Raw genomic sequence first — 258,990 nt, 5'->3', positions numbered from 1 at the left:
TAAAAATTGACAAACACTTAGCCAGACAAAGGAAAAAAGAAAAGGTGCAAATAAATAAACTCAGAAATGAGAGGGGCATTACTACTGACTCCACAGAAATATAAAGGATCATAAGAGGATGCTATGTACAACTGTAGGTCAACAAATTAGACAACCTAGATGAAATAGACAAATTCTTAGAAACATATAAAGGGTCTGCACTGACTCTAGAAGAAATAGAAGATCTCAATAGACAAATTACAAGAAAAGAAATTAAATCAGTTCATCAAAAAATCTCCCAAGAAAGAAAAGCCCAGGACCAGATGGCTTCAAAGGTGAATTATACTTATAATTCCAAAAAGAATTAACGCCACTCTTATGCAAACTGTTCCAAAAAATTGAAGAGGAGTGTTTCAGTTTGCTAAAGCTACCAAAATGCAATATACCAGAAATGGATTAGCTTTTAATGATGGGGATTTTTTGAGTTACAAGTTACAATTCGAAGGCTGTGAAGATGTCCAAATTAAGGCATCAACAAGAGGATATCTTCTCTGAAGAAAGCCTGCTGGCATTGGGGTTCCTCTGTCAAATAGTAAAGCACATGGCCAGTGTCTGCTCGGCCTTCACTCCTGGGTTTCTGATTCCAGTGGCTTTCTCTCTGAGTGTCTGTGAGTTCTCTCTTAGCATCTCCAGGGTGTTTCTCTCTCTCAGCTCTCTCCAAATCTCTGTGCCTTTTATCCTCTCATAAGGGACTACAGTAAAGGATTAAGTCCCACCTTGAATGGGCTGGGTTGCATCTCTACTGAAACAACCCACCCACAATAGGTCTGTACCCACAGGGATGGATTAAAAGAATATGGCCTTAAAGGGTAAAGGTTGAAAGCGACTATGTGTTAAAATTTCAACTTCCATGTTTGTTCAAATACCACAATTACATGGAACTTTGAATAGGAAGTGAGCTATGGTAGGTCTGTATAGGTTAGAGTGAAATAACAACACATCTCAAAGTAATTTGGGCACAGAATAAAAATATATATTCAGGGCCCCCTAGAAGAGCTGGGGAAGGTTGCGGAAGTGTTGGACTTCCTCACCTGGATTGTTGCTGATGTTCTCACAAACATTGGGACTGACAGCTTAATATGCTGAGCCCTCTGTCTTGGGGCTTGCCTCTATGAAGCTTGTTACTGCAAAGGAGAGACTAAACCTGCTTATAATTGTGCCAAAGAGTCTCCCCCTGAGTGCCTGTTTGTTGCTCAGATGTGGCCCAGGGATGTAAATCTCCCTGGCAATGCAGGATATGACTCCCAGGCATTGTGGGATTGAGAACATCTTCTTGACCAAAAGGGGGATGCAAAATGAAACTAAATAAAGCTTCAGTGGCTGAGAGATTTCAAATGGAGTCGAAAGGTCACTATGGTGGACATTCTTACACACTATATAGATAAAACTTTTTAGGTTTTAATGTACTAGAATAGCTACAAGTAAATACCTGAAACTATCAAACTTCAACCCAGTAGCCTTAACTCTTGAAGGTGATTGTATAACAATGTAGATTACAAGGGGTGACAGTGTGATTGTGAAAACCTTGTGGATCGCACTCCCTTTATCCAGTGTATGGATGGATGAGTAGAATAATGGGGACAAAAACTAAATGAAAAATAGTGTGGGGTGGGGGAGATGATTTGGGTGTTCTTTTTTACTTTTATTTTTTATTCTAATTCTGTTTCTTTCTGGTGTAAGAAAAATGTTCAAAAATAGATTGGGGTGATGATGCACAACTATATGATGGTAGTGTGAACAGCTGATTATACACCATGAATGATTGTATGGTATGTGAATATATCTCAATAAAACTGAATTAAAAAAAAAAAAGAACATGGCCTTTTCTGGGTACATAACAGCTCCAAACCAGCACACTGCACCCTCTGGATCCCAAAAAGACATGTTCTTTTTATATGCAAAATACACTCAGTCCATCACAATATCAGAAAAGTTTAAATCAATTCAGTACCAATAAATAAGTACAAAGCCTTATCAAAATCAGTTACAGGCATGGTCTGTCCTAGGCAAAATTCTCCTCTGGCTGTGGACCCGTGAAAGTTAGAACAAGTCATCTGCTTCCAATATACAAAAGAGGGACAGTCATAGGATAAATGTTCCCATTTCCATAGGGAGAAATTGGAAGGAAAACAGGGGTCATGGGTCCCAAACAGTCCCTAAAACCCACAGGGCATCATTATTAGATTTCTAGGTTTGGAAGTCATCCATAGAATGACATTTTATCCTCAGGACTTGAGAGAGTGACAGTCCCACCCTTTCCAAGGGCTTGCACAGCAGCCCTACTCTCTCCAAACAATGGGGTGAGGGCTCCAACATCTCCATGCCTTGGGAAAACCACCATGTTCTCAGCCCCACCCTCCTCAAGAATGTGGGTGGCACCTAGACTCTTGGATATCCTCTCTGGGGCACAAGATCAACTCCTTCAGAACAGTAAGGTGGTGGCCAGGTTCTCCATAATCACTGAGGAATGTGCTCCACCCTCTGTGAGGCCTGGGGCAGCAGCACTTTTTATGAACAACAGGGCAGCCAAGCTCCCCTCAATTTTCCAGGCATCCAAGAGCCCTGGAGTGGTAACATTCTTCCTGAACAATGGGGTGGAAGTCCCATCCTCTGCAAACTCTGGGGCAAACTCACCCTTTCCACAGGCATGGGTGGGTCTGCTCTCTGGCCCAAGGTTTCCTGGCTCAAGGTCTTAGCTTCCATGGTTCTGCCTTTGAAATCATTTTTCCTTCAATCTTTCCCTTTTCTGTCCCTTTTAGTTCAGGCTGGCAGTGGTTCTGTTCATACTGATCTTGCAACAAACTTGTCAGTTTACCATGCAGCACACAGGGGTCCCAACCATCAGACAATAGGACTTTCCACAAATCCTTTCTGGATAGTTGCATTTCCAAGCCCGGCTGGCTGGTTGTTCTATGTTCAGTTAAATCCTCACATGGGACACTAGACTCTGGGGTCTCACTTTCTGGAAGCCCAGAATTTTCCAGACCATCAGTTTCTGGTTTATTTGTACCTGAGAGGTCAGTTCTCAGCTTACCGCCCCCTCTCCTCTCTCATTTTACTATAAGATGCAAGGAGAATCCAGGCTGCATTTTCCACATTTTTTGGAAATCTCTTCAGCTAACCATTCCCGCTCATCTCTTTCAAATTCTGCCTTCCATCTGACATCAGTGCTCAGTTTTGCCAAATTCTCTGTCACTTTAAAACAAGGATCACCTTTCCTCCAGTTGGCAATAACATATTCATCATTTCTATCTAAGTCCTCATTGGAAGTACTTTTTGCATCCATGTTTCTACCAACAGTCTCTTCAAAGCAATCTAGGCCTTTCTTATCGAGCATCTTACAATTCTTCCAGAATCATCCCCTTATCCGTTTATAAAGCTGTTCCAGCATTTTTAGTATTTGCATCTTACAGCACCTGTTTCAGTTTGCAAAAGTTGCCAAAATGCAATAAAACAGAATTGGATTGGCTTTTACAATGGGGGTTTATTAGTTTACAAATTTACTAACAAATCAACATTTGCAAGGTTCTAAGACCTTGAAAATGTCCCAATTAAGGCATCAAGAATAAGATACCTTCTCTGAGGAAAGGCCCATGGCATCTGGGGTTCCTCTGTCACATGGGAAGGCACATGGCTAGAGTCTGCTGGTCCTCTCCCAGGTTTAGCTTCTGGTTTCTGTGGCTTTCTCCAATATGTTTCTGGGCTTCTGTCTTAGCTTCTCTCAGCTCCTGTGAGTCCTCCTTGCTTCTCCTGGGGCAAACTCTGAATTACATTTCTTAGCTTCTCTCAGCTCTCTTTAAAATATCTCTGCCTTTTATCCTATCATAGAGAACTCCAACAAGGACATTAAGACTCACCTTGAATGCGTGGGGTCACATCTCCATGGAAACAACCTAATCAAAAATCCCACCCACAATAGATCTATAAGATTGGATTAAAAGAACATGGTATTTCTGTGATACATAATAGATTCAAACCAGCACAGCACCCACTCTTCTGGTACCAAAATCTGTTTTGGTTTCTAAAGCTGCTGAAATGCAATGCACCAAAAATGGGTTGGCTTTTAACAATGGGCATTTATTAAGTTCAAGTTACAATCCTAAGGTTGTGGAAAAGGCCTAATTAAGGCATCAACAAAAGGATACCTTCTCTGAAGGAAGTCTGCTGGCATCTGGGATTCCTCTGTCAGATAGCAAGGCACATGGCCAGCATCTGATGGCCCTTCACTCCTGGGTTACATCTCTTTCAGCTTCTAATTCCAGTGGCTTTCTCTATGAGTGTCTGTGGATTCTCTCTTAGCACCTCCAGGGCATTTCTCTCTCTCAGCTCTCTCCAAATGTCTCTGATTTTCTTGATTTCCTCCTCAGATTACTCTTTATTAGTGTATAGAAACACTATTGTTTTTTGCGCATTGATCTTGTACCACTTTGCTGAATTTATTTATTAGCTCTAGTAACTTTGTTGTAATTTTTTCGGGACTTTCTAAATATAGGATCATGTCATCTGCACATAGTGAAAGTTTTACTTCTTCCTTTCCAATTTGGATGCCTTATATTTATTTTTCATGCCTAACTGCTCTGGCTACAACTTCTAGCATAGTGTTGAATAGCATTGGTGACAGTGGGCAGATCTTAGAGGGAAAGTGATTGAATATGATGTTACCTGTGGGTTTTTCCAAATATGCCCTTTATCATGTTGAGGAAGTTTCCTTCTATTCCTATCTTTTAAAGTGTTTTTTTTATCAAGAAGGATGCTGGCAGGAATACATCTTCCCCCTGATTGAGTTGGTGTTATGTATTATTGGTTATCACAATACTCATGGCTTTGGGATTTTGAATTGGTAAATATTCATGAAAAAAAAAGCATGATATATTCTATGTGATCTCAACCACATAAAAATGTATGCTCAGTTGTGTGCACAGACATAAAAGACCTGGAAGGATATTGGGCCAGTTTGGATTATTATGTCCCCCAAAACACCATGTTGTTTGATGCAGTCTTTTGGGGACAGATGTATTAGTGTTGATTAGATTGGAATGCTTTGATTGTTTCCATGGAGATGTGACTCAATCAACTGTGGGCGAGACCTTTGATTGGATAATTTCCATTGGAGGTGTTATCCCACCCATTCATTGGAGGTAAAGAATGGGGAGTTAATACTTAATTTGCACAGAATTTCTACTTAGGTTGATTGTAAAGTTTGAAAGTGGATGGCAGTGATGATAGCATAATATTGTGAGAGTAATTAACAGCACTGAATTATATATGTGAATGTGGTTAAAAGGGGAAATTTTAGGTCATATATATGATACTAGAATAAAAATTAAAAGATAAAACAGGGCTGTACAACACAGTGAACCCTATTGTAAATAATGATGTATAGTTAGTAGTACATTTATAAAAATGTTCTTCCATTAATTATAACAAATGCACCTCATTAATGCAAGATGTTAATACTAGGGTGGTATATGGGAGAAAAAATACACCTAATGTAAACTATGGACTATAGTTACTAGTACAATTTCAAGATTCTTTCATCAATTGTAACAAAGGCACCACACTAATGCAAAGTGACAACAATGGGGGTATATGGGAACACTGTATTTTTTATATAGTTTTTCTGTAAACCTACAATCTTTTTAATTAAAAGTAAAAAAAGAAAGAGCTACTAAGACAAGCAGGAAGAAAAAGGAACACCGAGTATTGACTACAGTCTGTGATGTCTTTACCCTCAAAAGAGTCGGTGACCACTAGGGGTAGTGGGAAAGGAGGAAAAGCCCATAGAAAGTGCCAGGTGGCTGAGGTGCTAAGAGGTGCTGTCACCAGCCTCATGGTGTTGGGGAGAGGAAAACTGGAGTGCAGAGCCAGGCAAGGTGGAGCACCCCTACTTATTACACCAGGGGTTCAGCTGGAACCTCTAAGAGACTACGCTATAGGAATAAGGCAAACCGCAAAAAGACCAATACTTACAAAGCATGGAACACAGTCTTGATCCAGCTCAATATGATTTGATTATGCGACCTGTTCTTACTCTACCTGCCTGCCAAAAACTAAAGAATATTCATTCAAGGAACATAACGTCACCCAGGGACACTGCAATTTTCAAACAAATTGTTCAATATTCAAGAAAAAATTTCTCAGCACACCAGTTGAGAGGACCAGAAAACAAAAAAACAGGTAATGGAAACAGACTTATTATTGATCCAGACTTTGGAGTTATAAGATACAGACTTTAAAATAACTGTGATTAATTTATTCAAGAAAACATCCAGCAAGAAAGAAAATTTCAACAGAGAATTGAATCCATAAATGAGAATCATATGAAATTTTTAAACTAAAAAATACAACTGAAATAAAAACATAATAGATAGGTTTCATAGCAGCTTAAACATAACAGAAGAGAGGAATACTATAGCAAACACTCTCAGTGCCCTGCCCATCCTGGAGGTCACCTACTTTAAGCAACTTTGTCTGTCTCTAAGGTCTCTCTTTGACCACAGGAGCTAGAAGTGTAAAAATATTAACATCCTCCAGAGCAACTCTACATAAATGAAGGTAGATAAATGCCCTAGTTTCCTCACTCTTCAGGCAGAACAACTCTGAGGTCTCTTATCGAGTTCCCAATAGTATTCACCTCCTGTTGCATACTTTGGTAACTGGGATCTTTATTGGATTTTCTCCCTTCTCTGATTCACTTCTTTACTCCTTCACAGCACCTCTTGGAATCTCCTGTCAAATTAGCTACTGTGATGGGTTGAATCGTGTACCCCAGTTTGGACTTGTTCTTGTCTTGGTCTGCATTCTGGTGGGTATGGACCCATTATAAATAGGATCTCTTCACAATGTTACCTGTGTTAAGGTGTGGCCCCACTGAATCAGGCTGGGCTTTTATCTGGATAACTGGAGTCCTTTGTAAATGGAATGAAAGACAGAGAAAGCCACAGGGGAAGGAATTGGAAGTCAACTGAACCTAGAGAAGAAAGGAAAAGACATCACCATGTGCATTGCCATGTGACAGAAAAGCCAAGGATCAAGGATTACCAGCAGCAAATCCAAGAATGCCACAGTCTTCAGGGAAAAAGCCCCATCTTGCTTATGCCTCGATTTTAGACTTCTAGCCTCAAAACCATGAGCCAATAAATTCCCATTGTTTAAACCAACCCATTGTATGGTATTGTTCTAGGAGCTGGGAAATTAAAACAGCCACCTATTTCTAAATCCAGAGATCCAAACTAAGACAATAAGTGAATTGCAAGATTGTTCATTAGAAAATACCTCTGAAGACCAGAAAACAAAAAGATGATAAAATAGAGGGGGGAAAGCATAACAGAAACATGAGACACCAGAAAAAGGTCTAACATTTATGTATTGGAGTCCCAGAAGAAGAGAAAAAGAAAACGGTGCAGAAGCAATAGAGGAATAGATAGATGATAGTTGAGAATGTTCTAAAATCAAGACTTAGATTTAAGAAACTATATAAACCCAAGCAGGATAAATACAAGAAAACATACTGAGACTCCTAGAAAAACTGTGGAAAACAAAGACAGAGAACATTTTTAAAGCAGGCAGAGAAAAAAGACTCCTTACCTTCAAGGAAATAACAAATAGTTAACCAATTTCTCAACAAAAACAATGGAAGCCAGAAGCAATGGAAGGATATCTTCAAGGTGATGAAAGAAAATAGGTCTTGTATTAGTTTCCTATTGCTGCCATAACTATTTACAACAAATATAGTGGTTTAAGACAACAGCAATTTATTATGTCATGGTTCTGTAGCTAGAAGTTTGTTAGGCTTGACTGGGTATCTGGGGTCTCAAAAGGCCAAAATCAAGGTGTCAGCTGGCCTTGGCTCTTCCCTGCTTCCAGGGTCATTCAGGCTATTGGCACAATTCAGTCCCAAGTGATTGTACGACTGACGTCCCTGTTTCCTGGCACTTCTAGAAACCATCTGCATTCTTTGGTTTCAAAGTCAGATACAGTGGGTAGGTACTTCCCAAGCTTCAACTCTCTCTGATCTCCCTTTCTGCCTCATTTCTTGTGCTTCCAGTTGGAGAAAGTGCTCTATTTTTAAAAGCTCATGTGATTAGATTGGGCCTACCCAGATAATGCAGGATAATCTCCCTATTTTAAGGTTTGTGACTTTAATTACATCCATAAAGTCCTCTTTGCCATGTAACATAGCCTATTTACAATTTCAGGGATTAGAGCGTTGACATCTTTGAGGGGACATGTTATCCACCACAGGAATATACCTAATGTAAATATGGACATATATGCACCAAAGACGTATACCAGAATGTTTACAGCAGCCTTATTTGTAACAGTTAAAAGATTTTTCTAAATAAACAACCAAATGTCCTTTCACAACAGAATGGAAATATAAATTGTGGTCTCTGTATACAATGGAATATTATACAGCAATGAAAATGCACAAAACCTGCTACACACAACAATATAGATTAATTTCACAGACATGTTGTGTGAAAGAAGCCAGATACAAAAAAGAATATACTGTTTGATTATGCAAATTTCCAAACATGCAAAATTAATGTGTGGTTCTGGCGGGATTGGGGTAGTGCCTGTAAAAGGTCATAAAAGGGGTGTGAGAGGGCAGGTAATGTTCTATTTCCTGATCTGGGTAATAGTTTCAGTATACATTATACTTCAATAGAAAATTACAAAAATATCTGATGAGACAATGAGAGTGAAGAGTTACCTTGTTCTGGAATAATCCCCTGCAAGCTGGTCTGCCAGATAAGGAGGTGACCTCCTGCCAAGCTTCAAAGAACAACTTCCCTCTCACCTATCACCCATGGGCCAGTGCTCAAGGCAATCACTCTTGGTCAGCTGCAGGGCTTGGAACTCAGCCCTTCCCACCGTGGTAGGAGAGGAGCTGTTGCCTCCTCAACCATAAACTCTGATGCACAGATCCTGCCTCTAGCGTTCTATGCCCTGGAGCTTCTCCGGCAAGACTTGATCACTCTAGGGAAGGGCTAGTGTTGGGCCCCAACTACAAACTCAAAGCTGGTGGGATGGTCCTGGAGCCAGGGTCCCAACACGTTGCATTGCTATTGCACTCTGACTCCAATCACACGAGAGCATGGCTGGTGCTGGTGCTTCCTTCATGGTCCAATTTAAATCCCAAGGGTCAATGTCCTTCTCCTGGAGTCTAACATCCAGCCCTGCTGGATTGCTGGGTGCTGCCCCAGGGAGGCACAGGAGAAAGGAAGACCACGGACAGATTGCTACTCACCTTTCTCCAGGAGTTTTCCTCAGTGAACGCTGCTCCAGCAGGTCTGGGGTGGTTGCTTGGCAATTTGTCCTGGTTCACACCACAGCCAACCATTCTAAAAATAAAAAGTATAAATAACAGTGAATCAAAGTTCAAAACAATGATATCAATGTAAATTATACAAAAGTCACATCACAGAACAATTGGAAAACTTTGCTCAATCTAAGAGAACCAACGTGCAAATAAAAAGTGAGAAAATGAAGCGGCAGAAAATTGAGGTAAGATTTCTTGTATGCGATACTGTTTGAAAGGAGCAGGTCCACGAAATAAACTTAGCACATCATCAAGCTCATTGTTTGAGTATGAAAAATTTAACCATTTTAGAAATTTTGGGTGAAAAGTGTTACAAATGAATTACTTCTTCCTGCCTGCCTTGATAAATAAGGTATACAGACCACAATTTAACATTATAACGACGACTCAAGCCCACCCTCGTGGAAGCAGTTATTTGAGTTGGTAATTAACTCAGGGTTACCTGGGAAGAGGGAGGTTTTGTTTTCCTAAAATAAATTGTCCTTCCCCAAAGTTTGTTGCTCTTTTATAGGCTCCCAGGCCAGTAATCTCAATGGGGATAGCGGAGGGATTCTGCAGGTAGGATTTTACCCCCCAGGGAAGATTTGACAATGTCTGGAGACATTTTTGGTTGTCACAGTTGGGGCTGAGAGTAAAGGCCAGGGATGCTGCTAAAGATCCTACAGTGCATGGGACGGCCCCCCACAACAAAGAATTATCTAGCTCAAAATATCACTAGTGCCAGGATTGAGACACCCTGCTCTAGGAATAACTCCCTGCTGCCAGCTGAGGAAAACAAATATCCAACCTGATTAAAGTAAGTCACTTTACTTGGCAAGCAAGTCCAGGCCAACAGATCCTGAAGGCTGGGTTCTCCCTCTCTGAGGAAGTTTCAGGCGAGCCTGTCACGACAACCGTTTTCCTCACAGCTCAGAGGCCTGTGAAGAATGTGGAGTCTAATCAGAAAACCTGCTGTTTCCTACCCCTGGGTCCTTGGGCAATTTTCTTCAATCTCTCTACCTCAGTTTCATCATCTATAAAATGGAAATAAAAGTATAAACACTTACCTCAGGGGTTTTGTGAACGTTAAAGGAGGTAATGCCTGAAAAACACTTTGGAACTCTCAGAACAAGTGTTAAATAAATGCTCCGTGTTATTGATTGTTGCTACTCCCGTTCACTGGGAGGCACGGGGAAAAGAGCATTGGCTTTGAAGACAGAAAAATCTGGGTCTGATTCTTTACTAGCAATCTCATTTACTCCATATATAATCCTCCACCTCTCCCTGTGGAACAAAGGATTTAAATCTGCTAAAGGTTTCCTGACATAACAAGATAAAATCAAAAACAAACCAAAACCAAAATCCAGGCGTGTAGCTTCCAAGTCCTAATGGGACCAGCACTCTGTCTGGAGCCCCAGGTCCCACAAAGGCTGAAAACAGTAAAAGCCTCTGACTGTCCCTGAGCTACCCCCTCCTGCAAACAGTTCAATGCCGGGGGCAGCCTCAGCTACTTTTTGTTTCAGAAAAGGAACTTTCAGGCTTTGGAGGCAGCAGGATGGTACTTGGAGTTTGGCCAAGCCCAGGGTCAGCTTTGTCTGGTTGTGAGGGCTCCACAGGGTCCCATGGGTCAGCTTAGCAGGGGGAGGCTCCGGAGAGGGCCGTCCTGAGACCTTCCTGCCAGGGCATAAAAAGAACCGGGACAGAGAGGACAGGGACATTTCTATGCCCCATCTCCCAGCGGGACAGGCAAGAGCTGTCTGTGGAGTCAGAAATCAGGACCAAGAGGGAAACCAGGGGCTGAAAGGGACATTGGATATGTTATGCGAGCAAAAGAGGGTCCACGGAGAAGTCAGAGGGTGTGGTCAGGGTGGACACGGGGATGGAAGGACGGGTTTCTGGGAGCTGAAGAGGGCAAAGCACAGGGTTGAGTTCCGAGCTATCCAAGAACAGACACCAACAGCAACCATTAAATAGGCAAGGAGCAAAGTGAGCATAAAGGTGGGGCAACTGGAGGTATTTCTTGTTCTTTGCAAAATTATCTGGCCTATTCTTAAGCAATTCGTCTTTCAGACAAATTTCAGCATCAGCTTGTCAAATTCCATGACAAATCCCACTGAAAATTTGATTGGCATCTATTAGTCTCTCCTTTTCTATCTCTCTACCCTCCTTCCATTCCTGTAACTTGAAGACCATCTGAGGAGCACAACTAAGTGTACCAGAATTCTAGAAAAGGCATGTGTGACGGGGCATAAATACGAAAGGTAAACCTAGAAAGCATCTAGAAGAAAGCATGGGAGAATGCCTCTTCATGCCCTTGGAGTAGGCAAATATTTCTTGTAATATAAAAGTCACTAATCAGACAGGAAACAATGAATGGATTGCACTTCACAAAAATTGAAAAGTTCTGCTTGCTAAATGGCACTTTAAAGATACGAAACTGGAAGCTACCAACTGGAAGAAAATGTTTGCAGTATATCAAAGGACAGGTAAGAGACTATCTAAAGAACCCCTAAAAATCAATAATAAAAAAGACAACCCAACATTTAAAATGGGCAAAAGACTTAAACAGAGGCTTTACAAAAGAAGATATTTGAGTGACTGCTGAGCTTACGGAAAGGTGCTCATCAAACGAAAATCAAGATGAGATATACCACATACTCACCAAATAGCTAAAGTTTAAAAGAATGATAATTTTAAGTATTGATGAGGACATGGGGAAATGGAGAGAGTTTAAAACAGTACAATCACTTTAGAAAAACTGTTTGGTGGTTTTTTATAAAGTCAAACATACACTTACCCCATAATAAAGCAATTCCACTCCTAACCGTATACCAAAAAGAAATGAGTGCATTTATGCCCACAAAAAGACTTATATGGGAATGTTCATAGTAGCTTTACTCATAATAGCCCCAAACTGGAGACCAAATCGTCCATTAACAGGTTGTGGTATATCCATACTACATAGTGGTATAAAGGAAGGAACACAGTAAAAGAGTATACACTGTATGATTCCATTTACAAGAAGTTCAAGAACAGACAAAACCAAGTTATGTTGATAAAAATCAGAATATGGGCCACTGGGGTGGAGGGGGTGGAGGGGAAGGGGCATGAGGAGTTTTTAAAGTGAAGGAAACATTCTTTGTCTCCATCTGGGTGATGCTTACACGGGTGTATTTGTTTGTCAAAGTTCACCAAGCTTTACACTTAAGCTTGTTCATTTATTTGTATGTAAATTATACCTCCATAAAGTACCGTTAGGATAAAGGGCTGGAGAAAGGTAAAAATGGGCATTCATGTAATTTCTGAAGGGGAGCACAAGACATGTTGATCGGCCTAAATGTTGGTGGTATTTTTAAATTAAATCTAATTTTACTGTGAAACATTTTGCTTATCTTCCATGGGTCTCTCACAAGTACTCATTTCACCTGATTAGGTCCACTTCCAGAATCAGACATAAAATTGAGAGGAGAGAGAAGCAGAAAAAATCAAACAGGCTATACTAGGAAGAAGATATAAATAGAGTTAATTACTTAAAGAAAAAGCCTGTGATAGAATTGACTAAGTAGTAAGTTGTAACTAATAACAAATACAGGAAAAGAAGGATTTCTCCAGAGGGAAGAAAAGAGATCTTGGAGGATATCTTCAGAGAGGAAAGGTGAGCTGAAGGCCCTAATTAGTTGCATATGGCTTCAGAGAAGCCACTTACTGTCTCTGGGGATGATTCTCTTGTATGTTAAATGATACGCTTGGACTAAATGAGCTCAGAGCATCATGCTATTAAAGTACAATGTAATTAATATTCCCCAGTCCTCCAGAAATGGCTAATTTGTGTTCTCTAGATTTGGTTTAGTAAAGCAGAGAAGTAAAACATTGATTTGTAACAATAAATTATTATTAACATATTAAGTGCCTACTCCATGCCAAATAATGTCCTAGATAATACGTTCATTGTCTTAAATAAATTATACCTTAATTAATCAGTGAATTTTAAAAATTTGATAATGGAATCAACTAAAAAGTTTTAAAATAGCATTTATAGATATAATTATTATAATAATGTAGATTATTATTAGAAAACCAGGAAAGCATAGAAAATGATTATAAAAAATAATCCATCACCCACAAAGTGACTATTAACATTTTGGGAGGATATTCATTAAGTCTTCACACACACACACATTTGTTTCAATTTGTAGTTATTTTGTTTTAATAAAATTGAGATCAAATTGGACATATCTTTGTATCCTGTTTCTATTTTTTAAAAACATGATTTTTCAATAGCCACAAAACATTCCATTTGGTAAATCTACAGTATTTGATAATCCCTCATCGTTGGCTGTAAGGACAGTTTTTGACACCAGCGATGTACATTTCAGCCACATGGAAAGTCCCCTGGGGCAATGATCAGCCAGGGTCCCCAGAGGGAACAGATGGCAGACTTCAAGAGGGTAATCTGAGGAGAGTTTAATAAAAGGACACTTTAAAAGGGGGTGGGCAGGGTTTAGGGAACCAGTAAATAATAGTGCAGCACCCCTTGGCCTGAAGGGGAGACTGGAATCTAGGGACAAAGGAAGACCTGTGTGTCGACAGCTGTCTGGCAGGGCTTTGTCGAGAGACGCACCCAGCCCACAGGAAGAAGCAGGGGAGTAAACACCTGGGCCCCATCCCTCTCCTCTGAACTCTCTCACCGGTCTCTCCACAGGCCAAACCCAAGCAGAAGCCAGAGGGCCGGGAAGCTGCTGGTGTAGTCCACACAGTTCAGCCTCCTTGGGCACAAGCATGTTAGAGATGGATGAAGAGTGGATCTGCAGGAGCAAATGGAAGATTCTCAACACACACCATCTTGCTTTGAGCACATGAACTTGCCAGAATTTATCCTTGGAATGACCTGGTCAAGGGGTCTAAGGGCTAAAGGATGTGTGTTAAGAACGTGATGAGTTAAGGAAAGGAGCACAGGAGACAGAGGGACCCACATGTGCAAAGGCCCTGAGGCAGGAGGGAAACAAAAATGAGATGGAGGAGGGAAGAGCAGCAATTCAGGCTCACAGGTACCCAGGTGGTGGGTGGGGACGGTGGGACACAGGTAAGCCTGAGAAATTTGGTGGAGATAAGTTGACAGGACTTGGTGATAGATTGGATATTGGAGGTGGGAGGAAGGAACAGCAGTGTGTCAAGAAATCTACCAGATTTCTTGCTTGTTCCACGGAATGGATGAAAATTTGGGCATTAGGAAATTATAAAATAGTTAAAGTAAAAAAAAAAGTTTTTTCTTTTTTTTACAAGTTGAAGATCGTGTATTTCAGGGAAGAAAAAGATGGTTGAGAAGCTGAATACCAGGAAGCAGAAACAAATCTACAATTTAGTATTTGTTAACCAGTTATTAGGGGGAGGTGGCAGAGGGGTGACATGAGGCAGACATTAAGGAAAGAGGAATTTATGCAAAAAAGGCCCAGGTTGCTGCAGATGCCATTTTTCACTATTCAATGTTTGAGAAAACAGAATTGCAATAAAAATAGTTTGGCACAAAAATACAAACAAAAAATTCAAAGAAGCGAAACAAAATTATTACTTCTTTTTCTCTCTTTTCTTGATGATCACGATGATGATGACAGAGATGCTTTTTTCCTAGTTAACAGCACAGCCTGTGCCACTATCTTGAATTATTTTTTTAAAGACTGTGAGCTTCCTGAGGAAGCTCCCTCACTGTCTCCAATATTCCTAGTATTTTGGGTCTGTCATTTCCTGGTTACTTTTTTTGGACCAGCAAGAGGATTAATTGTTTGCCTTTTGCAGTTGCATCCCTCTTTGCCCCTCTGTTGAGCGCCCCCCTCCTCACCTTTTTTTATGGTGGGCAGTGTCAACCCCACTAGAGTGTAAACTCTGAGGAAGTGGGGCTGAACCCACTCACCTTTGCAGACTACGCACTTCTTAACCCCGTGTACAGGCTAGCTGCTCATCACTTTTTGAGATAGACCTTGCTGTGGCCCAGACTCTGTGTTCCGAACTGGGACCCCACCCCCCACCCGCCCCCAGTTCCCGTCCTACTGCAACGTACAGCCTTGGGGAAGACAGTGAACCCCGGGACAAGTGCGGCCAGGGTGAGTGCAGGAGCCGAGGAAATAGAGAAGGGAAATGACAGACCTGGAGACCACCGTGGGGACCCTCACTTAGGCCCGTTTGTCCTCCCACTGCATGACATATTCTCGGGCAAGGATGGGAGAGGGGTCCCGGGGAACATCCCTCACATCCTCTCCCCTCATCCCCATGTTCTGCTGAATTTATCACGATGCAACGTAATAATTATTTTCCGTGCCCGTCACCTCCCCTACAAGTGCGGGAGCCCAGGGAGGACGGTCTTCTTGCCAGGCGGGCGCCCGCACCCAGCAGTCACAAATGCATGCTTCTGGAATTAACAGATGACTGGATGAAGCATCAGTGCAACTGAAGCTTCTTGCGGCTCCTTCCACCTGAGAAGTCGGGTCCCCGCCAACTACTCCACAAACCCACGACCCGCCCCACTTCGCAGCCTTGACTGAGGCCGGGTCCACCTCCCAGTGCGACCCCGCTCCACGACCTTCTTCAGCATCCGCGCAGCCGCAGGCGCCGATACGCGGAAAGCCGGCCGAATTCCGGACCCCAGTGCGCTTGCGCAGGAGTGGCTTGTGGCAGGTGGAGGGGAGGAGCCTGCGAAGCTAAGACTGCGGGGACAGAGAAAATCCGGAGAGGATCGGGACTGGAGTCTGCTCTGATTCCGCGGGGTTCCTGCAGGTCGGGAAACTTAGTGGGTGCTGGGAGGCAACCCCTGGGACTGATCTGAGTTTACACAAGATGCACCTTTTACTGCTCACATCAAATGTCTGTTGCTTTTGTTCTCTTTCAATCGGGCTTAATGGTCCAGAGCTGGTGCTTTGGAGTAAGGCACACTCAGATTCCAAATTCCTGTTCTGACTCGTTATGTTTGCGACTTTGGGCAAGTTAACCTGTCCAAGCTTCAGTGTTTATCTCTACAAAAATGGAGCTGATAATAGAACTGTGTCTATCTCACAGGGCTTTTCTGAGGATTTAAACGAGGCGATGTGTGTAAAGTACTTAGCACAGTGCCTGGAACGTAGAAAATGCCCAGAAAATGGTAAGTGCTATCATCATCATTATTAATATAATCATCACATAATGTGTGTGTGTGTATGTGTGTGTGTCCTCCCAGGTTCTTTTGTATGCAGCTATTATGCTGGCTATCCTTGAAAAACATCAGAGAACATAAGAAGTAACAGGAAATTCAAGATTGGAAGATGGTCTGATCTTAAAAAGAAGTAAAAAGTAGTTTTTGAAAAATGCAATCTGGTAATCTTGACTTTTATTGAGCACCAATATAAACCTAGGGTAGATTTTATCAAAGGTAATTTGTGAGCGTTTAGGAAAGGAAGTGGTGTTCATTATGAGGCAGTCTGCACTCTCTAAGAACAAATGAATCAAGACAGATAACCCTGCTGAATGGATATTAAAATATTTCAGTAGAAACAACTTTTTATCTTTTCTGGACTTAAGTTATTTGAAAAAAAAATACCTTAGATCAAGATAATTCCCCACTGTAAACTTCTTTCTTCACAACTAGTCACTCTCCATTTCTGACATCAATCTTGTAAAACCATATATATTATTTGTTTAGATATAAGAAATATGGAATGCTTTCATGTTGTAAAAAAAAATTTTAAGTAAGAACAAAGTGAAAGTTTCCCAACAGCCCTTTTCAATCCTGCTCTCACCTACAGAGTACCTGTTTTATCCATTTAGTGTGCATTTTTCAGGTATATTCAATCTCTCTGTACACATGTATGACTTGTATTGGTTAGAACTGTTGACTGATAGCTCTGTGAGGTCATCGGTAGCCCAGGCTCTTTCCTTTACCTTCATCACCACCAGCATTTGGCTATGATCTTCACGGTCACAAGGTGAATACAGCTTCTCTAGGAATTGTGTCCAAGAACTAGATGGGAAAGGACAAAAGTCATCTTCTTGTGAGTTTTTAACATTTTTATTCAGGAGAGGAAAACTACAGGAACATCTTTCTAGATTTATTGGTCAGAGCTGTATCACATGACTCTTCCATCAACAGGGGTATCTAGGCAGGTGAGTAATTTACTTTTCCAGTATCTAATGTACAGAATGGCAAAGTAAAAGGGGGTTGTGAATGTCTTCTGGGTAGCCAAATTTCAGAAATGTAGACGTTTGCTTGCTATTTCCGTAGACAAGGTCATAGAACACACCTTTTTTGCAACTCACTATTTTTTCTTAGCAATATGGATTAGAACTTTCCTTGGTAGCATGTGTGAAGCTTCCTTGGTTGTTTTAGCTGCTGCATACTGCCCTTGTTTCATTATTCTAAAGCAACTTTTTTAAAAATGCCATTTTATTGAGATATAGTCACAGACCATATAATTCATCCAAAGTATACAATCAGTGGCTCATAGTATCATCATATAGTTGTGCATTCATCACATCTATCTTAGATGTGCATTAATCACATCAATATTAGAGCATTTTCATTACTCCAAAAAAAAGAAATAAAAATAAAAAAGAATACCCAAAACATCTTGTATCCCTTATCCCCCCCCATTATTATTTTTTGTCTTTATTTTATTATTCATCTACCCATACACTGAATAAAGGGAGTGTTAGTCACAAGGTTTCTACAATCACATGGTCACATGATAAAAGCTATATAGTTATGCAATCATTATCAAAGATCACGGTAAAGCCCACTTTTTAAACTCACACTTTATGATCTCTAAAATTGGTTTGCATCTTTCCATTGCTATGGGCTAGGCGGTAGCAGTGATGTAGTTGTCCTTGCCTCTGGATATGACCCCAAATTTGCAGAATGGATGTTAGCAGCCTGGAATATTGATGACTCTCAGTCTAAACCAGATTTGGAAGGGTCAGAAACTGAGTGATAAGATTTAGATATGCCTGTTATAGGTCAAATGGTGTCCCCCAAAAGGACATGTTAAAATCCTAATCCCCAGTAGCTGTGAATGTGACCTTATTTGGAAATCGGGACTGTGCAGGTAGAATTAAGATGAGGTTATGCTGGAGTAGGGTGAACCCTTAATAAGGAAAGAAAAGGCACAGAGACATGAGAATGGAGAAGGCCGTGTGGAGATGGAGGCAGAGATTGGAGTTATGCATTTACAAACCAAGGAGTGGCGAGGATGGCCGGTCAACACTGGAATCTGGAAGATGCAAGGAAGGACTCACCGCTGCTGATTTTAGACCTCTAACCTCCAGAACTGTGAAACAACATTTGTGTCGTTTTAAGCCACCTAGTTTCTGGTACTTTGCTATGGCAGCCCTACAAAATGAAAACAATGTCTTAGTCAAATTATTTCATGTATATTTTCCATTTAATGTATGCACAAGTATGATATTGAATTAAAAATCTATGTCAAAAATAAACCCATATATCTATGGCCAACTGATTTTTGACAATGGTGCCAAATATATTAATTGGAGAAAAAGGAGTCTCTTCAACAAATTGTGCTGGGAAGACTGGATATCCACATGCAAAAGAAAGGAACTGGACCCCTACCTCATACCGTATATAAAAATTGGTTCTTTTCAGTATGTTCCTCCTATATGACACCCAGAAAATAATCAGGTGTGCTGAAGTAGCACTGTTATATGGAGGTCAAAAATATGATGCAAAGTTGGCTCAACATAAGCAAATCAATTGATTGTAATACATCACATTAATACAATGAAGGGAAAAATACATATGATCATCTCAACAAATGCAGAAAAAAGCATTTGACAAAATACATCACCGTTTCTTGATTAAAAACCCGTAGAACACTAGGAATAGAAGGAAAACTTCTCAACATGATAAAGGGCATATATGAAAAGCCCACAGCTAACATCTTACTTAATGGTGAAGGACTGAAAGCTTTCCCTCTAAGATCAGGAACAAGACAAGGTTGCCCACTGTCACCACTTTTATTCAACATTGTACTGGAAGTACTTGCCAGAGCAATTAAGCATGAAAAAGAAATAAAAGGCATACAAACTGGAAAGGAAAAAATAAAACTTTCCCTATTTGTAGAATATATGATCCTATACACAGAGAATCCTGAAAAATCCACAACAAAGCTCCTAGAACTGAAAAATGAATTCAGCAAAGGGGTGAGGTACAAGATCAACACTCTAAAATCAGTAGTGTTTCTGTACACAAGTAATGAACAATGAGAAGAAGAAATAAAGAAAAAAATTCCATTCACAATAGCAACTAAAAATTCAAATATCTAGGAATAAATCTGACCAAGGATGTAAAGGACTTGTAAACAGAGAACTACAAAACATTGCTAAAATAAATTAAAGAAGACCTAAATAAATGGAAGGATAATTCCATGGTCCTGGATTAGAAGACTAAATATCCTTAAGATGCCAATCTTACCCAAAGCAATTTATAGATTCAATACAATCCCAATCAAAATTCCAACAACATTTTTTGCAGAATTGGAAAAGCCAATCATCAAACTTATGTGGAAGGGTAAGGGGCCCCAAATAGCTAAAGTCATCTTGAAAAAAAAAAAAAAATGCAGTTGGAGGACACACACTTCCCAATCTTAAAACTTATTACAAAGCCAAAGTAATTAAAACAGGATAGTACTGGCACAAAGACAGACTTATAGACCAATGAAATAGAATTGAGAGGTCAGAAATTAACCCTCACATTCATGGCCAACTGATTTTTGACAAGGTGGCAAAGACCACTCATTTGGGAAAGAATAGTCTCTTCAACAAATGGTCCCTGGGGAAACTGGATCTCCATTTACAAAAAAAAAAGGCAGAGGAACCCTATCTCACATATGCAAAAGTCAGCACAACAAGGATCAAAGACATAAATATCACGGATCAAAGACATAAATATAAGAGCTAGAACTATCAAACTTCTAGAAGAAAATATAGGGAAGCATTTTCAGGACTTAGTGTTAGGCAATGGTTTCTTAGACTTTACACCCAAAGCACAAGCAACAAAAGAAAAAATAAATAAATGGAGCCTTATCAAAATAAAAAAAAAGCTTTTGTTCCTCAAATGACTTTATCATGAAAGTAAAAAAATAACCTACATACACAGTGGGAGAAAATATTTGGAAACCACATATCCATTAAAGGATTAATATCAAGTATATATGAAGAAATCCTTTAGCTTAACTACAAAAAGACAAAAAAACAACAACAACAACAACAATTAAAAAGTGGGCAAAAGACTTGAACAGACATCTCTCCAAAGAAGACATGTAATACAAATGGCCAAAATGTCACATGAAAAGATGCTTAACATCATTAGCCATCAAGAAAATGCAAAGCAAAACCATAATGAGATACCATTTCACACCCATTGGAATGGCTATTAAAAAAAAAAACAAAAAATAACAAGTGTTGGAAAGGATGTGGAGAAGTAGGAACACTCATTCATTGCTGGTGGCAATTTCAAATGGTGCAGCCACTGCAGAAGACAGGTTGGCAGTTCCTCAGAGAGCTATGTATAGAACTACCATATGACTCAGTGTGCTGGTTTGAATTTGTTATATACCTCAGAAAAGCCATGTCCTTTTAATCCAGTCTTGTAGGGACAGACCTATTGTTGGGTAGGTCCTTTTTTTAAAAACATTTTTTATTGTGGAATATAACATATACAGAAAAATGATAGCTTTCAAAGTATGATTTAACAAGGAGTTATAGAGCAAATTTCAAAGAATGTTATGAGTTATGGTTCTACCATTTCAGTTATTTCCTTTCAGCTGTTCTAATCCCAGAGACTAAAAATAATATTTATATAAAGATTCAGTATTCATAATCCTTTGTTAAATCCTATCTTGTCTGTTGCTACTCCGCCCTCTTGTTTGATCACTGTCTAATCTTCAGGGATATCTGGGCAAGGACCACCCTAACTTGCTTATATTGAAAAGTAGTGCTGACATTATGGTGAAGGAGGATGCATCTGGTTAATGTTCTTGAAGAGGCCATTGCCTCTGAGTTTGGGGACTTACCTGGCATAGGAACACTTTGGAAGATTTAAGTTTCTGAGAAATAAACTTAGTGAGTGAAGCTTTTATAAATTCTCTGATAGGGACCTGGGTATTCTTTAGGACTTTTGGGACTACTGTTGATTTGGGCTTGACATATGGTGGCCATTTGGAATATCTAGCTGAAGCTTGCCTAAGAATAAACTCAAGGATAGCCTCTAGACTCTATTTGAAATCTCTTAGCCACTGAAACCTTATTTTGTTACTTTTCCTTTCCCTCTTTTGGTCAAGAAGGCACTCTCAATCCCTTGATGCCTGGGCCAGTCTCATTCCTGGGAGTCATGTCTCATGTCACCAGGGAGACTCACTCCCCTGGGAGTCATGTCTGATGTAGGGAAGACAATAATGAATTTATTTGCAGAGTTGGGCTCAGAGAGAGAGAGAGGCCACATCTGAGCAACAAAAGAGGTTCTCTGAAAGTGATTCTTGGGCGTAATTGTGAGTGGCCTTAGCCTTCCCTTCACAGCCATAAGTTTCACAAGAGCAAGCCTCAAGATTGAGGGCCTGACTTATTAAATATGGGGTCCGTAAAATAATATAGCACACATTCTGTCCAAGATAAACAATCAATATGTCACACCATCTTCACTTGGTTGTACAGTCAGGGTGGGACCTTTTGATTAGGTTGTTTCCCTGGAGGTGAAACCCAATCTATTCAGGGTGGGTCTTAATCCCCTTGCTGGAATCATTTATGAGAAGCTAAAGAAGATGAAACTCAGAGAGCTCAGAGAAGCTAAGAGAGACATTTTGGAGAAAGCCACTTTGAAACCAGAGCCCACTATATAGCTTTCATCTTGTGACCATGTGAACATAAAAATACAGTGTATGGTTAGATGAGTAATAAAATAAAATAAAGACCTGTATGGAAAAAAGAATGTACAGAGTTCCTATTTGGGATGATGGTAATGTAATGTTTTGGTAAAGGATGGTAGTGATGGTAGCACAACATTGTGGTGCAATTAACAGCACTGTAATATATATCTGAATATGATTAAAAGGGGAAATGTTAGATTGGATATATGGTAACAATAAAAAATTTTTTTGAAAATCCATGGAACTACACCACACGAACACTGAACCCTAAATTAAGTCACGTACTTTAATTAATAGTACAGTTATAAAAATGTGCTATCATCAATTGTAACAACTGTTCCACACCAATACAAGGTGTTGGTGGTGGGGTGGTATATGGAAATCCTGTATCTTAAGCATGTTTGTTCTGTAAACTCACAATTTCTCTAATAAAGAAAAAAAACCTAAGCCTCAACTAGATTTTCAATAAGTATAAAATAAAGATTGTAAATGATGAAAAGCTTTGTGTTGTAGTTTTTATTGTGGGCACTTTTTCTTTCTTAATGACATAAAATAATGTGTGTAATTGAAAGCATTTATTTATTTATCTAATCATTTCCCTATTATAAATGAGTTCTGATTTGCTAAAGCTGCCATTATGCAAAATACCAGAAATGGATTGGCTTTTATAAAGGGGGGTTATTAGGTTACAAATCTATAGTTCTAAGGCTGTAAAAGTGTCCAAACTAAGGCACCAATAAGAGGATACCTTCACTGAAGAAAGGCTGATGGTGTCTGGAACACTTCTGTCAGCTGGGAAGACACGTGGCTGACGTCTGCTAGTCCTTTGCTTCCAGTTTCAGGTTTCAAAATGGATTTCTCCAAAATGTCTCTGGGCTTCTGTCTCTTTTAGCTTCTCTCTCTCAGCTCCTGTGCATCCTTGCTTGTTCTCCCAGGGTGGTTCTCTCTAAGCATCTGGGGGTCCTCTCTTAGCTTCTCCAGGGCAAACTCTGGGCTTCATCTCTTAGCTTAGCATCTCTAAACATCTTTCTGTTTGCATCTCCAAGTGTCTGGGATTGTGTAGGCCCCTGAGCTTTCTTGAGGATGCCATTAAATTAATCAAGACCCACCTTGAATGGGCAGGGGTCACACCTCCATTGAAATAATCTAATCAAAAGGCTCATCCACAGTTGGGTGGGTCACACCTCCATGAAAACAACCTAATCAAAAGGTCCCACCCAAATATCTGTCCCCACAAAGTTGCATTAAAGAACTTGGCTTTTCTGGAGAGCATAAAAGATCCAAACCAGCACAAGGTGGTAAGCTTTTATTTTTTTGGTTTTTCTAAAATAATACTTCAATAAACCCTTGTTCATGTTCTTTCCCTTCATACGTGCTGACATTATTTCTCTAGGTATCTAGAGAAATATGATTGCACATTTAAAAATTCTAATACTATTGCCCTTCAAAAAAGTCCTATTGATTTACATTCTCACCAAAACTTGAGAGTACCCGTTTGGTTACCCAGTTTTGAACCTTAGAGAATCTGATGTCTGAAAAGTAATAGCTCATTGTTTTGACTTTCTTGTTATTTACTTTGTTAGGATTGTCTTTATCACACATAAGTCAATTTTTAAAATAAACTTTTAATGTTAGATTTACAGAAAAATTGTGAAAATAGTACAGTGTTCTTTATAAACCCCATACCCAATTTTCCCCATTGTTAGCATCTTACATTAGTAAGGTAGGTTTGTCACAATTAATGAACCATTACTGATAAATTATTATTAACTAAAGTCTATCTTTATTCATATTTCCTGAGTTTTTCCCTAATGTCCTTTTTCTGTCCCAGGATCCCATCCAGGGCAGTACACTGCATTTAGTCGTGGTGGTTCCTGAGGCAACTCTTGGCTGAGCCAGTTCCTCAATCTTGGCTTGTCCTGGATGTCTTTGACAGTTTTGAGGACGCTGGTCAGGTGCTTTGTAGAATGTCCCTCAACTGGGATTTGTCTGATGTTTTTTTCAGGACCAGCCTGGGGTTTGGATTTTGGGGAGGCAGACCACAGGGGCAGAGTGCCCTTCTCATCATGTCATGTCTGGGCTGTGCACCAGCAATGTGACTTTTCACTGTGAGATAGTCTTGATCACCTGGCCGAGGTGATGTTTGTCAGCTTCCTCCATTATGAAGTTACTCTTGTTCTGCCTTTCCATACCAGACTATTTGGAAGGAAGTCAATATGTGCAGCCCACACTAAAGCAATCCAAGGAGTGATAAATTATGACCCAGCTCCTTGAGGGTGGAATACCTACATAAATTATTTGGAATTCTCCATAGGAGATTTGTTTATTCTCCCCTATTTTTTTATTTTTTCAATTATTTATGTCAGTGTGGACTCATGGATATTTATTTTGTGCTAATCTAATACTTCTTTACTTATCAGATTGTTTCAGCTCTGACCATTGGGAGCTCTTCCAATTGGCTCCTGTGCCCCTTTGACACAACCCATAATTGTGTGTGTTTGTGCGTGTGCACGCATGCGGGTGCACATGGTTTAGAACTTCCTTACTTTCTGGCACTATAAAATGCTCCAGGCTCATCTTGTGTATGTCCTGCCCCAGTCCTAGAATCAGCTATTTCTCCGGGAAGCCCCAGTTCCTTTTTTTTTTTTTTTTTTTTTTTTTTAGGCATTGACTTTTTTATTGTGATAACATATATATAACATAAAATTTGTCATTTTAACAATTTTTAATTAAGTGTACAATTCAGTGGCATTAATTACATTTACAGTGCTGTGCTACCTTTAACATGTTCCATTATTAAAACTTTTATATCACCTGAAACAAAAACTCTTAACCCATTGTTTTAGTTTTCTGGCTTCTAAACAAAATACCAATGCTAGGAAAAGTTTTCAAGGTTTTTTGATATTGTAGCATGCATCAGAACTTCCTCCTATTTTATGGCTGAGTAGCATGCCATTGTATGTACATAACATATTTATTATCCATTTCTCTGCTGATGTTTTAGATATTATGAATAATCCTGTTATAAAATTTGTATATAAATATCTGTTTGAGTCCTTGTTTTTTATTCTTTGGGGTATGTGCTAGTTTGAATCCAATATGTGCCCCAGAAAAGACCATGTTCTTTTTTTTTTTTTTTAATCTTCATTTTATTGAGATATATTTACATACCACGCAGTCATACAAAACAAATCGTACTTTGAATTGTTTACAGTTCCATTACATAGTGGTACATTCATCACCCAAATCAATCCCTGACACCTTCATTAGCACACACACAAAAATAACAAGAATAATAATTAGAGTGAAAAAGAGCAATTGAAGTAAAAAAGAACACTGGGTACCTTTGTCTGTTTGTTTCCTTCCCCTATTTTTCTACTCATCCATCCATAAACTAGACAAAGTGGAGTGTGGTCCTTATGGCTTTCACAATCCCATTGTCACTCCTCATAAGCTACATTTTTATACAACTGTCTTCGAGATTCATGGGTTCTGGGTTGTAGTTTGATAGTTTCAGGTATCCACCACCAGCTACCCCAATTCTTTAGAACCTAAAAAGGGTTGTCTAAAGTGTGCGTAAGAGTGCCCACCAGAGTGACCTCTCGGCTCCTTTTGGAATCTCTCTGCCACTGAAGCTTATTTCATTTCCTTTCACATCCCCCTTTTGGTCAAGAAGATGTTCTCTGTCCCACGATGCCAGGTCTACATTCCTCCCCGGGAGTCATATTCCACGTTGCCAGAGAGATTCACTCCCCTGGGTGTCTGATCCCATGTAGGGGGGAGGGCAGTGATTTCACCTTTCAAGTTGGCTTAGCTAGAGAAAGAGGGCCACATCTGAGCAACAAAGAGGCATTCGGGAGGAGGCTCTTAGGCACAACCACAGGGAGGCCTAGCCTCTCCTTTGCAGCAACCGTCTTCCCAAGGGGAAAACCTGTGGTAGAGGGCTCAGCCCATCCAACCACCAGTCCCCTATGTCTGTGTTATGTTAGCAACCATGGAGGTGGGGTAGGCGAATACCCCTGCATTCTCCACAGGCTCCTCAAGGGGGCACTACATCTTTTTTTTTCCTTGTTTTTCTTTTTTTTTTTTTTTTCTTTGACTTTCCCTTCTTTTTTAAATCAACTGTATGAAAAAAAAGTTAAAAAGAAAACAAACATACAATAAAAGAACATTTCAAAGAGACCATAACAAGGGAGTAAGAAAAAGACAACTAACCTAAGATAACTGCTTAACTTCCAACATGTTCCTACTTTACCCCAAGAAAGTTACCTAATATAGCAACATTTCTGTGAACTTGCTCCTACTATGTCCATCAGAAATTAACAAACCATAGTCATTCCTGGGCATCCCCAGAACGTTAAATAGCTTATCTGTTCTTCTTGGATTATTGTTCCCCCTTCCTTAATTGCTCTCTACATCTAGTTCCCCTACATTCTACATTATAAACCATTTGTTTTACATTTTTCAAAGTTCACATTAGTGGTAGCATATAATATTTCTCTTTTTGTGCCTGGCTTATTTCGCTCAGCATTATGTCTTCAAGGTTCATCCATGTTGTCATATGTTTCACGAGATCGTTCCTTCTTACTGCCGTGTAGTATTCCATCGTGTGTATATACCACATTTTATTTATCCACTCATCTGTTGAAGGACATTTGGGTTGTTTCCATCTCTTGGCAATTGTGAATAATGCTGCTATGAACATTGGCGTGCAGATATCTGTTCCTGTCACTGCTTTCCGATCTTCCGGGTATATACCGAGAAGTGCAATCGCTGGATCGAATGGTAACTCTATATCTAGTTTTCTAAGGAACTGCCAGACCGACTTCCAGAGTGGCTGAACCATTATACAGTCCCACCAACAATGAATAAGAGTTCCAATTTCTCCACATCCCCTCCAGCATTTGTAGTTTCCTGTTTGTTTAATGGCAGCCATTCTAACCGGTGTTAGATGGTATCTCATTGTGGTCTTAATTTGCATCTCTCTAATAGCTAGTGAAGCTGAACATTTTTTCATGTGTTTCTTGGCCATTTGTATTTCCTCTTCAGAGAACTGTCTTTTCATATCTTTTGCCCATTTTATAATTGGGCTGACTGTACTATTGTCATTGAGTTGTAGGATTTCTTTATATATGCAAGATATCAGTCTTTTGTCAGATACATGGTTTCCAAAAATTTTTTCCCATTGAGTTGGCTGCCTCTTTACCTTTTTGAGAAATTCCTTTGAGGTGCAGAAACTTCTAAGCTTGAGGAGTTCCCATTTATGTATTTTTTGTTTTGTTGCTTGTGCTTTGGGTGTCAAGTCTAGGAAGTGGCCGCCTAATACAAGGTCTTGAAGATGTTTTCCTACATTATCTTCTAGGAGTTTTATGGTACTTTCTTTTATATTGAGATCTTTGGTCCATTGTGAATTAATTTTTGTGTAGGGGGTGAGGTAGGGGTCCTCTTTCATTCTTTTGGATATGGATATCCAACTCTCCCAGCCCCATTTGTTGAAAAGACCATTATGACTCAGTTCATTGACTTTGGGGGCCTTATCAAAGATCAGTCGGCCATAGATCTGAGGGTCTATCTCCGAATTCTCAATTCGATTCCATTGATCTATATGTCTATCTTTGTGCCAGTACCATCCTGTTTTGATTACTGTGGCTTTATAATAAGCTTCAAAGTCAGGGAGTGTAAGTCCTCCCACTTCGTTTTTCTTTTTTAGAGTGTCTTTAGCAATTTGAGGCATCTTCCCTTTCCAAATAAATTTGATAACTAGCTTTTCCAAGTCTGCAAAGTAGGTTGTTGGAATTTTGATTGGGATTGCATTGAATCTGTAGATGAGTTTGGGTAGAATTGACATCTTAATGACATTTAGTCTTCCTATCCATGAACATGGAATATTTTTCCATCTTTGAAGGTCCCCTTCTATTTCTTTTAGTAGAGTTATGTAGTTTTCTTTGTATAGGTCTTTTACATCTTTGGTTAAGTTTATTCCTAGGTACTTGATTTTTTTAGTTGCTATTGAAAATGGTATCTTTTTCTTGAGTATCTCTTCAGTTTGTTCATTTCTAGCATATAGAAACATTACTGACTTATGTGCATTAACCTTGTATCCCGTTACTTTGCTAAATTTGTTTATTAGCTCTAGTAGCTGTATCGTCGATTTCTCAGGGTTTTCTAGATATAAGATCATATCATCTGCAAACAATGACAGTTTTACTTCTTCTTTTCCAATTTGGATGCCTTTTATTTCTTTGTCTTGCCGGATTGCCCTGGCTAGCACTTCCAGCACAATGTTGAATAACAGTGGTGACAGCGGGCATCCTTGTCTTGTTCCTGATCTTAGAGGGAAGGCTTTCAGTCTCTCACCATTGAGTACTATGCTGGCTGTGGGTTTTTCATATATGCTCTTTATCATATTGAGGAAGTTTCCTTCAATTCCTACCTTTTGAAGTGTTTTTATCAAAGACGGATGTTGGATTTTGTCAAATGCTTTTTCAGCATCTATTGAGATGATCAATTGATTTTTCCCTTTTGACTTGTTAATGTGTTGTAATACATTGATTGATTTTCTTATGTTGAACCATCCTTGCATGCCTGGAATAAACCCCACTTGGTCATGGTGTATGATTTTTTTAATGTGTCTTTGGATTCGATTTGCAAGTATTTTGTTGAGGATTTTTGCATCTATATTCATTAGGGAGATTGGCCGGTAGTTTTCCTTTTTTCTAGCATCTTTGCCTGGTTTTGGTATTAGATTGATGTTAGCTTCATAAAATGAGTTAGGTAGTGTTCCATTTTCTTCAATGTTTTGAAAGAGTTTGAGTAAGATTGGTGTCAGTTCTTTCTGGAAAGTTTGGTAGAATTCCCCTGTGAAGCCATCTGGCCCTGGGCATTTATTTGTGGGAAGATTTTTGATGACTGATTGGATCTCTTTGCTTGTGATGGGTTGGTTGAGGTCTTCTATTTCTTCTCTGGTCAGTCTAGGTTGTTCATATGTTTCCAGGAAATTGTCCATTTCCTCTACATTATCCAGTTTGTTGCCATACAGTTGTTCATAGTATCCTCTTATAATTTTTTTAATTTCTTCAGGATCTGCAGTTATGTCACCTTTTTCATTCATTATTTTGTTTCTATGGGTCTTCTCTCTTTTTGATTTTGTCAGTCTAGCTAGGGGCTTGTCAATCTTGTTGATCTTCTCAAAGAACCAACTTTTGGTGATATTTATCCTCTCTATTGTTTTTTTGTTCTCTATGTCATTTATTTCTGCTTTAATCCTTGTTATTTCTTTTCTTCTACTTGGTTTAGGATTGGTTTGCTGTTCATTTTCTAGCTTCTTCAGTTGATCCATTAGTTCTTTGATTTTGGCTCTTTCTTCCTTTTTAATATATGCATTTAGTGCTATAAATTTCCCCCTTAGCACTGCTTTTGCTGCATCCCATAGGTTTTGGTATGTTGTGTTCTCATTTTCATTCGTCTCTATATATTTAGCAATTTCTCTTGCTATTTCTTCTTTAACCCATTGATTGTTTAGGAGTGTGTTGTTTAACCTCCAGGTATTTGTGAATTTTCTAAGTCTCTGATGGTTATTGACTTCTAATTGTATTCCATTGTGGTCAGAGAATGTGCTTTGAATAATTTCAATCTTTTTAAATTTATTGAGGCTTGTTTTATGTCCCAGCATATGATCTATTCTGGAGAAAGTTCCATGAGCACTAGAAAAGTATGTGTATCCTGGTGATTTGGGATGTAATGTCCTGTATATGTCTGTTAAATCTAATTCATTTATCAGATTGTTTAGGTTTTCAATTTCCTTATTGGTCTTCTGTCTGGTTGATCTATCTATAGGAGAGAGTGATGTGTTGAATTCTCCCACAATTATTGTGGAAACATCAATTGCTTCCTTTAGTTTTGCCAGTGTTTCTCTCATGTATTTTGTGGCAACTTGATTGGGTGCATAGACATTTCCGATTGTTATTTCTTCTTGCTGAATTGCCCCTTTTATTAGTATGTAGTGGCCGCCTTTGTCTCTCAAAACATCCCTGCATTTGAAGTCTATTTTATCTGAGATTAATATTGCTACACCTGCTTTCTTTTGGCTGTAGCTTGCATGAAATATTTTTTTCCATCCTTTCACTTTCAGTTTCTTTGTGTCCCTGTGTCTAAGATGAGTCTCTTGTATGCAACATATTGATGGTTCATTTTTTTTGATCCATTCTGCGAATCTATATCTTTTAATTCGGGAGTTTAATCCATTTACATTCAACGTTATAACCGTGAAGGCATTTCTTGAATCAGCCATCTTATCCTTTGGTTTATGTTTGTCATATTTTCCCCCTCTGTCTATTAATATCCTTTATTGTACCCATACTGAATCTCTTTAGTACTGAACCTTTCTCCAAGTCTCTCTGTCCTTTCTTTGTTTTTCTGTCTGTAGGGCTCCCTTTAGTATCTCCAGTAGGGCAGGTCTCTTGTTAGCAAATTCTCTCAGCATTTGTTTGTCTGTGAAAAATTTAAGCTCTCCCTCAAATTTGAAGGAGAGCTTTGCTGGAAAAAGTATTCTTGGCTGGAAATTTTTCTCACTCAGAATTTTAAATATATCGTGCCACTGCCTTCTCACCTCCATGGTGGCTGCTGAGTAGTCACTACTTAGTCTTATGCTGTTTCCTTTGTATGTGGTGAATTGCTTTTCTCTTGCTGCTTTCAGAACTTGCTCCTTCTCTTCTGTGTTTGACAGTGTGATCAGTATATGTCTCGGAGTGGGTTTATTTGGATTTATTCTATTTGGGGTTCGCTGAGCATTTATGATTTGTGTATTTATGTTGTTTAGAACATTTGGGAAGTTTTCCCCAACAATTTCTTTGAATACTCTTCCTAGACCTTTACCCTTTTCTTCCCCTTCTGGGAAACCAATGAGTCTTATATTTGGACGTTTCATATTATCTATCATATCCCTGAGGTCCATTTCGATTTTTTCAATTTTTTTCCCCATTCTTTCTTTTATGCTTTCATTTTCCATTCTGTCATCTTCCAGGTCACTGATTCGTTGTTCAACTTCCTCTAGTCTTGTAGTATGAGTGTCCAGAATCTTTTTAATTTGGTCAACAGTTTCTTTAATTTCCATAAGATCATCCATTTTTTTATTTAGTCTTGCAGTGTCTTCTTTATGCTCTTCTAGGGTCTTCTTGATTTCCTTTGTCTCCCGTACTATAGTCTCATTGTTCATCTTTAGTTCTTTGAGTAGCTGCTGTAGGTGCTGTGTCTCTTCTGATCTTTTGATTTGGGTGCTTGGGCTTGGGTTATCCATATCGTCTGGTTTTTTCATATGCTGTATAATTTTCTGTTGTTTTTGGCCTCTTGGCATTTGCTGAACTTGATAGGGTTCTTTTAGGATTTGTAGACCGATTGAAGTCCTTATCTCTAATTTGTCAGATCTACAGCTTCATGGAGTACACTTTCTCTAACTAACCAACAGGTGGCGTCCATGAGCCACCTGTTCTCCACAAGCCAGTTCTCTCCTGCTTAGCCTTTTTGGTGAGTGGGGGAGTGAGTCTTGTGGGGTCCAGTTGGTGTAGCAAGCTTGCGTGTGTAGTTGGTGTTGCCTGCCCTGTATATAGGGCGTGTTTCTGGGCAGTCAGGGAGGGGGGGGGGTGGCTCTAACAATCAAATCTCCCTGGTGATCCTAGAGTTTTAAAGCTGCTGCAATAGTCTAATCCTTCAGTTCAGTCCTGCCACAGTTTGTCTCTGCCACTGACCCACAAGTCTTTGGTATTGGCGTATGGCTCCTGAGACTTGCAAGTGGGCCCCTCTTCCAGGCTGTGCACCCCAGGTCCTCTGTTGAGGGATGACTGTGCTATGTCACAGGTGAGTGCCGTCCCCCCAGGGCAGTTCTGGGCTGCTGGGCTGTGTAGGGAGGCTCCCAGTCTGCTGAAATGATGGCTGAATGGGGCTTTGTTAATTCACACTGCTCTACCTTCCCAACTCTGGGACAATCAGCTGAGGTTGCAGGGAAGGCTAATGTCCACGCCCAGTTTTGTGGTGTGTGCCTGTTATTTGAAGCACTTCCGTCACACTGGGTTGTCTGGGGCAGTTCTGGGCTATGGGGCTGGCGATGGGCAGGAGTGTTTCCTGTCCACCTGGATGATGGCTGTGAGCGGACACCCCCCTTTTCTTGGGAAGTTGTGGTGTTTAGTGAATTTTCTCAGCCACTGGATTATTGCGTTTTGTCTCAGAGCTCTCCTAGTTCTGCTCTTGACTTGACCTGCCCAAATTGCAAGTCTTTGAAGCTTTCTGTATTGGGCTTCTTAGAGTAATTGTTTTAGAAAAAGAAAAAAGGATTAAAAAAAAAATAAAAAAAGGGCCCTCCTCAGAGATCTAATGGGTTATTGAAATGCTAAGAGACAAAGCAACCAGGGCCATTAAGGAAAGGTCCACAGGGCAGAGAGATCAGCTTTTCTTTGGGATTTGCATATGCGTCTCAGGGCCTGAGCTCGGGCCTGAGCTCTGCCCTTCCCCTTTCTATGTTCACCAGAACTCCAAAAATCCTCCACTTTTATTTTGGAGTTTTTCGTGTTGTTTTTTTTCTATGCCTGTCTCCTCTCTGCTGGGCTGGCTGCTCTCAGATTCTCTGGTGTCTGGTCTCCGTCTGTCTATGGTTGGAGTTTGGATTAACAGAATGAGTTTCCGATAAGGGCTGCCACTGCAGTTCTCCCTTCTCCTTCCCGGAGCTGACAGCCCCTCCTCCCATGGGACTGAGCCTGGCAGGGAGGGGCGCGGGTCCCCTGGCTGCAAAAACTCACAGATTTCGCTGATCTCAGCAGTTCCACATTTTCATGAGTGTTGTATGAAGTATGCCCAAAGTCAGATTGCTCTGTGGTGTCCAGTCCACGCAGTTCCTGGCTTTCTACCTACTTTCCTGGAGGAGTAACTAAAACATACAGCTCACCAGTCTGCCATCTTGCCCCGCCTCCCCCCAGTTCCTTTTATTGGAGAATGGTATTAGAAACCAAATTTGGACACTACAAGTGTAGAAGTCAATTTTTCCATAGTTATATTTACCACTCTTTTCCTTTATGGCTTTCCTTTTTGTATCTTGCATGAGAAACTATTTCCTTTTCTGGTAATATAAACAAGTTCTCCTATATTTTCTCTTACTGCTTGCATAATTTCCTTTAATACTGAGTTCTGTCATCCATCTGGAATTTATTTTTGTGTTTGTGATGTGGAGTAGGAATATTATTTTGTTGTAATGGGTAGCTAATCATCTCAACCCTGTTTGTGGATTAATCCTTCCTTTTCGCTATGGTTTAAACGTATGATACTCCTACATGCATAAGAGTCTGTTTTGAGCTCTATTTTATTTCTTGGATTCAATCATCTCTTCCTGCATGCAGCATGCTGATTTAATTTCTATAAGTTTGTGGAATATTTTAACTGGAGGGGAAATTCCCATCTTTCACTTTTTGCAAAATTCTTTTTTACGATTCTTCAGCATTTTTTCTTCCAGATGAATGTTGGAATCAACTTGTCAAAGTCCATGAAAAATGCTTTGGGTATTTTGACTGGTATATACCGGATCCCTTTTTCTTATCCTTCTACAGCAATGATTCTCAAACTTTAATGTGCAAAACAATCACCTGGAGAGTTTGTTAAAAATGCCCTTTTCTGGGGCTCATCCCTAGAGATGCTGGTTCAGATGGTCAGGGCAGAACCCTTGAATTTGCATTTTGAACAAGCTCTAGGTGCTTCTGCTGGTCTGGAACCCCTCCTTGACACCACTGCTCTACAGCACCCTCTTTTTTTTTTTTTTAAATGCCATTTTATTGAGATATATTCACATAACATGCAGTCCTCCAAAGTGTACAATTAGTTGTTCATAGTATCAGCATATAGTTGTGCATTGATCACCATAATCAATCTCTGAACATTTTCATTACTCCAAAAATAAAATAGAAAAGAACATCCAAAACATTCCATTCCCTTCCTCCCCCCATTGTTCATTTACTTTTTTTTAACATTCATTGTTTTTTTAACTATCAAGAAATTAAAAAACAAACACTAAAAAAACATTTCAAACAAAACCAAAACAAAGGAATAAGAAAACCAAATAATCTAAAATAACTACATTGCTTCCAACATGTTCCCACTGGCTTTGAATACAGTCTGAGGATTCAAATGACCGATGTATGTAAAGTACTTAGAGCAGTGTCTGGCATATGGGAGACCATAAATTGTAGTCATTTTTCTTTATTAGCCAATCAGGAGGGTTTTTATTACCAGGGAGTTATGACTAAGCACTAAGGAGTGTCTGTGGACATGGTGGAGGTAGTGGATGAAGTTGGATGAAGATGAGATTATGTGCAGCACGCTTTGCATGATGAAGAGAACACCCATCTAAAAATAAATGCAGTCCCCCATAGTTGAAGAAACTCTAACAATGATGGACAAAGGAACGTACTACCAGATCCAAAATATGTTTAAAACTTAAGCCCAGAAAAAGAAGATATCAAAGAGGAGAACGTAGGGAAATGTTGCCTGATGAGTGGAATTTTACTCTTCAGTGGATGGATCCTGGTAGTGTTGACAGTTCCTAATCTCAGATGCATGAAACCATCAGCACTAATAAGAACTAAGAACTAAGAATAATTATTGTGGTGCGTGGGGTCTGTGGAGAGAACAGGACACGTAGAAAAAATTTTTTATTGTGTTAACATATATACAACACGAAATTTCCCATTTTAATCACTTATGTGTATTCAATGCAGTGACATAAACCACTTTCACAATATTGTGCCACCACATCCCCATCCATTACCAAAACTTTTTCATCACCCCAAACAGAAAATCTGTGCCCATTAAGCAGAAACTTCCCATCCTCTCACTCCTTCTCCCTATATCCTCTGGTAATCTGTAATCTGTGTTCTGTCCCTATAAATTTACTTTTTCTAGGTATTTAATATAAACAAAATCATACAATATTTCTCCTTTTGTGTCTGGCTTATTTCACTCAACATGATGTCTTCGAGGTTCATCCATGTTATAGCATATATCAGAGCTTTGTTCCTTTTTATGGCTAAGTAATATTCCATTGCATATGGATATACCACACTTTGTTTATCCATTCATCTACTGATGAAACAGGTCTGTTTTAATGCCAGGGTCTTGACCCTGCTATTTTTACCCTATTCTTTTGTCTCAAGGACAGTTTGAATCCAAATTTACAAACATATGAATATCAATCAAAATTATACCATCATTCACAAATTCCTGATGATAATATACTTTCTGGAACCAACTCTATTCACATCCATTTAATTCCTTGGTCATCCTTCATGTAGTGCAGTTGTTCTGACCAAGTCCTATTTACTGCATTGGTGAGGGAGGGATTCCTGCTCCAGGGATATGAGGATGGCAGAATGCCCAACACTCAACACTGGAACATGAGATGGGTAGCAGTTTATTTGTCACATACAGCTCTGGGGGAAGAGGACTCCACACACCACTCAGGCCACACAGGGTTTGCCCTTGGGAGCAGAGTGAACCAGCAGGGACTGTGGGAAATGGGCTTTGTAGCAACAAGAGGGTGAAGTGACCCATTGTCCCTGAGTGAGGATGTGACAGGCTTGTTCGAAAAATCTCGCAGGCTGGCGGGGAAGTAAAACTGTTAGATTAAGGATCAGGTAGTGTGCAGCTAGGCTGGAGGATTGGAGAACTAGCCGGAGGGGAGGCTTTCCCACTGGGAAGCTTTCCCACTGGGTGGAGGCACATCTGGCAAGATCAGGGGAACACATGGCTGGGTCATTGGGGCCTTATGAGGCTCAAAGATGTCAAGGTGGCGTGTGGAATTTCAGGCCTTACAACAGTTCAACTTTTTCCAATTCTTTTCTCCATTTTCATTTTTATTTTACTGAAATTACAGTTTCAGTATCAATAGGGTCCATTCTTTTCTATGAAAATTTTCTATTGTAAAATTGATTGATTAGAGTTTCTGTCATTGGGAGTTCTACTTTGTGGTCAGTATTTCTACCGAGTCCTGTTTTCCGAAGTCAGATTTAGCAATTATAACAATTACTGCCTGCAGCTTTAGCCATTGTCAATTTTGTTTTTTATTAATTATTTATACCAGAAATATTTGGCATAAATTGGATAAAATACTGATAGTTTATATGTAGTGCTTAATTAATTTATGAGAACATTGTAAGTAAATACTTTCAGCTGTTGCAGAGGAATAGCATTGCCTTGCTATCTTCCATTGGTTTGTTGCTGTTCTAGCTTTGCCTATAGTGCTAACTCCTCATATCTGTGGTAGAGTTAGGAGCAACAGGTTGGATGAAAATGTCCTTGGGTGAGACTGTACACAGGACTAAAGCGTTCTTCAGATTTAAAATCGTGGAGTTGAAATGGCAAAACAAATCAAAAGCAAAAATAAGCAAACAAAAACCCACATCAGCACAATGCTTCATCAGCCCTAGGAAATTGTAGTTTATTGAAGCATTCTCTATTGATGAATTTTTTCCCCCGGTATTTCCTTCCTTTCTGCACCCTCACCCCCACCTCTCCTTCCCTCCCTTCTTCCCATCTTTCTTCTTTCCTTTCTTATCCGCCATTAATTACCAAATCTGCAAGGAACAAGTATTTTTCTAGGTGAGATACCTAGAAGTGTGATAGTGAAAGGAAGAGGGTGGTAGCAACTAATGGCAGAGTCAAGGCAGAAGTTAGGAATCCAAACCAAACTCTCATTTTTCAGATATTAAATGCCTCTCAGCTCTCCTGCCAACAGCTAGCACCAACTCACCAGCCATGTGTGTGAACCATCTTGGAAGTATATTCTTTACCCCAGTCAAGACCTCAGCTGACCTCTTTTTTCTTTTTTCTTTCTTTCTTTCTTTTTTTTTTTTTTTTTCAATTTTTACTGTGGTAACCCAGCCAACCTCTTGACCTCACCTTTATGAGAGACCCTGAGGCAGAAGTGACCAGCTAAGTTACTTCCTGACCCTCAGAAACCGTGAGATGATAAATGTTGGTTGGGTTAAGTCTCTTAAGTTTTGGGGTAATTTTTAAAATAGCAATAAAAAACTAATACAGCTGGGTACCAATTATTTTAAGTAACCAGGTACTCCAAAAATAAATAGTAAAAGTTTCATTGTCCCGGTTTTATGGGCTTAGAATAGGTTCACCAAAACCACCTGAAAGTCAAATTGCTGTAGCACCAGTAGCTTGCAAATTCAGCCATTTAAAAATGGACAAGGTAGGCCTCAGGGAGTGTGGGTATTTGAAATCCATGAGTCCTGGAAGTTTCATGCAGCCTGGATTTTGTTCAAGCCCTGTCCTCCATCACTTCCTGACCTGGCTGTCTGCTAGGGGCTCCGTCCACACTGGCTCATGGTGTTCTCCACGGCAACCTCTGCAGCCTCTTGTTCAATACTCCAAACTCCTCTTCCTTCCTTCCCTCGCTGGACAGCTGGTTCCTACAGATTGAGGCATTTTGGTTGTTCTCAGCGCCATTTCCTCAAAAGATATTTTGATAAATCTTGAATCTGGAGAATAGCCCAACCTTCTCCATCTTAGGGAAGGGGATGTTCAGAGAGAAAGTCGATTCTCCTTGTACTTACTGGTCCTAAAAGGCATCACTGCCATTCCCCAAAGTTTCCTAAAAGCTCTGCTCCAGCAGGTCTAGTATTTGGTGTTGTATTTAAAGAGAAACATGGAAAGACACAGACTGACTGGTGTTCAGGGATAGCCTAATAGCCAGCTGTATCTTGATGGGGTCACCACAGACCAAGGACTATCCAGCCCTCTACTATGTGTAGTGTAGTTAAATTTATATCAACACTATTAAAGTACTTTACACAGAGAAACTCATTTAATCCTATGGACAACCCTGTGATGTGTTCTGCTTTATAACATCATCCACCATTACTACAACTACAATTTTCCAGGGAAGTTTCAATTTCAAAAATCTTGTTCTATTAGTAGTAGTATCAAAATCCTCCAGAAATTCCAATATTTTGGCAACTAAACTACATCTCCCAGACTGCTTCTACCATCCGTGAATAGACCCCAAATAATTTTTTATACATTAAAATTTTTTTTATTGTGGTAACAGAGATATAACATAAATGTTGCCATTTTAACCATTTTAAAGTGTATGACTCAGCGGCATTAATTACATTTACAATTCTGTGCTGCCATCACCACCACCAAATGATCTTTATGCTCTTTATTCTAATTTTGGGGTCAGAAAATGTGATCCTAGTAATAGGATTATTTCAGTGTTTCTACCCTCCTCTGCCACCTCTGGTGAATATCCCCACTCATTTTGCAGCCCCTGCTGAGCCAGATGGCCATTTTTGTACTGGTGATATCTCCTTCTCCATCTCATAACAGCTGATTGAATCATTGAGTCTATTCATTGGCTGGCCAACTAATGGGACTTGTGGCCTGGCTTGAAATGATGAGTTGGACCAATCGTATTTTTTTTGTCTGGCTAAATCAAACCCAGAGACAGAGAGCCGGGGTGCCCATGATGGCTAAATGCAGGATGATTGAGCAGTGGGAGCTGATTGGGCATCAAGAAACAAAATGAGAGGCTGAGGTGCATCAAGAGACAAAATGCGAGGAGGCAGAGGCATAGAAAGACACACCGACCTCAAATGTGTGTGAGGGAAATTGGTTGCTAGAGGTTTTTCGGTTCCTGCGAGGCCCTGCTCAACTTGGGTTGCTGACTTTCCATTCCAATTCACCCGTGATTCAATAAACATCCGTTTCCTTTAGCAGGTTTGGATGAGTCTCTGTCTTGTCACCAAAAGAGCCTCATAAAATAGCATCTAATATCTGTACTTTTATACATAAGGGATCTGTCTTTGACCAGTCAAAATCATAAGAGAAATGGACAAACTAAACTTCAATGCGTTAATTTACAAAAAGAACTGAAATTGCTTAGAACTCCAGAGTATTCAGGTTGGATGATTGATGCATTTTCTCTCCTTTAAGAAAACTTCCAAAGAGACCGAATCCTGTGTCAATTCTGCTTGGTGGGCCTGGAACCCAGCAAAGGGGAGATCATATTCAGAATTATTCTCAACGAGCTATTGCATTGCAGTGCAGCACTCGTCACCGTTATGGGGAGGAACCTCCTGCGGGGACCCTCAGTTCTGTACAGACTCTGCCCTCTGACACTTTCTTTCTACAGAGAAGTTACACTAACTTTATTATCAATTAAAAAAAAAAAATAGGTAACACTGAGTATTTCCCATATGCCTTGCACTGTGCTAAACCCTTTTTATATACAGCACCTTATTTAAACTTCACACACCCATTGTTACTGTTCCTATTCTACTTTACAGACAAGAGTCAGAGAGGTTAAGAAGCTTTTCCCAAGTACTTTGCCACACTGAATCAGGAACCAACTGGGAGGACAGTAACCACGTTACACATCTGAGTAGATCTGTTTTGGGCACATTAGTTTTGGAGATTTGAGGAGGAGCTATAGGATTAAATGTAAGTTTTCCATGTCTCCTTAGGAACATTTCTGCTTGTGTCTAATGTCAACCATCATTATTTTAATCAACATTATTATTAATAACACCTGCCACTTATGGCAATAAAGGCTAGAAGCTTTCACCTACCCTATCATGATAGGGTATAAGGATAGGGATAACTATCATTATCCCCACCTTACAAATGAGATACAAGGAGGTTAAACTCACAGAGTTATAAGCAGTAAAGTCGGGATTCAGATTCGGGGCTGTCTGTTAACAGATCCATGCTTTTCCCATGCCGTCCACTGTGGCAGGGCAGCACCTCTGGGGAGGAATCTGAATATGAAGAAGCTGATTCCTTCCCTCTCTATAGGGATCAGACAGCTGTGAGCCTTGCTGCTCTCATATACCACCTGATGCCTTCTGTTCTGTTAGAGAGGAACCAGTTATTCCTTCTAATTTTGAGGCTTTCTTAACAGAACTTTTGCCCAAAAATACTTGAGTACAATTTCTAAATGATGGAAAGTGGAAAGGCCTTGCTATAATAACTGGGACAGATGATTCATATCCTTTGAGTCCTATATCAGAAGATCATACTGAAGCAGAAGCTAAACAGGCCCAAGCAAGAAGGGAGGAAGTGAGAGATATGATGTAATGGCTAGACTAATTATAGAATGAAATAGAAAATCTGTGCTAATAAGTTATAAAGTAATAGTAATTCCTCCTCTAATTTTTAGTTTTTTATGTAAGTAAAGGGTATGTTATATTGCTTTTATGGGAGTCATGGCTCAATTAGTATGACTATCTCCAGTAGAGTATTGTGGGCATTCAAGGTTAAATCTGAATCTCTGACAATGCTGTAAATACCCTTCTTTGCTTTTGATAAAGATTGAGCTTAGATTCAACAGCTTGTTAAGCATAAAAATAAAGTATGACTCAAATGATTAAGGTTAAAGTCTTAGTCTTAGAAAAATTCCCCTGATTGAGGATGCAACCTCAATCAAAGGCTGTATATATGCTCTGTGACAGACTGGAAGGTTTGCTTATCATACATTCCAGCTGCAACTGGAGAGACTGGAGTTCCCAGGCTTGGTGATGTATCCATTTATTATTACTCTGTAAACCTGTTCCTTTTACCCAAAATGCTCCTTTAGTAATATATGTAACAGTTCAATTCTTGTCTGAAGTACGCTTTACTTTTAAACTATTGTCTGTCGTATACTCATATTTGAGTGAAAGGTTGCTCGAAGCCCAAATTTGAACCACGACCCAATAAAGCTCAGGCGTTTTCTAACTGTGATCACAGATTTGAGCTGTAAAGAGACAAACCCATGACACCACCTATCAATCAAATAGCAATTCTGAATTGATTTTCTAGTATCACAGCCCCATTGTTTCCCTGGACTGTTTCTTATAAGAAGGAAATCTTTGTGGACTTTTGAGATGGCACTAAGTGGAAAATCTTAAGCGCCAGTGGCTTCCAGTGCAGCACGGGTCATAAGGTTTGCTTGCCAGTGGCAGCTCCTGGGGGACGGCCTTCGTTTCCAGGCTATCCGGACAATCTCAAAGCCCTGGACAGCACCTACATCATCCCTATAAGAATGAACGAGGCGCATTACCAGTCTTAGTCTAGGGTCTTTGCTTTCCTTGGGTCTTGCCCCAGGGCTGTGTTTGGGTGTGCCTTTGGAGTCCAATGGCTTGGCTGGGCCTCGGTGCTAGGGCTGTGGGTGGAGGAAGCTGGGGTTCAGCCACGGCCTTCAAAATGTGCAACGGCCCTCCCTGCCCTTCCCGAGGCCCCAGAGCCTAGGAAACACCCAGATACCCTTCGTGTGGGAGGGGAAAAGAAAGGTGCCTCTGGGGCAGGTGTCTGATCTGCTGTGCATTCATTCAACTGTGCACATTAATTTCCACACACCACACAGTGTCTGAGCCCCAGGCTCTGGGCTCTGGTGGGCACACTCCCTGCCTTCCAGCAGTGCACATCCTGCAAATTAACAAAACTCTGGGATGAGCACAGCGCGGGTGGGGGTGGGGGTGGGAGTGGGGGTGGGGGTGGTTGGCTGTCCGAATATCATGGAGCCCACAGAAGAAAATGGGCCTCTTTCAATCAGGGGGCTTGGACTAACTCGTGTTCATGGCTGCCACATCCTGTAAACAAGAAATTGAGAGTTAACAAATGAGTATGATGACTGAATCATTATACAGACGTTTTTTCTTTGTTTATTGTAGAATAGCCAAAAGTTAATACCTGAAATTACTGAAACTCAGCAAGTCTCAGCCCTGCTTATACTTCCTATTGTACTGGTCATTCTAGCCTGGTCTCAGCCCTGTTTGTAGGTGATATTGCAATGGTTAGAAGTCCAGCTCCCCTTGTTTGAATCCATAGAAACCCTGAACTCCTTAGACTTGGGGAGACAGATTTTTGGGCTGATGGTCCATCTGCCCTCCGTCTTTGAGCTTAGCAATAAACTCTTCATCGCTCTGAAACCCGGGTGGCATAGATCGGCTGTTATGCTCATTGGGCCGAGGACCCCGCTTTTGTTCGCTATCCGTCCCTGTGACCAGGGCGTTCTCCTGGCAATGGAGCGGTTTTCCCAGCCGCTTCAGGAGCTGCTCCGCCAAGGTGGGCCAGTGGAGGGGGATGGAAGGAGGAGCTGGAGGATGCCGGCGGGGAGGGAGAGGCCGGACTCCGCGGGCTGGGTGCGGGAGGTGGGGGCTGCCCCGCGCCCCGCCCCAGCCCGGGGGAGGCCGGCGGCCGGGGCTTGGGGAGGTGGGGACTGCGCGGGGCCGCGCGCCCGCCCTGCTGGCGCCCACCGACCGGCGGCGGCGGCTCGGGGCTTTGTGGCCGCGGCGCGCGCGGCGGGGCCTGGCCGGCCGGGGGCGCGCCGCCACCGCCGCCTGGCGCCCCGGAGCCCGCGGCCCTCGCGGCCCTCGCGGCCCGCCCGCCCTCGCCTCGCCGGCCCCTCCCCCGGTCCCGCGGCCGCCGCGCCGCCGCTGCAGGTAGGAGGCTCGGGCCGGGGCGGCGGGCTGCGGGGCCCGGGCGCGGGCACCTCCGCTCGGCAGGCCGAAGGGGACCCGGGGAGTGGGGCCCGGCCTGCTGCGCGCCGCGCTTGGGGCGCGGGGCCTCGGGGACGCCCAGGGGCGCACCCCGCGGGGAGGCGCGGTCTCTGGACCCCCTCGAGCCGGGGGAGCACTTGGGGTGGGGATGGGGGAATCCAGGTGCCCATCCGGGGCTCCGCTGTACTCCGCGCCCTATGGTGGGCGCTCTCCTGTACTTGTCTCCTTTAAGACCCCATGCGCCCGGAGCCAGGGTGGAACGCGAGGGGTCCCTTGGTCGGGGGCGCGGGGCAAAGCATCTCCCTGGCGATCGACCTTGGCAAAGCGGCTATACTCGCCTGCTGGTTCTGCAAATGGGGAGGTGGGGGGTTGGGGGGTGCACGGTCTCATACCTACCACCCCCCCAACACACACACCCCCGTACTGTTGTGAGAGTTAAAGAAAGGTCAGTATCTAAATTTGAGCCCTCTCTAGGGACCAGGCCCTAGGTGCTAAACAGTTGGCAGGAATCAGCTAATTAAATCATCAGACCGCGTTTTGAGGTAGCTGCTGTAAATTGCATGAGTGATCTCTATTTAGGAGTAGGAAACTGAAGAACTAGGGCTCCCTAGTCCCACCCAGGAAATTGGGTGTTTCTTTGCTGTGGTTACATTTAGGATTCCAAATGTTTCTGCGGTACTTGGGAGAGTACTTATAGGATACCAGGACATATTTCAGTGACACACTTTTTGTCACACACTTAAAACTGGAAGTAGGATAATGCCCAGCAGGGGAGATGCAGTTCAGTCTGTTGGATAAGGTGGTGTGTCATGGAAGAAATTGTTGAACCCCAGTTCACAGAGTTCCTGAGTTAGGACTGAGGACTGCTGGGGGAGCTTGGGGCCAGAGAGAGTCAGGGGTGGATGGGGGGCGGGAGCAGATTCGGAAGCTCTGGAAGAGGATGGAGAGGAAGGGTCCAGGGGTCACAGGACTGAGACTCCATCCTGCCCTTAGAGACCCTGTGTTCTGCCTGGTGATGGGTGTCTGGGGGGAGGGGAGATCATGGATTGTCTCTTCTCACTCCCAGGCCACCCCCAAATTATTCAGTCAGGTTGGGGGCCAGGTGACTAGGCCTCCTGAAATGTCATTGTCCCTTCTCATGATGCCTGAAATCCTTTTAATGTCTTTGAGGAGATTGGGATGCTCACCAGCCCCCAATGGTTGATAAAACACTTGAAATACAAAGTATGGCCTCATTGATGTAAAGGAGGGATGTGTTTTGAACATACTTCACTTGGTTAGAGAAGCAGCAGGCCTGAGGAAATTATTTGGGGTTTCAGTTTGGAATGGGGGAGACCTGGACGGTTTGGACCTTGAAGAAGGAAAAGAGAGGCAGGAAGGGAGTAGAAAGAAGCTGCAGAGATATGCATGGACTCTTCAGGTCTCACGGTTTCTTCTCCAGATTTGTGATGATTTCTTCCTTAAGTGTATGAAAGTCTGGGGCTGGACTCAGGCTCACTTCTCCTGAGTGAGTGGGAAAGGCTTCTTGGAGAAGGGGGTCTTTAAAGCAGGCCTTGAAGGGGGGGGGGTACGTGGATACAGAGTGATGCTGAAGTAAGGAACACATGTGTAGTGGGAAGAGTGATTGCTTTGGAGAGACAGTTTTGGGTTCAAACCCTAGCTCTGCCATTTCTTAGCTGGGTATTTTGTGGGAGGATAAAATAACATTTTCTCAAATGCCCAGCTTGTGCAGGCGGCTCAGTGAGCGCCAGTACCCTTCTCCCCATCCCGTCTGTGATGACATTCATTCAACAACGTCTGCTGGGCACTCTTCGTGTGCTGAGTCATTGGCCACATGCTGGGGACACAGATGAGTTAGAGATTTTGCATTCCCTTAGGAATTACCCAATCCAGCACAAAGAGCAAATTACAAAAAATAATGGAAGTGCTACAGTTGTACTCGACTGGCAGTGAGCTCACCGAGGAGTAACAAACTTACCCCGGATAGACAGCTCGGGGTCTGTCCACTGTCTGCCTCTAAGATGAGAGTGAGCCCTTAGCAGTGAGGTGGTGGATCCTCCCCACCTCGTATCGCCTTATTTTTTTGACCCTTGTCTTTGCCCTGATGTTCTCACTCTCAACATAAAATCTAGTTGCAGTGGGTGCCTCATTTGTAAGCCACCTCCAGCCTGTTTTAGAAGAAAGCTGGTATAAATAAAATAAAAATAATGACAGCCTGGGCTGTTATCTGGGGAGGATGTCACAAAAATTGCATGGGAATTGGACCTTGAGGGATGAAAATGGGTGTTGGGTGCATCGCGGGGAAAAGGATTCCAGCCAGAGGAGCCCCCCCCCCAACCCTTGCAGAAGCACAAGAACGTGGCAGGTTCAAGGGAGTGAAAGTAAGTTTGGTCTGGCTGGGTGGGAAAAGGCATGGAGAGGACGGGGAGTGGGTGGGGTGGAGGGGATGCTGGGATTGGGACCAGATCCCCAGAGGCCTTCAGTGCCACCTGAGAAGTCAGAACTTTATCAGGAGACAGTGGGGAAGATGTCAGAAGTCTTCACGCAGGGCTGTGGCACCGTCACTGTGTCGTGGAAGGCCTCTTTGGTGGCTGGAGGTTTGGAAGCCCACTCTGGAAGTTAAGGTCTGACCTGAGACAGGGGTGGTGAGGCTGGGAGAGGAGATGGACCTTGATACACCTTTGGGAGGTAAAACATGGCTGGCTTACGTATGGTTGAGGAACACTGTGAAGATTCTGCTTTGGGAAGCCAAGTCAGTGTGGCTGAAGTCAGCAGAAGTCAGGAGGTTTGGGGATGGGGCAGTCATTAGTTCAATTTTGGCTTTGGAGACTTAGAGCTTTCTGAAGTGCCTGTAACGGACAGGTAGGTAGCAGTGTCTGGTAAACTGTTGGAAGTGTGTTTGATGAGAGTGATTCTCCCTGACACTCCTGCTTTATTTTGAAAAAACACTTGCTGAGAATCTACTGTGTGCTAAAGATATAAATAAAATGTAGTTCCAAGGCTCAGGAGCTCACAGTCACGTAGGGGAGGCCCACGAGGGTATGGATGGATTGCAGTGCAGAGTAGTTTGCACAGGGGTTGCAGGAAGAAGCCAATACATGGTACCTGTGGCCCAGAGAAGACCTGAGAGCTGATGGTTGTAGCTGAAGTGTTGGGAGTGGACGAGAAGCCGGCTGGAGTGGGCAGCACCTTCACATGGAGGCACTGTGTATTATAATAGCTCTTTCAGTGGAGGACACTGATAATGATTCCAAGGGAATTTCAGGGAAGCGGGGTGGCAGGGGAGTGGTGGTGGTGAGTGGTGGGAGGTGGGGAACATGGTTCAGGGCTGAGCTGTGGGGGAGGGGAAGGGAGGCATCAGGACTTTTAAGAATCCTCATCTGGTTCATGGAGGGTATGGGGAGGGTGGGAGGATGGGGTGGGGGGCCCTTGCCTTAAACACAAGGCTGGCTGGGCTCACAGTCACACTCACACACAGATGGTAAAAATAAACACTTCTAAGTTCCAGGGCCTCCTGGGGGTGGGGGCGAGGGGGATGGGAAGGAGAGAGAACTTTAGAGGAAGCACGTTCAGTCCTAGATTTGAGGCTGGAAAGTCCTCAACAAGGAAAGAAGAGGCGGAGAAGGGCACCGAGGAGCCTCCTGGATGGACAGGTGTGACGTGAGCGGGCAGGTACGGGAAGGTGTTCTCTGGAGGAGTAATATCTGATTATCCTTAACTCCGGCCTCAGAGGTGTAGTGAGGCTTTTTGGAATTTGGCATTTCTATCTCCTTTTGCACTCGAATAGTATTTACAAGAGCAAGCAAGGAAACGGCGTGTGTTACTATCAATCCTTCATAAAAGGAGGAATTTTAGATAGTAGAAGATCTAGATATAACTAGTAAAAAAAAAAAAATGCAAGTGGCAAGAAGGTTGGCTTTAACAGATATCCCACAAATATTTATCGAGAGCCTGGGGATACAGGAGCACAGAGAGCTGATCACAGAGGAGCCAGTTCCCCATGAACTAGTTAACTTACCAAGTTAAACCTGGGTATGGGCCTTTAAACAAAACAGCAAGGTCATCTGAAGTGCTGAAATCATGTTATTCCTGTTGCAGCCGTCTCTTTCATTGGCTAGTAGCTCCGCTGGCCTCATACATGGTCAGAAAATATCATCCATGCACACTGGGCAGTGAACTGTGGAAATGGACTCGCGGAAAAGCCATTTTAACGGTGGTGCTAACGTAGACTGCTGACATGGTCAGGACTTTAGACAGCGCAAACTTTTGCTGTCTAATTAAGAGAGAGGGATTGATTGGGAGAAAGGGGGCTGGCCTCAGGCCACAGAATGGTTTCAGGTGGGGTAGTGGGGAAGGTTTGAGGTTACCCAGCAAAAAGGGCATCTTGATGAGGGGAGTCATTCAAAAAGGGTTGGGGAGGGGGCTGTGAAAACAAAGTGATGAAGCTTGGCTTTCCCACCCTCCTCTGTCACTGGCTGGCCCCGAGAAGCCTTCTGTTTTGCTCTGAGCCTCAGTTTCTTCATCTGTAAAGTGGGAGGATTGGACTGAGGTCCCTTTTTAGTTTTAATGTGTTTGGATCTATGTTGCTTCAAAGAGGTTATTTTGGGGGTGCTGAGTCAGGAGGAAGAGAATCAACAGATCAGGATCAGAAGTAGCCTCTGCTCTCTTTAGAGCAAATTGATCACCTGTAGCTTGTTGCCGGGCCACCATAAGGGAACAGGTGCCTCGTTCCCTTCAACTCTGCACGTGTTCTTTTAGTCTTTCCCAGATCCAGACCCTGCCTTGTTCTAACCCTAATTCCAATTGATTCTAACAGGAATTAAGCTCCTGCTGTAGGTCCCCTACCTGGACTAGCACCCAGGGCAGTGCTCTCACTGCTCACTGTCACACTGTCTCGTCACCAGCCCGTTGTGTTATATCTTCAACCGATTGTGATCTCCTTGGAGGCAGGGGCAGGCTCTTGCCCAGCACCCCTTACCCTGGGGCCTGATGGGTTACTCCATGTGCGTCCTCAGTGCCTCTGCTTCCTCTTGATCCCCTGTCCTGATCTGGACACAAGCCGGTCCCCATCATTTCTGCACCATCTCCTCCCGTCTGCGAACATTGCCACCTCTCAGAGTCCAGGCCCACTTTATCAGTTATTTATCTTTATGATCGCCTTCAACGCTACTTGTCTTATCCTATACATTCTTCAAGATCTAGCTCAGGTGGCCTCTTGTTTGTGAAGAATTCCAATGAACCTCCTCCTGCCTCTGAAGGTCCAAGGCATTTCATTAATTTGGTGTCCTTTCAGTGGACCTTTCATTTAGTTATCAGTTCGTGCACGTCAGCTCTCTTTGCAGGCCACAGAATTCAGCTTGGCTTTGCATCTCCCACGTGGAGTTGAACAGTGCTGAGCCCTTGGCAGAAGTCCAGGGTACATATTTGTTGACTTGTGCGTGTATGAAATAAAAGAACCGGTAAGTATTTGAGTATATGTTGTATCTCGTCTGCTATTCTACTTTTGGAAGCAGTTTAGTCTGGGTGGGAAGGGTGGAAAGCACTAAACTTGATTGAAGCTCTAGTCTGTGCTGCTTCTTTACTCGGGTTGCAGGACTGGCGTGCAGAGGGCATAAGGCAGTGGAGGTGATATTATCCCCATTATGCAGGTGAAGCGTCGGAGGTTGATTGACCTGCCCAAAGTTGCGTAGCTAGGCGAGGTCTGAAATCAGGATTTGAGCCCAGGTTTATCTGCATCTGATGTCTCTGTTCATGTCACTTCGCTGATGTCCTGCCATCTGTCTGTGGTCCCAGTGCCCCACCTCCCAACTCATGGTGTCCATTCAGAGCTTTGGCTTCAGAGACCCTTCCCCCCACCCCCTACCCTTTCCACAAAGGGCAGTGGGAGTAAAATGTGGCTGAGTTTCTCCAGTCCCCAACTTTAGGTCTCACTTTGACCCTGGGTGGATGTAAAAAGTCATTGGATGCGTTTTTGTTTTAAAGTGAATATTAAACATACACATTACAGTCTTCTGGTGGGCTAATCGATTTTAGTGTGTTGGGAATTATGCTGATTGTTTCCTCTTTGTTCTTTTTGTGGTGTGGAGATTTTGCTCTTTTGTTTAGCCTTGAGTATGGGTCTTTGTCTAGCCCAAAAGGACCTTCCGTTGCATTTGGATTTCGCTGTTTCATCTGATCATTTTTACTTTAATGCAGCTGTTGTTGTCGTGCTTGCTTTGTCATGTCTCATCTTCGTTCTATGAATGGTCAACAGTTTTATGCCTGTAACAAAATGTAGTCATTCCTTCTTTCAGGAAGTGTTTGTTTTTATAGGGCTATCAGTCAGATGCTGAAGCAGAAGGCCTGTGCTCGCCTGGGGCCTGGACCATCTTACAGTTCCAAATGATCTCCACAAGTTACTTTTCAAACTCACATTGTTATCAGGTCAGCAGTGGAAGTTATTTCAGAACTCTGCTCTGGGTAGGGGAGGTACACCTTGGGGGGCTGCGGGGCCCTAGATTTGAGGCTGGGAGGGAGGTGGTGGGCCGGGGAAGTGGCCATGGGCAGGTGCAGGCACAGCTCCGATGGCCTTGCCTAGCTCACTGAACGACTGACAGTTAACTTGCTAATTTACACGTAGTTTGAGTCAGGAGCTGGAGGACTCTGAAGGAGGAGAGCCAAGCAGAACAGGAAGGAGCTTGGCTGCTGGTGGGCATTGGAGGAGACCTGGCACTTACCATTTGCATGACCATGACCAAGTTACCCAGCCTCACTTTTCTTGTCTGGGAACTGGGAATAGTAATTGGTTAGTGGGGATGAACAGTCCATAGGGCACCTTTGGCATCCTTTGTCTCAGAACCGAATCCCTGGGGTCCTGCAGGACGTGGCCTATGGCCCAGGGAGGCCTGCTGTACTAGGAAACGAAGCAAAATAAATTAGTAACTCTGGATTTACTTAGCTAGTGATTAAGTAACAGCTTAGTTATAGCTTATTAATGGTCCCCAGGTATTGGTAATTCTGAGCATTTGCTGTTGAGAGCAGTTGTATAATTTCTTCTAGTATTTTAATAAAGTGGTTTTTTTTTTAACAGAAAATATTGAAGTGTAACAAATGATGCCCTTGGGCTATGTTTGGGAGGATTAAATGATAGAGTGCCTGACCCACAGTAAGGGCCCAATAAAAGTTATTTGCTATTGTTATCATTTTCATTATTACTCTGAGACTCAATTGGCTACACTTTAGGGCAAGAGCCTCTTCCTGATGTTTACACGCCCGGCGAGTCTACCACCACCTGGTGGCAGCTAGTGGGACTGCACACATTGGGAGGAAGAATTAACTTTATTGCTTGGAATAAATTCCATGTAATTTCAATTCCAGGGGCTTTGTTCAGTCAGAGTGTGGCCTGTTTGGCTAAAAGCTGGAATTCATGTATCATTAGACAACTAATTGACATTTTTCACTTCCACAAGTGGCATAGAATAAAATGTTAACAGCAAAAGTAAATAAAGTGGGTAAACAGATGTGCTCATGTGTTGTTAGTGAGGGTGTAAGTGGGTGCATCCTTCTGGAGGGAAAGTATGTAGTGTAACAAAAATCTTAAGAGTTTTCACCTTTTGCAGCAACCGTTTCTCTTCTAGGAATTTATCTTGAAGTAATAATCAAAGATAGAAAAAAGATTTATTTAGAAAGAAATGGGTGTGTGTGTGTATAATTGTATTACATATAGTAGGACAGTATGGGGAAGAACCCATTTTCCATTTGTGAATCAGATTTCTCGGTCCTTATAGCAGTGGTTCTTAAAAAGAGCCCAGGCCTGCTGTTTTTCAGAATGTCCTTCAATTTGGATTAGTCTGTTCCCCTCAAGGGGAAGGTTGGCATATTGGCATCTCCTGGGGCAGAGGAGTTGGGGGTGAGGATCAGATCGGAGTCTACTTTGGCGGCTGTGTAGTTTAAGAACATTCACAGTATGTGTTGGTTTCATAATACTACAGAAAGTAAAGTTGGACATAGATCTCAGAGATAGAGATAATACAGAAGAGATGGTACTATAAAGGGCATGGGTTAATTTTAGGTTGGGGAACACAGATTTACAGGGAATAGGAGTTCTGTGTATTTGGTTTTTTTTTTTTAGTCTGAAATCAGTATTTTATTTCTACTTATAAGGTCTACCCTAAAACAACAGATGGTCTTTAAAAGTATTGGTTTTTCTGGTGTAATCACATTTCTTTGCTTGATTCACCTTGTTGTCATCTTTGATGTTCTTTGACTCTCATCTACAGATGATAATACTTTAAAAAAACTTTTCAGTTTGAAATAATTTCAAATTTACAGGGCAATTAGAAAAATAATACAAAATCCATACGGAGAACTCCTACTTACCCCCCACCCATATATCCAGCTCCACCAACTTTGAATATTTTTTTACATTTGCTGTATTATTCTATCATTTGTTATCTATCTGTCTGATCTATCCATCCACCCATCCATCCATCATCTCTTCATCTATCTATCTACCTATCATCCGATCTATCCATCTATTTTCTAAACATTCGGGGAATAGCAGTTTTAATGAAGGTGAAAAATTAATTGTGGACCTTTGAGGAAGAAGGGGCCTAGAGGTCATTATAGGGACATCAGAACAACATGAGGGGAGTTGAAGCACAAGCCCGGCAATTACGGGATACAGGAACAAGTCCCTGACAGCAGATTTCCCCTGTTGAGCTGTTTCCAGGACTTGAGGGCCAAATACCTTTGACATGTGCCTAAATCTCTCCACCTCTGACACCTGCTGTGCTCTGCATGAATGTGTAGTTGGGGACCTGCTATGTAGTGACACTGGCCACACGAGTGCTTCATTTGACCTTCGCTTTTGTGATGAGGTGGTGCATGGTGGGAACCTCTGACCAGGTTTTGTTTTACTCCTGTAAAGCCCTCACTCCTTCAAGTTTCAAGTTGCTAATCTGGCTGGTCCCCACAGCCTCAGATCCAACAGGTCCCAGCCATTCTCAACTAGAATGCCCTCCCCAGTCATCATGTTTGGGTACCTGGCTTGGAACAGTATGATTTTATGAGTGTGCCATAAAGTTAAAATCCACAGCCTTTTTCCCTCCCCTAACTTCTTAGCATGTAAATTTTCAAGCATGCCCGAAGATTGCGAGAATAGTATAGTGAATTTTTGTGCAAACATCATCCAGCTTCAAAAGTCAATACCATGTCAATATTTAGCCATTCTTGCATCATTCCTCACCTCCACCCCTTGCCTAGCTTTATTTTTTTTTTCTTTTTAATAGACTTTATTTTTTTAGAGCATTTGTAGGTTTACAGAAAAATTATGCAGAAAGTACAGAGTGCCCATATACCCCCCCCACCATAGAAACAGTTTTCCCTATTAACATTTTGCATTAGCGCGGTACATTTATTTCAATTGATGAAGCAATGTTATTACAACTGTATTATTAACTAAAGTCCATAGTTTACATTAGGGTTCATTCTTTGTGTTTTGGGGTTCTGTGTTTTTTTTTTTTTTAAATATGGTAACATATATAATGTAAAGTTTCCCACTTTAAGCATTTTCAAATATACAATTCAGTGATATTAATTACATTCACAATGTTGTACTACCATCACCACTATCCATTACCCAGATTTTTTCATCAGCCCAAACAGAAAACCTGCACCCAGTAAGCAATTAACTCCCCATTCCCCACCACCCCCATCTCCAGGTAACCTCTAATCTACTTTGTCTCTGAATTTGCATATTCTACATATTTCATTTATGCAAGATCACACTCGCATATATTTGTCCTTTTGTGTCTGACATTTCACGCAACTTGATGTCTTCAAGGTTCAGCTATCTTTTTTTTTTTTTTTTTTGCTGGAATATTTCAAAGGAAATCCTAGGCATGGTGATACATTTCACCTATAAATACTTCAGTTTTCCTCATCCTTTAACCAGTTCATGGTTTATTTCAGGCTCCAAAAAAGACCACTGGCAAATTGTTATTGTTCTTTTTTTCCCAGAGTATTTGTACAGGTCTGTGTGAGATACAGAGAAATCCTTTTAGTTTCCGCCATCTGTTTATTTAGCTGGAAGGCCTGTTCAGGAAAAAAAAAAGAACCTTTTATACTAATTTAGGAAAAGGGCAGGATATTCTAGTTTGTTTTTTTTTAACTGAAAATCTTGAAGGAAAAAAAAAATTCACATCTCTACCAAATGCAAAAGGCTTTAAATTCAGAACCAGAAAAGGTTAGTTTGAAAAACTTTGTTTTCTCAGCTTTTTATTTTGAGAAATTTCAAGCCTTTAGAAAAGATGCAGAAATAGTTTAAAAATATCCATATAACCTTCACTTAGATTCACCGTTATTAACATTTTGTCACATTTACTTAAATCTCCCTCTTTGTATACATGTAAACACACACACACACACACACACACACACACACACACACACATACTTTCATATTTCCCCTGTAACTATTTGAGACTTGCCAGCACCTTCATACTTTACCCCTAAATATTTCAGCATGTATCTCCTGTAAGAACCAGGATATTCTTGTATATAACCACTGTAGCACACTCAGGAAATTTAACATTATTACAGTAATATTACCTAATATACAATGCAATTCAGGTTTCCCCAAGCATTCCAATAATGTCCTTTATTGCTGTTTTTTTGACCCAGGATCCAGTAAATTTTCACTTATTGCATTTAGTTTTCTTATCTTTTTGATTTCCTTTCATCTAGAACAGTCCTCAGCCATTTTTTTTTTTTTTAAATTTGTAAAAAGATTCCAGGCCAACCATGTATCGGCTATCTATTCTTACATAACAAACCACCCAAAACTTAATGGCATAAAACAGCAGCCATTTATCTGCTCTGAGTTCATTGGGTAGAGCTTGTTCATCTCTGTCCCACTTGGTGTTGGACTGGCTCGTACGTGGTGGTGGCTGAGTCTGCGGTCAGTAGGGGGCCCGGCTGGGGGTTGGCTGGTTGGTCCCTGGGGCCTCACTTCACGTCTGGGTCTTGGCTTCAGAATGGCAGGGACACTGGAAAACCTGGGCCTTCTTGTGGTCTCCACAAAGTCTTACGTTCCAACCCAGCTTAGCCCTAAGACCGAAGGACACACCAGGCACGGAAGTGGACATGGGTTTGATTGGGACTCACTGACAGGAGGCGATGGTCTCGTGGTTGCGGTCTTGGAAAGTGAACCCTGCAGAAAAAGAGAAGTACCAGGGGACAGGCTTATTAAGACTTAGGTCTATAGGGTGTGACAACGGAGTTTCAGCAGGGCCTTGCGAGATTTGGGTATTAACGGTGATCAGGGAAGGGGAGTGTCAAGGCTTTGTCTACAATACCATTTTTCCCCACCTCCTTGGGAGGTCTGATGACTTCTAACATCTGGCCTGGTCATGTAGGCGGCTGCATGACTTGCTCTTCAAATGGAGGAGGGGGCGGGGCCCTGGGTCCTCACAGCCCACCCCCACGTAGACCATGTAGACCGTAGGACAGACATTGTGTCCACGTTCCATAACAACAGAATAAGAGATGACAGAGCACTAGAAGTCCAGATTTTTCGACGCGTTGAATTCTGCCAGGCCAGCATCGTGCTTCACGCCATCCAATTTGCAGGGGTCACAGTCCAAGGAAGGTTGGCAGCACCTGAAGATGGCAAACCCAACCTTGGATTCGATTATGTGCATGAGTTATCATTGAAGCTCACTGTAGAAAGGTGTTCGCTAGGGTACTGTGGGTAAAAAGAAAGATGTTTATGGGGAGCAATAAGGGGTAATTCATACTAGAGATCCATTGGTTGATAATAAGCTACCAGGCAGAAGAACTTTATGGGGAGGTTCTAAATACCAGATATTTTACCTTGGCAAATTTTGAGAGTTCTTTATACTGTTGCATCAGTGTTAATCTGGACATAAGAAGGATCCACATAGTCATGCATAAGTTCTGGGTTGGTGATAAGGATTTTAGCAGGCATTTTCTGAATAAATTGAGGGCTTATTGCAATACTTTGGGTAACTCCTTTTCCCCAGGGGCTTAGGATTCGTAACCAACGTGGCAGCATAGGCCAGCACCAAGGCCAAAGGACCTCCTTTTCCCCACTTTGTATGGTCTGAGGCACAGGCAACAAGTTATTACTGTTTCCTTGCTTAGGCTGTAAGGCCACTGGCTTTTTAACTTGGATTTTCAATGCTTGCATTGGTCCTGCTGTTAGCATTTCAGCGGGGGCAGGTGCAGCAGTCTGTGGGTTGCATTCAAGCGAGTTAAGGCCTGAGAGAGCCTTTTAGTCCTCAGCTGCAAGGACTTTTTATCATCTTTTAGCTGTTCTTTTAACAAGCCATTCGCTCTTTCAATAAGGCCTCCACCTGTGGGGTTATAAGGTAGCTGGAAAGTCCACATTGCGTCATAGTTTATAGCCCATGCTTGGGTCATTTGTCCAGTGAAAGGGGTCCCCTGATCACCGTCTGTTTGTGTAGGTACACTATATAGAGCGCAATCTTTCTAAACAATGGATGATGGCCCACTGATTAGCCTTCCTCACTGGGAAAGCTAACAAAAGTCCTGTAGCTGTGTACGGCAGTAAAAGCTTAACTCACCCCCTCCAAGGGCAGAAGGAAACCAATGTAGTCCACGTGCCACCAGGTTACTGGGATTTGTGACTGGCCGGTGTGTCCCAACTGGTATGATAGCCTACATGGTCAACGCAGGGAGCTCAAAGGGCACTCTAGTGAAGTCTACTAGTTGCTGCAGCAGTTACCTTTCATTGTTGGCAGGCGTCCCAGATGTCCCAGAGGGGGTGACGTATGATTGTCCATTGTTCTTGCTTCCAGGTTGCCATCCAGGTCATCAGGCCTTTGTCAACAGCCCACCTGTTGGTACAGATGGTTAGCACATCTTCTGGATCATGCACTGTTAACATCCGCACTGCTCTTAACTTAGTCCATCAACTTTTTTGCATAGCCCCAGTCTCCCACCGTGTGGTGTCAGTGCTGGGATGCACTGCCACAGCTGTCCATGTGAGAGGCTGCCCACTAGTGGACCCATCAGTGTCCCAAGGGCATTTCAACAGCTACCTCGAGTGCAGCAACTTTAGCTGTTGAATCCTCTACATAGGACACGGGTCCGAGAATCTCACGCAGTTTTGCACTCAGAGGGCTGGTTTTGAAAATGCTGTGCTGTAGCAGGTAGGCTTTCCATTTGGTTAGTGTGCTCAGCTGGGCACTGCCAGAGCATGGCTTAGAAGCCGTGTCAGTTATCTACCCCTGAATAGGGGTGGCCATTTTCAAAGTGACTGGGCGTCTTTGCATCAGTCCCTCCACTTGCAATAAGGCCTTTTTCACAGCACACAATTGCTTTTCCAGGGGGCTCTATCTTAGTTCTGCCCTTTCCATATTGTGACCACAAGCCAAGGGGCATTCATTTAGAATGTTGCCTTTGCCACAGACCGCACCCAAAGCCAATGTCAGTGCCTGCTACATCCAATTCACAGCCAGGTCTGGATCTACTTCGTCCAGTGCTATTGCCCCTTCTGCTTTTTAAAGGCAGCCTGTTGGCTCTCTCTCTCTAGCTAAGCCAACTTGGCAGGTGAAATCACTGCCCTCCCCGCTAAGTGGGATGTGACCCCCAGGGGAGTGAATCTCACTGGCAATATGAAATATGACTCCCGGGGAGGAATCTAGACCCAGCATTGTGGGATGGAGAACGTCTTCTTGACCAAAAGGGGGATGTGAAAGGAAATGAAATAAGTTTCAGTGGCAGAGAGATTCCAAAAGGAGCCGAGAGGTCACTCTGGTGGGCACTCTTAAGCACAATATAGACAACTCTTTTTAGGTTCTAATGAATTGGAATAGCTGGTGGTGGATACCTGAAACTATCAAACTACAACCCAGAACCCTTGAATCTTGAAGACGATTGTGTAACAATGTAGCTTATGAGGGGTGACATTGTGATTGGGAAAGCCATAAGGACCACTATACTGCCCTTTGTCCAGTGTATGGATGGGTGAGTAGAAAAATGGGGGTGGAAAAAAAAAAAGGCACCCAGTGTTCTTTTTTACTTTAATTGTTCTTTTTCACTTTAATTTTTATTATTATTTTTGTGTGTATGGTAATGAAAATGTTCAAAAATTAATTTTGGTGATGAATGCACAACTATATAATGGTACTGTGAACAATTGAATGTACGCTTTGTATGACTGCATGGTATGTGAATAAATCGCAATAAAACTGAATTAAAAAAAAAAAAAAGGCAGCCTGTTTGGGAGGTGTTCCATTCCCAGAGATGGCTTTTTCTAATTAAAATGTACAAAGGTTTTTACATTTGCACTAAGTGAGGAACAAAGGTGTCCAATACCCCAACAACTCCAAGAAAGCCATTAGTTACTTTGGCGTTTGTGGCATGGAGAAACATTACATTACACCTTATGGTACTTTTTCACTTAGCCATATCTTTTGCCACCAGACCAAGGCAGATGGACGAGCTATGTACATAGCCTTGGGAAGCACAGAAAAAGTCCATTGTTGGCCTCCCTAGGAGAAGGCGAATGCAGGCTGGCTTGATTTTCCTAGGGAGATACTAAAGAAAGCATTAGCAAGATGTAATCACTTTATACCAGAGGTGGAATTTCCCTGTAGCGGTTTGCAACATAGCCTTCTGTAGATCAATTCCTAAAAAGTATTCTGGTCTAGGGAAACAAACATGGCTTATCTGGCAGCATTTTTAAAAATGCTTACTATTTTTGATCTCTAGGCTCAGTAAAAAAAGAAAAAGAATTTTAGACACCTCCCCCATCTTTCTGCTTCCAACCCCTCCCCCATGGCTGCCTGAGGTGCTTAAGGCCTTGGGGGCAGGGACAGGTGAGACAGAAAGAAAGAGGCTTGGCCTGTTGAAACTAGATTTAAAAGTTTTAAATCAGGGCAGTGGTATTTACGGAGTTTCTATGCTCTTCTTTTAATTATTCCCAGTTATTAGATCTATTTCGCTTAAAGCTCTGACCTGAACAATTGGGAAAGTCCTTTGCCTTTTCCAGAGGCAGCCCTCTGGCAGCCTTCTGCTGCCTTAGGAAAATTCCAGGGGTGATTTCTTTTTGATGTCCAGGTTTGTTTACAGTAATTACAAAACTAAGGCTTTGAACCTTGCTGCCCAGAGGTTTATTGTGTTTTTTTTTTTAACCTGTGGGTTTCTGTTTTTCTCAAGACAGTTCTGTAGCTAGCCATACTGCAGTGTAATCACGCAAGTAGGCAGCCCCTCCCCACATCAAGGAAGCAGGCCACCCCAGGATTACCCCCGTGGACTTGTGGATTTCTCTTTCTCAAGACAGTCTGCCGTAGATGACTGTCCTGCACATAGAAGCCAGCTGACTGCAGCCACCCTGGGATGAACCCTGCTGATTCTCCCTTCCCAGGACTCATTCCTGTTACAGCTGGTGGCTTTTTTGTTCTCCTGGCTGGTTCGCCAATTGTTCCAACCCAGCTTAGCCCTGAGACTGAAGAACACACCAGGCACGGAAGTGGACATGGGCTTAATTGGAACTCACTGACAGGAGACGATGGTCTCATGGTTGCAGCCGGCCGTGGAAAGTGAACCTCATGGAAAAAGAGAGAGAGGAATGCCAAGGGGGGTGGCTTATAAAAACTTAAGTCCATAGGGTGTGACAACAGAGTTTAGCAGGGTCTCGTGAGATTTGGGTATTAGCATTGATCAGGGAAGGGAAGTGTCAAGGCTTTGTCTACAATACATTTTCCCCACCCTCCTGGGAGGTCCGATGACTTTTAATGTCCCAGTCATGTAGGCGGCTGCATGACTTGCTCTCAAAATGGAGGGGGCAGTGCCCCGGGTCTTCACATCTTACAACCTCAACGAGATGAGTCCAGTCTTGCCTGCAAAGTGCACTGTTCCAAGAGGGCAAGAGTAGAATCTACAAGGTCTCTTGAGGCCCAGCTCTGAAGTCACAGTGTCTCTTCCCACACATTCTAATGGTCCAAACAGTCCCAGTGACAGCCCCAGCCTGAGCAGAGGGGAAATAGACCCCAGCTCCTGCTAGAAGAAACTGCAAAAAGTTTGTGGCCATTTTTTACCTATCATAGTATTTACTGATGATTCTTATCTAAAGCAGTTCCCACTGTGGTGGTAAAACATTGATTTCCAATTTTTGTCATTCCTTCTACATGTGTTAGTTGGCATTCTTTTGTAAAGAAAAGATTTCACTTATCTCCCTGCTACCTTAAAAAGTCTTTTTAGTGTCCGTGTGGAATTCTGGATTTTAAAAAATATGTTATAGTCTCCTCCTGTTACTCATTTTGATGCTAAAATTGGCCTGAGTGTGGCCAGTGGTAGCCCCTCTGAGCTGGTTGTTTGAAAAACTTGAAAAAAGTATAGATAGCATAAAACTTAGAATTTACTTTAGCAAATCTTAATGATAGCCATGTTTTCTCAGCTGTTGAAGGATACGATTTTTGGAGAAAGATTCTCACCTGGGCGGATCTTTAATGTGGATGTATCAGAGTTTTGCTTTGTTTTTGACGCACATGCTGTTCTAGTTTGCTAATGCTGCCGGAATGCAAAACACCAGAGATGGATTGGCTTTTATAAAAGGGGGTTTATTTGGTTACACAGTTACAGTCTTAAGACACATCAGCAATCAGGTACCTTCACTGGAGGATGGCCAGTGGTGTCCGGAAAACCTTCTCTTAGCTGGGAAGGCACGTGGCTGGTGTCTGTTCCAAAGTTCTGGTTTCAAAATGGCTTTCTTCCAGGACGTTCCTCTCTAGGCTGCAGTTCCTCAAAAATGTCACTCTTAGTTGCACTTGGGATATTTGTCCTCTCTCACCTTCTCCGGAGCAAGAGTCTGCTTTCAACGGCCGTTTTCAAACTGTCTCTCATCTGCAGCTCCTGTGCTTTCTTCAAAGTGTCCCTCTCGGCTGTAGCAAGCTCACTCCTTCTATCTGATCTTATATAGTGCTCCAGTAATTTAATTCAGACCCACCCAATGGGCGGGCCAACACCTCCATGGAAATTATCCAGAGTCATCACCCACAGTTGGGTGGGGCACATCTCCATGGAAACACTCAAACAATTTCAAGTTAATTGACACTGATAGGTCTGCCCACACAAGATTACATCAAAGATAGTGGCATTTGGGGGACATAATACATTCAAACTGGCACACATGCCTTCTAGAACTTTCTTATGGTTTGAAAATGTATTTAATACCTTTTCAACGGTTTCTTCCCGAATCCCCTATTTATTTATTTATTTAAGTTAGGAGACATTAGACTTCTAATCTCAGTCTCATTAATCATGTGGCTTTTCAGAAACAAAAGCCCTGGGGCTTTTGGGGTGTACAGAGGATGCCGTATTTGGCATCCCTAGAGTAGAGCCAAGCTTGCTCAAGTCAGCACTTTGAAAATGCTGTGCCCCTCTGTGTTTTCCTTTCTTTGGTTCTCTGCCCCAGGAAGCTTAGTCTGAGCCTCTTCTCTGGGCTAGGCTGAGGCATCCTTTCTGATTTTTGAGCACACCTCCTGTCACAGTACTTATCACAGGGTATTGTAATTGCTTGTTTCTCTGCCTCCCCCACTGGACCATGGGATCCTGGTGGCATTTATTTATCTTCATTGCCTCGCCCAGTTCTTATGCACACAGTAGGTGCTTAGTCATTCTGCTCCAAATTCTGTCACTTATTAACTGGAAGACAGATCTTAATTAAGTCAGTTATTTTCTCTGGACCAAGTTGGAATATTAAAGTGTTTGTACAATGAAGCATAAGGACAAATTGACGTTAGTAGTTTCATGTAGGCTAGAGAATTCCAAGTGAATGAAAAGTCAGTGTTGGAGTGAGAGCTGTCAGTTTTGTTTTATTTTATTTTTCTCATTTCTTTTACTTTAGAATTTTTCTTGTGGAGTGTTTGAACCATATACAAAAGTAAAGCATTAACATTTATCAATATTTGACCATTCTTGTTTCATTTATCTTAGCTTCCCCAAAACACACACTTTTTTTTTTTTATGGCTGGTATATTTTAAGTCGATTCCAGAAAGTATATCAATTTTGTCCATAGATACTTCGGTATGTATCTCTAACAGTTACAGGTTTAACTGTTAAGTACACACACACACACACACACACATATAAACCAGAATGCAATTATCACATAAAATATTAGCAATAATTCCTTACTATCATCTAAAACTCAGTCCATGTTTAAATTTATCCAATTATCTTAAAAAAAAAAAACAGTCTAAATACAGCAGGTTTGTTTGAATCTGAATCTGAACATGGTCCATATGCTGCATTAGGTTGATAAATCTTTTAGGTTTTTTAATCTTTAACGGTTCCCCTTCCTCTCCCCACGCTGGTTCATTTGTCCCGTAGACTCTCCCACATTCTCAGTGTTGTTAATTGCTTCCGTGTGGTATCATGTAACTTGTTCCTCCCTCCCCTATCACTTGATTAGATTTGGGTTAAATGTCTTTTTGACAAGAATACTTCATAAGTGGTGCTGTGCACCTCCTGTTGCATCAGATGGGAGGCACATGTCTGGTTAAGAACAGTCAGAAGCTGTTAGCTAGGTCCACCTGTTACGAAGCTCCCCACTGACCTTTCACCAAATGTTTAAGCAGAGCATTGATGTGTGGCTTAGATCTGTTACTTCATTAGGGGTTATAGATAGTGATTTACTAATTCTACCATTCCTTCTGTATGTGTTAGCTAGACTTCTTTGCTAATAAAGGACTTAGCCTTGTCAACTACTTGATAACTCTGAAGTATAGTTAATTCAGTAAAAGCAGGATGATTTTCTATTTTTCCCTTTTATTTATTAACTTTTAGCATAATGATTTGGTGCCTTAGCATCCTCCAAAGGTGACTGTCCTGGTCTGTTTGTTTTTATGTCAGTTGTAGCCCCTGTTGTCGTTGATGTTTTGGCCAATGGGACTACCTTCAAGTTAGTTTCTAATTCTTTTTAGGTGGGTTTGCCAGTTTTAAATTGACTGTGTCATCAGTGTCTTGATGCCTGTTTGTTATTCTGAAAAATTAGAGGGTTGGAGAACATAAATAAAAGGACTAGGGGTGCATTGGTCCTTTCCACCAAAGGGGAACACGCAGCACTTGCGTTGTTACTGCAGACCATGCTGCTTAACCACACCCTGGTCATAATATATGTGAGAGATAAATGTTATAGGAAGCTTCCTGTGGTTAAAAGATGTGGGAAAAGTACTGCGTCACACAACGTACAGGGATTGTGTACAATTCAGTGGAATAAGGCGTTTAGTAAGCACCTGTGTGTGTAAGAGGCTGGCTCAGCCACTGGGGAGGACGGCAGGATGACTTAAGGGAATAGTGGCTGTGTAATCTGGAGTCCCCAGGGTGAGAGCCCAGAGATGGTGGTGGACTGATGGTGAGGACACCAGTCTGTTAGGACAATCCCAAGTTGCCATGTTTGCAATTGTGGGCAAGCCGCTCCCCTTTTCTGGCCCTTAGTTTCCACCATTTGTCAGAGAAGGGTGTTGCACTCTAATAGCACAGGTCCTTTCGCCTCTAACTTATATAATTGACATAGAATTGTACGCTTTTGGGTGGTCCCCAGACCTTGGGGGCCAAAGAGGTCAACCCCTCATTTTAAAGATGAAGAAACTGAGGGCCAGAAAGGAGCATAACTTATCCAAGGTCATGGGCACGGGGATGGAAATGGGAGATCTTTGTGGGGTGATTTCATGTTGAGTCCAAAATCTTGATAGTGTTTGCATTGTTATATTGTCCTCCGTTATTTTGATTACATAGTGGCTTCTCTTGACAAAACTTTGAGAAAGCTGTTTAGTACGAGAGCTGTCTAACATTATGAATAGGGGAAATAATCAGTTCCCTGACATTCAGAGAAATAAACTAAGAATCAAAGTGCAACATAAAGTTACATCAAGGGGGGAGAGGTCGGGGGGGAGGTCTGGGAGGGTGGGAGGGGGAGGGAGGGGGGAGGAGGGAGGGAGGTGAGGAGGGAGGGGCGAGGGAGTGGAATGGTACAGAGACACGAAAGAAAGAAATCACTCATTCCTTCCTTTCGTCCTTCCTTAATTCTCTCTCTCTCTCTATCTAGCTCTCTCTTCTTCCTCTCTTCTTTCTTGTTATTTATCAGACATTAACAGTCTGGCCAGGACCCATAAAAGAGAACCTGCTTCAAAATCTACTTTGAAGTAAATCCCCATTTCTAGATAAATTTCTCACTATTTTCCCAAAAATATCATCATTCAATATTAAGGGAAAAGAAAGTTCTGAATACTAAATAAGAGAATCAAGTTAGGGATTCGGCTTAAGTGATTTGCTGACACTTTTATTGCCAGAGTTGGTGATTATTGTTCCAAACTTCCTTTTGCAGGTTAGCTAACAGCCAGTAGGAATATAGTGGAAAATGCAAAACAACGAAATTATAAAACCTGCCAAATACTTCTCAGAGTTGGAAAAGAGCATCTTGCTTGCTTTAGTAGAAAAGTACAAATATGTGCTTGAATGCAAAAAAAGTGATGCGCGAACTATTGCACTCAAGCAACGCACCTGGCAAGCCCTTGCCCACGAATACAACTCCCAGCCAAGTGTGTCCCTGCGGGATTTCAAACAGCTGAAGAAGTGCTGGGAGAACATCAAGGCTCGGACCAAAAAAATAATGGCTCATGAGAGGAGAGAGAAAGTGAAACGGAGCGTCAGTCCGCTTCTGAGTACCCATGTCCTGGGAAAGGAGAAGATTGCCAGCCTGCTGCCCGAGCAGCTCTACTTCCTGCAGAACCCTCCGGAGGAGGAGCCCGAGTACCACCCAGACGCTGCAGCCCAAGGTGTGGCTCCTGGTGCCTGTTTGCATGTTCTCACTGTGTACCTGCTTGACATTTTCATTATAAAATCCTTGATTTTTTTTTTGTTCAACAAATATTTATTGAGAAACCATTACATATCAGGCATTGGGCTTGATCCCAGGCATCAGAGAGGCATAAATTTAGGCCTGGTACCTGCTCGGGTGGAGCCTACACTCTAACAGTGGAGACAGAAACAGTTACGATGATGAGTGTGATGGATGTGTACAGACCCCCAGTGGTGTATGTGCTCTTATACCCTCTGAGTTTGCAACAAAAAGCGGGATTCTTTCTTTATCGGGGTGGTGGTTGAGGAGAGGAAAGCCATCAGGTCCTTCATTAGACTGAATTAACAAAACATTCAGAGGGGTCCTTCCTACTGCTAAGACGTAAGGCGTGGCTCCTCCTTTTATCTATAATAAATGGTCCAATATCATTTTAGATCTACATCTAGTGAGAAATCCCGTCTGCTTACCCAGGGAAAGTCTTGGCTTGAAGGACCCGGTACCATCCCTTAACAAATCCAAGAGAACATTATTCTTAATTTTTAGTTCATTTAAGGGCTAAAATCCTTCCTTCAAACTTCAGTATCAAACTTGATTTTCCTAATTCAAAATCTTGGAATTATATAGAACATCCATGCTATATAATAAATAAAAGCAAAAGTGCTTGTTTCTATCTTTGTGCTTATATCCTTGTGCTTTTCTCTTAGAGACTTTACTATTTCTTAAGAATAAGGAAAAATAAGGAGCTATGTTAATATAGTTCTTAATGAAGTGTTTTGGTTGTTTATCTCAAACTATCTCATATATTAGATAGAATTTCTGTTTGATGAAGATTTATATTCATTCACCCAGTCTTACTCTTGTGAAAAATATTTTAGAGGGCCTGCTATGTGCAATACATTGCATTAAGCTACTCAGAAGGCCACATTTAAAAAGAATAAAATCTTTCAAATATAAAAAAGTACAGAGATAAATATAACAAACACCCATTTAGCATTCTCCCAGATTAAAGCCTAGTATTTCTACTCATTGTAATATTGGAATCCACAATCTTGGTTTGTAGCACTCAAGGGATTTTGGAAAAAAAATTGTTTTAATTTTGATATACGTCAATTGAATAGAGAAAAATTATGTCACACGTAACTCTTAGGAAAGAGACCATCATATAATCAAGGACATAATAAGAGTGTGTCATAGCCTTAAAAGGTTGGAATTAAGGGGCTATTGAAATGTCTTTAGGCAAGAGAGAGGTAGAAATGCATGTAAGTAAATTTTCAGATAATTCCTGCCTATTTCAAGACAGGAAATGGACAGTTTTAAATGAAGGGTCATTGCAGTTTGCAAAAGACACACCTTGAGGCAGAGGAAGTTTCTAGGGAGGTCAGAGGGCTGCTCCTAAGGACCTAGCAAGCACTTGCCCAGGGAAATCTGCTTCTTGGCTTGCAGAATGAGAAATTTGCTTCTTAGTGTCTCCAGAGAAGACTGAGCTCCAAGGGACCAACTCCCGTTAATTAAAAGTTGCAAGAAACTGTCTAAACCCAAGAATAGCAATGTTATATATGTAGAGTGAAAAATATGATTACCAAGTGAATTGAATACTTGGGTTTTTGACCAGCTCATTTTTGTTCCGGTAGGCAGATCATCGCAGGAACCCAAATTATGATAGAAAGTTTGCTTGTTGACCATCTGACCAAGGTTGAGTCTGGGGAACCGGTTGGGTAAAAATGGCGCTCAGTGTCATGAGCCTCTTGCATCTTCTTCTGTGGTAGGAATCCTGGGTCTGGGATTTGATTCTTGAGCTCCCAAGCCAAGACACCTCTTGTGGGAACTACCAACTCTCTTGCTTAACCTTCCTCTTGGCTGTTTTTGTGGAGAACGGCCCCCACTGCTAGTTGACCGTGTTCTTGCCTTGGAGATGCTCATAGCTCCAGCCAGCTCCTCTCCATCTTGCTGGCCATTCGGTGAGGGGAGCAGAGGTGGTGGAGGGGTGGGTGGGAGGGAGAGGAACCAGAACCGTGGGTGGGGGCTGCATGTCAGAGCCCTTATATTCCCCGGAGAGATGTTGCTGAGGAAGATGCTGGTGTGAATTGCTTTCAGTTCACACTGCTCTCTGACCCAGGCCATTGGGTATTGATCCAGGACATTGTGTGCTGATTTCTCATAGGGGATATTCTTAGCAGACAGTCCTATTTTCTGATTTGCAAATTCTGGGGTAGGATATACAAAGTTCATCCAACAAGTTTCTTTTCTTTCTTTTATTTTTAGAGAAATGATGTAACCCATATGTATAGAAACACAATTTATAAATCTCCAGCAAGAAGGAAATAAATACGAATTCCTGGTGTCCTTCCTGCAGTGACGTATGCTAGAGTCTCACTGGTAAAAGAGGTTTATTTTAAATTGGATGTTTGTACATAAACAACACCTGAGACTTCTCTTAGTTGCTGGTAATTATCAAAGTACAGCTCCTGTTTCCAGGTCAAATCTGGAGGGTGGTGTAGAACCATGGTACTTTTCTCTTTCTACCTATTAAAACAGCTTTGAGGTTCTCTCACTCATTTTTTTATTTCAATTTGCTTCCAATAAAGAGAGAAAAGGCTGGAATCGTCAGTCATCCCTTCTGGGGCTTGGTGGGAAAGAAGTTGAAAACCTGCGATAGGGTTTATGGCCCTTGTTTATTTGACACATGGCTTCCTAGTGTGTATGTGTTTTACCTTTGTATCTCTAACACTACACTACTAGTTCAGTAGTCACAAGCCACATAAGGCTTGTTAGCATTTGAAATGTGGCTAGACCGAATTGAGATGTGCTGTGAGTGTATTTCGAAGACTTAGTACTCACACAATCTCAGCTATATATTTTTATATTGATTACATGTTGAAATATTTTAAATATTTTAGATTAGATAAAATACATTGTTAAAATCAGATTCACCTGTTTCTTTTTTACGAGTTTAAGTGTGGCTACAAAAAATGTAAAATTATGTTGGTAGCCCGCATTTTATTTCTGTTGGACAGCTCTGGTCTGACACCTTGTAGGTGCCTGTTACAAAATGAGGTGCTCAGAACTTTTGTATCATTTGTTTTAAAAATGTTAGAGGATGGAGCCCAGTGGTATTCCACTAAAGGCTTCCCTCCAACTATTTTTTTGTGTGAGATGGTTCCGGTGTCATTTTTTTTTTTTTTTAATTTATCATATTGTGTATTGTAGAATATGACATATATACATTAAAGTGATAACTTTCCAAGTGAAATTTAACAAGTAGTTACCAAATTTCAAAGAATATTATAGGTTACAATTCCAGTTTCAGTTATTTCCTTATTATGAAATATAACATATATACAAAAAAAATCTTCCAAAGTATGATTTAACTAGTAGATATACAGGAAATTTCAAAGTTATTATGAGTTGTAGTACCATAATTTCAGTCCTTTCCTTATTGTGAAATCCAACATATATACAAAAAAGTATAGCTTTCAAATTACAATTTAACAAGTAGCTATAGGACAAATTTCAAAGGATGCTATGGATTACAGTTCCACCATTTCAATTTTTTCCTTCTAACTATTCTAATACCCTAGCAACTAAGGAAAAGAAAATTGTATAAAGATTCAGTATTTATAATCCTTTGTTAAATTCCATCTTGTCTGTTGCTACCTTCCTCTAGTTTAATCACTCCCCCAGTCTTCAGGGATGTCCAAGCAGTGACCACCTTGCCTTGTTCCTGTTGAAAAGGGGTGTCAGCCTTGTTAGCAAAGGGGACACATCTAGTTGATGTTCTTGAAGAGGCTATTGCCTCTGGGTTTTGGGACTTACCTGGTATAGGGGCACTCTGAAGGATTTAAGATTCTGATGAATAAAGTTAGTGAGTGAAACTTTTATAGAGTATGGTATTCCTATTAATTATAGTCCCTAGTATGCAATGTGTAGATTTTTCTCATGTACTCTTCTGTTGTCAACTCCTTGTGTCAATGTCATACCTTAGAAGTATATCATGCAAGCACCTTCCACTGTCATCTTGATTATTGTTTCCTCTATATTCTCAGCTTTGTCAATGGCTTTTTAAAAATGTACATCAGGATTTGAACACAGTATTCTTAAAATGTAAATATAACACTTAGGAATTTATTTTTTAAAAAATAACAGTATTTCCTCTATAAATATGTTAAAATAATTTATATCCTACAGATTTAGGATCTGAGATGATTTGGCTTTGAAACTCTTCCATTATCTTTGGGGAACAGGTTTGCAGAGCAAATTAAGGGAGCCAGCAAAATTTGCTAGGGGTGTTGGGAGGATAGAAAGACTGAAGGCCAAATTAGTTTAAGAAAACTAAGCTTTCAGTAGCACTCAAATGTTTTAGGAGAATTCATATTTAATTTCATGTTATTTCTTATTGTAAAGCTGTAACTGGACAGCTTGAACATGGGTACATATTAGTAAGCTTTCTTCATAAATTCCATCATCATCACTGCTTAATCCAATCCTATTCTTTTAAGGCGTTAACTCAGGAATAGAGGGCTGAGCTACATTTCCAGGCATGGCACGCTAGCATCTGTGACCCACACAAAAAACATCCCTTTGTGTTCACTCTGTGTTTGTTCCCTTTATATCCCCAATCCCTACTTCCGTTCTCTTTTCTGCACCCTAATCATTCTAATGTGCTTGTGTCTTCTTTCTCATGTTCTTGGAAACATGGTATTTTGTGTGCATATATTTTAAATTTACATATATTAAAAATTGTGCTATACGTATTCTTTTTTTTTCTTTTTTCACTTAGAATCATGTTTTTAAGATCTATTCCTATTACAGAATGTAAATCTAGCCTTTTCTTTCAGTTAATGCTTACTATTCTGTAGTACGCATCCACTGCATCATATTTATCCATTTTCCCAGTCAGTCCTTTTTCGCTTCTTCTGTTGAAAAATGCCGGGGCTTGACTGTGCACAGGTTCCTTCCGATCCTTTTACTGCCCTAGTGGGCTTTTCCTGCTGGTTTTAAACTCACTCAAATTGTCAAGCCAAGGAACAGCCCCTTACCTGTGTTCTCTGGTCCTAGGAAAGTTCTTAGGCCTTTCTACCCTTTTTACACAAGATTGAGCTGTTGTCTCCTTCGGGCAGCTTTGTTTTACCTGGGAGAGAGATTACACGGTGTGTATTTCCAGCAAGTTGCCATTCCCAAGATAGCCTTTTTCCAATTAAGAGAAGATTCTCCCCATTGGTACGCTATGGGCTACTCACTGGAGCGAATATTTGTGTGCGAGTTAATTGACTACCATCACGCTTCTCTAGTTTGAAGCCCCGCTTTCTGCCAGTCTTAAGAGGCCTGGCTCTTTTTTTATTTTAAATGTTAATGTATATACTTTATTTTTTTTATTTTTTATTTTTTTTAAGAAAAAGACAACTAACCTAAGATAACTTCTTAACTTCCAACCTGTTCCTACTTTACCCCAAGGAAGTTACATAATATAGCAACATTTCTGTGAACTTGTTCCTACTATATCCATCAGAAATTAACAGACCATAGTCATTCCTGGGCATCCCCAGAACGTTAAATAGCATATCTGTTCTTCTTGGATTACTGTTCCCCCTTCCTTAATTGCTCTCTATTGCTAGTTCCCCTACATTCTACATTATAAACCATTCGTTTTACATTTTTCAAAGTTCACATTAGTGGTAGCATATAATATTTCTCTTTTTGTGCCTGGCTTATTTCACTCAGCATTATGTCTTCAAGGTTCATCCATGTTGTCATATGTTTCACGAGGTCGTTCCTTCTTACTGCCGCGCAGTATTCCATCGTGTGTATATACCACATTTTATTTATCCACTCATCTGTTGAAGGACATTTGGGTTGTTTCCATCTCTTAGCAATTGTGAATAATGCTGCTATGGACATTGGCGTGCAGATATCTGTTCGTGTCACTGCTTTCCGATCTTCCGGGTATATACCAAGAAGTGCAATCGCTGGATCGAATGGTAACTCTATATCTAGTTTTCTAAGGAACTGCCAGACCGACTTCCAGAGTGGCTGAACCATTATACAGTCCCACCAACAATGAATAAGAGTTCCAGTTTCTCCACATCCCCTCCAGCATTTGTAGTTTCCTGTTTGTTTAATGGCAGCCACTCTAATAGGTGTTAGATGGTATCTCATTGTGGTCTTAATTTGCATCTCTCTAATAGCTAGTGAAGCTGAACATTTTTTCATGTGTTTCTTGGCCATTTGTATTTCCTCTTCAGAGAACTGTCTTTTCATATCTTTTGCCCATTTTATAATTGGGCTGTCTGTACTATTGTCATTGAGTTGTAGGATTTCTTTATATATGCAAGATATCAGTCTTTTGTCAGATACATGGTTTCCAAAAATTTTTTCCCATTGAGTTGGCTGCCTCTTTACCTTTTTGAGAAATTCCTTTGAGGTGCAGAAACTTCTAAGCTTGAGGAGTTCCCATTTATCTGTTTTTTCTTTTGTTGCTTGTGCTTTGGGTGTAAAGTCTAGGAAGTGGCCGCCTAATACAAGGTCTTGAAGATGTTTTCCTACATTATCTTCTAGGAGTTTTATGGTACTTTCTTTTATATTGAGATCTTTTGTCCATTTTGAGTTAATTTTTGTGTAGGGGGTGAGGTAGGGGTCCTCTTTCATTCTTTTGGTTATGGATATCCAACTCTCCCAGCCCCATTTCTTGAATAGACCATTATGACTCAGTTCAGTGACTTTGGGGGCCTTATCAAAGATCAGTCGGCCATAGATCTGAGGGTCTATCTCTGAATTCTCAATTCGATTCCATTGATCTATATGTCTATCTTTGTGCCAGTACCATGCTGTTTTGACAACTGTGGCTTTATAATAAGCTTCAAAGTCAGGGAGTGTAAGTCTTCCCACTTCGTTTTTCTTTTTTAGAGTGTCTTTAGCAATTCGAGGCATCTTTCCTTTCCAAATAAATTTGATAACTAGCTTTTCCAAGTCTGCAAAGTAGGTTGTTGGAATTTTGATTGGGATTGCATTGAATCTGTAGATAAGTTTGGGTAGAATTGACATCTTAATGACATTTAGCCTTCCTAACCATGAACATGGAATATTTTTCCATCTTTTAAGGTCCCCTTCTATTTCTTTTAGTAGAGTTACATAGTTTTCTTTGTATAGGTCTTTTACATCTTTGGTTAAGTTTATTCCTAGGTACTTGATTTTTTTAGTTGCTATTGAAAATGGTATCTTTTTCTTGAGTATCTCTTCAGTTTGTTCATTTCTAGCATATAGAAACATTACTGACTTATGTGCATTAATCTTGTATCCCGCTTCTTTGCTAAATTTGTTTATTAGCTCTAGTAGCTGTATCGTCGATTTCTCAGGGTTTTCCAGATATAAGATCATATCATCTGCAAACAATGACAGTTTTACTTCTTCTTTTCCAATTTGGATGCTTTTTATTTCTTTGTCTTGCCGGATTGCCCTGGCTAGCACTTCCAGCACAATGTTGAATAACAGTGGTGACAGCGGGCATCCTTGTCTTGTTCCTGATCTTAGAGGGAAGGCTTTCAGTCTCTCACCATTGAGTACTATGCTGGCTGTGGGTTTTTCATATATGCTCTTATCATATTGAGGAAGTTTCTTTCAATTCCTACCTTTTGAAGTGTTTTTATCAAAAATGGATGTTGGATTTTGTCAAATGCTTTTTCAGCATCTATTGAGATGATCATTTGATTTTTCCCTTTTGACTTGTTAATGTGTTGTAATACGTTGATTGATTTTCTTATGTTGAACCATCCTTGCATGCCTGGAATGAACCCCACTTGGTCATGGTGTATGATTTTTTTAATGTGTCTTTGGATTCGATTTGCAAGTATTTTGTTGAGGATTTTTGCATCTATATTCATTAGGGAGATTGGCCGGTAGTTTTCCTTTTTTGTAGCATCTTTGCCTGGTTTTGGTATTAGATTGATGTTAGCTTCATAAAATGAGTTAGGTAGTGTTCCATTTTCTTCAATGTTTTGAAAGAGTTTGAGTAAGATTGGTGTCAGTGCTTTCTGGAAAGTTTGGTAGAATTCCCCTGTGAAGCCATCTGGCCCTGGGCATTTATTTGTGGGAAGATTTTTGATGACTGATTGGATCTCTTTGCTTGTGATGGGTTGGTTGAGGTCTTCTATTTCTTCTCTGGTCAGTCTAGGTTGTTCATATGTTTCCAGGAAATTGTCCATTTCCTCTACATTATCCAGTTTGTTGCCATACAGTTGTTCATAGTATCCTCTTATAATTTTTTTAATTTCTTCAGGATCTGCAGTTATGTCACCTTTTTCATTCATTATTTTGTTTATATGGGTCTTCTCTCTTTTTGATTTTGTCAGTCTAGCTAGGGGCTTGTCAATCTTGTTGATCTTCTCAAAGAACCAACTTTTGGTGATATTTATCCTCTCTATTGTTTTTTTTGTTCTCTGTGTCATTTATTTCTGCTTTAATCCTTGTTATTTCTTTTCTTCTACTTGGTTTAGGATTGGTTTGCTGTTCATTTTCTAGCTTCTTCAGTTGATCCATTAGTTCTTTGATTTTGGCTCTTTCTTCCTTTTTAATATATGCGTTTAGTGCTATAAATTTCCCCCTCAGCACTGCTTTTGCTGCATCCCATAGGTTTTGGTATGTTGTGTTCTCATTTTCATTCGTCTCTATATATTTAGCAATTTCTCTTGCTATTTCTTCTTTAACCCACTGATTGTTTAGGAGTGTGTTGTTTAACCTCCAGGTATTTGTGAATTTTCTAAGTCTCTGATGGTTATTGAATTCTAATTGTATTCCATTGTGGTCAGAGAATGTGCTTTGAATAATTTCAATCTTTTTTAATTTACTGAGGCTTGTTTTATGTCCCAGCATATGATCTATTCTGGAGAAAGTTCCGTGAGCACTAGAAAAGTATGTGTATCCTGGTGATTTGGGATGTAATGTTCTGTATATGTCTGTTAAATCTAATTCATTTATCAGATTGTTTAGGTTTTCAATTTCCTTATTGGTCCTCTGTCTGGTTGATCTATCTATAGGAGAGAGTGATGTGTTGAAGTCTCCCACAATTATTGTGGAAACATCAATTGCTTCCTTTAGTTTTGCCAGTGTTTCTCTCATGTATTTTGTGGCACCTTGATTGGGTGCATAGACATTTATGATTGTTATTTCTTCTTGTTGAATTGCCCCTTTTATTAGTATGTAGTGGCCTTCTTTGTCTCTCAAAACCTCCCTGCATTTGAAGTCTATTTTATCTGAGATTAATATTGTTACACCTGCTTTCTTTTGGCTGTAGCTTGCATGATATATTTTTTTCCATCCTTTCACTTTCAATTTCTTTGTGTCCCTGTGTCTAAGATGAGTCTCTTGTATACAACATATTGATGGTTCATTTTTTTTGATCCATTCTGCGAATCTATATCTTTTAATTGGGGAGTTTAATCCATTTACATTCAATGTTATAACCGTGAAGGCATTTCGTGAATCAGCCATCTTATCCTTTGGTTTATGTTTGTCATATATATTTTTCCCCTCTCTCTATTAATATCCTTTATTGTACCCATACCAAATCTCTTTAGTACTGAACCTTTCCCCAGGTCTCTCTGTCCTTTCTTTGTTTCTCTGTCTGTAGGGCTCCCTTGAGTATCTCCAGTAGGGCAGGTCTCTTGTTAGCAAATTCTCTCAGCATTTGTTTGTCTGTGAAAAATTTAAGCTCTCCCTCAAATCTGAAGGAGAGCTTTGCTGGATAATGTATTCTTGGTTGGAAATTTTTCTCACTCAGAATTTTAAATATATCATGCCACTGCCTTCTCGCCTCCATGGTGGCTGCTGAGTAGTCACTACTTAGTCTTATGCTGTTTCCTTTGTATGTGGTGAATTGCTTTTCTCTTGCTGCTTTCAGAACTTGCTCCTTCTCTTCTGTGTTTGACAGTGTGATCAGAATATGTCTCGGAGTGGGTTTATTTGGATTTATTCTATTTGGAGTTCGCTGAGCATTTATGATTTGTGTATTTATGTCATTTAGAAGATTTGGGAAGTTTTCCCCAACAATTTCTTTGAATACTCTTCCTAGACCTTTACCCTTTTCTTCCCCTTCTGGAACACCAATGAGTCTTATATTAGGACGTTTCATATTATCTATCATATCCCTGAGGTCCATTTCGATTTTTTCAATTTTTTTTCCCCATTCTTTCTTTTATGCTTTCATTTTCCATTCTGTTATCTTCGAGGTCACTGATTCGTTGTTCAACTTCCTCTAGTTTTGTACTATGAGTGTCCAGAATCTTTTTAATTTGGTCAACAGTTTCTTTAATTTCCATAAGATCATCTATTTTTTTATTTAGTCTTGCAGTGTCTTCTTTATGCTCTTCTAAGGTCTTCTTGATATCCTTTGTATTCTGTACTATGGTCTCATTGTTCATCTTTAGTTCTTTGAGTAGCTGCTCTAGGTGCTGTGTCTCTTCTGATCTTTTGATTTGGGTGCTTGGGCTTGGGTTATCCATATCGTCTGGTTTTTTCATATGCTTTATAATTTTCTGTTTTTTTTTGCCTCTTGGCATTTGCTGAACTTGATAGGGTTCTTTTAGGATGTGTAGACCAATTGAAGTCCTTATCTCTAATTTATCAGATCTACAGCTTCGTGGAGTACACTTTCTCTAACTAACCAGCAGGTGGCGTCCACGAGCCACCTGTTCTCCACAAGCCAGTTCTCCCCTGCTCTGCCTTTGTGGTGAGTGGGGTAATGAGTCTTGTGGGGTCCAATTGGTGTACCAAGCTTGCGTGTGTAGTTGGTGTTTCCCGCCCTGTATATGGGGCGTGTTTCTGGGCAGTCAAGGAGGGGGGGTGGCTCTAACAATCAAATCTCCCTGGTGATCCTGGAGTTTTAAAGCTGCTGCAATAGTCTAATCCTTCAGTTCAGTCCTGCCACAGTTTGTCTCTGCCACTGATCCACAAGTCCTTGGTATTGGGGTATGGCTCCTGAGACTTGTAAGTGGGTCCCTCTTCCAGGCTGTGCACCCCAGGTCCTCTGTTGAGGGATGACTGTGCTATGTCACAGGTGAGTGCCGTCCCCCCAGGGCGGTTCTGGGCTGCTGGGCTGTGTAGGGAGGCTCCCAGTCTGCTGAAATGATGGCTGAATGGGGCTTTGTTAATTCACACTGCTCCACCTTCCTAACTCTGGGACAATCAGCTGAGGTTGCAGGGAAGGCTAATGTCCACGCCCAGTTTTGTGGAGTGTGCCTGTTATTTGAAGCACTTCCGTCACACTGGGTTGTGTGGGGCAGCTCTGAGCTATGGAGCTGGCGATGGGCAGGAGTGTTTCCTGTCCACCAGGATGATGGCTGTGAGCGGACACCCCCCTTTTCTTGGGAAGTTGTGGTGTTTAGTGAAATTTCTCAGCCACTGGATTATTGCCTTTTGTCTCAGAGCTCTCTTAGTTCTGCTCTTGTCTTGACCTGCCCAAATTGCAAGTCTTTGAAGCTTTCTGTATTGGGCCTCTTAGAGTAATTGTTTTAGAAAAAGAAAAAAGGATTTAAAAAAAAAAAAAAAAGGGCCCTCTTCACAGATCTAATGGGTTATTGAAATGCTAAGAGACAAAGCAATTAGGGCCATTAAGGAAAGGTCCACAGGGCAGAGAGATCAGCTTTTCTTCGGGATTTGCATATGAGCCTCAGGGCCTGAGCTCTGCCCTTCCCCTTTCTATGTTCACCAGAACTCCAAAAATCCTCCACTTTTATTTTGGAGTTTTTCGTGCTGTTTTTTTCTATATCTGTCTCCTCTCTGCTGGGCTGGCTGCACTCAGATTCTCTGGTGTCTGGTCTCAGTCTATCTGTGGTTGGAGTTTGGATCAGTAGAATGAGTTTCCGATAAGGGCTGCCACTGCAGTTCTCCCTTCTCCTTCCCGGAGCTGACAGCCCCTCCTCCCACGGGACTGAGCCTGGCAGGGAGGGGCGCGGGTCCCCTGGCCGCAAAAACTTACAGATTTCGCTGATCTCAGCAGTTTGACGTTTTCATGAGTGTTGTATGAAGTATGCCCAAAGTCAGATTGCTCTGTGGTGTCCAGTCCACGCAGTTCCTGGCTTTCTACCTACTTTCCTGGAGGAGTAACTAAAACATACAGCTCACCAGTCCGCCATCTTGCCCCCTACTTTTAAACTATAAAGAAGAATTTTAAGTGAGTTGTGTCTCTGGTCTCAGGCGTGAACATGTTGTCTTAGTGGTCACAGTTCTAGAGAGAAAATGGAAGTTCAAAATGTGCACTGTACCTCCATAGTCTTAAGAATAGACAGTTTTGTAGCAAATGCAGGTTGGAGACCATGTTTTAAGACGCAAATGTGAGCAGCTGAGTAAGTGGCACTAGGGAGGCTGGGTGTGGCAGCGGTTGAGTTTGGATGTCGGTGTCAGACAGATCGAGATTTACATCTGGGTCCTTTCAATTGGGTAAATGACCTTGGGTAATTGTCATGGGTTTTCTGTAAAAATCCCCCCCTCAGAGGGTTGTGGTGGGGATGAAGTGAGGGGGTGCTGTAAAGCTGTAAAGCTCTACCAGAGCATCTAGTTAGCTGCTCAGAAAGTAGATGCATCTCAGCAGCAGCAGCAGGTCCCTAAACGCCTGGAATTGTTGAGATGCAAGTGAGCAATATTAGAAATTGGGAGAGAGGAGCAGTTGTCAAGGGATGAACTTGAAAGACTCCAAGGAGTAGGCAGAACTATCCCCTGGAATGAGATGAAAAAGAGAGATGGAAGGTTCCTCGAACACCTAATGTGCTGAGTTTTCAAAGAAAAACGTTTTCAGATCTAAGGCTAGAAAGGAAACGGGTGAGTCCATCCTCTTTGCAGCTGATGTCATGTCTCAAGGACCTGTCCTCAGAGTTCACCCTTTCCCAGTAGGCTGTCCCATGCCTCATTTTACCCACTCGGAGCATGTTCTCTGTTGCGCTGCATTGAGCCGGGCAGGACACCCTGCAGTCAGTTCACCCCACACACCCCTGCCCAGCACTGCAGCAGGTCCTGTGCCCATGGCCTGCATCCCCCCAAATACTCACGAGATTTGAAACAGGTGGATAAATCGCCAGCTACAAGGTGGAGCGCAAGCACTGTGCAGAGGTGGGCCCCCGAGGCCTCGGGAGCTGCAAGGAAGGGCTTCTAATTGAGGCCAGAGACCATCCGGGTGGGGAAGATTCCTGGGGAGACGTTCTCATTACCTCTGGATGGCCCAGGGGTACGCTTTTTTAAACCTTCTCTTCCGAAACTAAGGTTTTAACCTTTTCTTTCCTCTTAATTAGGGACCACTTATTGTTACCTGACCCCTTGGCATGAAATAACCCAAAGAATAGCCATTTTCCTTTTATTAACAGGGATTTATGAATTGCTTCCCTGAGTAGGTATTGACATTCCCAGCATCCCATCTTCCAGAAGAATGGAGTGGATGTGATAATGCAATCACCTCCGTTCATAAATTGATATATTTTTCTCCAAGAAGCAGATTCTCACTGTTGGAACTATAAAGCTGGGTTAGTGGCGTTAGCGGTTTCCTTTCTGGAACTCCTGGTTGATAACAGTGTCACTGCCCTACAAAAACATTGTGTAAATATGACACCTCTCCAGAGAGCCAGGCAACCTTTTTCTATCCATGGGCTCTTTTCCCCTTGTGTTTAAGGGTTTGGCCCATAAATATTTACTAGGCATTTTGTACTGGGCAAACTACTTGGTACCCAAGGATAAAAATAACTGAATAAGGCCTGGTCCCAAAATAGTTCTAGTTTTCTTAAGTGGTATAAAGAAAAGGAGACACAGAGCTGACGTTTCACAGAGGAAGTGGCCTTGGTCCCGAAAGAACTAAGAGTGAGCTGGGGGGTTGAAAAAGGGAGGCTGGAGTGAGGATATGTATTTGGATCAGTGGAGGTGACAGATAGCCCAGTTCCAGGCTGCGAGAACAGCGAGACCCGGAATTATAAAGCAAAGCGTGACCTTATCATGAGTAGTTTGTGGTAAGATTGAAGGGTGCAGAGGGTGCAGAGTATAACAAGAAAGATAAAGGAACTTGGAACCAGATTAAGAAGGCCCCTGAGTCCCTTAGAGTATGGGAACCCAAGGAGAACACTAACAGGTATTTTGGTAGTGTGATGGTGGATTCGAAGACCTCAAAGGAGCTTGAGAAAGGGCAGAGAAGAGGCTGTAGAAACACTAGAAGAAAGCCATGGCCCAGAAGCTAATGGCAGAAAAAAATTTCAGGAAAGATTGCCAAGGACTAGGGAGAGGTTAAATAAGGAAGGGACTGAAAAGCATCCTGAGAATCAACTCCACATGACAGGGCAGGAGGTATCAGCCAGATGGCAGGAGATTGAAGAGAAGTGGTGTGCTGAGGGAGTGTAGATTCCTTCAAGGCAGGACATTTGTAAGATGGCTCTCCAGGGCAAGGGTTGAGATCTGTGACCAGGAAACCGAGCAGTGGCACACTTTTGGAGATGGAGCGTGAGTTTTTGTTCATGGCTGAATGAGAACCTGACAAAGGGTGATCAGACTGATGGAGAACTTAATCTGAAAACCCACACCATTGGCTTTTGGTCTCACGCTCATCCGGAGTTGTGCACACTTCCGTTTAGAACTTATATTCATATAGAAGGTCTCTGATTCTCGATAAGCCCAGTCTCAGCCACCGCTCTTGCAGTGGTAGGAAATGCCATAATGAAACCCTTTACAATGATTTCTGAAGCGAACATTGCTTTCAATCTATGGGTCCTTAAAAAGTCAGGTATAGCCAGAGCAGACACGATTTTAGATCCATCCTGGGCGTGGGGGACCCCATCATGTGAACTAGGGTTGATTTACTCTCTGCCTGCGAAATCTTTGAACGTGTGTTTTCTGCTACTGTTTTTCAGAATCATTTGCTGTTGCAAATAGAGAACTGTGCGATGATGAGAAAGAGTTCATACGTTTTCCGGTATGTGAGGGGACCTCTCAACCCGAGCCCTCGTGTTCGGCTGTCAGAGTAACAGCCAATAAAAACTACAGGAGCAAAACTTCTCAGGAAGGGGCTTTAAAAAAGATGCATGAGGAAGAACACAACCAGCAAATGTCCATCTTACAGCTGCAGCTGATACAAATGAACGAGGTGCATGTGGCCAAAATCCAGCAGATAGAGCGAGAGTGTGAGATGGCAGAGGAGGAGCACAGGATAAAAATGGAAGTGCTCAATAAAAAGAAGATGTATTGGGAAAGAAAGCTACAGACTTTTACCAAGGAATGGCCTGTGGCCTCATTTAACCGGCCCTTTCCCAATTCACCCTGAGACTTAGGGGGTGACCCCCTTGTCATTAATGTGCGTCGGCAAAGGAAGTCCGGGACATGTGACATGTGGTCAGTAACCCCTAACAGAGTTACAACTAGGAAAATTAGAGTGGTAGTAGTCATTGATGTAAGAATACATTCAGGTAAACAGCTACGCCCTCTGTACCCCTTAAGTGGCAAAGAAGCTGTTAGAGTCCTAAAAATTATCACTATGAGTGCTATAATTCTGAATGTAATGTCTCTTTAATTAGAATTCATACAAGAACCATGTGTAAGTGTTGTTGAATATTTTTTAATCAGGTGCAAGTGTGACTATAAAGGAGGGTGTCTGGTTTTTTTTTTTTGTTTTTTTCTTTTTTTTAACAGACAGCACAACTTTTCTATCCAAATGAATGCCATCCCATTGAAAGTAGCTGTCTTGGGAGGTCACGTGTTTCTGCAGCCGTGATGCTGTGGCCAAGAACTTGCTGGAGGTCTTCAGGTAGCCTCCGGGAGAGCTGCAGCACTTTTTTCTTACTTTTTTTTTTTTTTTTTTCCCCAATTCTCAGTGTCATCCTTTGCGTGTGGGTTTTGTTAGTGTTTTTAAAGAGCCCAACACTCAGATATTTTTTTTCAATATGGCTCGTAAGCTACCGTTGAAAGCCTTTCCCCAAGGAGGAGTTCCAAATAATGGCTCCAACAGTGGTAGCTTTGTTGGAACTAGCTATGTAATGACTTTGTGGAAAAAAATGTTCATTGAGATTTATACGTTCTGTTATGTTTGTTTTATTAAAAAAAAAAAAAAAGACAATTTTATAGTCACACTGTGTATGTTTCTTAAAAGGTGCTGCCTTCCCAGCTGTGCTCCAGCTTTGCCTTGCCTCTGTAGTTGTCTCCCAACTTCGTGTTCCTGAGTTGGTGGTTGTCCTTGATTTTTGTCTTTAGCCACCTAATCCAAGTCCCTGTGCTCATGACATTCATGTAATGCTGTGTGGTTTGCCTTAGACAGTTAGCATTGGGTTTAATTTTAAACATGCATCCCCGACATATTTGGAAATACGAATTGATAAATGGATGCTTTGGTTGAATTATGACATAGCTTCTCCTATAGCCTTTGTGTCAAAAATGGCCTTGGGGCTTAGGAACAGCTACTGAGCTGGAAGAAGCAAAGTGACACTCCAGCATCAAAATAGAGCAGCAGTTTCTGAGAATGGAATTTCAAGGTCCTGTGTGGCAAAGGCCAGACAAGGGAGTGTGGGGCTGGGAGTCAGAACTGGATTCTAAGCTTGGCTGTGCCTCAAGTCACTGCAACCTTGGGCAACTCTTTGTAATCCTTGGCCTTGGCGTTTCTTGTCCCTAAAATAGAGTAGGCAGTCTAGATAATGTTCAGCATCTGTTACAACCCCTTGACTGTGCTGTGGTTGGTATGGCCTTAGATGGACACTGGTAATGTCCTGCCTGTCCAGACGACACAGGGCGGTGGGGAACGATTGTTTAGTGCATTGGCTGCGCAGTTTTGGGAATTTGGATTCTGGGAACTGTACGCTCAGAGAGATTGCAGATAGACACCTTATTTATGCATTGCATAAAACTTACATGGAAACCAGTTTCTTTTATACACCAAAAACATTTTAAATACCTTTGGAGGAATTTGAAGGAACTCGGCAAAGACTAGTCTTCTTTGACAGGAAGGATCCTTTTGTGAGGATTTGTGTTCTTAATTTAGTTTTTACTACATGGAACCTTTAGACAATGAGGGATATGGATAAAGTCCCAAGCTTCGGTGGCTGTAGAAGACAGAACTAGATTCTGCATGACCTCCCACCGCATCCCTTCAGGGTGAGCCAGGGCATGGCAGGCTTTAAACACAGGTGGGACCTGAGAACAGTTGGCCTTTGTGTCATCTCTTGAGCCATCTGGAGATCTTAATATGCAGATTCTGATTCAGTATTCTGGAGAGAGGCCTGAGATTTTACATTTCTTACAAGCTCCCAGGCGATGCCAGTTGACCAAACTTCAAGGTTTTAGAGAATCCTGCGAAGCTTTTACTTAAAGTTTTGAAAAGTTTTACTTCAAAAAAAAGAAAAATTGGGTTAGGTACCTGTTTGCGTACAGTGGCATGCTGGATGTTATCTTTCACGCAGAACTTAGGACCGAAACGCACAGACGACAATGCAGAACCACAGAGAAAGGCTCACACACAGTCGTAGAGTTTAATGGAACTATAAAAGCATTGAACTAATTCCCAACAGAACACATAAAGGATAATTAAACCAGCAGCCTAAAGCACTTTGATCTGATGTGATTGCTATTTATGTGTTTATAACAGTTGTTTTCAACCTCGGCTATGCTTTAGCAACAGTGCTTGATAAACAATCAGGGTTCCATTCCCAGAGGATTCTGATTTGGTTGAACTGGGTTAAGGCCTGGTTCTCTGTATTCTTTCAGAAGCTTTATGAGGGATCATGATGCATTATTAGGGTTGGGAACCAGTGGTAGAGAGGGTCACAAATGCATCTCATTTATCCTTATCGATCCTATGACATTGGGTAGAAATGAGGAAATGATGCTCAGAGAGGAACAAACTGGCGAATGTCAAAGCACAACCTCTCCCGACTCCAAAACTTCTAGCCTCTCCCGCCTGCCCCTTCCCCACCCTTGGAAGCAGTAGCATGGATTTGTTTTATCCTGAGAGCCAGGTTACATCTCCAGGGTACTTGATGCAGTGTCTCATGTGTGAAAAGATGCATCCCAGTTCATTTCACTTTTGAGCAGTTTCTTAACCTGAGGTGGAAATGCAGTAACTATTAATTGATAGGTGCTATAGGTAATAGATACATATTAAGACAGTTCACCATCCTTCACCCTGCCCAGTCACGGATACAGCCCAGTAGGGGAGGGACGGCTTGTATGCAGCTGTCACATACATGATCAGTGCATGTCTTCAAGTGCATTCATAGCTCAGAGCAGAGAGCTAAGAAGCTTGAAGGGAGGCTTCACGGAGGAGGCGGCATTTGAACTAAGTCTTTAGAGTTAGTATTTTGGCCGGTGGAGGTTTGCAAAGGAGAGGGTCTTCACTAGACACAAGGCCCTGCTGAAGTTTCAAGGCGATGAGACATAATTGGGAGGCAGAGAAAGAGTAAGGGGACTCTCAAATTGGGCAGTAATGTGATCAGAACCGTGCTCCAGGAGGAAAGTGAGAAAATGGACATGGATGGAGAGAAGACTGGAATCAGGGAGGACGGTTAGGGTGAGATGATATGAGGACCCTGACAAGGGGACCCAATGTGATCTTGTAGAAGGGGCTGAGCAGTTGAGTGCTTTTGTTGGAGAGGAGGGGGTATGGTTTTGAAGCCAGTTGCCTGAAAGGGTGATGCTGTCAATTGAAACAAAGGAAGGAAGGAAGCACTTCTGGCTCTGACCTGTCCTAGGAGGGGCCTAGAAACAAACTAGTGCTGCTGCCTCCCACCCAGCCTTCCACCAGCACCTCCACCCATCTCCTCTGGCTAATGCATCGTTGCACTGACGTCTGCCTCTTCGGCTGCCTCTGCTACCACGTCTACCTGTTCACCTGATACCTTAGCCCCCTACTGCTAAGTCCTCGGTCATCCCTCCTGCTTGGTCCTGCTTCTGCTGTTAGAGCCTCTGTTGGAGCTGGTGGTGCTTTAATCACTATCTCTCATACTGATGTAGCACCAGGAAGATCAGAGAAAGTTTCCTTCTTTGCCTTGGTCTCCAATTTTCCTCTAGACTCTTGGCACCTACGAGTTTCAGCATTTGTTTTTTTCCCCTAATGTCCCATGTTATATGAGAATGTTGGCTGAGAGGGGCTGTCCATCCCTATGTTTGCCTGTCTCAGCATGAAATCCTATCCTAGGAGGCATCAATGATTTAGGAAGTAACTGTTCTAGGATTTTTTTGCAGGGAGAATCCTAAAATGCATTGGCTTTTTTTTTTTCTCCTTAAGAAAGAGAATAGAAGGGTAGGGGAAGAGAGGTGACTTGGAGAAGAGAGTATTTGAGTTGTCAACACTCTCCGCAATGTCAGGTCAGTTATCTTGCCACTTGAACTGGTCCCGAGGAAGGGGACACTTCTGCCTCTTGGGAATGCCAGAAGGACCTGACAGTAATATTTGGCAAAGTCATAAGGAGCGGCTCTGTCATGTCATTGCTAAGAATTACCCATTAAACAGCATTTCTGGGTGTCTGAGCTTTTCAAATGGGATGTCACTCCTTTAACGCCGTGGCTTTCCTTTCTGTCTGTTGTGCTGGTTCCCCGCTGGCCCTCTGGCTCTTCCTTGCTCTTGCTTTGATATCGGTCCGTGTCTTCTCTTCTGTCTTCCCCCTTCCCAGCCCTGTTTCTCCAAGGCCTGCTTCTGCATTCACGACAGCTTCCTCTCTCCCGGGTTTGAGAGGTGGAATGGTGCGTGAATATGTGTGAGGGGCCTGGAATCAATAAGGTGAAGTTTAGCCTTAGACCAGCCATGCGACGATAACTCGCTTCTGGGCCGCACCTGCTCCTTTCCTGCTAGTGACTCTCAGAAGTCACTGGAAAAGTCACCCGTGTCCTGACTGCAACAAATTCTTTTCCTAATTGTGCCATATTTTATGCCGTTCAACACAACCTACCATTCTCTGCCTCAGTTTCTCCGTCTGTGAAAATGGTGTAATACTTATCTACCTCCCTTGAATATTGTGAAGATTAGTATGTATGTGTTGGTAAAGCACTTTTAAAATAAAGAGTGATGTAAATCATTTTAACAATATTGTTGTCATTGTGACATGGAAACCTTCCTGTGGAGATTCCAGCCTCTAGAGGCGGTACCCCAGGGGTGCCATGGTTTGAGAACACCCACTATGTGAAGCCTCTATAACAGATACAAGAGTGGAATTATTTTTTTCATGAAAAAATTCAACACGGCATTTCTTTAAATCACCCTTTGGTGCATTTAGAATGAGATTCAATTTTTAAAAGAGTGATTTACATAAGATTTTTAAAGAACACAATCATTGAGCCTCTGCCACCCAGTATACTTGCTGGGTTTCCGAGCAGATTATTAACCTAATGGAGCAGTTTATCATCCTTGGGTGGAAAACTTCTGTTTCTACATTATCTGGATGCCCAGATTGGGTGTGAAAGCTTCTCTCACTGTTGGCTCTGAATGGATAGAGCGGTGATCCCACTGCCACCGAATGAGAGGACCTAAAGCTGTAGTTCCAATTGCAAAATGTCCTTACGGCACCACCAGTCTGGGGGAAAAAGACTAACCATGTGGTTAGTCATGTAAGGGCTCAAAGCAGGGGTGTCCCAAACGTGGGCTACCTTTCTTCAAGCCCAGTGACTAAGAGATTTAGGTCTGGTCTGAGTTGCTCGTTTTTGGGTTTGCTGGGAGAAAAATCCCCAACCCTATTATTTAAGATTTAAAAAAAAAAAGGATTATGGTTATATATATTTTATATATATATATAAAATAACATTTTCTATTTTAACCATTTTTAAGTGTACAATTCAGTGGCATTAATTATGTTCACAACACCCAACATTTCCATCACCCCAAACAGAAGCTCTGTACCCATTAAGCAGTAACTCCCCCTTCTCCTTGGTAACCGCCAATCTACTTGCTGTAAATTTGCGTATTCTACATATTCCATATAAGTGGAATCATACAGTATTTGTCATTTTGTGTCTGGTGTATTTCTCGCAGTATAATATTTTCGAGGTTCATCCATGCTGTAGCATGTATCGTTCCTTTTCATGGCTGAATAATATTCCATTGTACGAATGGACCACATTTTGTTTATCCTTTCAGCTATTGATGGACACTTGGGTTTTTTCCACCTTTTGACTTTTGTGAATAATGTTGCCATGAACATCGGTGTACGTGTATGTGTCTGAGTCCCTGTTTTCAATTCTTTGGGGTATATACCTAGGAGTGAGATTTCTGGGTAATATGATAATTCTAGGTTTAACTTTTTGAGGAAACACCAAACTAAGAGACTGTTATTTTTAATCAAAAGATGACTTGTTATAGTGGCAATACTTAAAAGCAGCAATAAAAGGTAAGGTTCCAGTTCCTTTTCTGTCATTGTCCCCATGATCTGGTTTAGCCTCCAGAGTAACAAGGAAAATCAGAGACTGGTGCTCTGTTGGGGAGGTGCATGTCCCTGGTCCCAGCTTTGCGGGTAACTCACCGTGTGATTGTGGGCAGATTACTGGGTCTCGCTGGATATTAAGTGTCTGGGGCAGATCTGCTATCATGTGGACCCTCTGGGGCCCAGGCTGAAGGGGCAGGTGCCATCCAGGGGAAGTGAAGTACAGGAGGACAAACTCAACTACAGAAGCCCACTCCAGCTCTCAGTGGGTATCCGCTAACATCTCCTTGGCCAAAGCAAGTCACGCGGCTGAGCCCAAAGTCAAGGGGAGGAAGGTGGATTCTTCCTAAGGAGGGGAGGGGGAGGGATGAATATTTTTAAACAATAATCTAATCTACCATATTATCACAAGTGGGAAGAGAACAAGGAGGATTCCAAGGGGGTGAGATTATATTATAAAATGCAGGAACAAGGACTCTAGGGAGAAGTGCATCCCAGTTCCTTACCTTTGTGAGATACCCCTCCTGTCTCCTTTCCTTCCTTCTGCCCTCCCTCCCTCTCTCCCCTCCTTCCTTCCTTCCTTCCTTCCTTCCTTCCTCTCTTTCAATTATTTTTTTTTGGGGGGAGTCCTCAAAATGATGATAACAGAATATACTTCATAGGACTGTTGGATTAAGTGAGTAGTATATGTTTTAGAACAGTGCTTGACACATAATGAACACTATAAGTTTTAGTTATTAGAGTTTTTCTAGGTCAAATGGCTTCTAAATGGGAAGGACAGAACTGAACATTATCTGTAAAATACCTGCCTCCCAAGATTGCTATAACGATTACGTGAGAGTACAGATACGGAAGAGCTTGTTAACTGTAAAATCAAAAAAACAGAAAAATCCCCACACCTGTCCTCTGAGCATTGTGTATCTCTTCTTCCATCCTAAACACCTCCTGTTAATCTCTCCCTCCAGCCCCAGCACTCGTTGAAATTCCCTGAGCATCAGTCTCTCATCAATTTCACAGAGTCAGGCTCTGTGAAATTGCTCCCGTCGGCCTCTTCATTCCCTCCTCCTCCCCAGCACCCCACCGCATCACCTGTGCCACCAAAGTGTTACCCATTCTGCAAAGTCGAGTGACACCACGGTGCACTTCTGGAACCTGAGCCCTGGTCCCAGCTTTGCGGGTAACTCACCGTGTGATTGTGGGCAAATTACTGGGTCTCGCTGGATATTAATTGCCTTGTTTGCAGAATAAGAATGCTGGAGAAGATCTCTCAATTCCTTTTCCGTGTTCTAATTAATCCAATACTGAAGTTAAACTAATCTTTTCAATTCACTACATGTAACCCAAGTTTCCAGTTTAGCAGCCCCCTTTAAAGATGACGTGGAATTCAAATCCTGCATCCAAGTGGATCAGTCCCAAGGTGAATGCACCATTTGTGAATGTTAGTGATATTAGGATAATGATTCTATCTGAACTTTTTATAAAACAATCTAAGTAGGGTCAATACAAACATTTTTATGTAAGGGGTATAATACAGGTTTGCTGCTTCCCCAAATGTAATTTTCCCCAGAAATGTAATTTGATGCTATTTATTTTAACTGTTTCATATTGCTCAATTCTAGAGATTATAGAACATTTCTATTTGACAGGTGCTCTATACTGTAGGTTATGTGCACCTAATATGCCCAGAACATACTTTTTTTTATATATGTTTTTTCCTTATTAGTTGATTTCCATAGATGATATCTTTTGAAAACCTACTTCGAGTGGCAGACTGGAAGGAATTCAGCATTTATTGAACATCTTCTGTGGGCCCTAAGCACTTTCGTATGTTATTTCATTTAATTCTTAAACTACTCTTTAGGTGTAGATAATACCATCTATGTTTTACAGATGAGGAAATGAATCTTGGAGAGGTTAAGTAGCTTGTTCAAGAACACATACCCAGGAAGTGGCTGAACCAGATTCAGACCCAAGCTCGTGTGCTTTGAAGGCTGTTTTCCCTGCATGGGAGAAAGGAAGCATGCAGTGTCTGACCGTGGAGACTGGGGAGCCAGAATCCAAAGAAGCAGAGAGAAGAGCTAAGCAAGATAAGGCTGTCAGAGATGGCAAAGATGGCAGTCCAATTCTGTGCAGCAAAACTGAGAGCCGGAAACCAGGGCAAGCAAGAGAGGCCACCAGTTAGATTAGATTAGAAAAGGAATCACCTGCGGATCTTGTTAAACTGTAGATTCTGAGTCAGTAAAGCTGGGGTAGGACCGGATTTTGCATTCCTGACAAGCTCCCAGGTGGGGACGGTGTTGCTGTTCTTGGAACCAACCCGTAGCGAGGCTTTAGCGGACGGCCACCTCCCGATGCGGGCTTCAGATCATAGTTGCAATTCCATATAATAAAGTTTAAGAAACATGGCTATCAGGACATCACCCCATCATGATAATGAAACTCAGTGCACTTGCATACCCATTTCCAGGCTTTGAAGCCCTGGAAAGAAACAGGAAACATCCAGAACATCAGGCTGAAGAAATCGATACCACTAACCCCACTTTGCAGAAGAGGAAACTGACTTCTCCAGTGGTTCCTGCTGGGCCCAAGGTCTTCTGACTCATGCAAAGGCGTACTGTCTATAATTGTGTGGCCCTCTCCCTCTTTATGTCCTCCTGCACAAATTAGAGGTACTTATATGTCTAAAAAGCTTCACAGAGCGATTTTCTTACTATGATGCTTTAATAGATTTCAATCTAATTCAGCACAGTTTATGCTTGCAGACATAAAGCTATCCAAGGTTGTGGCAAAAGATGTTTGGTGAAGTAAGTAAGAAATAGACTGCATTCAGTTTTTTTTTTTTTAATCTTTTTTTTCACCCTTCACCTAGGTTTACCAATTCTTAGCAGTTTGTTTCTCTCTCTCTCTTTGAACCATTTGAAAGAAAGTTGTGGACACTGTGACACGTCACCCCTCAGTACTTGAGCATGTGCGTTCTAATAAGAACATTCTTCTATATTACCAGAATCTCATTAGCAAAAATGAGAAAATTCACATGAATTCAAGATATCACCTAATACTGCAGTCCACATCCAAATTTCTCCAGTTTCTTAAAAATGTCTTTCATGGATGGTTATTTTCTGAATCCAGTCAAGGCTTATTGCACGTGGTTGTTTTGTCTCTTTAGTCTAATGTAATCTGAGCAAACCTTCCAACTTCTGCCTTGTCTTTGTTTTTCATGGCACTAAATTTTTTTTTGCAAAGTCCAGACCTTGTAAGGTGCCCCCCATTCTGGATTTATCTGATGACTTCTTTGTGATTGGATTCCGGTTAAACTTGGGCCAGAATACCACACTGATGATGTCCTGTATCACTCACTGCGTTGTTTCAGGAGGGCACATGGGAGCAGGTTGGCTACTGTTTGATCACCTGGTGAAGAGGGTATCTGTTAGTTCTCTCCATTATAAAAAGTTACTTTCCATCATTCCATCATTTCCATGGGATGATATTTTAAGACTGTGTGAATATTGTCCACCAGTAACCTTTTACCCAATAGTTTTAGCATCCACCGTTAGTCCATACCTGAGTTAGTTATTTCACTAGGGATTGCAAAAGGGTGGTTAAGTCAATATTGACCATTTGCCATCATTCATAGGGAAAGAAGGTGTGCCAGCATTTGAGAAAATTTGAATTTAAGTTTACCCCAAGTCACATTGGCTATGCAGAAAGCAAAGGCTCTACTTGGCTCCAGCTTTCTTCTTTAGTTTTCAAAAAAAAAATTTTTTTTTGTTAGAGAAGTTCCAGGTTTACAGAACAATCATGCATAAAATACAGGGTTCCCATTTACCACCCCATTACTAACACTTTGCATTGGTATGGTACATTGATTACAACTGATGAAAGCACAATTTTATAATTGTACTATTAACTAGAGTCCATGGTTTAACTTAGGGTTCACTGTGTTGTGCAAGTCCATGGATTTTTTTTTTTAAGTTTTTATTCTAGTACCATATATACAACCTAATATTTCCCCTTTAAAGCACATTCAGATATATATTCCATTGCTGTTAATTGCATTCACAATGTTGTGCTACCATCACCACCATCCGTTGCCGAAACATTTCCATCATTCCAGGCCCATCTTTCTTAAGAAAGATGGTATAAATTGAGGGCTAGACATAAGTAGAGAATAATAGCAGCGTTTTATTGTTTTATATAAGCCGGAGAAAATGGCAACCACATAAAGTTGGTGGTGAAGATTGGTGTAGGAATACCAAGAAGGAGCTGATGGAGATTACAGGGAGCTTAAGGCAGCCTTAACCCACTTTTCGGTGCAGCCATTCCATCCACCCCCAAATCCCACTCCACTCTACTAATCTTTCTCTTCAGAGAACACAAACATGATTCAGGAATTTCCCCAACATCTCAACAGCATCTTTATGAACCCACATGCATCAGCTCCCATTCTCTCTTCCTCCTGCTTGTTGTAAGAGTCTTCTCTCAAAACCAAACCCTCCATCTGTGCTTTGAAACTGCACCCCCCCTCCTATCTTCTCAAGAATCTTACCCTACTGATTATCCCTCTTCCTTTGTTATGTATTCAACTTCTCCTCCTCTCCTGGATCTTTTTCATAATCGTTTAAATTTTTAATTTTATCTCAAAAAGTCCCTCCTCAACCCCAGAGTCACCACCAACCTTATTTCTCTTCTTCACTTCACAGCTGAGCTGTTTAAATGTTGTCTCCACCTCCTGGTTCCTACTCATGTCTCAGCAAGCTCTGCTCTGGATTCAGCCCAACCGTCCTACCCAGTGGCTCTTGTTAAGATTATCGATGATTTCGGCGACGAAATCTGTCGGACACTTTCCTTCCTCATCTTGCTTGACCTCTCTGCAGCGTTTGACCAGGTGACCTTGTCCTCCTTCTTGAAACATGTTGTCCCTTGGCCACTGTGACCCCATTCTCTCCTGGTTTTCCTCCTAATTTTCTGGCAGTCCCTTCCCAACCCCCTCCACTGGAATTCCTTAGGGATTCAGCCTAGGCCTTCTTGACTTCTTATTTTATAGCATCTCATTAAGTCATCACACCCACTTCCATGACTTCAACTAATTTATCCTCTGCTGACTTCTACATTTAAATGCCCAGCCTAAATCTCTCTTAGGAGCACCAGACTGATAAATCCAGCTACTATTGGGCCTCTCCAAACAGATGCTTCACTGCTCCTTCAAATTCACTATGCCCAGAACTTAACTCATCAGCCTCGCTCTACACCATCTCCAGGTTCGGCTACTTTAGCAAATGCCACTGATTGTTCATACCTGGAGCCTGGGATAACCCTTGTCACCTTCGCTCCCTCACCTCCCACATCTAATTGGTCACCAAGTTCTGTTGATTTCCCTTCCAAATCTGTCTAATTCACTTACTTGGCCCATGTTTCCTAGTCCAAGCCACCATCATCACTCACCCGGACCACAGCCATAGTTCATGGTTTGCCTGCATGCATTTTTGCCTCTCCAATCCATTCTGCACCTCAAGTGATTTTTTTTTTTATTAAATTCAGTTTTATTGAAATACATTCACACACCATACAATCATCCATGGTATACAATCCACTGTCCACAGTATGATAACATAGTTATGCGTTCATCACCACAATCTATCTCTGAACATTTTCCTTACATCAGAAAGAACCAGAACAAGAATAAAAAAATAAAAGTGAAAAAAGAACACCCAAATCATTCCCCCATCCCACCCCATTTGTCCTTTAGTTTTTATCCCCATTTTTCTACTCATCCATACTCCAGATAAAGGAGGTGTGATCCACAAGGTCTTCACAATCACACTGTCACCCCTTGTAATCTACATTATTATATAATTGTCTTCAGGAGTCCAGACTGCTGGGTTGGAGTTTGGTAGTTTCAAGTATTTACCTCAAGTGATTTTTTAACAGCTTCGTTGAGATATAGTTAATATACCATACGGTTCAACTGTTTAACCAAGTGAACTTTTGGAAACACAAATCGAAACAGGTTATTCTCTGCTTATAATCTTAGGATCAGTCTCAATCTTTATTATGGCTTAAAAGGCCCTGCTTTCTCTGGCCCTTGCTTCCTGAAGTCTCTGATTTCATTCTGTTCATTCACCTCTCTAGGCTGCAGACACAGCTGACTTTTCTCTATTTCTTGAACTTGCCATATTCTTTATTTCATTTTTACATGTCTAACTTTCTGAACTGTTCCCTTTCTCCACCCCTTTCTAACTCTTTGTCAATCTTCCAGCCTTAGCTTAAATATACTTCCTCTGGGAAGCTTTCTTTTATCCTCTCCCAGCAAACCTCAGTAAATTAGGGGGTCCCATCTGATGCTTTCACAAATCCTTTGCAAAACCATTGCAACTGCAATGGGTTAGCTGTTTAAGAATCAGACTCCCCTGTTAGACTGTGGGTTCCCTTAGGACAAGGTCTGTGTCTAACCGTTCATCTCTGCATCTGCATCCTCATTGTCTGACATGGTTTCCTGGCACATAACTGGCACTCTCTAAATACTGACGGATGAATTTTGAATGAACGATGGTATTGTCACCATTCTCCAGCTCCGCCGCCTGCTCTCATTGTTTTTGAAGCCACCACTCCTAAAGCTGCCCCAGGTCTTATCTCTGTTGTTCTAGGCTGAAGCAGTTTCAGAATGTGGTCTGGCTGCTTCACGTTTACAACTCGCTTAGTTAGGAACCCAGACAGACTAATTGCCCAGTCAATTGCACTGACCCTGAAGCAACCCCCTGAGGCAATCTGATAGTAGGGAATAATTTTCAACTGGGAGCCAAGGGAGAAGAGTTAAAAAACTGCTGACTCAATTCAAGTTCATGCATACACATAGGAGTTGATATATATAGCAATGCATGCATGGATGGATACACATATGTAAATGTGCTGCGCTCGCAGATCCCAGCTGCCACACTCAAATATGCATGCGCACACACTCTCACAGAGGCAACCTGATATATACTCATTCCCTGCATATGTATGCAGAGAGTGAAATGACATATGCTTGGCACTTATGCAGATGTATAGAGGCAAGCTGACACACTCATTATGTAAGTACACACACAGGCAAAATGGCATATGCTCAACACACATGTATACATACAGAGGCAAGCTGACATGCTTAAACACACACAATGGTAAAATATAATCAGTTTGCTCTATTTGACTCACTCTGATCCTGTCTTATATCTGGCTCCTTGCTTTGCCTCTCTTCCCTGATTCCTACTCAGTGGATGCCATTCTCAGGTTGCCCTGGTTGTAATCTCTTGTCCTTCCCTTTGACCCACCTGGATGTTTGTCAGGACTATTCCTTCTGACAGCTTGGCTGCCCCTGCCAGTCATCAGGCTGCCCTCCTGCTGGTCTCTCCAGTAGCCCACAGCTCAGATGAGCTCCCTTGACTGCTGGCTTTAACCCTTTGAGTTCTGATTTAAAGCACAGGCTTTGGAGTCAGACATATCTGGATTTGAGCTCCAATCCTGCAGCCCCCTAGCTGTGTAATCTTCAGCAAATTACTTAACCTCCCCGAATCTCAGTTACCCTATCAACAAAATGAGGGTAATCACAGCATCTTCCCCATAAGTTATTTTTTCAGTTTTTATGATGGTGACACATGTATAACACAAATTTTCCCATTTTTGAGTGTGCAATTCAGTGGCATTAATTACATTCACAATGTTGTACTTCCGTCACCACCATCCATTACCAAAAGTTTTTCATTACTCCAAACAGAAACTCTTTACCCAGTAAGCAATAACTCCCCATTTACCTCTCCCTCCACCCCCTGGAAACCTTTGATCTACTTTCTGTCTCTATGAGTTTTCTTATTCTATATTTTGTAAGCAGAATTGTATATTTGCCCTTTTGTGTCTGGCTTATTTCACTCTGCCTACTGTTTTCAAGGTTCATCCACATTGTGGCATGTATTAGAACTTTATTCCTTTTTTATGGCTGAGTAATATTCCATTTTATGTCTATGCCATAATTTGTTCATCCATTCTCCGTTGGTGGACACTTGGGATGTTTCTACCTTTTGGCTGTTGTGAATAACGCTGAGGTGAACACTGGTGAACAAGTATCTGTTTGAGCCCCTGTTTTCAATTCTTTGGGGTATATACCTAGGAGTGGAATTGCTGGATCATATGGTAATTCTATGTTTAACTTTCTGAGAAACCGCCAAACTGTTTCCCACAGCAGCTGCATCATTTTACAAAGGCTCCAATTTCCTGCATCCTGCCCCTCCGCGTCCATCAGGTTTTTGGAAACATTAAGTTTGATAATACATGTCGAGCTCTTAGCTTAGTATATCATAAATGCACAATAAATGGCAACTGTCCCTAATAATAGTTAACATTTGTAAGTGCTTACTATGTCACACTACTACTGCTAGTCATTTAGTTATTGAGTTCTTACAATGTACTAAGCACAGTTCTAAGCACTTGACATATACAATCCTACTTAATCGTTACAACAACCCTATGAGGGAGATAAAAATTTATCTCCAAGTAACAGATTATGAAACTGAGGCATAGAGCAGCGAAGTAACTTGCTCACAGTAACAGAGCTAGCAAGTGGCAGATCTAAGATGCAAAACCAGATGGTTTGGTTCCTGAGCCTACACTCTTAATTACGATGCTATACCCCCTACTACCATCTATGATTGTGTTTCTCACAGAGCTAGTTCTCCAGTACAGTCCTTTATGGGTTAAAAACCTTGGAGAAATTTTTGAATTGCAGCTGAAATTTTCCATTTGCTAAAAAATGAAGAAAAACCTTAATTCTGTATTCCGAACAATGCTGAACAATTGAGTGACAAGACTTGCGGAAAAACCCAGAGATCCCTCCCCAATCTCTCTGCCCTCTCATAGGGACTGTTTGGGTAAGAAGCCTTTCAAACCCACAGAATTACAGAATTAAATGGTGGGGCCTGTCCTCCTCCAGGCAGATTTAGCTACCTTTCAGGAGGCCCACAGTACTTTTTGTTCAGATATCGGTAACCCTTGCCTTGTTGGGTTCTGTCCGCCATCTGCAGAAATGAGGACAAATGAGGTAAGATAGGTAACAAATACTGCCTTCATCCAGTCTCCACCAATGTAATCACAAGGACCCTGCATCTCTCGAAGCCTCAACACTTGGCAAGGTGCCCAGAACGGTGCATGCAACTTCTTGGTGGTGCCATCTTGGTGGTGTCAGTCTTTGCTCTACCTTGTTTCAGACGATGAGGCTTCTCGACCTTCTCATGCTAGCAATGCAGCAGGGCTTTGGAATCAGATGGAGCTGGGTGATTCCAACTTCCCATCTGTGTGGCCTTGGGAAGGTCCCTTATTAACCTCACTAAGCCTCAGCTTTCTCATCTATAAAATGGAAGTCATACCTACCAACAACGAAGGTGGAATGAGTAGTGATGACAACTGTGAAGCTCTTGGAAGTACCTTGGCTGTGGCAGGTTCTCAGTGATTATAGTTCTTACTATTATGGATCAATCCAACATTATTCTCTCCCACCAATATTATAATCACCAGGTCTCCCCTACTAGACTGAAAGCTCTATGAGGAGCAGGGACTTTGTTTTTCACTGCTGTTTCCTAGTACCTAGAACATAGGAGGTGCTCAATAAATACTTGTTGAATCAATGAATGATGTTCTAAACAAGTTGTGCCAGTTTGGATATATTATGTTCCCACAAAAGCCATATTCTTTAATGCAATCTTGTGGGAACAGACTGATTAGTCTGTTGATTACGGTGGAACCTCCGATTAAATTGTTTTCATGGAAGTGTGGCCCCACCCATTCAGGGAAGCTTATAATTAGTTCACTGGAGTATTTTGGAGAGAAGATACAAGTCCACACAGATGCTGACACTTGGAGATGCTTGGAGATGCAGACAGAATGACATTTGGAGATGCTGAGCTAAGAGCTGAAGCCCAGAGTTTGCCCTAGAGGAGCTAAGAGAGGACCCCAGACACTTAGAGAGAAACATCCTGGGAGAAAGCAGCAAGGATGCACAGGAACTGAGAGAGAAGAGGGAAGACAGAAGCCCAGAGACATTTTGGAGAAAACCATCTTGAAACACAATCTGGGAGCAAAGGACCAGCAAACACCAGCCACATGCCTTCCCAGCTAACAGAGGTGTTTCAGACGCCATTGGCCGTTCTTCAGTGAAAGTATCCCCTTGTTGATGCCTTAGTTTGGACACTTTTATGGCTGTAGAGCTGTAAATTTGTAGCCAAATAAACCCCCTTTATAAAAGCCAATCTATTTCTGGTATTTTGCACAGCAGCAGCTTCAGCAAACCGGAACACTGTGATAACATCTATATAAAACATAACACTTGTATGGCCAGAGGGTTTTGCTTTTTACTTAAGGTTTGTCTCTTCTCGGCATTTCTGCCTGGACCATGGTCAGCAAGTGAAAATAAAGGCAGAAACCTGGGGCTGGGAGAGCAAAGACACAGGTCAGGGAAGAAGCACAGGACAAGTCAAGTTCAGTGGCAAAGCCACAGGAGGACTGGTCTGAAAAGAGCATAGCACTCAGGAACCTGGGATCACACCAGGTTCAGTAAAGCTGGAGTGGGAGTTCAATTTTAGTTGTAATGCCATGCAACTAGTCTTAGAGGTTTGAGGAAAATTTTAATAAAATGTTAAAAAATGTGAATTTATTCATATAAGAAGCATGATGAAAAGATCATTTTAAAAAAGGAAACGGCTTTTTTATTATAAAAAGTATTCATTAGAAAAAAATTCAGACAAGACAGAAACATTTCAAGGAGCAAGCACCTTTTGCTCATAATACCACCTTTTAGAGATAACCACTGCCCATGTGCTTCCTGGCTTTTTTCCTATGTATGTGTACACACACACACGTTTTAGAAAAACAGGATTTTCTTATACATACTCATTTGTAACCTGCTGCTTTCCTACATCTATCTATCTACCTATCTGTCTACCTACCTACTATCTATCTGTCAATCTAATCATCTCATCTGTTTTTATCTTTCTGTGTCAGTGACTACTAACCTAATCATCATCGTTAAAACTGTATAACAGTCCATTGTATAGAGAGATACAATAATTTATTTAACTGGTCACTGCTGGTGGACATTTAGGTAATATTTTACTATTATAAAAAAATGCTGTGATGAACATCCTTATATCTATATTTTTGTGTGCTTGTCCAATTATTTCTTTATGATAATAGGTGAAATTGCTCAAGGGTAAACACATTTTAAAGGTTTCTGACACACAGTCAAATTGCCTTCCCAAAATGGATAACACGTTTATCAGTAAAAATTTTTTAAAATCTTTTATTACTGGTGGGGGTTAAATCCCTTTTCATATTTACTGAAATATGCATAATATTTCATATTTATTGACTGTACTTTTTTGTGAATAAGACAAGTCAGCTTCCCGTTTTTCTATTATGCCAATTTTTCTTCCTGATTTATATTCATTCTTTATATTAAGTACACTGCCTCTTATTTATATAGAAAATAATTTCCCTAATGTGGCTTTGCTTGTGGTGACTTTTCATATAGACATTTTAAATTTTGTGCGTCAAATTTATCATCTTTTTTTCAATGAGATTTAAAAATTCTTTCTGAGGTGGGAAGAAGCATGCTAGAATGAAAACGGCAGTGGATTTTCAAACATTTTGGTCCATGATCTTAACTGCCTGCCCCCTCTGGCTCTCACCTAGCTGAGATGTGGTAGGAAGAGCACTGGACTGGGAGTCAGATCAAAGTTCTAGCTGAACTATAACTTATTTATGTCATCTCGGGCTTGTCACTTGATGTTTCTGGGCCCCAACTTCCTCATCTGTAGAATGGGGATGAGAATAAAAAACACCCTGTAGGGTTGTAGGAGAGAATGCACGTAAAGATCTACTCCAGGTTTTGTATATAGCAAATCCTCCCCCAATCTTAGCTCTTACTGGCGGAAGAGGGCAATATAGAATTTTTAAGATGGGATTTTAAATTCAGTTGGCATTTGTGGGTATATGGCTGTGGGGTGGGGTAGGGGAGATGAGGATCCCAGAAATTTAGCCGTTCACCCACCTCTCTAAAAACTGCTTAGCTGGCGTCAGAATCTGGGTTCCCATTCTGATCCACTGCCCGTTTCTTGGTCTGTGACCTTGGATAAGTCACCTTTACCTTCCGGGGCTCCGTTTCTTCACCTGGAGAACAGCCTGCCCTTCCCTCGCAGCCCGGCTGCGGGGCGCAGGAGACGCTTTGCAAACGCTTCCAAAGGGCGGCAAAAATGTCTGTGGCGGCGATGAGTAAGGAGCATCCCCGGCGCCCCGTAGCCCACGGCGGCCGGCCGGCGGGTGGCCGCGACCCCCGCCCTCCGCTGGAACAATAGCTCCCCCGGAGGCGGCGCCGGCCGGGGCGGGGGCGGAGCTGCCGGCGGGCGCTGGGGGTGTGTGCGCGGGGCGGGGTCGCGGCCACCCCTCCCGCCGGCGGCTCCGTCACGCGCCCCTCACCGGGCGGGCCGGGGTCTTTGTGACGCGGTGGCGACGGCCGCGGACACAAAGGGAAGGCGAGGAGGCGAGCGAGGGGCTGGGCCTGCCCCGGACCGCCCGCCTGCCTCGCGACCCCCGCCCGCCGCGCGCGCGCGCTCGTTCCCAGCCTCGGTCTCCCCCACGCGGGCGCGCCCCTCGCACGCGCGCGGACCCCCAACTCGGTCCCGAGCGCGGCGGGCCGGGGCCTGGCGGTCGCAGCGGGTGGGCCGGGGGATGCTGAGCGGCCGCTCCCGGGCGCAGCGGCGCGGCTGCTAGTTGGCGCGGCGGCGGCGGCTGGATGCCCCGGGCCTGCGCTCCCTCCCTGCGCTTCCCGCCGTCCCGGGGCGCCAGCCATGGGCACCGCGGCCGCTGAGGCGCCGCTCCGGCTGCCCGCCGCGCCCCCGCTCGCTGTCTGCTGCTACACGTCGGTGCTTCTGCTCTTCGCCTTCTCTCTGCCCGGGAGCCGCGCGTCCAACCAGCCCCCGGGCGGCGGCGGCGGCGGGGACTGTCCCAGCGGCAAAGGCAAGAACTGCTCAGGTAGGACCGGCCCGGGCCCCCCCCCCCTCCGCCGCCGTCGCCCTCTCGGTCCCCGCGATCCTCCTGGGAGGGGCCCCGGCGTGGGGGGTCCCGGACAGCTGGCGGGAGGGGCAGGGCGCGGGCGTGGGGGACGGGGAGTGGCCGTGCGTGCGTCCGTGGGTGTCGAGGGGCTGGGCGAGAGCGGCCGGGGCGCGCGGGGTAGCGGTGGGGCCGCACCCCCGCGAGGCAGAGGCAGAGGCAGAGGCAGCCGGCCGGGGCCGCGGCGTGATCGTGGGTGTGTACGTGGGAGCGCGTGTTTGTGTTGTGGAGGCTCGGGAGGCCCCGGGCAGGGAGTGTGTGTGTGCATGTGTGCGTGCGTGTTGTGGGTGGGTGAGGGGCTGGGGCCGAGGCTGACGACCAAGGGGGTGGACCATGTGTTGGGGAGGTTCATCCTTGGGGCACCGGGGCCTTAGTGGGGAGATGTCGTGCGGGTAAAAGGAAGAGGGGACCCAGAGGACGCGGACTGGGAATGTGGAGTGACAGTGTGTGTGCATGCTGGTTGGGTTCAGAGGTGGGCGCTGGGAGCTTGGGGTGACCCTGGGTCTGAGGATAAGGGCAAGGAAAAGTCCCAGGGTCCAGGAAGTGATCTCCTGTTTGTGTGCGTTCTGTTACGGATGAAGCCTGGGGATCCGGAAGCCTCGCTTTAGTATGCGTTGAGGGATGGGGGCCCTGCAGTGAACCCCATTTATGTCGGTTAAGAGGGAGCGGGCTTGCGTGTAGAAAGAGGTAATACGGTCTCAGGGAGTGTCTCTGTGTAGCCAGGTGTGACCCTGCCTTCTTGTGTGGAAAGAGGGAACTGGTTTCGAGGGAATGATCCCGTGCGCGTGTTTGTGTGTTTTGCGGGAGAGCTGGAGAGTGGCAGCATCCGAAGCCGAGGGAGTGACCTGTCCCCTCTCCCCAGGCCCCCTCTCCCGCCCCCCCAGCTCTTGGAAACAAAGGGCTTGCTGGGGCTTTAATGAATGAGACTGGGGAGGCGGGTGTGCGGGCAGTGGAGTTCCCTCTTCCTTTCAAAAGGCGTCCCAGAGGAGGATTCAAGCCCTGGAGCAAGGAGAGGCATGCTGGTCCCTTTTGGGGGTGGGTCGTCCCGGAGCTGGCCTAGCAGATGCTGCGTCCTTTCTAACTTGTCCCTTTATCAAGGGGGCGGGGGGAGGCCGGATGGATATCAGGTCACCAGGGAATCGCTGGCCGGCGGGCTGCTCAACCTTTGTACCTTTGGGCTCCTGAAGGGTCATTGTTTCTGGGGGAGTGAGGAGGGGACAAGAGGGCTTCGGCGCAGATGCTTATGCCACCCTAAATGCAGAACACCTTTGGCCTGCTGTTTGGGTTGGGGAAGGCCTAAGACTCCTTTAATAATTTGCATAATGGTGTGTTTTATGAGGGGGGAGGGGTTCTGAGCCCAGAAAACAATGGCATGACCATTAAAAGCTTTTCCATCCGTGTAATAACTTTTACTTTATTTTTTAATGTTAAGTGGGAAATGGGCTAGTGTTTGAACAAGTTATCACACATTACTTAGGAATAAAAGACATTTGTATTTTAGAGTGTCTTTCTGTAACAAATATTATCAAACTTGTAAGTGATCACACTGTGTCAGAATATTTTACAGGCTAGTGTGCCTGTGGTTATTTATTCTTGCTAAGCTAATTTGTCCTTAGCAAGACCTAGTGTGCCTTGAAGAATGTATTGTATATGCTTTTTAACTATTTAGTGCATAATTCAAATTTTAAGAAATAGAGGACTGGAAACCCTGTGCTATGGGGAAAGGCTACTGGTCTAGGGATTATGGCTCCTGTAATTTGGGGGCAAGTCACTTAGTTTTCTTAGTTTCCTCTTCTATTAAAAAAGGGACTTGGGTTTAATAATATCCAAGACTTCTTTCAAGGGACTAATATTTATCACTGATGTCAATGTCAATAAATTAGGCTGATGAAATGAAATGTTTTCTAATTGTAAGATATATTTGAATAACTGGGGGTAACTAGAGTTTTGACTAAATGATATTTATAGATTGTTGTTATAACTGTTTCTAAGCTGAAGACCTAGAAATGATTCCTATAGAAAAGATTTTTTAAAATCGATTCATTAGAGAACTATAGTGATACAGTCTTGACATATCTACCTATTAGTATAGCTCGACAGTGTGAGTACATGTTTCAGTAGCTTTTATGACCCAGGTACTTTTCTCCTAAACTGAAGTTTTCTCCATGATGTATTTATTTGAGCTTTAAAATAAAAAATTTATATGCTGGCCTTGACTCTCTGTTGATTTTCTTTTTTGATTTTGAACCATCATGTCAGCCTACTGTGACATTTCTGGAGCACAGTTCTGTCAGAACCTGTGTTTTGTGGCACTTGCAAATGTGAGGAGCAGGTCTGTGCCTTTAAGAAATTAATACAAATTGTCTAGAACATGGAAAAGGATGGAACTCTGTGATATTTCCTTGGAGACTTGCTTCCAACTTGATGTTAATACATTAATCAACCAAAGTTCACCCAGCCATGCATCTTCCTAGTTCAGTTTAACAGATTTTTGAGCTTCTGCTATTCTGCATTTTCCTGTTTTGTTCATCAGCCTATCATGAAAAGATGTGTCAGAGGTTCTTGTTAGAATTAGTTATGTATGTCTGTAGCAAACTCCCATTTTTCATCTTAGTTATGCTGCCAAAGAGCAAATGTTGAGTGGTGTGCCTTAATAAATAGAGTACATGGTGGCTTTCTCTTTTTAGTGTGTTAAAAAAAAATCCGTTTTTTATCCATTCTAGAATTTTTCAAGAGATACGTGGCAGGTTTACCCATGGATGTTTTCTGAGTTTACGTTTCCCCTTTTTTGAAAATTGAGAATGTGTTCTTTCATTTCTGGTCCTCTGGCACCTTGTCAAAATATCTTATATCACCAGCAGTTTTTAAGTCGGATATAAAAGTTCTTTCTGTATCATGGGGTGTGATTTGTTTGGATGGGAAAGCAAATTCTTTTGAGCTACTCCATATGCCATTACTATCCATGCCACTGACCTTAAATGTGCATTCCCCTTTATCAGTGTCCTATCCTTTGTATTTTGAGGATCATGCTCCTTGACCAAGAGTACAGAAGCCAAGAAGCAGCTTAATGATTCTGCTTTGTCCCTGCCATCTCCTGAATTTACAGTATCTTCTTTAAGCAGTGGGTTTGTTTATCTCTTCTTATTCTGAACAAGCATTTTTTTGCTGCCCTTTTGCCCCTGATTTCTCCACTCATTCTGGGCTTTACTTACTGCTATTAAAAAGATATCTTTGATTTTACCTTTTTATTTTGTCATTTGTACTTATTCTTTCAAAATCTAACTTATCAAGTTCCTATTCAGCCAAAAAGAAAAGCATTTGGAAATACATGAAGAAAGATGAATTTTGAGCCTAGAAGGCCAAGTGGCCTAAGACATGACACTTTGTGTCATTTGTAAAATGTAGGTGATGAAGGTCCTTTCCCAGTTCAGGGGTGTGGTTCTGGGGTGTTTGAGAAGGAACACAGCAAAGAATGTGAGTGATTTCTATTGTAGGGTTTCCAATAAAGAGGTAGAAAAACATTGGGAGACCAGTAAGTGGCATTTGATGATAGAATCAGGTGGGGAATTTGAACTGGGTTTTAAAATGGAAGTTGGAAGTGTGTCGTTTGGATGGTGATATGGTGGGAAGGATGGTATAAATGGATGATTAAATTTAGGGAGAAGAGAAGTACCATGGCAGTGACAATTTAGGGCTCTGGAGAATAAAAAATGAGTTTTCCTAATTAATTATGGGATCTTGGTCAACACATTTCACTTCTAGATCCCTGAAGTGTAAAATGTAGATATTTATTCATTTAATTAACCCTGATTGAAAACTTGCTCAGTGTAATCGAATTTGCTGGATGTCATCCCTGCCCTCAGGGCCTTATACTTTAATAGAAGATGTTCGCTTCTTAGAAATATGTACAGTGGAAGTTTCTGTTTAACAATCTGGGCTTGGTTTTTTTTGTTTTTTTTTTCCTGATCAACAAGTATTTATTGAGCATTGACAGCACTGGAATTAAAAAAATGTATGTACAGTTAAGTGTTTAGTATATTCACAAAATGGTACAACCATCAGCACTATCTAATCCCAGAACATTTTCACCATACCTGTTAGCATTCATTCCCCATTCTCCCTCATTTCCTGGCAACTGCTGATCTAATTTCTCTCTGCATGGATTTGCCTATCTGAGCATTTCATATAAATGAAATCATGCAATATGTGCCAGTTTGAATGTATTGTGTCCCCCAAACGCCATTATCTTCGATGTAGTCTTGTGGGACAGATGCTTTCATGCTGATTAGATTTGCTTGGAATGTGCCCCACTCAGCTGTGGGTGATGACTCTGATGAGATATTCCCATGGAGGCATGGCCCCACCCATTCAGGGTGGGCCTTGATCAGTGGAGCCATATAAATGAGCTGACTCAAAGAGAAGGAACTCAGTGCAGCTGTGAGTGATGTTTTGAAAAGGAGCAAGCTTGCTAGAGAGGAACATCCTGGGAGAAAGCCATTTTGAAACCAGAACTTTGGAGCAGACGCCATCCATGTGCCTTCCCAGCTAACAGAGGTTTTCCGGACACCATTGGCCATCCTCCAGTGAAGGTACCTGATTACTGATGTGTTACCTTGGACACTTTATGGCCTTAAGACTGTAACTGTGTAGCCAAATAAACCCTCTTTTTGTAAAAGCCAACCCATCTCTGGTGTTTTGCATTCTGCAGCATTAGCAAACTAGAACTAGGGCTTTTGTGTCTGGCTTTTTTCACTTAGCATAATGTTTTCAAGGTTCATCCATGTTGTAGCATGTATTACATCTTCATTCCTTTTTATAGCCAAATAATAGTCTACTGTGTGAATATACCATATTTTGTGCTTCCATTTCTCAGTTGATGGACATTTGTGTTGTTCCCACTTTTGGGCTATTATGAGTAATGCTGCTTTCAAGTACACCTTTTTGCATGATCTATGCTTTTATTTTGCTTGGACTTATATCAAGGAGTGGAATTTCTGGATTATATGCTAACTCTGTTTAACCTTTTGAGGAACTGCCATACATTTTTCAAAGCAGCTACACCATTTGACATTCCCACCAGCAATGAATGAGGGTACTGATTTCTCCACATCCTTGTAAATACTTGTTATTGTCTCTGTTTTTGATTATAGACATCTGAGTGAATGTGAGGTGGTATCTCCTTGTGGTTTTGATTTGCATTTCCCTAATGGCTAATGATATTGAGCATCTTTTCATGTGCTGATCGGCCATTTGTGTACCTTTTTTTTGGAGAAGTGTCTATTCAACTCCTCTGTCCATTTTTTTAAATAGGGCTGCCTGCGGGAGGCATGAGCTCTACATTTTGCCAAGTCCCCACACAGCCACCCTCTTTCATTGATCATTTTCTGCTTTATCAGCTGAATCTCCTGCTCTTAGGAAGTGGGGTGGATTGTGATGCTCTCAGTTTGGGATGGAAAGCCTGTTGGGACGAGCGTCATCTTGGTCTATCTTTCCTTCCGTCCTATCTATATGACAGTCACCAAGTTGGATGCAGACCCCTCTTTCTGCAGAGCCTCTAGCCCTTCCTGTCCATCACCCCTTCTGCTGTGCTCTCTGCAGCAACTGTTCCTGAAATCCACCCCCTACTTCTTCATATTTGAAACTTACCCGACTGTCCCCGATTATGGCATTTTCCTTGAAACCCTTTCTAATGATGCTTTTATCAAATCTATTTTCCCCTTCATTTTAATTCTCTCTCTTAGTTATAGTATGTACCGTTTCCAACTTTCCCCTGGATTTTTTCTTTCTGAATTCCTTAGGTAGAAACAGATCATTATGATAACTTTCTCTAAGCATTGTTTTAAAATGCATGAATTTGTATATTTTACAGATAGTTTATTTTGTGGTTTTGCATTAGGTGCCAGAATGTGTTATATAGGATTTCTGGGTTTTTGTAATAACTGGGTATGAATTTCCATCCCCGTTCGAGAATAAATTTGGTGGATGATCTTTGTATCCTAGAAGAGAAAGTGTGTTTCCTTGCTATTTTATATAACTATTAATTTCACTGAAAAAAATTTTATTTTGAAATATCAGACCTACAAAAAAGTTGCAAGAATATTATACCAGATTCTCCAATTGTGTTAAGATTTAACCACATTTGCTTTATCGTTTTCTCTTCTCTTCCAAGTCTATTGATACAGTTTTTTTCCTGAACTTGACTCTGCCAAGTTGGCATTGACCATGGCAAAAAATTTAATTTATACTTTATATTGCTTCTGTACTTTTAATTCTTTGTTAATTTGTTCTGTTGTATTCTGTTAAATGAAATAAGACAGCCTTCAGTTACAATGATACATGTTTTTTTCACAATTTTTTGATTTTTAGAATGTTTTTGTTATTCTAGTTTGGACATGTACTCTGAGTATTATTTCATTATTTATTGTATGTTTTACCTTTTTTAAGTGTAGATTTAAGGTATCTGAAGTCCTAATCGTACCCATTTTTTTTTCTGGATTTCTGTTTGTTGTTTAGTTTTTAAATATTGGAATTTGTTTCCCAATACAGATATGGATCATTGTGCTTTTGTAGGCATTCACCCCATGTACATTAAATTAAGTAATATATTTGTGCTACCTTTATCTTTTTTTTCAAATGTACCATCCAGTGTATTTTAGTATTTTTACAGGGTTGTGCCATCATCACCACAATTTTGAAATATTTTTGTCCCCCCAAAAGAAACGACATACTCATTAACAGCCATTCCCCCATTCTCTACCCCCGTTACCCCCAGCCAGAGGCATCCACTAATTCACTGTCTGTCTCTATAGCTTTGCTGTTTGGGCATTTCATAGAAAATGGAATCATGCAACATATGGCGTTTTATGACTACCTTCATTTATCACTGCTTTTTACGACTACCTTCAGATACTACTTAGCATAATATTTTCAAGGTTGATGAATGTTGTATGTAGCATGTGTCAGAACTTCATTTTTGTGGCCCAATAATATTCTAAAATGTGGGATATGGATATACTACTTGTATTTAGCTGTTCATCAGCTGATGTACATTTGAGTAGTTTCCTCTTTTTGGTTACTATGAATAATGCTGCTATGAACATTCACGTACAGGTTTTTGTGTGGACATATGTTTTTATCTTGCTTGGGTTTATATCTGGGAGTGGATTTGCTGGGTCATGGGGTAACTGTGTTTAACATTTTGAGGAACTGCCAAACTGTTTCCCACAGTGGCTGCTCCAGTTTACATTCCCAGCAGCAATGTATGAGGATTTCAGTTTCTCTGCATCCTTGCCAATACTCGTTACTGTCTTTTTTATTATAGCCAACCATCTTCTAAGTTCATCCTTATTACCCTTGATTTTCTGTTTCTGTGGTTTCTTTAATGGAATTTAAATTCTTAATTTCTTTTAAGCTGATTGGGGGATAACTTTGACTCATTTGCCCCCTCCTTCACTTTTTTTCTCCTAACAGTGTTAGAAACATTGTTTTCAATGCACTATTTTCATTATTCCTGTGATTAGTTTCATCATTAGCTTCTCTCTTGGGAGAAATGTTAGCAGGTTGGCATAATCCTTTCTTGCACTTTGAAATTCTATGCTTAAATCTTAAAGTTCTCTCAGTATGTGCTTTTAATTTGTTAGGTGGTTTAATTTATCATACTCCTTTGTACTCTTCAAAACGATTTATTTTTCAAAAGTGTCATGTATTTTTCATGGCTCAGTTGTCTCGTCATTTTTTGAAAGTCATTTCAGGTTCTGAAGTTCTTAATGTATTCTTCTGCCTTCAAAAACTTTGGCAGGTATTATGTTTTCAGCCATAGTTCCATTTTTCTCATTTTTGTTCAACTATTCTGAGTCTTTTCACATTAAGAAAATATATAGGAGAACAGACCCACATCTTTTTTTTCTTTGTTATGAAGCACTATTGCTCAGCGTAGAAAATTTGAGGTATATGGAAAAATATAAAGAAGAAATCTTTGATGATTGATACTCTCCTATGTGATCTCGTAATGTTCACGGTGAGGTTCTTTCATTTTATACAAGAAAAATCTTTAACCTTTTTCCTCATATTAGTTTTTGCTTTGGCGTTTTCTCTTTATATTGTACACAGGTCAGATCTCCTTTTGGGATCTTTGTCAGCTGTTCATTTAATATTGTTTTGCAAGTGAATCTGAACTGCTGATACATTGCTATCTCAATTCTGTTGTTTATGTCTTAATTGATATATTTAGATTCTCTTTTATTCACAAGTTAGCTCAGTCTTTGTTTAGTGTCCTGTGTTCATTTTCATAGTCCTTTTATCTTTTATAAAAATAGTCTCAAATTCATGCATGCTGGCTTGAGATATTTTTTAGGTGGTGCATTTGTGTTTACCATTACTTTTCCTTCTTCCATGTCCAGGCCATAAGTGCTTCCTAATTCCCATTTAATTAAACTTGTATTTAAACATTTTATTTATTTTTGTAAATTCCTCATTATTTTAGAACAAATTTGCTGGGATTTGAATTTGTGGTTGCGTCTTTTCAATTTCGGTTTTGGTGGTTTCAGCCAGAGGACAAGTAACCTTTATAGTTTTCAGTACTCTTTGTAATGCTCTCATTTAGTTCTCGGACTTCTATGAGGAATTATTACGTCCATTTTTACTCCAGGGAACTGAGATTTCTCAGAGAGTTAGTACTTGGTTAAGATCATATAGTTACTTAATCAAATAATTGGAACTCCGAGTCTGGAATTCTTTCTAATGCACCAGAGTTTTGTGAAGTTGTTTTAAAATTGTTTTTAAGAGTACTGTAATTAATAGCAGGTTCTCCTGTGCCAATTTGCGGGTTGTGTTGTAGATCTTTATCTTTGCAGGTGACTTCCCTGGGTTCTGGATATCTCCATGTTGCAGACACCAAGGAATAGTGATTAGAAATAGTACTTGAGGGTGTCGTTATTCATGTTTTCGGATCTGTTTATTGATTTTAAAAATTTTGATGCAGAATGTGTGTTGAGTGTACTTACAAACCATTAAGACACATATGTAAACATGCCTAAGTTGCAAAATATAAATGGGATTATAAGTATATGCCCAGTTTTATAATCTGCTTTTTTTTCACTTCACAATGGGTCCTGGTCTTCTTTTCTACCACATGCTTCAATGGCTGCATAGTGTTCTATCAATAATTTGTTTAGTTAATTCCCAATAGGTGGACATTTAGGTTTTTTCCAGTCATTCGTCATAAAAAGTGCTGATGTTAACAATGTTGTACAGACATTTTTGCAAGTGTTTTCCCTCTATCCCTATCATAATTTCCTAGAAATAGAATTGCTAGGTTAAAGGATAAAGACCTTTAAAATTAAAAATTTAATTAAAATTTTGATACATTGCCACATCATCCCCTTGAAAGGTTGTGCCAGTTTCTACTCGCACAGTTGATTTGAATGCTCATTTTTCCATACCTCCAGCACTGATTGCTAATAATAACAGTAATAATAATTAAAATAAAGCTAACACTTACACTGTGTGTCGTGCACTGTAGTAAGTGCTTTCCATTTCTTAATTTAATCCTCCATTAACATTATGGGAGAGGTACTGTTATTGCCCCCATTTTACAGATGGGGCAATGGAGGCACAGAGGTGGCAAATGTCTAGGGTGATATCACATAGCTGATTAAGCGTCAGATCCAGGATACTGATCTACGTGGTCCATTTCTGAGTCTGCCTCTTAAATGCCAAATTATAATGCCTGTTCATCCTTTTTGTTTCAGTTTTCCATAATTTAAGTAGCATGATTGTTTCATCTAATTTTAAAAGTTATTTTTGTTTTTAATTGTTTGAAGTACAATTCATACAAATTCACCATTTTAAAGGGTACAGTTCAGTAATTTTAGTGTATTCACTCTGTCGTGCAGCCATCTCACCACAGTCTAGTTCGAGAATATTTCTGTCACCCCAAGAAGAAACTCCATACCTGTTAGCGGTCAGTTGGGGTACCCACCTCTCCCCATTCTCTGGCAATCTCTAATCTACTTTCTGTTTCTATGGATTTGCCTATTCTGAACATTTCATAGATATGCTATACGGTGTATACCATAGATCTACTATATGTGGCCTTTTGTGTCTGACTTCTTTTACTTAGCATAACGTTTTCAAGATTCTTCCTTGGAGCATTTAACTTTTATTTAATTAAAAAATACAAATTCATTGTAAAAAATTAATTCAGAAAAAACACTGAATAGAGGAGAAAATTCAGACTCCACCAAGAGATAACTGTGGTTCATGTTTTGGTAAATCTCTTCCAGGGTATTTTTAAATAGGCATTTAAAAAAAAAAACCGATTTCTTTATATACATGTTTTTTATATCTGTCTTAAAAAATACTTAACTGTCATGTCAGGCAATGTGGACATCCATCATCATTTTTAATAATGGCTGAGTAATCTGTGAGAAACAAGCACTATTCCTAAAAAGAAATAAACACTCACCTGATTGTGGAGAAGAAAAGAATTTATTCACCATCTTGCAAGAACACTCGCCCAACCAGAATGTAGGGGGTTGGTGCACAGAACAATAGACCCAGCAGTATTTATTCCCTAGGCTTAACCGCAAGTCCCTTCCCTGTTTCTCCAATGGCTGATACTCCAGAGGTTACATGCTGTTGGACAAGCCTAACTAGCCCGCACAAATTTGAAACATGCAGCCCGCCCAAATTGAAAACATTTGGAAAAAAGTCTCCTGTGCATACTTGGAACATTGGAAACAAGTCTCTACCCCTCTTTTCTTTGTTCTTTAACTGCAGAGCCAGTCTGAGCTAGTTTGGTAACAATTTTTGAAGCTATTTTAGGAACCTCTAACCCCCACCCCCCACCCTGCAAGGACAGTGAGCGGATAAACAGGAGGACCGGCCACCGATTATAGCTTGGCTTCTTGACCCTCTGCCATTCCCCTGAGCTGCCCCCACCCTGTGTGAAAGCTAAACTTAATCTAATTCTCACAAATCTGCAAGCAGTTCAGCTGATGGATCCATGAGTGGGGAGCACGGGTTTGCCAGGCTGGTGACAGAATCCCAGATGAGAGGGAGAGAGCCAGAGTTTGAGGAGTTTGGCTAGGCCTGGGTAGGGCTCAAGGAGCCTGGGTCCCTCTCCAGCTTGACTTGGGGTCTAGGTGTCCTGTTCCTGCTGTAGTTTGTCCTCCTGGTCACCTTGTCCGAAGCGTCCTGCTGGTAGGTGGGGGGTGGAGGGTGGACACTGTCCAAGTGCGCTTCAACCAAGGGGGGTTGGGCCGTGCTGTGCAGAATGGGCTGGAAGAGCATCGGAGCCGGATAATCACGTCATGGGAAGTTTCCTTCAATAAATGCAGCTCAGCAGAGTTCAGTCTTCTCTGCTATTGGTGCTTTATAATGTTGATGTAAACTGCTTTTGGTTTTGTATCATGAAACATTGAGTACAGTTTGTTTTCTTCCTCATATACTTATAGTACAAGATAACCTATGTAATGTGGTTAATTTAGTAAACAAGTTGAAGAAAACTTAATTTCTTATTCTTCAAATTTGCTGGGACTAAAGTCAACATTTACTAAATCTATTGCTTGATTTTACCTCAAGTATATTTCCACTTATGTGTCATTACCTGTGTCCCTCAGATTAGGAAAAGAAAGAAAATGAATCTTTGTTGTGTATCTTCTTGTTTTAGGTGCTGTGTTGTTTTTGAATACATTGTCTCATCTAATCATTACAATATCGATGTAAGGTTATTATTTGAAAAGGTACAGAACTAACTTGTGAACTTGGCCCCTACTGACCCCTAAAATCATGCTTTGTCCATTATATAGCACAGCATCTTGGGTTATGTTTAAAATCATGTTGAATTTTTTTTCCCATTAAATATAACCAATATAGAAATGGGAAAAGGAGGAAAAATCATCCATTGTTCAACTGGTATAACCCAGTTGCTGTTACTGTTTTTGTTTTTCCTGGCTGGAATTATCCTATATGTGCCTTTTATACAGTATCATAATGTATGTATGTAGTTTTGTTTCTGCTTTTTCACTTGACATTTATAAGCCTATTTCCACATTGCCACATAATCTGCATAACCTCTTTAAAAAAATAACTGTGTAATATTCCATGGCTATACCATAATGTTATTAACCATTTCCTGGTGTGTGGGGTATTTTAAATATTTAAAAATTTTAAAATATTTTCACTGTTTTCAGTGTAGAGTTTGTGGAACTTTCTTGTGTTCAGTTTGACACAGTGTCAGGAACAAGCTAGGTTTGTTTGGGGCCATCCAGCTGGTGTCTTGACAGATTGGAGTAATGTGCTTTTCTGAAAAAAGGGCAGGTTTCCCCAAGTGCATTAACATCCAGACCGTGAATATAAACCCGCTGAAATTTTGGCCTTAAGGACAAGGTAAAAGCTTTGAACAGGTCCTGTGGACAGTCAATAAGAGATGAACTAAAAGAGGTGAATAATTGAGGTGAACTAAAGATTTCTGCATGTTCATAAGGCCTTGGAGAACATTTATAGGACTTTCTCCAGCTAGACTCTGAGGAGTGGAAATAGCACTGGCAAAAAGCAGATGTCACAGCTTTATGCGGTTGGGGAAAACCTGGTTTGAAGATGACTTGATGTGGTGTGAGTGGGTGAGATGGCTCAGAGGACAAAGAAAACTTGTGACACAATGGAGATGGGTGACATGATGGATGATTGAGGGCAGTGGTATGCACTGTGTGCAGTAGGAACCCCCTTCTCTTGGTACAAGATTCTGGTAGTTGGTTGATTAACTGAGAAAGTTATTTAAAGTGGGGAGTTACAAAAATGATTCATAATAAATATATGCAGCATTTCATTTTAACTTGAAAAACCCAAATATATATTTATTAATGAACATTTTGAAAGAGGGCCAAGAATTTTTCTTGGAGAACAGCTGGCATTTCTTCTTTGTTGAATAAACCATACTCATCGTGTGTTGGTTACCAATTTCAGTTTTAATCCCTTTATAAGGGATCTTAAAGATTTGCAGAATTCTAGATTTTTATCTTGCCTACACCTAATTCAACATCAGTTTTTTAAAGCAGCTCACCTTTTTCAAGTCTTTCCATAGCATCTAAATCAGTTTTCATAGAAACAATGTATTTTCACTCATATAAAGTGTTGGAATCACATAATTGCAGCCACAAATACAGTTGGCATACAGAGGCACACAAGAGCAGCTCCCCAGGTTGGAGCCAAAATGCTCATGGGTGCCGGAGAGAATGGCCTAGAAGCCTGGAGGATTCTTTATGCCGTGGGCGTTAGATGGTGTCTTAGTTTGCTACGGTTGCAGTGACAAATACCACACGGAGAGTTGGCTTAAATAGTCAGAATTTATGATTTCTCATTGCTTTGGAGGCTAGAAGTCAAAAATCAAGGTCTCCCGGGGTCTGTAGTGTTCTGGGGCTGGCTTGCTGCAATCCTTGGGGTTCCTTGGCTTGCATCTCTGCCTCCGTCACATGGCATTCTGCTCATTCTCTGGCTTCTTCTGACTTCTGGCTCCTCTCTGTAATGCCTATAGTCCTGTGGATTAAGGTCTACCCTGATTCTGCTTGGCCTCTAAATAGGATTTCGAGCATCTTGTTCACAAATGAGTCCATATCTTAACTGATGATGTCTTCAGAGGTCCTGTTTCCAAATGGGTTCACACCCACAGTAGTGGGGATTAATACTTGAACCGGTCTTTTGTGGGGGACATGATTTAATCCCCAACTGAGGGAGTTTTTTTGAGAGAGTGGACTTTGGTTAATCTGGAGAGTCAATTAAGTTGGAGGTAACTTTTAAAGAGTGCTGTGGGTGTGGACTGGGGAGTAGGAGAAAGAAAAGGAGTAAGTAAAAGAGAAGTGGACAGAGCGTTGGGGGATAAAGGAGGTGGTTGCTGTAGAAAGGTCAAGAAAAGAGTTGGAAGACTAGGAAAAAAGGTATTGGACCTTTGGAATAGAAAGTCGTGTTGACCCTGAAAAGACTTTTGGTGGGAAGAGGGAGGAAGCTAGGCTTGCTGGAGATTAGGCATTAGAGGCCCTACTGTGAGCCAGGACTTGACATCAGCCCTTCAATGCTGGAGGCAGTAAGGTTGGGTTCCTGTATTGAAATGGAAGTGAAAAGTGGTCATGTGCAGAGATTTTGAAGATCTACACTTACTTGACTCATTTTCCTGATAGTGATTGTGAATGTAAAAATCTTTGTTACACTGTCACACTGGTTCTCAACTGGGAGTGGATTTTTGCCCCACCCCTGCCCGGGGACATTGGACAGTGTCTGGAGATGTTTTGGTTGTCACAGCTGGGGGGTGGGAATGCTATTGGCATCCAGTGGGTAAAGGCTAGGATGCTACAACACGTCCTGCAATGCACAGGACAACCCATCACAGAGAATTATCCAGCCCAAATGTCAGTAGGGACCAAGAAATGCTGAATTCTATTGTAACATCTTGTCAAGTTTTCTGTTCGCTTCTGGCTCTCCATAAGTGTAGCTAACTCATTAGAGTGCTGGAACTCCCATCTGTTTGACTGAAAGTTGATGGAAAAGTCCTCTCATCTTGGAGGGCTGCTGGGTCTCATTTTGATCTGTAGCCTGAATCTTGTTAGTGGGGCCAAAAATTGGAGTTTTGGCAGCTCAGGTTCCTAGTAAGCAGGGTTCCTTCCCCCGCTGTGTATTGAAATGTTAATGAAAATGGAGACAAGTTTTACATTTTGAGAACTGTACAGAGGGCACATTTGCAAGAGGAGCAAAATATCTTTGCTTTGAACCACTCTTCTGGGTGCTTCTTTGTGTAAAATATTTCTGTTTGGAGAATTGATTTTTGAGGGCCTCAGTAAAGCTCATCCATTTTGCTGAATTTTCATTTTGGGCTCAGGAAAGCAGGCATGTAGTCATCATCCTCATTGACAGGTAGGAGAGTACCCTCGTCATGGCTGGTAACTGCACATAAAACTTGAGAAGAAGGATGATTCAGGAGACCCGCAGACAGATTTCTGATTCCTTCTGTACTGAGTCTGAGCTAGGCATTGGTTCTCAAATTTGTTAGGAGTCAGAGCACCAGGAAATAATGATGCTCTTGATAAATTAATTTTGTTATGTGAACTGTGATGGGGCACAAAATTATTTTTTTTTAAGACATTTGTTTAGAAATATCTGATTAAATTTACATGCAGCCATGTTAGGAATTTGTTTAATGCATGTATCGGAGACCTGACCAACAGTGACTTAAATTATAAAGGCTTTCTTCCCTCCACCACCCCCACCAATTCTGGAGGAAGGAAATCCAGGTTCGGGTGGTAATTCCACAAGTCTTTCTGCTCTGCCATCTTTAGCTCTTTAGCTTGTAGCTTTCATCTGCATGCAGATAATATGGCTTCAACATCCTTAGGCAACAGGTTTGCTCTCCAGAAAGGTGAAAAAAAAGGAACGGTAGTTATATATGAACTGTGTGGCCCAGAGCAAGGAGGCTGTGAAATACAGGTTCTAGCTGCGCACCTTTTTTCTCTGAGCAAAACTGGGGCCTCTTCCTAATAAGTAAGAGGAGAGGAATGGACACAAGGCAGGCAATTAGCAGTGACAGCCACAATAACAATTTAAAATTACGTTCCTGAGCTTATGACATTCATAACCTTGTGTCCTTGAAAAACACAGTCAGCCTGAGCATGATTATCTGTGGAATTTTTGTATTAATATTCTTTAATTATTTGTTGAATGTTAGTTTTGTTGATAGCTCACAAGGAAGTAATCTTCTTGTACTAAAGATTTAAGAAAAATTGAGAAAATTCTTTCCATTGACTTATTTTTCCTTACAAATGAGATACTGATTTTAATGTGCCTTGGTTTTAATGAAGGTACATCCTAGTCTAGAATGTCAGTTTTTCTAAGAAACATAGTTGGAAACTACTGATTTTAATACTACTTGTGTGAACTATTAAATTAGTTGTGTCTCTACTTATCTTCTTAGATGAAAAATTCTCATCTTTATATTTTAGTATTACTCACATGTACTAGGCAATTGGAACATTTCCAAATGCTCTGCAATGATCCTTAGTTTTATAATCAGAAAAAAAATCTTAACATTTCAAGGTTTGTTCAAGTCTTGCCTTCTCTGACAGACCTGTGCCCTACACTTCAAATCCATTTTTATCCCATACTCGAAACTCCTAGAACAGTTATAAATAACCTGTACAGCACAATTTGTCCTTTATATATAGACTATATTGAATTCATTACTAATTGTTCCATATGTTAGCAAGATTTACAGGCTCCCTGTTAGATATTTTTCTGCATATTCCAAATTCTTAGCATAGTATTAGACACATAGTAGATGCTTAATAATTGCTTCCTGATCAATTTAATAATCATGTTTAACACAGATACCCATGAAAATAGCATGGATTTGATAGTAAGCAAAACATAAAACAAAACGTTACTAATAACTAGTGTAATCAGAATTTCATGACTTGTACCCTCTAGCTCCCTCATGATGCCTCCCCCACCCTGAGTTTATTCTGGGCGTCCCCAAGGGGTGTTGCAGGTGGGCTTACTGACATATTCTGGCTGCTGTCACTTGGCACCTGTCTTTTTCTTCCTGCCACGCGTACTGCCCTTGCACTTGCACGCGGGTTGCTCGCCCCAGTTTTCAGAGGTGTAAGCCCCTTGCCTGGCCCTCCTTTCTCCTCCTTGGCCTCGCATTGTCCTGCCCGCTGATACACTGGTGATGTTGAGGTGCAAAGAGGCAGAGTCCCTTTTCTCCCCCTCTCTTATTTATTGTCGTGTGGGCATCAAAGCAGGGCTCCTGGGAGGAGCAGTCCAAATGGCAGGCCACCCTGCTTGGGATCACACCTCCTGGCCAAGGCTATGTGTATTGGGCTAAGCTTTTCTGCCTCACTTTGGTAAGGATGATTTTTCACCCCAAATGTCCCTTAGTCCCTCATTCAAACTAGATGTCCTTACAACTCCAGGTTATCAGACGTGTGAATCTTAGTGGCAGGGATGGTTTAGGTTCTAGCTTGGACTCCCACTGTGCTATAAAGTAGAGCAGGAAAAACATATTATGGCTCAAAAGAATCTTGAGCCGAGATAACAAGTTGTAACAGAGCATGATCTTTACCCACAGACAAAATAAAAACCTTTTTTTTTTTTTCCTTTTTTATGTCTGATTGTATTCTCACTTGTAATGGAAAGCAGTGTGAACTTTAAGGCTATGAAGAAAAGAGAAATGCACTATAAATTGTATTTCTCAAATTGTGCACTTCTTATTTCCATGGCCACTAAACTTGTTTAAATCTGTAGCTGAGCAGAAGAATCATGTATTCTAACCCTCTTTTCCTGGGTAATTCTATATTGGTATTTAATTGTCTTCCTTGAGTCTGAAGTGTGTATTTGATAGTATTTGGAACTGGACCTTGTGTAAGTTCCCAGCAGGAATGTAGGTAGAAAGAAAAAAAACTCCACACTTACAATCGAGCCTCAAGAGCTAAAGCAAATGGTCAAGGGGAACGGGAAGAGTGACCAAAAAGTGGTGGATGATAAGATCAAGAGACATAAAACCTGCTTACCCAGGGTGAGAAGGAATTGAAAGAGGGTCATCTGTGCCTGGAATAGTTTGCGAAACAGTGAGACCAGCAAACAAATGCATTAATTTCCTCTTTTTAAAAACAAAAACAAACATTTATTTCTCATACATGTGTCCCTTGTTTTAAGTTTTCACTTTTTGTTTTTTTGGCATATGCTTGAACTTCAGAGTAATCCAAATGCACCTAAGATCCGTAAAAGGAACAGAAAGAAAAGTTTTTGTAGCCCCAGTTACACAGACGTGAACTTATTCTGGTGTGCCGGTTGGCTCGGGTTGTTTGATAAGTGTTGTTGGGTATTCAGGTTGTGACTGCCAGCTCCTTGGAAGGTCAGTCTAGGGTTAGGAGACGCGAGTTGCCATCGCAGAGCAGTGAGAACAAATGGGACAGGGGGAGGCAATGGAGTGTCACCAGGTGCCTTGGTTTGCCAGGGCTGCTGTAAAAAATACAACATGTAGGAATTTAATGCAGTAATTTATTGGCTTAATAATTTGGAGGTCTGAAGTCCAAAATCAAGGTATCTGCAGGCCACGCTTTCTCCTGGAGTCCGTAGTGTTCTGGTGCTGGCTTGCCAGCAGTCCCTGGGGTTCCTTGTCTTGTAGATGCATTTCTGCTCCCATCATTTAGCACTCGCTCTCTCCTTTTCTGGCGTCTCCTAATTTACTGTGTCGGAAATTCCTCTGCTTGTAAAATCTTCACCATCCTGGATTAAGGCCTACTCTGATTCAATCTGGCTTTATCTAGATAGGATCTGGGGAGGTCCTGTTGACAGATCAGTTCAGGGGTTAAGACTTGAACGTGTCCTTGGGCATGACTCAAGCTTCCTCACCAGGACAGATAGAAGTGGACAGATGACCTTCTTAACTGAGCCCACTGACTCCTGGTTTGAAGTCTAGAAACAGGAAACAACTGGGTTGGGGGCTTGTTTGGAGAAGCAGGTTTGCTGGGACCTTGTGATGATCTGCCTACAGGCTTCTAGAGGTAGATGCACATGCAGATGTGGGACATCGCAGAAGGTGGGCAGGTGCTCCCCTAGCACTCAGCTACTGAGTGTTGTGTCAGGAGTTAACTGGGGCCTCTCTGCTTCAAGGTTCATGTGATCATCACTACACTGGGATGGTTTCTTAAGCAGTTGTTTGTTTATTGTTTGGATGAATGCATCTGTTGTTGGCGCTCTTGTTCACGATAGGGAGGGTATGAGAGCTGCAGTGCGTACTTTTCACCCAATCCCAAATTGGCAGCTTTATGTAGCACTAATCTTGAAGCAATGTATTTGGTGACCTAGAAAGCTTAATTTGATGCTTCCAGAACTGGTGCAAAATGACCACAGGGTGCTAGTCTGTGGGTTGACTCAGCTTCCATTGGTAGAGTAAAATTAAAGCTGCTATTTAAAAATTTAAGTCTTTTAAAATTGTTTTGTAATGAAAATAGTTTGTTTAGAGTGAATATGAGCACCCAAAATTTATTCTGGGTACTGAAAGGATTAAGATTCCTTCTAGTTATTCCTGTTTAAGTTATCCTTAAGAAAAATAATCTGAAATATGAAGACAATTTCTATTGGTCTTGGCAGGCCAAGGTAGAAAAATTCTATAGATTAAACTTTAGGAATTATGTTAAATCCTCAAATTTTGAGTTTTAGTTTGGTTTGGCTTACTTTCAGGCATATTATAGTGCAAGATTCTCTTTAAGGAGTACTGAACATTTTGTGTTCTATAGAACTTGCTTTCTGTATATTATGTTTGATTGTTATACTTGTGAATGATATGCTGCATACATTTAGAAGATTTCCTTTCTTTTGTTTATTTGGTACATTTGGATGCAAAAAGCCAACTATATATGAAATTATTTTTCCTCTTTTACAGAATTAAATGTGAGGGAGTCTGATGTAAGAGTTTGTGATGATTCATCATGTAAATATGGAGGAGTCTGTAAAGAAGATGGAGATGGTTTGAAGTGTGCATGCCAATTTCAGGTGAGGAAACCAAACATTTTTTTAAAAAGTGTTTTTTCTTTTTCATATTTTATAATTTTAAATTCTTCAGGTTAAAAATGCTTAAAATACCTGGAACCCCACATGGAAATTGGATTTACAGCCCACAAGTTCTCCTTTTTTGGTCGGATAAAATCCTATTATTTGTGCTTTCCATGCTTTTTCATGGTGTTAAGAGGCCAGACTGTGAAAATGCTTTGAAAAATGTAAAGTTCTTAACAAATGTAAGGTAATACCACTGAAAGAAAATAAGGTGCAGATTTGTAGGATAACCTTTTATTTAAAATGTTGGTAGTGTTTTCTTTCCTCCTTCTGGTTGCTCTCTTTCCCTTTCATCTGAGGGTAGGTCAGGGTGAAAAATGGACTAGAAGGACCCTCAGGCTATGAGCGGGCTTGTCTTTGTTTTTCAGGTTCTGTTTTAGTTGGTGATTCTCTTGTCTAAAAGAAATAGACAAAATGTATTACATCCGATCCATCCTTTTTACTTTCTGTGATTAAATGATTCTCTGGCTTCCGAATTTCTCACAAGTTAGCCACTGATTCTGGATTTAGATGAGACAAAGCAGAAACTAGAATTTTTTTCACTTGTGATCATGTTCTGAAGACCCTTGTTTTGGATTTTAAGGGGAATAACGGGTCCAGAAATCAGGGATAAAGGCAGAGGAGAGTTGGTATTTACAGGAACCCTAGGACCTCAGATCTCAGGTAATTCTCTTTGCATCAGGACTCCATCTGGAAAGAGAAGGCGTGTTTCCTACCCTTTTGATGATCTTGCAATAAGGGTCAAAATCAGAAAGAGATCTTTGCAAATGGAAACTCTGAAAATTATAACCATCACACCTGTTTTCCTTAAAAGCAGTGGAGAGTTCAGGTGGAGAAGGAAGGTAGGTGGGTGCAGTGTGGTTCCACTGGTAGGGTTCTTCTTGGTCCAAAAGGGTTCTCCAGCTGATCCTGAAGCCTCGTGGAAGGACTTCTCCTGGGCAGTCTCCAGGCTGAGCTGAGCTGGCCAGTCTGTTCTGTATGGCTGTCCTGCCCCCTCCCCAAACCCTCCTAAAAGGGGCTAGTTTTATACTAAGGTAGACTTTGCATGCATCTAACCAGCACCATGAATAATTGCTTAGAAGTATAAGGAAGATCTTTTTTCGGGGGCGGGGGGGCATAAGAGATTCAAGGTCCTCACTTAGGCATGTTGAGACCTACCTGGTTGTCTCACTCCATCATGAGTCCACAGAAATTTGGTCTTAAGTTCATATCTAAGAATGTGAGACTCTTCTTCTCTGACCCTCTTTTCTGGGATTTTCCCTCTGGCTCTCTAGGGTCTGTGGTATTTGCAGGAATTTTAGCCACCCTGCATGGGAAAACTAGTCTCCTAGTTGCTTTTCTCTGAGGCAACATCTGTTATTATCTTCTTACGTTCCCTTTTAGAAATAGTCTGCATGCATACAAATGTGTATGTATTTCACCTCTCTTTTTAAATACATGAATCTCTTAATAGCATTACTCTTAGAGATGGTTCCTTTACAGCTTATATAGATTTCAAAAAATAATTCTGTATTTTAAGGAAATTTTCTTCCTATGATTTTCATTTCCATTTTGTTTATATATATATTTGACATTAAAAAGTTTAAATTTTGATGTTAGATTTAACACTTTTGTCTTTATGACTCTGCTTTTCTTCGTTCTTTGAAGGTCTTTCCTTGTAACTTGAAGATTATAAAGAAATAGCCTTATTTGACCTTTTTAACATACTTGAACATCTAGAAAGTCCTCTCATGCTCTGTCTGAATCCCTCACGTGCTCTCTTCCCTTATGCCAAAGCAGAAAAGGAAAATAAAAGTTAGGAGTTGAGATCAATAGACCTTTATCCAGTGTGTGCTTTGTGCCAGTGAATAGGCTAAATGTTTAGGATATCAAGATGTTTAAAGACAGGTTCCTTGCCTTGTAGGGGCAAACTGCCTAAGGCCTTACAGGGGGTTTGATCAAACTGCTGAGTGAACCTTCTTTTGAGCACTTTGCTTCCTGTAAGCTTAGTCATCTGTTCAAGTTAGACTCAGGTTATTGTAAGCTTAAAAACAATTTCACAGGCTATATGGATTAAATACTTCCCTGCTGGATGCTTTAGTAGTACCTCTCAATTCATTTAAAAAACTTGCTTATGATTCAGCATGCTTTCAGTGTTAATATAAGCCTTCTGGGACATAATTTAAATACAAGATTTTATTACAGGATTTTGTCTGCTTTTTATTAATTTGTATGAGCTCTTTATGAGTTATGATAATATCCTGTCATACTTGTTATAATATTTTCTCCAAATTTTAAAACTTTGATCATTTATATTTTTGACATACAGCTGTTTTAGTTATTTACATAGTCTTTTCCTTTACAATTGATTCTGTTGACTTTCATGATTAGAAAGTCCTTTCCCAGCCTGTGATAATTAACTATTCATCTACATATGTAAATGTTTATTTACAGGGTTATTTTTTACATTTATCTTTTTTATTCCATAGGAATTATTTTAATATATGGTGTGTGAGTTTTAGCCAGGTTTTTTTTCCTGCAAAAATTTCATTTTGGGATATATTTGTTCAGTAGTCCATTCCTTCTGTAGTGGTTCATGTGTTTTCTTTTAAAAAGTATATAGTTTTTGAACTTCAGAAATATATGCTATAACAAATTCAGTCAATTCAGAAGTCTTATAAAGTAGGAAGTGATAATCTCTCTTTCCCTCTCTATTCCTGTTTTTCATTGGGAGCCACTGTTCACAGTTTGCTGTGTATTCATTCAGACTTTTTCTTTGTGTGTGTGTGATTTCTTTTTTGTGTTTACAGAGATAGACTCATGTTATACCAATTATTCTGCAACATGCTTTTTTTTATTGCAATTTGGTTGAGATATAATCACATAACATGCAGTCATTCAAAGTATACAATCACTTGTTCATAGTATCGTCATATTGTTGTGCATTCACCACAATCAAACTTTGAACAGTTTCATTACTCCAAAAAATAAAATAAAGATTAAAATAAAAAAAAAGAACATCTAAAACATCCCCTCCCCGCCATTGTTCATTTACTTTTTTTTTAATACAGTTTAATTGGGATATATTCACACACCCTATGGTCATCCACAGTGTACAATTGGGTTATTCACAGCACCATCATACATTTGTGTGTTCATGACCAGAATCAATTTTTGAACCTTTTCTTTACTCCAAAATAAAAATAAAAGCAAAAAACACCTATTGGCTCACTGTACCTTTTCTTGTCTGTATTTATATATCCTTTTTGTCTGTTTTCATGTCTTTGTGTCTCTCTAACTCTGTCTCTCCTTCCAGCAGATTAAAAATTAGTAACAGCACTTGTGGTAAAAAAATTAGAAAAACTTGCGAATTGAGGCTCTTTTCTGTTTTCTTTTATGGATGAATGTGTTTGTAAGGGGTGAGGGGAAGTTTCCGTCAGTAATGTTGCAGATACAAAGCAGCATCTTGAATCAAGCCACCTACTTTGTATGATTTCATTGTGTATTATTTTCTTTATTTCTGTTAAATTATAGTTGAACTATCCATGCAAAGAGTATAAAAGTAATTTCTAATTAAAAAAAAGAACACCTAAATCTTTCCATCCCCTCCATCTCACCCTGTTCTTCATCCAATTTTTGTCCCCATTTTTCCACTCATCTGTCCATACACTGGATAAAGGGATGCGAACCACCAGATTTTCACAGTCACACAGTCACACTGTGCAAGCTACATAGTTATACAATCGTCTTCAAGAATCAAGGTCACTGGGTTGCAGTTTGACAGCTTCAGGTATTTCCCTCTAGCCATTCCAACACATTAAAACCTAAAAAGTGATATCTTCATAGTGCATAAGAATACCCTCCAGAGTGACTTCTCAGCTCATTTGAGATCTCTCAGCCACTGAAACCTTATTTTGTTTCATCTCTCTTTCCCTTTCTGGTTAAGAAGATCCTCTCAATCCCACAGTGCTGGGTTCAGGCTCATCCCCAGGAGTCATTTCCCACGTTGCCAGGGGCATTCACACCCCTGGGTGTCACCTCCCATGTAGAGGGGAGGGCAGTGAATTCACCTGCCCAGTGGGCTTAGAGAGAGAAGGGACCACATCCGAGCAACAAAGAGGCTCTCTGAGTGCAACATGCTTTTTTAATTTGACAGTATAGCATTGTTATATTTCCAAGTCAGTATATACAGAGCTAATTCGTTTTGCATTGAGAGATCCATTGTGTAGATGTATCACAATTTAATTATCTATCTGTTCACCTATTGATAAACATTTAGATTGTTTTCAACCTTTTTGCTGTTAGCATCCTAGATATGTTTTTATGTACCTATACTGGTATTTATGCAGGCTTGATTACTAAAAGTGGAATTGTTGATGAATAGTGCATTGCTATTTAACATTTTATATAATTGGGTTATTGTATGATTTTATAATCAATATTCCCATAAAATATCAACATGCTTCTTAGCCTTTGTTTTCTCAATTATTCTTTCTAGTGGCTTAACAGTATTCCATCATTTGGATGTACCATACTTTTTTCCCTACCTCTAGATGAATGCTTAGCAAAATAAATATTTTGTTTATTAATGAAAACATTTAATTGTCTAGAATTTGCCTTTGAGTACAGCCTATAAAATTTGATATATTGTCTCTTAAATTTTCCAAATAGTTTATAATTGCTCATGTGATTTTTTTTTTTTTTTGTGACTCATTATTTTGGAAGATGGTTTAAATTTTGTAACTTATTTGGGGCTTTTAAGAGTTTGTTGAACTTCTTTTGTTGTTAATTTCTGTTTTTATTACATTGTATCAGAGTGCAAACTACAAAACTTGCAGTCACATTTTTATAGTCATAGCAAATATTTACACATAAATATATGTTAAATAGGTTTGTTACTTCCTGCTAGTTCTTTAATTTTTCTAATAAACATGTATATTTATTAATTCTTATAATACTGAAATGAAAACAAAAATGAGAAAAGAGTCTACACATAAGAGTTTGGAATCTTGTATTTCTGCCATGCACATCTAATGTAAGGCATGAGAAGTCAGGATGGTGGATGCCTGGGGGAGCTAGTAATTAGGAGGTGGCATCAGGTCGCTTCTCGTGCTGGCAGTGTTCTCTTTATTGAGTGCTTTTATGTGTGTGCTCACTTTGCAGAAAATTAATTGAACTGAATTATCCTCTCTGCACTCTTTATGTGTGTTATATTTCAATTAAAAAAATTAAAAAGCGTTCTTTTGTTCATGGTTGACTAACAGTTTTTATTTGTAAAATGACTTTCTGCTTTAAGCCCCCTTTAACCTATAGTAAAACTATTACAATTCTCCTAAGTCATGCTGAATTTAAAAAATATATACAGTTTATTTTAATTTAATTTACTGACATTTACGTAGCTTCTGGGTTAGAGCCACTGTGTGCCTAGAGCAGGGGATGGAAGTTAAAGCTAAAATGGCCAGGGTTGCTGCTACTGGAATGGCTATAACTGAAAAACAGGTGAATGCTGCAACTTATGGGAGTTTTCTTTTACTTCTTGATTATTTTTGAATATGCATTTGTGAGTGTATATTATTTACAGCATCAAAATAAAATATCTGTTATGACTAAAAAGACCTGTAGATAATGGAATGCTATTTAAAATTTTTAATGAGGATAATGTTCATGACGTCAATCTTCTGCTCAGAAATTTTCAGTTCTTGTTCCCTAGAGGATGATGTGTAGGCTCCTTGGCAAGACACTAAAAAAATAAAACACACCCCTTCAGGATCTGGCTCTGCTTGCCTTTCCAACGCCTCATCCATTATGATCTTCTAGATCAAGTCGTTTTGGGAATGTTTCCCCAGATGGACCTGTTGTGAAGTCTAACCATATTTGTCTGCTTAACATTTTTACATATGCAAGTCTAATGCCATTTCTCAGATGTGTGTTGCCTTTTTTTCTTCATCTCTTTTATTTCTACTCATTCTTCAAGGCCCAGTTCACATTCTGTTTCCTCCTAGGAGACCTTCCTAGAATATTCCAGTTTACAGTATTAGGGATTCCTGCCTACCCTATTGATTGGTACACGATTTATCTTTGCAGTATTGGTTTTTTTCCTATTTTTATGGCTTTCTAACAAGATTGTAAGGTCTCTCAGAACAGAGATCGTCTTATATTGTTTTGTATATTCTGTAACATTTACCTTGGGTAGTGAGTAAATGAGTTTTGATAATAATAAATGACATTACATAAACTGCTTTGAAAATGTTCCCAAGAATTTCCTCTTATATTATCTCACTGGGCCTTCATAGTAAGCAAATGAAGTAGCTGAGGTAGGAGCGTACATTCACATTTTTATGACAGTTGATAGTTATTTTCATTATGGATGTGAAAAAAGGTATGAGGAAGTAGCATAACTTTCTTTAAGCCAAAGAAAAGAACAAATTATTCTGTAGTCGAAGTATGTCATGATACCATGGTCTTGCATTCATGAATATGAAATGAACTATTAATATTCATGCTTAGTCCTGAGAATTTATTTTTATTTCTTTTGCAGTGCCATACAAATTACATTCCTGTCTGTGGATCAAATGGGGACACTTATCAAAATGAATGTTTTCTCAGAAGGGCTGCTTGTAAGCAGCAGAAAGAGATAACGGTAGTAACGAGAGGACCATGCTACTCTGGTATGTCCTATATTCTTCTGAGTACATGTTAGAAATGGTTTCACCATATTTTCTAAAAGGAAGTTTCAGAGGTGTATTCCCAAGAGTTAACTGCTGCATTGATTGTTGGTGGTAATTGTGCAAAAAGTTAGTGGGGGAGGCTCTTTTTTGTACCCAATTCATTTTGTTGCTCGCATCCCCACCCCCTTTAAATAGATTTTTCTTTTATTGTGATGGCTAATTTCATGTGTCAACTTGGCTAGGTTATGGCATCTAGTTATTTGCTCAAGCATTGCTCATCTTGTTTCTATAAGGGTATTTTGAGATTGGATTTGCATCTACAAGCAGTTGATTGCATCTACAGTCAACAAAGGAGATTGCCCTCATGAATGTGGGCAATCTCCTCCAATCAGTTGAGGTCTTAAAAAGCTAGAACTGAGGATTTCAGTAGTCAGAAGAATAATATAGGCTCAATTTCAGCATTGGCTCTTGCTGAAATTGCCAGCCAGCCAGCTGCTTCCCCTGGGGAATTCAGACTAAAGACTTGAATCATATTGGATTAAGACCCACCCTGATTCTATTTGGCATCCTCTAAATAGTATCTTTGAAGATCCTCTTCACAAATGAGTTCAAACCCACAGGAATGTGGGTTGTTAGGTCTTAGATATGTCTTTGTGGTAAAGTACATAATGCCTTCCCCCAGCTCTCTCTAAACCTCAATATGATAGGCAAATTATGAAATGCCTCCTAGCTTTAATTTTCATGTCTGTATAAAAGAATATAATTGCATACATACAAGGAATAAACGAAGCAGTGCATGTATCACCAAAATAAAATACATATAGTAAAATACACATAAAATAAAATTTACCATTTTAACCACTTAAATTGTACAATTCAGTAGCATTAAGTACATTCACAATGTTTTGCAACTGTCACCACTGTCTAGTTCCAGAACTTTTTCATCATCCTGAAAGAAAAGAAATCCATTAAGCAGTCATGTCCCATTCTCTCCTGTAACCCCCGGTGACCTCTAATCTGCTTTCTTTCTCTATGAATTTCCCTATTCTGGTGGTTTCATATAAATGGAATCATGTAGTATGTCATATTGCTTTTTAGCCCCAAGTGGTCTTGTCCTCACTGTGTTACTTCTCAGTGCATTTTTAGGCTTTGTGGGGACTTTGTAAGCCCTTTACGCTTTGGTTTGATGATTAGAATAAGATTTCAGGTGGGAAATGAGCTGTATCTGGTTGATGTTTTGTTTTTTTTCCTGAGAAAAGGTGAGGAATATCCAAAGAAAGCCATTAGCGGCATCCCAGGATGTTATTTCTTCGAAAACTATTTTCTTTTGCTTCTCTTTTCCTTCCTTTCCCTCTCCCCCAAAGTTGTTTGTATTTACTTTCTTCTCTTTGCCTTGAATTTTGGAAGGCATTACTGTTAGTTTCTTACTTGGATTAGTGTTTGGGGGGAAGGATGCAGGTGAGGTATTGTAGTTGGAGTTGTCATGTGGAGGTTAGCTGCAGAGGTGGAGATTATTCTTTTGTATTCTATTCCATTTCCTTGCTTTCCCTATTTATTACAGTGTTCAGAAGTTCTTGCTTTTACTAAATAATTAGGTGCTTGAAGAAATTATTATTATTTGGGGTGGTTCTTACATACATCTCTAAGTTCTTTATGTTTCATCGACTTACCTAGAAATGAGTGGAATATGGGGTTCTTTACAATCCCAAATTAATTATGCACCATCTATAGGGAGCATGTGTTTAAGATGCCAAGTGCTTTGAGAAGTAGTGAAGGTTAAGCATTAGGAAGCAGTGTGGGGAGCTGTAGGTTGGAAGGAGCACTGCACAAGGGTTAAAAGACCTGGCCTTAAAGTAGCTCTCACTCTTACTTACTGTTATGACCTTGGACAAGTCACCTAACCTCCTGATCCAGTTTCCTAAGTTGTTAAATGGTTATCCTCGTTGCCTGGGCTTGGGTAATGATTGTAATGAGCTAAGCTATAGGATGCTATTTTCAACTCCCTGTTCCTTACTGAGTGGACCAGTCTCTTTCATGCCCTTTGGGCTTTTATGGGTGCTCATCCCTGTGCCAGGAATATTATTCTCTTTTGCTTGCTTGATCTCTCCTTTCTTATGCTTCAAGGTGAGGCTTAAGCATCTCTCCTCTGTGAAATTGTTCTTTGGTGACAGCCATTCTTCTCTCCCAGCAGAGTTGCTCACACCTTTTTTGCCATCATATCCCTATGTATGCATCATCCTGAATTGGATTTATCTGACACATCTGTCGCCAGCAAGGTCCACGATTCTTACTGGGAAGGCTGTGTGTGCAGCTGGGGAGGTGTGTTATGTGCACGTCAGGGTGTATTGGGGAAGGTGTGTGTACAATGGAAGTATAATCTTCAAGAAGAGCTCAACCTCATCAGAGTAGTCACAGTAATTTAAATTTATTGGGGAATTGTAAATGACGTTAAAGGTAAGGTGTGATATTTTTATATTTATTAAAATTAGACGTGGGTTAACAATAAAAAGAGGTTGGGAGTGAGTGCTCTAGGACCAGGTCTTAATTATCATTTTATCCCTAATACTTACTGCAGTGCCTGGCACTGTGTCGCCAGTCAGTGTGAGTGGAACAGAAAGAACAAAGGAGTGTTTTCCCAAGAAAAGTTTGGTCATAAAGACAATTTTAAATAGAGTTCCCTCCCTCCACTCTCTTTCTCCTGCCCCTTCACTTTTCTTTCTTTTCCTCATTACCTACTCAGAGAAGATATGTTTTTATGTTGATTCTTCAGCATTCATAGTGAGCATTGCTGGTGTAGGAATGTGAGAATTACGGGGCTGAATTAGATGCCAGGCATTTTGAACCAGGAATAGGCAAAAGAGCCATATAAATGCCATAGTTTGGAGCACACTGGAACGAGAAAAAGCCACTTCCTTCTGGAGCAAGTTCATGGAGCCGTTCCCATGCCAGCCTGGAGGGGCCAGGAGGTTGGCGTTATCCCAGGGTAGAGAGGGCGAGACCCTGGGAAAATAGACCGACATCGTTGGTACCAGTCTGTCTCCCTTTCCACTTTCCCTTTATCATTAAAAAAAAAAAAATCAGCTTTATTGAGATGCAGTTCACATCCATACAATTTACCCGTTTAAAGTGTGCAGTTAAATTAGTATATTCATGGAATTGTGCATCCATCACCACAGTCAATTTTAGAAAATTCTTACCCCCTCAAGAAGAAACCCCATACCCTTTAGCAGTTGCTTCTCATTCCCCCAATCCTCCAGCCCGAGGCAACCGCCCGGCTACCTTCTCTGTCTGGATTAGCCCATGCTGGACATTTCATTGAAATGGAATCACACAAGAGTGGCCTTCTTCACTTAGCATGTTTCAAGGGTTTTTTCCCTTTATTCTTAATTCTACAAGAAGTGGGAAGCTCAGTCTGTGAAGTTTAGGAGAGTAACAGAGAGTAATGAGCAGGAGTTACCGGGAGTAAGGAAGGTGGTTCTAAGTAGAGCTGTCTAAGTGTGTGGAGGGATGCCGTGGTTAAGTAGAGTTCTCTGTCTTGGGAGATGTTTGAGCAGAGGCGTGGTGGGATCCACATGTGAAAAAAGGAATCTTTTACGTGGCGTTTTATGCAGTGTGCAGTAAATGTGGACTGGGGACCCCTGCTAGAGACTTACCTATACTTTTTCTCATCTAATTGCAGCAGTAAATTTGCAAGATAGACACTATTTACCCTTTTTTTTTTTCTTTTAATGTATGAGGACATTAAGGCTTGGTAGGAACCTAAAATTGTCTGTGGATCCAAAACAGATCAGGGACTAACACGAAGTCTGTCTGATGCCAAAGCCCGTTTCTTTTCACTAAATCACATTCATGTGCCCCTTCAGTCTGGAATGATAGGACTATAATGGAGGAATCATTAAGAAGGGCTGATGTAAAAAATGTATAAATATCACTTTTGAGCCCAAATTAAGGCTTTCTATAAAATCTTATGAAGATTTTGCAGTTGGTAATATGTGAGTTGTGTGTTTTTTCCAATCCCGTATCTGAGACCTGAATCATCGTTTGAAGGGGCTGGAAGGGAAAGGACCAGTATTGTGCCATGTGTGTCCCCCAGCCTGGAGAGCTGTTGAAAGAACTGAAATGGATTCTCTAGGACCGGGCTCTCCTCCCCTGGAAAATGCTGGATAAAGCATCAATTTCTTCACCTGCTTTCTCTGACGATACTGCAGCATTACTCTGCTTTATTTCAGCGTGCTCTGCTCTATGTATTAGTTTTCCTGGGGTTATTAAATGCATATTTTACCTTAGTTATATTTAGCCTGGCTTCTTTCTGGTAACTTTGAGGGAGATTCTTTAATTTCCCTGGTAACAAGTCTCCAGCCTACAGCTTAGTGAGTGTGCTTCTGATTGGGTTTCCTGGAGGAACTTCATTCCATTAGTAAATGTGAAAACCTCCATCCTGAGGTTATTTCCTTCTAAGTCTTGGGGCTTTTTTTACATTTTGATCTTTTGGCCTTTATCCACAGATTTCATTAAGGAAGATTTTTGGAGCAAGACCCAAAGCTCTTTTCTTTCTTTCTCATAAAAGCAGTTTGTTCATTATGCCTCTCAAGCTTTAACAAAATTAAAATTTTCTTCTACCTTTTAAATGTGTGAATTAGAATTAATTATTTATATTTAGCCATTTATTTAATAATATTTATTGGTCTTTACTCTGTGCAAGGCACTTGGCTATTTCCTGAATGGGGTACAAAGATGAATGAGATGTAGATAAATATGTATTAAAGGAATTTATATTTTGAGATGGGCATAAAATAGGTATATAAGAATAAACTGTTAATAGATCAAAAAAAGGAAAGGGCACTATGAGAACGGGTATCACAGTTTGGCATTTGATAAGATATTTCACTACTGATACGATGAAACTTCCAAGAAAAATATTCATATTCACTCTTTTTCTTCTCAGATAATGGCTCTGGATCTGGAGAAGGAGGTAAGTTTCAAATGCCACTTAAAGGGCATTTGCTTTTTTTTACTTCTTTTTTAACAGGTTTATGGAGATAAAATCCACATCCCATATAATTACCCATTAGAAGTGTAAAATCAGTGGTTTTTGGTATATTCACAGAGTTCTGTATCCATCACCACAGGGAGTTTTAAAACATTTTCATTACCCCAAAAAGAAACTCTGCACCCCTTCATTATCTCTACTCCTCACCCCCTCACTCCACTTCCTTCTCAGCCCTAGGAATTCTGTTTCATGCAATTACTTTTCACAAAAGGCTTGTTGTCAAACTAAGGGGAAAATGCCATAGCTTCTCTTACACTGAGTTGCACCAAAGTGCCTTCTTAGAATCATCCCCACAAGTGAGGTCAGGCTGGATCACAGTGTTTGTAACTGCCCTCCCTACCTCATTACTCCCAAGGTTTTACTCATAAGAAATTTATAAGATACAGGGTTAAAAGAAACCCTTGATTGAGTTGTGTATAGAGAAGACTTGCAGAATAATTCTGGTAGAATTTGGAGTTTAGTTTAAGCCTTTAAATTTTTCCTATTTATGTTTTTGTTATTAGTTTACAAATATATGAATGAACTAGTTTTGTTTAAAAACCTAATATTTAGTAATAGCATATAATAGAGTTTACTCTGAATTATCAGAATTGAGAATGATTAATCTATCCCATAGTTTCTTGAGACTGTAATTCTTAAATGGGCATCCACTGTCTGGAAAATAATGTTTTAGGTACTTTGGGGATAGACTAAAAGAAAACTCACCAGGGTACAATGCACACAAATGAAAAATTGTGATCCTTTGAACAGTATCAGCAATCTTACTCCAGATTTCATAGGTTCCTAAAATTTTAGAGTTGGAAAGGACATTCAAGGTCACCTAAAGAACAGAATAATTGTCATGAGGAAGAAGTCTGAGGATGACAGTTTCAGCTCAAAAAAAAAAAAAGATTAAAGCTGTCCTACAATAGAATTTGACTTAACTGGACATGTTCAAGCAGCAGCTTCATGATGATGTGTGAAGAATCAGATCATAAGTTGTAGATCTTAGAGATGAAAAGGAGTCTGAGATCATGTGGTCTGGTCCCTGTGGGCAGATGTTACTAGGAAATTGTCACTGCTCCTATTTTAAAGACAAGGAAGTTGATCTCACGATGGGGTTACACAGGAAAATACTGGATGTCTTGCCCTGAGGTTGTGGGTTGACCATTTCTTCAGGGAGTATGAGTCATGGAGGCTGAGTGGAATGCTCAAATTAGCAGAAAACTGCTAAACTCAGGGTGGCCGTGGCATTCCTGGATCTCCTGTTACTGAGGCCTCAGAAATACCTGAGATTATGATCAGGGGAATCTGTATTCATGAGAATTTTGGGGAGGTACAGGCAGACACCCCAAATTGGAAATATGGAAGTATTACCTAAGTTACCCAAAATAAAGTCTTATTACCTAAAACATTAGGTCTGTGTTCTTGCCTTGTTATGCCTTAGCTACTGATTGAGACAATCTGAGTAGGATTCCTTCCCAGACCAGACTGGGAATTCCCTTGAGTAAACTGAAATTCCTTAGTTGCCCTCAGAACCGATCTCCCTGCACAGTTCGAGTTTATCCGGATATGAGCCTCTCTGGTCAAGACCCACAAATGTGGGGTCCCCCTAGGTGTGGGATGAAGGCGAGTTGGGGGCTGGTGGGTTGGGAGAACCACACACATCTGCGTCTGGGTCTTTTTTAAGTGACACAATAAAAAAGGGGCACTTTGTAGGGACCTCTTTCCTTTTAAAATTTGGACATAAATATTCCTTTTAACTCTGGAATTGGTTCTTTCGTAGTTGGAAAGGCAAGTGTTAGACTCATGGGAGGAAAAGTTGATGGTTTACTCTGCCATGTGCAGGCTCTGACAGCCAGCTGTCATTGCGCAGGCTCATAGTAGGGGGCTCACTGGACTTCATGTACTGCTCATGGTTTTTTCTTCTCTTTAATGTGATACAATAGATAATTCTTTTAAAAGCAATTATTATCAAAACCTACTAAATAGTTACTCTCTACAGAGTTTCAGGGATTCTTTTGCTAGCACCGGTACTTCTTTTTCCTCACAGAATATGTTGTACTCAGTATTGGCAACACTTTTGGAAATGATTATTTTCAGGAGCTTGGGTACATTTTCCCCAGAAACGGGATATTGGCTACTGAAAACATGGAGCATATCTGGAAGGGATTCCAACTTTTGGTTGAAAATCAAATTTTTCTTTTTAAACAGAAGAAGACGGGTCAGGGACAGAAGTTCACAGGAAACACTCCAAGTGTGGACCTTGCAAATACAAAGCCGAGTGTGATGAAGATGCAGAAAATGTTGGGTAAGTTGATCGAGGGAAAGGGATAAATTGCCTTGGAGGTTAATCATCAGCATTGTCATTTGTAGAAAAGTATCATTTAACCCGGTTTTGTACATTTTATGTGTGCCTTCTATATTTTTTGTTTAATGCTAGTCTGTTGACTTTTCTCTTAATTTGACATAATACTCTGGCTATTTAAATTAGTATAAATGTTATGTTTTAGACTGAGAATCTACTTCAAGTTTTTTTTAGTTTTGCCTATACTTTATTTTCTATTTATGGTCTTTTATGTTTTAGTCATCAGAAATGCTCTTGTATTATTTTATCCTATTGTTAATACTTTTTAATCGGCATATATAATAAAGTTTCTCTCTTTCTTAACTTGTATTTTTACCCAATAACTTTTCATATATTTCAATGTATTAAGAAAAAATCCAAAATTATTTCAACTGTTGAGATGTAGTATTTATGTAATAAGTAAAAAATATTTATAGAAATTGCATTTGCACAGTCTGACGATTTATTGGTTTGGTTGTTCTCACTCATGTTCAGCCTTTCTTACAGTGGGTTTTGTGCCTGGATGGCACTGTCTGTGCCATTTCCCATTCACTCTGTAAGAAATGGTGCAGTTTGGCAGAAAAGTAACAGCAGGGACATTCATCAGCACAGTCATATTTGATTCTTCCTTACATCAGTGTACTGCTGGTTTGTTCCCAGTCTCACCCTTCTTTTGTTTTCCTATACTGCTTGCTTTTGTGCTTTTTGCATATTTGATTCTAAAAGCTTTGATGCTGACTTCAGGACTTTTAACACCAATCTTCTTCACCTCCTCATTTCCCCTTCTTGCATATTTAAAAACATATTTTATAAAGATATGTGCTCTTTTCCTTACTCATGCATATTTTTGGTGCGCATTTTCTACTTCCATGTCTTATTCAGCCATTAAATGCATGTTTGAGCCTTTCACTGAACAGTAATGTTGGGGATTGAATCGTGTCCGTCAGTGGAAGTCAGGATTGGAGGTGCAGCTATCCTGGAAGGATCTGTGGAAAGTTCTGTTGTCTGATGTTTGGATCCCCTGGAACTGCACATAAAGCCAACAGGGTTTTTGCAAAATTGGTCTGAACAGAGTGAAAGGGACAGAGAAGGGATAAATGAAGGGAAAGTGATTTGAAGGGCTGAACCATGGAAGCCTTGGTCTGGATGATGAGATCTCCTTGGGCCGAGAAAGCGGGCCCGCCCACGTGTGTGGAAAGGACAGGTCTGCCTCAGGCTCGGAGGGGTGCCTTGCTCCTGTTATTCACCACCCCAGTGCTCGGAGATGGTGGGGCCTGTGCCCTGGCTTTCTTGGGGAGCCTGGCTGCCATTCCAAGGCTCAGAGTGGGTGGTGCCTACATCCCTGTGTTGGAAAAGAGTTCGGCCTGGATGCAAGTGCTGGGAAAGGGTGGGGCTGCTGCTGCATCAGGCCCAGAGGACAAAGCTTCCAGCCAGTGAAGTCTTTCAGACCTTGAGAGCTAAAGTTGTTGCACAGCTGGGTTTTGCACTTGTTTGGGACCTTCCAGTGTCTCCCTTCTGGAAGGAGAATTTCGATCCTGTGCCTGTCCCACCATTGTATATTGAAAACTGATAACTTGATTTATAGATTTCACAGATGTATTAGATGGAGAAGAATTTTGCCCTAGGAGAAACCACACCCATAATTGATTTTGATGACAGTTTGTGCTTAGCATTGTTACTGAAATGACTTTTTCGGATGTTGTGATGGAAAGAATGTATTTTGTATTTGAGAAGGACATGTCTTTTTTGGGGGGTACAGAGGGCAGACTGTTGGTGATTGAATCATGTCCCCCACAAAAGGAATGTTCAGGTCCCAACCCCTGGCCTGGTTCTGTGGGTGTGAACCCTTTGTAAATATGACCTTTGATGATGTTATTAGTTAAGGTACCCAGATGGAATGAAGGTGAGCCTTAATGAAATATGGCTGAAATCCTTCTAAAGGAGACTAGACACAGAGACAGAAGGCACAGGTTGCAGCCAGAAGCTGGAAGTCAGCAAAACCCAGCAGAGAAAGTAGAAGAATTCACCAAGTGTATTGCTATGTGACAGAAAAGCCAAGGATCTCCACAGATCGCTGGCCAGCTAGCAGATACTGACCCCGGGAGGAAGCCAGTCTTCTAGCCTCTGAAACTGTGAACCAATAAGTTCCTTTTGTTAAGCAAACCCATTGTGTGACATTAGTTTTATTTTTTTATTTTTATTATTTTTTTAATCTTCATTTTATTGAGATATATTCACATACCACACAGTCATAAAAAACAAATCGTACTTTCGATTGTTTACAGTACCATTACATAGTGGTACATTCATCACCCAAATCAATCCCTGACACCTTCATTAGCACACACACAAAAATAACAAGAATAATAATTAGAGTGAAAAAGAGCAATTGAAGTAAAAAAGAACACTGGGTACCTTTGTCTGTTTGTTTCCTTCCCCTATTTTTCTACTCATCCATCCATAAACTAGACAAAGTGGAGTGTGGTCCTTATGGCTTTCCCAATCCCATTGTCACCCCTCATAAGCTACATTTTTATACAACTGTCTTCGAGATTCATGGGTTCTGGGTTGTAGTTTGATAGTTTCAGGTATCCACCACCGGCTACCCCAATTCTTTAGAACCTAAAAAGGGTTGTCTAAAGTGTGCGTAAGAGTGCCCACCAGAGTGACCTCTCGGCTCCTTTTGGAATCTCTCTGCCACTGAAGCTTATTTCATTTCCTTTCACATCCCCCTTTTGGTCAAGAAGATGTTCTCCGTCCCACGATGCCAGGTCTACATTCCTCCCCGGGAGTCATATTCCACGTTGCCAGGGAGATTCACTCCCCTGGGTGTGTCTGATCCCACGTAGGGGGGAGGGCAGTGATTTCACCTTTCAAGTTGGCTTAGCTAGAGAGACAGGGCCACATCTGAGCAACAAAGAGGCATTCGGGAGGAGGCTCTTAGGCACAACCATAGGGAGGCCTAGCCTCTCCTTTGCAGCAACCGTCTTCCCAAGGGTAAAACCTGTGGTAGAGGGCTCAACCCATCAACCCACCAGTCCCCTATGTCTGTGGTCATGTTAGCAACCATGGAGGTGGGGTAGGCGAATACCCCTGCATTCTCCACAGGCTCCTCAAGGGGGCACTACCTCTTTTTTTTTTCCTTGTTTTTCTTTCTTTTTTTTTTTTTTTAACTTTCCCTTCTTTTTTAAATCAACTGTATGAAAAAAAAGTTAAAAAGAAAACAAACATACAATAAAAGAACATTTAAAAGACACCATAACAGGGGAGTAAGAAAAAGACAACTAACCTAAGATAACTGCTTAACTTCCAACATGTTCCTACTTTACCCCAAGAAAGTTACCTAATATAGCAACATTTCTGTGAACTTGCTCCTACTATATTCATCAGAAATTAACAGACCATAGTCATTCCTGGGCATCCCCAGAACGTTAAATAGCTTATCTGTTCTTCTTGGATTATTGTTCCCCCTTCCTTAATTGCTCTCTATTGCTAGTTCCCCTACATTCTACATTATAAGCCATTTGTTTTACATTTTTCAAAGTTCACATTAGTGGTAGCATATAATATTTCTCTTTTTGTGCCTGGCTTATTTCGCTCAGCATTATGTCTTCAAGGTTCATCCATGTTGTCATATGTTTCACGAGATCGTTCCTTCTTACTGCTGCGTAGTATTCCATCGTGTGTATATACCACATTTTATTTATCCACTCATCTGTTGAAGGACATTTGGGTTGTTTCCATCTCTTGGCAATTGTGAATAATGCTGCTATGAACATTGGCGTGCAGATATCTGTTCGTGTCACTGCTTTCCGATCTTCCGGGTATATACCGAGAAGTGCAATCGCTGGATCAAATGGTAACTCTATATCTAGTTTTCTAAGGAACTGCCAGACCGACTTCCAGAGTGGCTGAACCATTATACAGTCCCACCAACAGTGAATAAGAGTTCCAATTTCTCCACATCCCCTCCAGCATTTGTAGTTTCCTGTTTGTTTAATGGCAGCCATTCTAACCGGTGTTAGATGGTATCTCATTGTGGTCTTAATTTGCATCTCTCTAATAGCTAGTGAAGCTGAACATTTTTTCATGTATTTCTTGGCCATTTGTATTTCTTCTTCAGAGAACTGTCTTTTCATATCTTTTGCCCATTTTATAATTGGGCCGACTGTACTATTGTCATTGAGTTGTAGGATTTCTTTATATATGCAAGATATCAGTCTTTTGTCAGATACATGGTTTGCAAAAATTTTTTCCCATTGAGTTGGCTGCCTCTTTACCTTTTTGAGAAATTCCTTTGAGGTGCAGAAACTTCTAAGCTTGAGGAGTTCCCATTTATCTATTTTCTCTTTTGTTGCTTGTGCTTTGGGTGTAAAGTCTAGGAAGTGGCCGCCTAATACAAGGTCTTGAAGATGTTTTCCTACATTATCTTCTAGGAGTTTTATGGTACTTTCTTTTATATTGAGATCTTTGGTCCATTTTGAGTTAATTTTTGTGTAGGGGGTGAGGTAGGGGTCCTCTTTCATTCTTTTGGATATGGATATCCAACTCTCCCAGCCCCATTTGTTGAAAAGACCATTATGACTCAGTTCAGTGACTTTGGGGGCCTTATCAAAGATCAGTCGGCCATAGATCTGAGGGTCTATCTCCGAATTCTCAATTCGATTCCATTGATCTATAGGTCTATCTTTGTGCCAGTACCATGCTGTTTTGGCAACTGTGGCTTTATAATAAGCTTCAAAGTCAGGGAGTGTAAGTCCTCCCACTTCGTTTTTCTTTTTTAGAGTGTCTTTAGCAATTCGAGGCATCTTCCCTTTCCAAATAAATTTGATAACTAGCTTTTCCAAGTCTGCAAAGTAGGTTGTTGGAATTTTGATTGGGATTGCATTGAATCTGTAGATGAGTTTGGGTAGAATTGACATCTTAATGACATTTAGTCTTCCTATCCATGAACATGGAATATTTTTCCATCTTTTAAGGTCCCCTTCTATTTCTTTTAGTAGAGTTATGTAGTTTTCTTTGTATAAGTCTTTTACATCTTTGGTTAAGTTTATTCCTAGGTACTTGATTTTTTTAGTTGCTATTGAAAATCTTATCTTTTTCTTGAGTGTCTCTTCAGTTTGTTCATTTCTAGCATATAGGAACATTACTGACTTATGTGCATTAATCTTGTATCCCGCTACTTTGCTAAATTTGTTTATTAGCTCTAGTAGCTGTATCGTCTATTTCTCAGGGTTTTCTAGATATAAGATCATATCATCTGCAAACAATGACAGTTTTACTTCTTCTTTTCCAATTTGGATGCCTTTTATTTCTTTGTCTTGCCGGATTGCCCTGGCTAGCACTTCCAGCACAATGTTGAATAACAGTGGTGACAGCGGGCATCCTTGTCTTGTTCCTGATCTTACAGGGAAGGCTTTCAGTCTCTCACCATTGAGTACTATGCTGGCTGTGGGTTTTTCATATATGCTCTTTATCATGTTGAGGAAGTTTCCTTCAATTCCTACCTTTTGAAGTGTTTTTATCCAAAAGGGATGTTGGATTTTGTCAAATGCTTTTTCAGCATCTATTGAGATGATCAATTGATTTTTCCCTTTTGACTTGTTAATGTGTTGTAATACATTGATTGATTTTCTTATGTTGAACCATCCTTGCATGCCTGGAATGAACCCCACTTGGTCATGGTGTATGATTTTTTTAATGTGTCTTTGGATTCGATTTGCAAGTATTTTGTTGAGGATTTTTGCATCTATATTCATTAGGGAGATTGGCCGGTAGTTTTCCTTTTTTGTAGCATCTTTGCCTGGTTTTGGTATTAGATTGATGTTAGCTTCATAAAATGAGTTAGGTAGTGTTCCATTTTCTTCAATGTTTTGAAAGAGTTTGAGTAAGATTGGTGTCAGTTCTTTCTGGAAAGTTTGGTAGAATTCCCCTGTGAAGCCATCTGGCCCTGGGCATTTATTTGTGGGAAGATTTTTGATGACTGATTGGATCTCTTTGCTTGTGATGGGTTGGTTGAGGTCTTCTATTTCTTCTCTGGTCAGTCTAGGTTGTTCATATGTTTCCAGGAAATTGTCCATTTCCTCTACATTATCCAGTTTGTTGCCATACAGTTGTTCATAGTATCCTCTTATAATTTTTTTAATTTCTTCAGGATCTGCAGTTATGTCACCTTTTTCATTCATTATTTTGTTTCTATGGGTCTTCTCTCTTTTTGATTTTGTCAGTCTAGCTAGGGGCTTGTCAATCTTGTTGATCTTCTCAAAGAACCAACTTTTGGTGATATTTATCCTCTCTATTGTTTTTTTGTTCTCTATGTCATTTATTTCTGCTTTAATCCTTGTTATTTCTTTTCTTCTACTTGCTTTAGGATTGGTTTGCTGTTCATTTTCTAGCTCCTTCAGTTGATCCATTAGTTCTTTGATTTTGGCTCTTTCTTCCTTTTTAATATATGCGTTTAGTGCTCTAAATTTCCCCCTTAGCACTGCTTTTGCTGCATCCCATAGGTTTTGGTATGTTGTGTTCTCATTTTCATTCGTCTCTATATATTTAGCAATTTCTCTTGCTATTTCTTCTTTAACCCACTGATTGTTTAGGAGTGTGTTGTTTAACCTCCAGGTATTTGTGAATTTTCTAAGTCTCTGATGGTTATTGAATTCTAATTGTATTCCATTGTGGTCAGAGAATGTGCTTTGAATAATTTCAATCTTTTTAAATTTATTGAGGCTTGTTTTATGTCCCAGCATATGATCTATTCTGGAGAAAGTTCCGTGAGCACTAGAAAAGTATGTGTATCCTGGTGATTTGGGATGTAATGTCCTGTATATGTCTGTTAAATCTAATTCATTTATCAGATTGTTTAGGTTTTCTGTTTCCTTATTGGTCTTCTGTCTGGTTGATCTATCTATAGGAGAGAGTGATGTGTTGAAGTCTCCCACAATTATTGTGGAAACATCAATTGCTTCCTTCAGTTTTGCCAGTGTTTCTCTCATGTATTTTGTGGCACCTTGATTGGGTGCATAGACATTTCCGATTGTTATTTCTTCTTGCTGAATTGCCCCTTTTATTAGTATGTAGTGGCCGCCTTTGTCTCTCAAAACATCCCTGCATTTGAAGTCTATTTTATCTGAGATTAATATTGCTACACCTGCTTTCTTTTGGCTGTAGCTTGCATGAAATATTTTTTTCCATCCTTTCACTTTCAGTTTCTTTGTGTCCCTGTGTCTAAGATGAGTCTCTTGTATGCAACATATTGATGGTTCATTTTTTTTGATCCATTCTGCGAATCTATATCTTTTAATTGGGGAGTTTAATCCATTTACATTCAACGTTATAACCGTGAAGGCATTTCTTGAATCAGCCATCTTATCTTTTGGTTTATGTTTGTCATATTTTTCCCCTGTCTATTAATATCCTTTATTGTACCCATACCGAATCTCTTTAGTACTGAACCTTTCTCCAAGTCTCTCTGTCCTTTCTTTGTTTCTCTGTCTGTAGGACTCCCTTTAGTATCTCCAGTAGGGCAGGTCTCTTGTTAGCAAATTCTCTCAGTATTTGTTTGTCTGTGAAAAATTTAAGCTCTCCCTCAAATTTGAAGGAGAGCTTTGCTGGATAAAGTATTCTTGGCTGGAAATTTTTCTCACTCAGAATTTTAAATATATCGTGCCACTGCCTTCTCGCCTCCATGGTGGCTGCTGAGTAGTCACTACTTAGTCTTATGCTGTTTCCTTTGTATGTGGTGAATTGCTTTTCTCTTGCTGCTTTCAGAACTTGCTCCTTCTCTTCTGTGTTTGACAGTGTGATCAGTATATGTCTCGGAGTGGGTTTATTTGGATTTATTCTATTTGGGGTTCGCTGAGCATTTATGATTTGTGTATTTAAGTTGTTTAGAAGATTTGGGAAGTTTTCCCCAACAATTTCTTTGAATACTCTTTCTAGACCTTTACCCTTTTCTTCCCCTTCTGGGACACCAATGAGTCTTATATTTGGACGTTTCATATTATCTATCATATCCCTGGGGTCCATTTCGATTTTTTCAATTTTTTTCCCCATTCTTTCTTTTATGCTTTCATTTTCCATTCTGTCATCTTCCAGGTCACTGATTCGTTGTTCAGCTTCCTCTAGTCTTGTACTATGAGTGTCCAGAATCTTTTTAATTTGGTCAACAGTTTCTTTAATTTCCATAAGATCATCCATTTTTTTATTTAGTCTTGCAATGTCTTCTTTATGCTCTTCTAGGGTCTTCTTGATTTCCTTTGTATCCCGTAGTATGGTCTCATTGTTCATCTTTAGTTCTTTGAGTAGCTGCTCTAGGTGCTGTGTCTCTTCTGATCTTTTGATTTGGGTGCTTGGGCTTGGGTTATCCATATCGTCTGGTTTTTTCATATGCTTTATAATTTTCTGTTGTTTTTGGCCTTGTGGCATTTGCTGAACTTGATAGGGTTCTTTTAGGATTTGTAGACCAATTGAAGTCCTTATCTCTAATTTATCAGATCTACAGCTTCGTGGAGTACACTTTCTCTAACTAACCAGCAGGTGGCGTCCACGAGCCACCTGTTCTCCACAAGCCAGTTCTCCCCTGCTTAGCCTTTTTGGTGAGTGGGGGAATGAGTCTTGTGGGGTCCAATTGGTGTATCAAGCTTGCGTGTGTAGTTGGTGTTGCCTGCCCTGTATATGGGGCATGTTTCTGGGCAGTCAGGGAGTGGGGGGGTGGCTCTAACAATCAAATCTCCCTGGTGATCCTAGAGTTTTAAAGCTGCTGCAAAAGACTATTGCAGTTCAGTCCTGCCACAGTTTGTCTCTGCCACTGACCCACAAGTCCTTGGTATTGGCGTATGGCTCCTGAGACTTGCAAGTGGGCCCCTCTTCCAGGCCGTGCACCCCGGGTCCTCTGTTGAGGGATGACTGTGCTATGTCACAGGTGAGTGCCGTCCCCCCAGGGCAGTTCTGGGCTGCTGGGCTGTGTAGGGAGGCTCCCAGTCTGCTGAAATGATGGCTGAATGGGGCTTTGTTAATTCACACTGCTCTACCTTCCCAACTCTGGGACAATCAGCTGAGGTTGCAGGGAAGGCTAATGTCCACGCCCAGTTTTGTGGTGTGTGCCTGTTATTTGAAGCACTTCCGTCACACTGGGTTGTCTGGGGCAGTTCTGGGCTATGGGGCTGGCGATGGGCAGGAGTGTTTCCTGTCCACCAGGATGATGGCTGTGAGCGGACACCCCCCTTTTCTTGGGAAGTTGTGGTGTTTAGTGAATTTTCTCAGCCACTGGATTATTGCGTTTTGTCTCAGAGCTCTCCTAGTTCTGCTCTTGACTTGACCTGCCCAAATTGCAAGTCTTTGAAGCTTTCTGTATTGGGCTTCTTAGAGTAATTGTTTTAGAAAAAGAAAAAAGGATTAAAAAAAAAAAAAAAAAAGAGGGCCCTCCTCAGAGATCTAATGGGTTATTGAAATGCTAAGAGACAAAGCAACCAGGGCCATTAAGGAAAGGTCCACAGGGCAGAGAGATCAGCTTTTCTTCGGGATTTGCATATGTGCCTCAGGGCACTTCCTCTTTCTATGTTCACCAGAACTCCAAAAATCCTCCGCTTTTATTTTGGAGTTTTTCGTGTTGTTTTTTTTTCTCTGTGCCTGTCTCCTCTCTGCTGGGCTGGCTGCTCTCAGATTCTCTGGTGTCTGGTCTCAGTCTATCTATGGTTGGAGTTTGGATCAGTAGAATGAGATTCCGATAAGGGCTGCCACTGCAGTTCTCCCTTCTCCTTCCCAGAGCTGACAGCCCCTCCTCCCACGGGACTGAGCCTGGCAGGGAGGGTCGCGGGTCCCCTGGCCGCAAAAACTTACAGATTTCGCTGATCTCAGCAGTTCCACGTTTTCATGAGTGTTGTATGAAGTATGCCCAAAGGCAGATTGCTCTGTGGTGTCCAGTCCACGCAGTTCCTGGCTTTCTACCTACTTTCCTGGAGGAGTAACTAAAACATACAGCTCACCAGTCTGCCATCTTGCTCCGCCTCCGACATTTGTTTTAGACGCCAGGAAACTAATACAGGTAGTAACATGTTTTGATCAGCATTAATGCCCAAAGTGAATTTTCCAGATCAGAATTATCCCATTTTTAGTTATTATGGTACCAAAGCAGCTATTTGGAATAGGATTTGGTAAAATTAAGTGTCTGATAATTTGCTTGATCTATATTTCAAAAGGGATGAGAAATGGTGAGAGACAAATAAGTTCCGTAAAAAGTTAATTCGGCAAAACCTGACATGCAGACTTCTGTTTCTGCACTTTGGCCGTTTGGACTGACACATGTTTATCCATTTCAGCCTGAGTTGATTTGGGAGATGTTTTCCTAAGTAGATATAGGTCTGTAGAATGAGAAATGATGAGCAATATGGAATTGCAGAGAGAACAGATAATATACTATTATCTATTATCTGTTACTATGCTGCCTCTTTTTACTAAAATATGGTGTGATGAAATACCATAAATGTGTGTGTGTGTGTGTGTTTTCTTGGAGATTTATTTCTTTTAAGTATTTTTGTCTAGACCGTTCTATAACAGTGTTCAGGGTCAAAACAGCTCTCAGTAGTTGATTGGCTTGGGCTGTTGGTCTCTCTTTGTTCCCTGACAGTACCTCCATTCAGCTCTATTTTATATATTTCTCTGCTATCATTTGTCATGCCTCACTTTAAAGAGATAGAAGACTTTTTCTTAGAAGTAAAACAGGCTCCAGCTAGTCTTAGAGTGGCCTAAAGCATGACATCTATATGGTAAAACACACCTTTACACAAACACCTTCTCGTGTTATAACTTGTAGTTTATTCCGGATTAGAGCAACTCTAAGTTAATTTTGCTAAGTTAGTTTTGCATATGTCTAGTAATTTGTGAGCTGATGACCACTGCTCCTGCAGATTCAGGCTCTAAGCCTAAGGAAGTGAGCACAGACCAGGGACAGTCTCATCAGATGTCAGGAGCAGGCTCACTCAACCCAGCAGGGTTAGGGAGCACACAGACTGGGGCAGGCAGCCAAATCCAGGCAAGGAACTTGATGTAATAATAGGAAAACATTTAAGGAAGCCAGTGGTTCCTTTACCTAGAAAGTAAGTAATCAAGCAAGGATGGTTGATCCTACAGTGGAAAGGGACAAAAGGAAATTTTAGGTTCCTCTGATCTTTTAACCTATAAAATACTTATTACTGCTCACAGTTTAACAGTTGAAATATAGTTCAGTGGTTATTGTGATGGGTTTTGTTTTGCTTTTAAATGGGTCATGGTATCAAGAAAGCTGTGTGGAGGTTTTATCTATAACACCCTCAAGACACTTCCTGTGTGCTTATTGTGGTTGACACTCGTGAAGAGTAATTTGTTGGTCCAAGGATAATTTTGACCCCGCCAGCTAGACCTATGGAAAGCTGAGAGATGCAGAAATATGACCTAAGCCATCAAGTTTGACTTTTACTTTAAAAACATATTATTGAGATGTTATTTGATCTTCTTATTAAAGGATGGAATTTCAACTATAAAAAACAAAAGCTCTTAATTACAAACCGATCACTATAGGACTTAATTATTATGAATTCTATTTATCAGAATCAGAAAATATTAAGATTGGGTAGAATCTGTCTAATCCTGTCATTTTACAGATAAGAACCCTGAAGATTAAAGCTAGAGGGTTTGATAGGGGTGGAGTCTTCTGAGTTCCAATACTGTGTTTTTCTTACCACCTAGATTCCGGTATTTGCTTTTTTTATTCCTAGAAGGAATGCTGGTATCTGTCTCCTTCTTCTAGGGCTGCTGTTCCAGGACTGAAAATAAACAAAACAAAAACCCTGCCTTCTTCTTCAGCCTCGTCCCAGCAGTGATTTCTTCACTTCTTTTTATCTGTCACTCTGAGCAGTAGCTGCTTTTAAATTCTCTTTTGTTCTTAGCTGCCACTTAGAATGCTGAATGCTTGTTTACTTATTTTCTTATCAGTGATTTTCACACTTTTTTTGACTACAACCCCATGTAAGAAATACATTCACATTGCAATTCAGCACTTGTGTATATATACACACACTTATACATACTGAGTAAAACAAGATTCCATAAAAGAATACTTGCCTTTGTTAAATGCAGTGTACACTGATATTTTCTATCCTATTTTCTTAAAAAATGCTGGTAATGACCTATTTGATTGAACTCATAATCCCTAATTATTATGACCTACAGTTTGAAAAATAACTGCTCTATATTTTAATTCTTTAATAGATACTATTTCATATTTTGTGTTTAGGTATGGGTATTCATTTAAAAAATATTTTATCCTTTCTCATTTTGAAATGTCTTTCCTCTCAGAAGCAATGCTGTATAATCTGTCTGGTTTCCAAAGGGCAATTAAAATCTTTCTCTTGCTTTAAAATTGTTTTCTTTTTCTTGCTAATAAACTTTTGAAACTTGGCATTTGGGGAAGGCTGTAAGATGTACCATGTAAGCTAATTTTCAGTATTGAGAAGTTCTTATTTCTTATTTACACATTTAATTGGAAACTGGTTTAAATGTATTGGATACTTGCCTTCTTCAACAAGGCAGATGGAACATAATCTATTCTTAGTGTCGTCCGTTGTGTGGCCTGTTAGCATTTTCAGAGCATTTTAACACAAGTTATTTTTCTAGCCCCTCGTGGCAGTTCCAGTTGTTAGGAGGGTTCAGCTGCAGCTGAGGCTCAGAGGCCGAATGGCTTGCTGTTCAGCAAAACCTGAACGCGGGCCTGTGATGAGGAACTTGTCCATTGTGTTGTGCTCCCACACGTGTAATCCTGTGACGTTCTCGGAGGCCTCTGACAGGTTGTTTCACCTCTTCCCTTAAGCCTCCATCCTGCTTCGCCTTCTGGGTTCTTACATCTGTCTGGGTGCTGTCTGGGTGCCTTGTCAGTGAGCCTGACATTAGATGCCCCCAACTTGTAATCACTTCTCTGCTTCCTTGGAGTAACAGGCACCGTGTCTGTAGAACCTCTGTCTAATATAGGAATAAGCTCTAAATGCAAAGTAAGAGTAAGTAGCTTCTTCTGAGTCAAGTGCATGAACTTCATTGCATGCTTTTTCTCTGTCCTCTGTTTACAATTTAAATGATTTTATTTCTGAGAAGTTTTTTTCCCTTAACTTCCTAAAGCACCCAGTTTTCCCAGGGTGCTGTGGGCTTTGTACGGGTTCATGATGGCTATCTTTATTAATTCTTACCTTTTGAATTCATAACTGCAGTGAGATAATTGAGGTTTCAAGAAATTTGACTCCCACGTAAATGGGATTTCAGTATTTCACTGTGGCCGTTGTGAGGTACGGTGAATAGACATTCTACGTATTCTTAAAACTGGAAAACAGCACCTCCTTTACAGCAAATCATATTTCTGAAACCATTCACTCTTGGTGCTACACACCTTCTTTTTCTAAACAGTATTTCTAATCTGTCTGAAGCTTACATTATTGCTACAAGATGGCCGTCAGCTATTTCATTGGACAGTGAGGCCAAATAATCATAAAACTCAGTCTCTTCAGTATCTTTTATATACCTAACCCAAATTCTTGCCTAGGAATGGTTCGAGGAGTCTGTGAGACATCAGGCATCAGACCAAAACAGGTAAGTTACCAACATCCTCATGTTCTTGTTTTTGAACTTTGTCTGCCATACACTTTATGGAAGTAGTCCTTGCTTTTCTGCCTCTTCGATGTTTGGAGATGCTGTGTCCATTTTCTTTTCCCTGAGTGATGTATACATCTCGCAGTTGCTGAGAGAATCATAAAGGTGTGCAGTATGACAGACAGCAGTGATAAGCACTGCTTAACCCACCTGCTGGACATCTTTGCCAAATGTGGCCCCACTTCCTGATTAGACATGGATTGCTGGTCAGTATCACATGCGATAAATCTCTCCCTGAGACTGTGTGATGAAATCTTTTCCCTTGTTTAAACAGAGTAGTGCTATCCTTCTTAAAAAAAAAAAAAAAACCTTTTCTACCAGTATCTGGTCATCTGTTTCCTCCTAATCAGAGATAACAGTATTTCATTATTTAGCATTGCCTTTTCCTACTTATAGAGAATTCTAGACTTTTAAAACTATTTAGGTTTGATAAATTTCTATGATGGCCCCTTAGATTATTCATGGAAAATAATGTTATGCCATTCTGTTTCTTTTGATATCAAATAGGAAAAAGCACTATTAAACATTATTTCATAGAAAATATAATCTGGATGCTGGCAATGACAGGCTCCCTTGTCCAGAGATGCCTTCCTACCGTTCTGCAACAGCTGCCAGTAAAGGTTTCCTTCGAGAGGTTTTGTTTTAACCTCAACTCCCTGTCCCCACACCCTCTTGCAGCTTTCTGAAGGTGCTCTCTCTTTCACGCCTGCATACCCACTTTGCCCCTCTCAGCCCCTCCACCTCCCACTTGACTCCTGCTCCTCCTGCTAGAGTTAGATGAGACAAGACTGGATCGAATGTCACCACCTCTTGGAAGCCTGCCTTGCTCTCGTCCACAGCCCCAGTGGGTGAGGTCTCTTCCCTGTTCTTCGTGGGCTCCCTGAGGACAGGGTCTTGTGATTTCCATGCTGGGTGAACTCGCCATGAGTTTGGATCCTGAGTTTGTTGAATTCATGGCAGTTAGCAATAGGACTTGCTATTCGCTTATAGCTGCCCGCAGGATTATTGTGAGAATTTAATATATGTGTAAAAAAAAGACACGTAATGTCCTGAACTTATTGCAGGTTCATTACGTGTTTGTTTAATCTAAACTAGCTTCACATGAATTATTTTAAGCCAATGTTTTCCTAACTGCCAAATAAACTTACTGTATTGAGAAGGAATGCCTGTTTCTGTGTAGATTAAGGAGAAAGGGAGGGAAAGGATAACTCTTTTTCTGTAATAATGATAGTAATACCATTCAGATGTTTGTAGTATTTGATGGGTTTCAGAGGGCTTTTTATGAAATCTTATTTGATTCTGTCAGCAGTGTAATGAGGTATTATCTCTGTTTTAAAGACTCTGGTTATGACTTGCACTAAATCATAGAAGCCATTGAATTTATTCATTTATGTATGTATGCATGCATTCATGCCTTTGAAATTCTCAGTGTTCACATTTCAAAACCTTGTCACTGGAGTAAAAAGTCCTCCCCACCCCCATCCTCCAGCCACCCAGTTGTCTTCACCAGAGGCAGAAAATGTGATGTTCCTTATTTGATCTTCCAGAGATACTTTATGCATTTGTAAGCAGAAATGTATGTGTATTCTTTTTTTTTCCCTTTTAAAAACTAACAGCAAAAAAATTAAAAAAATTAAAAAAATTAAAAAAAAAACTAACAGCAGCACACTAAGCATACTGTACTACACCTTATTTAAAAAATTTTATTGTATATATTTTGCATACTGAGGTGTCTGAAACATATATGTACAATTTAAAGGATATTGGCTGTATCTAACATCTGTGTTAAATAGAATATTGCCATATGGAAGAAGACACGTTGAACAGTCTATGGGGCAGAGGCTGGCTTTCCACTTCACAGAGAGGCTACGGGAGTCCCTTCTGGGGAAGTCAGTGGGCAGGAAGGGAGGGCAGTCCTGTCAGTCTGTGAGTAATTTTGAAGATACTTAAAAAACGCATTCACATTCAAGAAAACATTTCTGGTGAATGAAATCATTTATCACTCTGAAGTTAGGCTTTTTGCCTTAAATTCTATTTTGTGTCATATTACTATAGTGATACAGCACAACTTCTGGTTATTATCTGCTACATATCTTTTTCTAGCCCTTTACTTATAATCTTTCTGCGTCCTTACATTTGAAGTGTTTTCTTGTAAATAGTGAATTGCTGGATTTTAAATTAAGGTCAGATGTTTGTATTTATTATGATTATTGGTATATTAGGATTTATATTTTCCCCATCTTATTTTGTACTTTCTAGTCTGCTTTTTAAAGCAACCTTTTGCCTACTCTGGAATGGAATGATTTTTTTCCTCTTCAGTCCATTTTCCCTCCATTATTTTGAAGTTACAGACTATTTCTAGTTTTTCGTTGACTTTAGAAATTTCAGTATATTCTCATGTAACTTAACAGTCTAAAGTTTATCAGTTTCTTACCCTCTCCCACGTAATACAAGGACCATAGATGCTTTAACTCCAGGTACCACCCACCTGTATATATATTCCATTTTCTAGTATTTCAGTTCATCTTTCTTATTTTAACTCTGAAATTAGACCCAGTTTTTGATGTTTTAGGTCATTTATTGCTTACATTTACACACATTTATCCTTTTATTGCCCAACCTTCCTTTTTCCTTTCCAGGCTTTTCGTCTGGAGGTTTCTTTCTTCCTGTAATATATCCATCAGAACTCCTTGAGTGAGGGTCTCCTGTTATACTTCCACAGTTTTTGTTTCATGAAAATGTCTTGATTACTAAGTAACTTCCTTACTGAAAGAATAGTGGGGACATATGTCTAGGTTGATGGTTATTTTCTCTCAGCACTTTGACGATTCTTGTTTTACTATCTTGTGGCTTCTATTTTTGCTACAGAGAGTCAGGTTTCCTTATATTTGCTGTCCCCTGCAGGTAACCTCTGGCTGCTTTAAAAAGTGGTTTTCACCCTCTGCAGTGGTACTAAATTAATTTGGTGTAGATTTATTCTTATTCCTACCCATTGGTGTTTATTGGTTTCCTGGATCCAAGGACCACTTAGGATATTGCCTTCCTCACTCTGTATTAATCCCTTTTGAAACTCTGATTAGATTATGTTACATTCTGTCTACTGTCTTAACCTCTCATTTTCCATCTTTTTGTCTATCTTTGCGACATTCTGTGTAATTTATTCACTAATTCTCTCCCCAGCTTTTATCTGTTTTGGTATTTATAATATGTCTGTTGAATCTGCAATTTCAAGGATTATGTTGTTTATTAAAAAAAATTTTTTTTTGCTTCTAATTCAGATATACCTGGCCATTTTTTAAAATCACTTGTTCTTTCATCATACTTTAAGTACCTTCTTTTATTTCTTTAAATATAATAAGCATTTTTGTTCTGTATTCTGTATCTAAGAATTTCATCCTCTGAAATGTTTGTACTTTTGTTTTAAACAGTTTTATTCACATACATACGATCCATCCAAAGTGTACAATCAATGGCTTGTGAACTTTTTTATTCCGTCTGGCTCCGAGATCTGTAGTATGTATTCTGCTTTCATTTGTGTCTCCATCCAGATGCTCTTCTTCTGTCATATATGTTTTCCAATATGAATATCAAGATAAGTATAGATTTGATCTTCTATGTTAAGGGGAGAAATTAAAGGGAAAGCCAAATGTTAATGGCATACTCAGGAAGAAAAATCTTATCTATATGTTAAAAAATATGAAGTGGGCTGGAATAAGGACTTGAGACGGGGAAACCAGTAGGAAAGTGGCTGTGATGTTGGCTGTGGTGTTGGAGCTGAGTGGAAGTCCGGGGACTGTGGCATTGTCACCAAAGCACCCTGAATGGGACTGTCAGCAGGTCCTCATGTGGGACTCCAGTCTGTCTGGGGCCCCTGGGTCCTTGGAAAACGGTGTCTATGCAAAACTGTAAAGATTTTAGCATTTTTCTGCTTCTCTTTCAGCTCCCCGCTCTTTTAGAAATAGTATTATCTTGCTGTACATCTGAAATGGAATAACGTGATACTTTTTGCTGAAATTGGAGGTTTCCCCTACCAGATAATCTCAATGGTTATCAGGTTTCTATCTTTAGATTCCCTACTATTTCCATCCATTCTCCACAAAGGGTTTATAAATAATTTGTATCTTATTCTTCTTTAAATGTTTGCTTAAATTTTTTTCCAGTGCCAAATAGGAATTCTATGAGTTTTACATAGAATTTTCTTTATTAAAGTAAGATTAAAATTTTTGTTGACTTTCCCTCCCTTGCTTTATAGGTGTTTCATCTTTCTGGTTGATCCTTTCACTGATTTTTATGAAACAGGCCAATTGTTTTTTAGAATGTTGGATTTATGTGATGTTTACTCATGATTAGGGTTAGAGTGTGCATTTTGGCAAGGATACCATATAAATGCTGTTATGTTCTTCTCGGTGCAAATATCAGGAGTCATATAATACCAGTTTGTCCCATTATAGATGATGGTAACTTTGATCACTTGGTTAGGATGGTGTATGCCAGGTTTCTCCATTGCAAAATTACCATTTTCCCTTTCGTAATTAAAAAGTAATCTGTTGGGAAAATATTTTGAGATGGTGTAACAACTGTCATTCCCCATCTTATTTTCACTCAATATTTTTAACATCTGTTGATTCTTGCCTGAATCAATTATTACTATGATAGTTGCTTAATGGTAACTTTTGATCATTCCTCCTACACTTACTAATTAGTGTTCTATGCTCTCTCTCTCATTTAGTGAGATCTTGTGAACTTGTTTTCTGGCCAGCTGTCGTCAGTAGTTTTTGAAATGGTGCATTTGGAAAAAAGATATTCTCCTTTTCAAACTCTACTTTTGGGCAGGGGAATTTTTAAATCTCTTCTTAACAAACTTGAAGTTGATTTTAACCTGTCTGTAATAGTTGAGATGACAGCTATGCTTTATCCTACTTCTGTATTTTCAGTGCCTCCTAAGATTAGGTTCTTGCCCTTGTGCCCAAATCAAGGAGTAGAGCTACTTTTCCAATTAGGGTGTGGAGGTGGGTGTGTGAGCACATAGTTACTTAAAGTTTTAGAGGAAAAGTCATTGGTATATTTGAAAACATTGATATGTTAAGAGATAGAATGTAAAAACTTCCTTAATTTTTTTAATTCATTTTATTGAGATATATTCACATACCCTGCAGTCATACAAAACAAATCGAACATTCGATTGTTCACAGTACCATTACATAGTTGTGCATTGATCACCCAAAATCAATCCCTGACACCTTCATTACTACACACACAAAAATAAAAAGAATAATAATTAAAGTGAAAAAGAGCAATTAAAGTAAAAAGGAACACTGGGTGCCTTTGTTTGTTTGTCTGTTTTTTTCCTTCCCCCATTTTTCTACTCATCCATCCATAAACTAGACAAAGGGGAGTGTGGTCCATATGGCTTTCCCAATCACATTGTCACCCCTCATAAGCTACATTTTAATACAATTGTAAGCTACATTTTTATACAATTGTCTTCAAGATTCATGGGTTCTGGGTTGTAGTTTGATAGTTTCAGGTATTTACTGCTAGCTACTCCAGTTCACTAGAACCTAAAAAGGGTTGTCTATATTGTGCATAAGAGTGCCGACTAGAGTGACCTCTCGGCTCCTTTTGGAATCTCTCTGCCACTGAAGCTTATTTCATTTCCTTTCACTTCCCCCATTTGGACAAGAAGATGTTCTCCATCCCACGATGCCAGGTCTACATTCCTCCCCGGGAGTCATATTCTATGTTGCCAGGGAAATTCACTCCCCTGGGTGTCAGATCCCACGTAGGGGGGAGGGCAGTGATTTCACCTTTCAAGTTGGCTTGGCTAGAGAGAGAGGGCCACATCTGAGCAACAAAGAGGCATTTGGGAGGAGGCTCTTAGGCACAATTATAGGCAGGCCTAGCCTCTTCTTCGCAGCAACAGTCTTCCCAAGGGCAAGTCCTGTAGTAGAGGGCTCAACCCATCAGACCACCAGTCCCCTATGTCTGTGAACACATCAGCAACCATCGAGGTGGGGAAGCCCAACACCCCTGCATTCTCCACCGGCTCCTCAAGGGGGCTCTGCATATTTTTTTTCTTTTTTTTTTTTTAATTAACTCTTATTTTTTTAAAATCAACTATATAAAATATAAAAAAAATAAAAAATTTTAAAAAACATACAATAAAAAAACATTTCAAACAGACCATAACAAGGGATTAAGAAAAAGACAACTAACCTAAGATAACTACTTTACTTCCAACATGTTCCTCCTCTACCCCAAGAAAGTAACCTAATATAGCAACATTTCTGTGAACTTATTCCTACTATACCCATCAGAAATTAACAGACCATAGTCATTCCTGGGCATTCCCAGAACGTTAAATTTACACACGATAGCTTATCAGTTCTTATTGGATTATCATTCCCCCTTCCTTAATTGCTATCACTAGTTCCCCTCCATTCTACATTATAAACCATTTGCTTTACATTTGTCAGTGTTCACATTAGTGGTAGCATATAATATTTCTCTTTTTTGTGCCTGGCTTATTTCGCTCAGCATTGTCTTCAAGTTTCATCCATGTTGTCGTATGTTTCATGACATTCCTTCTTAATGCTGTGTAGTATTCCATCGTGTGTATATACCACATTTTATTTATCCACTCATCTGTTGAAGGACATTTGGGTTGTTTCCATCTCTTGAAAATTGTGAATAATGCTACTGTGAACATTGGCGTGCAGATATCCATTCATGTCACTGCTTTCTGATCTTCCGGGTATATACCAAGAAGTGCAATCGCTGGATCGAAGGGTAGCTCTATATCTAGTTTTCTAAGGAAGTGCCAGAATGACTGAACCATTATACAGTCCCACCAACAAAGAATAAGAGTTCCAATTTCTCCACATCCTCTCCAGCATTTGTAGTTTTCTGTTTGTTTAATGGCAGCCATTCTAATCGGTGTGAGATGGTATCTCATTGTGGTCTTAATTGGCATCTCTCTAATAGCTAGTGAAGCTGAAAATTTTTTCATGTGTTTCTTGGCCATTTGTATTTCCTCTTCAGAGAACTGTCTTTTCATATCTTTTGCCCATTTTATAATTGGGCTGTCTGTAGAATTGTCATTGAGTTGTAGGATTTCTTTATATATGCAAGATATCAGTCTTTTGTCAGATACATGGTTTCCAAAATTTTTTTCCCATTGAGTTGGCTGCCTCTTTACCTTTTTGACAGATTCCTTTGAGGTACAGAAACTTCTAAGCTTGAGGAGTTCCCATTTATCTATTTTTTCTTTTGTTGCTTGTGCTTTGGGTGTAAAGTCTAGGAAGTGTCCGCCTAATACAAGGTCTTGAAGATGTTTCCCTACATTATCTTCTAGGAGTTTTATGGTACTGTCTTTTATATTGAGATCTTTGATCCATTTTGAGTTAATTTTTGTGTAGGGTGTGAGGTAGGGGTCCTCTTTCATTCTTTTGGATATGGATATCCAATTCTCCCAGCCCCATTTGCTGAAAAGACCGTTATGACCCAGTTCAGTGACTTTGGGGGCCTTATCAGAGATCAGTTGGCCATAGATCTGGGGGTCTATCTCTGAATTCTCAATTCGATTCCATTGATCAATATGTCTGTCTTTGTGCCAGTACCATGCTGTTTTGACAACTGTTGCTTTATAATAAACTTCAAAGTCAGGGAGTGTAAGTCCTCCCACTTCATTTTTCTTTTTTAGAGTGTCTTTAGCAATTTGAGGCATCTTCCCTTTCCAAATAAATTTGATTACTAGCTTTTCCAAGTCTGCAAAGTAGGTTGTTGGAATTTTGATTGGGATTGCATTGAATCTTTAGATGAGTTTGGGTAGAATTGACATCTTGATGACATTTAGCCTTATCTATGAACATGGAATATTTTTCCATCTTTTAAGGTCCCCTTCTATTTCTTTTAGTAGAGTTATGTAGTTTTCTTTGTATAGGTCTTTTACATCTTTGGTTAAGTTTATTCCTGGGTACTTGATTTTTTTAGTTGCTATTGTCCTTAATTTTTAAGACAAGGTGTTCTAGTTTGCTAATGCTGCTAGAATGCAAAACACTAGAGATGGATTGGCTTTTATAAAAGGGGTTTATTTGGTTACAGAGTTACAGTCTTAAGGCCATAAAGTGTCCATCAACAAAGGGTATCTCCACTGGAGGATGGCCAATGGTGTCCAGAAAACCTCTGTTAGCTAGGAAGACATGTGGCTGGCATCTTCTCCAAAGTTCTGGTTTCAAAATGGCTTCCCCCAGGACATTCTTCTCTAGGCTGCAGTTCCTCAAAAATGTCACTCTTAGTTGCTTTTGGGGTGTTTGTCCACTCTTAGCTTCTCGGGAGCAAGAGTTTGCTTTCAACGGCCATCTTCAAGCGGCCTCTCATCTGCAGCTACTCTCTCAGCTTCTGTGCATTCTTCAAAGTGTCTCTCTTGGCTGTAGCTCCTCTTCAAAATGTCACTCTCAGCTGCACTGAGTTCCCTCTGTTTGTCAGCTCATTTATATGGCTGCAGTGATTTAATTTAGACCCACCCTGATTGGGTGGGGTAACATCTCCATGGAAATTATCCAATCTGAGTCATCACCCACAGTTGGGTAGGGCGCATATCCATGGAAACACTCAAAGAATTACAATCTAATCAACACTGATATATCTGCCACACAAGATTACATCAAAGATAATGGAGTTTTCGGGGACATGATACATTCAAACCAGCACACAAGGTTTCAAAGACATTTTTAAATTTGGCTGCTTAATCCCTTCATTTTATCTGCCCTCTCTAGATCTTCCCTCCCCCAAGTCATTTCTTGGAGGTGTGAATTCATCATATGCTAGAGCTTCTACCACTATCTGGAGAACTTTTGGCAAAAAAAATCCGAGACATACTGGTACAGTAGAAATAATCACACATGGGTTCACAGCCAAGCTTACTAACTAAATAATATTATATGTAAAATATACTTTCCTGAGCCCCAACTTTTCTCATCTGTAAAAATGGAGATAATCCTTGCCTCAGAGGCTACTATAAAAAGTAAATGGGCTAAAAAATGGCACATTATGGATATTCAGAAAATGTTAATTTGCCTTTCCATCAATCTTTATAGCCTACCAATATAATACTCCTTTGATATTTTAAGGTAATTCTGGTCTTCCTTTTAGGCCATTTATCTTTATCTTGCAATTTGGCATTGATGTGCTTCTCTTTTTTGTTATAAAAATCCTTCAATGGGAATGCCCTTCCTACAACCCAAATCGCGTCTCTTGGTTATTTTGTCCTGTTAGTGAAATGTAAAAATGTTAAGTTGCAAAAGAGCTCTGCTTGTTTATATCCACTCTGTTTTCCTCCAGCAATAAATTCATGGGTTATCTTAAGGAAGAAGATTCAGTAGATGAACACTTGGGAGCCACAACTGACTGAAGAGCAGGAATTAGGCACCTGAACCTATTTGATTTTTCTCACTCAGTTATGTCTAATGTCTACTTTTCCTTATTCTTTTATTTTCTTTATTTCTATGTCTTTTTTCTATTTTTTTTTATTTCCAGTTCAAAATTTAGTTTCCATCATCTTCTCCTTTATCAGGTATCTCCAAAATTCTCACTGCTAGTCCTCTGGCCTTCTGTTTCAGCGCTAATCTCTTTTCCTTTAAATTTTGTTTTCTCTGTCTTTGTTGTGGTGACTCTTAAGCTGTCTTCTTTGTTTGATTCACTTTATATTTTGTTTACTTTCAATATTTAATTTAAAAAAACCAAAGCATGTGCATATTTTAAAAATCCGAACCATATAGAAATGCATAAAATGAGAATAAAGGTCTTTCTTTGTTTTTTCATCTCCTGAAAGAAACTATTAACTGTTTTCCATAAAAACAATGTTATTGCTTATCCCCACAAATATATGTGTGTGCTTTAAAACATTGATACTAATTGGAGTATATTATACAAGTTGTTCTGCATCTTGATTTTTTCATTTAGTAATACCAGCACACATGCATCTGTATCATATCGTTCTTTTTAATAGCACTTTAATACTTCCTTATATGGATGGGCTTAGTTCAATTAATGAGTTCTCTGTTGTTAGAAATGTTATGGTTTTATGTCACTTCAGTGAGCAGTGAATGTTCTTTTCCATAAATACTGCTAAATTTCAGCTAGTGTATCTTAGGGTGTGTGTGCCTTTTCATACTGCCATTTGTCCTCCAAATAGATTATGCCTTTTACACTCCCACCAAAGTTATGAGATAGCTTGTTCATATCAGATCCTCACCAACTCTGGCTTTTACCAAACTGTACAATTTTTGTGCTGTGGAATAGATAAAAAATGGTATCTTGTTTGGTTTTGCATTTCATCCACTTTAGAGTTTGAACCTATGAAAAGATTACATGTTTTTGGCCATTTGTTGCTTATATTTTTTCCTAGTTTGTTTTTTGTCTTTGATTTTTCCTTTTTTTTCTTATTTGTCTTTATTTATTAATTAAACAAATATTTATTATCCTGTTATATACCAGGGATTGTTCTAAATGTTGTTAATACAGCAGTGAACAAAAGAGACAAAACTTCCTGCCTTTGTGGAGCTTACATTCAAATAGAGGGAGACAGACAATAAGTATAATAGATAAGTAAATCATATCATGTATAATAATGTGAGACACCTATGAAGAAAAATATATTCTAGTTCTCCATTGAAATACTTTTTATCTTTTCATCTGTTTTGCCCATCTTTTCCTTTATTTATTTTTTAATTAAAAAAATAATCACACTTATTTTGAAGTCTTTGCTAAGTCCAAGATCCTGATCATCCTTGGATTTGCTTCTGCTGACTGTTATACATTTTGAATATCAGTCACTTTTTTCTTCTCTGCATATATAGTAATTTTTTATTGCATGCTGGACATTATGGGTGATATGTTGCCGAAATACTATGGATTATAATGTAAGCAGGTTATGCTTTGTCCTGGGTTATGCTGTTGAGGCTTAATTTTTTTAGGATTTGTCAGAGTAGATCTATTTTGGTTTTGATCTGATACTTAGGGGATATCTCTACTTCTAGGGTGTGGCCTTCACTCCTAGGAACTGACTTTTGGGGGTCTCAACTGAATGCCTGAACGTTCAGCAAGAACTCTCTCCTCCGGCTGGGCCTGAACTCCCTACGTGTCCCCAGAAGCACGAGACCTCTGAAATCTCTGCTCAGCACTTAGCCTGCTGGCGGCTCTTCTCTGCTGGCTTCCCTGGAATCTTACCATGGTGCATGTGCAGGTCTGGAGTAGGCCGTGGACCCCAAGGGAATGTCTGTGTAAGCCCACCTCCTCTCTGGTCCCTTGCCCCTTAAATTGTGGTTGGTTTAGCAGCCCCAGACCCCAGTTTCAGTCACCTCCACCCACCAAATCTACTGTTTTCAGCCTGGGCACTAATTTTCCACACCCTGGTTTAGAAAATTCCATCAAGGGCATAGCCTGAGTGAAGAAACATTGTGCTTCTTTTTCCTTAAGGATCTTTGGTTCCTGTCTCGTTCCTAAAGAAGTTAGTTATTATTTTGTCCAGTGTTCATAGTGTTTTGGTGAAAGGGAGGTCTGATTCTTTTTACCCCTTCATGTCTTGATTCTGAAGTACAGAAACAGGGAAATATGAAGCACGGTAAGGGAAGTGGGGGTGCCAGGAAGGGGGAAACAGTGACCATTCTCAAACAGAGTGGTCAGGGTATCTGCCTGAGGAGGTAAGATTTGAGGAAAAACTTGAAGGAGTTAAGGATTGAACCACGTGGATATTCCAGCAAGAGGGAAAGCCCTGAGGCAGGAATTCCATTGGTACAGCTGAGAGAAAAGTATGGCCACTTTAGTGAAGAGATTTTTCACAGTATCAGTGTGGAAGATAACCTGCTTACCTCCTTGTATTTGTCACTTTCCATGCTGAGGCATCTATGTAACAGCTGTAATGAGTAGAGAGAACGCTCAGCCACGCATTAGTTTTGTGACCTTGGAGTTTTTACTTTACTTCCCTCATCTTCAGTTGTCCCTATTGATAATTTGTTGATGTTGGGATTAAATGAGGCAAATGTGACTGTGCCCGCCCAGGAGGTGCAGAGTAAATGGCTGTTAAGTGTTTCGAATTTGACGTATTCATTAGCATTTGCCCCTGTGCTTTGAGCATCCTGCCCTCCGTGGCCAGTCTGCTCACTGTCTCTCCATGCTGGATTTTACTTGAGGTGGTAGTTTTGTTTTTTTCACATGCCACCGAGAACCGTCACAGTTCCTACGTGTGCAGGTGCACTTCCCCACTGAGACTTTTTCATACGCTTGTGCACAGTGTTTCTTTGTTGACCTGCAGGGCTCACTGCTAAGTCACTTGTTTCTCCTTGCTGGAGTGGTATGGTGTCTTGTCCTTTCAGATCAGCTTTTTCTTATTCCTGAAACAGTTCTATCATTCTCTCTTCCTTTAGCCACGGTTTCTATTTTATTGCCATCCCAATTTTGTTTACTTTTATACTTTTAAACAGGGGTCAGCAATTTTTTCTGTAAAAGGCTGGATGGTAAATATTTTGGCTTTTGCGGGCTACATTTATTGTCTGTTACATGTTCTTTTTTTTTTCTTCTCCCTACACCTTAAAAATCTAACAGCCGTTCCTAGCTTGTGGGTGTGCAAAAAGAGGCCTTTGGCAGGTTTGACCCATGGCTGTAATCTGCCAACCCCTGCTTTAAACCATCCATCAGTATTCCTTTTATATATGATCAAGTGACAGCAGAGTGCCTTTATTCTAGCTTGAACTGGCTCTTTCTCCCGTTATGTCTGTTTTCATTATTTCCTTTTTTCATTAAAATTTTACCATGATAGATTTGGCTATTTCTTATTGTGGTTTATCAGTTTTTGCTTTATAGATTTTGAGACTATCTCAAAATGTTTGGAATATTATATCTTCTTCATGAATGTAGTGTTTTGTTATTTTGAAGGAAGTCTCCTTATTTCTCATAGACCTTTGTACCCTGAAGTCCTTATGTTTCGTATTAAATATAGCTATTCTATGTTTCTTTCATGCCAGATAAGGTATATCTCTCACCATTCTTTTATTTTCAAATTTTTGTGTCATTATGTATTAGGTGTATACCTTACAAGCAGCATCTAGCTGGATTTTGTATTTTTATCCAGCCTCACTGTTTTGTTTTTTACTTAAAAAAGTAGAAAATTTAGGCCATTTACATATATCATAAATAATGATATATTTTGATTTTTTTCTCTTATTTTGTACTCTTGCTTTTCCTTTCCTTTGTTTCTCTCCTTTTTGCCTTCTTTTGGATTTTGTTTTCCCAGTACTAGCTTTAAAGTTACAGATTCTTCATTTAATACTTTAATCCTTTCCAACTTGTATGCTATCATTATAATGTATCTTAATTTCTTTTTTTCTTTTAAAATAACTAACCATACAGGGCACACTTGTTGTCTTACATAGTCAGTGTTTTGCTAACATCACCCACATATTTACCCATTTGTTCTTCATTTGCATTTGCACCTCACCCCTTCTGTTTAGGATCATTGTCCCCTGACTGAGGTCAGTCCTTTAGGATTTCCTTTACTGAGAGCCAGTAGGTGACAACCTAAGTTTTTACTTCTTCCAAATTACCTTTATTTCATCCTCATTTACAGAAAATATTTTTCTTTATGTAGATATTTTTCTTTATCTATTTTATCTCCACACACTGAGGCTATTATTTCACTGTTGTTTGGCTTCAGTATTTCTTTTGAAAAGTTGGCTCTCCAATTCCTGCTTCTTTGAAGGTAATTTTTCTCTCCTTTCTGACTGCTATTAAAATCTTCTTTTTCTTTGTTATAAAATCCCACTGTGATATTTCAGTGTGTGGATTCCTTTTAGTGATTCTGTTGGTGTTTATTGGGCTTTGTGGATCTTTCTTTAGTTTTAGAACGTACAAAGAGGAATTGCTGAGAATATTGCCCCTGACTCATTCTCTCAACCTCTTCTGGAACCCCAAGCGGATGTTTATTAGATCTTCTGACTCTGCTCTCCAGTCTCTTAATCATTTTTCCTATGTTCCATCTCTCTCACTCTGGGTAATTTCCTCTGGACCGTTTCCTGGTTCACTAATTCTCCTTTAGTTTATCTAATCTGCTGTGGAATGTGTCCATTGGATTTTTGTTTGTTAATACAATTGTAGAAGTTCTATTTGGTTCCTTTTTTAATCTGCTTAGTCTTGGCTTGTGGTATTTTATTTCTGTGTCTGTTGTGGATATGCGTGTATGCGCGTGCATGCTGTTTATTTTTTTTTCCCTCAGAATGTTACTTGAGGAAAATCTTTGAGGCATAGGATAAAGTTGGGTTTCTCAAGAGAAGATTGCATTTGCTTCTGTCTGTCACCTAGGGGCCCTTCTGGTCCTTGACAACTTTAAACTAAATTCTAGACTTGAGATTTCAGAACATCCACATGGTATTTTAGGTTGAAATTTTCCAGGTAAGGGCCAGCTTCTGGTTATGAATTCTCAGGGAGTGTTTTTCCTTCCTTCTCTTCAATACCATGGCTCAGGCTATTGTTTATTTATTTTAAGTAATGGTCCCTCTGGAGTATGGCTCATTTTGGTCCACACTCTGAGGGCTCTAGTTTTTTGAGATCCTAGCTTTACTGGGGATCTTCAGACTCCCCGTCATAGGTAAGGTCCGTATTCTTTGTCTTGTGCTTGCAGAGGCTTGCAAAGCTGAAAAAAGGTTGGTAATTGAATCTACCCAGTTTGGCAAATGCCTTCAAGGTGAAATCAGTTTTAGCAAATGTCGTTTGTCCTTTCTTCATTTGTGGCCTGGATATTCCTTGCTTTCTTGTCAACTTAAGAATGCATTTAAGAGAAAGTGTTTAAATATTTTATCCAGCACATTTTGTTGTTTTTGGTGGGAGGGTTAATCCAGGTACCTGGTCCACCGTGTTCCTGGAAACAGGAGAGTGTTTTTATTTTTATTCCCAGCTATAATTTGTGATTTTTGAGAGGAGTAGCCAGGCCTTGGGCTTCCTTGGTCTTTGTATTCCACAGGGTGTCGTGTTTGGTGATGCTTGGTTATATAGGTAGGCATGTAGCCGGAACCACGTTGTTGGACTTCTAGTTTACATGTTTTCATATAATATTTTTTAATCTCCCCAATTATTTGAGGTAGGTATATTATTATTACTTCTGTTTTACAGATGAGCAGAATAAGACATAGAGGAAGTCTCTGGACACACATCTGGTAGTGTGGGTAGGATTTGGATTCATGACCTTTGACTCATAATTCTGTATCCTTTCTATTATGCCATGTTGCCTTTTTATTAATGTTGACTTTTGACATTTTTGTCTGTATATAAAACTTTTAGAGAGAAACCATGGTATCTCTATCAGATTATCTCTAAATTCTCACTTGAAACAAATCTTCAGCTGTGTATCCAGTTTGCTTAAGCTTTCATCGGTGACATAAAACAATATTTAACTTCTGTTACAGAAAACAGAAAAGGATGAAAAAAGAATTGCTCTTTTTTGCTGTTGTAGCATTGTGAAGTATTTTTTTTTTTTTTTTCCAACAGGTGTGTATGTAATATAGATTGCAGTGGATACAGTTTTAATCCTGTGTGTGCTTCAGATGGGAGTTCCTATAACAACCCCTGTTTTGTGCGGGAAGCATCTTGTATAAAGCAAGAACAAATTGATATAAGGCATCTTGGCCATTGTACAGGTAAAATCCATTCTACTTAATATTATATGTCTGTAATCTTATTTGTACATTTTGTAATGTTCCCATTTTGGAAAATGTAAAATCCTTGAAGCTTTGTATTCTTTTACTATGTAGTTTAGAATATTTTTGCTGTTAATTTAGGTTTTTTTTTTCTTTTACATTTATTTTCCTGTTCTCAAGACACGAAACCGTGATTCCTGATTGTTTATTTGGTTACTAAGCTTAGTGTTTTAAATATATACTTCTTAAAGGTGGTCTCAGATTTTAATGATTTCAGCCATTTCAGAATTAGTCAGTTTATTTTAATCACAGTAAAACTATCCATAAGTGTTGAATTATTTTCTCCATCTTTTTTTCTAAAGGATAATAATTTACTTTGTTTTCACATTCTCTTTGTCATCTTTGTGCACGCATATTGTGTACTGTGACAGATTTTTGGTGTGAAGTTGCGGAATGTTAAGGAAAGTGATTGCTTTCAGTTTAAAATTCTTTTTGCCCTTCTTACTTTTAATCCTAACTTAGAAGTTATGATACCATATAAAAATGAGGTTTTGTTTTCCACCCCTACTAGAAATATGTGCAGTGTCTAAAGCCAGAGGTCTTGACCCCCTTTCCTCAGTAATACAACATGAGCCGGGATAACATGCCATTTCCTCAGTAGCACACTCTCCTCACCTGGGATTGTGCATCTTTCCTGCTTGCTAGGTCTAACTCCTACCTGCCCTCTCCCCTTTTGGACTTAATAAGTTTTTTGTTTTTTTTTTTTAAATTCAGTTTTATTGAGATATGTTCACATACCATACAGTCATCCATGGTATACAATCAACTGTTCACAGTATGATCATATAGTTATGCATTAATCACCACAATCTATTTCTGAACATTTTCCTTCCATCAGAAAGAATCAGAATAAGAATAAAAAATAAAAGTAAAAAAAGAACACCCAAACCATCCCCCCATCCCACCCTGTTTGTCATTTAGTTTTTATCCCCATTTTTCTACTCATCCATCCATACACTAGATAAAGGGAGTGTGATCCACAAGGTTTTCACAATCACACTGTCACCTCTTGTAATCTACATTATTATATTATCATCTTCAGGAGTCCAGACCACTGGGTTGGAGTTTGGTAGTTTCAGGTATTTACTTCTAGCTATTCCAATACATTAAAACCTAAGAGGTGTTATCTGTATAGTGCATAAGAATGTCCACCAGAGTGACCTCTCGACTCCATCTGAAATCTCTCAGCCACTGAAACTATTTCGTCTCATTTTGCATCCCCCTTTTGATCAAGAAGATATTCTCAATCCCAGATTCATCCCCGGGAGTCATATCCTGCGTTGCCAGGGAGATTTACACCCCTGGGAGTCGGGTCCCATGTGGGAGGGGGCAATGAGTTCACCCGCCGAGGTGGCTCAGTTAGAGAGAGAGAGAGGGGGCCACATCTGAGCAACAAAGAGGTCCTCAGGGGGAGACTCTTAGGCACAATTATATGCAAGTTTAGCCTCTCCTTTGTGGTAATGAGCTTCATAAGGGCAAGTCCCATGATCGAGGGCTCGGCACGTCAAACCGCCAGTCCCAATGTTTGTGACAACATCAACACCATGGACTTAATAAGTTTTTAACTGATGTAAGGGGAAAAAAGTTGTAAGCTGGTGGGTATCCCGTTTAGCTTTGACCTTGAAGAAGCATGGTTTGTTTTCCTTCCATGGGGTGCCATCTAGAGCCTACTTGGGAAGAAAGAATTGCTTAGAGAAGGAGTATCTTCCCTGAGGAACTGGTGCATGTGTGAATGGTACTTCCTAGAATTTCAATTGCAGAGTATTTGGCCAAACTTGAGAAGTTTCTTAATTGAAATTCATGCCAATTTAGACCCGTTCGGAGTGGTTGGTCTTAACATTTTATCTTGGTTCCTGCTATTAAAAAAACCCACCCATACCTAAGTATTCCTTCTTTTTGTCTCCCAGAAGGATTTTCCTTTGAAAACAAATGCAATTAATTAGAAAATAGAGGAGGCTTTCCAAGTCAGAGTTTGTAGTGAGGAAAATCACAGAATTGTCTTGTGTGACGCTTTTATTGGACACAACATGAAAAACATTGAGTCACCAACCTGAGCAGGAGAAAGAATGAAACAAACATATTCTTGACTCATTAATACATTTAGTAGATTCCAGTCTTCATATTCAAATGCGTTAGGATGTCTTAAACTCTCCCTGTGCCGGAAAGGACTTTAGAACTTAAAAAGGGTTACTTTTATGAATGAATTTTTTTTTTTTTAATTTTTAAACTTGATTTATCAAAAAATTAAAACAAACGACAAAAAAACACAGCATTTCAAACAAAACAAAGTAAAAGATTAAGAAAAACAAATAACCTAAAATAACTACTTTGCTTCCAGCATGTTCCTACCATACCCCAAGAAAATTAACAAACCATAATCAAACAAAGGTATAAGAAAAACCAAATAACCCAAAATAACTACATCGAAGCTGATTTTTTTAATGCAATAGCTTTCTTTTACTTTATCAAAAAATTAAAAAAATTCAAACAAAGGAATAAGAAAAACAATAACCTAAAATAACTGTATTGCTTTCAACATGTCCCTACTGTACCCCAAGAAAATTAACAAAACCTAACAAAACAAAGGAATAAGAAAAACAGGTAACCTAAAATAACTACATTGCTTCCAACATGATCCTACTGTACCCAAGAAAGTTTGCAAACCATAATCATTCCTGAACATTCCCATAACATTGAGACTACCCTCAATAGCTTATCTGTTCTTACAGATTCACTAGTTCCTGTCTATCTCTAGGTCCCCTACATTCTACAATATAAAATATGTATTTTACATTTTTCGCAGAGTTCACATTAGTGATAACATATAATATTTCTCTTTTTGTATCTGGCTTATTTTGCTCAGCATTATGTCTTCAAGGTTCATCAATGTTGTCATATGTTTCGTGACATTGTTCCTTCTTACTGCTGCGTAGTTGAATGAACTGTTTAACTTCTAACAAGTAGTGACTGCCAAGGCACACCAGCATTAGCCAGGATTTTAACTTTTAGTTTCTTCCCAGTAGTAAGCCCTTAAGGATATCATATTAGTCCAACTTATCTTAAACAGGTATCAGCACCCTCTCTCACTCCCAAGAACCCACAAATAAAATTTCAAATGGAACAAGGCAATTTAAGCTGCTGCCTCACCTACCCAGGAAACCACCTTCCTTTGGAACTGTTTTGAAAAGAGACATTATACCATTAATTGCGGAAGCCGATGAATAAGCTGTCTCAGATTTATCCTCTGCATCTTGAGAGTATACAACTGAAGTGGTCCACAGATGTTTAGATTAACCCTCTGAGTGTTTTAAGAAACTTTAATTGCCAACATTTAAAATTTCGGTGATTGTTCAAAAATCTTTTAAAACAAATGTAGACGTTCTGGCAACATGGGGCTTATAATCCTTCATGTTGGCTGGAGAGTCACTGTACCCTTTACAGCCTTCATGTCTTCTCCAATTTATTTGGTTTCCACAGCTCCCTGTTGTCTTGTGCATGGCCAGCTTCCCTTGTTTGTGTGACCTGTTTTTTCATATAGGCATATACCTTGTGATCCTTGGTGTAGCAAATTCCTGGCTCATTTGTTTTAAGCTCTGTGGATTTTGACATTTTTGAATAGTGATGCTTCAGTTTGAATAAAGAATTTTTGCCATTTCCACAGTTTCATGGTTTATTACTTTTTACCAAACTCTTGAAAAAGAATATTTTATTATCCATGTTAGTTATGATCTGGGAATTATAAAGCAGTAGGTGATGTAAACTCATATATATTCTCCATTTGTTTTTTTTTGGTTAATTACAGCATCTTTTTTTTGCCTTTGGTATCTTGTTACTTTTCTCGTTGGTCTTGGCTTAGTTCTCTACAAAGTGCAGACAGCGTGGACACTTGATCTATCTGTGAGAGCTTCTGAGACAGTTGTCAGGTGTCCCAGCCTTTTAGCTGAGTTTCCTGAAAGTAAGATGTGAGCAAAACAAGTAAATATTCTGGGGGACCTTGGGGTTCATAGTGCCTGTGGATTGCCATTATCATATTGGATAGCAAAGTAATACTAGTACTCTCTTACATTATTCAGGACTTTATATTTTACAAACCGCTTTTAATAGGATTGACCACACATTTATATAATTGCCATTAAGTGCCATGCAACTAGAATGTACAACCAGGACGTGGATCCTGCATTACTTGTATTTTCATGTATTTTTTCTCAAAATGAATTCACTTACCAACCAGGGCAGGGTAAGTGCAGTCTTCCTCTCGTCTTAGAGATTAGGAACTTGAAGTTGACAGGGTAGTTGACCCATTTAAAGTCTTGTATCAAGCAAGTGCTGGAGTTAGGACTTGAATCCAGGTCTTTTAACTTCCTTTGAGAGGGATAGACAGAGTGCTGATTAGGAGTGTTGGTTTATTCAACAAATAGGTTTTGAATGCTTGCTTTGTGCCAGGTACATCCAGGTGCTAGGGAAATAGTGACAAAACCAGACAAAGTCTCTGTCTTGAAGAAGTTTTGTTTCAAAGAGTGAGATAAATAATAAGTCAAATATATACTAGGAGGGAGTCATCAGGTGCTTTGAAACGTGGTAAGCAGATAAAATGAGTCACTGTGATTGGGGGGATACAATACCCAGTCTGCATTCACACTCGGAGGATCCAAAATGCCACCACCTGCCACCAGCCTCACCAATCAGTGCAGAAGGACACAAATTGGTTAAAATAGCAAGTCCGCCAAGTGACAGCCGTTCTTACAGAAGCCTGAGGACCATTTTCTCCCCACACCCAAGTGACAGCTGAGTTGAAAAGAAATGAGATCATGCTTGTGTGTGAGCTGTTCTAACTTTGGGATATGACTAGGTACAGGAGTCACACCAGGTATGGGAAGCTTGTGCTTGTGCTTCTCCGTGGGTAGTTACAGTCATTTTCAGTCTTCCCAATCCAGGGGCAGTTTATCAGATGGGTCATTTGTATAGTAAGTGTTGTCTTAATCTGTTGTTTATCTTAATCTGGTGTTTCCTGGGAACCAGTGATAGAAGAAGGTAAATCCTGAGGCCATTGTCCCTTGGAAAAAGGGTTAACCCTTCTTCCCCTAGATGTGTGTTACCTTAGACAGCTTACGTGGAATACATTTTAAGGAGGTGACATTAGACTGAAAGAAATTAGACTGAATCATGCAGGGTGTCTACCTGGGATGCCTTGAGGTCTGGAGACAGAAATGGCACACTTTACCGGGACGTGGTGAACAATGTGATCGGGATAAGTGGACAGATTGGCGAAGGCTATGCACATGCGGAATAATTGGGACTTTTGTGGTATGGATCAACATGTTATGTATCTTGAATTTTGAAAACTGTTTTCTCTTATAGACACAGACGACACTAGTTTGTTGGGAAAGAAAGATGATGGACTACAATATCGACCAGACGTGAAAGGTACTGAATCACGGTTTTCCAAGTTCTGGCTAACTGTTGAAAACATGGCCACTAACTGCCCTTTGTGGTTCTAGTTCCATTATAACAACCTGTCCAACTCTGCCTTCTGTTGCAAAACACATTAAACTGTTGATTGTTATTAGGAACATTAACTGAGACTTCGCAGTTTATGCCTTTTTTTTTAGTTAAAATTTTTACTGAGATAATTGTAGAATTCACATGCAGTGGTTAAGAATTATGTAGAAAAACCCCTCCCTCCTGTTGTTTAAATCCCCTTTACATCTCTAAAATCCAATCTTAACATGTGTCATCTGTGCCCAGTAACCTGGTTCCCTCCTGGAACCCTTCCATTCTTTGCCCAACTCCTTTTCATTCTTCCAGTCTCTACTGAGATAGAAGTCATTTTGGGAGATACTCCTTGATCCTAAGTCCAGATTAGGTTTCCCTGATACATACTCTTCAGTATAGCACTTAACCCAACGTGTTGCAATTATCTATTTTACTCATCTCTGTCGTCCTCTAGGCTGTGAGCTCTGGTGAGGGGAGAAGGGGGACAGGGGCTGAATCTGTCGTGTTCACTCTGGTGTCCCTAACACCTAACGACGTGTGGCACGTAGTAGGTTCTCCGTATCTGTAGAAACGGCGGATGTGGCTCAAAGCACCCCTGTAATTCACTTGCACAAAGTCCCACATCTATTAAAGTTCAGAGCAGAGACTTCATTCCAGGTCCCTGGATCTCAAGTCCAGTGCTCTTTCACGCTTGTTTTCATATGCATTATATTTGTAAGAAAAGATGGGAACATCGAGGCTCAGGGAGGTTCATCTAGTTAACTGAGGCAGCTCTGGACTTTGGACTCCTGGACCAGGACTTCTACCTACTTGCTCTGTCATAAATGCATCTTTGACCCATTTAATTGTTATACTGATAGACACTTTTAAAAGGTGTGTTATGTACCTTTTATGCCTGATTTCTAAAAAATTGTGTAAAATGTGAATAACAGTGTCTTTCTCACAGTTTCATAAAGACAGCAGTGTCTGCCATACCCTAAGTGCTGAATAAATGTTAGCTCTTATCATTTTATAATTTGCTTGAAGCATATCGAACCTGAATCAGTTGTAAACCCTGAGCCCCTGAAATGTTTATACAGAGTGCTGCATCTTTTAAAATAGGAAATCTCCTGTATTCCTGTAAGAGACGTAATAGATCAGTCCCGGTTTTATTCTCTATCCTGGTAGTACATGACCAGAATAGGAAGGCCATTTTTCAGTAGTTAGAAGCTCCTTCTTAATTTGGGGAATTGTGTATGCCCAAAATACTTGCCTGCCTTTGATAAAATCACATGGATAATATAGTAGCCAGGTTGCTTTTGAGATACCAAGAATTCTTTACACAGAAGAATTGATCTATAACTCTCTTAAATGAAATTATCGAGATCAGTAGATACAATTTTTTAGGTGCCTCTTGTGTACTGGTTGTTTTAGCAGAGATTACTGGTGGACAAGAAGATCTCTAGTACACAATAGCCATCTTTAAAGAGCTCATGATATAGGAAATGCATATAATTAACTTAAAACTAAGTAGAAATGGATTAATGTCATAAATGCAATACAGTTAAAAAGTGCAGTGGTGGGGGACAGTGAGGATCTGGGGGACTTCATGGAAAAGGTAGAACTTGAGGTGAACCGTGAAAGGTTAGTTAGGATTGAATAAGGTCAGCAAGTTATTTAAGGAGGATGGGATTGCGTGAGCAAAGATATGTAGGCACGCATTACTGTAGCATGTTGGAGAAGGTAAGGAATGCTTTTTGGCTGGAGAATGGGGGCCTGAGATGCGGAAGTGGGAGGCAAGGACAGAAAGATCACCTGGAGTCAGATTGCACTAGTGCCTTGAATGCTCTACTAGGAAATTGGGACTTTATTTTTAGGCAGCAGGGAACCGTTAGTATGTTTTTGAAAAGGGGAAGGCTACAGAGTTAACCATGTCAATGAGTGATACCAGCAGGGACACTGTCCCCGTGATACACACTGGGCTGGAGGCTGGGAGACCAGTCAGGTGGAGTCGGAAGAAACAGGCATCTGCTTAGATACGGGGGCTAGGGAGTTGAAAGTGACTAAAATTTCAGGCTCAGGTGAGTTGGATGATGGATTCTATTTATAGAAATAAGGCTGTTGGGAGGGAAAAGTTGTTGGAGAAAAAGTAAGGGAAAAGTTGATGGCAGGGGTAATTAGTTTTATTTTGGAATTTGAGATGCTTGTGAAACTCATCCAGGTGATTTTGTTCAGCCTAAATGTGCAAATCAGTCCTTGATTATAGAGGTGATAACTCAGTATCTCTTCGCCTCGGGTAAAGAGTGAATCCAGGAGAATGGATGAGAGAAATTGTGGAGCTGTGCTCTCCAGGATGATAGCCACCAGCCACATGTGGCTACTTAAATTTAAATTGATGAACATTAAATGAAATTAAACATTCAGGGTCTCAATTCTACAAGTCATATTCAAGTGTTCAGTAGCCACAAATTCCAGGGACTACTATACTGGATAGCCACAAATTCCAGGGACTACTATACTGGACGGCAAAGACATGACATTGCCCGAGTGGCAGAAAGTTCTGTTGGGCAGCACTGCTTTTCAGAAAGGAGAGAAGGCCCAGCTTGAGATGAAGGAGAAAAAGGAATGAGAGGAAAAGAATCAAGAGAGGGCAGAGGCACAGGGGCCACAAGTAGTTTAAAATGCTGTAGAAAGGAAGTAGAGGACGGGGACAAACTGCCATTGAATTTGAAGATAAGGAGATCATTGGCAATTGTGGACTAAGGAGTTTCGTTTCTGTAGAGTTCAGAGATGAAACCTAAATTATGAACGAGTTAAGCGTTCTCCTAGTGAGGAAACAAGTTTAAAAAAAAAAAAAAACAGCGCTTCTATTTTTGTTCTATTTTCACTGCTTGCTTTTAGTTTTTGTTCTCAAAAGCAATTATAGGAGGCCCTTAGTAAATATTTGTGTCTGCAGTACCCAGCCAAGACGGGGTAGGTAGGCAGGGCTCTAGGGATGGAGTCTACAAAGGAGCAAAAAGCAAGAACACAGCACCAGCAAGAAGCTGGAGAGATTGGAAGAGAAGGCTCAGTAAGAAAGCTCTTTCAAAGTGAACTCTTGGTGAAGAGTGCCGTGAAATGAAGCATCTGAATGTCCAGAAAAGGTGGCTGAATTAGAGGTCCTCCTTGGGGTGTTGGAGATCACCTGTGGTAAATAGTGAAAGCGAGCGTTTGAAGCTCTGCTGTAGATACCGACGGGACAGAGGATGCTGGCTGAGCATGAGGTGTGTGGAGATGGGTGTGTGACATTATAAAAACTATTACAGAAAATTTCAAACATATATCATGTGAACATAATAGTATAGTGAACCCTTATGTACCAACATCACCTTCAGCAGTTATCAAGAATCTGTCATTCTTGTTTTATCTATCTTGTCTATATACCTCTACCCACCTAATTATCATCATCATTTTACAGTTTTTTTATGTATGTATAATTTGCATACACTGAAATGTACACGTCTTAGCTATCAATTTTGACAAATGGAAATACCCTGTGTAAACCGTACCTTAGCATGATCTAGGACACTACCATCTCCCCAGAAGGTTCCTTCATGATTTTAACGTGGCCGTTTTCATCCAAAGATATTTTCATGCAGCCTAAAATCTAACCATAGCACCTTTTTATTACCAAGAAGACATCCTCGTTTCATTTAGGAGCTTCATGTCATTCCCGCCCTCACCCCTTCTTTCTTCATTCTTGAGCCTCGCTGGTCTCCCTCATGCTACAGGCCGAGGACTTGGTGTCTTTGTTTCCTAGGGCTGCTATCACCAAGCACCATGAACTGGGCAGCTTAAAACAAATTTGTTGCCTCGGATCTGGAGGCTGGAAGTCCCTAATGAAGCTGTTGGCAGGGCTGTGCTCCCTTCCTTGCCTCTTCTTTGCCTCTTCTTGCCTTGGGCTTTCTTGGATTGTAGACGTATCGCCCCAGTCTTTTTCTCCACCGTTACATGGCCTTCTCCCCTGCGTCTGTCTCTGTCCAGTTTCCCCTTACAAAGACACAATTCCTAGGAATTAGGACTCGCTCTAATCCATTATGGCCTTGTCTTAATTTGGCTGACTGTCTGCAAAGACCCTGTTTCCACATCAAGTCACATTCCGAGGTTATGGATGGACAGGAGTGTTGGGGGAGGACACTATTCAAATCTGTGCACTTAGTAAATTTGTTTATATTTTCCATACAGCTCTGTCAGTGTGCCCGTTTTGAAGTGCTCTTGACACATTTCCTTCATTGAAATGTTCTGCTTCAGGGGAGACTGTGAGCCAGGTGCTAGAATAGTTGAAGGAGGTGGGAGTATGTAGTGGAGGTGGTGGAGAGCCGCAGGGGAGGCTTGGAGCCACACGGGCAAATGGCACAGATGCAGAGGGAGGTTGCAGGAGAGGTTATAGATCGTGGTCTGGAGGTAACAGTGGTGAGCTCACGGGAGAAGGTGGAAAGTAAGGGGTCCCAGAGTCATGCAGGCTTGTTCTACTGGAGAGGTGAAAATTCTAGGGGAATAGTTGAGGAAGTGGATGAGCTGATTCACAGTAGGGAAGCTTTTCACTGGGCGGAGTGGACAACTGAGAGGGGAGAGTTAGGGTTGCTCTGAGGAGCAGTGGGGTTTCAAAATGAGGCGGGTGAGGAGGGCTGTGGGGGGAGTTGACACATCCATAAGTAATTCTCGATATTAGAGTTAGGAGGAGTTTGGGGTTGGGAAGGATGTGCGGAAAGACAGGTTAGTGATGAGGGTTTGGTGGTGGTGGGGTGCAGAGGAAGCAAGGACTATTTTGAATTTTTAGCTGGAGGATGTGCATAAATGATGCATCCTAAGAGTTACTCATGCCTCGTTGTTGGAGTTGTGGCCTCAGTGGTTTAACCTTCCAGGTGCATGTCTTAGTTGCTGACAGAACACCTCATGGTTTTGGGGTGAGGGGTAGTTTGTACACAGAGGGAACCGGGACAGAAGATAGCAGTGGAGCAAACCTTTGCAGACAAGCCATCCTGTACTGGGGTTTTCTTATAGCACCATTTTCTAGAACCGCACTCTCCTTTGTATTTGAAAACTCTGCTGCTGCTGGTGGATTTGTTTCTGAATGCTTCTGTGGGTGGAAGGAGTCACTCCCGGGGTGACCAAGTGTGCTTTTTATACTGCACACACACAAGCATTGTGCAGGGACCCATGGCTGCAGCTGCTGCCCTCGGGGCCTGTCACCACTTGCCAAAAGGCATTGTTTAGGCAGTACTGTTCCATGCCCAGTTCTTGCTGTGCAGAGGCTGCATCTCTGCCATGGTTCTGACACTGTGCTTTATTTTTTCGTTTTTGAAGTTGTCTCATTTAGTTGGCTGAGAGAACAGGTGCTTGGACACGGTGCTTTTGTTCGCTTGCCTGGACATACTCTCAGGGTGGCTTGAGAAAGGGCCAGGAGCTTGCATTCTGGACTCAGACTTGGTCTACACTTAAAAGCTGGGTGGCCTGATTTCCCCGAGCCTCAATTTTTTTTTTTTTTAATATTCATTTTATTGCGATATATTCACATACCACGCAGTCATACAAAACAAATCGTACATTCGATTGTTCACAGTACCATTACATAGTTGTACATTCATCACCAAAATCAATCCCTGACACTTTCATTAGCACACACACAAAAATAACCAGAATAATAATTAAAGTGAAAAAGAACAACTAAAGTAAAAAAAGAACACTGGGCGCCCTTGTCTGTTTGTTTCCTTCCCCCACCTTTCCACTCATCCATCCACAAACTAGACAAAGGGGAGTGTGATCCCCATGGCCCCCCCGATCCCACTGTCCCCCCTCATAAGCCACATTTCTATACAATTGTCTTCAAGATTCATGGGTTCTGGGTTGTAGTTTGATAGTTTCAGGTATCCACCACCAGCTACCCCAATTCATTAGAACCTAAAACGGATTGTCTATATTGTGCATCAGAGTGCCCACCAGAGTGACCTCTGCTCCTTTTGGAATCTCTCTGCCACTGAAGCTTATTTCATTTCCTTTCACATCCCCCTTTTGGTCAAGAAGATGTTCTCCATCCGAGCCTTAATTTTAACATCTTATAAAGTGGGTTCAGTAGCATTGGCTGCTTAGGATTACTCTGATAGTAAGTGATAGATGTATCACTAAATTCACTGTATATGCTTTTATGATGATTGGTGTTACTTTTGTTTTCTAGTCTCAATGCAGGTAGCCTGGCTGTGCTCAAAAGGTTTCGCCACTGGAGATTCTGCCCATCTTGCTGTTTAATATTATGGTTCATGAGTGACATTAGTAGAATATTCATCCATTCAATAAGTGTTTATCAAGTGCCCTGCTATCTGCCATGTGCTTTCACATATTTGTGTAACAACCCTGTAACCACCATGTTATCCACCTTTTTCAGATGAAGAAGCAGCGGGAGGTTGTGGCTCATGTGGAAAGAGAGAGCAAAATTAGAATTCAGACTTTTCAACCCTAAGTCTGGTGCTCTTTCCGTTGTATCACAGCTATTCCAGGATTTGGTCGGCCCCCTTGCTGTTTTTCTAAATTTCCTTCAGAACGTTAATCTATTCTCAGCTATCACCTGGGTGAACCTTCAGATTTGTTCTCTAGCCTTAGTCTTTCTCCTGAGCACTAGTCTCATATATTCTGTTGTCTATTGGATCTTTCTGCCTAATTTTTGTTTGTCTTGCCATTGCCTCAACTCCAGCAACTACCAGGGGGCCTGGAACATAATAGGTGCCTTAATGAATACCTACTGAGTGACAGAAGGTCCAGGTTTGAGATCATCTTACTGCATTTTCTCTACTAAACCCTCTGTCATTAGGCTCAAATTTAAAGTCATTTTTAAAAATATAATTCTGTATTAATAGCATCTTCAATAAAGAGGACAGTTCTCTTCTACAAAATACTTAAATATACTAAATACTTAAATATCCTTAGGTTAGTGTTGGGCCAACTTTGAAATACAGTTGTTGCAAACTAAACTTGTTCAAATAAGGATGGAGTTGGGGAAGTATGGTCTTTACCAGACAAGATGGGTGGGCATTGGTCATGGGGAGGGGAGGGGGTGGTGTATGTGATGGAGAGGGGCACAGGCGTGGGGAAATCTGCACAAAATTAGATTTCACTCAACATAAGGACAATCTGATGAATGATGCAATAAAGTATATATAATGAGTTTGTCATCTCTGGAAGTGCTCAAGTAGAAACAAGCTCTTGGGGTAAAACTGAAGCCATTCCTTCATTGGACCAAATGGAATCCAAGGAGCCTTCTTCATCCCACTTTCTGAGTTTATTCACTTTGCAAAGCCTCCCTCAAGCTGTGTTTGTTGATTTATTTTTATGTTTTGTATCTCTGTGTTTCCTTCTACTCCTTTTGTTATGCTCCAGCTTAGTTTTTTTCTTGCCACAAACTTGGATTATGTAATAACCTCCGATTCAGTAGCCTGGCTTTCTTATACCCCCACCCCCATCCCTTTATCTTTTTTTTTTTAATTCATTTTTATTGAGATATATTCATGTACCACGCAGTCATACAAAGCGTACATTCAGTTGTTCACAGTACCGTTATATAGTTGTGCATTCATCACCAAAATTAATTTTTGACATTTTCATTACCACACACATAAAAATAATAAGAATAAAAATTAAAGTGAAAAAGAACAATTAAAATAAAAAAGAACACTGGGTGCACCCCCCCCCGCCCCATTTTTCTACTTATCCATCCATACACCGGACAAAGGGGAGTGTGGTCCATATGGCTTTCCCAATCACATTGTCACCCCTCATAAGCTACATTTTTATACAGTCATCTTCAAGATTCAGGGGTTCTGGGTTGTAGTTTGATAGTTTCAAGTATTGACTGCTAGCTATTACAATTCATTAGAACCTAAAAAGGTTTGTCTATATTGTGTGTAAGAGTGTCCGTCCGAGTGACCTCTCAGCTCCTTTTGGAATCTCTCTGCCACTGAAGCTTATTTCACTTCCTTTCATGTCCCCCTTTCGGTCAAGAAGATGTTCTCATCCCATGATGCCAGGTCTACATTCCTCCCCGGGAGTCATATTCCATGTCGCCAGGGAGATTCACTCCCCTGGATGTCAGATCCCACGTAGGGGGGAGGGCAGTGATTTCACCTGCCAAGTTGGCTTACTAGAGAGAGAGGGCCACATCTGAGCAACAAAGAGGCATTCAGGAGGAGACACTTAGGCACAATTATAAGCAGGCCTAGCCTCTCCTTTGCAGCAGCAGCCTTGCCAAGGGCAAGTCCTGTGGTAGAGGGCTCAACCCATCAGACTGCCAGTGCCCTATGTGAGCACATCGGCAACCATTGAGGTGGGGAAGCCCAACACAATACCCCTGCATTCTCCACCAGCTCCTCAGGGGGGCTCTGCATATTTTTTTCATTGTTGTTTTTTTTTTTTTTTAATTAACTTTTTTTTTTAATTAACTATATTAAAAAAATTTAAAAAAAAACAATAAAAAAACATTTCAAACAAACCGTAACAAGGGAGTAAGAAAAAGACAACTAACCTAAATAACTACTTTACTTACAACATGTTCCTCCTCTACCCCAAGAAAATAACCTAATATTGCAACATTTCTGTGAACTTGTTCCTGTCATACCCATCAGAAATTAACAAACCATGGTCATTCCTGGGCATTCCCAGATCGTTAAATTTACCCACGATAGCTTAATGGTTCTTGTTGGGTTATCGTTCCCCCTGTCCTTAATTGCTCTCTTATCGCTAGTTCCCCTACATTCTATATTATAAACCATTTATTTTACATTTTGCAGTGTTCACATTAGTGGTAGTATATGATATTCTTCCCTTTATCTTATACACTGGTATTAATCTTTAAATAGCTTTATTGAGATATAAATTACATACCATTAAGTTCACCTGTTTAAAGTGCCCTGGGCAACCACTCCCAGTTAATTTCTCTGTATAACAACTTTCATTGTGTTGCTTTCCAGCTAGAAGCCCTTTAGCATCTTCCTTGGTTCTATGATTAACAAAACATTTCTCACCTGGAATTCCAGTTTTTCCATAATGTGATTCCAGCCCACTTCTCCAGCTTTTACTTACGCCCTTCCCTACTCTGAGTGCATGACTCTTGTTAGCTTGATGTGCAGCTTGTTCTTGAGCATATGTTGTGTGTAACACACCTCCCCTTTGGCTCTCACCGACTCTTATCTAAAGCTCCTCTTCTCTGAGGCCTAAATTGTGGCCCACCCTATCTTTATGAATCCTTTCTTGAGTCATTTAGCCTATACATTCTCCTTTGAACTTGAACTTCTGTAGCACCTAGTATTTGTAAAATCTTCTTTTGACATGAGATTGTAAACTGCCAGGTGAGACTTCACCCCTTTGCATAGTTCAGCTTCTTCCTGTGTATGTGTAGGTTCCCTAAATTGATTATTAGCTCCTTGAGGACAGGGACCAGCTGTGCTTTTTCTTTAGCTTAGCTGAGCATATAGTTTATTTTTATTTATTTTTATTTTTAAATGCAATTTTATTGAGATATATTCAAGTAACATACAGGTCCTTCAAAGTGTACAATCAGTTGTTCATAGTGTCATCATATAGTTGTGCATTCATCACCACAATCTTTGAAATTTTCATTACTCCAAAAAATAAAATAAAAATTAAAATAAAGAAGAACATGCAAAACATTTCATCCCCCTCCTCCCTCCATTGTTCATTTACTTTTTTTTTTTTTTTTTTTTAACAAGCTGAGCATATAGTTTTGCACGGAAATAGTATGTGAGTATAATGGAATGAATAATGTTGGAATCAGGCAGAATGCCGAATTTGGACTCTCAAAGCCCTTATTAGACGTGTCCATGGTTTATACAGCTTCACTTGTCTGGAGTTTGATACCATATTCTTTCATTCATTCATTCATTAAATGTTTGTCAGTGCCGTACTTTTGTCCATTAATTTCTCCAAACTCCATGCTTCTTAATTTAGTTAATTTTTTCTCATTGCTTGCATGTAACTGAATTCTCTGATAGTTTTCAGCTCTGCATTATTTTTGAAATTTTCTGCTGTTTATAAGATTTGCTTCTGGTAGGTTAGTATATCACTTCAGCCTCAGGTACGCCTATAGTTATACACATTATAGGACTTTATTCTTGTTGGTTGGTTCACAACCTCAGTCCCTGCAGTCCCAATGTTATATACTTGCCTGGTGTGTTGCACTATCAAAGTATCCTGTTCTGAGACGCTGCCAGTGTGGTGTGGGCTGTAGGAGACAGTTACTGCCTTCAAGTCACTTATGACTGATTGGGAATATAGAAGAGTAGTTTTTGCTTGAAACTATAGCAAGAAGAGTACATTTGACTTGGTTAATTTGGTTTCTGTTAAACCATTTCTCATCAGGGCTAATTGCTATAGGAAAGTCTGCTTTGATCGCAAGTGTTAATGAATAAATAAAAGATGAATTAGTTGTGATTCAACCTCGGTTGTGCAAGGCAGCCCAGGACTAATAAAAGCAGTTCATTTCACTTGGGGGAATTCAAGGTGGAAACCTTTCTTTGGATAACTAATTTTGTCAATGCAAAACAACAAAAACACAATCCATAAATTTTTTTTTGTCTTTCGGTAGAGGATTTCAAGTTGTAAAACTGAACGGTTTTGCAGTATGACATATCAATAAATGAAAATTAGAATCCATATGTTCAACAAACATTGATGGAACAATGTCTTAGTTTGTTAGGGCTTGTGTAACCAAGTGGCACAAACTGGGGGCTTAAACACAGACATGTATCTCTCCGGACAGTTCTAGGGGCTAGAGGTCCGAAATCAAGGGAGCTGAGCCACGCTCCCTCTGAGGGCTCCAGGGAGGAATCTGTTCCGTGGCTCTGCCTCAGTTGTCTCGTGGCCTTCTTCCCTTCTGTGTCTCCACCCACCTTTTAAGGACCCCCTTACTGGGTTAACGGCTCACCCTAATCCAGTATGACCTCATTTCTACTTGCCTAATCCATCTGTAATTTATTTCTGAATAAGGTCACATTCTGAGATACTGGGGATTATAGCTTCAAGGTATCTTTTTAGGACACATAGCTAACCTAGAACAAGCGTGTAATAATATTTGGTAATATTTATTAAGCACTTATTGTGTGCCAGGCACTGTTCTACGTTCTTTACATGCATTAGTCCTTACAACAGCCCTGTGAGAAGGAGATGCCATTATCTCCACTTCTCACATGAGGAGACCAAGGCTTAACCATTTTAAGTGCCTTTTTTTAGGTCACACAGCTCGAGCATGCTGTGACCAGGATTTCACTCAAGAGCTGAGCTCTTAACCACTGTACACACCGTGTTCTAAATAGTTACACAGAAATAAATAACACAAGGACCACATTTTCAAGGAGCTCCCAGTCTAATGGTAGAGACTGGGAAAAGAAACCAAACAGCTCTGACCCCAGACGGTGAGTGTTGTAATAGAGGATGGCACTCAGAGTTACGATAGCCCAGAGGAGGGGTTGATTTGTTTTGCCATGGTTGAATTATAGTTTGGGAGCTGGAGGAGATCTTATAAACCCTTGAAGACGGGATATGTCTTAGTTATTTCTGTATGCCCAGCATCTAGCAGAGTGCCTGATATAGATGATTAATAGACGATAAATGAATTATTTGTCTGCACTGAACTGGCCACATATGGCAACGGAGCACTCAAAATGTGGCCAGTCAGAATTGAGATGTGCTCTGTGTATAACATACCCACTGATTGCAAAGACCTATTTAAAGAAAAGAATATAGAATATCTCAGTAATTTTTGAATGTTGAGTCCATGTTGAAATGTTAATATTTTGGATATATATTGGGTTAGATAAACTATATCATTAAAATTAATTTACCTGTTTCTGCTGGAATATTGTAAATTACCCATGCAGTTTGCATTATACTTCTGTTGGACAGTGCTGATTTTACTCAGCTCCCTTGGAGGAAGTGATGTGACTGAGTTCACAAAGCAGCTGAGACATCCTTAGCCTTACATGCTGGGTCCCCTGACTTCTGGTTCAGTTCTCTTTCTAGGTGTAAACTAAATCAGCAGAATTAAACGTGTGGGGTAAAATGTCATCCCTTGCATCTTGTTAGAGGCGGCATGAACTTTTTGCTTTTGCTATCCTGTCATTGAACTTAATCATCATTGAAAGTGTTTTCTCTTTTTATATGTAAAAAATTTGGTTTCCAGGGAAATCTGCTTTTTACTTTCCAGTTCTCACACCTGGCCCCTGTCTTCCCACATCTCCCTGACTTTGCCCCATCTCCCATGCTACATATACACACAGCCACCTATTTCATCCCTTTTTAATCTGCTCCCATCAACATTCTTCAGATTTTATTAGCTCCTTGATTTGTATCGTGGGGAGATAAGTCCTTTGCTGCGATGTGGTGTTCTCTACAGATCGCTTATTGTTTCAGTGGTTCCTACACCCATCATCTCCCCGATCTCTCCAAACCCCATAAAGGATAGGTCCTGTTTGATCCTGATTGTACAGTTTTGAACTCTCTGGTGTGGAGAGGAGTGTACTCAAGGCCACACAGATAATTGTGCACAGAATCACTGGAAACCAGAAATGGCAGGTAGCCTGGGAATCTTTCCTACATGTGGACATTCCTGTAAATTTGGGTTAACTCGGGGTCCATGGGGCTGTGAATTAGTGTAATGGTGTATATGCCAAAAGAGAAGTGCAAAAATCCATTCTATAATGTGTGGGTTTGTGTGTGTGTGTTGAGAAAGAGAGAGAAAAAGGAATGCATGGGACTGATTGTGATGACAGGGCCCCTGTGACTTCATCTTTCCTGCCCCCTCCTACCTGTCCTTCCTGTCATTCCCGTTTCTGACAGTGGTAATACCACCCTTCCGTCTTCCTCAGTTCATCTTAATTCAGTTGAAATCATGTGTAATGAAATCTGAACAGACGCTCATCCACATGGTAACAGTGATTCTCTTTGGATAGAGGAATTTCAGGTGATTGTAAATTGCTTTTTTATATGTTCTCTATATTTGAATTTATTTTTTACACTGAACATGTACTAAGAAAAATGCATGTAAAGAGAACAAAGTGATTTTCATTTGGAAAAAAATCAATTTGCTTGGTAATTTTCATCCCTCAAATAAGCCTTTTGCCATAAAATTTTAAGACTCCCGTAACTTGCCCTCTGCCATTCCAGTTCTTTGGCCTTAATTTCCTAGCTACGAGGTGAATGATTAGAGTAAGCCAATTCCCCAAAAGCCAGTGCTCTAATCACCACCTCTCTTTCACAGGTGAGCCTCCTTCTAGATCTAGGATTTATTTCATTAACAAAGAAGTTTAGTTTTGTTTGGCAGATTGTCTTTCAGCGACAGTAGCTCATAGTGGTCACAGCCTGCAAACATTATTTTTAAGTGCTTTGAATCTCAACTGTCTGCCTGTTGTGTTTCTAGAAGAATGGGATTTTGAAGGGCTCTTGAGCTTATTCAACCTCCTTGCATGAGGTGGTTGACAAGGGGAGGATTTATTTGCTGTCTCAGGACCTTTGAAAAAGTCCCTATCTGTCTATTTGCTTTTCACTATTTGGTGACCTGGTTTATGTTCTTTCAAGATGCTAGTGATCAAAGAGAAGATGTTTATATGGGAAACCACATGCCTTGCCCTGAAAACCTCAATGGTTACTGCATTCATGGAAAATGTGAATTCACCTATTCTACTCAGAAGGCTTCTTGTAGGTAAGTCAGTATTTCCAGGTCAGCAGTGACACGTTTTTCCATCAATGATCACTGCCCTGTAGTGGGCAATGAATGAAATATGGACTGAATATTATTAAGAAGTTTTTTTTTTTTTTTTTTTTTTGCAGTAGACAAGTAGAAAATAAATGCACAGCATCATTTGGAAAGAAACTGGCAAGCAGTGTGCAAAAAAACAAAAAATAGTGTTGTGTTAGTGTTTTGAGATTATGGGCTTAACACTTTTTATGCAATGTTATTATTTTATATTGAGGTGAAATTTCCATATCACAAAATTAACCGTTTTAAAGTAAACAATCCAGTGTATTCACAGTGTTGTGCAGTCACCCCCTCTATCTAGATCCAAAACTAGGCAGTTTCCATTATCCCAAAAAGAAATCTCGTATCCATTAACTGTTAAATTTTTTAAATATAAAAATAAATATGCCGTATTTATTTTTATTGAGGGGCTAAAACATGTATTAGGAACAGAGAACATAAAACTGAGTAAAATATGAGCTAAAATAGGTTTTTAAAAGGAAGGGGATAGAGATGATGAGCCAGGTGCTAGCTGAGAGATAGAAGTGGAAGGGCCGGAAATTCTCGACTACCCGAGTTCCGTGGTGGTTGAGTGACTTGCTCAAGGTCAGCAGCAAGTTAGAAATAAGCTGGGGTAAAACTAAACCTCAGATTCCTGATACCCGACCTGATGATCTTCCGTCCTAGCTCAGTGCCCCCTGCTGCCCCCAGCCCCTGGACCCCATCCTAGTGCAGTGCCCCCTGCTGCCCTGAGTCCCTGGACCCCGTCCTAGCTCAGTGCCCCCTGCTGCCCCCAGCCCCTGGACCCCATCCTAGTGCAGTGCCCCCTGCTGCCCTGAGTCCCTGGACCCCGTCCTAGCTCAGTGCCCCCTGCTGCCCTCAGCCCCTGGACCCCGTCTCAGCACAGTGCCCCCTGGTACCCCCAGGCCCTGGACCCCGTCCTAGTGCAGTGCCCCCTGCTGCCCTGAGTCCCTGGACCCCGTCCTAGTTCAGTGCCCCCTGCTGCCCTGAGCCCCTGGACCCCGTCTCAGCGCAGTGCCCCCTGCTGCCCCCAGCCCCTGGACCCCGCCTTAGCGCAGTGCCCCCTTCTGCCCCAAGCCCCTGGACCCCGTCTCAGTGCAGTGCCCCCTGCTGCCCCAAGCCCCTGGACCCTGCCTTAGCACAGTGCCTCCTGCTGCTCCCAGCCCCTGGACCCTGTCTCAGTTCAGTGCCCCCTGCTGCCCCGAGTCCCTGGACCCCGTCCTAGCTCAGTGCCCCCCGCTGCCCTCAGCCCCTGGACCCCGTCTCAGCGCAGTGCCCTCTGCTACCCCCAGCCCCTGGACCCCGCCTTAGCGCAGTGCCCCCTGCTGCTCCAAGCCCCTGGACCCCGTCCTAGCTCAGTACCCCCTGCTGCCCTGAGCCCCTGGACCCCGTCTCAGCGCAGTGCCCCCTGCTGCCCCCAGCCCCTGGACCCCGCCTTAGCGCAGTGCCCCCTGCTGCCCCAAGCCCCTGGACCCCGTCTCAGTGCAGTGCCCCCTGCTGCCCCAAGCCCCTGGACCCTGCCTTAGCACAGTGCCCCCTGCTGCTCCCAGCCCCTGGACCCTGTCTCAGTTCAGTGCCCCCTGCTGCCCCGAGTCCCTGGACCCTGCCTCAGCTCAGTGCCCCCTGCTGACCCCAGCCCCTGGACCATGTCTTGGCACAGTGCCCCTGCTACCCCGAGCCCCCCGGCCCCCTGCCTCTAGTCGGGTTGCTCTGTGGGGGCCCCACAGACACGGCCTTACTCAGCTCACGCCTGCCTCCTGGAATTTGCCCAGAATCTTTTTTTCCCTTTCCTGGTCAAAACATAGAGAAAGAGAATACTTTTCTTTTGTTCTATATTCATGAAAGCCATTGACTCTTTCCAAGCAGGAAAAGGAAACTATTGGGAATCAGGCCTCTTGAGTTATTTTGCTCCTTTATCTCCCTGCTCCTGACACTTTTGCTTTTTTCTCCTCTCCTCCTGCTTAAGCAACAAGACAGAACAAAACACTATACACTGTTAATACTTCTTTGTTGAACCTTAGGCTTTTTCCTGATTGAAATTGCTCCTTGTCTTTAAGAAGCAAAACATTTAAACATTAAAATAAACAGATGTTCAAAGGAGAACAGGCCAGTTTTTAAACAGAATCATTGGTTGATTCCTCATATTAGCCCCACAGTGGCATGCATGTCGTGATAGAAGCGCAGCTCATGTTGTCCTCTTAGAATGGGGTGCTTCAAGTACCGAAGTGTGGGATGAGAGAGGACGGTGTCCTAATAATGATGTGATATTGGGGTCACTTTGTAGTATTTTACTAAATGACGGTAGGAGAACTGGATGGTGTCGTGGAATCAGTTACCTGCTTGGCCTTTTATTGGCTGTGTCCTTGGTCAAGTTACTTTTAAAATCTCTAAGCCTTGTTTTCCTCATCTCTAAAATTATAATAGTAGGACTTATCTTGTAGGTTTGTTAAAATTAAACAAAATACTGTATGTAAAATGCCTCACAAATACCTGGTACATAATATGTATTTAATAAATAGCCATTGATATTATTGGGCTGTAACCTCCTACTGGGTCAGGGACTATTTGTTTTGCTAGCGTAGGGCCTAGCCCAGTAAGTACTCAATAAAAATTTGGTGAATGACATGTGATGACTATCAACTTTTCCTTCTACTCCAGACCCTATGAATTTCTTTATTGCACACTTGAAACTCCTAGAAAGTTGCTGATCTTTTTCTTTTGTCTGAGTATTTACAATTGCCATAAGAATCAGGTAATATTATCATACGCACTTCCACTCGTGGCTAACAGGGAGGGTTAAACAAACTTTAGCCACAGTCCTTTTACTAGGTTAAAATCTTCTAACATTATCCCACCATTTATTTATTTAATTCTTTCAAGATTATTTATTTAGTGCTTACTAGGTACCAAATAGTACACAGAACATGTAACATGTACATAGAATATGTAATATGTACCAAATAGTACATAGAATTTCAAATGTGAAAGACAGGGGTCTTGCCTTCGAAAAGGGTATAGTCTAGTGAAAGAGGCTGACGAGTCGTAAGGAATTAAAAGATGATATGATCAGTGTGACCATACAGAGATAGGCATGAGATGATTTGGGACTTCACAGTAGGCCTGAAGTGGAGCTGGGGCCTTGTTGGAAGTGGGAGGAGTGGAAGTTGGAAATGCTTCGTGGAAGTTAGGTGAAGAAAGCAGTGAGATGAGTTTCAGGTAGATGAAGTGATGAGCACGCAGAGGCAAGCAGGAGCAAGAGTCACCTGGGGATCTATGAATAGCTCCCTGAGACTGCCAAGCAACCTGTGTGCGGGTGGGGTGGTGGGTAGGAAGCGAAGAGGTGGAGCAGGAGGGGGCTGTGGTCTCACAGGAGCATTTGTGCCTTGCCAGGAGGTTGGCTGGTCATTTAAAGTCAGTGAGAAGCCACAAAAGGATTTTAAGTAGCAGAGTTGTGGGAGCAGAGTTGAAAGCTGCTCTGGTGGCACTGTGGGTAACGGATTGGAAGACCAAAAGGTAGGAGACTGAATGTTAGTTAGACTTAGTAAGAAGTGAGAGCTGGACTAAGTAAAGGGATTGAAGAAGGGCTGAGGAAAGTGGATGGATTGGAGGGAGATAATCAAGAGGTTGATTCACAGGCTGGAGTCGGGTTGGTGACCATTGGGTATGAGGATGGGAGCATGGCGGGCAGTGGAGGGGAGTAGGAAGGAAGAGACGAGAGTCTCGCCAGTTTCTTTCCCAGGCAAAATTGAGTGGGAAATACATTGGGAAGAAGGAAGAGCTGTGGGGGAAATGATGCGTTCAGTCTAACCTTGGCCCAAGGTCCCTGTGGGAAATCCATGTATGGGTGACTGTTGGCTTTATTTTGGTGTTTGAACTCATGAAAGAGATGCATGTTGGAGACGTACATTTGGAAACCATTCCATTTCTAGCATATTCCCTCTTGTTCCAATTCAGCAATCCCTCTACCCACTGGAACCTCCGTTTATTGATCCTCTCACCTCTTCAGTGGCTCTCCACCCTGGATGTCCTTATCTCCCCTCCTTACCCAGTTTAAATTCCATGGCCATTCATTGCAGTTAGTCCCTTGCCTATGCACTCGAATCCTTTCTCCCTCTCTTGCTTCCTCATAGTTGCTTCCCAAAACCATAATCCTAATTCATTCCAACTTCCCACACATTGTGTACCTCAACGCATGCAGCTGAAATGGCTGTTGGAAAGCCCAGGTCCTTGTCTTGCTTTATGTTTATAATTATACAGTTCCATGCTGCCAGGCAATCACTGTGGCTCTAATCCATTTGTTCTCCCACTCCTAGATGATCGCTTTATACCTCTCCCTCTTTTCTGAGATTCTTAATATCTCCCCTTTCATCCTCACTCTCAGCTCATGGTCTATTTTCCAAGTTCAGTGAGAAAACAGAAGTCATATAATGAGAATTTCCACACTTCTATCAGGATCTTCGCAGATTTCCACTTTATATGTGTCTCATGTATCTTGCTCTTTCCTGGAGATATAAATGTGTTATTTCTTCCTCTTGTCCCTACTCCTGGCACTAGCTACTGTCCTATTTTTTTCCTTTCCTTTATAGACAAATTTGGAAAGAGTTGCCTGTGGTCTCTCTCCAGTTACTTTCTTTCCATCTCTTGAACCCACTCCAATACTCTTGCTCCCAGCACTCCACCGAGACTGTTACGCTAAATTCCGTGATCAGTTCTTAGTCTTGTATGACCTTTCAGTGATCAGCAACATTTGTCCCAGTTGATGACTTCTTCCTGTGGGATACTCATTCTTCAGTGGGTCTCACTTGGTTTTCTCCTCCCTCGCTGGTCATCCCTTTCAGACTTCTTGGCTGATTCCTTTTCTTCATCAATCCTAGTTCTCTTCCTTGGCGATTTCTTCTAGCCACTGTTGCTCTCCTGAACTTGACAGACATAGATACGTCTGCCTCCTTGATGTTCTTACTTCAATGTCTAATTGACACCTCAAGCCCAGCAGGACCAAAGCAGGACTCCCGATCTGCTCTCCTCCCCTAAACCTGCTCCACCTACAGCCTTCTCCATCCCATTGATGCCACCTCCATCTTTCCAGTTGCTCAGACAAAACACCCCTGACTCATCTTTGGCTTATCTCTGTCTTGTATCCCATATCCAATCTGGTGGGAAATCCTGTTAGCTCTGCCTCAAAATATATCCAGAATCTGAAACTTCTCACCATGGCCACTGCTGTTCCTTGGCCAGGACACATCTCTGTCTGGGATTATTGCTGTAGCTTCTGGTTGTATCTTACAATCCATAGTCAACATATTGGCCAGGGTGAGCCTTTTAAAATAAAGGTGAAGTCACGTCATTCTATTGGTTCTTCTGTCTCACTAAGGGTAAAAGGCTCCTGCACTCCTGTGTCTTCCCACCGTGCTCTCCTCCCTCATGCCCGCTCCACTCACCCACACTTGCTGTTCTTGGACATGCCAGGCATGCTCCCACGTAGGGCCTTTGCACTGGCTCTTTCTTTGCCTGGTCTGCTCTTCTCCCAGCTCTCTGCCTGGCTACCTCCCTCACCCCCTCAATCTCTTACTCACATGTCACCTTCTTAATAACAGCCAGCCCTGACCAAATAAAAGCTGTAAGTCTCTCTTCCAGGTCTACACCTGGCAATTGCAATTTCCCTTAACCATCTCTCTGTGTCTCCTTTTGTGGTACGTGCCACCTTCTTTTATAACCCATTCATTTACATATTTATTATGTTTATTGTTTGTCTGTCCATGCCCCCACCTCCACTCCCCACCAGAAGGTACAGAAGGTATGCAGGCCAGGGATCTTGATGGGTCTTGTTCACTGGTAGATCTTGAATGCCCACTATAGTACCTGGTACTAGCAGGGGCTCAGTGAACGGGTGTTAAACAGATGAGTGAGTGAGATTGAGCCCACCAGGCCACGGGAATGAATGAGATGGCCACCTACGGGTGTGTGTGGGATGAGAGATCTGTACAAGGTGGAGGACCAACCCCTGGATCTGCCTTTAACTGCTAACCCAGAAGGTTACTGCTCCAGATCCTGGAGAGTATAACCAAAGAGTCAGCTGCAGGAAATAATACCCAGAGAGTTTTGACAAACGATATCTTGCCTGTACATTCTTTCTGATAGTACGATGTTAATCTTTGGGTTAAGCGAAACCACCGCAACTGCATACCTGGGGTATTGTTAGAGCTCCCTGTGGAACTGTTTTATTTGACTGAGCTTTGACTTTTGGCCATTGGCCTACCATGAAAGACATTATTCTAAAAATCCCATGAGACTCCATTATCGAATTGACTGCAGCTCTGCTGTTGAGAAGGAAGTTCTCCACATCAGAAAGTGCTCTCTTCAATTGAAGACCTGTGAGATACGGGTTTAGTAACAGAAGTAATTTACATCTTCTGAACAAGTGGTTTGATTTTATTTTATGGAGATTGTATTTTGTGTCAATAATCTTGCTACTTTCTTTTCTTTCTTTTTTTTCCTTTACAATTCAGTGGTTTGTAGTCAACTCACACAGTTGTGTAGCTATCACCGTGATTAATTTTAGAACATTTTCATTACCCCCAGAAGAAGCCCCATTCCTTTAAGCTATCATTATCCAATCTTTCCATCCTCCCCAGCCTCAGGCAACCACTAATCTATTTTCTGTCCCTAGAGATTTACCTATTCTGGACAGTTGTCATAATATGTGGTCTTTTGAGACTTCTTTCACTTAGCATAGTGTTCCCAAGGATCATCCACATTGTCACATGTATCAGTACTTCACTTCTTTTTATGACTGGATAATATTCCATTATGCAGATAATACCACATTTTGTTTATCCATTCATCAGTTGGTGAACATTTGTGTTGTTTCCGTTGTTTAGGATATTATGAATAATGCTTCTGTGGACATTTGCTTGTAGGTTTTTGTGGACATGAGTTTTTGTTGCTCTTGGGTAAATTTCCTAGGAGTGGAATTGCTGGGTCACATAGTAACTCTAAGTTTAACTTTTTGACGAACTGCCAGGCTGTTTTCCAAAGTGGCTTTACCATTTGACAGTCCCTCCAGCAATGTATTAGGATTCCAGTATCTCCACGTCCTCACCAATGCTTGTTACTATCTGGCTGTTGAATTTCAGTGATCCTAGTGGGTGTAAAGTAGTATTTTATTGTGGTTTTGATTTGTATTTCCCTGATGACTAATGGTGTTGATCATCGTTTGTTGCTTTTTGGCCATTTGTGTATCTTCTTTGGAGAAATGTCTATTCAGATTTTGGGCCATTTTTAAATTGGGGTTTTTGTCTTTTTATTAGTGAGTTGTAAGAGTTCTTTATATATTCTAGATTCGGGGCCCTTCTATAGATAATTTAAATATTTTCTCCCAAATTGTGGGTCATTTCATTTTCATGGTAGTGTCCTTTGATACACAAAGTTTCAAATTTTGATGAAGTCCAATATATATATATATTTTCTTTTGTTGCTTGTGCTTTTGGTATCACATCTAAGAATGTGCCTAATCCAAGATTACAAAGCTTTATTACTATGTTTCTCTTAAGAGTTTTATAGTTTCAGTTCTTACATTTAGATCTATGATACATTTTGAGTTAATTTTTATATATGTTTTGAGGTAAGGTTCTGACTGCATTCTTTTGCATGTGGATATCCATTTGTCCCAGCACTGTTTGTTGAAAGGACTGTTTTTCCACCATTGAGTTGTCTTGGCACCCTTGCTGAAATCAGTTGACCCTAGATACATGGGTTTATTTCTGGACTCTCATTTCTATTCCGCTTATCTTTTATCTTTCTTTACTTTGCCTTCTAGGAAGCTTAGTGCCCAATCTAAGGTCTTCTGGGAGGTGTCTAGGAACCTCAGGGCTGGTTTGGTGGACTCCTGTCACCTGGAGTCATTGTTTCTTCCTGCCTCCCTTACTTCCTTTCTCCCAGCTTTCTTTTTTGTTGTTATCTGTGCATTATTATAAGCTGCCTCAAATCTTCTTTATAATGTGGTGGAGAACATTATAATACACACACTGTCTTTGCCCTTTTGATATTTTATTAATCAGTTCCAACTGACAGCTGGCTAATTTATACATTTCACTTCTTTCAGCTGAAAAATATGATTCTCAGATATTTCAAATATTTCCCCCTGTCAAATTATCATCATCAGATAGATGATGAAGTTGCCTTTTTATTTACTTTCAGTTGGAATTCAGGTAGCTTCTGTGATTATCTGACTTAGCTACTTGGCTCCTTTTTGTCATTAATAACTTATTTCATCTCGCCCTTGCATCTTAAATGATTATATTGTATACACTAAAAGGATTTTAGATGTAATTTGGCAGTATGTTCAGAAAACTGTAAATGTTTATACTTATTTATTTAATAAACCCTAGCCTAAGGAATAACACTGAATATAGAAAAGTGTACGTTCACCAAGATGTTCACTGTGCCTAATTTATAAAAATATTGAAAATAACTTATATGTCTTAGAGCGGGTACTAGATAAGTTAACTATATTGTAGCCACTGGATGGAATATAATATATCCGTTATAAAATTATGGTAATAAAGACTATCTAGCCACTTGAAAATTAATGTTGTTATAATGATGTGTGAAAAAAAACACTGTGCAAAATAGGCATAACAAAAAGTATAGGGAAGCACACAAATGGCAAATTGTTTTTAGATGATGGGCAAAACCTGAATTTTCTATTCCTGTTTAAATTCAATCATTCTTTCATATCATTTTAAAAACCTGGAATTACTGAGATTTATAATTCTCATTGGAATACTCTTTTTTTCCCCTTTCAGATGTGAATCGGGCTATACTGGACAGCACTGTGAAAAGACAGACTTTAGTATTCTCTACGTAGTGCCGAGCAGGCAAAAGCTTACTCATGTTCTTATCGCAGCAATTATTGGAGCTGTACAGATTGCCATCATAGTGGCCATTGTCATGTGCATAACCAGGTAGGTAGTGAGGTGAAATACCGACTTCTCATTGGAGAGGTGGGAGCTGGAACATTTTGAAGCCTGCTCAGAATGAAAGGGGCTTTCAGCCCAGCATTCTACCGTGAAGAGCCAAGGATCAGCTCTCTAGGGCTTCTCCATGGGATCGAGCCTCACCCTGTCTTACTTCTTTAGAACGTGGGCATAAACGCATCACCAGGGTTATAGCTCTATCTGGGCTACAAGCAGAGAGAGCACGATGATAGCCCAAGACGTAAAGGAATCAAAGGACTTTAGAACCGTGTGCCATCTTTGAGCATTGCATTCAGGGATAATAATGGTAGTAGCAGAATTTCTAGAATGGTCTGTACTTGCACACGAATGCCACACAGAATTTTTTAAGCCCTGCAGAACTGCAAGGTGTTTTATGCTCTAAGAATATACATTATCCATTATAAATATAAGAAAGATTAAGAAACAATGCTTTTCTTAATACTGAACATTGCTTCATTTTTTGGATTGCAACTCTTAGAAATAAGCTCTAAAATTTTCTATCATAAATAAATCCTTTTGTCGTAAATACAAAGACTTATTTGGAGTAAAGTTGGCATAAAATGGGTGTTCTCCAAATGGAGTGGAAATATGTGTGTCAGAACTGCCTTGATCCTGAGAGAAGTCAGTGCAAATTGAATTCATATAATCTCTATGCTTCCCTGTCTCTCTTGTCCTCACTTCTTGTTACCTCTTCATGCCTCTTAAGATTTGATTCATCTCTATACTCTTTTGCATATTCTGGGCATTGGATGGGAGTGTATCAAATACAGACATTGGCAGACCATAATGCGTTCCTAGCCCTCTTGTCCAGAAGCCCAAACCTGCAGGGGTTTCAGCCCTTGGCCATCCAGGTAGTAAGTGGAAGTGCCTGGATTCAGATCCAGTGCTGCCTGATTCACAAACTCCTTCTTTCTCTTTCCCCTTTCAAGAGGAGGGCTCGTGTTGAGGCATTTTGGGAAGAATATTTGCCAAGTCTGACCGTCTTGTGGGAGCAGGGTTCGAACTTGATTTTGCAGCAGATTAGGGTATATGAGGCAGGAGACAACCATTCTTTAGAACACTGATCTGAGAGTCATCTGCACAGTTCACCAGAGCAGGGAAAGTGTGAGGCAGGGACACCCTTCAGGATATTATTAAAGCAGGAGTGGGGTATTGAGTGATTTGAATGGTGAAAGAAAGATAGACGGGGAAGGGAAGGGTGATGGTTCCATCTTTAAGAAGTCACAGAATGTTAGAGCTAGCAGGAAGCAACCTTGAGTTCAGCCTCTCCATTCTGGAGAAGAAAGGCAACTGAAGCCTTGAGATGGGATGTGCCTTTCCCAAAGTCACAGAGCTAGTTCAGCCCTCTTGCAACTCTGAATCCATCCTTTTATCCATCTCTGTGCTTTTGTGTTCCCAGTGCGTTGTAATTCTCAGCTACAAAATGAAACTTTCCTGGTGGGTAGTTTTCAAATTGGTATGCTCCGGTTTGTACCCCGAATCCATTTGCTGCCCTCACAGATACTGTTAGGCATCAGGGTATATTTTTAACGTTCACAGTGTCTTCCTGCACCATTCCCCATGACTGATTCTCATTTCATTGGATTTATCAGAGATTTCTCCTTGAAACCTGTCATGTAGCGTGGCATTTTCTCCACCAGAATGCCTTGCTCTCTCAGATTTAGAATACTGTAATTATAGACAGGGACTCATCTCCATTGAGTTTTTAAGGAGCGACTCTCCCACACATTCCGTTAGGGAACAGCTGTTCAGCCATCCCCTGGTGGCTGAGAAATGCAAGGAATCTGCCTTCAAAAGGATGTTCCAACTCACCTGCTTATCAAGATTGCCTCAGTCAAATTTTCTTCTTTTATGCTTCAAATCTTCTTTCATGCTTTTAGACTCACAGAGTGATAGGTCCAACCTTGAACCTTATTATAGCCAACCCCCCTTATTTTTTGGATTAAAAAAAAGAGCAACCATGGTCCCAGGAAGCTGGAACTTTTCCAGGGTCAAATGGTGAGCTGTAGGGACAGCAAAAGAGGTTTGCTGAGCCTCTCACCCAGCTTCTCATTGATGAGATGGAGATGATTCCAGCTAAGTCTACCTCAGAGTGTCTTTATGAAGATTCATGAAATAAAGCTTATGAAAACACTATACAAAATGGAAGCATCATCATCATCATCATCAAGACTTCTAAGTCAAGACAAGGCAGTACTTTTTGAAATGGAATGAAATATGGAATTTTAGAATAGGAGTACTCATTGTTTCAAGACACTTTTCCCACTAGATTATAAATTCCTCTGTAGTAGAGATTTTAGAGGTCATTCCAATGCCTAATTTAATATTTTACATATTGGAACACTGCACAGCTAGTAAATAGTGGAGCCCAAACTCAAGCCCAAGGTGCTGTATTCATTCCTGTGCCTTTACTCCCTGGCACAGACCTCATGCTAGTAAGAGGTCCTAGTGTGCATTTTACTGGGCAAATACAGGAGCTGTCACAGCACAGTGGGCTTCATGCCCCTGTAGAAACACTGACAGTAAAATGAGAGCAGAATCAAGTGCCGTTCTTGATCCCTGGGGTGGCATGTCTTCATTGTGCTCTGTGGATTGCTTGAGCAGCTGTGAAATGACTTGAGTCATTCTCTGGAGTCACCAGGCATTTCCTTCGTATCAATGTCCCAGGTTCTGATTTCTCTCTGCATCCAAGCGTTTGCCCTTTTTTTCCCCTTGGGATGGGGCTTTCTTTCCAGGTATCATGATACTCAGGAAAAGTACCTCAGCAGAGTCCTTTCTGTTGTCCTTTGCTGGCTGAGAAGTTGCCAGGCTGGAGGAAGGTTGGGGGATTCTGCTTGTGTTCATGCCTGTACCCTTTGTCTAATTCAACCCCCTCCGCACCTTGCTGGGAAGCAGACAGCCTTGTGTTGCATTGGTCCTCGCCTTGCCTTGCACCAAGTAGCAATGTGATTGCATACAATACAGCTTTATGTGTGAAATATGTATTACTAGTCAAACATTTAAAATATCCTAAATGAAATATTTCCCCCATCTTTTTTTTTTTTAACCCACAGAAAATGCCCTAAGAACAACAGAGGACGTCGACAGAAGCAAAACCTAGGTCATTTTACTTCAGACACGTCGTCCAGAATGGTTTAAACTGACAGCTTTTATACTTACACTGACCATGTGGTGTACATTTATTATGTCTTTTTTTAAAGAATGGAAATATTTATTTCAGAGGCCTTATTTTTGGACATTTTTAGTGTAGTAGGTACTGTTGGCTCATATTTAGAAATACTCAGCGACAACAGTTTTGGACTCCAGTAGTCTTTGTTTTATGGTTTTAAATACAGAAATTGATTTCGTGAATTTGTAACACATGGTAATTCTAAGACTTGTTCTTTACCCCTGGAATGTAATATTTTTGCAAAGATGAACCACTTCACAAATGATTATAAAGTCATACCCAGTGTTTCCACAATGACCACAGCAAATGACAAAGCATGAACTTTAAAGGTAAAGATGTTTACAGATTACTTTTCTTACAAAAAAAATTTAGAAGACACTGTGTTTAAATGGATATTTAAATGTTTTTGAGATTTAGTAACTGATTTTTTAGACACTGCCAATCGCATGAACTGTAAAGCTGTGTGTGTTAGATGTAAAATATCTATAAGATGTATGGACTGGAATTTGATGATTCCTCTCTTTTAAAAAACAGTTCTAACAATTTGGAAAAGTATCTGGTGGTAATGATGGAAAAGATTGCTGAAAAGTAGATTTAGATATTGTGAAAATAGATTATTTAACAAACAGATTGGAAAAAGCCCACTCAGTTAAACTACTTTAATACACATTTATTTGTAAAGAAAATATTTGTTTTGACATAAACAAATTGTATCAGTGTTTGTGAATAAAATGCAAAAAAATGATTGTTAATGATTGGTGCTCTTAAAGTGAGCTTAAAAAATTATCTAAGACCTCTATCCAAATTTGTCCTGTAGTTGTAGCTGTACTAATAGATTGTTGGTGTTTAAAGATCTGAAGTGTGAGTAGAATGTATTCAGCTGTTTAACATGTAGTTTAGATATTCAAAAGTATGCATGTAGAATTTAAAAATATGTTCAAAATTAAATATTAATTTTAAATTTGGTTTGGAGAAGCATGTTATAATATAATGTTTTCACTATATGGGCTCTGTTTTGGTGTGTTTATTTGCTCCATTCTTTGATATTGAAATACCACTACATGTACCAACTAAAAATTAATAGTTTAAAAGCAGATTTCAATTCAAACTTCCCCTTTGCTTTTACAACCACTGCTTGAAATGGTCTAAAGTAAAAAGCTTCTCCCAACATTTGGTTTGTTCTTTTGGTCTTGTGGCTTCTGAGCTTAATATTAGAAAACGGTAGCTTCAGTGAACTTTTTAAAAACGCTTGTCTCTTCTACCCCCACAGTCTTATTCGAGTCCCTTAGTCAGTCGGCAAGCATGCCTGGAACAGAACCAGCCTTCCGCCAGGGTTCATGTTGCAGAACAGTCCTGTAAGGGTATTTGGAGTTATAAATACTTGACCAGTCTCCAGGGGTGGGGTTTTTCCAAGCCTTTAAACAACCGTCTTCCCGGTTACCAAGCTCCTCACTCTTTGCTCTGGGTGCCAGAATTGGTTGCGGTGGGGCATCTGAGAAGTAAATAAAATGGAACATAACGGATCGGCTTCCAATGCTGATAAAATCCACCAGAATCGCCTGTCGAGTGTTACAGAGGATGAAGAGCAAGACACCGCTGTCACCATCGTGACGGTCCTGGACAAGGTCGCCTCCATCGTGGACAGCGTGCAGGCCAGCCAGAAGCGAGTGGAGGAGCGGCACAGGCAGATGGAGGATGCCATCAAGTCTGTCCAGATAGACCTGCTGAAGCTCTCACAGTCCCACAGTGGCACAGCCTATGCTGTGAACAAGCTGTTCGAGAAAACCCAAAAAGTCAGCGCCCACATTAAAGACGTGAAGGCTCGCGTGGAGAGGCAGCAGGTTCATGTGAAAAACGTCGAATCCAGGCAAGAGGAAATAATGAAGAAAAATAAGTTCCGTGTGGTTATTTTCCAGGTATGCTTGCACTTGTGGTAGCTCAATTACTGCAGTCCTTTCATTGCTGGCAAGTCACGTCAGAGGTTCCAGTGTCACATTTTAACTCTTGCACATATTAATGTAATGGGGCTCTGTATCAGCAGAGACTGCAGGATAAAATCCTTTCTCTGTTAATTTCTCTGTTAAAATCCTTTCTCTGTTGCATCAGTATTTGGAGCTTCCCACCCATTTTGTGTAAGATGAACTGTGGATCATAGCTGGTGCTATTTCTTTCTTATGTAACTTAATATTGATATATTAGTGGTACACAGTGCCCTGTCATAGACTTTGAAAATGCTAGAATTTGGAGAGACCTAAGAAGCCTCTTTTTTAACCTCTTTATTGTATAGAAGAAATTGAGGATTGGAAATCCCACAGAATGATTTTGTTTTTTCCCTTATTATGGAGAGCCCAGAAACCTCTAAATAGTAAAATGTAAACTTTTCAGAATATAATGCATCTGTTTGATTTTTTTACATCTAAGTCACATAACAAGAAACACTGTTTTCTTAATGAATAATCAGGCAATTGTTCTTATTTTTATTATAATAACATAAATGTTGGCATCATATAAATAGTTCCTTATATTTGATTAGTATCTCTTTACCTAGTTTGTTGAATATAATAATTTTTACATGGCATTGTATTGAGCTAAATACTTATCTTAGTCTTTGCTTGACACACTCATATTTTTTGAAATAGGAACATAACGTGGCGAATGCATAATATCTATAATATGCTTTTAAAACTTTTACAAATCAAAACGAAAAAGTTGAACTCTCCTTCCACAATAGAAAAACGGGAAATTCATGATTAGGAAGTTGGTTGAAAAGACAAAATAAATAACAACAGAATTCCACTTTCACCTATTTAAATATTGGGAATACTAAAAAACCATTCCCAGAATTTAAGGGTATAGAAAAATAAGCACTTTCGTATGTTGCTGATAGGTGTGTTAACTGGTTATAACATTTCTGGAGGGCAATTTTGATAGTATGTATTAAAAATGTTTTAATTCACATACATGCTGACGCAGAAATTTTATGTAAGGGAATTTATTGTAAGCAAAAATCAGGAATGTGTTCAGGGATGTTTACTGTTACATCTACACACTGTTACCTCAACTGTATTTTTTAAATGACTATTTTGATGTATAGGAAAAAACTCGAGAAGAATAAAAAGAAACTGAAATTGGAACACGGATTACACAGGCAGATATTTGTAAGATAGCTAGAGATGTGAGCCATAAAGCCCACAGCGTTCTTTGCACATGAGTCAATTCTCCATAGTCCTCTGTTGACTGATAAAGTTACAGTGGGATTGGCAGAGTGCTATTTTGGATCTGTTTTTAAGAGCCTGTAGTTTATTTAGGAAGAAGAATAGGAAGGAGAGAAAAGAGTTGCTTGTTCCATTAGATACATTGAATTATTTCACGTCCTCTCCTTCCAGGTTCTTCAAACCCCTTCTCCAGGTTTAGAAATTGAGAAAGTCACCTTGCTCCCTGAGGCCTGTCTTAGTGTGGACACAGATAATAGGATTTAGCTTTGGTGTTAGAGGAGACGGAAGTGTCCATTCTTCAGTTCATCTTCCAGGGGAGTAGCAGTAGTGGGTGGACGTCACTCCCCACCTGTTGGGGCACCTGCAAAAGAACGGACCAGGTGTCAGTCAAAGTTTACAGGGCTAGAGCAAAGAGGTTTCTGGAAAGTTCTAATTGATTCGTTTGTCCATTGACATAATTCTTTTTAAAGTTATTTATTTGCTGAATCCCTATAATTTACCACTAATTTTTCCTTTTCTTGGAGCTCTGATACTTTCTTAAGTAAATGGACGAGGGTATGACAAAGCAACTCCAAGATGCTAGTTTGGGTTGGATTTTTTCCTTGTAAGATAGAAAGCTGTGAGGATTCTGTGAAATTAAGTTGTCCAGAGTAAGCAGAGGTTTGTTCAAAAGCAATTGCTTTCTTTCATAACATGAGATCTCATAGAGAAACGATAAAGGCAAGTGACAAGGGAAGTAGAACAAATTCATTAGCTATTAGAACAACCGAATACAATAGTCACATGGTTATTCTTAGCAGTTAAAATTAGTTCTTACAGTTAATTATCATAGTTAATATGTATGAGTAGTTATATTGAGATTACCTCTTCTACTAAAATTAATCTGACACTCAGCAAATACAGCTATAGAATTCTTTTATTTCGATGTGGGCTATTCCTCAAAAATTTTTCCCATGGTGTTCTGTTTGCTAATGCTGCTGGGATGCAAAACACCAGAAATGGATCGGCTTTTATAAAGGGGGTTTATTTGGTTACAAAGTTACAGTCTTAAGGCCATAAAATGTCCAAGGTAAGTCATCAACAATTGAGTACCTTCACTGGAGGATGGCCAGTGGTGTCCAGAAAACCTCTGTTAGCTGGGAAGGCACGTGGCTGGTGTCTGCTCCAAAGTTCTGGTTTCAAAATGGCTTTCTCCCAGGATGTTCCTCTCTAGGCTGTAGTTCCTCAAAAATGTCACTCTCAGTTGCTCTTGGGTTGTTTGTCCACTCTCAGCTTCTCCGGAGCAAGAGTCTGCTTTCAACGTCAGTCTTCAAACTGTTTCTCATCTGCAGCTACTCTCTCAGCTTCTGAGCATTCTTCAAAGTGTCCCTCTTGGCTGTAGCAAGCTTGCTCCTTCTGTCTGAGCTTATATAGTGCTACAATAAACTAATCAACGCCCATGCTGGATGGGCGGGGCCACACCTCCACAGAAACTATCCCATCAGAGTCATCACCCACAATTGGGTGGGGCACATCTCCATGGAAACGCTCAAAGAATTACAATCTAATCAACACTGATACATCTGCCCACACAAGATTTCATCAAAGATAATGGCATTTTGGGGTACATAATGTATTCAAACCAGCACACACAGTCTATCTTATGGTGGTAATCATTGAAACCAGATTTCCTATCATAGCACATGAATGAGCTTTCACCAAATCTTAGACATTGGTGATCATTGGTGATCTGCTACTTCTTAGGCAATTATGGCTTCTCCTTGAACATACTTTCCCCTTGATGAGCCTTCTCATTCATGCAAGGAGTCTCACCCCATATTCCAGCAATTTTGGTTAGTGATCACATGCCTGTGGTTTTACAAGGTGAGATGCTTGGTCATTACCTAATGATAAGTTCTAGACGTCTATCAATTCAAAATTCCCCTAAATATTACTTTGCTACTTAATCAGGGCCACTTTATCTAACCCATAGTATTCATTTGTAACAAAAACCGTCTTTTTATCTGGACATCAAATAATACAGAATAATTGTATTTGGAACTCAGCTATAATTCAACCCTGCCTTCTTCAATCATTATTTCAGCGTATTGACTATTAACCTCTCTGAGTCAGGAGTTGCAATGAATAGATCCACAGAACAAACAGCTTTCTCTGACTCTACCTCTGTTTTGTTTTGAAGCCTGATTTTGCAGTATTTGTTGTGCACTTGAAGGAAGGGTATGCAGTTACCAAGTTGAACTGTATCTGGACTCTTGAGGGTTTTTGTTTTCCTACCAGCGGTAATTATTCTTTGGCTCCTCCCTTTTCTAATTATACCTTCTCAGGACATACCAGCCCACACTGTTTCTGAAGCTACTTGCTGCAGCAGGTGTCAGGAAAGGAGAGGGATAATTTTGCTGCTTTTAACTGATTCATCAGATAGCTATGAGATGCCTACTTCTGCCTGTTTTTTTTTTTTTTGTTTTGTTTTTTTTTAGCTCTTAGACTCTTCACTCCTGTAGCCAAAGAATTTAAAAATTATTTAAAATAAGTATCCAAAGAAACAAGGTTCCAGGAATACCATCTCTGATAGGTTTTGGAATATGCATAAATATATTTCTTATAAATTTATTTTATTTTTTGATTGAATAGATTTAATTTGGAACTCAAAGAGGAGGAGTACAGTCTCTTCTAGAAATTTTAACTTATGGTTTAGTTCAAAATCTCATGACCTTTAGAGTTTTGCCTGTTTAGTTTTAGAAATAATCACCAAACAGTGAGTTGCTGTTCCTTTAGCAGCTGCACTCACCACGGTCTGTCATATTCCCAAATCCAGTTCTCATCCTTGTCGTTTTGTTGCATTTGGCACAGTTGGTCCCTCCCTCCTACTTGAAACCTCCCCTTGGCTCCTGGGGGGCGCTACCTTCTCCTGGAATCCAAAATCCCTTATCTAAGATACCAAATCCCCCAAATTTCTAAAAATAAGCTTTTCTGCATAACTTAATTGCAGCAAAACCTAACTTGAGCTGAACTCATTAGGTGGCAAAACCTGAAATAGCATGAGGCTATTTATAGTCTTTATTCCACTTAGTGTGAATACTCATATTTTTCTCTGCAGAAATGTTTCTTTTCTAAATCTCACTGGGAATGTTATGTAATATATCATTTTCCCCAGATCCGAAATATTCTGAAGCACACCTTGGCACCAGGGGTTTTTGAATAACGGATTGTAGACCCATTCATTTGATCTTCTGGTGCTTGCTCTCATCTGGTCTCCTGACTTTCAATTCCGTCTTTGCATTGATGATTCCTAAATTTATATCTCTAGCCCAGAACTCTCTCCTGAATTCTAGACTCTGTACTCAGCTGCCTACTCAACATCTCTGCCTGGATGTGAATCTCAAAGATAACATATTTGGATCCCGTCCCTTCTCTCCAGTCTTCCTCCCGTGTCTTCCCATCTCAGTTAATGGCAGATCTGTCCTTTGACACTCTAGGTCCAAATCTAGCAGTAAATCCTATTGGGAACTTCAAAGTTAATCTGGAATCAAACCTTCAAAGTTAATCTGGAATCAAACCACTTCTCACCAGTTCTGCCAACACCCTGATCCTCTCTCAGAGGGCTCATCTCAATGGTCTCTATTGGGTCTCCCTGCTTCAGATCTTGCCCCTGTAATCTATTCCTGACAGAGTGATCCTTTTACAACATGGATCGGATCGGGTCACGGCTCTCCTCAGAGCATTCTAGTGGCTTTGCATCATACTCAGGAGAGCCACTGTCTTTATTATTGGATACAGAGCCCTACATGGTTTGCCCCCACCCCTTACTCTCTCCATCTTAGGTTCTGGCCCCTGATTGCTCGGCTGCAGCTCCACTGCCCTCCCTGCTGCCACTCCCTCCCCCTAGCCCCTCCATATACCCAGTGCCTTCAGGTCGAGACTCAGATATCGACGTCTTAGTGAGCCCTGTCCTACCTGGCACCCTTCCCAGTCACTGTCTATCCCCCTTCCCTGCTTTAGCTTCTACCTTAGCCCTTCTCACCAGCCAGCATACAGTCTATTTCACTGTTTTTTTGGCCTCCCTCCACTAGAATATGGGCTCCATGACTCTTCTTCTCAGAAGGTTCTCAGTTCCTAGAACCTGGACTGGTGGGTGCTGGGTGCTTAGTAACTTTGTTGATGATGGGATAATCTTATTTCATACAACAAACTTTTTTTTTTTTTTTTTTTTGGTATACCTTCTGTGTTCCAGGCACTATCACAAGTGCTGGGCAAAGGCACGATAAGGCACAATGTCTCTGCTTCCAAGGAACCTGTCGTCTACTAAATGCCCCAGGGAGACAGGTCTATAGACAAGTGGCGTTTCAATTCGTTGTACGATAAATGTTACAAATCGAGTATGTACATATCCTTTTGGTATAATTTGAGGGCATAATTGGCCACTTAGAGAAGTCGGGGATATTTGAATTGAGCCTTGAAGACAGATTTAGTTCACAAAGGCAAAAGAGGGTGAAGGGGCATTTGAGGTTGCAGAAACCACACAAGTGCAAAGGCACAGAGGAATGAAAATGTTTTGCTTTTGAGGAACTGAGGAAGGCTGTGTGTTACTGGATTAGAGGAATGGGGAAGTGGGTTTAGAGCAAGCTGTGAAGAACCTTGTAATCATACTTTTGAGTATGATTTATCTTTTGAGTATTGAGTTCCCCAAAGTTTTAAAGCTGAGGAAGGGTGTGATCAGAACTCTGCTTTAGGAATATTTCTTGGGAAATATTTAGGTGTTGGTCTGCAGGGAGAGGGATCAGGGAGAAGGGTACAAAGAGGGTATTCTGCGTATTATTGATAGGCCTTGGTGACCAGTCAGATATGGAATAAGAAGGGAGAGGAGACACTTGGGATGATTCTGAAGTTCCTGCATTGGGTGACACCTGGATGACTCACGTAAAGACACAGATGTGGAGAAGGACAGTGAATGGCTTGAGTTTGGGACATGGTAAGTTTGATTTGCCTGTGTGATATCTGGTAGAGAGAGTCTGGCCATCACCTAGAAATGTGTCTTCATCTCAGGAGAAGGGGAGTGATGAAGATGAAGTATTTGTGAGAGTTTGCTTGTAACTGGAGTTGGAGGCACAGCCAAGGAAAGGGCCAGAGCGAGAGAGAAACCCTGGGAAACACCAGCATTTAAGGAGCAGACAGAGGATGCTCAGCCCACGGGGGAGACTGAAAAGGCACAGCCAGGAGTGTAAAAGATGCAGAGAAAACACTGACCTGCTTTGTTTTCTGTCCTTCAGGAGGAGATTCAGTGTCCCACATCCCTGTCTATTGTTAAAGACAGCAGCCTGGCTGAGAAGCAGGAGGCGGGCGACGAAACCCTCGATCCCCCCATTGATCTGTCTTCTGATGAGGAATATTACGTTGAAGAAAGCAGATCTGCTCAGCTCAGAAAGTCGGGCAAGGAGCGCATCGACAATATCAAAAAAGCGTTTTCCAAAGAAAACATGCAGAAGACGCGGCAGAATCTTGACAAGAAAGTGAACAGGATTAGAACTAGAATAGTGACCCCAGAGAGGAGAGAGCGGCTGAGGCAGTCTGGGGAGAGACTGAGGCAGTCAGGGGAGAGGCTGAGGCAGTCGGGGGAGAGATTTAAGAAATCTATTTCTAACGCAGCACCCTCCAGGGAAGCTTTTAAGATACCTAATCTTAGGAGAGGTAAAGACAGAACCGGGGCCGGAGGTCTGGAGGGTGCCAGGGAAGTGGGTGTGGGCCCCGGCCCTGAGCTCTGCCCCGATGAGTCCAGTGGGGCCGAACAGGAACAAGCCTGGCCCGTGTGTCCTCCTCGCGAAGGAGAGGAAACCACGACCCCTGAACCCTTACGAGTTACCTTTAAACCCCAGGTGAAAGTAGAGGACGATGAATCTCTTTTGCTAGATTTAAAGCCGTCATCATAAAGAGGCATTAAGTAATCTGCATGATCGTGCAGTTCTAGTTTGACTAGTACAGTCATTTACGTGTCTGTGCCATATAGGAAAATGCACAAATGCTGTGGTGGTTTCATATGTTTAAAATCCCAAAGATAATGTAAAAATAATATCTTCCTTCTAACTTCCTTGGGAAGCCCCTACCCCCATCCCACCCTGATTCTAACAGCTTTCTTTCTTACGTCACTTTCTCATGGCAGCTGTGGATTTTTTTAAGTTCCTTTCTATTTTCCCATCAGAAAAATAGTTTTCTACCAGGGCCCATATGCAAGTGAACTCTAAAGTTTAGTTCCAGTTCATGTTGTGGCTGAACTCAAAGGGGAATGATTAATATGTGGATTATATCATCCATGTGTTCAAATCAACAGATTTGTTAGTAAATTAGCAGTCACACCCTCTTTTGAATCTTTCACATAAAAAAATCGAAGTTCTAGGGCATTTGTCTCAAGCATCATAGCTTTACAGATAGCAAGCCACTTGGCAAGTCATCTGCTTAGTCTCATTGGTAAAAGGGAGAAGATTAGCTTGTCTGCCCATCTCAGAGGACTGGTGTGAAGTTCAGAAAAGAAGCTATTCATTTAGGGGAACAAAAAGCACATCAAGAGAAAACAAGCCACATGGGTTCCTCAAAAACAGCGTAGAAGTAATTGCACCTTCCGAAAAAGCTGTGAGCACTAAGCAGCGAGAACCCAGAAATTAAAGTTGGACAGAAACAAAAGTTGATCTTCAGAAGCCTTTTCATGGAATCAGGAGTGAAAAGTAAATGTTTGGATAATATCCCTTCATCAAAGACTAAAATCAAACCTTGGGTTTGAGTTAGTTCTTAAAACGTTTTCTGGAACATCGTTTTCTAGTTTTTTTTCTTTTAAATTTTTTTTTTTTTTTTTTAAATTTAGGTCTCTGGTGGACTTTTGCTGTAGAAATATTTGTTTCAGTAGTGTGATGTATAAAGTAGTCGCTGTGTCTTCCTGGTCTTTCTAAAAGCCAACCTTGTGTAGTGGATTTGGAAATAACCTCAAATATTTCTGTTTTCCAGAGTGAACTCCCAGGGACCCATCTATCAAAAACAGTGTTCATAGTGGTTCAGTCTAGCTGCTTTGGGAAGAAGCCAGATTCCTCTGGTCTGTAGCTTTAGGTGTCAGCAATCAGGAAGTACCTGGTGTTGCCAGAGAAAGAGATGGACCTTACTGGCTCTGTGCTTCTGACATGTTAAAGTCTTCTGGTTTTGCAATAGAGAAGAATTGATGGAATTGTTGAATTTGAAGAGTTTGAGTAACAGTTATCCCACTTTTTCTCACTGTCGAATCAGTGTTGGATGTTCATGTAGTAGTTAAAAAGTATAATAAATGTTCATAGATACACACATACACATACCCAACACAGAGAAATCAGCTTTATTGATTCAGTTACCTCCAGGTTTGGGTTTGGGAGTTTAATTCAGCATCATTTCCTCTTTTCTGTGCATGAACACACAAACTTGTAAATCGTTTATCTTATCTTTTTATAATGAAAACTAAAATGAAGACAACATTGAACAATACTTTGAAAAAAACAATTGTTATGTTTTTATTACAATTTAGAAAAAGTTTGTATACCAAATCACATATTTCCTTAAGGAGCCATAATACATTTGTATACAAGAAAAAGTTATTGTTCTAAAGTCTGATGTCAGTGTTGCAGTTGTACATATTTTTACCAATAATGAATGCAAAAACAACAACAAAACATGGCGTGAGTTTGATAGTGTAGCCCTTCTCATCATAGATCAATGTGTCTAGGGTAAGAAGAATGTAAAGAAGTTAGAAACTTTTGCTTTTTTCTAGCCTATGAAGAATAAATATTACTTGAGATAATACATATTTCTGCAAATATTACTTTCAAGGAGTTTTGGTAAAGCCAATTTTCTGATCCAGTATATAACCAGATTTGACATTTTATAGAAACGTTTTTCCATATAGATATATTTGAATTTCAATAGGAAATGAGTTATAGGCTGGTCGGCTCTTTATCAGGGTACACTTTGTTCCCAGAAGTTCATCGTAACCTTGTACTGCTTCCTTGTACTAGGATTTTCCCCACCAGGTGACTGTCTCTTGTCATAGCTTCCCCCTATTTAGGGCATTCTCAATTTCACATTCATAATTTCTTCTCCTTTCACCCCTGGTTTCTTCATGTAAAGAGTGCCTACCATGGGCTGCAAAATCTCACATCCCCATATAATGCAGGGAATATTTTAGTCTGAAAGTTCCCTATTTTCAAAGTTTCAGACAGCACAGAACAGATTATCTCCTTTTGTATTTTCAAAATTATGCATGTCAGATTTTAAACAATTTATTCAAATAAAACCTATTAGCTGGATTTTTCTCCTTTCCTTTCTCGGAGACAGAACAGTGTAACGTCTGTAGATTTGGAGAGCTTGGAGCCCACGCAAGCTCTCCTACAGAATAGACAGAGTAGGGAAGCCAACGCTGTTGTCTGCACGTGTTGACCCAGGTGCTTTCCTCGCTGCGTGCGTGATGGCCTTGTTCTGGCTCGAAGGTTCCAGAAGCAGGCCAAGTGGGAAACACCAATAAGAGGGGCATGGAATTTCATTTTGCTGAGAGTGTATTTGCGGTGTGTGTGAACTCACTGGAGCAAGTTTTCATAAATTAAAAATACAAACTGAGATGAAGTGTTTTCATTTTGACCTCATTCTCTGCTTTCCATGCACATTAACGGGCTTGGTTCAGAACAAAGCCTGCAGTTCATTGTGATTCTATTAGCTAAAAAGCATGGGCCATGTCATGTAAAATAGTCCACAGAACCACTGTGGAGCATTACATGAAATCATTTGCTTTTTTTTTTTTTTCCCCACCAGAGACATGTTTCTTAGATCCTTTTATTGACCTCAGCTAAAAAATTACGGATTAAAATCCCAAAATGAATTTATCTTACACACGTTGAGCCAAGACTCAACCACTCTGGTGTCACCCTCAGTTCTACGTGAATTTGTCTTAGTCTGCCAGGGATGCTAAGATGATACTGCCAGCTGACTGGCTTAACAACAGGAATTTATTGTCTCCAGGTTTTGGAGGCTCGGAGTTTAAAGTCAAGATGTTGGCAAGACCATGCTCTCTTCCTGGCATCCTGGTGCTGGTTTGCTGCCATCCTTTTTCCTTGGCTGGCGTCTCTGCCTCCCGCCTCACGGCCACCTCACTCTCCTTGTGTCTGCTCTTCTGGTTTCCACTGACTTCCGGCTCTTTGCTCTGGTCTTCCCCGCATCCAAATTTCTTGTTTATAAAGGACTTCAGTCATGCAGAGTAAGGCCCACCCTGAATCAGATGGGCCACACATTAACAAATAATACACCTTCAAAGGGTCCTGTTGACAAATGGGTTCATCCCCACAGGAACGCAGATTAAGCTTCAGAACATGCCTTTTGTTGGGGTACTTAATTCAGCCTGCCACAGGCATGCTCGTCCTTGGTCTCCAGCCACAAATGCAGAAGCCTCGGTGCTCCATTTTGTGTGTCACTCTGGTGAGCTCCTCTGAGTTATGTTGTGTCTGACGATTGACAGCTGTCCTTACTAGTGGATAGGAGATCCAAAAAACTCCTCCTCTGAATCTCTTAAGGACCCCTGAGAGTTGACTTTGGATGTCTTCCTAAAATCTGCTGTGCTTGTCAGGGGCCTTCCTGACAGCCCCCTTCTGTCTTTGCTCATGCTGTTTGTCTGGAACACCTTTCCTTCGCATTCTGGGAAGTGACTTTCAAGTTCGGTGATAATGCCCATTTCCTCTCCAGCTTTCCTTGGTCACCTCCCATCCCTAGGAAGGGCAACGGTCACCCCCTGTGTTCAATATATATAGCACTTTTATAAACTAAATTCTATATGAGATCCCGAGGAGTCAAAGATGAGTAGATCACAGTACTTGTCTTGTCACCCCCTATATTGGCTCAGTGTTTCGGGAGATAGTCTAAGCAAAAATTCAGAATGTGGCTGGTGCTGTGTACAAGATGATGGAACTGGAGAGATGGAAGATGTTTACATAGCATTTTGATCATAAATCTGCCCTAGCACTTGCACTGGACTAGAGTTACTTAATTTTGTAGCTGTTTACACCTCACCCTGACAGCTTCTTAAGGGTGGGAACTGGGCTTTACTCATCCTTGTGTCACTGCATTTGGAGGGCCTTTTGTGTGCACGGCACCCATCGGTACCATCAACCCAGATATCAAAGACATGATCCCTGTCCTTAAGGAACACTTCTGGTGGAGAAGAGAGACGTGTAACCAACACTCATTGCTCAATGTGGTGTTACCAGATTTAAGCCCAGGATGACATGGGCGCATAGATGAAGAACATCTAAATCTGGGGAGGGGGTGCCAGGGAAAGCAAGAGGGGCCAAAGCTTAGGCTGCATTTGAAGATCATTCAAGAGTCAGCTGAATAATAGAATTCAAGGCCTTCTAGTGGCTAGAAGGGTTGCATGACGGTGTCTGGACTTTATATCAAAGGCCATAGAGAGCCAGCGAGGGATTTTAAGCCAGGGAGTGCCACAACTGACTTTGTAAAAAGGATAACCCTTTGAACAGACTAGAGGCTGAGAGACCAGTTAAAAGGGCTGTGCATTTTTGCAGGTGAGAGAGAAGTACCTGAACTAAAACAGCAGCAGCTATGAAGGGGATAAGTTTGGATGTGGGTTGTGATGGAGCGAAAATGACTGACAAGTTTCTAACTTGGGCAAGTGCTTCTGCCATTCACTGAGATAGGAAATGATCTGTCTGTGGATCCTAAGGCAGCACCTTCCCAATATGCCTCTGCTCTGACATTCTTCGTTACTAGTGTAGCCTGAGAAACAAAGGGGAACTGAGCCTAACATTCCTGAAAGCTCCCCAGAAGTCTGCTTATTCCAGCCAAAATGGCCAGAAGTAGAAATGCGTTTGAGTTCTCTGGCCCTTGGGAGAGCATCTGTCTCGTCTCTATCTTTGCCCAAGGCCAGATTTCTTCTTGCTCATTGTGTGGTCCAAGAAAAGCTACTCCTGAGTCTTAGAAAGGACTTTTTCCTCTCCCTAATCTCAGATGTTATTTGGCACCTGAGGATTCCAGCCAAAGCTACGCTTGACATTGTAGCCAACAGCACAGTAGGAGCTGCTATAACCAGCTACGTTGGCCAAGGTCAGTCACCCAAGTTCGATTAGTTACTCAAATCAGCTGCCCTGGTTGCAGGAAGAGCCTCGGTCTCTTCAGGAGATAGCTTGGTTTCAAATGCTTATCCTCTGGTGACTGCAATATTAGGTCTAAGTCATGGTATCTGAAACATATTAGTTCAGGATGAGTTTTGATGCTGCCCAAACTACTTCCCCTCCAAGGTCCTGGGTGGTGGAGAATTCAATACATCGATCACCAGCAAAATGGAGCCCAAAGTGTCATCTTTGTTACTTGGCTGAGCGAATGTCTAATAAATCCCCCTCCTGCATAGCGTCTGGTGAATTCTGTTGGAGAATGTGCCTTAGACTTAAGGTAAGATGGCCCCTTCTACCTCCTTGGGCATCTGTACACTCTGATGTGGCAAGAGGGAGAGTAAGTTTTGCAGAGCGGAAGCAGGCTCTGTGGCACCCCCAGGCCTGCCTCACGTACTCAGCCAGGGAGAGTGGAAGGAACGGAGGGAATTCCCTCGGCAGGTGACACTTCCCGCCCCCCACACCCTCAGAGGGCAGAGAAGAGGCTGGTGCCCCCGGGCCAGAAAACCCACCACATCTGAACAGACAATCCAATTTGAAGCCACAGCCTAATAAGAGCCGTTGAGACCTAATGTCCACAGTGAAAAGTAGCCCAGTGAACTCTCATCAATCAGATTAGCTTCTCCTTCCACAGCCTGTTTGGGACACACTAAAAAAAATTGAGGTGCTAATGCCATTGAGAACCAAATCGGGGGTAGGCAAGTCAGATGTACAGATCACAGTTGGATGTACCAAAGAATAGGAATGGAAAACATGCTTGCTGGATAAAGAATAGATAATTGAAACTGGGCTTTTGTGAGAAAATTTAGGCTGTTTGACTTTGAAGGAAGGGGTTAAAAAAAGATCTTTTAGTTGGTGAACATCTAAATTCAGCTGCTCTTGTTCTGAGCAATTCTCCTTAGACTCTCTTATTCAAGAATTTTCTCCTTAAAATGAATTTTCCACAGACTCATCCGCTGATCAGTTTCTATCACTACTTTTAAAGGGGCAAGAATGCTCTATCCTCAGTCTGGTTTCCAAATCCCTCATGGTATAATTCGCTTTAAGGTAAGGGAAACACTAAATATTGTTCCAAATTTAGATCTACAATGGACACCTTTAGTATGGGAAGTTTGGCTCAGTTTCTTGCTGGCTGAAGTTTGCCCACAGCATAATATGGTAAAGCAGCCAAATTATCCTAATCATCTCATGGGCCAATATTCATAACATATCAGGGTCTTGTAAGGCCTTTTACCTAAATAAGCTTTTTATATTTGTTCAACAAGCCGTGGTTAGATAGATATGTAGTTCTAGGGTACATATTATTGTATTAGCACCTTCCATGTAGCCACATTTATTTGGAATGTTTCCATAAAGAAAATAAATAAATCAACAGAATTATGCATAGGATGTACTTGGCTCTAGTTCAAAGGAATACAGGCGGCTGATTTCAGAGGGAAACATTCATATGTTTGTTTACTGTCAAGAAACGGGACTAAATTTTCTTCAACAAGAGAGGAAGTAGCCAAATAAACCACAGGTTGTAGATCCATGAGGAAAATGCACCCCAATGTTGTTTCTACCTGGAACTCATACTACTTCTCTACATAGAAGGAAATCACCAGCATTTCAGGCAAATTTGCGTTGGAAAGTAAAATCACTTAAGATTTACTCGATATTCTTGAAAAAGTCCTCCAGTGAGACTCTGTTCAAGCATCTCTTGTCATTATTTTTCTCCAGTGTAACAACACCTGCAAAGGTAGAGGGGCTGGAAAGTGGCTAAAATTAGGTCCAGATATCCTGTAATTTACTCCTATGGCTTGGCGAGCCACCACTGCGTATGTGGGTTATTTTTCTTGTCTCTCTAGCCCTCAAAATTCGGCACAGAAAAGATGATTGCATTTTTTCCAGGGGCATGCAATATAGGATTGGGGAGAAGAGACACAGAAATCATGAAATTTAAACAAAAAGAACAGTACTCTCAAGTGTTCATTAAAGATCAAAGCCAGGAACACTTGAGCGCACAGTGAGCAATCTGGAGAAGGGGTGGCTAGTTGTTACTGAGGACAAAGCAAAAGAAAATGGACTTGTCCATAAAGAAAAGCTCCTGCTCTACAGAAACATCTTTCCAGGGAGGTTTAAGAGTTGAACAAACATATCCTTTCTGGGGGCAGGACAGGATGCAAAGTGCCTAGAGACACGTACTCACAAAATATTTCTGTTATTCCACAGTGTTCTACAGTACCAGCCGACTGTCATTCACAGAGCTTCATCCAGGTGGCTCCTTTTATAGGATCCGTTTACATGGGAAGCCCTGATCCTCATATTCATCTAGCTTTTTAAATAAAACCTTTCCTAGTATTTGCATACGTTCTCTCTGAGATTCTGAGTCGAGTGCAGAGATTTACTGGGCTTCTCATGTATAAGAGACAGTCTTTCATATCCTCTCATAGTTGAATGCCCCTTTTCTATTAAGTATTTAATTAGTATCTATTAAGTATTTTCCCTGAATATCTTTGCATTCTGATTATTTATTCTATTGATGTGTGTTTATGGGCACCTCCTGTACGGATGGCATTGCTCTAGGCTCTAGGAATAATGCCGCAACCAAGACCAAGTCCCTGCTTTCAGAGAACTGACATTCCAGAGGGATGCTAACACTGCTCAAGTAAATATAATATGTCCGGTGGTAATAAGTGTGGAGGAAAATAAGTCAGGATGAGGGAGTAGCATGTGAGGGGTGGGTGGTGTGGACGGTGTGCTATTTTAGACAGGGCAACTCAGATAAGGTGGCTGCACTGGTCCTGAATTTGACAGAGTAAACCATGGAGGTGTTTCTGGGAAAAGAGCTCCAGGTGTGTTTGGGGCACAGTGTGGCTGAAGTGGGGCGAGGAGGGAAGGTGGAAGGAGGGGGGTCTTCCCGGGGGGCAGTAAGGACATTGGTTTCTTCTCTGAAGGAGAAGGGGACCCACTGGAGCATGTTGAGCCGAGTGACATGATCTAATTTATTATATTTATACGCATTGAAAAATAAAATCACTTTATATATTCAAAAAGCAAACTGCAATCTCTGTCTTAGTTCACTGCAAAGGGAATCGCCCATACTCCAAACATTTTCCCTTCCAAGCCCACTCCCTCATAGCGTCCCAGGAAACCTCAGTCCAGCTCGAGGCTGACATCTACTGGATAGTTTCATAATTGTTTATAAACTGTGGTTTGGAATGTTAGCTCTTTAAGAAGAGAGGCTGAGCTTTAACATAGAAAATCCCAAACAAGATGACAGAGCAATCACAATTATATGAGGAGAAGATTACAGTGGATCTACCGCCGTGTGTTTTTGTGGTTCATGTTCAGGTAAGTTTGCATTTCTCTAGCACACTTCTGTTACGACAGGTTGGCTCAGCTGCAAAAGATTAGGCCATCAAACTCTTGGGCTGGGCAGGGGGGCTGGGAAATCGGCAGTGGTGGGATCAACAAGGAAAAACTGCCCTGGTTCTAGGGGTGGCCCCCAAAAAGTACCCTGTATTTTATCTAAGGGTGTGTGGGTCCCAAACCTGGGCTTGGGTCAGGCTGGCACCAATTTACAAAGGGGTTCTGGGAACTGATGAGCAGTTCAAGGCAGTGTGGAAACAGGTGAGGCTGGGTGTTTCTCACTGCTTCAGTGGGATATTTCAGTGTAGCAGGCAAGAGGGTTGGCTTTATTGTCAGACCCGTGGCTTTGTGGCTTGCTCTGCCATTTTCTGGATGTGAGAACTTGGACAAGTTACATGCTCTCTGTTTCTCATCCACTTCTTAACGATGTTTTTTTAAGTCAAGAAATTTATGCAACGCACTTAACACACTGGCATCTAATAAGCATCTAGTAACAGCTAAGTGATACTAAACCTTCAGAGGAACCAGGAGTAGCCATTAGAGACAGGGAAGCAGGCTATTTTAGTAATAATATCTGCATTAAAAATATATTTGTTTGCCCCCAGAATTAGACATTAGCACAATTTAGCTTCTAATTATTTTGTATATTTATAATAAGATCCATTTTAACCGCACTGATGGGGTAATCAAATGTTCTAATTAACTAGGGGATATCATTTTACCACAGAGATTAAAAACCATCAGTGGCTTTCACTACTTTTAGGAAAAACAACCCCAATATTTGATCTGGCATCTGCCTGCCTCTTTACCCTCATTGCCCATGGGTCCCTGTCTGCATTCCAGACTTGCTGGCTTTTTTTTCAGGTCCTCTGATGCTGTGTCCCTCCTGTCTCAGGACCTTAGAACAGGCAGTGCCCTTGGCCTGTCCCTATGGCTCCCTCTCCCACCCAGCCCCCCACCTAGCACACACTAGTTCAGTCCCACTAATCTTCCAGATTCCAGCTCCAAAGACATTCCCTGGCTCCACTCCCCAACCTGGCAAGCCTCCCTCGTTATATGATCGCACAGCATTCTGCACTCTACTTCAAAAGACTTACAGTTTTTAAATTTATATATGAGAGATTTGCTCCCCAACTAGACTGTAAGCATCTTGCGAACTGGACCTCTGTCCACTTGGGTGGCCGCTCTGTCCTGGCCCGGTGCCTGGGGCACTTAGACCCTCACATTTTTTTAACAGAGAAAAAAGGATAGTCTAAAAGGGAGGGGGTCCTTATCCGAAAATTAAAATATAAAAATAAGCAAACTCTTATGGGGCGTCGTGGGTGCTGCGGAGAGATGCGCAGGTTCTGCGCTGAGATATGGGTTTTTTCATCCCTCCAGATCCCGGGGGTGTTGCTGGCGCGTGGCTCTCCGCTGAGTGCCTCTCTCAGCAGAGCGCATCCGATGTCCAGTGACAAGATGACAGGCGGTATAAGTGGCCAGAGCTTGCCTGAGGCCACTGTTCCAACTGCAGGACTGCTTCACAAGTCACCATCTCCTCCTGCCCGATCCCACGCCCCTCACCCCTCACAGGTGCTGCTCCTGAGCACTTCCCAGTAAACCACCTGCACCCCCGTCCCGGAGGCTGCTAACTGCAGGCCAGACCCACAGCTGGGCGGGAGGGAGAGTCTCCGGCCAGTATATGATGCCATTTACAGAAATGGGGAACGCCGGAGAAAGAGAACTACATCCAACTAGAAGCAGGCTTGCTGAGAAAGACGCGTTCCGAGGTGCTAAGTTTGAGGTGCTGTTTGAATCGCCAAGAGTCTGAAGCTCCGACATCGGGCTAGAGGCACAGGCTTGGGAGTCACCGGCCCCCTAAGAAAAATGACACGAAGGAGATCACCCCAAAAGGTGTGGAGAGAAAAGGAGGCCTCGTGGTCTGGGAAGGCCGCGGAAGGGAGGCGGAGCAGGGAAGAGAAACGCGTGGCGGGTGACAGTGATCAGAGAGGAGAAGCGCCAGCGCGGGCATCGTGGGGGCCCCTAGGGGCGGCGGGGAGGCTCGCAGCGCTCCTGGCGGATCTGCCGAATGCTGCAGGGGCTCCAGCCCAGGAAAGACTCCCTGGGATTTAATAACGGGGTCACTGGTGAGTTTGCCAGGGGCAGTTTCAGTGGAGTGGGGAGCAGAAGCCAGATTCCAGTGAGTTGAGGAGCGGACGGGGTGGCTCTTGAGAAGGTGGAAAGACCGGTCCCGCAGCGCAGGAGGAGACCCACGGGCGGCATTTCTCGGAAGGGACCTACGCGGGGCGGAAAAAGGAAACACCAGCGTGGGAAGCAATGGCGTTGGACGCATGCGCAGTGCGGGCGCAGGCGTCACGGCACGGCCTCCAGCACGCAGGCGCAAACTCAGTCTCCAGCGCGCAGGCGCAGGGCTGCTGAAGGAGGCGGTGTTTCCCTTCTCTGGAGTCCCGCTTCAGCACGTGGGTGGCGTCTCGCGTCGCTCAGCTCTGTCGTCTCTGGGAATTTGTGCTAAATAAAAAAAAGTTGGTCACAATCTATCAGTAGGGAGTTGATTAATGAATGTACAGTTATGTGCATATGATGGAATATTTTGCAGCCCCATGCAAACCAGAAATTTAAATTGTTTCCTTCTTTTCTCGGTTTCTTTACAGTTGCACCTGTGTCCTCTGCCTGAGCTGTGTTGTTATTTATGGCTGGCGACCAAGCTGTTAATTCAAAGCTTTACTGGTGGGACAAGGGTGGTTTGTTTCCTGTCTGTCGAGTTCGATTTAGGAGCAAGTTCTTTTCTTAGCTACCAACCATCTCTGGTGCATCCAACAACTTCTTTTGTCAATCTCGAAAGTCCTTTAGTCGCTTTCAGACCCAAAAATAATCTTGACTAGTTAAAATTTCAGTCCCCTGTTATAATCATATAACATGATTCTTAATGAATTTAAAGATCTGCCAACCTCCACTTTGATTTTTAAAAAATCAAACCATTCAAAAAATGAAAAAACAAAAACGACAACAAAAAAATCAAACCACTCAGAAGGGTTTATTTAAAAAGCAGTGATCACCTGCCCCACTTCTCCTGGGTCCTACTGTTCAAAGGGAACCATTTTTAGCTCTTGTTTGTTTTGGGGTTTAAGTAGTAAATCATAGTTGTTGACTAATTTCAGCCCTGGCTTTTCTGTTGGTTCTCAAGTTCAACTGCCTGCCAGAGGTGAATGTTTTGGAGAAATGAGGGATAACTCCTCTTTACAAACAACCTGTAGGAAGCACCAGAAGGCCAGGCCTGCTGGCCGTTAAAAAGAGGGGAGCATTTAAAAGCCAGTGAAACGTTTATTGTAAGCCATGCCCTCTTTTTCTCTAGTAAGTCGTTGGTGCCCCAAAGCCCTTGCCAGCCTGGCTGTGGTTAGTGTTTGTGTGGATTGGATCTAGCTTTGACTGCACTTGAGGAGCTTGTTAAGCCTGGCAAATCTGTCTCTTGGGAGCAATACTACACATGTGCCTTTTGTATACAAAGAATCAACTCAGTACAGCTGTTGCTGCCAATTTCTTGACTTAGGGGGCTGACAGCTGACCCTCCTGCTCTCCCAGCCATGCCATCCCAGGCAGCTGTTCTGCAAAGCCAGGGAGAACAGGGACATAAACTGTGCTTTCTGTTGTCCATCCTGTGGTCCGTGGGGAACTTGCCAGTGCATTTTGTCCACCACCTGCATGTTATTACCACTTTCTCCTCCCTCTCCTGGACTGCTTAAGCACCTCCTTCTGGTCGTATCCACTCTTGCTCTTCTTCTGGAAAGCTGTCCACATAGAAGTCAGGGTATGCTAGTTATTAATATATGGCCTCTTAGCTTCAAACTCACTCTGCATTGTTCGCTCTGCAAATTCAGAGCTGGGCCTTGAAATTGTTTTCCTTTGCTAGCTGCAGCACATTATGCTTTGTCAGTAAAGGGCACTGGAGGAAGGGGTTTTCTTTCCTAGTTGGGGGGTACTACCCTCCATGGGCTTCTGTCTGGTGCTGGACTTTTCCAGTGTTTGGTTCTGCAGCACATGCACTTCCCCAGTGCCAGCTCCTGCAGGCAGCTTCTCCAGCACGAGGTTCCCGATGGTTGATGGTCGATGGTCGGAGGCCACTTCCCCAGCACCCTCCATGGGTGGTTTTGTAGCAAGTGCCTCCTGAGCATTTTCCTTTGAACAGCTTTCCCTGACATCGTGGAGGGTGGATTTTCAGCACGTTCCACCATTCAGTGAGCCAGATCTAGGTCTCAGCCTGGGAGCTGGGAGGGCTCTCCCTGTGGGAGGCAGCTGCTGCTTATATCAGCTATGCCTATATATATTTTTTGTGGTTCTTTATTTCTTACCGGCTGATTCCTTGTTACACCAATCTCCTGTTAAATAGTGTGCCAGTTTGAATGTATTATGTCCCCCAAAACGCCATTATCTTTGATGTAATCTTGTGTGGGCAGATGTATCAGTGTTGATTAGATTGTAATTCTTTGAGTATTTCCATGGAGATGCGCCCCACCCATCTGTGGGTGATGACTCTGATTGGATAATTTCCATGGAGGTGTGGCCCCACCCATTCAGGGTGGGTCTAAATTAAATCACTGGAGCCATATACATGAGCTGGCAAACAGAAGAACTCAGTGCAGCTGAGAGTGACATTTTGAAGAGGAGCTACAGCCAAGAGGGACACTTTGAAGAATACACAGAAGATGAGAGAGTAGCTGCGGAGGAGATACATTTTGGAGACAGCCTTTGAAAGCAGACTTTTACTCCAGAGAAGGCAAGAGAGGACAAACACCCCAAGTGCAACTAAGAGTGATATTTTTGAGGAGCTGAAGCCTAGAGAGGAACCTCCTGGGAGAACGCCATTTTGAAACCAGAACTTGGAGCAGACGCCGGCCATGTGCCTTCCCAGGTAACAGAGGTTTTCCGGATGCCATTGGCCATCTTCCAGTGAAGTTACCCGATTGTTGATGCATTACCTTGGACACTTTATGGCCTTAAGACTGTAACTCTGTAACCAAATAAACCCCCTTTTATAAAAGCCAATCCATCTCTGGTGTTTTGCATTCCAGCAGCATTAGCAAACTAGAACAAATAGTTAATGCTTCTTTATATTAGAATTTCTCTGTTCAAATTGCTGTGTGTTTTCTGTCTCCTAATTTGACCTTGATTGATACACAGTGTGACCTGTTGGAAATGTAAATCTGATTATGTCAACCCTTTGCTTAAGCCAATTATGTCAACAACAAAAAGACAAACAACAGAATTATAAAATAGTCAAGGATTTGAATAGACATTTCTCCAAAGATGATACATGCGGTCGCAGTTGATTCGTCTGGGGGAGGGTGGCGGCCGGTTGCTAAATCCTAGGCTCCCAGGATTGCTCCGAGGGTACCGGCGGCGGGGGCTCTTTCCCGGAGGCGAGGGCGAGGCGGGGGACTTGGCCAGGTCCCCGGCGGGAGGCGTGCAAGTATGGAGGGCGGCGAGAAAGGAACAGGCGGGACACGTTTCTTTTAGGATGATGAAAACCAAGAGAGAGAGGTTTATTAGGGGAGAGTACAAGTTTATATCGGGCATTTAGAGGGCGGGGTAGCTGCAAGGGTTAAAGGCTTGGATTGGTTCTGAGAGGGCGCGGAGGTTGATTGAAAAGGGGCGAGAGTTGCTCCCGTAACGGTGTCCGGCAACAATGTATGCGCACCGGTGGTGATGGGAGTTGCGCTGGCAACGGGGAGTGTCCGGGCAAGATAAGGGGGTGGGGAAAAGGCGGTTCCCTCCAGCAAGCCTCTCCTAACATTTGGTATATTTTGGGTGAGGAAATGGGGCCTGCCTCCGGCCTCACTTTCCCAGGCCCGGGGGGCTGTAGAGGGTGCACTCACCCGTACCCACTACCCTCCCCAGGGGTGGATCCGGTCCCCCAGCCCAGGCCCGCCAAGTTAAGGCACGTAATCAGTGTCCCGCAGATACACAAATGGCCAGTAAGCATATGAAAAGATGCCCAAATCATTAGACATTAGGGAAATGGAAACCAAAATCACAATGAGATACCATCTCCCATCCTTTAGAATGGCTATGATTAAAAAAAAAAAAAAAAGAAAATAACAAGTGCTAGTGAGGATGTGGAGAACTAGGAACTTAACTACACTGTTTGTGGAAATGTAAGATGGTCCAGTCACTGTGGAAAATAGCTTGGCAGTTAACGTAGAACTACCACGTGACCTGGCAATCCCACTTTTAGATATATACTCCAAAGAAATGAAAGCAGGGACTGAGGCAGATATATTTGTATACCAATGCTCATTATTCACAATATTTCTACTATTAACAATAGCCCCAAAGTGGAAGCAACCCAAGTGTTTGTCAACAGAGAAGTGGATAAACAAAATGTGGTATATACACACAATGGAATACACTCAGCTGAAAAAGGAAGAAAGTTCTGTTACATGCTACCACATGGATGAACCTTGAAAACATCATGCTGAGTGAAATAAGTGAGACACAAAGGGACAGATATTGTATGATTCCACATATGAAATAACTAGAATATGCAAATTCATAGAGAAAGGAGAGGACAGGTTACAAGGGGGCAGGGGGAAGAAGGAATGGGGGGCTTAATGCATAATGGGTGCAGGGTCTTTGGGGTGATGGAAAAGTTCTGGTAATGGATGGTGGCGAAGGTAGCACAACACTGTGAGTGTATTAAACCTGTGGCTTGGAGAGTGGTTGAGATGGGTAATTTTATGCTGTTTATGTGTTTCTGCAATTAAAACAAAAGAGCAAGAATGAGACAATGACAAGTAAATGCAATACATAATCTAACAATGGAGAAAAAAATGCCCAAAAGGACATTATTGGGACATATGAAAAAATTGGAATACAGACTGTGAGCTTTATATCAATGTTAAATTTCTTAAACTTGATAATTATACTTAAGGATATTAGAGAATATCCTTGTTCTTAGGAAATACACATGGAAGTGTTAAGTGTTCAAGGAGCATGATGTATACAACTTACTCTCGAATGTTTAGAAAATAGGTAGGTAGATGGGTAGATAGAATGATGTGGTAAATGCATCAAAAGAAGTTGGTATGCAGTAAAAAGTTGCAAAATGCAGCAAAAAGTTGGTAGATCTGGGTATCTGGGTGACGGATATGTTGAGTTCTCTGTGTGGGTTTTGTATTATTTTTGCAATGCCCTGAAATTTGAAATTATTTTAAAATAAAAAGGTTAATTAAAAACAATCATTTATGGTTTCATTCTGCTTATAGAATATTCATATTTTCATGGTCTCTGAGGCCATGCACAATCAACTCCTCTTTACCTCCCCGGCCTCAGCTCATATCGAACCCCCCACCCCACCCCACTTGCTTTCCTCTCTTCTTTACCCGGTAAGCCCTCAGTTTTACCACCTCATCGTCAGGAAACTTTCCCTACCTTCTTGCCTGGTCTAATCCCTTTTATTCACTCTGGGAAAATCACGAACCTCTCCTGCACAACATTTTTCCTGCTTGTACTCTTACATGTTTGTGCAAATTTTTTATTACTATCTATCTCCTCTCCTACAGACTGTAGCTCCATGAGGGAAACGGCCTGCAGCATTTTTTTTTGGCTCCCTTTACAGCCCCAGTAATAGCAGTGCCCCTTACAAAGCAGGCAATTCTGCTTGTCCCAGGAGTCTTGTTCCTATTACTTCTCCATCCGTACCCCAATCTGCCACAAGATGGCAGGCTAAGACACCCCAGTACTTCTTTTGATCAAGAAGTGGTGCCGCAGGTTCAAATGCCTTTCTCTAAGCTAGGAGAGAATCCCTTTGAAGTAAGAGAGATTGAGTCTTTTCTCTGAAAATGCCCTGTGTTCTTTACTTTTTCACTGACTCTGAGGAACAATATGGAATACTAACAACAAGGATAAAGGAGAGATATTCTTCTGTTTGCCTGAGAGGATGTTGGAGCATTTAGAAAACAGTTTTAGGGAGAGCACATGCCCTAAACTTCACAGGGAAGGTGAGACACATGGGACATATTTGCAGATCCTCTCTCACTTTGTTTTGCAACGACTGTTGTCCCGGCCGGCGGGACGTTCAACGGAAGCTCCAAGTCCTGTGAGGGAGGAATGGTATGGGACAAGAGACGCGAGGAACTACAGCAAGACAGGTTTCTGATCAAGCTGCAAAACTTCATTGAAGAGGCAGGGTATATATATTCTAAGGTAGAGGGAGTGGCTAGTACGAACGGGTGGCGGCCTAGGATTGGTGGCTGCAAAGGCGGGTGGCGGTCTAGGATTGGCTGCTGCTGTTGCTAGGGTGGATGGCAGATGTAAGGCTAGCACAGGATTGGTGGCTACTGTTGCTGGGGTAGAAGGCAGATTGTAAAGCTAGCACTCTAGGCGCAAATCTTAGGCGCGAACGGCTGTCACTTCCATAGAAGGCTGAGGGCAACTTAAGCCGCTATTGCATCAGCCCTAGCGGTCATGTTGCATATCTCCGGCATCGCTGAGGGTGGATTTTATACATGCTACCTTAATCGTCCCCAACAGACTGTGAGTCATTGGGCAAGGGATCTAGAGCTAGGGGACAGCAAGCTATGGCTAGGGCCAAATCTGGTTCTCTGCCTGCTTTTATAAACATTTTTCTTAGGACACAGTCACACCCGTTTGTTTACATATTGCCTATGGCCGCTTTTGCACTGCAACAGCAAAGTTGAATGGTTGTGACAGAAACCTTTTGGACCTGTAAAGCAGAAAATATTCACCATCTGGCTCTTTACAGAAAAAGTTTGCAGACACCTGGTCTGTAGGTACGTGAACTTTTTAACAGTGTACTCAGTTTTTTGTGGTTAATCTCCCTAAATGTGATTGCACACTGATTTTTTTGTTAGGTTTTTGTGATAGAATGACAGATTCTATAATTTTCTATATTTTATTATTTTGCCTAAGGGAAAATGGACAATCATGATAAATTGATCTGTTTAAGCTTCTTCCGGAGAGTCTTCTGTGTCCCCCATTTCAACTGGTTTTCACCACCTAGTGATCGTTGTTGACCTTAGTGTGACCTGTTTCAGGGGACTAGTGAGTGGGAGTCTTGATCAGAATGAGTGGGTGGTGATGAACAGAAATTGGTAGTATATATGGAACTCTCTGGATAAGTTTAACTGTGAAGGTGAGAAAAGAAGGGGGTAAATGGAGCAGATATGGGATAGAGAGCTATTTTTTGTTTGTTTGTTTGTAAGACAAGAAATATTTGGACATGTTTAAAGGCTAACCCAAAGGAACCAGTAGAATTCATAGACAGATAGTAGATTACCGGTTACCAGGGGTGGGGAAAGGGGGAGATATTGCTTCGTGGGTGTGGAGTTTCTGTTTGAGGTGATGTGAAAGTTGAGGTAACGGATGTTGGTGATCAATATGGTGATCAATGGATGTGGGATTCAATATTGTGAATGTAATGAATGCCACTGAAATGTACACTTGAAAGTGGTTAAAATGGGAAATGAGTTGTATCTATGCTACTACAATAAAAAGTTAAAAAATTTTACTGAGCACTTGAGAAACAAAAACACAAAGTATCTCCCTATCACTCCTCAGCTCACTGCAATTTGGCCTCTGTCTCCTTTGCCCCAGTTTTCAAATACATACAAAAGTAAAGAGAAAAGTGTAATGAATCCCTGTGTACTCATACCTAGTCTCAACAATTATAAACTTTCATCAGTCACATTTCATTTATCTTTTCCCTTTCTGGAGTATGAAAAAGCAATTTCTAGACATCATGTCTTTTTACCCATAGATGCTTCAGTATGCATCTCTAATTGGTAAGGACTTTGTGGACAAAGGCACAGGGCTATAGCTTCCTCTTTCCTTTCTCTTTTAGTTCCTTCCCATTCTGCTCCACCCACTCCCCATTCCCCTCTCCTTTCTCACTTTCTCCTTTGAAATAAACTTTTACCATTTATTTAAATATCTGCATATGGGAAAAAATGAGGGGAGCATCCACAGCCTAAATCTAGATGTCTTAAATCATGACTTTTAGAGGTTTGCTTTAATTCCTGGGGATAACTCAAGATTTCCTGCCATCGCCATCCTTTCCAGAAATTGTTTTGGGATCTACAGAAGAGGGAAGTCTTTGTATTCATAAGAACACTCATCGTATACATTCAGAAAGTGACTTAAGCAAACATTGTGAACATGGTAGAATATGAAAAAATATTTGAACAGAGATTCAAATATACCTCTTGAAAAAAAGGGAATCATCATAAGCAAGGTTAAGTAAGCTTCACAGGAACTAAAGAAATGTAGCTGAAAAGAAAGGAAGTCCCAGTATCCCCCACGTTTTTTAACTTTTAGAATAAGGATATAAACTTTGATGATGAGCATGCTGATTTTTCTCATTATTCTTCCCTCCATGGAAGGTCAAATCCATACATTTATGTCTCTATATTTATTAGGCTATAATTATACCGTAAGAGACTGTGGTAGGTTGAATTATGCACCCCAACAAATAAGAGTTCTTAATCTGCGGCCTCTGTGGGTGTGAGCCCATCATAAATAGGACGGTATGAAGATGTCGTTTTTAAAGTGTGGTCGACTGAAAAAGGGTGGGCCAATCCATATGACTGGAGACCTTAAAAAGAGAAGAAACTGGACGCCAGAGCGTGAAAAAAATAACAGGAGTGGAAGCCGGAAGTCGGTGGAAACAGGAAGTCAGCGGAAACCGGAAGGGCAGACTCAGAAAGGAAACGTCCTTGCCACGTGCTGCGAATCCTCTGGAAATCCAGGACAGAGACTGCCAAAGTCTTGATTGGGACGTCTTCTAGCTTCAGAACTGTGAGTCAAAAAATTCCTGTTCCTTAAGCCAGCTCCTTGTATGGTAATTAATGGTAGCCACCCGGCAAGCAGACAGAGACGGTCGGTCGATGGAGTTGGTGCTAGCTTCTTGACTTCTCCACGTTGATTCTCACCACACCTTTCTGCCGTCTCCACGCTGTCCAGAGTGATATTTTTAATTTTTAAGGTGAAAGATCTAATCACCCTTTACCTCTTTTAAAACTCTACTAGTAGTTTCCCATTGCCTTCAGAATAAAACCACAATTTCCTAGCCTGGCTTACAAGGCCCGCCCTCAGCCTTATTTGGGACCATTTTTCCTTCCTTTCTCTTGCTTCTACAGATGTCGCACTTTCTCCTGCTAAGTGCCTTGGCCCGTGCTGTGTCTTCTGATTTGAAAGCTACTCCTACCTCCCTACCCACCCACCATCCTTCTAAGTTGGGTGCCGCCTTTGTTAGAGAGCCATGTTCTTTTCCTTCTGAGCACTTATCCAAGCTGGTGATCATTAGTTCATTAATGGGATTACTTGGTTAAGTCTGTGTTCCTCATTCAGGTTGTGCATTTTTTCGATATATGTGAAAGATGCCCCCTGGAGCAGACTCTTTTCTGCTAAACCCCAAACTTCCAGAAAGTCAGGACAGTGTATTTGCTTACCACTTTATACCCGCAGCATATAGTAAGAATGCAGTACATGTTTATTGTTCGAATAAATGAATGACTATCAGAGGTTGCTCTTAATCAAGCTCATTTCTCTAGTTTTAACAAATTAAACTTTGTAAAGTATCTCTGATTCATTTTCTCTGTTAAATACAGCATGCACATATTTATATTGTTTTGGCATCTTCAGAAGTATGTGTATATATAAATAAATAAAGAAAATATATACTATATAAATGTATCCTATATTATATAAAAACATGTAATAACAAAATTGTTATTATCTTGTATTTGTCTACTGGGCAATATATTATATGCATGTCTATAAATATTCTTTGGCAAAATATTTTCCAAATGGTATTTCCCAGATTAATGTAGTGTGTGCTAGGATATAAGGGTTCTTTGGGAAGTCACTTGGGAAAATGCTCATGTCCAGAAATCCTCTGTGTCTGCAATATCTGAAAAAAGCAGGGTCACTTGTGCCAAAGGAGAAGCTAAAACCAATATCCCTTTTGTGGTTGCATATTCTTCCTGCTTTTTGCTACTTTCTTTTCTGTGCTCTCATAGTCCATTTTACTGTGTCACATTGGATGGGGCACAATTTAATCTTTTCTGACATGCTTATATAACTTCTTATGTGTGAGGATATTAACTATTGATTTTATAAACACGATTAAGCCAAATCAGGGTTGCCAGTTTTTCTCTTACATTGCACAGATTTTACATGCAGTTTTCACTTGAAAAGGTACAGTGTAAAAGTTTCAGTAAATACCTTGGTTCAGGCAGTGCCTCTGCATCAGTTCAGTGAATTTTGCATTCCTTTAGGCCTTGCTCTGGGTCTCTTGCTCTAGGCATTTACAGGAGCTTAACTTGACAAGAAGCCATGATCTGTTCTCAATCTGAAAAACTGCAAAATCTCTTATTAGGTTACTCTTTTGGAAATGTCAACAATTTTCTAAACTGTTGATGCTACAATAGAAACAGTGCTATATATTGTTAATCATGGAAGTAGTTTTTAGTCCCAATAAAACAGACTCAAGGAAGTTTGCTGTGATGACGTGTTTTTCACCTGAGATCACCAAAGACTCAGCTACAGCTGGGATGTATCCATAACCTGCTATTAGAATGGGCTCATTTTTCTGAGGATTGAGTATGGATTACATCTGGTATGCTAAAATATTATTTGATAATTGTTGCAATATCGTTCCCACTGCATACAACCTCTGAAAGCTAATATGGATACTTTTTGCTTTTTAGAATTTATATTTTCACATTGTGCCTGTAATTGTCCTTTAATTTTTGAATTGAAAAAAAATCTACTCAAGTTGAGAATATCTTCATGGTATGGTTCTTCTGTGCTTTGATTAATTTTCTGTAATTATTAAAGAATCAAAATTCAGCAGGTAATATGAGTTGGTAATTATGCTGTCCTGATTTTGTTTTTGCTTTGATATTTGAGTCCTAAATTTGGACATGATGAAAAACAAATTGAAGATGCAAAAATTTAGAAAATAATGATAAACTAGAAAAATCCCTGTAAGAGCCCATAGGAGATGAGGCAAATCCATGGCGTCAATACTTTCAACATTAAATGCAAATGAAGTAAATAAGCCATAAGCATAAATGAAAGGTGAACAACAAACAGCCATTTAAGGAACACTTATAAGTCAATATAAAAAATACAAGTATCCCAAAAGAAAAATGGATGGAAGAGGGTAGTCAAGAGGAAGGACCGTATGCAAACAGTTTTTTCACCCCCGGAAAGGGAAGACAAGCTGTGGTAGGTTGAATCATGTACCCCAACATAGATATGTTCTTAAACTTAATCCACATTCCCGGGAGTATGAACCTGTTGTAAGTAGAAGCTCTGGAAGATGTTCTTTTTTAGTTAAGGTGTGGCCCAAATGAATGAGGTGGGTCTCAAACCATTTTACTGGAGGTCTTAAAAAGAGAAGAAATTGGAAGCCAGAAGTCAGAGGGAGTCAGAGGGAGGAGCCAGAAACCAGAAGAGCAGAGACAAGGATTGAGATATCTCCATGTGTTGGAGGCAGAAATGCAAGCCAAGGAACCCCAGGATTGCGGCGAGCCAGCCCCAGAACACCACCGTCTTTGGGAAGAAAGCATGGTCTTGATTTTGGACATCCAGCCTCCAAGCATGTGAGTCAATCAATTTTTGTTGTCTAAGCCAACCCATTGTTTAGCATTTGTCAGAGCACCCTGGCAAACTAGGCACTGGCTAAAATAGCTTCAGATGGGACTTTGCCTGGGACTGCTCCCCATCCGGCCTTTGTAATTTGTACCTGGTCCTCTTCTCACCTGCTATGGTAAAAGATGTGAAAAGGCAATTTATGAAAGGACAAGTACAGATGCTAATGAGTTAATAAATGTTCCTACTTACTAGGTAGTCAATGAAATGCAAAATAAATAAAATACTGATCTGCCACTTTATCTTACCAAATTGGCAAAGGCTTCATTTTTTTTTTTTTTTTTAAATCTGCTATCCAGGCTGGTAAGTACATAGGAAAATGAGCATTTTCATGATGTTCTTGGAAGTATAAATGGATTCAACTTTTCTGAAAGACAGGCCCAGTGGGTCATGAATCTGCTCTGATCTATCAATTTCATTTCTAGGATTTTATCCTGAGGGAATTAGGGCTATGTGTGGAGATAAACAATGATTTTCTCGTAGAAAGAGAGGGGAAAATAGTTTCCCCTGCAATGTCCTTATCACACTACATCCAACACATTGTACTAAGTTGATGTGTTATCCCACCTATTTATTTGGTTTTAAAAACTGTGTTTTTCTTTTGGCATAAAGAGGGTTTGTAATTTATTGAAAGTTACGTGGTTAAAAACTAGCAAAGCTTAAGTCAGATCCCTCTCTTACTTACTAACCACTTTGTTAAATGCCCTGTATCAGTGAAAAAGAGCATTTAATGACATAATGAGATACAACATGTTACTATATGGAAAAAAATCAGGCTAAATTCAATTTCTCTAATAGGTATAGTAGTATTCAGATTTTCTATTTATTTTTCTGACTGTTTTTGTAAGCTGTGCTTTCCTAGGAATCAATACTTTTTGCTTAACATTTCAAAGCTATTGGCATAAAGTTGTTAGTGATATTCCTTTATTATATTTTAATAGTATGCAATCTGTAGTCTATGCAGTCTTTTATTTCTGATATTTGCTTTTTTTTTTTTTTTTCCTCTTTTTGTGAACTGTCTTGACTGGGGTTATTAATTTTATTAGTCCTTTCAAAGAACTATTTTTTTGCTTTGTTGAGTCTCTTATATGTTTTTCATTAATTTATAATCTTATCTTTCTTATCGCCTGTGGTGGTTTGAAGCTGTATGAACCCCAGAAAGGCATGTTCTTAAATTTAATCCATTCCTGTGTGTGTGGATCCATTGATGAGGCTACTTCAGTTAAAGTGTGACTCACCTCATTCAGGATGAGTCTTTTTGTTTGTTTGTTTGCGATTTTATTGAGATATAATCACGTAACATACAATCATTCAAAGTGTACAGTTTTTCACAGTATCGTCATATAGTTGTGCTTTTCATCACCATAATCAGACTTTGAACATTTTCATTACTCCAAAAAATAAAATAAAAATAAAAATAAAAAAGAACGTCCAGACATCCCATTCCCCTCCTCCTATCATTGTTCATTTACTTTTTTTAAAATACAGTTTAATTGAGATATATTCACACATCCTACTGGCATCCACAGTGTACAATCAGTTATTCACAGCACCATCATACAGTTGTGCATTCATCACCAGAATCAATTTTTGAACCTTATTTCCTTACTCCAAAATAAAAGTAAAAGCAAAAAAGAACCCTTAACTCTTTCCATCCCCTCCATCCCACACTGTTCTTCATCTAATTTTTGTCTCCATTTTTCCACTCATCTGTCCATATGCATGAGAGAGGGAGTGTGAGCCACCAGGTTTTCACAGTCACACAGTCACAGTATGCAATCTACGTAGTTATACAGTCATCTTCAAGAATCAAAGTCTTGGTTGCAGTTTGACAGCTTCAGGTATTTCCCTCTAGCCATTCCAACACACTAACAACTAAAAGGTGATACCTGTATAATAGCACATAGGAATACCCTCCAGAGTGACCTCTCCACTCCATTTGAAATCTCTCAGCCACTGGAACCTTATTTTGTTTCATCTCTCTTCCCCCTTTTGGTCAAGAAGATGGGATGGGTCTTAATCCTCTTATTGGAGTCCTTTATAAATGGAATGAAGAGAGAGAGGGGAAGCCTTGGAAGCAAGAAGCTGAAATCAATGAAATCCAGAAGAGAAGAGAGAGAACAGCAGACACTACCATGTGCCTTACCATGTGACAATGAATCAAGGACTCCTGGCAGTTGGTCTTTGGGAAGAAAGCATCGCCTTGATGATGACTTGATTTGGACATTCTCACAGCCTCAACTATGAGCTAATAAATTCCCATTGTTTAAAGCCAACCCATTTCAAGTTATCTGCTTTAACTAAAATACTCCCTCTCTTCTATTTTCTTTGGGTTTAACTTAATGTTCTTTTCTAACTTGTTTAGCTAGGCACTAAAATATTGATTTTTAGCCTTCTGATTTCTCTGATATGTACCGTTGAGGCCTTAAATGTCCTCTAAGCTTACCATTAGCTCTTTATCCAGCCAAAAAGAATATGTAGGTTTTTTTTTAACCATTCACTTTACGTGTTTGTCACTTGCATTACCTCCTTTGACACATGGACTATTTAGAAGTATTTTGGTTAATTTCCAAACCTATGGGAATTTTTAAGTTGTCTTTTTGTTGTTATTAGCTTAATTGCACTGTGGTTAGTCAAGAAATACTATATGATTTAATCTTTTGAAATTTGTTGAAACTTGCTATATGGCTCAAAATATGAATAATTATTATATTTATATATATAATTTATATATATATATATTTATATATATAATAATTATAAATGTTTCATGGCATTAGAAAAGAGTGTGTATTCCAGAGTAGTTGGATGCACCATTCTGTATCTTTCCATTTGGTTACATTTGTTAATTTTGTTCAAATGTATATCCATTCTGATGTTTTACTTGCTTTTGTGATCAGTTACTGAGAAGGTTATGTTAAAATTTCCAACCATAATATAGATTTCTCTATATCTTCTTTTATTTCTGCAAAATGTTGCTTTATGTATTTTGAGGTAATGGTCTTAGAGTCATACAAATTTAGAATTATTGTATATTCCCTTTAGCTTAGTGTTTTGTCATCATAAAATGTCCCTCTTTATCTCTAGTAATGCTTCTTGCCTTAAAGTCTACTTTGCCTTATCTTTTAGTAGTAAAGATACACCTGGCTCTCTTTTTGTTAATGTTTGCATGGCATATACATATGTGTGTGTGTGTTTGTGTGTGTATATATATTTCCACTTTTATTACAGCCTCATTTTATTTATGGTGTACCTTTTCTAAGTGGTTTAGTTTTTTAATAATCCAGACTTTTTTTTCTTTTAATTATGAATTTGACCTATTCATATTTAATGTAATTATTGATATATTTGGGTTTCAATTTACCATCTTAATATTTTTTTGTTTATCCTACTAGTCTGTGTCCTTCTGTCCCCTTTCTTTCCTTTATTTTGATTAATCAAACATTTTTTTTCATCCTTCTTCTTCTTTTACCATTCTTTTAGTGATTAACCTAGAGATTACAATTCATTACAGTGAATCTTTGATTTATTAAAGGATTATATTTATATTTATAATATAGGTATACTTTTACTAGTTCTGGATAATATAGAACAGCTTCCTCCTACCTTATATACTAATGTCAAAGATTTTAATGATATATTTTAAACCCCACAAGACATGATTATTGGTATTTTATAGTCAATATTTACATAGACCCTGACTCACTTTACCCTTTTCACTGTTCTACATTCCATCCTGCTTCTCGATGTTTCTTTCTGGGGCCATTTTCCTTTCACCTGAAGAACTCCCATTTGTATTTCCATTAGTGTAATTATGCTGATCACAGTTTATCTTAGTGTTTATTTGTATGAAATGTACTTTGCCTTAAATTTTTGAAGGATATTTTTGGTGGTTATAGAATTCTATGTTGGGAGTTATTTTCTTTTAGTATTTTGAAAATTTTGTTCCATTGTTTTCTTGCCTTTTTTTTTTTTTTTTTCTGTTAAGGTCAGCTGGTGGTTTTATTGTTTTACCTTTACTATGTATGTCTCATTCCTTGGCTGATGTTGAGCCTTTCTCTTTGTCTTTGTTTTTCGGAGTTTTGATCATGATGTGCTTTGGCATGGTTTTCTTTGTGTTTTGGAGTTTGTAGCACTTCTGGAATCTGTGGATTGGTGTTTCTGTAATTTTTGGAAAATTCTTGACATTATTACTTCAATTATTGCTTCTGCTTCCTTCTCCTCTCTTGGATGATTTCACCATAACCCATATGTCTTCTATGTTATTTTTCTTAGTTTTTATCCTTTTGTTTCTCCATGCTTCCACCTGTGTCTTTTCTTCCAATTTTCTATTTCATTAACTGTCTTTTCAGTTGTATGTAATCTCCTGTTGAACCCATTTATTGTGGCTTAATTTATATTTTATTTTTCGGTTCTAGAATTTCCATTTGATTTATGGTCTACTTTCCAGTTCTCTGTTGAAATTCTCCATCTTTTAATCAATCGAGCGTATTAATAATAGTTTCTTTTTCTGCTTGATGCTTCATTATTTGTATCTCATATGAGTTTGTTTCTACTCTTTTTTCTCTCTTGGTTTTCAGATAAATTTTATACCCTTATATGCCTGTTTTTTTTTTTTTTGTTTGCTTGTTTGTTTTGTTTTGTTTTTTTAGTTTTTTTGGTTTGGATTGAGTGCCAAGTATTATTTATGAAAAATTTTAGAGGTAATTTGAGGCTTTGGGTGATGTTTTCTTCCTTTAGGGAAGATTTACTTTTGCCTGCAGACAACTGGTCAGGACAGATCAACTTGATTCTATTAGAGATTGAGAGGAACCAAATCTGGGCTTCAGTCCTTGTGAAGGCTGGTCTGTTTCTATTTCACCTTACTCCTTGGATGTAGCCTTTCAAACTCCCATTGGAAGTACAGGATATTTACCAGGGTCCCTCCTCCTCGGGGGAACTTAAACTTAAATTTGTAGTCCCTCAGCCCTGTTAGAATGAAGAGAATTGTCTTCATTTTCAGAATTGACAACTGTCTTGAGAAAGGTGCCCATGTGCTAGAATTACCGTTCTCTCCGAGAGCTTGGTCTCAGTTTCTCACTGCCTTGGTAGTTCTCCTGTGTCAACAGATATTTCAAACATATATTTTAAAAACATCTGTCCACCTTTTAGTTGTTCTCAGCAGGAGGGTTAATATAAAACAATGTAGTCAACCATTGCTAGAAGTGGAACTCCATGATCTCATTTCTCTTTTCTTTTTTTCTGTTCACATAAATATTTGTAGAAAAAAAGACTAAAAGCCTTTTTATAGGCTCATGGATAATTTTGCTTTTTCTAAAACTCCTTTGCAATGTTTATGTTTTCTGCAAAGAGCATGAACTACGTAGATTTATTAAATTTAATATATGTATGTAAATAGGAGATTAACATTAGCATATGAAATAAGACACTAGTAGCATTTATTTGTTATTGTTTACATTATTATAGCAGTAATAAAACAGCACCCATAATCTCCTTATCTAAATTTGCTGTTTTTATTTTCCAGTCTTTGCCTTTATTTCATGTCCAGATATAACAGTGCACATGCTAAGTGAGTGTATGTTGCACTGAATTTTAATAATGTACTTTGGGAAAACACAGACTCCATGTATTTTCTTTTCTTTTTTTTTTTTTAAGAAGGGAAGTTGTAGGTTTGTAGAAATATCATGCAGAAAATACAGAGTTTTCTTATACCCACATCACACACACGGTTTTCCCTATTACTGACACTTTGCATTAATGTGTAACTTTTACTGTTGATGACACAATATTATTGTAATTGTACTATTAACTGTAGTTCCTAGTTTGCCTTAGGGTTCACTGTTTGTGTTGTACATTCCTATGTTTTTTTTTTTTTAATTTTGAGTCTAATAACATATATAACGTCTAAAGTTTCCTCTTTCAATCACATTCAAATATATGTCAGTGCTGTTAATTACATTCACAATATTTTCCTACCATCAACACTATCCATTACCTAAACTTTTTCATCTTCTCAAATGGAAACTCTGTACCAGTTAAGCATTAACTTCTCATTCCCTACCCCCATTCCAACCCCTGGTAACCCATATACTAGTTTCTACCCAATAAATTTGCTTATTGTAATTATTTCATATCAGTTAGGTCCTATAATATTTGTCCTTTTGTGTCTGGCTTATTTACCAACATGATGTCTTCAGGATTCATCCATGTTGTCGCATGCATCAGAACTTCATCCCTTTTTATGGCTGGTTAATATTCCATTACATGTATATACCACATTTAGTCCATCCATTCTTCCGTTAGTGGACATTTGGGTTGATTCCACCTTTTGGCAATTGGGAATAGTGCTGTTATGAACATTGGCTTGCAAATATCTGTTCAAGACCCTGCTTTCAATTCTTTGGGGTATACACCTAGTAGTAGGATTACTGGGTCATATGGTAATTGTATGCTTAACTTTCTGAAGAACCCCCAAACTGTCTTCCACAGTGGCTGCACCATTTAGCATTCCCACCAGAAATTAATGAGTGTTCTATTTTCCACATCTTCTCCAACACTTGCTATTTTCCATTTTTAAAACAGTACCCACTCTAGTGGGTATGAAATGGTATCTCGTTGTAGTTTTGATTTGCATTTCCGTAATGCCTAATGATGTTGAGCATCTTTTCATGTGCTTTTTAGCTATTTGTATATCTTCTTTGGAGAAATGTCTATTTGAGTTGTTGACTCATGTTTTAATTTATTTTTTGTCTTTGTTGTTGAGCATAGGATTTCTTTATATATTCTGGATATTAAACCCTTATTGGATATGTGGTTTCCACATATTTTCCCCCATTTTGTTGGTTGTCTTTTTACTTTCTTAATGAAGTCTTTGATGCACAAAAATTTTTAATTTTGGTAAAGTCTTTTATCTATTTTTTCTTCTGTGCTTTGGGTGCAAAGTCTAGGAAACCATTGCCTAACACAGGGTCCTGAAGATGCTTTCCTTTGTTTTCTTCTAGTTTTGTGGTTTGGGTTTTTATATATAGGCCTTCGATCTGTGTTTTTTTTTATGATTTAAAAAATTTATTTGCGTAGAGTTCTGCAAAGAAGACTATTACGCTTTTTTATGTAGTTTACATTTTGTTTCCCTTTTATTTGTTTTTGTGTACTTGCACTGTCACTGTTTTTTCTTCATCAAGTTATCTGGTGGTTTAACATCTTTAATATTAAATATCACATTATTAAATGGATCTGTGGTTTTTCCAAAAAAAAAAAAGAGCCTCTCCACGCCTTTCCTCCCATTCACCAGGAAGGCTCCTCCCGAGGTACTTTCCTCTAGCCACAAAGATTCATAAATTTTTGAATATTTGAATGTTTCAGTTCCAGTTTGCAGTTTTTTTTTGTTGCTAAGACTTTTATTTTATATATATATGTTATTGAGGTTGTTTACATACCGTACAACTATCCAAAGATCCAAAGTGTATAATCACTTGCCCATGGTACCATCATACAGCTGTGCATCCATCGCTACAATTAATTTTTTTCAATTTTTAGAACATTTTTATTACTCCAGAAAAGAAATAAAGACAAAAAAGGAAACTCAAATCCTCCCATACCCCTAGCCACCCCTCCCCCATTATTGATTCATAGTCTTGGTACATTTGTCACTGCTGATGAAAGAATGTTAAAATACTGCTAACTGTATTATATAGTTTGCAATAAGTGTATGTTTTTTTTTCTTATATGCCTTTCTATTATTAACTTCTAGTTATAGTGTCATACATTTGTTCTAGTTCATGAAGAAATTTCTAATATTTGTGCAGTTAATCATGGACATTGTCCACCACAAGATTCAATGTTTTGTATGTTCCCATGTATTAACCTCCAACTTTCCTTCTGCTGACATACGTGACTCTGAGCTTACCCTTTCCACCACCTTCATACACCTTTCAGCGCTGTTGGTTTTTCTCACAACACGCTACCATCACATCACCTCTGTGCATTTCCAAATGTTTAAGTTCACTTCAGTTGAACATTCTGCTTGTAATAAGCAACTGCTCCCCATTCTTTAGCCTCATTCTATATCCCGGTAACTTATATTTCATGTCTATGAGTTTACATATTACAACTAGTTCGTATCAGAGAGACCCTGCAATATTTGTCTTTTTGTATCTGTCGTATTTCACTCAGTATGGTGCCTTCAGTTTCTTCATCAATCTATTTTTTTTTAAGACGTTTTGTTCACACACAGTACATTCCATCCTAAGTAAACAGTCATTGGTTCCCTGTATAGTCACGTATTTATGTATTCAGCACCATTGCCACTATCTATATAAGGACATCTCCGTTTCTTCCACAAAGAAGGAGGAAGAGTCAAAGAAGGCAGAGAGACAAAAGAAAAAGAAAAAAGAGAGAGGGAAAAAAACACAACAAAACAGCTAGAAAGCAACAAAAGGAAAGATAGCATTAACCTAAAGTAGACTAAAGAGTCAGACAACATCACCAGTGCCAGGAGTCCCATACCCTTCCCCTATGTACCCTTCCCCATATGCATTTGTATATTGCCTTTGTTATATTAAAGGAAGCATAATACAATGTTTCTGTTAATTATAGTCTCTAGTTTGCATGATTGTATTTTCCCCCCAATCCCACCCTATTTTTAACACCTTGCAGTGTTGACGTTTGTTTATTCTCCCTCATGTAAAAACATATTTGTACCTTTTATCACAATTGTTGAGCACCCTAGGTTTCACTGAGTTATACAGTCCCAGTCTTTATCTTTCCTCTTTCCTTCTGGTGTCCCACATGCTCCTAACCTTCCTCCTTCAACCATACTCATAGTCATCTTTGTTCAGTGTACCCACATTACTGTGGTACTATCTCTTAAAATTGTTTTCCAAACCTCTCACTCCTATCTTTTCCTTTCTGTCTGTAGTGCTTCCTTTAGTGTTTCCTGTAGAGCAGGTATCTTGTTCACAAACTCTCTCGTTGTCTGTTTGTCAGAGAATATTTTAAGCTCTCCCTCATATCTGAAGGACAGTTTTGCCAGATATAAGATTCTTGGTTGGTGGTTTTTCTCTTTCAGTATCTTAAATGTATCACCCCACTTCTTTCTTGCCGCCACGGTTTCTATTGAGAAATCCGCACATAGTCTTATCAAGCTTCCTTTGTATGTGATGGATTGCTTTTCTCTTGCTGCTTTCAGGATTCTCTCTTTATCTTTGACATTTGATAATCTGATTATTAAGTGTCTTGGTATAGGCCTATTCAGATCTATTCTATTTGGGGTACACTGCACTTCTTGGATTTGTAATTTTATGTCTTTCATAAGAGATGGGAAATTTTCATTGATTATTTTCTCTATTATTGCTTCTGCCCCTTTTTCCCTTCTCTTCTCATTCTGGGACACCAGTGACACATACATTCCTGCTTTTCATTTTGTCCTTAACTTCATTGGAGACTTTGCTCATACTTTTCCATTCGTTTGTGTTTTGGCTTTCAGATTCCTTGTTCTCCAGTTCCTGAGTGTTTTCTTCTGCCTCTTGAGATCTGCTGTTGTATGTTTCCATTGTGTCTTTCATCTCTTGTGTTGTGTCTTCCATTTCCATAAATTCTGCCAATTGGTTTTTCGAACTTTCAATTTCTACCTTATGTACACCCAGTGTTTTCATTGTGTGGTTCATCTCTTTTGCCATATCTTCCCTAAACTTTTTGAATTGATATAGTATTAGTTGTTTCAATTCCTGTATCTCAGTTGAAGTGTAAGTTTGTTCCTTTGACTGGGCCATAACTTCGTTTTTCTTAGTGTATGTTGTAGTTTTCTGTTGTCTAGGCATGGTTTCCTTGGTTACCCCAGTCAGGTTTTCCCAGACCAAAACAGGCTCAGGTCCCAGAAGGAAGAAATATTCAATATCCGGTTTCCATCAGAGTGTGTCTTAGAAAATTGGTACAGCTTGTGAGGCCTCAAGTCACTGTGCTTTTCTGCCCAGCAGGTGGCACCTGTCAGCCTGTAACTCCAGGCTGGTGTAAAGAGCTGTGGCTTGTAGCTGTTTTCCCCTAGGCTCTGGGGTCTCGTTCTGAATGGAAGGTGGGTAGTAGAGCTGGGCCTCATCTCTTTCCACTTAGGGAAGTTAGACCCCCTAGGGAGAGGTCATTAGCATTTAAATGGTCTCTCTCTGCCTGTGTTATCTCCACCATTGTCTGGGTCAGAGCGCTGGGAACCAAAAATGGCTGAGGCTTTCTCCACTGAGCCAAAACAGGGACAGAAAGCCCCTATCAGGGCCAGTCCATGGCCACCCTCTGGCTCTCTAAGTTTAGTTGTCACCCAAAGCCTCTGTCTGCTTGTTGGGGATTCATTGCTTATAGTGAGCAGTCCATGCTTGTTAATTAAAACCCCAGCTGGAGCTCAGCTGAGCTGTATTCACTTGCTTGGAGAGAGCTGCTCTCTAGCACCATGAGGCTTTGCAGCTCGGGCTGTGGTGGGGGGAGGGGTCTCCTGGCTTGGATCTGCCATTTTTACTTACAGATTTTATGCTGTGATCTTGGGCATTCCTCCCAATTCAGGTTGGTGTATGATGAGTGGACGGTCATGTTTGTCCCCCCGCAGTTATTCTGGATTATATACTAGTTGTTTTTGGTTGTTTATTAGTTGTTCCAGGAGGACTAACTAGCTTCTACTCCTCTGTGTGCTACATCTTAGACTGTTCCTTTTGATCTATTTTGAATTAATTTTTGTATATGGTGCAAGGTAGGATTTCCCCTTAATTCGTTTGCCTGTGGATATCATTTTCCCAGCACCATTTTTTGAAGGGACTATTCCTGCCCCATTAAATGTACTTGACATCATTGTCAAAAATCTAATGGCCATATATGTGAGGGTTTCTTTCTGAACTCTCAATTAGATTCCATTGTTCTATACATCAGTCCTTGTGCTAGTAGTATGCTCTTTTGATTACTGTAGATTGAAATAAGTTTTAAAATCAGGAAGTGTGAGACTTCTAACTTTGCTCTTCTTTTCCAATAAGGTTTTGTCTATTTGGTCCCCTTATCCTTCTGTATAAATTTGATCATTGGCTTTTCCATTTCTGCGAAGAAGGCTTTTGAAATTTCAATTGGGATTGTTTGAATCGGTAAATTACTTTGAGTAGAATTAGCATCCTAGCAATATTTAGTCTTCCAATCCATCAATGTAGAATGTCCTGTTTATTTAGGTCTTTGATTTATTTTGTGGCTTTCTGTGTACTAGTCCTTTGCATCATTGGTTAAATTTATTCCTAAATATTGTATTCTTTTAGATGCTATTGTAAATGGAATTTTTTCTTGATTTCCTCTTCAGATTTATTACTAGTGTATAGAAATATCACTGATTTTTGTGTGTTGCTCTTATAGCCTGCCACTTTTCTGAAATTATTTATTAGCTCTAGTACTTTTGTTGTGGATATTTCAGGATTTTCTCTATATAGGATCATATCATCTACAAATAGGGAAAATTTTAAATCTTCCTTTCCAATTTGGAAGGTTACTATTTCTTTTTCTAGGCTAATTATTCTGGCTAGGACTTATAATATAGTACAGTACAATGTCAAATAATAGTGGTGATAATGGGCATCCTTGTCTTGTTCCTGATCTTAAGAGGAAAACTGTCAAACTTTCACCGTTGTTATATTAGCTGTGGGTTTTCATATGGGCCTTTTATCATCTTGAGGAAGTTTCCTTCTGTTCTTAGTTTTAATTGATTTTCTTATGTTGAACCACCCTGTTTTTCCTTGGGATAAATCCCACTGATCATGGTATATAATTATTTTAATATATTGTTGGATTTGGTTTGCTAATATTTTGTTGAGGGTTTTTGCATCTATATTTGTAAGGGATATTGACCTGTAATTTTCTTTTCTAGTGGTATCTTTATCCGGCTTTGGTATTAGGGTGATGCTGGTCTCATAGGATGAGTTAGAAAGTGTTCCCTCCTCTTCAGTTTTTTGGAAGAGTTTGAGCAGGATTGGTGTTAATTATTCTTGGAATATTTGGTAAAATTCACCTGTGAAGACTTCTGGTCTTGGGGTTTTCTTTATTAGGAGGTTTTGATGCCTGATTCAGTCTCTTTACTTGTTACTGCTCTGTTTAGATCTTCTATTTCTTCTTGAGTCAGTGTAAATAGTGTGTTTTTAGGAATTTGTTTCATCTAAGTTACCTAATTTTTTGGTGTGCAGTGTTCATAGTATCCTCTTATAATCTGTTCTGCTTCTGTGGTGTTGGTAGTAATGTCCCCTTTCATTTCTGACTTTAGTTATTTGTGTCCTCTCTCTTTTTTCTTTGTCAGTCAATTTTGAAGTTTTGTCGATTTTATTGATCTTTTCAAGGAAACAACTTTCGGTTTCGTTGTTTCTCTTTATCGTTTTTCTATTCTCTATTTCATTTTCTCCGCTCTAATCTCTTTTATTTCCTTCTGCTTGCTTTGGAGTTAAGTTGCTCTTCTTTTTTCTGGGTCCTCCAGTTGTGAAGTAGGTCTCTGATTTGAGATCTTTCTTCTTTTTTAATATAAGCATTTAAGAAGTATAAATTTCCCTCTCAGCACTGCCTTTGCTTTTTCCCATATGTTTTGGTATGTTGTGTTTTCATTTTCATTTGCCTCAAGATATTTCCTGATTTCCCTTGTGATTTCTTCTTTGACTATTGGTTAAAGAGTGTGTTGTTTAATATCTGCATATTTGTGAATTACCCATTTCTCTTGTCTGAGTCTGTCTTGTTCTGGGCTTCCACTTGCTCATGGCCTTAGGAATTTACCTATTACAGAAATTCAAATGCCTCTGTTACTCCCTCTGAAATAGATTTTCTCCCCCTCTGGGGTGGTCTATTGTATGACTTACAGCAAGTAATCCTTTGTCGCAGGCTTCTTCGACTTAATTGTTTTTTACACTGCTTTAGCTGTCTGCAAATTGCTTCTGCCTATAGGGCAAGTTTTGGGAGGGTGAGACAGAGATGGGTTTCCTGGCATACAGGCACCTCAGTATGTGCATGAAGGTTACTCTGCTCCCCCCTGAACAGGGCCAGGGATGCAGAATGGGAGCACAGTCTGGCTCCACTCTGTGCAGGAGAGGGTGTGGGGGCGGGGCCAGCAAGGGCAACCATGAGCTTCTCCTACCATTTTTTTTGCCATGTTTAAAATTTAATAAGATTCTTCCATTTTAATGCAGAAAAACCTTTGAAATCATTATCAACTTGTAAGCATCAGGAAAAGTTTATTAGAAACAGTTAGAATAAATGCTAATATTCTATTTTTATATTCAGAGCATTTGAGAAAGCATTTTTGATGATTACAAAAGTTTAACAAAAATTTTTAATATGAAGAATGTACATGACCGAATTATTACATCACAGTAAAAAAGGCCCTTTGGAGAGAGGACATATGGAAGCAACTAATTGCTCTGCTGAACACAGTCATTATTTATCCTCGTTCCAAGGCTTCTAACATGATAATACTGTTTCCTCATATTACCACCATTCCAATATTGTTCTGTTGCCATCTCCACACGTTCATCAATCACAAGATTCATAAAGGGATCAAATCCCCTTACTATTCCTTGGACATGTCTACCACCATTTAATTTCAGTGATGACTTCTTATCCATAAATTTTTTCAACTTGGATGGTTGAGCCTTGCTCATGGTGTCTACTCGGCAAGCTCAGTGCTGCCTTGAATCAGAATTCGCAGCCTTCCTCTCACTCCTTCTACCATTTTTCATAGTGGAATTTTCTTGATTCAGCATATACCCAGTTATGCAAGCCTTTAACTGTTTTCCAGAGTTCTGAGGCAGATGGTTCTGCCTGTTTTGGGTAGTTGTTCGATGATTCTGTGGGGGGAACAGCATCCTGGAGTGTCTTATGCCACCATCTTCGTTGACCAGATGCCTCCATGTTTTTTTTCCCAATACCTTGTTTATAATTCTGGTCCAACAACTTATTCTTTGCATAGAACTATAAAGAATGATTCTTATTCAATTCAAAAGGTAAATAGTTAAAATGTCATATAAAATGGATAAAAATGTCACTAGAAGCTGTATATGTATGTTTCTACAGGTGTTTTTCTTTTAAATCAGAAGAAGCAAAAGGAGAATTTTGCTTCAGAATGTTACGCTTGACTTTGCCTGTCTTTAAAAGCTGTCTTTCAGCATGGATAGATTAATTCTACTCTTCTTTATTTGAAATCCATTTATCAAACTCGAGATGCATTTCCCTTCTCAGATCAATACCTATGTTTCATTAATGGTGATGGTATTGTTCTTTAATAATGCTAGACTCTGACAACTTGAAATCCTTTGATGATGTCTCTATTAACACTTATAAACTTTTGGAAAAGACAAGTTATTAGTCAGACCCACAGTAATATCATTATATTGATAGGCATATTAATCAAATTCATGACAATATAAGAAGAAGCCAAATGTTAAATGAAGATTGCCCTTAAAAATGGAAGAATGTTAAGATTTTTGATAGATATGTAATTTTGAGCAGGTAAAAATTGGAAATAAAAATGGGTTTGTTCTCTGAAATCAAGTTTCAGGCATTTGTGAGCTGAAAGATGGTCTTTCCTGAAAATGGTACTAATAACTTTTGGTACATATAAAATATCAGTTGTAATATAAAAAACATGGTAATTGATCTAGGCCAGATATACACTCTCTTGAAAATTTAGTAACTATAAGTTATGTAGTGAATGTCATTTTTATAAAAAGCACCAGTAAAGAACTACTGTAGAATTATAGCTCTGGAAACTTACACAGAGGTCATTGAACTCTAGACTCTCACTTGCCAGATGAGACTCAAAAGTTTATTTGAGGCATCAACTTGGTGACCAATTTCATGAAAACTCTTAAAACAGTAATTGGCATAAAGCATATGTTCTGTAAATACTAATTTCTCTCCCCTTTTTCCTAGAACACAGATACCTAGTGTTATAGGTTGAATTGTATCTCCCAAAAAAGACATGTTCAAATCCTAACTGCCAGTCCTGTGAATGTGTCCTTATTTTGGAAATAAGCTCTCTGTGGATGTTATAAATTAAGATGAGGCTGAAGTGGATTAGGGTGGGCCCTTAATCCTCTATGACAGGTGTCCTTATAAGAAGGGAGAATTGGACACAGACACACAGACTCAGGGGAGAAAGCCGCATGACAACTGAGGCTGACAATTCCATGGGTGGCATGAGAAACCAGGAGAGAAGCAGGGAGTGGATTGTCCCTACAGGTTTCAGAAGAAGCATGGCTTTTTGGACACCTTGATTTTGGGCTTCTGGCCTTCAGAGCTGTGAGACAATACATTTCTGTTGTTTTAAGTATACCCAGTTTGTGGTACTTTGCTATGGCAGCCCTAGGACCCCAAGACACCTGGTCTCCCCATTCCGGGGATGAGCACACCGTGATTGGCTTGTTGTATTAATCATCTATTCTGTGATAACAGTCAAATCTCAGATCTCAGTGGCTAATTGCAACAAAGATTTATTTCTTTGTCACATTAATATCCTTGGTGGATGGGCTGAAGCTTTTCTCCTATTGCTGCCGTTCCCTGTGGTTGCAGCTGTGGCTGTGGTTCTGTTCCACGTGGCCCTTTTCCATGCGTCGTCTTCATGTTGGAATCCAGGCTGAAGGAGAATCCCACCCAGGATATCATGCTCTTGAAGCAGAGATTAGAAAGCAAGAGCAGGCCTCTTAGATAAGCTCCCGCTTGGAGCGAGCACACTGTCACTCCCACTGACATTCCATTGGCTCATCCAGACTATGCAATGTGATAATGGGCAGGGAGAAGTGCGTAGCGTGCGGGAGTCATGGCAGGTGATAAGGATATGTCCTTTTCTTGGAGGGTAGAGAGAACATAGTTGGGTATAATAATACAAGCTATCACAAATTTACAAACATTTTACTGCAGGTTCTTTTATTTAGCCCGCTGGGCTTTCTCATTGCAGCCCTACAGGAATGGAAAATATTGGCCCTGGCATTATTTTCTATGGCAGGTCTGAGTTCTAATTTTCTCATATTAGACTAACAATGCCCATAAGCTTTTGGTTTTAGGAAGCATGTTTTAAAAACTGCAGTGAAATTTGAGCACTGTCCACAGCAATTTCTTCTTTGAATTGAGTTTTTCTTACGAAGATTGAAGGTGTTTATATTCTTTTGAAAAATGCTTCATGGAAGGAGGAAATTAAAGTGAAATTAAAGGTAGGAGAGCATTTCCTCTTATCTTCAGAAAAATGATTTGCAGGCTTTTCCTTTCAACCTAATTAGAGGAACTTTGGGTGATCAAATATTAGTGGTAAGGATGTTAACTATGGAAACTAAGGGTGTGTTTCCACAAAGTCTTTTTAAAACATTTTAAAACTCAGTTTAATAATCAACAGGGTAATAGCCATCCTTCAAGAGCTTTTAAAATTTTTACCTATTTAAAATTTTACCTATTTAAAGAAATATTTCCATCTAAAATTTTATTTTAAATTTATTTTTAAGGACAGGAGGCCTCTGTTGAAGAGGGCTAGGGTGGGAGAAAGGAATGGGGAAGAGAAGGGAACTAGTTATCTGAAGTTGACTGTATTTCTCTTGTACTTCAGAAATGTGTTTAAACTTTACTACAACCCTTAATGAACGGCTAGATGAAGAAAGAAGTGATAGTGAAGAAAACAGAGAAGGGTCATCTTTCTCATGCAGGAGAGTTGGATGATCCCTTCATATTCTTAACATTAAAGTCAATCTGTCACCCATCCATCTACCCACCCATCCATCTATCCATCTACCTACCTATCTATCTACCTATCTACCTACCTACCTACCTACCTGTCCATCTGTCCATCCATCCATCCATCCATCCATCCATCCATCCATCCATCCATCCATCCAAACCTAGCCTGCCCTGCCCTGGCTTAGCCTAGCCTAACCTAACCTAAGCTAACCTAACCTGAATAGTTAATGTATTCACATATATGTAAAAGGACTGAGAGAAGTCAGAATGAAACTCCAAAAGATAAAAAAGGACTACAGGGAGAAGTCTTCTGGCCAAGGATTCCTCAGCCACCATTCCCTTCTATGGAGGCAGTGTATATTATCTGTTTCTTGCTTATCATTCTAGGAATATTTTAAGTATTTACAAGTAAATGCACTTAAAATATATTTCTCCCTTTTGTGCACAAAGTATATATGTTCTGCAATAAGCTTTCACTTAATATATCTTGGAGATCATTCTGTATAAGACTACAAAGATCTACTCCCCGCCCCCCCCTCCCCCATATCCCTTTTCCTCTTTTTGAGGGCAGTTTGGGTCTTCCATGGCAAAGATATACTGAAATCTAATTGGGCCTCTTTGATAGATATCCGTTTCCAGTCTTTTGATATTACAAATGAAGCTGTAATGAATAACCTTCTGCATAGTTTATTTCTCACGTATTTAGAATAAATTCTTAGAAATGAAATTGCTCGGTCAAAGGTTATATGCCGTTGCAAGTTTGATATTATCTAAGAGTGCCCTGCAGAGGTTGTACCATTTACATTCCTACTAGCAATGTTTGAAAGTGATTATGTCCCCAAAGCACAGTATGTTTTTAAATATTTTGAGCTTTGCTAATCTGATAGGTGAAAATGGTACCTCAGTGTTCTAGTTTGCTAATGCTGCAAAATGCAAAACACCAGAGATGGATAGGCTTTTATAAAACGGGGGTTTATTTGGCTATACAGTTACAGTCTTAAGGCCACAAAACGTCCAAGGTAACACCTCAGCAATCAGGTACCTTCACTGGAGGATGGCAAATGGCATCCAGAAAACCTCTTTTAGCTGGGAAGGCATGTGGCTGGTGTCTGCTCCAAAGTTCTGGTTTCAAAATGGCTTTCTCCGAGGACATTCCTCTGTAGCAAGCTTGCTCCTCTTCAAACGTCACTCACAGCTGCACTCTCTTTCCTCTCCTTGAGCCAGCTCCACTAATCAAGGCCCAAATGGGTGGGGCCACACCTCCATGGGAGTATCCCACCAGAGTCACTTCCCACAGCTGGGTGGGGCACATCTCCATGCAAACAACCTAATCCAAACGGTCCAACTTAATCCCCACCACTATGTCTGCCCCACAACATTGCATCAAAGAATATGGCTTTTTCTGGGGGACATAATATATTAAAACCGGCACACTCAGTATAGTTTGTTTGTATTTCTCTTACTAGAGTAAGGTGATACTGTCTTTTCAATATTTGATTAATTTGAGTTGTCTGTACATATCTCTTGCTCATATTTCTATTGGGCTATTGGTCTTTTTCTTACTGATTTGTAGGAACTTCTTATATTAGGGGAAATTATTTGAGTTGCAAATATTTTTTTTCTCGGTTTATAGTTTGTATTTTGGCTTCGTTTGAGATGCATTCGCCAAGCAAAAATTTGATGTAGTAAAATTTATTTATCTTTTATGACTTATAGATTTTTGTCTTAGAAATACCTTTCCTATTCTGAGATTAGAAATTGTTTTCCCATTTCCTTGTAGTACTTTGTGGTTATATATTTTTTACAGTTAAATCTTTTAACTCTCAGAAGTTATCCTAGTGTAGGTTGTGAGGTATAAATCCAATTTAATTTTTTCTTAGATGACTAGCTAATTACCCAAAACAATTTATTAAGTTTCTCTTTCTTCCAAGGATCCACAGTGATTTCCATTCTTTATTTGATACTAAATCCCTTTCTTTATTTTTACATATTTCTAAACTTTCTAACTTTCTACTAAATTCTACTGATGTATTTGCTCAGTTTATAGCTTTAAAATTTTGCTTTTTTTTTCTATGTCCATATAACAGACTGTGCCGGTTTGAATGTATTATGTCCCCCAGAAAAAGCCATATTCTTTGATGCAATCTTGTGGGGCAAGCATAATAGTGGGGATTCAGTTGGACTGTTTGGATTAGGTTGTTTGCATGGAGATGTGCCCCACCCAGCTGTGGGTGGTGACTCTGGTGGGATACTCCCATGGAGGCATGGCCCCACCCATTCAGGGTGGGCCTTGATCAGTGGAGCCATATAAATGAGCTGGCTCAAGGAGAGGCAATGGAGTGCAGCTGTGAGTGACGTTTTGAAGAGGAGCAAGCTTGCTAGACAGGAACGTCCTGGGAGAAAGCCATTTTGAAACCAGAACTTTGGAGCAGACACCAGCCACGTGCCTTCCCAGCTAACAGAGGTTTTCCGGACGCCATTGGCCATCCTCCGGTGAAGGTACCCGATTGCTGGTGTGTTACCTTGGATGCTTTGTGGCCTTAAGACTGTAACTGTGTAGCAAAATAAACCCCCTTTTTATAAAAGCCTATCCATCTCTGGTGTTTTGCATTCTGCAGCATTAGCAAACTAGAACAAGACACTACAGTCAATAAAAAGAACATTTCTGTCACTCCAAAGGATTCCTTTGTGCCTTGGCTAAGTCAATCCAGCACTCCCACCTCTGGCTCTAGGCAGTCACTGATCTGCTTTGTATCAGTATAGATCAAATTTTCCTTTTATAGACTTACACATAAATGGAATCATACAGTATCAACTTTTTAATATCTGGGGGCTTTTGCTCAGCATAATGCTTTTGAGATTTATCTGTGTTCTTAAATTTAATACATTTCTGTGGGTGTGAACCCATTGTAAGTAGGACCTTTTGATGAGGCTACTTCAGTTAAGATGTGACCCACCTCAATCAGAATGGGTCTTAATCCCTTTACTGGAGTCCTTTGTAAATGGAATGAATACAGAGAGAGAGAGAAAAAAAGCCATGGAAGCAAGAAGCTGAAATCAACAAAAACTGAAAGAGAAGGGAGAGATCAGCAGATGCTGCCATGTGCATTCCCATGTGACAGGAGAGCCAAGGATCGCTGGCAACCAGTCTTCAGGAAGAAAGCATCACCTTGATGATGCTTTAATTTGGACATTTTCCCATCCTCAGAATCATGAACAAATAAATTCCCATTGTTTAACCTGACCCATTTCATGGTATTAGCTTTGAGCAGCCTAGGAAACTAAAACAGAGATCATTGTAGATTCACATGCAGTTGTAAGAGATAGTCCAAAGATCCCTTGTGCCCTTTCCTCAGTTTCCCCCTGTGGTAACATCTTGCAAAACTTTAGCACAACATCACAGTCAGGCTTTAACATTGACACAGTCCAGATACAGAACATTTGCATCACCACAAGGTCCTTAGGATAGGGAGTGCAGGCTTTTTTGGGGGCAGGGGGTGGGGAGATTTGTCTGCACCTGTTGGCTCCTAATCTGAGATACATGAGGCAAAATGAAAAGTGGGGGAACTTACCACTCTTCCATTTCCTAATTGATCTGCCTTCCTTCCACCATTGAGAGGCTCCTGTTTTTGTTTTTTTTATATAATGTCCAGGGATTTTAGTTGTACTTAGCGGGAAGAATAAGGAAAAGTATATCTACTCCATCTTCCTGGAAGCGGAAGTCCATGTAACTGTTTTTCAGTCCACTCTTTTGTAAATTTTTGTAAGGTACATGGCCTTGTACTTCCCTTGGAATGTGGCATTTATTTGTGCCTCACCATCCTATTAGCATTTCCTATTAGCATCTAGTTAACGTATAGATTGCCTTAGTTTGCCAGGGTTGCTTTGGCAAATACCTCTCAACGGCTAGGCTTAAACAACAGATTATTTCTCACAGTTTTGGAGGCTAGAAGATGTTGCCATATGCATTGTCACATGACAGAAAAGCCAAAGAACCCCAAAGATTGCTGGCCAGCCAGAAGATACCTCGGGAGGAAGCAAGCCTTCTGGCCTCTGAAACCGTGTCCAATAAATTTCTGTTGTTAAGCCAGGCCCATTGTATGATATTTATTTTAGCAGCCAGGAAACTGAAATATACCGTTATTGATGTTCTTGAGGATACTTACATCTATTGTGCCTGTGCGGTGGGAATACTGTTTAATGGCAGCCTGCTGAGCGTCTGTTTCCAATCTGTGTTCACTGACATTGGTAGCTTGAAATCAACCATTGTGGGTGTTTTTACACCACACACACTGGAAAATGTTACAAATCAGAGCTTTTCCCCTGGAGAGCCTGTTGTTAACATTTATCAGCACACTACTGTATACAGGCCACTTTTCCAGATTCTTCCTATCCCTGAAGATAGTTTTTCTTTTTCTCCAAAACTTGCCCTATCTCAGGGACGTTTGACTTTCTGGGCCTCAAGTACTTGCATTTTATATAATACAGCAGCAAGATAAAAGCAAGTATCTCTTCAGCCTTCACATCACAGCAGGAAACAGACATGTTTCCTATTATTCTGGGTTTTGAAGACACTTTGGGGATGGAGCTGATGCTAGGTTCACATGAACCATGTGTACTCAAGGGGTGGGGGAAGGGGAAGACAAACGACTTGTTTTTCAATACAGCTGCTCCAGCTATTGTCTTTAATTGCTCTCCTGCTGGATTGATAAGGAAACTGGCTTCTGGCAGCTGTAAGGAGTTGCCACACAGCGAAGGCCTAATATTTTTTTTTGGCTATAAGAGCTATGCTGTGCACTAAGCAGCACAGACATGAATTAGTTTTGATGACTGTGGATTGGCTGTTTTTAATATGTCTGGAGCCTTAATTTTCTTAAAGCGACATGGCCTCCACCTGCAAAATCTGGAAGTGTGAGAGGTTAGAATGTAGATGCGTTTTTTCCTAGTTTTCTGAATTACTCCTTGCTCGGGTGCCTTTTTATTTGGCATTTAAAAATATGCTGCTAGCTCCCTGAAAATACAACTGCTAACTATAACTGCCTTGGTGTCTTTTCCCTTCCCAGTTTGGCCAGAATTCCCCCATGCTTTTCTGACCATCCCAATAGTGTGTATCCAAAGCAGATAAAGATGAAGTAAAGACCAGGTACCTTCTAATATTTTTTAGAAAAAAAAAAAAAAGACAAGGTAGTAGAATTACACATTTCAGTCTTTTATCCCTGTCGTCCTCACTTCCTTTGTTGTAAGTGGCCAAATGCCAAAGCAGAAACATAGAAAGATGGACGTGTTGCTCTGTGACCCAAGTGTCAGGGGTGGAAAGCTGAGGGAAAAGATGGCCATGAAGCCCTTGTGAGCTGCAGTGTTGAAATGCTTAAAACGAAAGTACCAGGTGATCTAGTTTATTAAAATCTTTTCAATTTGGAGTCCACAGAATGTGATTAGACAGCCCTGCTTCCAATTACAGTATTCTAGAACAGCCTACTATACAGAATTGAGTGTGAAGTAATTAAATGATTTATGTTGGGGTTGTAAGTGGTGTTTCAAAAGAAACATTCCCAACATGTTTCTGACCAAGGCGGAAAATATTTTAACTTTCCACTTCAAGCAGATATATGCCTTTCAGGTCAAAGGGACTTTGAAACACTCTTGAGAGCAGAGAACAAATCGGGACAGAGAGAGCCGAGCTGCGGACTACCTGGTTTGGAGAGTGAGGTTGCTCCAGCATGAAGCAGCTATGGACAGCAATTTTCCAGGACCCGATGGAGGGAAGCAACACCAGATGTGCAAGCATTTAGGGGCTGATTCAGTCAGTCCTTTGAATATGTACTGAAGCAGAGACTCAAGACTTTGTAATAAGAACCCTCAAATTAACATAAGCCATCCAGACATCTCAGCAGAGAATGGAGCAGGTGGGAAGGGAGCTGTGTGTACGAAGCCATTCAGGAGCGGATCCAGAGAGAACCATCTGAGAAAGTCTGCCCAGTCCCCTGGCCCTGCCAGTTAATTAAGGTGTGTGCAGTGGTTTTGCTTGTGGGTTCTGGACTCAGATCACTGGGTTTATTATCCTGGATCTGCCATGGTAATAAGAGTGAGACCTCGGGCGAGTTTCTTAAACTCAGTTATGTTATCTGTAAAATAAGAATAATTTACCACTCCTTGTGTAAAGCTCTTTGCAACGTTTCTGGAATCTAGTAAATTCCCCATAACTGCTAGCTATAAAAATGCTAATGCAGCTATCTTATTATTAGTTCCTTAATGAAAGGAGACTGTTATCAAAATCCACTCTGTGTTTTAATATATTAGTATATGGTATACTGTATACTTTCAGTGTATTAGTATATTCAGTGAACTGTATCTCATTCTCATTACAAAATGAAGATTTTGGAATTTTTCCCCAAATCCTTGTATATTATTCATAGTCTCCCTAAGCAGAGGGTTTTTAGTGGTACTTGATATCTAATACAGGTGGACACTACCTGACTGTTGGAGCCTAGATTCTAATGACTGACCAGGGTGGAAAACTAGAGACCTATAAGCAGCCTGTTTCCAGAGTTCTCTCTCCACGATTCCAGATGTGTAAATCCAAATTATTTCTTGTGGGAAAGAAAAACCAAGCAACCCCATTGCAAAGTGCAGACTTAACTAAGCCTTTTATTGTCTGGATTTGCTGCCAGTTAATTTGGTTTATATCTTTATGTACCCCCCAAGTGTGGTGAGGCATCATCTGGGCATATAGTGAGTATGCAGTGACACAGTAGGCTACTGTTTTCTTATAGTCATTCATTCATTCATTGATTCATTCATTTGTTCAAGCATGGTGATTGACTTCCTGGAATCTTCCAGCCTCATAATCACTATTTTCAATGACTTGGCATCCAGTGGAGGAGACAGAAAAATAAGCAGGGAAATCAAATATAGTGCTACTTGTTAAGAATAGTGAGAGTGCAGACATCTTGTAATAATGAATACATGAGCCCAGCTTCTGGCTGTAATAATGGGCCCTGGATAAAAGTCTTACACACACAACAAATATCTGTGGAACACCTACATGTGCTAGGCAATTTTCAAAGAGCTGACAGCAGCGAAAAAGACAAGGTCCCTCCTGTCATAATTTTTACATTCCACTGGGGGGGGGCAGAATAAACTAATAGGAAAAATAGGGGTACATTCAAAGCAAAGACTTAAAATGGGAGCTCTTTTGGGGAATAATTGGATGGCTCTTTTATAAAGGGAAAGCCTCCCTGAAGAGCTAACAATTGAGCTGAGAACTGAAGTTTCAGGGGAAGAGCATTTCAGGCAGAAAAGCTTGTGGAAATGTCATAATGCAAAAGTGAGTTTGGCATGTTCAAAAGAAGGCCAGTGAGGTTGACACATGGCAAGTCAGGTATGAGATAAGGGCAGAGAGTTAGAAAGAGACAAGATAGGCTCTGAAAGCCAGCATGAAAAGGTTGACTTTCATTCTTTGAGCAATGGGAAGTCATTGTTGGGTTTCAGCAGGAGAGTGACATGGCCTAATTTACATTTTAAAAATGGCTGCAGCGTGAGGAATTGCTTGTTGGAGACTGTTGCCCATTCCATGGGAGAGACGGCATTGGCTTGGACTGCAGAGGAAGTAGTACAGAAGGAGAGATGCAAAGGTTTGGGGTGTGTTTTGAAGGTAGAGTTCACAGGGTTTGCCGAGTGAGGAAGAGAGGAGTCTAAGGTAAGTCCCTGTTTTCCTTCCAATTTATCCCTATGGAGATGGCCACCTCTGGCAGCATGGGGTCCATTGGCCAGGGAGATGGAAAGAATGGATACTTGACAGTGTTTTAGTTTCCTAGGCTGCTTAAAGCAGTACCATGAAATGGGTTGACTTACACAGAGGGAATTTATTTGCTTTCAGTTAGAGTCTGGGAAAATGTCTACATCAAGGTGGTATTTTCTTCTGAAGGCCAGATGCTGGTGATCCTTGGCTCCTCTGTCCCATGTCAAGGCACGTGGGGTGTCTGCTGGTCTCTCCCTTCTCTTCTGAGTTTCGTTGATTTCAGCTTCTTGCTTCCATGGCTTTTCTCTCATGTCCGAATTCATTCCACCTATGAAGGATTCCAGTAATAGGATAAAGACCCATCGTGAATGAGGTGGTTCACACCTTACCTGAAGAAACCTCATCAAAAGATCCTACTTACCATGGGTCTACACCCACAGGAATGGATTTAAATTTAAGAACATGTTTTTCAAACCATCACACTCCACTCTCTGGACCTCAAAAAGCCATGTTCTTTACACATACAAAATGTATTCATTCCATCACAATATCCCAAAAGCCTTAAGTCATTTCAGTAACAATGGTAAGTATAAAGTCTCATCAAAATCAGTTATGGGTGTGGTCTATCCTGGGGCACAATTCCCCTCTGTCTGTGGACTTGTGAAACATAGAGAACAAGCAATCTGCTCCCAGTATACAAAGGAAGGACAAGCATAGGATAAGCATTCCCATTTCCATAGGGATAATTTGGAAGGAAAACGGGTCATGGGTCCCAAACAATTCTGAAACCCTGCAGGGCATACTCCATTAGATTTCAAGTTCTGAGAGTTATCCACAGAATGATGTTTTGTCTTCTGAGCCTGATGGAGTGGCAGCCCCACCCTTTCCAAGTGCTTGTGCAGCAGCCATGCTCTCCCTGAACAACGGGACAAAGGCTCCAAACTCTGAGAAAACTGGGGTGGTGACCAGATTCTCTGCAGTCCTCAGAGATTATGCAGTTCTCTCAGAACAGTGGGGCGGTGGCCAGACTCCCTGCAGTCCTCAGAGATTATACTCCACCCTCTCTGAAGTCTGGGGCGGCAGCGCTCTTCCTGAATGATGGGGCGGAAGGCCAGTCCTCTCCAAGTGCTGGGGCAGACTCACCCTTTCCACACACATGGGTGGGCTTGCTCTTCTGGCCTGAGAAGATGTCTTGTTCAGACCTAAGCTTCCATGGTTCTGCCTTTGAAATTATTTTTCTTTTAATCTGTCCCTTTTCTGTCCTTTTTAGTCCAGGCTGGCAGTGGTTCCCTTCATACAGATCTTGCAAAAACTTGTCGGCTTTGCATGTAGTACACAGGGGTCCAAATCATCAGACAAAAAAACTTTCCACAAATCCTTTCTAGATAGCTGCATTTCCAGTCCTGCCTTGTATTAAAATGGCTGACTGGATCCATGTTCAGTTAAACCCCAACACAGAGCACTATTCTCTGGGGACTTGTTTTCTGGAAGCTCAGAATTTTCCAAACCTTCGATTTCTGGTTTCTTTGAGCCCAGAAGTTCAGTTTTCAGCTTATCCCTTTCCTCTTGCATTTTACTATAAACTGCAAGGAGAAACCAGGCTGTACTTTCTACATTTATTTTGGAGATTTCCTTAGGTAGATAGCCACACTCATCACTGTTAGATCCCAGAAGAAGAAACTAACATGTAGAAGGAGTTTCTGACCCAAGGGCCCTGCAGCTTATCTCACAGAAAACAGGTGCCCCATAAACTAAAGAATGAAGGCTGTTCAAGGCTGTTCCGGCACAGTGGCACCTCAAAGGCGGGTAAGGCAAGGTCGGATATGTCCAAACGATGAACAACCAGAAAGACCTGCTCTCCCCAGATAGATAACGCAGCTGCTTTTCTAAGGAGAATACTGTGTCAGAACCCTAGCAACCAATCAGCCCAAAACTTGATAAGCACTTACCCAATCAAGGGACAGAATACCACAGCAGACACCCTTCCCAACGTGTTTTCCTTTGTTCCTTGAAAAATGCGGCTCCCAGTAGGGAGCTCGGAGCCATTTTCTTTTTTCCCGCCGGCTCCCACCCGCTTTCTTCCTCTAATGAATTCTATACTTTGACTAGCTGCGTTGTGTGGACTCTTGAATGACTCTGGACCTAACAATCACTTTCAAATTCTACCTTCCATCGAACGTCAGAACTCAATTTTGCCAAGTTCTTTGCCACTTCAAAATAAGGATACCTTTATTCTAGCCTCCAATGACACAGTCATCATTTTCTGTCTCAGGCTTCATTGGAAGTACCTTTAGCATCTATATTTCTACCAACAGTCTCTTTAAACAATCTAGGGCATTCCTATCAAACAGCTCACAATCCTTCCAGCCTCTATCCGTTACCAAGTCCAAAGCCCTTTCTGCATTTTTGGTATTTGCAATAGCAGCAGCCCACTCCTGTTACCAAAAGTTTGCTTTAGTTTCTTACGCTGCTTAAAGCAGTGTCATGAAATGGTTCAACTTACACAATGGGAATTTATTCGTTTATGATTAGAGTCTGGGAAAATGTCCACATCAAGGCATTATCAAGCTAATGCTTTCTTCCCAAAGACCGGCTACCGGCGACCCTTGGCTCCTCTGTCACATGGCAGGGCACATGGCTGGCCGGGTCTGCTGGTCTCCCCCTTTCTTCTGGGTTCCATTGATTTCAGCTTTCTCTCTCTCTCTCTCTCTCTCTCTCTCTCTCTCTCTCTCTCTCTCTCTCTCACTCATCCCATTTATAAAGGATTCTAGTATAAGAGGATTAAGACTCACCTTGAATGAGGAGGGTCACACCTTAACTGAAGTAGACTAATCGAAAGAGCCTACTTACAGTGGGTGCACACACACAGGAATGGGTTAAATTTAAGAACATGTTTTCTGGTGTACTGTTCTTGTTTTCTGAAGCTGGTGTTAAGCAAAATACCAGAAATGGATTGGCTTTTATAAAGGGATTTATTGGGTTACAAATTTAAGTCCTAACGCCAGAAAAATGTCAAAACTAAGGCATCAACAAGAGGATACCTTCAATGAAGAAAGGCCAATGGTGTCCTGAACACCTCTGTCAGCTGGGAAGGCAAGTGGGTAGCATCTGCTGGTCCTTTGCTGCCGGGTTCTGGTTCCAAAATGGCTTTCTCCAAAAGCTCCTGTGCATCCTTGCTTCTTTCTCCCAGGGCATTTTTCTCTAAGCATCTGGGGGTCCTCTCTTAGCTTCTCTGGGACAAACTCTGGGCTTCATCTCTTAGCTTAGCATCTTTAAACGTCCTTCTGTCAGCATCTCCAAGCATCTCTAGGAATCTCTGTTGGCTCCCAAGCTTTCTTAAAAGACTCCAGTGATCTAATTAAGACCCGTCCTGAATGGGTGGGGCCATACCTCCATGGAAATAATTCAGTCAGAGGTTCCACCTAATCAACAGACTAATCAATCTGCCTCCACAAGATTACATTAAAGACTATGGCTTTTCTGGGGGACATAATACATGCAAACTGGCACAGGTACATACAACCTCAACCACCAGAGGTAGTGTCTTAGTTTGCCATGCTGCTAAGACAAGTACCATACAGTAGTTTGGCTTAAACAACAAGCATTTATTAGCTCATGGTTTTGAAGGCTGGAAGTTCAAAATCAAGGCATGAGCATAGCAAAGCAATGCTTTCTCCAAGAAATGCTCTCTGTAGCATTATGGTGTTTGTTTACTGCAATCCTTGGGGTTCCTTGGCTTGCATCTCGGCCTCCCATCACATGGGGCGTCTCTCTCTGGGTGTCTGCTCTTCTGGTTTATCTGTCTCTGTGTTCCTTGCTCCTGTGGCTTTCTCTGATCAATTGTGCCCAAATTTCTTTTGCTTATAAAAGACTCCCATCATATGGATTAAGGCCCACCCTGATTCAGTTGGGCCACATCTTAACTCAAAATAACATCTTCAAAAGGTCCTAATTACACATGAGTTCATGCCCATAGGAATGTGGATTAAGATTAAGAACATGTCTTTCCTTGGGATACATAATTCAACCATTTCTACATGTAGGCTGTTAGAAGGATCTTCCATCGTAATATTTGTTAATCATAAACTTTTCATGAAGGAAAAGGCATCAAGAGGTTCATTCAAGATCTCTTCTTCTAAGGAGGTTGAAGCCTTAAAAACAGACTTCTCACTCCTAGGTAATTAGCCAAATGAGTTGAAAACTTATGTTTTCACAAAAACTTGCACATGAATGTTTATAGCAGTTTTATCCATAATTGCCAAAAGTTGGAAGCAACCACAATGTTGTTTAATAGGTGAATAGATTGTTGTACATCCATAAAGTGGAATTATTCAGTGATAAAAAAAAAAAAAAACGAGCTATCACAGCCATGAAAAGACATGGAAGAACCTTGAATGCATATTGCAAAGTGAATGATGCCAGTCTGTGAAGTCTATCTAGTATATGACTCCAAGTATATGACATCCTGGAAAAGACCAAACTATAGGGACAGTAAAACAGATCAGTGGTTGTCAGGGGTGGGGGCAGGGACAGAGAGGGAGGGACCAGGGTGGAGCACAGGGGATTTTTGCAGCAGTTCCACTGTTCTCTGGTGCTGTAATGGTAGATACATGGCATTATGTGTTTATCTGAATGGCTAGACCTGTACAACACAGAGAGTGAACCCTAATGTTCTGGTTTGCTAATGCTGCCATTGTGCAAGATACTAGAAATGGATTGGCTTTTATAAAGGGGTTTATTTGGTTACAGATTTACAGTCCTAAGGCCATGAAAGTGTCCAAACTAAGGCATCAACAAGAGGACGCTTTCACTAAAGAATGGCCGTTGGTGTCTGGAAAACCTCTGTTGGCTGAGAAGGCACAAGGCTGGCATCTGCTTGTCCTAGGTTGTGTTTTAGCTCCTGCATTTCAAAATGGCATCCTACAAAATGTCTCTGGGTTTGTCTGTCTTAGCTTCTCTGGAACAACTCTGGCTAGCATTTCTTAGTGTCAGCTCCCAAGTGTCTCTCCAAAAGTCTCTCTCAGCTGCAGCAACAAGGTTGTTCTGTCTGTCAGCTCTTATAGGACTCCAGTGATTTAATTAAGACCCACACTGAATGGGTGGGGTAACATCTCCATGGAAATAATCTAATCAAAGGTATTACCCACAGTTGGCTGAGTCACATCTTGATGGAAACATTCAATCAAGAGATCACATCCTAATCAAAAAGATTAATCAATCTGCCCCCACAAGATTGCATTAAAGAATATGGCTTTTTCTGGGAGACCTAATATATCCAAACCCGTACACCTAATGATAATAAAAATGACTTTCCTCCTTTTTAAATAATTTGATGATTGGTGTTCTATAACCTTCATAGAAACCAGTGTTACATTTGATTTACAAATTCAGGAAGCTTTTTCCTTCTGTATCGGAATTTCCTCTCAGATATTATTTCATTCCATTTCTTTTTGTTCAGTCTTCTGGAGAGATGGAATAAAACCCATCATCATCAATCAATTACCGGGGCCCTTAAAACAGTTTGAACTGGCAGGACCCCAGTGGATTAGTGCAAAAAGGCATTGGGAGGTGAAATACAGGCGTAATTTTGTTAGAGTTCATGGAGGAAATTAGTAAAATGCAAACTGAGGAAAAGTGCACACTGTGTTTATTGGGAAGGACTTCATGAATTTTCTTCCACATGGAGGAGGGTAGTATTATATATGGCTTTCATTGCCAAAGATGGAAATTGGAGCACTTATAAAAATAGAAATATTCTAAATGTTCTTAAAGACTGCAGAAAGATGACTGCAAGGCAAGAGAAAATGGTTTGGCTGTGTTGAAGTGTCACCCACAGGACAGAGAGAAGAGAGTGAAGGCGTTACTGAGATTGTTATCTGAGGTTGCCATGTGTCAGTCCCTGCTGACAGTTGGTGTTTTCCCGGTTGGTGGTTTTATCTTCTGTGTGTGCTCATTGGCAGGGTGAAAACTAATATTAGGCAGTCATTGTCAAAGGGAAACTTTTAAAAAATGTTATCTTTTGGTGAATTTTCTAAGTATGCCTTAAAAGGTGGAAACAAATGCCCTGGAAATTCAGTTTTCTCCTTCACTTGCTTTTCATGGCCCATCCAGCAGGCTAGAAATTGCTTCTCCCTTCTTCATCCCCTCACCCCCAGTGGTCCAAGCTTCAGTATTGGAACTCTGTAAAAATTATTGCAAATTGACTCCAAAATCCCAGAAATTTCTTTTAGCTATATATGCCACTCCTCTCCTCACCACTCTCCACCCCCATCAGCACTCCCCAGCACACACACATGCACACCAACTGCAGAGCGCTGGTTACATTAGTTGTGAATCTAACCCTGTGTTGCACACACGTGCACGTGCATGCACTTCCTTCTCAGGAGGGGGTTGAGAGCAGCTCTGCCTAGCATCACAGCTGTCGACTGTTGATGAGGCTTGTTCACTGTAGATTCTAAGAGGAAGCCTGATGAATATGAGATGCTGTGCTTTTTGATAGATTTTATAGCAGAAACTCAAATGCCTGAGTATTTGGAAATGTCAAAGGGCTTTAATTTTAAGCATTCTACAGACCGATTTTTGTCCCCGATTGTATCTTCACAGCCCAGAGAAGGTGGCAATTTGAGTTGGTGTTGGAGCATTTTGACAAGAGGAGAAGGGAAAAAGAGCATGTCAAGCCAAGGGCCCAACAAGAACACAGCAGGAGGCAGGGCACTGTGTACACTGTGAATGGCAAATAATCTGGTGAAGCTTGTGCCTAAAGTTTGCATAATATTGTGATGGGACATGAAGATGTAGCCATATTTGGAAGCAGGTTTTTTTTTTAATTTTTTTTTTTAAAATTCAGTTTTATTGAGATATAGTCACATACCATACAGTCATCCATGGTGTACAATCAGCTGTTCATAGTACCATCATACAGTTGTGCAGTCATCACCCCAATCCATTTTTGAACATTTTCTTTACACCCTAAAGAATAAAAATAAGAATAAAAAACAAAAGTAAAAAAGAACACCCAAATCATCCCCCCCATCCCACCCCAATCTTCATTTAGTCCCTGTCCCCATTTTTCTACTTATCCATCCATACACTGGGTAAAGGGAGTGTGATCCTAAGGTTTCCACTATCACCCCGTCACCGCTTATAAGCTACATAGTTATACAGTCATCTTCAAGAGTCAAAGCCACTGGGTTAAAGTTTGACAGTTTCAGGTATTCGGCTATTCCAATTCACTAAAACCTAGAAAGAGAAATCTATATAGTGCATAAGAATGCCCTCCAGTGACCTCTTAACTCCATTTGAAATCTCTCAGCCACTGAAACTTTATTTTGTTTCATTTCGCTTCCCCCTTTTGGTCAAGAAGATGTTCTCAATCCCATGATGCCTGGTCCAGGTTCATCCCTGGGAGTCATATCTTGCATTGCCAGGTTGATTTACACCCCTGAGAGTCAGGTCCCATGTAGGGGGGAGGGCAGTGAGTTCATCTGCCAAGTTGGCTTAGCTAGAGAGAGAGGGCCACATCTGAGCAATAAAGAGGTACTCAGGGGGAGGCTCTTAGGCACACTTATAAGCAAATTTAGCCTCTCCTTTGCAGCAACGAGCCTCATAAGGGCAAGCCCCAGGACAGAGGGCTCAGCATACCAAACTGTCAGTCCTCAGTGTTGATGAGGACATCATCAGCAACCCAAGTGAGAAAATCCAACACTTCCGCATTTTTCCCCACCTCCTCAGAGGGGCCCTACATACATTACTCTGCCTGAATTACTCTGGGTTATGTCGCTATTTCACAGTAACGTGTGCAAACCTACCAGATCTCACTTCCTGTTCAAAGTTCCATGTAATTGTGGTGTTCTAACAAGCTGACTGTGCAAGTTAAATTGTTTAGTCTACTACAGAAAATATAGATCCTGCTCCAGATAGCCATCTCTGGAAGTAGGCTTTAGAAGGTCTTGCATGCCAGGCCAAGGACTTGAATTTCATTCTTTAGGCAGGAAGGTTTTTGAAGGTGGAAGAAATGTGAACCATGTCTTGGGAAGAGAATTTACAAAACAATACAAATACTTATAGTATACAGAAATCTTATATTTGTACAGAGTTCTGGAGTTTATATAGCTCTTCACTTAGTTTAGAAACATTTGGAGCGGCAGCAAGATGGCGGCGCAGCAGCCGGAGCTGTCCCTTCCGTCTTGTTTCTTCCTCGTCCGTATTACTCCTCCAGGAAAGTAGGTAGAAAGCCAGGAACTGTGTGGACTGGACACCACAAAGCAATCTGACTTTGGGCATACTTCATACAACACTCATGAAAACGTGGAACTGCTGAGATCAGCGAAATCTGTAAGTTTTTGTGGCCAGGGGACCCGCGCCCCTCCCTGCCAGGCTCAGTCCCGTGGGAGGAGGGGCTGTCAGCTCCGGGAAGGAGAAGGGAGAACTGCAGTGGCAGCCCTTATCGGAAACTCATTCTGCTGATCCAAACTCCAACCATAGATAGACGGAGACCAGACACCAGAGAATCTGAGAGCAGCCAGCCCAGCAGAGAGGAGACAGGCATAGAAAAAAAACAACACGAAAAACTCCAGAATAAAAGTGGAGGATTTTTGGAGTTCTGGTGAACATAGAAAGGGGAAGGGCAGAGCCCAGGCCCGAGCTGAGGCCCTGAGGCACATATGCAAATCCTGAAGAAAAGCTGATCTCTCTGCCCTGTGGACCTTTCCTTAATGGCCCTGGTTGCTTTGTCTCTTAGCATTTCAATAACCCATTAGATCTCTGAGGAGGGCCCTTTTTTTTTTTTTTTTTTTTTAATCCTTTTTTCTTTTTCTAAAACAATTACTCTAAGAAGCCCAATACAGAAAGCTTCAAAGACTTGCAGTTTGGGCAGGTCAAGTCAAGAGCAGAACTAGGAGAGTTCTGAGACAAAACGCAATAATCCAGCAGCTGAGAAAATTCACTAAACACCACAACTTCCCAAGGAAAGGGGGGTGTCCGCTCACAGCCACCATCCTGGTGGACAGGAAACACTCCTGCCCATCGCCAGCCCCATAGCCCAGAACTGCCCCAGACAACCCAGTGTGATGGAAGTGCTTCAAATAACAGGCACACACCACAAAACTGGGCGTGGACATTAGCCTTCCCTTCAACCTCAGCTGATTGTCCCAGAGTTGGGAAGGTAGAGCAGTGTGAATTAACAAAGCCCCATTCAGCCATCATTTCAGCAGACTGGGAGCCTCCCTACACAGCCCAGCAGCCCAGAACTGCCCTGGGGGGACGGCACTCACCTGTGACATAGCACAGTCATCCCTCAACAGAGGACCCGGGGTGCACGGCCTGGAAGAGGGGCCCAGTTGCAAGTCTCAGGAGCCATACGCCAATACCAAGGACTTGTGGGTCAGTGGCAGAGACAAACTGTGGCAGGACTGAACTGAAGGATTAGACTATTGCAGCAGCTTTAAAACTCGAGGATCACCAGGGAGATTTGATTGTTAGACCCACCCCCCCCCTCCCTGACTGCCCAGAAACACGCCCCATATACAGGGCAGGCAACACCAACTACACACGCAAGCTTGGTACACCAATTGGACCCCACAAGACTCACTCCTCCACTCACCAAAAAGGCTAAGCAGGGGAGAACTGGCTTGTGGAGAACAGGTGGCTCGTGGACGCCACCTGCTGGTTAGTTAGAGAAAGTGTACTCCACGAAGCTGCAGATCTGATAAATTAGAGATAAGGACTTCAACTGGTCTACAAATCCTAAAAGAACCCTATCAAGTTCAGCAAATGCCACGAGGCCAAAAACAACAGAAAATTCTAAAGCATATAAAAAAACCAGACGATATGGATAACCCAAGCCCAGGCACCCAAATCAAAAGACCAGAAGGGACACAGCACCTAGAGCAGCTACTCAAAGAACTAAAGATGAACAATGAGACCATAGTACGGGAGATAAAGGAAATCAAGAAGACCCTAGAAGAGCATAAAGAAGACATTGCAAGACTAAATAAAAAAATGGATGATCTTATGGAAATTAAAGAAACTGTTGACCAAATTAAAAAGATTCTGGACACTCATAGTACAAGACTAGAGGAAGTTGAACAACGAATCAGTGACCTGGAAGATGACAGAATGGAAAATGAAAGCATAAAAGAAAGAATGGGGAAAAAAATTGAAAAAATCGAAATGGACCTCAGGGATATGATAGATCATATGAAACGTCCAAATATAAGACTCATTGGTGTCCCAGAAGGGGAAGAAAAGGGTAAAGGTCTAGGAAGAGTATTCAAAGAAATTGTTGGGGAAAACTTCCCAAATCTTCTAAACAACATAAATACACAAATCATAAATGCTCAGCGAACTCCAAATAGAACAAATCCAAATAAACCCACTCCGAGACATATACTGATCACACTGTCAAACACAGAAGAGAAGGAGCAAGTTCTGAAAGCAGCAAGAGAAAAGCAATTCACCACATACAAAGGAAACAGCATAAGACTAAGTAGTGACTACTCAGCAGCCACCATGGACGCGAGAAGGCAGTGGCACGATATATTTAAAATTCTGAGTGAGAAAAATTTCCAGCCAAGAATACTTTATCCA

General features: G+C 40.8%; 3 protein-coding genes and 1 pseudogene across 5 annotated transcripts; 3 read left to right on the top strand and 1 right to left on the bottom strand.

Moving 5' to 3' along the window:
- Positions 1 to 16,088: 16,088 nt before the first annotated feature.
- On the top strand, positions 16,089 to 83,586 carry MSANTD3 (Myb/SANT DNA binding domain containing 3). 3 transcript variants are annotated; one of them, XM_037797897.1, is made up of 4 exons: positions 16,089 to 16,111; positions 16,391 to 16,472; positions 63,122 to 63,572; positions 78,463 to 83,586. In XM_037797897.1, the coding sequence occupies exons 3-4, from the start codon at positions 63,155 to 63,157 to the stop codon at positions 78,870 to 78,872; spliced, it is 828 nt and encodes a 275-aa protein (XP_037653825.1). In that variant the 5' UTR covers positions 16,089 to 16,111; positions 16,391 to 16,472; positions 63,122 to 63,154; the 3' UTR covers positions 78,873 to 83,586. The 3 variants fall into 3 exon arrangements, with proteins under 3 accessions (XP_037653825.1, XP_037653823.1, XP_037653824.1); XM_037797895.1 differs by lacking the exon at positions 16,089 to 16,111 and having other exon boundaries at positions 16,361 to 16,472; XM_037797896.1 differs by lacking the exons at positions 16,089 to 16,111; positions 16,391 to 16,472 and adding an exon at positions 42,647 to 42,707.
- A 14,068-nt stretch (positions 83,587 to 97,654) lies between these two features.
- TMEFF1 (transmembrane protein with EGF like and two follistatin like domains 1) lies at positions 97,655 to 193,714 on the top strand. The gene is made up of 10 exons (XM_037797892.1): positions 97,655 to 97,992; positions 117,503 to 117,612; positions 124,190 to 124,319; positions 129,265 to 129,291; positions 131,563 to 131,659; positions 160,901 to 161,049; positions 166,468 to 166,533; positions 180,199 to 180,322; positions 189,184 to 189,342; positions 192,429 to 193,714. Exons 1-10 carry the CDS (start codon positions 97,809 to 97,811, stop codon positions 192,511 to 192,513), a joined length of 1,131 nt encoding a protein of 376 aa, XP_037653820.1. The 5' UTR covers positions 97,655 to 97,808; the 3' UTR covers positions 192,514 to 193,714.
- A 133-nt stretch (positions 193,715 to 193,847) lies between these two features.
- On the top strand, positions 193,848 to 201,683 carry CAVIN4 (caveolae associated protein 4). Its single transcript, XM_037797893.1, has 2 exons — positions 193,848 to 194,460; positions 201,027 to 201,683. Exons 1-2 carry the CDS (start codon positions 194,053 to 194,055, stop codon positions 201,681 to 201,683), a joined length of 1,065 nt encoding a protein of 354 aa, XP_037653821.1. The 5' UTR covers positions 193,848 to 194,052.
- Positions 201,684 to 237,381: 35,698 nt separating this feature from the next.
- LOC119545379 lies at positions 237,382 to 237,601 on the bottom strand (annotated as a pseudogene).
- Positions 237,602 to 258,990: the final 21,389 nt, after the last annotated feature.

This window comes from Choloepus didactylus, chromosome 10 (genome assembly GCF_015220235.1).
Source record: "Choloepus didactylus isolate mChoDid1 chromosome 10, mChoDid1.pri, whole genome shotgun sequence".
In the NCBI taxonomy this organism is placed as follows: Eukaryota; Metazoa; Chordata; class Mammalia; order Pilosa; family Megalonychidae; genus Choloepus; species Choloepus didactylus.
The sequence above is the reverse complement of the archived record's forward strand: the minus strand, read 5'-3'. Positions and strand labels throughout refer to the sequence as shown.

What these genes read in the sequence shown, in the direction of transcription:
- TMEFF1 (XM_037797892.1), top strand. Translation starts at nt 97,809, where the DNA reads ATGGGCACCGCGGCCGCTGAGGCGCCGCTCCGGCTGCCCGCCGCGCCC. An exon ending in GAGAGGACCATGCTACTCTG is followed by an intron (nt 124,320 to 129,264) that starts GTATGTCCTATA and finishes TTTTCTTCTCAG; the next exon opens with ATAATGGCTCTGGATCTGGA. An exon ending in CTCTGGATCTGGAGAAGGAG is followed by an intron (nt 129,292 to 131,562) that starts GTAAGTTTCAAA and finishes CTTTTTAAACAG; the next exon opens with AAGAAGACGGGTCAGGGACA.
- CAVIN4 (XM_037797893.1), top strand. Translation starts at nt 194,053, where the DNA reads ATGGAACATAACGGATCGGCTTCCAATGCTGATAAAATCCACCAGAAT. An exon ending in TCCGTGTGGTTATTTTCCAG is followed by an intron (nt 194,461 to 201,026) that starts GTATGCTTGCAC and finishes TCTGTCCTTCAG; the next exon opens with GAGGAGATTCAGTGTCCCAC.
- MSANTD3 (XM_037797897.1), top strand. Translation starts at nt 63,155, where the DNA reads ATGCAAAACAACGAAATTATAAAACCTGCCAAATACTTCTCAGAGTTG. An exon ending in CCCAGACGCTGCAGCCCAAG is followed by an intron (nt 63,573 to 78,462) that starts GTGTGGCTCCTG and finishes ACTGTTTTTCAG; the next exon opens with AATCATTTGCTGTTGCAAAT.